This window comes from Struthio camelus, chromosome 1 (genome assembly GCF_040807025.1).
Source record: "Struthio camelus isolate bStrCam1 chromosome 1, bStrCam1.hap1, whole genome shotgun sequence".
Taxonomy (NCBI): Eukaryota; Metazoa; Chordata; class Aves; order Struthioniformes; family Struthionidae; genus Struthio; species Struthio camelus.
Window position 1 is genome coordinate 91,257,010 of NC_090942.1, and position 288,358 is coordinate 91,545,367.

At 40.8% G+C, this 288,358-nt stretch overlaps 5 protein-coding genes, 1 long non-coding RNA gene and 1 pseudogene across 12 annotated transcripts; 3 read left to right on the forward strand and 4 right to left on the reverse strand.

Annotated features, from left to right (window-relative positions):
* Nucleotides 1-3,333: 3,333 nt before the first annotated feature.
* Nucleotides 3,334-18,512, reverse strand: CD86 (CD86 molecule). Of its 2 annotated transcripts, XM_009685075.2 has the most exons (7): nt 18,373-18,512; nt 17,015-17,092; nt 12,831-12,880; nt 11,227-11,568; nt 6,910-7,221; nt 4,270-4,404; nt 3,334-3,487 (listed from the first exon to the last, which is right to left on the reverse strand). In XM_009685075.2, the coding sequence occupies exons 3-7, from the start codon at nt 12,874-12,876 to the stop codon at nt 3,468-3,470; spliced, it is 855 nt and encodes a 284-aa protein (XP_009683370.2). In that variant the 5' UTR covers nt 12,877-12,880; nt 17,015-17,092; nt 18,373-18,512; the 3' UTR covers nt 3,334-3,467. The 2 variants fall into 2 exon arrangements, with proteins under 2 accessions (XP_009683370.2, XP_009683369.1); XM_009685074.2 differs by lacking the exons at nt 17,015-17,092; nt 18,373-18,512 and adding an exon at nt 13,009-13,246.
* A 16,426-nt stretch (nt 18,513-34,938) lies between these two features.
* Nucleotides 34,939-38,457, forward strand: LOC104150691 (uncharacterized). The gene is made up of 3 exons (XR_695651.2): nt 34,939-35,055; nt 36,090-36,186; nt 38,359-38,457. It is a non-coding gene; the product is annotated as an uncharacterized lncRNA (long non-coding RNA).
* A 2,958-nt stretch (nt 38,458-41,415) lies between these two features.
* MAN1A2 (mannosidase alpha class 1A member 2) lies at nt 41,416-201,506 on the forward strand. The gene is made up of 13 exons (XM_009685070.2): nt 41,416-41,846; nt 72,782-73,037; nt 89,712-89,808; nt 108,133-108,251; nt 110,691-110,771; nt 137,764-137,858; nt 141,075-141,198; nt 141,662-141,755; nt 168,716-168,831; nt 175,497-175,716; nt 184,816-184,988; nt 193,144-193,259; nt 196,723-201,506. Exons 1-13 carry the CDS (start codon nt 41,539-41,541, stop codon nt 196,853-196,855), a joined length of 1,932 nt encoding a protein of 643 aa, XP_009683365.1. The 5' UTR covers nt 41,416-41,538; the 3' UTR covers nt 196,856-201,506.
* On the reverse strand, nt 116,088-117,932 carry LOC104150737 (signal peptide peptidase-like 2B pseudogene; annotated as a pseudogene).
* An 11,674-nt stretch (nt 201,507-213,180) lies between the features above and the next one.
* On the forward strand, nt 213,181-215,400 carry ZNF697 (zinc finger protein 697). The gene is made up of 2 exons (XM_009685168.2): nt 213,181-213,698; nt 213,974-215,400. Exons 1-2 carry the CDS (start codon nt 213,620-213,622, stop codon nt 214,825-214,827), a joined length of 933 nt encoding a protein of 310 aa, XP_009683463.1. The 5' UTR covers nt 213,181-213,619; the 3' UTR covers nt 214,828-215,400.
* Nucleotides 215,401-220,771: 5,371 nt separating this feature from the next.
* On the reverse strand, nt 220,772-230,900 carry HSD3B1 (hydroxy-delta-5-steroid dehydrogenase, 3 beta- and steroid delta-isomerase 1). 3 transcript variants are annotated; one of them, XM_009685069.2, is made up of 4 exons: nt 230,711-230,900; nt 230,212-230,430; nt 224,553-224,717; nt 220,772-221,764 (listed from the first exon to the last, which is right to left on the reverse strand). In XM_009685069.2, the coding sequence occupies exons 1-4, from the start codon at nt 230,748-230,750 to the stop codon at nt 220,950-220,952; spliced, it is 1,239 nt and encodes a 412-aa protein (XP_009683364.2). In that variant the 5' UTR covers nt 230,751-230,900; the 3' UTR covers nt 220,772-220,949. The 3 variants fall into 3 exon arrangements, with proteins under 3 accessions (XP_009683364.2, XP_068787205.1, XP_068787206.1); XM_068931104.1 differs by having other exon boundaries at nt 230,706-230,848; XM_068931105.1 differs by lacking the exon at nt 230,711-230,900 and adding an exon at nt 230,637-230,675.
* Nucleotides 230,901-239,407: 8,507 nt separating this feature from the next.
* On the reverse strand, nt 239,408-251,828 carry HAO2 (hydroxyacid oxidase 2). Of its 4 annotated transcripts, none has more exons than XR_011143531.1 (9): nt 251,679-251,806; nt 249,199-249,352; nt 248,216-248,367; nt 247,087-247,367; nt 246,500-246,715; nt 244,514-244,672; nt 243,386-243,486; nt 242,718-242,787; nt 239,408-241,363 (listed from the first exon to the last, which is right to left on the reverse strand). XR_011143531.1 is itself a non-coding variant. In XM_009685067.2 (8 exons), exons 2-8 carry the CDS (start codon nt 249,327-249,329, stop codon nt 241,308-241,310), a joined length of 1,068 nt encoding a protein of 355 aa, XP_009683362.1. In that variant the 5' UTR covers nt 249,330-249,352; nt 251,679-251,828; the 3' UTR covers nt 239,408-241,307. The 4 variants fall into 4 exon arrangements, 2 of the variants coding, with proteins under 2 accessions (XP_009683362.1, XP_068813412.1); XR_011143530.1 differs by having other exon boundaries at nt 247,087-247,370; XM_009685067.2 differs by lacking the exon at nt 243,386-243,486 and having other exon boundaries at nt 247,087-247,370; nt 251,679-251,828.
* Nucleotides 251,829-288,358: the final 36,530 nt, after the last annotated feature.

Here is a 288,358-nt window from a genome sequence, read left to right on the forward strand (position 1 = left end):
AGTAATTTAGAGGAAAGGAGAAACAAGCAACTCCACTAATTAGAAACAAATGAAGGATGGAAGCTGTGAAAATATAAATCTCACTAACCCTATGACTTCTTCTGGCTGGTTACAGCTGCTGATGGTGGTAGCACTCGCTGAGTCTGGGTGAAAAGCCCCTTTGATAAGCCAAGTCTTGCTGGAAAAACTAACTCTTGGATTTCCAAGTTCTACAGTTTTGGGGGCGGAGGACAGGGGTGATTATATCAGAGAAGGACTCTGAGTCATAGCATAGATTTCCAGACACCTTCTCAGACACAGAGGAGCTTGTTATTGTTTGTTCCACTAGACAAACATGAAAGATTTTTTCTTCTATACATAAAGCTGACCAGCTATGTAGAACATTGGGATTTAGAGACTAGTGAGAGTTCTGAGGCTGTAAGTTCAAGAGTGTATTGGTACTTGTGTGAAGCTAGTCATACAGAAGATAAAACACCTACAGGCTTGCGTGGATAGCAGTAAGGTAGGGTTTAGATGTTGTTCATACATGACTTCAATGTTAGTGAGGATTTGAGATGGATAATTTGAATGGGAAAGGAGAATATTAAAAAGATGGAACTGAATTGCAGCATGTGTTAAAAAGAGCAAGAGAGAAAATACAAACCAGGTGACTGTCTTCCTGAGTTAGTACACCTAGTAGTTTAACACATGCTTAATTTAAAGAACCAGACGTTTACACCAAGACTTAGAGACTGACTGTCCTATTGGAGGAATATTAGACACCCTGCAGCATAGAATTGAAAGGCCAAGTTCTCAGACTGGAATTGTGTATCTAGTCTGTGATGTACGTAGGTCAGCAAGCCAAGGATGCGTGCATACACAGAGTTGTGCACATCTGTCCAGCTCTGTGAACATACAAAGCATTCAGTTGTGTCATTTCTGATCGTTGCAACAATACCTTTTCTTATTCATTTGCTTCAAAGAACCAGCTATGGGTATGCTTCCTCCCTGAGAACACCAAATTTGGGTACTCTCCAATATATTGCTTTAATGACAGGAGAATAAAACACCAACACAGAAAAAGATTTATATTTTAATAAGACATTAAATAATTCTGCTAGCAAATATAAACTTTTACATAAAAATAAAACCTTTGACATTTATTAAAATTTGAATGATATTAATCTGAATGAAAATATTTGGAATGTTAGTGTAATAGCTTAATAAACTGACTCCCAAATTGTTTTACTCACTCAAAAGGACATGCAGATTTTCTCAACCACCATGAAAGTGGAGTAAAATTTGAGATAGCATCTAGCAACTCACATCATCATTTAAGAGAAAATATTTATACCAAGTAGAAACTGTAGAGGATTTATCTCCTCCAAATGAAACTCTGAGCTGAAACTTGTCTTGAGAATGTGAGAATCATGTCATGAGAATGAGTCTTTGTGTCATGAGAATGTCCCTTGTCCTGGGAACAAGTCCCTGCTCTTGTTGCAAACGTGATGCCTACAAAGGAAAACAAGACCTCAGAAGTTTTTTGTCTCATTTCTGCTGCATTCTTCCTCCTGAAAGATGTCACTGGTGTTGAAGGAGATACAGTGCAGAGATTGTTCAAGATTGCAAAACTGGCACATTTTTAGTAAAACAGAGAATCTATTCTGAAGGGTATAACTATATCCTGTAGTTGAGATTACTATAGTGTAGGGATTGCTTTATCTTCAAACATTGAAGCAAAATTAAGAAATGGAGAATGTAGCCAACCAAACTGGAACATGGCCTACTTCTATAATATTTTTTCAATATTTACTTAACTTCATTTTGTTTGTTTAGGCTTACATACATACAAGTGATCCCTCATGCTTTCATTTCCTGTCCCTGTATCCATCTGAACAACTTGGTCAGAATACAGAGGAACAAAGTGGGGAGGTACGGTACTCACTATCTGCCATATTAAGTTGGATGGTAAAAAAAAAAAAAGTTAAAATAACTAGAAATTATATTCAAAGAAAGTCTTTGAATCAGCTGATGTATCATTTCAAATGCCTGATAGGAAGTGCACAACCTTTCTCAGAAGGTAGGGAGGGGCCCTGATGTTCTTCTTTCTACCGTGGAGCTGTGCAAGAAAGTTAGTGCCACGAAGCCACTCTGGCTCTGCCAAAAGTGTTTATGGCTCATGACTAAGAGCTTACTTCTGATCATATTTCCAGTGAAGGTTATGATTCAGAAGACTGTGGCCTAATTCTTTCTGAGATATTCCTTTCTGTATCCCACAAAGCTCTGCTTTCTTCATCAGGTCTTACAGTCAAGATTTTACAATATCACCGTGCATAATTAAAGATACAGCAAAAAGTCACAAGGATCAAACCAAGCCATCCATCTGAAGAACTGCACTGGCTTGGGGGATGCTTTGATTTTTAAACGGCTTCTCCTTATGCAGTCTCTGGATTTTCCAAAGCTCCTGCCCTCAAAATACTGACACTTAGCTAGTGATACTCACTGCTGGTGTCCTTCAGGTGAAGAAGGAGACCATATCAGGTGATCACAACGTTGAATAGGGCTGGTTAATATATAGCAAAGTCTTCTGTGGTCCTGTCAAGTCTGTGAAGGAGTTCCAGCAAAAAGGAAAAGAGGAGATTTTGTCCACATGCTAGTTGGAGCAGCTGCCCGCTGCACCTCTCTGGTATTTGTTACCCTTGACAAAGTGGTAAGATTTCTGCCTTTCGGACATCATCATCTTCCTTCCTGTCCAGTTGCTAAATATACTGTGCCTTTGTATCTTTCTGTGTCTGGAGAAAGTTTTCTTTTCTTGTGGGATGTGGATCGCAAGGTTTTGCTAGACTTCACCTCTTCTCTCTAGATTTAATAGGTTCCCTAAGTTAAGAAATGAAGAACTCTTCATTTCTGAGTGGAATCATAGGAGAAGGCAAAAAACACGTTAGTCCTCATGGCAATGAAACAAACCACTGGGTCCAAAATCTCCAAGGTGGTCTACCCAAGAGTTGGCAGGAGTGCAGATGGAATAACTGCACCAGGAGCCAGGAATGTTCAGGTGCTGGTCAATGAGTAACGCAGAAGACTGAGGTGGGCATTGGCAATTGTTTGACCAAAGAGCCCATTAAATCCTTTGTGCAAGGGGCATTGCCAGCCAAACCAAGCGGCTGCTGTGGCGTAATGTGCTTGTTATCTTTTGTGTGGATCAGCAGAGTGTTGCAAAAGGATAAAAGAAAGTCATGCAGACAGGCAGAACACCATATTTGCTACCAATTTGCGTATTCTGTAGCAAAACCAAAGCAGGGCACACTGTAGAGTGGATTTCAGCCATCAGACAAAAATGTTGCATGTTGTTCTAATACCTGAAGAGGAGTCTTGTTCTGGCACTGGACAGAGTATCTGAAAATACGGGATCCCAGGCCTTGCTAAGTGCAGAGACATTTCCCAGTTAGCAGTCTGGTGGTTGGCCTCAGTTCACAGTTGGATAGCTTCTAGACTGCTAGGCTGACACCTAAAATAGATGAGTATGTGATTTACAGAAACATGAGAAATAGGAGCTGGAAAAGAATTGATAGTAAATGTCCCACTATCTTAGGAGAAAGAATGAGGCGTGGCTCAGGACACTTGGCTGTACAAAAAAACAAGACTGACTCTGAGGAGTGCATTTCCCTCTTGCTGCAAGGAAGGATAGACTCTGATGCCAGCATGAAGAGCCTTTCCGCACAGAATAAACCCTAGACTGCTAGAACCTAGTGTTGGAACAAGATACAGAAATTCAATGCAAAAATTCGATTCAGTTCTTGGTTAGAAGATGGTTCTTCCAGTCCAGTGTTAGGAATTTGTGGTGGAGCAATGCCTGGGATCCTTCAGCTCAGTGACGACTGAGACACTAGCAGTTGATGGAAGCCTCATCCCTCCCCCAACTCCACCTTTCTTACAACTGCTAATGGACAGGACAGAACTGCTTATACAGTTCAGGGATGGCAGGAGCCAAATCCTTCAATAAACCAAAAAAAAGCACGGAGATGCAGGTAAGCTGGCAGTCTCATAGAGGACAAAAAAGAAGGGCAGGTAGGCTAGAAGACCACAAGAGGAGACAGCAGAAAGAAGGCTGGACTTACTGCTAGATGGACTCAGTTGTTGCAAGAACTAAACTGTCTAAGTAAGTTTAGCATAAGTCCAACATGAAACCTAACACTCTGTCAGCATCTGAATGTAGGTAAAGGGGAGATTACAAAGAGCAAAGCCTGTGATTTGGGGAACAGTGGAGCTGAATTAGAATTAATAACTTACCTGGTCGGGTAGATGAGATATTTATCTTCTTCCTCAATATCACAAAACCCAGAAGAAGTATGACCACTATAATCACAGCTATAAGTGGGCCAAAGAAATTTATCTTCACTTGTTCCATTTCTTCCCCCTGTATCTCTGAATAAGAGAACAGAGGAGGTACACGCAGCAAGGAATTAATTTCGTAACAGCTTAACCAGTCTATCCCTACATTAGAATCAGAAGCTAAGGGAAAGGTCTCCAGTATCCTTTGCTTTTACAGGGCTTCAATCATGTCAGTATATCACTATCCATATGGCTTTTTTTCCATTTCCAACAACTAGTAAGAACACCAAGTCTTAATGGCCACTTCAACAATAGTAAGACAAAGTATTTCTCCCAAAGGGTAAGTAACTCCTATGAGATCAGCAATCTAATTAATACAAGAGCTTATGAGGCTTCCACTAGTTCTGTGCTACTGTGCAAGTTCAAAAAAACTGAGATATGTTACTACTTGGTATCTGTTGGAAACGAAGGTCAAAGCCTAATGAAATGCCAGAAGGGATATGAAAGTAGCAGGGAATGCAAGGGAGTTTCCCTCTGTTTCTGACTACTGTGCTTTTGAGGTTTTGATTGCTAGAGTACATCTGATACAACTTCAGTTACCACCAAACAAGGGTTTTGTTTATGTGGAATTTGCATTTGTGGAAATTCCGTTGGGTAACACCATCACGGTTTATCAAGCGGCTACTTTGATAAAGCCAGGGAGGAGAGAGGAAGAATTGAATAGAAGAGGAGGATGCAGCACTGTAGCTAATACTAGCGGTGTTAATAGTCATGAGCAACATGAAGAACTGTGTACACCTCAGAAGACTTCTGTACTGTATTTTAGTATTATTTACAAATCCTGGAATATAAGGGCATCAGAGGCAGTTTTCCAGATCTATCATTGATGACTTAACGCATTAGCTAAAGTCACACAAAGAAATCTGCACTGTGGGACTTTTTGGGGAATGAGTCGCAAGCTGCTTTCACATCTGCAATAGTAAGGTGCGTGCCTGTACTTCCCTACTAGGCTTTCCTACGATGCTACCATTCCCTCTGGGCTTCCTGTCCCAACTGCTTAAAGTACATCTCTCCATCTTTAATGTTGTCTAAAGGGGGCACCTGCAAGCCAAACACATGCATATGACCAAAGTGGGAAGCATCTTTGTTTTCAGGTATTTGTACCATAGTTTGCAAATAAAAATATATGAAAGGATGTTTTCCTGCCCCAAGAGATAAATAAAAAAGAGTTTTTCTTTAAAGAAAGGATCAGTCATGTGGAACCCTGATGTAATCCGGCAGTAGAGCCTGATTTGTACTCAGGTTCCAGCTCAAAACTCTGTGGCTGGAGTTGCAGGTGATGCCTTCCTTCAGTTCAGCCAGCAGAGGTGGCTGTGGCACTCACTGGTGGCTCGTGCAGGGCTTTGCTAGATAATAGAATCTCAGGGGGCCTATCTATATGGGCTTGTTCAGCAATAAAGATGATAAGGTACCTGGAAACATAAACAGGAGGCACTAACGGATTTAAATTTGTTTTCTTGCCTCTTCTCTCTAGACAATTGGCCTGTTTGTGACAGAGCCCAACTTCTAGGAGAACATTATGGCATCAGTGGGATATCCATAAAGGTTCATTTTGGCATGTATCTTCTCAGTTAGAGAGGGAAAAGTAACAACCTGCAAGGCAGACAAAGACTACCTACACACAACTGACACTGTAATCATTAATACATCAGGGAATGCTCAGCATAGCACAGGGCCTAAATTTCTTGCAAGAGGTATATGAAAAAAAGACACAACCTAGGAGAAAAAAATACCCAAATTATCATTTTGAAATCTGCAGTTTATGCCGCCAAATCTTATTAAAACCTCCAGGAACTTTTCCAAGACTATTCGAAGTTTCATGGCCTTTACACTTAAACTCAGCACAGTTTAACTGGCAGCCTGTGAGCCAAATCTGGCCCTAGGGATTTTTATGTTCAGCCTTCTGCCTTGCTCTAGGGAGAAATAAGGAATAGCAGCTCAAGCATTTAAGCATAAGAAAAATCTTTTTTTACTGTGAGACTGGTCAAACATAGGTTGCCCAGACAGGTTGTAGAGTATCCATCCTGGGAGATACTTAAAACCGAACTGGAAAAAGGTCCTGAGCAACCTGTTCCAGTTGACCCTGCTTTGAGCAGGGGGGCTGGACTAGATGATCTTCAGAGGTGCCTTTCAACCTGAGTGATCCTGTGATTCTGTGAAGCAGAAATCTCTGTCCTAACAGCTGAGAGTTACCTCCTGAAACTGCTTCCAGCCTAATCCAGATATCTAAGTTGTTTTGTTGCTGCAGCAGCATCTGGGGATGAGGTGAGTAGGGGTTGGGCTCTGGACTGTGTAGCATTCGTCTCCTTCTCTCTGCCCTCTCCTAGTAGTATTAAGGCCTCCCATGAAAAAAAAAAAAAAAAACAAACAGGTGGCTGTGGCTATCAATGAAGGGGATGGAGAATATACAGCACTTGTAACCAGCCCCTACTGCTGCTATCACCCTGCCTTGAATATACTGTTGTCTGTGATCAGCTCTAGGGCAATGTTCCCTGCTCCTACCTATGTAAAAATCAGAATGGGCAAATGGAGACTCACCTATGCCTAGTGGCACTGAGACAAGGCTCCCCAGGTGCTCTCCAAGGTGAAGCAAGCAGCTAATATTAGTGAGGGTGTTTGTAGGAACTGTGATATTCAGCTTGCTGGTAACATTGTACAGCTTTGTTACAGCATCCTGTGACAAATCCATGTGCCGTATAACTCTGTATGTTGTATTTTCTTGCGATATTAGCCAAATCATCTGCCTGGGCTCTGGATAGCCCCCGCTGGAAGAGCAGGAAAGATTCAAGTATTTGTTGGGCTTTAGTTCCCCAGTATGCAGCTGTGCTATCTCAGGTTGACTATAGTTGGCTGAAACAGACCAAAGAAAAAGCATCATGAGCCAGACACATCACATCTTGTGACAACTTCTACCAGTTATTTGAGATTTTCAGGCAAAAGCAAGTCTAAACAGTCATCTCAGGAAAACAATATGGGTCCTAAGAAGGGTTTGTTAGGTTTTTGGTGCACACACAGACTTCTATTTCTTGTCCTCAGGATGTTTCAAGGCCATCTTCTAACAAAACAACAGGTCTGATGAGCTAGACAGTAGGCCCCTATCTCTCCCACCTCCTTTAAACTCATTGATGGCTCAGAAGAGTCAGACCTTGCCTGCTTGCAGGTTCTGTGCTTAAGCACAGAACGGGAACGGGATTCAGTACTGTCTACTTTTGACCTCCTGATTAGATGAGGGGAAAAGCACCAACTTTTAACTACAGAATGTAGAGGTAGAAATCATCTCAAAGATTTCAATCTGGAAAGGGAAAGTTGTAGATCCAGTGCTGTCATTGGCAGAAAATCCTTTGTGTCTGTCAGTATTATGGATAACCATTTTGCAACACAAAAATAAATTCACTCATCTAAATTTGATATCCTGATAACTTGATTCCCTCAGCTCAGCTTTTATGTGTAAGTGATCACAGTACAGTTTCTTTTGCTTTGTGCCATTAGACACTCATCCCAGTCAATGAAAAACACACTTGTTGCTTTAAAAAGCCAAGTTCTCCAGGCTCAAACAAATAATATGCGGAATAGGATTGCAAAGAATTATTTAAACATAAAATATGAATAATATATAAAAGGTTTTACTTGTGTTATGTTAAATGGCCCAAATCCTTCTCAAACAGGATTATTTCATTAAAAGGTCATAGCAGAAATAGTAGACTACAGTGGAAAAGGCGAAGGAAAAAATGTAGACATAATACTGACTGCATGTTGGCGTATAGCAAGTGTAAAAAAAAGGGCTCAAGACATTATTGAAAATATTTTAGTGACAGTAGGATTAAGTAAAATATGAAGAAATATTGGAGAAGGGACAAGAATTTCCTAGAGCAATATGAACCTAAGACACTCTCTTAGACACTTGCTTAATGTGTTGGAGCTAGGCTCTAATCCTTGCCCCAGTGAATTCTTAGTATGGAAGGAGGAAGAAAGATAATGTTGCTCTTATTTGCTCGATACCAACATGCAAGGAAAAGGGTTTAGCTTAGTCACTTAAATTCCCAAGAGAGTTCATGGTTGTGAATTCAGTACAAAAATAAAATGCCTTTTTATGCACCCCAAAATTTAATAAAGTTGTTCTTCAGGAGGGCTCAAGCTTCCCCTTTCTCCTCAAAGTTTGGCTTTCTTAGGAGACTGCTCATTCAGGGTCTTGTTCTGGAGTATTTAATTTCTCCTTGGCATTTTATAGGAAGGAGAGGAATGTAACCCATACTTGTGAAACTTGCCGAATTATCAAAGTAACTTAAGAGTTTCAGTCAATACCCTTATCACAGTACTTTCATTTTTATGACTTTTGGAAGATCATTTTATTGAAAAGTAATGTTGGCTGCATGCAGAGCGTGGGCTACCTATTTGTGAGCTTTGTATCTGGATTGTTAAAGTTCTCAGAAAAGCATGTTCAAGGACATAATTCATATTTAAAGATAGCATGTCTTCCCAAAAGGCTGGTAGGTTAGATTTAAATACCTTAAGAGATCATCAGGCCCATAGTATTTTTCCAGTGTCTTAATCACCCTAGCTGGTTTTGTTCTGTTTGTTTCTAAAGTGACTTTGTGCCTGACTTCTTACTCACTTCCAGCCATTGGTTCTTGTTATATCTTTCTTCACTGGATTAATCAATCTTTTATTAATATCCAGAATTTTATGGATATTTCAGGTTCCTATACACTGAAAAAAAGTCTCTTCCTGATCTTCTTTGCAATAAGGTAGGCAGACTGATCTTTTAAATCTCCTGAATCGCCTGTATTTTTTTCCAGACTTCAGATAGCTCTGGTAGGTCTTTTCTTCACACTTCTAAGTTTTTCAAAACTCTTTTTAAAATGAGGACACTGAAACTATAGTCTGTATTCTGTCATCAGTTTCACCCCCGCCACAACAAATTGCATATATTTTGAAATAGCTTCCCTAGTCTCACGCACTTCACTTATTGATCAACCCAAAGGAAGCAATTACAGTCATGCTATAGCAGAAAAAGCAGAATTTCCAGTTAAGCTGCTTGTTATCATGATCCCTGTCTTGTTTGTTTGTTTAAGAGACAAAGCTTTCCATTGTGAAGCCCTCCACTTTTTCTGAAGAACCGTCTGTGTTCTTTTTTCTTACACACGTATATATATACAGACGCACATTTATATAAATATATTATAAAACTCATCTTGGCTATATACAATACATACACCTAATACATATGCATATATTGTCTTTATGCAATACATACAAATAATACATGAAAACTGTATTAGGAGGTACTTCAGCATTTTTGAACAGGGCTTGGTCATCAAGTGATCTAGATAGATTTATATGACTGCCCTATCATTCTTGCACAGCACTAAATCACTCAGTGTTTCTCATGTCCATTTTAAGTGTGAAATTCCATACTACAAAATACCCTTCCATGTATGATATGATATTCTAATACCAATTAAAGAACTAAGTACATAAGCACAAAATATCGGCTTTTAACAACAGGTACATTTCAACATTAGTATTTTGTCTTCTAATTCTTTATGTTTTTATATTTATTTATTTTTAAACGTGATTATATACTGTTCCTTCCTTTGGGAGCTTATTGAATAGAAAGTCATTTGGAAGAAACAAGCATCAGGTAGTTTAAACCAGGCCTCCTAAATGAAACCCTAAAGATTTGGGACAATTTTTGTGCCTAAATATATGATTTCTATAACATGTTTCTCAGGCGCTGGTTAAGCTGGGGTAACCATTTGAATTAATCGAACAGTTAATACTAAGCATCTCTTAAACTGGATGCCTTGATATTGACTGCAAATTGTGAAGTCTGAGACCTATAAACATTTGCTGAAAATACTTGTCAAGTAGATTCTAGGAGCAGATTCACAATCAGGGTTTTCTATCTGTGGACCCAGGGAGCACTTGCTGGTTGCAGAAGGCTAAACAGCCTCATACAACCTGGTCCTCTGCTTCTGGCTGCTCTTAGAGCTTGCCTGTTCTCTCTTGACACAGTATCTTGAAGCCTGAGAACACAGGTGGAAGCCAGAAGCTGTTCTTATTAGTGACTAACACTATCACAGTGGAAGAGAAAACACAGACATACGGACAAGGTAACCAGCAGAACAATTTCATAAAAAAAAAATTAGGAAAAATGTTAGGAACTACTATAAATTTTAGAAAATATTGCTTTAGAAAAGATTGCTTCCTCACTGAACCCCATTCCCCTGTTAGAGGATTTTCTAAGTTTTCCTCTGATAACATGCAACAAATCAGGCTGAATCTCACTAATGCCTGCATTTTTTCCTGAGAGATATTTTCAGTCTTCCTTTAACTGAGCATATGAATTTCTACTCCTCCACATCTGAGCTGCTCTTTTCTTTATTTTCTTTGTGATTTATATCATCATAAAATAGCTGGGTATTTGCAGAAATCTTGTTATGTTTCAGTGGAAATTTACCACCAATGATGCTAACTACTATTCCTTTTAATAAAAGGCAGTAGATCAGATGCAAATAAAAAAGTGTATTTTCCCTGGTCCTAGAAGCCATAAAACTTTTACAGAAGGCAAGAGGAAGAAGGCAGAATGGTTTTCTGTATAAATTGTGGCAAGGTGGGAATGGTATTGAGTGAATCATTGTCTCACTTCCTACTTCATCTAATTGCTTCCAACTACTGTTATTTCAGATCTGAGGACCTTCTACTGAGAATGCTCATTTACCCATCTTTAGAAATTCTAGTCCAGTACAGGTACATCTCCAATGGCTTGGGGAGAGCAGCACACGTTTCTGGACTGAACAAAGTGACAGACAACCAAAAAAGATAACCAGATGACAATTAGCAATGATTACTTACCAATGATGTGTAGTGAGCACTCAGATGTGTGTATGACCTTTGGCAATCCTTTCTCTCTGTGCTGTATAATACATGTATATCGTCCTTCATCTACAATCCCTGCGTTTAGCAATTGCAAGGTCCATCTGTCCATGTCCATCTTGGTGCGATTTACATATTTAGGACTAAGGTTCTCATGTTTTTCCTGGCCATAGGATACTTCGTGCACCACCTCAACGGCACCTTTTTGCCAAAAAACTCTTAAGTCCTTGATGTCAGTTTTCTGGGAGTTTGGAAAATAGCAGGATAGGTATGCGGTGTGATTGAGAAATGACTTCACCTGATGCACACTGGCAGCGATACCTTATACAAAGAGAGAGAGGAAAGGAAGATTTCCATCAGCTACAAAAGAACTCCAAACACTTGCACTCACGGAGGCAACACTTTAAGACAGTAGCAATAAAATCATTAGCATTCAGACAGAAGCTGTCCCACTAGGTGTGACAAGATACATAGTATTTCAGACTGACACACTTAGGCTTGTGGAGGTCACCTCATAAAACTGTTTATTTTCCTTCCTGTTGTTTACTTTCCAAGGAAGGCACAGAGGTGTTGCAAGCACAAGAAGGCTATTATCTGCAGACAAAAGGCCACATATCCACACCATTCTAATATGTGGTATCTTGAGAGTAATGAGATTGTGCCACAAAGGAGATAGCTGTACAATTTTTTTTTTTTGATTGAGTGAATTCTTTTAATAAAATAACACACCACTGCAATTTTGAAGAAAATGTAAAATGCAAACTGTCTGATAAATGTTATTCTCTAGGGAATATTTGACCAGAAGGTCTGAAACAGGTGAACACTTTCTGTCTCACTGAAAAAATAATCTGACGCTTGATGACAAATTAAATGTCAGTTTTACCTGTTTTGTAATTAATCTAGAGTTTAATGACAAATTAAATGTCAAATTTAACTGTTCTGTTGCTGATCTTGTTAACAGAAATAGTCAATAAACACAATTATGCTTTCATGCAAAGCAGTATGTCTGTTTGAACCGAACTACACTGGGGCTGATTTTTCGCCAACTTTCATCAGTGCATGTATCCATTGTCATTATGGGTGGCAATGGGCAAGGAGAACAGGAATTTTTGGAATGAGAAATGCAATTCTCCATCCCAGAAGACATGAACACCACTGCTTTGTTCAAAAGGAGAGGGAGAAGATTTATAATCTCTCTCAGGACGCAAAGTTTTGACGGCCCCTCTGGAACACCAGAATGCAGAATGCATTCCCCCTCAGTTGCCTAAAACTCCACTTGTCCCACAACAAACTGTTAGTATTTTCAGTTTAATACTACTCTCTTCTATAATATACAGAGGTGATACACAATCATTTTTAAGATGGATTAAAATTGAAAATTTAAGAGCAACATAAAATAAGTGTAATATACAGATATAAAGTTGAAGAGAGAAAGTACTTACTATACAGTATTATAGAGTGCCCCCATTTAAATTTAAATACATGTCAGATAAGCTATACGACCTTGGTTTTTGAGTGGGCATATCACATTGCAGGACACAAATAATCAAAACAACTTTTACAATTAAAAATGTGTCTCTTACCTGGAAGAAGTATCATCAGCTGAAGGAAGAATATACACACCTCCATGATGCTACAAGAAAGAAAAATTAATGAAATATGGTAGAGGTTGAAGACGTTCCGAGTACCTTCTGCAATATTCCTAAAGAAGTGGTAAAAGTCTGAGCAAGAGAGAAACTCTATTAAGAAAGTTCATCTCACCTCTTCCCATTGACTGATGTAAATATTACTGTGGGCTTCACAGCCTTAAGCATGCCATGATGGATCTCTGTTTTACAAAGAAGACAATGCAGTGCAAGATCACTGCAGATAGGATATGCCATGAGAGGACTGCAGAGCCTCTGGCGCGCCAAGGGCAAGACGAGTACCCAGAACTGCTAGCGTTGGGGAAAGAGGAAAGGGGAGCACGCTTGCCCGCGGTAGCATAGGGAAGAGGATGGGGGAATTGAAAGTGGAGGGGGAGGAGGGTAAGAAGGAGGAGGTAGAGGAGGCAGCGCGATGATGTCAGCTACGAAGTCAGAAGCAACGAAGTATGTGACCTTCAATTTTGTAACAGGAACCTGCTCTTCACTAAAACGATAACTGAGAGAAATCCTATGTGATTTGAAGAGGTGAGGCTAAATATCACACATTTTGTGGTCAACAAAAAACAGAAAAGAAGGAAAAGAAACTATGACTCATCTCATAAGCAAAACATTTCTATGACTGGATTCATGTGGTATAAGGGCCTACAATTCTGGTTAACGGTCCAAGGCCGTTTTTCTATGTCATTCTCATTCACTGGTGAGAGAACAGCACTTGCATCTGACTAGCCTGTGATTCCTGGTTAACATTTCAAAGCACCACCTTTGTGCTTTTCTGTGCCATTTCTATATATTTGGGAAGATGCTGCACACCACACTTGCCAAGGTCCCTCGTTCTCCTCCTTTAAACCCCTCTAGTGAATTCTCTTTCATTGGAGCAGATGTAGAAACTCTTCAGCTCTTACACTACTTGAAAGCAGCAAGACCACTGCCTGCCATCCTGACTGGTAGTAGTTTACCAATGCTTTCCCACTTTTTGTCATGTCTTATATTAAGATTGTATGCTTTGGTCTTTAACTTTACCCCAGGACCCTGGGAGCAAGAAACACTTCTTCTGTTAGAGACTCGAACACAGAATTTCCCCTAGTCAGCTGTCATGTTTTTGGTGTGTGTACTGCAACATACAGAATTGTGAATTATTTTTTTTCCAGATGCAGTCTGCCTTTTCTTAGACAATGGGAGAAAGAAGCCTAGATTTCTCACCGGCTATAAATAATTCTCCTTGTTACCAGTGAGACTCACTTGAGTTGTAGCAGAAGAGGAGAGAAGGCTTGTGCAGATTCTGTTGTAATCAAGAGATCATTCTCTTTCTGCTCCAGCCTACCACAACATGAACCATCCTCCTACATATGTACTTTTATCAAGGGGATTTTCTTCTAGGCTGGGTCCCACTGATTGCCTAAATACAATTGCTTGCGCCAAGCCACAGAAAACTACAGATACTCCTTCTCAGCAGTCATATTTCCCTCCTGTGAATAAGAATTTCAGCTTCCAGGCAAACACAAAAATGGATAGCCCTTTTCTTTGGACCTAGTACAGTCCATAAGAGGAGAAATTAAAACAAGTTAGCAACTGGAAAGAAACAAAAGAGATACAGTGTGCTGCTTTAGCTAGGCATGTTTTGCAATGACTGTCTCACAGTAGCAATGACCAAAACCGGAACTGAAAACATAAGAGATGAGAGAGAAATAAAACCCAGGCAAAAATACCAGATACAGCACTCTCTCCCTGCTTTTCTTTTTGAGCGGGATTTGGAGGTGTAAAGCCAGAAGTCTCCAGAATTGTATCAGAGTTTCCTGGCTATTGTCTTCTAGGAGAAAATGTGATGCTGGGGATGACTGCATGATGAAGGATCCTGGGAACCTGCAGAGAGGGGTACTCCACATACCCTGCAGAGGAAGGTCACTGAGTGTGACAAACTGTTTCTCTTACATGAGCTGCATTAGAGAGAGTTGCTGAATCATGAAACAGGCCGATAAAACTTCAGTTCTGTGAACAGCTGCTCTTCCCTTTTTTACAAGGTGCCTTTAACCAGCAAATACAACACTTTGGAGCCCATGTCCAGAACACTGAGGGGAAGAAAGGGAATTACACAGTCCCTTGTTGACTACTTACACCACTTCTTTGGCATTTTCCATAAAAATTTTGTGCTCAGTTCTCTTTTATTTATATCCGCAGGCCATAACACTGAAAGACTGGTTCTGTCCCAGAGTTCTTTACTAGTTAAGAGAGGACTAGGTAAGAAGGGAAACAGAGACATTGGTTCCTGCACACTGCTGGCAGATGATAGAGACTGAACTGCCCCCTTCATGGCCATAATCCAGTGCATGAGCACTCTGCTCCATCTCAGAGCATTGTGGCTCTTTGTCTGTGCAGCTCTTTCACATGCTGGCTGCATCCAGCCACGGAAGTGACACTTTTTTCACGATCCCAGTGATGACTAAATTGACAGGAATTCTTTGAGGACTCAGGGCTTAAAGATGATCTCTATCATCCATAATCATGCAATGTAGGTCCTCAGGCAGGTAACCATTTTCCCTTGCTAAATAAGGCTAGCATTATGTGGCAAGTGTTTTTCTTGCCTCATGAGGCCCTATCATCCATCCCTGGAGACGTCCCCCTGACTCAGGATTGGTGAAATCATGTGTGGATGTCAGAGATGAAAAACAGAGAAGTATTTTAATTGAAATGATGTCAGTATGCTGTTAGTGGTCACACTCAACCCTTTATTTACTATCTCTGCAATGCAATCACTGAAAGGAGGAGAAACCACGTGAGTACAAGTACTTTACTGGCCCTGTTCATGACTGCCATTGTTTGGTCCAAACTAGTTTGAGAGAAGCCATGAGGCACTCCCCGCTCAGCTGAGCACATGGGGATTCCCTCCCTAAAGAACTCTGGGATAGATTTTTGGGAAGGGGAGGTGACTTCACTCCTTCTACTTGTGAGGGTAATTGCCAGGAAACCCTGTTGGACTAATCTTGAGATTGGCCTGTGCTTTCTGTATCTTGTCCCTCCAAAACCAGCATATAATAAATGCAAAGTGAAGAGTAAAGGTCTGGAGGAGCACAAGAACTTTGAATCTGGTATTTTTGCCTGGGGTTTGATTAGCTCTCTTTTACTCATTGTCAGTTCTGTATATAGTCATTGTCCCTTGAGAGACGGTGTCAGATCTGTACTCTTAGACTCCTAAGTTCTTTCAGTGTCCTTTTTCTTTCAAAATATACCCTTTCAGGTATCTAGGAACAAGTACTTAGTTTATTTTTGCACATCAGATACATGTCTTCTATCCCCCATCTTTCACCATGAACTCAAAACAAAACTAGTCACTAAACTAGTAACCCACTCTTTTCTAGCACAGGGAAATTTTCTAAAATTTCCACACTAGGTAACACTGATTAGCTTCACTCGCAGTGTTGTGAGCCTCTGGAAGAGAGGACAGCTTTTGTTAAGACCCTGATACCACTGCATCCTGAAAGCTATCCTACAGTTTTCTAAATAACATTGTACTAAAAATGTGTTTGTCAGCCTTCAAACACTCAGCATCCCCCATATTGTAAGCATAGGTTGAGTTGAGCAGGTGTTAACAGAGGAGAGAACACCTTAAGGAAACTCCCTTAACATAGCAAGGCCGGAGAGTTTTAGGATACTCTCCGCCCAAATGCTCAGCCATACAGTTACATACAGTCAGCCCCCCAACAAGGGGCATATTTTAAAGCATACCATTACCCAGGCAACTGCTGTTTTCCCACGTGTATCTCCAGTTAGAAAGTGCCATTGTCTTAGTCAATTGCTAAACTCTTTCTAACACTCATTCTCTTTCAGAAAAATCTTTAAATTCAGGTTACATTTTTAAATTCTGGCTTTGCTGATTAATTATGTTGTTATTGCATTAAAAAAAAAATCATCTGTCTCCCTAATTCTCTATTCCTGAATGCATTTTGTATTCCTTCTCACTATCCCTTCTTTCAGTACCATCCTTTTATTATATCCAAGATCTTTCAGAAAAGACGTTCAGTCTTAAGAGGAATCACTTTCCCTATGATTCTGAGATCACTTTCCTCCAACATCCAGAAACTGTTCTTTTAATAACAATTAAGCAACATCAATTATTTAAATAATACCTTTGTTCCAAAGATCATGGAGCATTCCACTGGCTGTGCAAACTAAATTCTTCATCCACAATTAAAGGGTGGGTATCTCTGAAAGAGAACACAATGACTGCCCAGTAACGCGTAGTCCCACAACACAAATCATAGGATGTGAACAAGTACTCCACGCAACCGAACTGTGGGGGAAATCTGGAGGGGAAGAACATCACCAACCAGAGCGAGACATTTGTTGGAATTAGCTGACTTCTGCCTAAAGGACAGGTCAGGTTGATGTATTTTTCCACACCCTAGGCTACTGCCAGCCACAGAATTAACAGGTTGGTTGAACCACTTCTTCTGCATCACAGGAACCACATCAGGTACTGTCTGTCCTTCTCTCCTACCCTTCGCACTTGCCTTGAGGTTAGGCAGTCAAGCACACTTCTTGTCCGGGAAGTAGCAAGTGCCAGGTTCACTCCTCACCAGCTCACGCTAACCTGTTTGACTTTGCAATAGAACAGAGAAGGAGCACGCTCATGTGCTCACAAAGGTCACAATTTAGAGAAAGCAGCTGATTAACAGAGCAGTCAGCTGCTGGAGTTTCCTCCAGAGGCACTGCACAGAGGACAGAATTCAAATGCACACTCCTAGACTGTCCCTCTTCTGAGCCTTCCACTTCTGCAGGGGACAGTTTGCCTGGACACAACAGGTCATGGTATTAGAGCCAAAGCTTTCAGATCAAGCCAGGGCCTACACAATGCAGCACAGGCACAGCCTGAAATAGCTGTTTGCAAAGGCACCTCTAATAGCAGACCTGTACTGTATACAAAAGGAAGAATTTGTTATTAATTCCCAATATGCACCCAAATACATGGAACAAGGATTAGCAGCCATACACTGTATCATTTTGTGTTGCAGTAGTTGGGAAGAAAGGACCTGATCCTCCTCCACATTGGTGTAAATTAAATTAAGATTTCCATCTTTATGATGTGTATAGTCAGAATACGCCCTGCAGGTCCACCTAGGTATTTCTGCCCTGTTTCTGACTTGAATTTCGCCGGTAATTCTGCTGATGCTATTGTAGAATGGACTCACTCTCATTCTTTTACAGATTCATCAGCTTGCTACAGGCAAAGGGAGTAAGAAATGTGCATATTCATACAATTAGCAGCTTGACTCAAATGAAATAGCAGCTGTGGAGTCACTTTACTAATAGCAATATACATTTTTATAAATGTGTTTCCTATTTGTTTATAGGACCGTTACAAAGGCTTGGCTGATTAACTGCTCAGATCGTTATCAGCTGACTAAAAGACTTCAATTTCTTTCAGAATTCAATTCAAAGAATTCAAAATATTCAATTGAAAGCATTATTACAATATAGGCAGTACCTTATTTCTTTCTCCAGATTTCTTGTCTCAGAAGGCAGTAAAATATTCCACGGCAGATCTTGACATAAGAAATGTTCATTCTTTCCTCTGTCCTATACTCAGTGCCTGTCCTACATGCAGACAGCCCCGGTCACAGAAAATCAACCCTTTCCTAGCACCAGTATATGTGTGCTTCTTACAGCAAGCACCTTCTGTCCACAAGAAACTTCCTCTTTTTCAGTTGAAATTCCCCTTGTTTCAAAGTACATCTAATTCTCTCACAAATGTCAGAGCAATTCACAGTATCCCTGATCTGCTGTGTAGCCCTGATCTTCAGGAAAACCTTTGCTTAGATTTTCCTGAAGGAAATAGATGTTTCTGAGTAAGGCTTAGCTTTCATGGCTGGCAAATTCCATTCATTTGTTTGCTTACGTAGATTTTATATTAAAAGAAAGAGAAATAGTTTTGTTGGCACAGAATGAACTTTCTCCAATGAGATTAAACAAAACTAGCTGTCCTTCCCCAAGTCTCTGCTGCACAGTCACCAAGTTAATTTAAGACCTGATGACACGATAAAAATATAGCTGAATGGACAGTTACATAAGTTATAAGAATGGTGATACTAGGATTGATTCTGTAACAGCTATGGAAAATTACAGTAATCAAAGGCCATACCCTTACCATAGCTGCCATTCTCGCCATGTTGTGAATGAGTTTTCTATAACACTGAGTAAAGAAGATGTGCTTATATGTTTGACTATTTGTATGTATAATTATTTGATCAATTGATGACTTAATTTTCCTGTACTGACAATTTATTTGCATTGAATTTGAGTTCTCTTGTAACTTCATTTTGATTTTGCCAGTTTAGTAAAACTTGCAGCTTTATCATGTATTGTTTTGTTTAAATTGGCTTATGAGCATGCAGTGCTCCTCATAAAAGCCCAACTTAATGACTGCATTTGCGCTTGCCAACCCTAGATCAAACATTATTCACTCTTTTCTCTGAATCAGTTTATACATGGCATTCAGAAAGGAGCTGTTTGGGGAGAAAAATCCAGCCTGTTATCTATAGCTTGTTCAACATTATTAGAAATGAATTCCAAATCAGCTTCTATATACACATCTTTCTAAGCCCAGGGTAAACTACTCAGCAACTCTGATTAAAAATAGAGAAGTAGGCTGTTATGAGTGAAAAATAGGAAGTTTTTTTTCTCCAGCCTGTAGCAATCAGAGTGCTACAGTAATTTGCTTTTAACTCAAGCTTCCTGTGAAAGCGGCCAAAAGAATAATTTCTTCAACTAGATTGATTGAAAACTAATTGGATGTAATTTAAGTGTTTACCAAACAAGTTCAGGAAAATCTAAAACCTAAAAGCTCTTACACTCTTGGATTTTTTTACTTGCTTGCAACTTGGTCTTGTAGTTAACAAGAGAAGTGGGAGAGCTTTGGAGAGACACTGAAGTATCTTCTCTCCAGTCTAAGACCTCCCACCAAGAACAATGATGAAGGAGACTGAGACATTGTATAGGAAGTAATCAAATTGCAAATGCTAAATATTCTTTTGTCTTTCCACTTACAGATTCTCGCCATTTATACTGAATGTCACACAGATTTAGAGACTTAAGTTTTCAGTTGACTCAAATCATCAGCCAGACAGCCTGGTTGCAGCTGGATAAAGTGGTAGTGCCCTTTACATGAGCTGAGTAACTCTTGATGTGCTGAGATTTGATCTTGTGCTTATGGTGAAAGCTTTGCTATGCATTTATAGAATACTCTTATCTTGACTGTTACTGATATAATAGGTGTTTGATATGGAGAGCTCAGTTTGCAATGTTTTGCTTGTGATTTTCTATCTCACAGGGAAAATGTGTTGAAAAGCACTTGAAATAGAAAATCAGCATGGCTAAATTAGAAGAAAACCTAAAAGGTTTGGCACAGGACAGAGACAGTGTGTGGGCAAGGAAAGAGAAACTAGATCAGGCTTTAAGTGAAACACATAAACATTACATAAAACCACAGAGTGGAAAGGATTTCACATAACAGAAGTAGGAATTAGCAGATAGGAAAACTTTTCAGAAGAGGTTAGTGAGAACTCCAAAAGTGTTAGGGAAAAAAACTTTGATTGGAGATTGTGAAGAAAAGGTAAATTCAGGAAGACAGACTGAACTTAAAAGCCCATGTTTAAGAGAGTTCACAAGTAAATTTTCAGGAATTACTCAGCCACTTTTGTGTCTGTGGCAGAAAGAAAAACCTGGTAGCTGCAGAAGAAATATGAGGATACAACATAAGGCTTGAAAATGGACCTCCTAGTTAGCATAAGTAGAGAGAGGAAATGCCTTCTTTATTGAAATAGATTACACTAAATACGATATTTCTAATGCAGCACTGCATTGCAAGCTGACAGCTATCTGGAAAGATGTTGCACTGCAGCCTTGACTCCAGTTCTCTAGGAGCTTCCTCGACAAAGCTGCAAAGATAGGACGCTATGGAATGCACAGGGCCTGGCTGAGATATCACACCTGTGCTGCAGAGGTGCTGATTAAAGAGTTTTGCCAAGCTGATGCTGCTCACGATACTGCAAGATACTTATATTATGGTAAGATGGTGTGCAAACAATTCATTGAAGTGTCTGTGAACGTGTGTGCCTGCACCTGTGGCAAGCTCACAGTGAGGGTAGAGTAGCTGTGAGCAGCTCAGCCTGCAACCCCTACCCACAGCTAGGGCCAGGCTGACAGAGGACCCAAGTGCAGAGAGCTGAAAACTCGATTGCAGTATGTGCAGGTGCTATTTACCAGCTTACTGTTACAAGGATTTTACTTATGTCGGGCAGATGTTTTGATGTTTTTCAGATACTTGCCAGAGTGGAAAAAGCATGGGATGAAAGGGGAAAGACAGGGAAATTGAGAATCATGTGAGGCTGCGGAGAGGTTTCTCTGGGGCTGCTCTTGGGTTTTCCTGGGAGGAAGGTGAAGGACATTCTGCAGGAAAGGATCCGGGTGCATCAGGGAAACTTCTGGTCTGTAGGTAATGATGCATGGCCTTAAGCTGACGTAGCCACTAGGAGGCAGGCAAGAAATCTCAAGCCATCCTAACCCAATATGACGGCAAAGTTGGCAAAGGGAACAGCCCCGTTTAGGGTGAGATCCAGCCCCCCAGCTCTGATACTATCTCAGATTTCTGTTAAAAGTCCTGAAGGATGCTAAGATATCCCTCATTAGCCCCCGCTAAATGAAATGCTAATCCAGAAAGGATGCTTGGCTTATTAAAAAGCAAGGTGAGCTCCAAACAAAGATGTGCTGCTGTAAACAACAGGGAAATACCTAAGGTATCGCTAGGTAGCACCTACAGTCTCTGGAAATACCATCATGAAATCATTTCAGCAGAGTCTTATCACTAAGGCCGAATTCTCCACTAAGTGGCCTGATGGCACAAAGTGCAAAAAGACTGAGAAAGCAAGCTGTTTTGCCTATATTGCCCCAGTCATAGCTCACTCTGGGAAACAAGAACTCTGAAATGGAGTATTCTCCAGGTAGATGGGACAGGACAAATTTTAACATCAAGGAAAGGTGATTAAAAACCTTCTTTGCCATAAATTTTTATGGCAAGTATTGTAGACAGAGGAGATAGTTTTATTAGATCCAAGTATTGGTGGAAAAAAAGGGGAGGGCTTTTGAACATAAGACCTGAAGAAGGCCTGAAAGCCCACTTCATTTTCCCTGTTATATCATTTGCTCCAATGGAAAACCTCTCACTACAATCCTTGCCTCACTTAGAGTGTAACAGCTACAACACCACTGCTCTTGTAATTGAGGCTTGTATCCCCACATCTGGAAAATGAGGGGTGCTATACATAGAGAAAAAACAATGCTCCAGAATGGAGATTTTGACAATTAGCACGCTGCAGAGGGAGTAACCTACATGAGCCTGTGGGAAAAGCTAAAGGCACAAATGTCTTAAATCTGACCACTTTCTAGGGTGTGGCTTTCTTATTCCATGCTAATAGGTACATCCTTTCCCTTAGGATTCAGAGTCTGGAAGCTTCCTGTGCTAATACGCACCTTCATCACCGCTTTTTAAAAACAAGGATGTTTCACTCTGTCAGAAGAGTGCAAGCATATCCCCTTTCTGTTCTGTAGGAGGCACAGCACCCATCCAGGACCCTGGGGACCCAGGTTCATGGTCCTCATGAGGGGATTCTGACTTACCTTTCCACACTACAGGACTTCTCCAGGTACCAGGCAATCCTGGGGTAGGACAGAATCACATCTGGTATCAGTTCCCCTTTGCATAGAAGAATTACAAAGTCCCTGTGTCAGAGAAGGAGCAGGAGCAGAATGAGCTCCTGCAGTAAGAGTTTTACACTAAATATTATTGTGCCAAGTGCATTAACAGTGGCTTGAGGCAGAGAAAAAACACCAGGAATGACCCAGTGACTGCCCTCATCATACAGTTAAAGTAATACTCTTGCTCCCTCTTTCTAGCCCACAGTTTCAGAAGTGATTGAGAAATCCCATCTACCAGAGAACAGGCTACAGCACTAGTCCAGAAAGTGAGAGATGTAAGCGTACATACTCACAGGCAGGACTGGGAACTGGCCTATGAGCCCTGAATAAGGGCTTTCCCCACTTAGCAGCTGTAAAAATAATCCCTATCTAATAGGGAGAGAGAGACATTATCCTTCTTCTAACCATATTTTAAAAGGAATAAGTACCTGCAATCCAGTTTTTCGTGGAAACTTAGTCAATAGATGTGTTCTGAGACAACTAGCTATGTCAAGTTCATCAAACAAGGTGGAGAGGAAAGGCTTGCTCCTGAGTCTTGGCTTGGACTGGATATTGCTAGGACCTGAACTAATAAACCTCATCAATAGTAAGATGCTTCTGAGCATCAGAAGTTTTGTTACCTGGAAACCTGAAACCCGAGAGGCCTATAGAACTTAGGTTAGATGAATGGGGGTTTTCAGGTTCATCACTGAACAAGGCTTGGGTATTTAGATCACTTTATTTACTCCCCTATGCTATACTCAGCTAACACTGTTTTTCTTTGCCTAACTAAATTTCACATTAATAGAATTACAGACAGTTCTGTTGCCAGGTGCCACCTTCCCCTAGCCAGGGTAAGCAAAATTACCTTTATTTTCCCCACTCTTTGCTGTTAATACGACAGAGAATGATTTAAGAATGGCTGAGAGAATAAAAAATATTGACAGCTGCAGTGGGAGTATGAGTGAAGTCAGAGAAAATATTGGTGAATTAGGTCATCAGTTAAACTAAACAGGTAGAAGAAATGAGAGAAGCTGACATCATCTGCAACTCATCTCTTACCCTATGTGGGAGTTTGACAAAAGAGCGGTGCAGTAATCTCTTCCTTATCCCAAGATCTTCACGCTGAGACCTTCTACCATTGCTTTAAAAGAGGGTGACGGTGTGCAAACTGCCAGCAAAAAGGGTCAATTTTCAGGGCACTCCACATGGAGGGGACAGCAAGAGGGGAGGGAACAGCGTATTTCTGAGATCCAAGATGTGACTTAGCTCAACATATTTGGAAGACCTTTGGGGAACTGCAGTGGAATGAGGATCCCATCCATAAAGGGAAGCAGCACAGGCAGGTTTTTTTGGGTCATGCAGTAGCAAGATGCAGGCTTCTGCTGTCCTGAGGCTAATTCAAAGCAGAAGCCAACTCAGGAGTCTGCAAGCTAACCTACAGATGCTTGCCTACTGGGGACTAATTTTATCACCTTTAGAAACTGTAAATAAGTGTTTGTATGATAGTTTGTATGCATCCGAATATGTAGAAACTACTATCTTAAATCATCCTGTATTGTGCTGGGCTTGAAAACTGTATTTGTGCAATGTTAGCTTGCAACATGGGAAATAGAGGGTTTTAAGCCATTCTGACTCAAACCAGAGCAATTAGGTTGAATAATGGAAAATCGCATAAGTTGCTCAATAAACAGCAATCTTGATAAGCCTAGCAGCTGCCTCAGAGAGCTGGAAATAAGGTTATGTTTGTTATATTACTATTATTATGCATTTTTAAGGCTCAGACATGTAATTTCACAATTTGAATCCCAGTTGTGTTCATCTGAAGTGCAGTTGTTGACTTCATTTCATATTGTATTTAACAAATACGTTAATTTATTTTATGACAATTTTAATGTCAATTTGAGCATTCAATTGTTTGATTTTAGTTAGCTTAGTGGAAAATATTCTTTTATTAGGATCTCAATCAATTTAAGTTTTCTTGTTTATTAATATGTAAACATCCTTGTAAAAGGCTCACAGGGATTTTTTCTTTCTTTCAGAATTGCAGTACGGTTATGAAACCTAGAGTCACTCTGCTGATAAATATTTATCTCTATCTCATGATGTGTACCCATGTTCTTCGCAGTACGCTATACACTTCTGCGTAAAACACTTGCCTACTTTATCTTTTAAGGCCATTTCGTTAGATGCCTATATATGGGGGTGTGTGTGTGTATACTATATCCACAGTGCAAGAATCAGGAAGAAATACAGCTGCTGCTAATTACATGTATCTTCAGGAGGTTTGATGGATTGTCAGTGTGCTTATGGGCTACTAAAATTCCATTTGGTCCACACTGCAGTTCCCACTGTATTTGTCATCCCTCGTGATTAGGCTCTCCTCTTTGAACTACTTTAGCTTCTATAACTCAAAAGCACTTCATCTTGAAATTGCATTACTTATAACAGTCAATAGACCTTAAAATATTTTTCAAGGTTATTTAAAGTACTTCTGTTATCTCACTCTAGTTCTGGCAAACTCAAGCTCTGGAGTTTATTAGTGATGCTCTGAAATATCTAGTCTTTCAGTATGTGCCAAAGAAGGATTATATAATCCACAAACATATATTTTAGACATTTTAGATTTACATTTATATTGCAAAGACAAGCTCTCCAAAGCTCAGAAATCGCTGCATACCTTATAGCGACCTCCCACCCCCACCACTCATTTAATTATATAGGCCTGCAGGAGCAATGGAGCAGAGCACCAAAGTTAATATTGTGCAAGAATGGTATAGTCAGAATTTATTTAACTGAGACAAATATATATGCCTACGTGCAGTAGCATTCAAGCACCCACTTCAATGCAAGAGTATTTCTACTACGGGCTATTTTATCCTAAAAGAGCCACAAGCAGCATTAGAGTACCTCAGAATCATACTATGGCATTCTACTACTTGAAATAAGATATGTTTTGGATATGTTTTGGAAGACTTTGTTTTTGTGAAGAACTGAGTTGCAGTCTGGTGAAGAAAAGACCTGAAGATACAGAGCATCTCATAGCCGTAATAAAAAGACAGTTTAAACTCTCTGACATTATCAAAACCTGCTGAGATATGACTGGAATGTTAACGCCTCTGGTTATTATGTGATTAAGGACAGAGAGAGAAAAAGGGTTTCAGAGGTAAAACTATACAGGGAAGATACGATTACCTGTTTTTAGGCCTGTAGTTCATAGAATCATGAATAATTTAGGTTGGAAGTGACCTCTGGAAGTCATCCAGTAGACCCGCCCCCTGCTCAAAGCAAGTCTAATTAGATCAGATCTCATAACCTCCCTGGGCAACCTGTTCCAGTATTTGATCACCTTCATGTGAAAATTGTTTTTCCCAATATATAATTGGAATTTCCCAGGTTCCAGCTTATCTATTTCCTCTCATCCTATTGCTATGCAACTCCAAGAGAGAAATCGGAAGTAAAGATTCCTCAATGCCTATGGCATAGTATGCCAATTAATAACGTCTAGGAAAATACCAACGGGGTAGCATGGTGGAAGGAGAGAATGAGAGGAATATGGAAAGGGATGGGAAGGGTTAGAAGGCTAGCAATTAAATTGATGAGTTATGCCTAAGCAGGTCTCTATAACTGGCAGGAGGAAAACCTGCACTGTTATGGGGAAATTCACAACTGGCAGATTTGCAATTAAACATCAGTAGAGTTTCTCTTTTGTTCAGAGACTCTTAGGCTTTACAGCCAGAAGAGACCTCCATTTTCACCTAGGCTGACCTCCTTGTGAAGAGGCTGGATAACATTTTTCAGAACTAGATCAAAGAATGTCTTTTTTAAAAGAGATCTAATCTTGTCTTCAGGATTCAAAGTGATGGTGACCTAACCCCTTTCCCCGGAAAGCTGGTAAAACGCCAGTTCTATAACAAAAGCCAGCCAACATGAGGTAAATATTTTGGACTTTATTAGAAGGAATAAAGATGAAAGTCACTGTACTGGAAGTTGGTGGTTGCCTAGAGACTAGTGTTCATGACCTAATTATATTTAGCATGGGCAAGCACAGGAGAGTCCCAAACACAGAAGACTTCAAAAGTATTCATTTATCAAACCTCAGGAAAGTGATAAGCAGGATCAAATGGGGAAATATATCTGGGCGGAAAAATGTGAATGGAAATTGGTAACTATTTAAGAGGGTTGATCAGTTGGCCAGAGGCTACCATCAGGGAAAAGAACATTGGCCCATGCTGGTTTCAGAGGCTAAGGAAAAACCATGAACAGAAATAAGTAAACAATTTATAACAAATGGAAGAGTTGGAAACAGATCATAAGAAGGAGGTCTCTCGCTGGGAGGTCTGAGGACAATGACAAGCTTTTAAAGATCATTAAGAACATTAGCATTAAAAAAAAAGTCTGTCCAGAAGTGTTGGGCCATGGCTAGATGCAGCTGATAAAACTGCTTATAATGATGTGGAAAAGACAGAATAATAATTTCCTTACTATATTTGGAAGAAAGCAATGTGATACATGTATGTCAAGTGAGACTGATGCACTAATTTCTGATGCAATAATTACTGAGACGTTACACAACAGCTACAAACATTTTTCAATATGCAAGCCCAAATTACTTGCGCCCAAGTGTTATCAAAACAATTGGCTGAGGTGACTTCTACATCCCTTTTAATTTTTAACAAATCTTAGGATTATGGAAAAGCACTAGAAAATCAAGTAAGTGATAATATTGTGTCAATATTCAAAAAGAATGAGGAGAATGACACAGATAATTATAAGTTAGTTAGCTTGATTCAGTCTTAGTAAAATAATGAAAAGTTGTTACAGGAGTTAGCTGAGAAAGACTTGAAGGGTAAGATTATAATTAATGCCAGTCAGCATATTTTTAGGGAAATTAGTCAGACCAAAGACTTCTGGTGGGAAGACTACAAGTTACACTGATGAAGACAATAACATTGATAGAATGTACGTGGACTTCTGTAAGGCTGTTGATTTAGTACCACATGACACTACTCAAAAAACTAGCACAGTACAATAAGAGGAGAGCGCTCATTAAATGGATTAAGAACTGGCTAAATGACAGTTCTCAATATCTGTTTGCAGAGTAGAAGCTGTCACTGAGTGATAGTCTTTCTTGAATCAGAAAAATATCGGCTGGTAATGGGATCGTCTGTGGCATATGATGTGGGCTCCTTTGAATGCACTTAGGCAGCAAGTGAGTGGGTTTGTGTTCAAAAGGGACCATGTTCTGCTGCTGCTCCATGTACGATGTGAGGAACTGTAGAGCGCTCAAGGATTGCAACTCTGATAACTCAAGGTTGAAATTGCGGGTAGAATGGACCACAACTTCAGCTAGACAATTTTTTAAAAAACGCCAGCTTTCTTAGCGAAAGAGTGTAAGACTTTGGCTGATAGTCCATGCTCACTTACCAGCAGTCTTATGGAGCTCAGTGCAAATCAGGACAGAAGGGCTGAGACCTACGGAGCGGCTTGTCACGAATCTGAAACCCACGTTGCATCTTCCCTGACTGTGGCACAACCACATTGACTCCACGAATTTAACATGACGTTTTCAAAATCTAATCACTTAATTAAATCAGAACCTTTTTTCTCTTCAGGTCATTACTCAAGTTTTGCAAGTTTGCAAACCAGGCATAGGAGATTTTTCTCAGAAAGTGATTAGAGTAAATTAGGGGTAATTGAAAACAAAGGATTAGAATTCAAATCCTTATGCAGCCTAACCAAAGTGATCATAACTGATTCTATAAAAAATATTGTATAAAAACATTGCATCTCTTTTTTAATCTCAACTTTTCAACCTCCTTTTTTTCCCTGTTAGTAACAGAAGGGCTTAATGTAGCCGCATATTTCTCTGCTTCCCACAGCCCGCGTCCTGGAGCATTGAGCAAAGGCAGACTAAAGGGAATTTCTGAAGGATTTTTCAGAATGAATCTTGGGTGCTTTCTTTGTAGGTGCATTTCTTTTTTAGTAATGATAAAGAAGTCCAGCAATGGAACATTTATTCTGACCTGCAATGTTAACTGGGAATCTGTCACGATTTGTTTCCTGCTCGAAGACAGATGAAGCTGCTAGCGTATGAAACGCTAGTCACTGGCCATGTTGGCAAAGGGATTTGTAGTTTTTAAGAACTGCCATTAATCCTACTTTGAGTCAGAGGGTGAAGAGTTCAGCAGCGTCAACACAGTTCTAAGAAAAGGAGGAACTGACAAAAAGGGAAACTAGACTAAAGGATAATCAGTTTGTGACTAACTATGTGGCTATTTGGTGCTGTGTTCTCGAGGGAGAGTAGCCTGGTGAGACGGGTAATGGGACTCCCCAGGCAACCGAAGATGAAAAGCTCAGCTGCACAGGCTAAGGTAGAGGGTGACTTCTGTGACACCCATGCCTTTGGGAGAGGTGTGACAAGTGCAAATAGTGTTGCTTGGCCTAACTTTTCCTTCCTTTGCTTTCCAGGGTCCATGTCCAGACCGCTATGCACTTGTCTTCCTTAAACTGATTTTAAAAGTGCATCAAATCAGTTCTTAAGCAATGGCTGTGAGGGATATGAAGTGTAGCTGCTATTAGAGAACCTTTATGTGCTATTGCCTACTATACATGAAATTTAGTCCTATGAGCTGTACTTAAAGGATTCTATCTAATCTAAATTCTACCTAATTTAAGTGGCACGTTTCTTCAACAGGTTGATGTTGTGATGTTCTTCAACATTTGTTCTACCTGTTGGCAATCAGGTAAACAGACATGAAGGAATATGAAATCTAACTTAAAGCCGAATTATATCAGGCACAGATCTATAGAAAATGTTACAGACATACACAGTATTTCCTATGAGATATCCACAAACAATGGATTCTTGAACTGACATGGAGAAAATTTCAGCCAGAGCTAAATTTCAAACTCTTCCTGAAAACAAATTCAGAAAAACTGAATGATAATGCTGGTACTTTAAGGATAATATCAGAGCAAGAATGAGTGGCTATAAATTAGTCATTACAGATTTAAACCAGAAATTAGGTTTCTACCTGAAGAATAAGTTTTTGGAACACCCTTCCAAACTGAAATGCAGGTACAGCTCAGATTGAGTCAAATACAGCATACAGGAGGCTGAAAATGTGGGCACGGGATGCTATAAAGTCATAAACATGGAACTGATTAGTTGAGAAGTTGATAGAGCTAAATGAAAAGAGAATGAAGGGGTTGTGGATGGTGTCACTTTAGCCACAGGGTTTCTCCCACAACTGCTCCTCTGCGCAAGAGTAGGCAGAGCAGGAGCGAGTGTCAGGAGGAAACAAGGCCTGGAGATAGCTAGATGGGTCTTGTATCTGGATAGAAATGTGAGGGCTACAGAGCACAGGGCAGAGAGTTTTTTGAGACAATATATACCAAACACATCAAAAGAATAAGTCTTTGGTGTTGTGAAAAAAATCTGCAAGTTATAATGCTCTCTAATGCTGTCTATCAATATTCTTTCGTCACTGAAAAACATCTCTTTCCTGTGAGTACAACTTTATAGGATGCAACTATCTTGTTCAGATCTGAGTCAGGTTTATTACAGGAAGCTGTTTTATTGTACTTTCATGTATCTTGTTTAGGCCAAGCATGCAGACTCCTCATGAGATTATGACCAAAATTAGCCTCTTGCCTAGGTACATTTCCACTTCCCCATTTCACTGTTTTGCCTTTTCGCCTAATTGATGCTGCCCAGTTACTCAGGCCCGGAACTTCTCCATCAGTGTGGAATTTTCCTCTTTGACATTTCAAGCATTTTCCTTCTGTGAGTAATTTTATTTCAGTTATTTCTATTTCTGCTTTCACTTTCCCTCATGGTGTTGTGCCTGTTTTATATGTTAGACTATGAATCATTTGTGCCTGTTTTTATTAGCTGTTCTCAGAAATTGCACCTTCTTCCTTTATGCTATTTAGGAAGAGGTTATCCCCATTAATTCTATCTTTAACCCAAATACTTTCCTGCTTTGTATGCATGTCTTTGTGAACTAGTTGGGCTCATTACAATTGTTGGGCTATCGCTTGGTGTTTGGACATTTTCTATTCCAAGTGGCAGCTGCTGATTTGCTGGCATTGTTTGGATTTTTTTTTTTGCTTTTTCAGTTTATTTAACCTTTACTGAAATATTTTAAAATGCGTTTACCTGTATCATATAATCTGTGTTGTTTAATTGCCTTTGGGATTTTGATTCAGTGGTCTTTCAGGTATCCCTTTCTTTAATGAATCTCCAATTTCTTGATCTTTCATGGAGAGTCCTGATTAAAAAAGGGGATCTTCAAGGTGGGGAAAAAAAACCCTGCTTCCTCTTCTTTTCTGAATTCTTACTGATAAAATTGGTAGCATTTCTTCAAATGTACACAATGCTCTTCCTACCTTTCCATTAGCATTTCAAAGCAATTTTCTCCTTCATCTTTGCATACAAAATGCAGCCAATACTCTCAAAACCAGCGTCATTCTTTTAATCATCTTCCAGTTTGCTAGCCACAATGAATTTCATTTACAACAGAAAGTGCTGGTTGAAGCTGAACCTTCTCCAGATTTCTTCAAGCAGCTCGCATAATTTTTAAAGCTGCCAGGTTATTTACATGGTGCAGCCACAGAGACTTTAGAACTTCATTTTTCTTGTAACTTTTTCTGTACTGAGGCTAGTAATTTTCATCAGTCATCTTCAACTGACTTACTCTTTTTTCTAGATTTACTGGTACTTGTGATTTCTTGTAAGGACTCCACAGTATTTCAGTCCCATTAGGGGTAAGTTTTAGGTAACAAAAACATAAACAGTGAGCAGAGCACTCGTTCTGCTTTCATTCAGCCTGGTTTTAGTCTCCGTCTCTATCCTTGAAGGAGTATGTGAAAGTCTAATTATGGTGCAACACAATAACCTGCCACTACTTTAAACTATCAAATAGAACATAAACTCCCATAGCACCATTTATAGGGAAATTGGACAGGCTCTCTGAGGCATGAAAGGCCTACCTTTAGAGCACTGAAGATGTCCAAATAAGATCTATATTTTTTCTATACATGCTAGAGATAGAAGGGATGAAGCCGGCTTCATTTTTCCTGAAGAGCGATGGCTCAGTTTTCTCATTTGTCAGTATGTGTGCACATGTTTTTGTGTGTATGTTTGTGTGTGTGTATGTGTGTGTATTCTGGAAGGAGAAAGAGAATGCATAATCACAACGAGAGTATGTGATCAAAGATACAGTAGAGGAGAAGTTTCCAGTCTAATTTGTGTAAGCATTTTCATCAGCAGTGGCAATGCTGGTCCCGCAACCAGTAAAGACAGCAGAAATACCTTTCTTCCTCCTAAATATGCCTAAATTTCCCCAGAGAAGTCCTGTTTTGGCACACAGAATTTCAGTCTTGTTGGAACTGGAGGATTTTTAAGTGTATCTGGTAATTCCAGGTGGTTGCAATCTGGCAATGAATCCTGCACAGTTGTTCCCGCTAGGCTGCTGTATGGCTGGAAGTCCTGGTGGTTTCAAACACATATGCAGCACAGTTGCTGTGTTCTTGCAAGTAAAGCTGATGCTGTGGGATGCACTGGACGCAATTACCACATGTCTGTTATTCAGCTGGTTGTGCCTGACTAACATTTCCTGGAAATGCTGGTTTTGTTTTATATGTACCACACCATTGATTCATACCTAACGAAATGCAATGTGACCCTAGAGCTTGGACTCACTGCTCACACACATGCAGACGTATCTGGGAAATCCCAGAGCAGCAGAGAGAGTCCACTCAGTCTCATGCATCACAGCTGGAATGCAGGCAACGGGTGAGATCTCTGCCCCAAAGTCAAGGGCAGGACTGCTGTGGTTTGTGCCTGTGAATCTTCACCCAGTTGGAGTGGGGAGGCTGTTAGAAAGTGCATAAAGCCTGTCCTAGCTGCCTAAGGGAGGCACCCTGGAGATAAATTTCCATTGCAGCTTCTGGGTGGAAGACTTGCAAAGCTATTGTGGTTTCTGGGTATGTGTCATTACCGTCTCAGGCATAAGCTCAGCTCAGAAACTGGGAAGGAAGAATGGGGATCACCTGAGGGGTGGGTGGTTTTAGAAGAGTTGGAGGGAATGATGAGGGAGAGGGAGCAGGTATTAGATGAGTGAGGAGGAGGATTATGGGAAAGTGTAAGGGACAGTGTCATGACTGAGTGAGGAATGTGATCTTTCATGAGAAGCAGCTCCTCTTGGCTTGACTTTCAATCTGTGCACAGGCAGATGGGAAATTCATGTCTTACTGTTTCCTGTCCTGACAGGCTACCTGCTAGTCTTACCAGGTGGCAAGGACGAGCACAGAGCTTGTTGTATGCTAACATACAACTTTCTCTGCAGCACATGCCAGCTTGCAGCTAGCTAGACAAATGCAGGCTAGAGCTCAGTATGACAGGAATTTGTTGCCTAAGCACAGCATCTACACAAAGAAATCATGCATTGGCCCAATGTCCGTGATAATAGTAATAGACAGTAGTGCCCATGATCTGGCTTCTTTGGTTCATTTGGGCCTTTAGAGAAGGGAGCACTGGTACATGAACCCCATATGCTCTACGGGATATCATGCCAAACGACAATGGCACAGAGATGCCTGGAATGGCCAAAAAAAGGGGCAGAGGCAATGTGCCCAGTAGTGGAGGACCTCCCTGATCAGATCATCCTGATGATAGATGCCAGACTGCCCGCTTCATGGTGGAAGTCATGGGTGTGACTTGGGACCAAAAGGCAACATCAACCTTCCGGGGCACAGGGAGGAGCCCTGAAGGTGGTGTGCTGTCCCTCCAAGCTCGTTCCCAGCAGTTCCCATCAGAGGACATAAAAGATAGCCTTTTGCTCTCACTGTTGTACCCAGGGCTGGTTGTCTCAGGTCTTGAGGATAATCTGGACACACTAGCAGGTTTTGACCTCCACAACTGCCACTCCATTGAGATGCCATAATCTGAGCAAATATGTAAGCAACCACCCAGCCAGAATGCCTGCATCTGTTCATGGCAGCAGAGACAAAATAAGTTTGGGAATTGCGGGGCACCAACACAGGAGCCTTGAGCTTGGACATTTGTTCCTGGTCATGATTACAGCCTGATTTCGTGTCATCAGCAGCTGCAATCACCATGCTTGTACAGTAAGTTTAGTGCAGATGCTGAGAAGTCATGGCAAGCAAGGTCATTGATACAGTGCATGCTGGGAGAGCAGTCAGGAGCCGAGTATAACGGCAGACAAATTGTTGGCAAGTTTGAAGTGCTTATCAGGAAGGGGCACAGAGGTGTTGACAAGCTATATATGTATGTAGGTATGTATGTATATACATACAAATATAGCTGCCAAACCTGAATCCTCTCTTGAAGTGCAGAGAGACAAAACTGACATGAGCCTGAGCTAAGCGATGGCTTGCAGTGCGGATACTACTGTCAGAGCCCTGAGGGCACTAACAGACCTCAGTGGCCCTGACCAGCTCCCCCTGGGGCCTCCACCAAGACACCCTGCTCGCAGGCCCAGGAACCCATTTCAGCTCAGGCCTGGGCCTTTGGCCCCAGCCCCTGCTGTGCTGTTGGAGTGTTGGTCTCCAGCTCAGCCACAGCTGGGCCCTTGCCTGGCCACAGACCTTGTTGATCTGGATCCTGACCTGCAGACTGAATTCATGGCTGACCTCAGCCTTGCCTCACCACTGTGGACCTGCCTGGCGATCACCGGGCTGTGTCTGACTCTGGTTACTATTATTGGACTTGATCCTGACCCTGGACTGCGGACTGACTTCCTGGCTTGAGCTCAGACATGCCTCATCACCAAGATCTTGCCTGATTATCTCGACTCTTGGTTGACCCTGGCTGCCATCCCCAGGCCAGCCATCATAGGATGGGGTCTTGGCTGGCAAGACCTGTGCCCTGTTGGCCCTGTTATTGCGCCTGGCTTAGGGAGCAGCTGGTCCTTGTTGCTCTCTGGCAGCTACCGTGTCTCGTCAGTTGGCTTGATGCCTGCAAGTCCAACCTCAGGCTTGGCATAGCCTAGGAGATTCAAGGCATAAAAATAGAAGAGCTCATATTTGTGCAGAGTCTGTAGAGACCTTCTTCGCTCCAGACCTGTGGCTGGTGAAATAAAGGGAGTTGCTAATGAGAACTGGTCCTGTCATTTTTATATCAGATGGTTTGTTCCCCTTTAAGAGCAGAATTCTTCACTGGCTGTCCACAGACAGAGTCTAATTTGGTTGCATTAGTTCAATGAGAATATTTTACCTGACAATCAGATTTTCAAAGGATTGACTTTTCAGCTTGTTGTATTTCTAAGACAATTTATTTTCTTTCAATGTATAGATATAGAATAAAATCACTTGAAAGTAAAGAGTGAAATTGGATCCCATTAAAACATGGAGTTAGTGGAATGGTGACAGATGGGCCCTGCTGGGCAGAAGATCATTGAACAAGATTGGGGTAAGTTAGTGAGTTTGCAATTATAAAACATGTGGCTTTGTAATTTCTAACTCCCAGTTCTGCAAAGTAGTTTGTGCAGTTGGGCCCATATGTCTGCAGGGAGATTCACTGAGACAGGCACAGAGATCTGCATGGAAGGTCAGGGACATGCAGATATTCCAAAAACGTAGCTGTAAGGATGTGAATCTCTCTCTTTTCTAGCCAAATTTTAGTCTGCCCTCTCCAGAATGGAAGAATGCTTCACTATAGAATACGATTTCCATGCTTCCTGTCGTTGTTATCAGATCCGGGCTGGAATTTTAAGACAAATGTGAGCCTTTTGAACATTGTTTGATTGATCTGCCACTGTAAGTGTTGTCCATTTAAGTATGCCTGTGGCAATGGGAGACAGATTTTTAATTATGTTTTTAAGAGCACTCTGAGTTCTTTTTTATAATGTTGAAAATCTTTATCTTGACTCATTTCTGTAATAAACCTTTGGGAACAGGAAACTAAAACTTATTTACTTAAATTCCTTATCTCCATTATCATAAAGATGTCTTAGCAATTCTATTTTTAGGATTGCACAAATGGGGCACAGATCCTGTTTTTCTTTTAAAGCAGATTGTGTTTGGATGTAAAATGTCAGATGTGGGAGATTTGTGTCCCTCTGAATGATCAGCATGATTCTTACTTTCAAGGACAACCTCAGTCATCAAGTCCTATCATCTGCAAACCCAGATGTCAGGGACCAGAGCGCATCTCCCTTCTAGGAGTTTAGTTGGCCAAGTTAGAGTTTAGCTGGCTAAGTCCAAGGTCAGTTCCTTCATCGAGAAGAGCTGTTGTAAAGATAGCTAGAAGCGAAGGCCTACTCCTCCTTTTCCCCTGGGAACTGCTTTTAAGCTGAGGCTTTACCGCTGGCCCCCACCTGTGCTATATCATAGCTCTGCAGCAGCTACATCTAAACCTAGTCTTCTACCTTTGTGAATCTGACCCTGCTCCGGACTCCTGGCTTGGCTTCCTGGCTTTACCTCAAACTTACCTCCTCACTACAGACTTGCTGGGTGATCACAGAACTGCAAGCAACTCCAACAACTGTCTCTGGCCCTGATTTTGACCCAGACTTCCGCTCTGCATCACAGCTCCTTGTTGGTAAGATCACTGCTCATACCTGCCTTATTATCATGCTCTGCTCATCCTCCTTCGCAGAGCAGTCAGTCCTTGCTTCTCCCTGACACCAGACCACCATACAGTGGATACATTTAACTCATTACACAACCTCTTCCACATGTTTAACAAGCTCCAGTAATTTAGGGATCGCTCTCCCAATGCACACTACAGGGAGCCAGTTGGTCTCAAGGACCTGAAGCCATGCAGCTTCCAAACTTTGTTTCCAAACATCTTTGGAAAGCTCGTTTTCACTTCCTCAGCTACAGAATCACAGCGCTGCTGCTGATTCTAATGCTAGACTTTGCATCTTGTATTACAGCCTCACATTTTTGCCTATTCTGTATCATGGTACAAAAGTTGTTTTACGTGAGTTCAGTTTTCATAGTTGCAAATTTACTGGTATAGTCCAATACTCCTTAGTGGTTCTAAAATTCCTTTTTGATGTGCACGTCTCATCGTGCCTTAGGGAAGCACAGAAGAGAGCATGAACGTACTTGATACATTAATGAATAGGTGCTGGAGGTGCATATCATAGGTCAACTGGGTGTAGGAGGAACTGGTATCTTAGCAGTGAAACAGAAATGCTAGGAGAGGGAGGAAGGACAGGAGAACGCAAAGCATGAAGTGACAGAGCCAGGGCAATCACAAACAAAAATGATCTTTCCAGAAGCACTTTGAATGGATCTGAATGGTGCAAGACTGCCTTTGTGAGAACCGCACACAAAGAAGCAAGAAAAAGGCTAGATGGGAGAATTTGGCTGGGCTGATGGATAGGAAAGGCCCTATCTTTGATATGTTGTTATACAGAAAAAAACCCAACAAGGTGTGATTCAGAGTTTGGATGTGAGGCTGTTCAGAGAATTCAGAGTAGAAGGCAAGGCATGGGTTATGAGTCTGCACTAGGAGGAGACTATATTCTCTACCTTAATCAAGAAAGGAGTTAGGAGAATGAGATTAGCGCAGTATTAATAATCCTCTTATAGCCATGCTGAGGATGAGCAAGGGCTACTCTTCCTCATTAAGAAGTTAGGGTAAGGGTTGTTTGGAACAGGATGGAATCTGGACTGCAGAGGTTGATTTGTGAGTTTTCCACACAGAAATAATAATAAAATATATGTTTGCGTGAGAGACAACACACTGAGAAGGTGTAGAGAGAGCAGAGAAATGGGTCAAAGACAAAATCTCATGGCATAGCTAGGTTGTGGTGAGGAGTATCTTCCAAAGACGCAGTGATTGGAGAGATAGGATGATAAACACGATAGAGCCACAGAAGCCACTAGAGACCAAATTTCACAGAGTTTGCTCACCAGTGCCCAGTCACTATCCTACCAGAGAGAACGTGCATGTTGTTTTGAGTTGTGTCATTGAGACTTTCCACAGAGTTTGGAGATCAGAAAGAAATGGAAAGCGTTTAGGATAAACCTGAAGAACATGCTTCCAAATAATGACTACAGACTGTATGCTCAGGATTGTTTCAGAGAATGTAATGCTAGAAGGGATCACTGTGATCACTGCAAGAACAAAGAAAGAATATGCAGGTATAGTAAGAACCATCTGTACTTCCAGAGGAAAATCACACTGAACTTTGTCTGCCTTTGAAAAATGTGAACCATAGTAATAACTTTCTAGAAATTATGTCTTCCTTTTAGTGCTGATGATGAGGCACTTTTGTACCTCAGTTTCACAGTTACATTAGTAATTGATCAAGGACAATAGGGTGAGTACAGCAAATTCCTGGTTCTTGAGAAAACCTTTTGGTTTCAGCGCAAGACGTTTCTGAGAATGTTAACAGAGATTAGCAGATTAACAGAGATATACAGATTACCCAGTATGACAGAACCAAAGGATGAAAAACGACGCTTAGATTTTAGTAAGACTACGAAAGTCAAAACAGGCACACAATTTTAGAAGTACAAGGCTTTATGAGGGGTTAGAAACAGATGCTTTAGCATCTGGAAAGGTCATCATAAGCTACAAAACCTAAAGAAATGTCACTTCCTTATGATGAGTGAAACATGGAGAGACGTTTTATAAAGGAACCTGCTCAGTCTTTCAAAGAACACAAAGCAAAAGCAAAACTAGCAGTCAGCAGAGAAGCACGAAGCAAATAGACTGAAGAACAAAAGTCTTCATGGACTGATCTTTTTTTTTCAGATTGTGCATGAAAGTAATTTAGCAACTGAAGGCATGAACATATTTGAAGATACTTTACAGATGAAAACTGGAAGACAGTTGAAATGACAAAAAGACCAGTTGAAGCCTGTTGATCCTGAAGTAACAGCATAAAATATTAGGTTTAATCACTGTACTGTTTGGAGCATATTGTAATGTCATTGGTAATGCAGCTCTCTTCATCTATGCTCTCTCTTTGGTCTCTCTGGCCCACACTGCCTTTCTGGTTTCTATCACCTCATGGAAGTCTTCACATTTCCTTCCCTTTTTGACTAGCACAAGACTAGTGACCAGTGTCCAGCTGTCTACCCCATGGCATTACTGTAGGTCTAGACGGTAAAAAACAGAGAAGAAGCAGCAGCAAGAACGTCAGCAGATGGAAAAGTTTAGCTATGTGGACAAACGAGAAACACCCTCGCTCTGATATGTTAAACAGAAAGATCCAGCAAGGTGTGGTTCAGAGCTTGGATGTGAGGATGGAGGAAGTGTTCAGAGCACAGAATTACTCTCAGTTAGAAGACTGCGTCCTTCCCCGGATCAAGAAAGGTGAAATAGGTGTCAGGGCCCTGAGTGCACTGAACAGTCTTAATGATGCTGACCAGCCTCACCTGGAGGCACACACCCTGCCAGAGGCTCCAGGTGAGGCTAGCCAGGGCCATTAAAGCCTATTAGTGCACTCAGACCCCTGACAATAGGAGGACAAGAACCACCTGACTTTCATGTATTTAATCTTCCCTTCTTCAGGTTCCTATAACCAGTGATAGTGACAAACAGTTTCCTTATAAAGGAATAAATGAGGACAGCAGTAGGGTGATTTGTGTCTGGGACAGAGGGGATACTTGTCAGTAAAGGAAGCTAACTTCAGATGCCCTGACTGACACTAAGTGTTTAAGAGTCTGGATTTTTTTTGGATACATCCATACTTGTGTTATTACACCGACCATCAGAGTTTTTGGTTTAGCTGAGCTGCTTTCCCTCCCTGGGATCCTCCCACATTAACCTCTGTTGGGGGTTAATTTCCATAGGACATCCACACTTGGACCAGAAGCTAAGCACTAACCTTCTTTAGTTCAGCATGTCCAGCTAGACTTCAGACATTTTTTCACAGTCCAGCATAATTCCCCAAGGATTTGAAGCATTCAGAGCAAAGTATAAAAATGATAAAAGATGTAAATGCTTGATATTACTGGCACCAGAGCTCTCAAACCTGCTTTGCTCAGATACCAGCAACTGCTATGACTGTGATCAAGGGCACCACTCATGGGTATTGGCAGCATCAGTGGCAGTGGAAGCCTCTCTTGGCTCTGTGCCTGTTTTATCCGTGTGCAGGATGCATGCCTCCATGCCTTTCTCTCCTGCTTTCCTAACATATCACTCTCACACCTGCAAATGAGACTCCTCACCACCCTGCAGCTCAGCTAGGGGGTTCCCTAGCTGCCCATCCTCTCGGTTCACTTCTCATATTGTCAGGTCCTACTGCAGTTTGAGAGCTCTGCCTTGCACCTTGGAAGTCCTCTCCAGCCCAGCTATCTACATTTTGGCAGGCTGAACCAATCTATCCTCACCCTGGCCTTCATGTTTCCTTTGCTGTGAGTCAGCCTAGCCTGTCAGCTTCATTAAAACGCATGCCGCTCCCTACAAACTGTGAGTGTTCTAGGCTCCAGTGATCTTGTGAAATCTTGAAAAAGTAAAAACATGCTACCTTGAAAGGAACTAGAGGTGTACCTTGCCTCCCAAACTTGTGGACCTGTTCTTGTTCTTTTAACACCTTTGAACCTGCAGATGCCTCGTCCAGGACGACCTTTTTTTTTAAAGATGACTTTACTGTTCGTTTTAGTTTTATATGAAAGTATTCACAGACTAAAGAACTTTGACTTGTCGTGCACGCACGCAGGCGGGCAGCAACGCATAACTGAGCAGCGTAGAAGGGTCACAGTTAATATTCATAGAAGACAATTCAGAGGTGCTCTCTGGTGGTTCCTGCATCCCCTCTCATAGTCCTCCTGCCTTAACGTTCCCACCTGTTTGAAGTGGCTTGGGCAGTGAACGGGAGGTCCTGCTAGAGCCGTTAAAGTGACCAGGTCTGGCAGCGTTTCTTGCAGATCCTTAGGTCTCAGCTACCAGCACATCACCGGTCTGCCATCCAGGCCGATCCCCAAGATAAATTAAAATAACCACCTCCGAGTCTGTACACCGGGATGACTACTCGGGGCAACTGCAGGTGCTTGCTGAGCGTCTTTACACGACATCTTTGTGCAGCTCTTCGGCCATCTGCCCGCCGCGTCTCTGACCGACAGCTGTCCAACACTAGCACCCGGCCAGCGGGGGGGACCGACGACGAGCCGCTCGGCAGCCCCGCCCCTCTCCCCCCCCCCCAGCGCGCACCGGCACCGGGTAACGGCAGAGCGGGCCGCGTGGCGCCGGCGGGGCGGCCCTCGGCGAGGGGCGGGCAGCAGCGCGGCGCGGCGCGGCGCCGCGGCCCGCCCCGCCCCGCCCACCGCGGGGGCGGGGCTCTCTGGGCAGCGGCTTCCTAGAGACCTCGCTTTGCCCAGCGCGCCTGCGCCGCCCGTCGCCGCGCAGGCGCAGCGAGGCCGGGGAGAGGGTCCGGAGTGGAATTGCGGTTCGCCGTTCCCGGCTCCGTGCGCCGTTGCCCGCGGGGCGGCGGGGATGAGCTTCTGCCCGACCCGGCTCCGCGGACACGGCCAGAGAGACGCCGCGCGCCCGGCCGCGGCCTCAGGCGCCCGCTGCCGCTCGTCGCTGCCGTTGGGGTCGCGGAGGCGAGCCGCCGCGGAGCCCCGGGAGCGTCGCTGACCGGAGCCGCCCGCTCGGGCCCTGCTCGCCGCGGGGCGTGGGAGGGGGCGCGCAGGTGCCTAGGCGGCGGCGCCGCCCGGCCGGAGCCCCCCCCTCGGGGGGGGCGGGGGCCGTCGGGGCGGCCCGGCCCCCCCACCCCACGCGCGCGCCGCGACGGTTGGGCGCGCGCGAGGGGGGGACGCGGCCCGGCGCCCGCGGGGAGGATGGTGAAGCCGCCCCGCGCCCCCGCGCCGGGCCGGGAGCCGGCCGCCAGCGCCAGCCTCCGCACGGGCTGAGGAGTGCCGCCGCTGCCCGCCTGCCCGCCGCGCCGGGAGATGAGCCGTGCTCCGCCAGGTGGTCGTTAAAGGAAGGATGACCACTCCCGCCTTGCTGCCGCTGTCCGGGCGGAGACTGCCCCCCCTGAACCTGGGGACCTCCTCCTTCCCGCACCACAGGGCTACCTTGAGACTCTCCGAAAAATTTATCCTCCTCCTTATTCTTAGTGCCTTCATCACCCTGTGCTTCGGGGCGTTCTTCTTCCTGCCCGACTCCTCGAAGCACAAACGCTTTGACCTGGGTCTGGAGGACGTGCTAATTCCTCACGTGGATACCAGCAAAGGGGGCAAAAACCTCGGAAGCTTCCTCATCCATGGGCAAGGACATGATGAGCATCGGCACAGGTAGGTGGTTGGGTTTGCAGTAAGGGCATAGTGTGTCACTGTTGCTGCTATGGCAAGTGAATCCAGATGGGAATAGGACTGGGTTCAAGAGAGACCCTTAAAAGGGGCTTCCAGCTGGCCTAAGTGCTGTAGCTTTGGGGTATTTTATCATGCCGTCCCCCCTGTAAAATATCTGCCTTCAAAGGTAATATTTCTGTAATATTTTTTTTCTTCTTTCTAGCAAATGTAAAAGTTATGATTACTCACCATGCCTAGAAAGAGGCTATCATCCAGAAATGTTTCAGTGTTTGGGCAGGCCCCAAAAAAGTGCGAATCCATCACATCCTGCTGTTGCTAACTCTCTCCTACAGTGTTATGTCCTCCCAGTGTATCCCAGCTTGAGTTCCTTTCTGCCTATCCTTGCATCCTCCTGCTGCCATGTGTAGCTGTATCTCCTTGTTTTCTTTTCAAATGTGAATTTATTTTTGGCCTCCTTAAGTAGCTAGGACTGTAAGGTTAAGGCTGAGGTCCCCTCCAATGGGTGGATTGTTGTTTTCCTTGGTGCTAGTCAATACCCTAGGTCAATCGTGAAAAAAGAGTGAGGTTGCAGCATCTGTAGGAATACTGTAAGTAGTTGAAAAACTTAGATTTTTTTTCCATAGGTTTTACCTCCTGACTCAAATCACCTACTTGATGGTGAACAGTATACATAGCCTTTGGGACACTGCATGAAGCCAATATCAGATAAAAGTTCTATCAGCCTGTGACATACAGGAGATAAAGTTAGTGTAGATGGCATAACTGCCTTTTCTGGCTCTTAAAATCTGTTGTTTTAATGTTATTGCAGAGAATCAGAGATGTCAGTGACTAAATTTCCTTAACTGTGTTTGCTAATGTAAAGAAATTGGAAGTAAAACGGAGGTTAAGAGTAATAGGGGTAAATATCATGATGTTGATAGTCTATCTTTTGAGGCCACCTAAAGCTTTATGCTGCACAAGCCTCTAAATGTTCAAGACTGGGTCAGGTGAAACCTCAAACTGAGATTCAAAAACTTAAATGAGGGTTTTACAGTACATTTGCTTCTAATATTTTTTAATTGCTTAAATCACCCCCTAGTGCCTGGATCATGGATAAGTGAAACTGACTAATGTCTCTTCAATGTCAAAGATATGTAAAATGGGATGATGGTGAATGATAAAACGTGTTCTTCAGTACTCAAATTAGTAATATAAAGAAATTTAAAGAAATATTACTTATGCTGATAGTATTCCTTCAGGAACAGTCTGAAATATATTTATTCTTTTGACATACTGTAAGAATTACTTAAAGGCTATTTGTGCTGGATTAAAAGGGGGAAGTAATTGCCTCTTATTGCTGTTATAGGTTATAAAGACTGCCTGAACACTATGGTGTTTTTCCTTAAGGCATCTTTGCTGTTTCATGTCTTGGAGCGTTTGTGAGTTCTTTCTCCTCTCTCCCTAACTAATAGGGATGGATGCTTAATATTTAATACAGACTTTTCCTGTCAATAATGTTAATTTGCTGGTGCAGGTAAATGTTACACAAAACATAAGTTTAGACATTCTGACTAATATGTCTTTTAAGTTGTCTTTTTTTCTTTTTCTTTGTGATCTTGTTATTTCTTAACTTCATCAGTCACTGTGGTCACATGCAGTCAAAGTCAAGAGTTCTAAAATAGAAGAAAGGTGAAACGGAACCAGAAATTTTCAAAAATCCAGGTCTGAACGTATCTTGTGTTGCCCACTAGATGGGACTTAGAAAAAGGCATTTGTTAATGCTGAGAGTTCTGAGGTGACGTTCTTAATTCTTACAACCTATTTATTTGGGTCCTCGTCTGCTTTCCTCTTCAGGTGTAGTTCCTGAGGCTACAGCTTCAGGAATGGTATTAAGAAGTATATACGGCTTTTATCCTTCACTCGTAGATAAACAGTAACTTATTAACTGTTGGAGCTAAACGCATTTTGTTTGTTTAGGCTTTATCCTTAAAAGAAGTGGTTGTCAGTTAGCTCTTCTGTGGTTCCTATGAAAGTAGTAGATGAGTATACCCATCCTGTGCACATATTCCAAATTGTCCATGTCATGCTCAAATTTTATGACTGTCTTTTGGTTTGTAGTCTAACAAGAATAAGTATTATTCCTGTTGTTTTAGTCCTGCAAATCAGTGGATTATCCTAAGCGTGTATTAGCTAAAAAAAAGCCTGCCTGCTTAACTGCTTGAAGACACTTGCGTGAATGCTACAGGTTTCATTATGAAGCATAGTTATATACTTCTGGAGCAACTTTCTTGGCTTGTTACCAGAGTCTCTTATCATTAGGCTTTTTGCCGGTTTGGAGTCGACGTAGTCGATACGCAGGGAGAAGAGGCAGTCTCTTGCCAGCATCAGTGCTCCGTTACTATTACTCGGTTGCAGAGGTGCTGACTGAACTAAGCCTGGTTTGACAGGCAGTCTTGTGAGAAGGGTCTTCAGTAGTGATTTTCTAGATCGCTTTTTATCCCAGTGTGGGGTGAAAAGCTTGTTCAACTTACCATCAAGGAGCAAACTTGAGTGTCAACTAGCTTACTAATTGTATTTTTTTGAATAGCGCTGATGAGCTATGAAAAAAAATCAAGAGAAAATAACCTAGTGATGATCTATAGGAGAACGTGGTCTCAAATGTGAAGTGGGCTAGTGAATTGACAAACTGTTCTCACAAGAATTGTGGGACTTGAGAAGAAATTGGATGAAAGGTCATTCATATGAAGTATACACTTAATCATGAAATGGCAGGCATGTTGATTTAGTGACTAAGGAAAAGTGTGCTTTCTGTGAATGATAGTATTGACCTTTGTAAAATGATAAAAACTACTCATCTTTGTTACGCTGCTCTCTATGTATCTAGGATATAATATTTTAATCCTCGTTTTCCCTTATCTCTTAAATCTTGAGCTTCATAGGCTAGTGGAGGATACGCGTATTTCCCTCTTCCAGAAAAATGTAGTGAGGGTATAGGGCAGAGGGCTATCATACAGGCTTGCTTTAGTGTTGAGTGTACAAATAATGAGTCTCACTAGAAATTCTCTGTATTTCCTGACACTGCTTTCTCACGTCTCCCCTGGACACACTAGACAATCTTGAGTGTTTCTGTTTAATCTACTTATAGTGGTTATCTCTTGGAGACATTATCTTTACTTCTTCCATTAGTGTTTTTTTTCCTGCTCCTGTCCCTGCTCCTTTCTGCTCTGCCTCGCAGAAGAAGCGGAAGGAAAATCCCCACTCCCTGGCAGTTTTAAGTATTTGTTCAGGAATTACAATGTCCTTGCCTGTCATCCAAAGAAAAGCAGCTTTTTTACAAGAAAATATTTGAAATCTGAAACAAAGCTGTGATTGATATTTTGGGAAACAGATAAGCTGTTGTGCAAATTAATATTAATTTTTTGCTTTTCATTTTGGGGTAATTGGGGTATACTTCCAGGGTAGGACATGGGGAATGGATTGGTGATATCAAAGTTCAAATCTTGCCTCTAGGAGGAAAGAGAGTGGAAAAGACTAGTTTGGGATCTTCTGAAGAAATGTGAGGTGGATTTTGAAAAATGGTGTGCATATAATTCTCAAAGATGAATTTTTGTTTCAGATAGTATATTGCGGAGGCTCTGGAACAAGAAAAGCACAGTTTTGAAGACAGATCTTGACTTACAAAGTAGTGTAGTGCAGAGCATGGGAGAAGTGATAGTTATCCAAAACCCTGCAACAAACTTGTGCATCTGCTATAACAGAATGCTTAAGCTTTTTCTCACTCACCACTTTCTTTACAGCTGTTTTAGGTACTTTATTGTTCTGTACCACTTCTGAAAGGTAGATTTGGAGCAAAAACAAAATATTCATGTGGTTTCTCACCATCTAATGTAAATGATTGAGAATGCAGATGCCCTGTCATCTCCTTGATTTATCAATTTTCTTTAAATCGGATTATCTTTAATATGAAAATTGAACAGATGTTTCTTTAATAATATGCAAGCAACTACTTTTTATATTACTTGACAAAAATTAAAATCACTTCTGTGATAAAAGAATGTTAATCATAAAAGCAATAAATATGCAAGTTTGAGCTCATAAAATTACAAAGCCACTTCATACTAGCACTTGGACTATTGTTGTGCCAACAGTTCAGTCCTTCAAAATTTGCAGAGCTGTATCTTCAGCTGCTAAATTCTTATATATTACCTCAAATCATAAGTCCTGTGTATGCTTTTAAAAAAGCCCTCTTGCCAGCAGATTGATAGCAGGTGTTCCTAATACAACTGACTACATCAATTGCCTAGGCTTAGTTGTGTAAGTATGTATATAGATCAGTGCAGATCATGCCTTTGACTTTGTTCCTGTGAAGCTAAGGAATATTGGCTTCTGTATTATGCAAAAATGACAAGCTTAGCAGTTTGTTAGCATCAGTTGTGGGTCAGCAGCTGCACGACAGTAGTCTGAAAGCACTCTTCTGTTGCTCAGTATGCAGTTATCTTTATGGCAGCAGCAAAGTGTCTCTACTCTTAAGAGGTAAAAGTAACAAAAATAGAATTCTGAAGAACTTTGTCTTAGTTTTCTTTTACATTCTTTAATTATTTGCTTTCAAAAAAAAAAAAGTGAAAGGCTTAACATATTGTTTCCTTTGAATCCCTTTATCTTCAGCTGTCTATATGGCTTAATTAGCCACAGCAGAAGTCTTGCAGAGGAAGTAACTTTGATGCCATTGAATAACAGAAGTTAGTGTCTTCTGTCATCTTTTGCCAAGCTGTCAAGTATAAAACTGCATAAAGCAACTTCTGTTCTTCCCCCCACCTTTACTTTAGCCATAGCTCATTAAGTGCAATGTTGAATATTTGCTACTGTGACATAGAAAAGTTGAGAGAACTCACCCTTTTCACTGAAAACCCAGTAGCCACTGTGGCATCTGGGGCTAAACTCAGTACTTAACGCAAATTTTTGTTGCGTGAAGTGGAGTCTGTCTTCAGATTTCACAGTCTCAATGGAATGTTGGCATCGAGTTTAAGCTGAGGTGCTTGGCTTAGAAGCTAAGGGGCTTTTAGGGTCCAGCATGCAGGAGATGTAGGTCCTCACAGTGATACCTATAAAGCTGAAGAGTGCAGGGCTACTCCTTTCCAGGTTAGGGTTCAAAACCATCTGGTATATCTAATGCAGAGAAGTCAACTGTCTGGTCTTGGTCTTCAGCTATTCACACTATTGCAAGAGCACTCTTTCCTTGTTGGGAAACTTTTCAGTTGGAGTATTTAATAAACCCTTGTCGTTCTTTGTTCTGGACTCTGTTTGGAGAGAGGATTGAGAAATAATGCTGGTACTTGGAGATGTGTGGAAACTTGTCCTTTGATTTATTCTGGAGGAGCCCCTGAACCATGCTCTCTAAAACTTCATTTGAGTTTCTCCTGAAGTTATATTGGACTGTGGGAGAGGTACCCCCTTGTATTATTTCACAACCTTCTGTTGAAATTGGTGCATTATATAATAGGCTGAGAAATGCTTTTGTCTTTGATTTACAAAATGCATATTCTAGACCATCTGTCAAGATGTGTTCTCTCCTTTCCCCTCCCATCCGCTTCCTAACAGCGTACATCACATGCAGAGTGCTTCTTTTTTCAAGTTACCCTGCTGTATTACATTTTAATAAAGTATTTGGTGTGGATTTCCTGTAGTATGCAAGTGAGAAGACTAGAGTTGCTGTTCTCCAGTCTTTAGCCTTTCTGGTTTAAGAAAAGTTTAAACCTATTAATTTTCTGCATCATCTATAGTTTGTCTGCATGCTGAACAACAATTGGGCGAAGGGAGAACTGCAGGAAGTCTGCTTGTTGGATTGAGGCCAGGTAGAGGGTGGGTGGCAGTAGCACTTTGGTTCATTTGGAGTTTTGTAAATTAAAATCTTGAAAGAACTTCAGCAAAAATGTGGGTTACTTGTTGCAAACATCATCAGTGTAAGCAATAGTAAGCAACATGGGTAACTGGGTGTATATGAGTTCTCATCAATTTATTACAGTAAATACAAACATCCTGGCCCTTGTCAGCTAGTGTGGAGTTCCAGGTCTTTGTGTTTCCCTATAGCATATGTATGTAAAACTAATCATAAGTTTGGTGATATATGAGGACATGTTTTCATAAAAATCAAACTGAGACTAAACATGGGCAAAAAGAAGAAAAAATCTTGTAAAGGTTACTTGTTGCTCTTATATGTTAGCAGTTTCTCTCAGCTTGCTTAAGGGAAACTTTGATATCAATCTGCGTATGAGCTTTTTGAGAGTTACAGCATTATAGTCTCAGATGAGATTTGATTTAGAGAAGTGTTATGGCCTTGAATCTTTTATCTGTGAATTTTTATAAAAGCATATGTTAATATTTTGCCCCAGAGATATTTTGAAAAAGTTTAAATTTGCCTCATATAGTCCTTCCCCTCCCTTAAGGAACCTGTGAAGTCCGAAATGTGGCCAGTGCTTTATTTCATCATCCTTCACTTTTACTGTTGCAACTCTGAATGTTCAGAAATGTTTGGCCTGATAGGTAGATGGTTATTTATCATAGCAGTTATTCAGACAAAGTGGAACTTCAGAGTATGCGTTTTGATACAGCTTGTGGGACTTGTTCTTTTGCCTTTGTTTTCAGTTGCCGACTCAAGTGAGTGCCGTAATCTGTCTTAATTCAGTAACTAGTCTGTCACTTTATTACTAAAATTCATAGAATTCTGTTGCAAGTTAATTGCTTGTGGGAGGGAGTGTTCAACAAGGTAAAGATAATGAGGCCAAGCAAGAAGAGAAAAATTAAGGAAAAACTCTCCACAAAGCCTGAGAGTAGAAACAGGTTGTCTCTAAATGTCCTGTCTGATTAAAACTTTTCCAAGTACCTGAATTTTGCAGTGTACTTAATTACCTCTATTTGATCCATATGGTTTCTGTTGCTCTTTAAATTTAAGAGTGCAACTAGATTCAAGAAATAAGAGCGATCTTTTTTCTAATTTTCTTTTTTCAATTTTTCTTATTTTTCTGAGATGATTTTGCATGATAGTGAAAATATCTGTGTGCATGGTATGTATTTTTTTTATTTACTATCTCACTCTGTCGAGTACAAACACGTGCATTCATAAGAGGGTAAAATACTGGGAAAATCTTTGAACTGTTGAGTTCTTGTAGTATATTTTTGTTTATAAAATGTGTAGGCTTTTTAGTTCCTTTTGTCTTTATAATCTATGTTGTTGTCTTATCCAGTCTCCTGTACAGAATAAATTATGTAGCTTATATAGCTTCATCCATTCATTCAAATTCAGAGCTCCTAAGTCTGTACTGGATTGATTAACTTTTCTGGAAGATATGCTGTAGTCAGTATTTAAAGATACCAAAAATGAGGGCAACCACTTTCCCCTGGTAACTTTAATTCTTATTTTTTGAGTGCTCTACCAGGCACAGTGCTGTTCTCAATATTTTGAATTAAAATTTTAAAAGAGATGCCGTAGGCTATCTGTTAAGCTTCTTCTCTAAGCTAGAGACTGCTCTTTAAGGTATTTTTAGCCTTGTCTTCTAAGGAAACCAAGTTTCTGTGGTTTTGCCATGTGTTCATCTGTCCTAACCCTGTTCTGTTCTCTCCCCACTTTTCCCCCCATAACTGCTATCAACTTTTTCAAAGGGGTAGCCTGTCAAAATAAGCAAGTCTCTGTATCTTGTGCGTATCTGATTGCTGGGTAAGAGACAAAGACCTTAATTAGAGACAATGCTGAAAGGAAGAATCATGACTATGAGCCCGAGAGTCATCTGCAATGCTTGGTCTGCTGCTAGCCAATCCGTACGAGGTAACTCTGAGCTGGTTGCAATACGTGCCCTCCGTTGTTCAGTGATAACTGGAAAAAGTGGTTGCAAATTAAGGCTTTAGCAGAAGAGAGGGGAATTTTAGGGGATGCTAATAGGAATAGGATACGTTACTGAGGTTATAGCAAACATTGGGACAAAAAGGCCCAAGGACGCTAATGTATGGAAAACTGGGCTTCATTAGCTCTGCTGCTCACAGGATTTATTTTCCCACACTTTGAATCATTTTTATGATTCCTTCTTGCTGTCTCCAGTTTTCTCAGTATGCTTAAGATGCAAACCCATGAACTGGATTATGTTGCATATGGTATTCAGCACTAGTTTCATTCATATTTTATGTGCTTTCTTACTTTTACTTGTTAATCACATCTTAAAACTTCAGAGGATTTTGTAAATGCTTCCTTGCTATAGTGCTGCTATAGTGCCACTGTTGAGGCTTACACAGGACAGATAGGCACTTAAGGGCTTATGGTTTTCTTTTGTTTTAAAAATTACATAATCTGATCAATATTGTATGAGCAAAATTATTTACAGCATTAAGGAAATGCATATGATGGAAGTACTTTCTTGCTATGTAATATATTAAGAGCTCTTAAATAAGATTAAACGTGAAAACTGACATTTTTATTTGCTGCTGTTCATAAACATGAAGTAATGCGAACTGTTCACATCCTGGAAGATGTTTGTAAGATGACATTCATCTCTGTTCAGGTTAAGCACTGTTTACTAGGCCTGCAAGGCATTTGAAGTTTGTACAGACAGGCAGCTTAAGCTTCTCCTCTTCAGTAATTTGTCATCACTTTTCTCCTGGAGCTGCTGACATGTTTTAGCTGTTCAAGTGTACAGTCAAGCCACTTTATGGGCAGATGGCTCTCGGTGGTAAATCAAGCTAATCCGTTTTACTTTTTACTGAATCAACCTTAATGTGCTCACAAATGGTAAGAAAAAAAATCTAATCTGTGGGAGTGGCATCTTCCTTACATCCTGGAGCTGGAAGTGGATGATCACGTTTGCCATATTCTTGCTCTGTGAGCACTCTTCCAGAGATGTAAACTTATGCTGAATGTACTAGTTTCAGTTGCACTTGTGGTTTAGTTTTATCGGCTAGGAAAAATAACTAAATTTAAGTATTGCATGTAGCATTCCCTCAGCAGGTTTTTCTGGCTGTGTTGCTGCCTTTACAAATTTATTGCATCTTGAGTGTTGTTTACCATTTACTCTACGAATTATATGCAAGTTATAGAATCTTCTTTTGCTGTAGAATACTTGCATTCCCTCTGTATTGGAGGGGAAAAAAACCCCCCAAAACCTGAACTGACTTTCTGCACCATGAATTTTCTACCTGAAACAGCTGATTTCCAGTAAATGGGCAAATCTAAACACATGAGAAGTTTGTATCTCTTGTCATCTTGGGACTTTGAGACTGTCTAGGAACCTTCTGAGAAGCTCAAGGATGTCCTTACAGGCTGGTAAGGACAGCCACAAGAAGCCTTAACTTAGAAGCTGTAGGAGCTGCTAGGGAACTCTGTCAGTTGCCCTGAAGGAGGGTGTTGGAGTTCCAGCTGAGCCCTGGTTAGAGAGGGTCAGGCACCCTTTTAGTTGGTGTTAGTGAGAGGTCTTTGAGAGCCAGGCCCAGAGCGCAGCTGACATGCAGTGGTTTGTGCAGCAGGGCACAAAGAAGGGCTTGGCAACGCCGATCAGACCAGCGCGTGTCCTCCGCTGTGGTGGTGACACACCACAGAGCACGGTCTCCAACAGCTATTGGAGTAACTGTCCCTGCAATGTGAAAAACTGATCCAGATGGAGCTTCAGAAGGAGGATGTAGCTGTGTAAGTCTTGGCCTGCAGAGAGTGCCTGAGGCTTTTCACTGGGGCTGATGGTCTCTTTGCCTGCGGGAGGTGTGCAGTGGTCAAGGAGCTGAGCTGCCAAGTCAAGGAGCTGCAGGAGGAGGTTGGCAGACTGTGCAGCATCAGAAGGAGATTTACCAGGTCTTCTCTGAGCCTGCAGCTTCAGGAGCCTGAATGGCCAACTGGTAGCAGAGGGGCAGGCAGCGTCAGTGCCTATCCGGTCAGAAAGCACAAGCTCCCACAATGGTGAAGGCTAGAAGCTGGTGACTTGTGGCACTAGGAGGAGAGCTCCTGCTCCACCAGAAGACTTAAAACCTCACAATAGATTCTCACTCCCCTTGTAGCTGATGAGGAGCTGGGAACACTCTCAAATGGAGCACCTGTGCCTGCTGAGCCTCTGCCACCCAGGAACACCAGGGTGAAGTGGCAAGTATTAGTAGTAGAAGACTGCTGTGAGGGATGGTGGCTCCCAGCTGCTGAGCTGACCTGCTATCTAGGGAGGTTTGCTGCTTACCAGGGCTCATGTTTGGGACTTTGTGAAGAGGCTTATGCAATCTTTGGCCAATTACTCTCTGCTGCTCTTTCTTGTGGGCACTAACAATACTGAGGGAGACCTGGAAAGTATCAAATGTGACTGCATGGCTCTGAGGGTGGTGGTCAAGGGCATGGGGACCCAGGTCGTGTTCTCCATCCTGCCAATGAGGAGGAAGGGCCTGAGGAGGACTAGATGGATCCAGTGGGTCATCATTTGGTTGCGCAGTTGGTGATGGCAACAGGGTTTTGGTTTCTACAACCACTACAACCATGGGATCTTCTTCAAGGACCAAAAACTGCTTGGTACAGATGGGATCCATCTGACAAAATGGGGAAAAAGTGTCTTTGCCAGCAGGCTGGCCGGGCTGGTAAGGAGGGCTTTAAACTAGCAATGATGGGGATGGGAGAGAATGGCCAGTGGTCAAGTAAGGATAAGGAGGTGGTAGGTGGAGCTGGCAACCAAACAGTCTGAGGTGATGTAAACAGAGCAGACCTCTTAATGGGGCTAGAGTGGAATCACCCCAAGTGTATGCATGTAAATAAGTGCCCATGGGACCAACTATGTTGCAGGGAAAGCTCTCATGCCCTTTCTAGGAAGTCAGAACGCTGGGCTGCATCTCTGAAGCGCCTATACACTAATACATGCAGCATGGGTAACAAACAGGAGGAAATGGAAGTCTGTGTAGTTGCACAACTATGATCTCATTGGGATCACGGAGACATGATGGGAAAGTTAACATGTCTGGGCTGTTGCAATGGATGGATACAGGCCCTTTAGGAAGGATAGGTTAGGAAGGTGAGGAGAGGAAATTGTCCTTTAATAGAGAGAGCAACTGGAATGCATGGAGCTCTGCAGGGAGACGGATGAGGGGTTAGCTGAGAGCTTATGGGTCTGGAATAGCGGACAGACCACCATGGGTGATGTTGTAGTGGCTATCTGCTATAGGCTGCCTGATCGGGAAGGAGGAGTCAAGGCTGCCTTCAGAGACTTGGAAGAACCTTCATGTTTGCAGGCTCTGGTCTTCATAGAGGACTTCAGCCACCCTGATAACCGCTGGAGGGACAGTATAGCAGGCTACAAGCAATCCAGGAGGTTTCTGGAGTGTAGTGATTACAACATTCTGAAACAGGTGAGAGCTGATAAGGAGAAGTGCTGGATGTCATACTTGCAAACAAGGAAGAACTGATAGGAAGTGTGAAAGCTGAGGGCACTGTCCTTGGCTGCAGAAAATGTGGTGGAGTTCAGGATCCTGTGAGGAGGGAGCAGGGCAAAAGCAGGATGACAACCATGGACTTCAGGAGAGAAGACTTTGTGCTAAGGGACTTCCTTGGAAGAATCCCATGGGATATGGCTATGGAGGGAAGAGGTGTCCAAGAAAGCTGGTTGATATCCAAAGATCACCTCCTCCAAGCTCAAGAATGGTCCATCCCAACAAGCAGAAAGTCAAGCAGAGGTGGTAGGAAGCCTGCATGGATCAACAAGGAACTCCTGCATACACTCAAATGTTTTTTTTTAAAAAAAAAAAAAGTACAAGAGATGGAAGCAGGGATATGTGGTCCAGGAGGAATATAGAGACATTCTCTAAGCATGCAGGGATGGGGTTAGGAGAGCTAAAGGCTACCAGTTGAATCTGGCAAGGGACATGAAAGGCTTCTATAAAAGCCAAAGGAAGGCTAGGGAAAATGTGAGCCTGCTGCTAAATGGGGCAGGGACTCTGGTGACAAAGAGGATAGAAAATGCAGAGAGACTGAATGCCGCCTTCGCCTCAGTCTGTACTGGTGGGACTGGCCCTCAGGAATCCCAGGCCTCTGAGACCAGAGGGGAAGTCTGGAGCAATGAAGACCTACCCTTAGCAGAGGAGGATCACTTAAATTGTACATACGCAAGTCCGTGGGACCTGACAGGACGCGCTCCCGAATGCTGAGGGAGCAGGCCAGTGTCCCTGTGAGGCCACTCTCAATTATCTTCAAAAGGCGGTGGCGCTCAGGAGAGATTCCAGAGGAGTGGAAGAGAGCAAATATCACCCCAGTCTTCCAAAAGGGCAAGAAGGAGGATCCGGGGAACTACAGGCCAGTCAGCCTCCCCTCAGTCCCTGGGAAGGCGACGGAGCAACTAAACCTGGCTGCTATTTTGAGGCCCACGAAGCCCAGGAAGGTGACTGGGAGAAGTCAGCATGGATTTGTGAAGGGGAAATTGTGCTTAACCAGCCTGATAGCCTTGTATGGTGAGATGACTGGCTTGGTGGATGAGGGGGGAGCAGCGGACGTTGTTTGCTTTGACTTTAGGAAGGCTTTTGGCGTTGTCTCCCCTAACATCCTCATGGGCGAGCTGACGAAGTGTGGGCTAGATAGGTGGTTAGTGAGGTGGACTGAAAACTGGCTGAACTGCTGGGCTCAGAGGGTTGTGATCAGTGGCACAAAATCCAGCTGGAGGCCAGTCACTGGTGGTGTTCCCCGGGAGTCAATACTGGGACCAATATTGTTTAACATTTTCATTGATGGCCTGGATGATGGGGCAGATGGGCACCCTCAGCAAGTTTGCTGATGGCACAAAACTGTGAGGATATATTTTAAAAAAAAAAAATTGCTTTAATCTTCACAAAAATCACAGAATAGGTGGAGTTGGAAGGGACCTCTAGAGATTGTCTGGTCCAATGCCCCTGCTCAAGCATGATCAGCTACAGCAGGTTGCTTAGGACCATACCTAGTTGCGTTTTGAGCATCTCCGAGGATGCATGCTCTGCAGCCTCTCTGGGCAACCTGTTCTAATGTTCAGCCCTTTCTTGTGTTGAAGTGGATTTTCCTGTTTCAATTTGTGCCTGTTGCCTCTCATTCAGTCATTGGGCACCAGCGAGGAGGAGTCAATAAGCTGACTTTTTTTTTTACTTCAGTTTTATCTCTACTTGTATCTAATAAATCACTCTGTTTTAACCAGCTATTGTTAATCTGACCTGTTAAAAACTTTATTTAGACATTTAAAAGCTGTAATGTTAGAGTTTTGGTGGAAAGTTGGTACAGTATGAATGATTTGCCTACTTGTATGTGAAATGAGCTAGTGATCCCCATGCTGAATAGGGGGAGGGGAGGAAGGAAGGGAACTTGTCTGCTTTGCAATAACTGTCATCCTTGTGGGTTTTTTTGAGAATTTTGTATTGTGATTGTGAACTTTCTCACTTTGAAAGATGGTATCTACAAAAGGATACCATGCTTTCTGTTGATCTCTAATATCTATAAACTGCAAAGTGGAAGTCAGTTATTTGTCATTTTAATATGTATAGTTGTATGTGAAACTTTAGTCACCTCTTTGGCCATTTGTTTCAGTACTTGTACTGGATGTTTTTTACAAATAACTTCTTACATCAACTCGTTGCAGGTTTTTCTTGTAGTGATGTTGCCAAGTGAAATGATTTGGAGTGATTCAGAGTTGTAACCAAAGGAAGTCTGTTTAAAACAAAAAACCAAACACAAACAAAAAACCTTCAGTCTTGGTATTACTTGACATGAAGAAATGAAGTGATGGAAGAGAACCTGGAATCTTTGTGACTGGCTTCTACTCAGTTGTATCTGATATTACAACATTTGATAGCTCCTTGCTGCTGAGAGGGAGGCTATGGGAACAGTTCATTGGCTCGTTCAGTCAAATCCTAATGGTGACTTTGTTCCCATATGTTTTGAGCCAACAGTTTTTGTGATTGTGCTGCTAACAGTACACGTGACCTCTAGGTCCTTGGTTTGGTCTGTTTTTTATACATCTGTAGATTTCTGTTTATTTTGGTTTCTATAAATCACTTGGGAGCGCTAATTCTATTCGGATGGATATGCTATTGCAGTTATGTGGAGTGGTTTGCTTGACTTCTCCCTCCCCTGTTTAGACATAACTTACTCAGAATAGCATCTGGCTGTCATATACAGTGGGACTAGCTCATGCAGTCTACTGCTATTATGAAGAAAAACGAGGCTTGACATATTGGTGTCAATTTGGCAAGATGCCTGGATCATTATGCTCAATGAAATACGTGATGTTTCAAGTGCTAAAGTAACCAGCAGGAACACTTGCAGGAAGAACTCCAAGGCACTGCAAAGAAAATGTCACACTTCTTCCTTCTGGAAGGTTCAAGTATTGACACAAGTCATCTAATCAGTTGATTAAGTCATCAACAATTTCTTTAGTCCACGAAGGTGTATAATTTTCTTCCAAACTTTCATACTCTAGAATTTGCTGGTGATGGTCCTGAGAAAATTTAAAATGCTATTGAGTTTGAAAGAAACCCCCCCCCCCCAACAAATGTCTGTGGAGCTTCCTTTCATGTGATAATAAGAAAACAAACCAAGAGCCACCCCCAACTCCAATTGGTGTGTATAATTTTTGAAAAACTCATAATCACTTGCTATTCTTAGGTTTCTTAGCAAGTTTATTTTTTATTTTCACAGGTTCAGCATATACTTTAAAAAGCAAACTATGTAATACTATTATTCCAGTAACTAGGAAAATACATAGAAACATAAAGAATATTCTGAGTGGCCTTTTTAAGTCTTGTGCTTAGCAGAAAGTCCTTTTTCCATCTGCCTCATTTGCATTGGTGAGAAGATTCTGGAGCCTGTGCAGACTGTAAATAGCATTCTTCCACTGTGACATGTGATGCAAGGTGTCTTAAAGTGCATCAGCCATAAGCTTCCCTCCTCACCAAATTTCAGGTGTGTTCAATAACACTTTAGAAGGCCTTTTGGGATTAGAAAGCTGTATATTTACATTAAACCATTTGAAAAATTTGTGGCAGCCAGTTTTTGTTTTTATATTTTCAGTTTCCATTCTACCTCTCCTTCTTCCAAGTTAAGTCATTTATTTTTAGCAATTTGACAGTACCACCTTCAGTTCAAATGTTCAGCACTTCACATAAAACAGAGCTAAGAACATGGCAAGTGTTATCCACTGACTGAGTAATGGGAGAAGTCTAAAGCTGTCTGTACAGTTCTTCCAATTGCAGATTAAACTACAAAAATTTGCAATTACAAAACTTACAATTACAGCAGCACCATCTCCTCTGCTATTTTTATCTGGGAAAGTGGTGGTGGTGGCAGTAGGAGGAGATGAATGGAAGTATGCCTCCCTCAGAAGTTTTTCTTAGTCTTTCATGCCATAACTGTTTCACATCAGCTATCCTTTGCCCAAACCTGTCTCAACCTTTCTTCTTCTACAAAGTCTTTTGCTGTGTGTTGACAGGTGGTTAGTGCTGCTTTGTCTTTTAAAACATGAGGAATAAACTTTAACCCCTGAGAAGCAAAAGTAAATAAAAGCCTCCATAAAACTTCAGAATCTCTCAGTGATGAAAGCTAAATTGGATGCCAAAGCCTATCTCCAACACCATGTTTTACATCTTTTTTTTTTTTTTCTTCCCTTCTCTGTGGAATCCAAAATGATAATGATCAAGAAGGGGGGAAGGGGGTTGGCATGTGCGCATAGCCAGTTAGACCTGGCTATGTAATGAGAATTAATGTGCTTACCACTCCAAAGCAGGATCCTGATGAGTCCCTGCTGGCCTGGCAGGTGCAAGTTAGGTAGGATGCCAAAGCTGCTTCTGCTCAGCCTCCTTTGCTACTCAAAATGGGTTGATCCTTGATCTTGCAAAGTCGTCATATCCTGATTCCCCTTTTTTCTTAAGGTTTCATGCCTTTCTGTGTTAGTATTTTCCTCTTGAATTAAGTTACTCCCTCAGCAAATTCACTCTGAGTTTGTAAAGCTGGGCCAAAGCTTATGTTAGATCTTGGTTGGGTGATCTTGGGACTGCATGCCTGTTTACTCTGGCCTAGTATGTTTGAAGCTGTTGAATCTGAACTTCTCAAAATAAACATGATTTTATTGCACACAGCCAGCGAAGGAAGGAGTTGTTTGTCTGTTTGATTTATTTTTTCCTGGGTTTGGAATTTCCATTAGTCATATCAACAGTATTATCTTGTTTAAATCATCTCTTCCTTAATTATGTACTATTCTGAATGGTAATTTGTAGGGGAAATGACTAACAATTTCAAGAAAGAGGTAAGGGAGTTGCCACAATCAGCGGAGCTAATGAAACTGATTTTGGTTTGATTTTTGAAGAATCAAATATTTGACTACAGCTGTCTGTAAATTGCATGATTTGTTGCTAGGAATTTAGAAAATTGGAGAAGAGGAAGGAAGTCTGACTTTACACACTGGATCTATATGCGTTTGTATTAAGCAGCAATACCAAAGATAGTGTGTACTATGTACTGTTTATGAAGCTATCTGAAAGATCTGAGAAGATTATGTTGATGAAAACAAGTGAACAATAAAGCGATTGCGGTGAGCAATTTTATATCCCTGACTCTTCCTTCATTTTAGATACGTGTTCTGAACTACAGTACTTCTGTGTATCTGCTATCTTGGTAGTGTCAAGAATAGTTTGTGTCAAACTCATCTGTTCGAGTTTAATCATAAAGTCTGTAGTCTGTGAAATGTTTTAATATTGTGTATTTCACTAATATTTCTAATTGTGCTAGTAGCTTTTAATCAGCACCTCATTGCGTTAATTTAATCTATTATCATTTCCATGTGTTTCTGGAAAAAAAGCATATCCATGATACTGCATAAGTGTACTGCTGATACATTGCTGCTTGTATGCTGTATTTTCTTTCATTTGTTGTATCCTGACATATTTTATTACTATTATATACAAATGAAGATCCATTTAGTAATTCCCAAAGAAAGCCAAGTCATCTTTAGATGATGCTGATTTAATTGTAGTATATAAGGGTAGTTTACACATCACAACTTCCTCATTGTTACTTTCTTACGTTCTGCTGTGTTTACCATCTTGATGCTAACATACTTGACTTGTTTGTGGCTCTCTGTCATTCCTCAGGCTCGGTACTGGATTTGGCTAACCTAGATGACTGTGTCAACAGCATTGTTTACCCAATAGGGAAGACGTCGTAATTGGGAAGGTGTCATTTTCAGTGAGGCTTATCACTTAGGCTCCTTGCAGTTTCCCCATCGGTGGGAAACTTGGTTGCCTAATTTTTGGTGATGGTGGTGGGGACTCTATTTGTGTTCTCTCATGGCAAAAAAGATAACTGCTTCCCATATTCATAAACGTGCTAAACGGTATGAGTCTTATGTTGTCATATTTGGGGGAGGGGGAGTTACTGGACCATCGTTGCTTTTCTGGCCTTTTCTAAAGGGAGAAAAAAACCCTAGCGTCTGATTATCTTTTCTTGAATCATGAAGTAGTTTAATAGTGGGGTGGAATTTTTATATGGAAACTTATTAAAAGCACTTAGAAGGCTGAATAATTTGTCACACAGTTGTCTTGCATCTTTTGCTTTGTGGACAAGATTAAAGAACTTTGGGAGTAATGAGATACAATTTTGCTTTGTGGAACTGTGTGGATTAGGTTGTGTGTTATGATTTCTAGGTGTTTTGTTGCTTTGTCTTTAATTATCGCTTTGGCTAATTTGCCCAGCACAGGTGTAAAACTTTACTGTTCTTTCCTTCTAACCACTCCAAGAAGTGCTCTATGGGAGAAGAACATTTGTAGAATGTTTCCATTTTAATTAATCCTGTATTACTATTGCAGTGTATCCATGCTGTGGTTTGCGTCCTTTTACACTCATCAACTTATCCTTACTACGCTTTTTCCTTACTACGGTTTTACTTTCCTTTTGAATCACGGTATGTGATCAGTGTTAAACATGTATATATACTTTTTTTTTTCTGAATTAAGATCTGTCTGTAACACAGAACGTTGCCTGCAGCTTCTGTACTCCCAGGATTTTCTCGTGTTATGTCATAAATATCTTCTGAGAGCTGTTGGAATTCTGAGATTGTGATTAAATTAAATTCTTTTTATTGTTGTCCTGTAATTTTTCCAGTTTCTGTGAGGGACTACTTTCTGAACTGCTGCCACGTAGGAGGAAGGGAGTGCTGATGTGATTCTGCCAATCCTACCACGCAGAGAGCTGGTCTGTGGCTTTCAGGCTGATCAAATGTTGCTCCCATGCCAGAACAACATTGACCAGTGCGGAAGCTGTGTTGGCCAGGAGTGTTGCGCGTAACCGATTGCTTGTGGTGAGAGGAAGCAAGTGAACAGAAATTGCTGAGACCTGTGTTTTTACTCCCTATCTGGGCACAGCCACACAGGCATAATAGTCTTGTGCCCCAGTAATGAAGAGCTATAATCAGTGTCATCTATGGATAGCTTCTGGGAATTTGTCCTCCTCCGCAAGCTCTCTGCCATATAAAATTTTAGTGCATGGCTTATGATGCCAGGATTGTTGACTGCCACTCTGGTTCTTAAGCAGATTGATATACGGGTATCAATTTAGCATGAAGCTAGATGGCAACACTCCTAGGCAGAGGATGAGGATGAATCCGAGCAGTACATGTGAGCTCTCAGTATGATACTTAAAGCACTGTTGCTCCTGGGATGTGCAAAGTAACTCTGGGAGAGTAAAACAGCATTATGGAACCATGGTAACTTGCACTGACAGTGCAACATCAGTGTGACAGTAGTCACTTCCTTAGAACTGTGTAGAACCTGTTAGAGGAAGTCCTGTGCAAAGAAGTCTAGTGCCATCTGCTTATCTGGAAGCCTGCCACCTCTGAGTCTACATTACACAATATTTGCTACCCTCCCTTTGCAATAGCTTTTCTTTTTTTTGTGTATATTTTTGCTAGCTACTAAATTACTGCATATTTGAACAACTGAGAATTTTTAGATGAGGACCATCCACGTATTGTGGCTATGGCTTTAAATTGCTAACTTCCTCTAGCTGTTTTTTCTTCGGTTTGTGAGAGTCTTAAGTTTACTTCTGGAAGTCAGACTGACAAGAAGACTCATAATGTAAAAGGAAGGAGCTATCATTTATTGTGGTACTCCCTTTGAAGACAGACATCAGGTTGAAGACATTAATTTATTTCTCCAGTACAGGCTGGGGAAATGGGAATAACTAACTGGTTAGGAGCAGGAACCTGGAGGGGGAAAGTGAGTCAGAGCTAGCAGAGGGCCCTGGTGAGGACTGGAAGCTGAGAAGGAGAAATTAATTTTTCTTTGGAAACTGAAGATAGAAACTGCACACTGAGCAAAATAAAAGGATAGGATGACTGTGAAGTAGGGAAGAACGGGAGGAAAGCGAAAGGCACTAAGCAGGAAAAGATGAATGTTAAGGCATAGGAAGAGGCTGGTATTGGCTGAGTAAGATACGCAAGACTGATAATCAGTGTAGCATTGGGGAGGGGCAATATTTGAAGTGAGCTGCTGCTCAATAAGGCATAAGTAAAATTTAGGATGGTAAGGAATGACCCTAGCTGATGGAGGAAGTAATATCTTTGGGAGAAACTGGAGGAGTGGAAACTACTTGGCTGAGTGAGGAGACAGATGGGATAGTGGAGGAGGGAATGACTGGGGCTAATGGCCATGTGAATTTGTACGCAGAAGACATACTGCATATAGCTTAGACTCTAATTTAAAATTCATGAGTATGCAGTTGCATAACACTTGAAGCTCATATCCTGTTCTCTTGTGTCCCTGGCCATTTAGTCTTGCCCATACCCTTGCCACAACAGCGGTGTTTGGGTAGTCAGCCAGTTGGAAGGGCTGATTTGGCCAGAAGCGATCAGTGATGTTTAGCTGGCTCAGCTCATCGCTCGCTGGCTTGCTGTCTGGTCTCCTAAGTACCAGCGTACGGAGTAAGGGAGCTGTTGTTTGTAGGGCAGCTAAAGCTCTGAAATTTAAAGACTGATTTACACAGGGATGATGACAACATAAGGAATGTTGAGTTATAGCATCTTTTATTGCATAAAACAATATTCCAACTGTTATTGTTGATCTTATTACTAATGCTTCAGTTATACACAATACCAAACCGAACAGCATCACCCATGATCATACAAACCTCATGCTGGCCCATTCATATGCTGATTGACCTGTTACAGAACCACCACTTTTCTAGCTATCGATGACTTACTGTAGCAACACTAGGGGAGTTATGTTCCTGTGCACTGTCTAACTGGTGACTGGGAGAGGGTACTCATGCTGATGGTGGGCAACTTCCACTGATCCAAGGATACTCTCTTACCAATCCAGACCAATGTTTGCATGTAGTTTCTCTGCCTTGGGCATGCAGTGAAGGCAGAGTTCTCTTTCTTTCCACTTGGAAATTGGATCTGCAAGTGAGTCTCCTGAGGTTATAGAGGAAGAAATTCCCAGGACTTATCCTGCCACAGCTTGTGTCATGGTCACTGGTGATCAGTAATGTTGCTGCCATGTGAGTTGTCCAATCAGATAGTTCATTTATCTTGCTATGATTTTATCCAATAGTCATCAGTTTCCAGCAGGCACATGTCTTTTTATTGCCATTTTTCACTATTCATCTCAAAGGTGAACAGTTAGTTTTCTTTTTTGCTGTATGAGTCACCTTAAAGCTACGATTTACAGTTTTCTCTGGCTATCTCTTAAGAGAAGGCTCATGAACTTGTCCACAGAGGTAAGGTTGCTCCTCTTTCTTTCTCAATGTCAGCTTTGACTGTCATCCAGTCACACCATTGGCTAGTTCGGGGGCTAAGCGCATGCAAAAAACCTCAAACCCAGCCAATATCCAGGAGAGCCCTACCAAGCACCCAGATAGCCTACTGCATTGAGACCCTCAATCAGTTGACCTGGCACTGGTGCAAAGTTGAGTGGGACCTTCCACTTTGCAATAGCTAGGTATTAAATCAGCTTAAATACTAGGTAAAACTAGCCTGAGTCTCTGTTTTTCTACTGCAAGCTGATACATGTGAAACCCTGTCAACGTATTTTCTCCTCTTCTGGTGTTGACCTACGTAGTAACTGATAGCAGGAGGTTCTCATCCTCTATTAGCTCAAACAGTAGGATCTGTCATAGATGTAAAGCTTCAGTGTTACTGTAGTGGATCACAGGGATGTTAAGATAATTGTCATACTTCTTAGCGATTGCTGCTTCTTAGTTGCTTAAGAAATACAATTCTATAGAGAGTAAATGTGTTTTCACGCCCTGTTTTTTCTTTCTAATGTCCCAACCTCTGTTTATAAGATTACTTATTTTACACTTCCAGTGTTATTTTACACTATCACTTTATGCTGTTACTGCTTACAGTCAGTGTGTTTTATTCTTTCTGGTTGTCTTTGACTACATATTTGAAACTAAATACAACTTTCAAGCCCTATTCTTAACAAAATTATGTAAAAGTGGGTTAATAAAGTGTTTGCTTGTTAACTATATTGCTTGGAAAGTTTTCTTAAGTTCTATTTTATGGGTTTTTTTTTCTTTTTTTCCAAACGAGAGTAGACGAGAAGTTAGTTATCCTCTTCCTACTATTGTTCTTCTTGGACTCCCCTGTTTAGTGGAGTTTTTTGAGAAGTTCTTTGAATTCTGTCCCTTCTTGTTGATAAAGAAGTTTTTCTTATGACAAGCTTACAAGGTCCATGTGGCACGTTACAGAAATCTCATCTACCCTATCGTGTGGAGAGTGAGGATATGCTGGTATATTATACGCTTAGTATGTTTATATAAAGCACATCACATTGTAAGGAATTCATGCAACTTTCTCTGTGATGTTCTTATCTATCGCTTTCAGCAAGCCTCTGATATCTGCTGGAGGAGTGTTTACAAGCTAAATCCTGTGAAGGTAAACAAGTACAATCATATTCCTCTTTTGCTTAAATGTTATAGTTTATATAGTGCTCTTTCTATATCTCAAGTGAAGTGTTAGAAAACTCTTGGTAGTGTATTAGTCAAACTAATATAAAACACTGTTACTGGGCTTAACTATCTGAACAAGAGCATGCTATAATCTACAGATGTGCTAAGAAATTCCTTTTCTCCTTTCCTATGTGGGTGTACAGAAGGCAAAGGAGTGCCTCAGCGGGTGAGGCTGCTACGTACAGATTTAATTAATTTCTGGAGTCTGTTTGGTCCTTTCCATCACTCCTAAAGATTTTCTGCATGCCTCCAGGAACTTTTTTTCCTCCTCTGGGAGTGTCGTATGAGAAAAGGGAATTTGTAGCTCTTGAGGCAAAGAAGATCAGGAAAGAAGAGAGGTCAAGGACTCTGTGTGTGTGATACCTATGTGCACAGAGTTCTTTTGTTTTTGCTTTGTTCTTGTTTCTGTCTCCATCTCTTCCCAAAATTCCTGTGCAGCTACGTTATGAACCTAGTATTCCATTTTGGCGCAACTGTCAGGCAGTGTGCCTAGTACACAGTGTGAAGGAATAGCAGTCAGTACTATAGTGCTGAAGATGTAGTGCAAGACTTTATAGGGCATACATTGAAACAGCTGCTCGTGCTGTACAAAAACTGACTTTTATTTAAAGAAAGAAACATACATTAGAATGATACTTAAGAAATCCATTTCACTCCAAACAACCTAAAAACGTTAAATTGTTTTGGGAGTGCTAATTATGCGCTTGCATATGCAACTTTAATGTGGCTCCTTATATGTTTGTACTATGAGGTGGTCTTGAATTTGTGGTTAGCTGAAGACTTGTTTCATTCATTGCACAAGATGATTCAAAGGGGCAGGAATTAAGGCGGAATTAATGGACATCTGTAGTCTGATAATTTATTGGTTTTCAGATGTTTGACCTAGTCATCTAAGTTTGGCTAATTTTAAGAGTCTATTTAATCTGATATCAGATTTCTTAAATAGAACTGTGATTTTGCTGGGAAAAAGTTGTCTTCAAAGCAGGTCTATTTTTATTATTGTGGAAAACGAGAATAACATGCAGTACCTATGGTGTAGAATGCAGAAAAATAAACAACTTTGTAAAGATTGTAGCATGTTGATTTCTGAAAAAGATGGGCTTTGTGTGGTGCAGAAAATACAATAGTGCTTCAGACTTTGCAGTAACTTATGATGTATGCCAAATCATAGCATGCAGCCCTTTTATTTTCCTTCTTGGGCTTAGGAAGTTGGGCTTGTGGCTGTGTTTTTTTTGCTATGGGAACCTTGACTTTTGACAGTAGTTGACTGGACATAAAATAATGTTTGAGAGCTTGATTTTGGGTAGTGGGAGTGCTCTGATTCCTTTTATTTGTACTTGATATTATTTGTGCCAAAAACATTCAGGGGGACTGTTTTATCCTATACATAAATGTGCTTGCGTATTTCTAAATAGGCCTTCTTTAACAGGAGGCAGAAATGATGCTCTGCTTTTGCATGAGAATCCGGTTCTATGTAATTGCTTTCCCAGTATTAGAGGACCAGCTATATTATTCTACCTGGATCAAACTGTAAGTCTCTTAAATCAGGAAAGAGTATAGCATGTAAGAACGTTTACCCATACAGTCTTTGACTGGATAGTGATGATTAGAATCTAAGCAGCCGGACACATTGCTAAATACATATCTAAACTTGTGCCACTGCAGCTTCCGGTGAGAGTGGTTGAGAACAGAAATTCTGTATATGGTGCTATGAATTGTAGCGGGCTTCTGCAGTTTTGAAAAGCAAGTTAAAAGTATCCTGCTAGTGTTTTGGTGCTCTCAGAATCTTAGTCGAAACAAACCCTAGATTTCCAGATGTTTGTTCTTGCTCTTGCTCAGTACTTGTTTCCTTTTCTTTTTCTCATTCCTGTAGTCTGTATGTATTCTTCACTCTTGCTTTTGGCAAACTTCTTTTATTTTTAATTTCTGTCTCATTGTGGTGTTTATTGGGAAGGGACAGTACCATGCTCCAGTCAATATGGTGCTGAACTGGAATACAGAAAGCTATTTGGAATTCTTATATATTGGGTGAGGAGCGGCATTTCTCTGATTCAGATTTCTTGATTAAAATATGAAGAGCTCCTAAATGTCATGAACTTTCGGTAAGACTGTAAGTAAGGCTTCTGAGTGTCCATTTTTTGGAGTAAGATTGTTGGTTCCTAAAAAAGAGAAATAAGTTTTCTCCATATTAGCATTGTAAGTGATTTGATAATCAGATTTAAGACCTCACTCTGCATAGACTTAATATTCTGTATAGAAGTAAATAGCTGCAACCATTAAATGAAATTTCTGTAATCAGCAAAAAATTCTGAAATAACTTCTGTTTTTAATTATATGCTAGTGCCTAGAGGCAGGTCTAATTGTATTTTCTTTTATCTTACAAGCAAAAAGGATATAAAAGAGAAGCATTTGTTGGAGTTGTAGTGATTGAAAGCTCTAAATTGTTGTACTTTGGGGATTCATTGCTTTTCCTAACAAAATGTTTTCCTACTTGAGTGGCACTAAAACACTATACACTTGAAAATGAATGAGTTTGCTTTTACATATTGATAATCTATTTAGAGCACTATGTGCAATTTCTATTTTTTATTTGCTCCTCGTTAATGAGGTTTGTATTCATTGCTGTTGAGCTAAGAAAAGGCATCGTATTTCTTCCTGGAATAGTTAATCTGGTTCATCTGAAAAATCTGTGTCAGAGCTGATGCTGTAACTACAAAGCCAAAAAATTTAATGTAAGCTTAGAGTGCTTACATGGTCTCTAGTGACCCTTCTCAACACTGACAAATGCCTGGCCACTAGTATGAATGCAGCTGTTGCAATGTTTGTAGAAAACCTCTGCCTTTCTTTATTGAAGTAAAACTAAGGTAAGTCTGCAGGCTGTGATGATGCTTTCAGCTCCCAAGAAAGCCATTAACTCAAGCAGGGTGTCCTCTTCCTTTTTGATTTGATGCTTGGAGTTATATGAATAGCTGCTGTAGAGGGAGGTGAGGAAGAAATGCCTTTGGGAAGAGTCACAGCCCTGGACAGAATCTTCAGATAATTTGCCTAAGCAAAGGGGTCCTAAGGAGGAGCCCTTACCTACGTGCTATTTTTCCCTCAGAATTGTTGTATCTATTCTACATTTGATTGTGGAGTCCGTACTGTTTTGTTCTTAATTGGAAGGTATATTTTACAATTTTTTTGTTAATAATGATGCAAAAAAACCCACAAGAGCTGTACCATTTATTAATGCACTTATTAGTAAAATATTTGAGAGGGTATATTGCCTATCATGACCTGGGAAGATTCAGGTTATATTCCAAAATTTTTAAAAAGATATCTAGCAGTGCTACGGAGTTTCTTAGGTTTTAGCTTTGCAGTGGGCTTTTGCTCTTCATGCGTAAAGGGTGTGCTTCAACTCTTCACCCCCTTGTGCAAGTTCTCTTTGTGCCCATTCAATCTGTGTTTTCAAGATTTTCTCTGCATGTATTCCTCAAGGGTTTTGTTTGTCCTCATTCTAGGGCTTCTTCCAGGAGCTCTAGCTGAGCAGTGTCCTGTTATACCAGGTAATAAATACAGAACAAGAAGGCTGTTGAACGTCCCTGCCTAAGTTACAAGACAAAAGAAAGCGGTTGGGTACAGATAGATGTGGGAGTACTAATAAACACTGGCCTTTACTGATCAGCATGGAAATTAGTGAATTTAACATATCCATAATCTAGAAGTGGCCACACTTTATTTCCATTGTGCCTGCAAAAATATATCTATTGAATTGCAGTTTTGCAGAAAAAGACAGAAAGGGAATGTAAAGATGCAAGTAGCTGATAAATGGTTTGTCTTCCTAATAGTATTGCTGAATGGGTGGGAGCAGAGCAAGATTGTCAAAACCAAAATAACAACTCTGAGAACTTCTAGCTATTCAGGTTAGAAAAGGCTGCATTTTAAAATACTTGGAAAGGAGGTAGAAAGATTTAGGTGTAGTCAAGTTCTAGGAACCAGACAGTGTGGGTAAGAATGCCTGGACAGCAGGTAATCTAGGCAGTGGAGAAATTTCTGTTATGGGACAAAAGATAGGGGAGGAAGATTAAAAGTTAAATTACAGTCCGTTTGACTTGAAGCTGAGGGCTAGCTAAGTACAAAGAAATGCCAAAGACTGAGGTTTTGGTTTAGACAGGAGAGCAGATCTGGAATAAGATCTGTGAGCTTTCATCAGAGAGATGAGCGTTTTTGAGGACAGTGCTGAAAGTGGCAGAAAGCTCAGGTTCTTGGTCTAGGATTTGGCTAAAATGAGATCAATGGTATACTTCATTTATTGCACACAAGGGAAGTGTGGTTGGAGAAGGTCTAAATGGAGTTTAAGAGGGGGAATTCAGGATTAAAAGAGAGTCCCTGTGTCAGTGAGTTCTGTGCTCTCCCCTTCCTAGTATTGCCCAAAGAGCTTTAAGGATAAAAGTGAGAAGGACTGGTGTTTGGAATGGCAGCTGTGTCTTTTTAGAATGCTAAGAAAGCAAGCTAGCAGAGCATAAGTAGGTAAGAAGAGTAGTAAAAGAAGAAAGGAGTTTGGGGCATGAAAAAGATCAAGAGAAAGTGGAATGGCAAGAAGAGAAAATTCTGAAGCTGGAGGGAGAAAGAGAAGAGAGGACTTGAATAAGGAGTCTGTCTCTCTTTGTCCCTGTTTGTGCTGCAGAAGCAATACTCGTGTCCTTTGCAAATACAACCACCCCCTAGGAATACCCAATTCTACTGTCACCTTCTTCTAAAAGAAACCACTGAAGAAATCTGTAATTTTGGTTAATTCTATGGGCAATGAAGGGACAGTAGATATTTTTCCAGTGTCCTTACATTACGTAAAAAGAATTTCCACCAAGGGGGTTGTTTCTGGATGACAGACTTATAAAAATATTTGTGTACTTTAGCAATTTTTGTCTACCCATCTGCAGAAAATCGAATGGGTAATAACCTGGTTGTTGACTTTAACCCAGTGCTCTACCTTTAAGTGCAGGAGAACAGTTGCTGGTGGCTAGTATTTTTTTTTTTCTTGACTCAATTTTTATTCTGGTTTCCACTTTTGATCATGTTGTATCCTGTGAACAAGTTTGAAAGTATTTCTGCTTTTTGCAGTTCTGTTTCTCCAGAGCCAGTAGTGTCGTAGCAGATAAATGAGACTAATGTTAAAAGTCATTATCCTGGTAGGTGAAGTTTTAGTAGCTGTTCTTAGGTTCAGAAGAGTCATTACCTCATGCATAAATATAGCATATTAGATTTCAGTTAGTGATTCTGTTATCAAGCCTTATAATTTGTGGTCTTTTCTGAATTACATTTAGACTGCTTGTAGAGACTTTGATAGTGTCCTATGTTCTTGCCTGAGTAGTTGCAAATAGTTAATTGCAGTAGTTGTTTAGAAAACGTGCTCCTATTTCTAGTCTGCGCTTGTCTAGTTTCAGATGCTAATTATTGGATCTCTTTATACTTCTTGCTGACATTAAAAGAATCTGTGATTAGATTATTTTTTAATATTGCTTGTTTTAAAATAGCTAGTGTTGTAATCTCGTGGTAGTTGAATCAGTTTTCTCTTGAGATTGTAGACTAAGCTGCTGGGGTGGTTAGAATGAAGCAGCAGCTTTGCTTTAGGTGAGGTTTTTGACTATTTAATCAAAATACTTAATAATGCATCTACTTGTATTGCAGAAAGGGGGGACAGTTGGATAGGAAAAAAGCATATTTGACACATTTTGGTGTATGTATTGGAATTGTTTCCAGGCTTTAGGAAACAGGCTGAGTATCTGTTCTTAGATTTCTCCTTTCTGGTGGTTCCTTTTCTTTCACTCTGTCTATGAATATCCAAATTTAATGATATCTATATGGATTAAATCTACATGCATTAATATCTGCATGCTGTTCCTGGCTCTTTTCTGATAGATGTAGAACTTATTGGGTATTTGGATGTGGGTTTGGGTGTTTTTTTTTTTTTTTTTTTTTAAATCTCTGTTGGTCAGAAATTAGTATTTTCATCCTCTTAAGTTCATTTTGGGTTTACACTTACGTGGTAGTACCTGAGTCTGGATGCTTAAGAGCTTCTCCGAGAAACATGTGGTGTTGGTATCATTCCTTTAGAAGTATATTTTTTCCCACCAGGTCATATACTTAAATATATTTGGTAAAATATATTTTCAGGTTGAACTTAAAGACATTTCTCATAGCTCATGCTGTTCATCATTGGTAACTACATAGAGAACATCTGTCTGCAGAAGAAGCTCTTTTACTGTCTCCTGTAAACTCCCTCCAATACCTGTTGTCTTCTGTGTTCATCTTACTGCTTTCTCATGTTTGTCTCAAAAAGTCACTTCCTGGAAGATTTTGGGATGATCATGCAGCTAGTGGTTGAATTTTTCATCTCTGTTGAGTCTCTGCATATTTTCTTCAACCACTTGGGTATTCTACTGAGTGAGTGGAGGAAAGTAGGCTGTCATTCAGACCTCCCTAATGGCTCTTAATTGGATTATGGTGCTGTGGGAATCAACAATGTCAGAGCTAGTGTACGTCGGTAGTGGCTTCTGCAGTGTAGGCAGACTGAGTTCAAAACTTATTTTCCAATTTATGGCTGCTTCATGCAGTGTGAATCTAGAAATAGATGAGAATGGTAGAGGTAGAATAATGGTGCTTTTATTATCACTGTTGGACACACCCCTAAATTTTACTTTGACCTAGGACAGAAGATTTAAGGGAAGGATGGAGGTGCCTGACTTCAGCGCAAAATGGTGCGAAGTTGTGATGGTGCACAAAGCATGTCACCACAGTGCATGCCGTTCCACTTAATGAAGCAGCCATTTTAGTGAGTCAGGCATAGTTCCTCAAACTTGGTTAATCCTTCTCACAGAGGGGGATTTTATTTGGGGAGGTGCTTTTAAACTTTTTTTTAACCTTCAGCTTCTGGGCTGAAGTGCAGACTGCAGTTATCACTTTAAGTACATCATTCTGGAAATGGAAATCTTAATGATATAATTATGACATAAGATTAAAGTGTCAGGAAAAATCAGTGCTTCCTGCTTTTTCCCTTTTGCTTCATCTGTTTGGCAGGTCAGGCTTTTGCTGCTTTCTAATCTGCTTGAGTGTCCTTCTCCCGTTCCTTCCTCTATAAAGAGATTTGTACATCTTTATTTTCCAAAGATGACATTTTGGAAATTTTTCACTTTTAAATTCATCCATGGCCTATAATATCTTGTATAACAAGTGTTTTTTTGTTATTACTTTATTTTGGAAACCTGAGTATTGGCATACTGCATCCAGACCAATAAATAAAGTATTATTTAGTGAGAGCAAAGCATTTGGAAGAGCAGCTTTTTAAGGTTACAGTGTGTGAGCATGTCTGCCATGCTTAGCCTTATCAGCCTAGGATGGAAATTTAAATTTAGATCTGTCAAGATCCATCCAACAGGTTGTTGGAGCTGTTGAGAGAAAACATTACCTTAGAGACTACTATCTTTTTGTAGTTGCTAAAATACCTTGATTTTTCATTTATGGGCTGTTTTTCTGCTGTAATTCAAATCAGTTCCGTAGACTATCTGGCAAAATCTTTACATCTGGAGTCCCTTAATTCCTCATGTGTTTGAAATGTGGCTGCTTATGTCTTTTTTTCCTTCCTTTCTGCCTGTGTCTTTTAGCCACCATATTAAAATTTGAAACATCCCAGGAGCAGTGTTAATAATGTGGTAATCAAACTGTAAAGAAAGCAGAATGTATTTCTGTTAAAACACGTGAAATGCACAGCTCCATGCAAGTTACTCATATGAGCATTGTTCTTTGAGACTTTTTTTTTTATAAAGGTGGGGCAGTGCTATGTAATAGATGCTAAACAGTCTTTAATCTTCACATATCAGATGATGATTGCTCCTTTTACAAGGTACTATTTCAGTAGGCTGGAAAAATCACGTGATAAGGGCCTAGTGACTCAGTTTCTCCTAAAAGCAGTCAGGCCAAGCTTCATATATCTTACAGGGCCTTTCTTTGCACTTGCTTTCCTTTTGCTTATCCACCATCTTCTCTTTGATGGTTTTTGGAGGAAAAGTATTATGGGGGAGAGAGCGGTGGGGAAGGGGCAGGTTGCTTTTTGGACTTGGGCTTGTTTTAATCCCTGCAACTCTTTCGGGCTGCGTTAATTATTGTGCAACTGTGGATCCTTTTAAAGATGTGTGAAAAGCTTGTGTTATACTGAGAGCCTGATGTGTATTATTTTGATACCTCCAAATATTTTAGGACTGGAAGGAGCTGTTTTGATCTGTTATTAGAATAACCTCATATCCTTAAAACAGGACTCCTCGTTTGTGTGCGAATCCCAAAACTTACTGATCATTACAGATTTAAAGATTTTGATGGAAGACTATGCTTAGAGCCGAGAAATTGTTACTTAAGTAATAGCAGGCTTCAAAACTGTGCTTTATGTAAAGCTCATATGTTTTTAAAGCACTTTATAATTAATTCTACATTTAACTTGTGAAGTTGTTATTAAAATGGATGACTGCAATTTTTTTATAGTTAGTACTTCCAACCGTTAGCGCGTTGCATACGATGCAGTTATTGTACAGAAGCTGAGGAAAAGCCCTTTTGACTGTTTTCTAGAAACCTGAATAATCCTTAGATATGTCTGTGTGCTGTAGCGGTAGCTTTGTTATACAAGCACACGTTCTGTAGTTGAAATACAGGATCTAGGGCTTTTCCTCTTTAAATTCTCAAGGAGACAAGCAAAGGTGCTGAGGCATAATCTAGAATAACTCTAAAATAAGTTTTCCTACAGCACTGTTGCTGATGTGTGCACAGTTGTTCTGCTGGGGTTCATGGCAAAAATAGTAGAGCATGTTTGTGCACTAGCATGTTCCAGTAAACTTGTTTGTATAGTTAGAATTACTTAGAATGAACCAACTTGGAATATGGCTTCTATTTTCAAGCTTGGGTTTGTTTGCAATCAATGCATTTTAAGAAATGAGACTCTGACTAGCGTTTGTTTCTTTAGAGAAGAAGAGGAACGTCTGAGAAATAAGATCCGAGCAGATCATGAAAAGGCCCTGGAAGAGGCTAAAGAAAAGTTGAAGAAATCCCGTGATGAGATTCAAGCTGAGATTCAGACAGAAAAGAACAAAGTAGTCCAAGAATTGAAAAAGAAAGACAGCAAGCCACTGCCCCCAGTTCCTTTACCAAATCTGATAGGGATAAACAGTGGAGAACCAGCAGATCCAGACATCCGAGAGAAGAGGAATAAAATTAAAGAGGTAAAGATGATGTTGTGGTTCCTGTGTCTGACAGCAGTTATCTGTATGTCCTCTAGCTGCTGTTCTGATTTATATTTAAAAAAAAAAAAAAAAAAAAAGAGGGAGAGAGAAATAGGAGCGCAAATCTTTATAGTAAACAGTAAGTTAAAAGTGTATGTCTAGTATTAATGAACATCAGCATCTTATTGCATGTTTTTTTCTGGTGTTATGATGTTAATATTTCCCTGGATAACAGTTAAAATTTTTTTTTTTAAAGAATTTCTTTAATGGTAGTACGGGGGCCAAAGCGAGTTTGGCATTTACACATGGAACAGCGACAGTACGTATTTAAAACAAGAGCCCTATCTCTGTCAGTTTCCATTCAGAGAAGGGAGGTATTGGTGTATCACAGAATACTTTAAATTTTTTAAAAAGTGGAGTGAAAAGAGAGGAAAAAATAATTGATCTGCTAGTGAAAATTACTTAAAGAAAAATGTGATAATATAGTAAATTTTAAATGGCTGCTCTAAGGATAGTTATAAAACTAGGAGTTAGTTCAAGTAGGTTGCTCGTTTACCTATAAAAACATTCAAATTAAGATGTTGGCTTAGGCTTCTGGTTATGTGGTATCGTAGGCTATGGGAATTGCTGGTTCTGGCTCCATCCTTTCCACCTCTGATCGGCTATGAGATTTATTGCACTCTTCTGCCCTGGTGGTGGCTTTTTATTATTATTTTCACTTGACATTTTTCTGGCTTTTTTAAAAATCTATTTAGTCTTATGCCTAATAATCAGGTTAGCAAACAAACATGGTTCAGGCCAGAGGCAGATGAGCATAGGCTCTGTCATTAAAGAGTAGCCAGGCAATCAGTGGTTACATCAGCTGAATCTGCCTTTAAATTGCAGCCTGAGATTAGTAACCTTACAAAAAGCATAGTCATAGTCACTCAGCTGTGCTGGTAATAGGGAAGTGCAACAGCTGCAGGATGTGGTATGCTATGGGTAAATCACCCAAGTTGGAATTTTAGTTCCGATATTAATTATGAAGAGAGCAAATCCACTCATATCAGATAACGAATGACTGTTTATGCCTGTGAACATGGTGATGTATCACTGTTTGAACCTGATAGGCAGCAAATCCTTCCCCTGGAGGTGTGCATCTTCCTTTAGTGACTACTATAGAAACACTTTTGACTGCAAAGCTGTTTGTGGATTATCGGACCCCCTTGAACCTGCTTTGTTAGGACTGTTTCCAAAAGGACAGCAATGAATTGTGGATTTCAAAGGATCCTACTCTTTTTCATACTCTGAGGAGTCTTCAAACATTTCCAGCAGGAACATACAGAGCATTTCATTTCTCAAAGTGTCTTCTGTGGAATGAAGATGGATGGTGAACAGCGTGGTCAGGGCATTGTCAACACCTTTTAGTTTAATTACAGATTACTATATTTAAGTACCTTTGAGTTTGCCGATGATGGATTTAATGAGTGGAGTGAAAAGCGAGTTGACCAAGAGACATGAAAATACTGAGCAAAGGTAGCAATGAAGAACCAGCTAAAGATTACATGGCTCAACCCTAGAATTGAAATGGAAATTGAAAATTAGTACTTGCAATTGATAATAACATGCATTTCTAAGAATGTAGACCTCATCTGAGAAGAGATGAGATGCTGTAGGTTAACACAGAATGCCTATTAGACTTGAATAAGTAGTGAAGCTTGGACAGTTCCTGTTGATCCACACCTGAAAGTACACCAATTTGTGTTGGTCTGGTTAAACAACCAGGGTTGTTTAACTAATATCTCTGGGAATTCTTGCCTGCAGTTGCCACAAATCCTGTACTAGAAAAGGATTGCTTGTTTTTTATTAATACAAGCTAGATGTGTATCACATCAACAAGCTATCTTTATTGCATAACTTGTTGATTGTTATGGCTACTTTTGTGGTTTCTGAAGTGTGTAGCTGGCCACAGCTAGGCCAAAGATTTTATGGGATGTTATGGGATTAGCTATTAGCTCAGTGAGGATATCATACCTTTGTACTGTGCAGCCTTCAACAGTATGGCCGTTGATCCAGGATCATATTAGCATGACTGAAAGATTCTGTGTTGTGTGAATTGCCTTCACTGAGTCTTATTAGTGCTGTGGCTATCAACTGATCTCTAGAATTTTTAAGTTCTTCGACACAGGGCAGCAGATCATTACTTCTATGGCTAGATGCATGAAAGGGTAGAATATGGCAGTGGAAGGTCTGCTAGTGAGAACTGGCAAATCATAATGCTGAAGACTCCATTGTTGCAATGTTATTCTCATGCAGCCTCTGGGTCTCTTTCTGAATTTTGGCATCTGTTGTGTTGCAATGCATGTAGCGTAGATGAGATAAAACATATTTTAGATGTGTCAGATAAATAATACTTTGTATGAAATCTGCTTTTAAGGTATCAGCTGTATATGTCAGAATACTGCAGAGATTGCAGAAATGCAATGTGAATCTTGAAATATGCTAGTAAACAGAAAAACTGTAGTTGCTATTCCTGTTCCTTGAGGAATTTGTGGATTGGATAAGAGGTCACTTTGAAAATGCTATGAGTGCAAAGAACACAATGCCCAAGGCATTCTAGTTGAAGTATTGCACTGATTTTTTTACTTGATAACTCAGGCGTAGCGTATCCTTTTGGACCTGGAAGGGTTTAGTTGGAGTGAGAATATGATGCTATGACCAAGAATGCACTTCCTTGCAATCACTAGCAACTTACTGGAAACTTGGCCACAGTTGCCTGCAAGAATGCTCTGAGCAGTCAAAGCTCTGTTCTTTCTCTCTATACTTACATGTAGCACTTAATACAACTTGCACCAAGTTTCTGCATTTTCTTAACTACCATTTGTATCTTGATGCTATGTGATAAGATTGATAAGTGACAAGACAATCTCATTGATCTTCCCGACATGGTGATTGTCTTGAGTTCTTTACAGCTCTGGATGAGTCTCCTGACAGAAAAGATAAATGGTTCACACCTTTCAGTGTTACTATTATATTTGTGCCAGTGGTTTTGACACCAAAATGCACTGGTATAGGGGACTTTGCCAAAGCCCTCCGTCCGTCTTGAACATCCCTTTTCCCCCTTCAGCTGCAAGGGTTAGAACAGAAAGGGAAGTAAAATCTGTTGCATGCTGCTAGAGGGAATGTCTCTTACAGAAAGAGCGTGATATAGCTGGTCTTGATTCTTTGAGGGCAACGTCTTCGTGTTTTCCTCTAGGACTTCAGACAGGGGATAGGCTATGAAAGATAGCCTTGGTCTGATGCAGCTTCTGATAATTAACAGTAACTTCAAATCTGTATATATAACAAGTAAAACAAGAGTTGGGAAAAGAGAGCATGCCACTGCTGTGACAGCATTACTGTTAGGGAGAAAATCACCACTGAGATCTAGCATATCTGGTTTTAAAATTCCAAGTGATCCTGAGAAGGCAATTGGCCTTGGTTTACTTTGATGCTTGGGGATGCATGTTTGAGGAATTCCACTCTCATAGAACATCTTTAGACTACATCTATTTATGGAATGAACAAATTTATGCAGCCTATTTCACTTTGTGTCAAATAGTTAGACATATGTAGAATTGGGGCAATTTAGGGGCAACATTAGGGAAAATTTGGAACATGCACATGGCTGTCAATACTCAGGAAAACAGAATATTTCCCACTTGGGGACCCAGTTACTATCTTTTTTACAGAGGATTCATTACTTCTTTCTTTTCAAAGAATACTTCAGTGAAGTCATTTTACAGGTCTCTATAACAAGTGGCTTTGTGGTACTTAAAAATTTTAAATATATATATATTTATTAAATTACTTTTATATGCCCCTTTTTAAACTTGTGTAATGCACTCAGTTTTGTAAAGCATTTGAAAACTATATAGTGGGAACGTCTGCTTTCCATAGAGAAGGAAGTTTCTTAAGGTCGTGGAACAAACAAGGAGTAAAACGTGCATCTCATTTTTAGCTCTTTGGTTCTGATCTTAGTGTTTCCATACTCTCGATTTTAACTAATTCACAGCTGTGTAATTTGTAACAAGCTATTAATTCAGCTATTCCAATGAGGACTGTTTATATGACTTGCCTGATATTTTTTGGATGCACAGTAATGACTTTGAGAAGGAAAGCATTTTCATCAGCTTACCTTGCAAACTTTGTAGCACTTCTCTAGTAGATTAACTTGCTGTTCTGACTTTAAGAACAATAGCAAATTTTTTGATTAACTAATATTTTAAGAATAAAGACATCTGAAAAAGATTATTGCTGCTCCTCCTTAGCTTTGTACTAATATTTTACAGTGTTTTTTCATACCAAGTAAGAGATGAGAAAATGCTTCAGTAAGATGTAAATATGAGTTGCAGTAAGATGTAAATATGAGTTGTATCATATTTCAAACAGATTTTAAGAAAAATCTTTTTATTGAGGCTAATGCAAAGAAATTAAGAACAAAACTGATCTTTTGAAAGTCATTGATGGCTTCCATTTTAAGTTAAATTAAATATAAATTACATGAGCCCTAAGAAGTTTGGGAGTTTAATTTCCTTTATTATGTTCTTTAAATAGTATTCAGATTGATATTTTTTGCCACAGTCGAAATGTAGTCATTACAGATATAATTGCTCTTTCTCGTTTTTTTTTTTAATGAGTTTTATTTCCTTGGGGAATTAAATATTACCCAGTCAAATAAGGAAAGTCAATCTCGTCTGACACGCGCTCTTTTAAATACACTTTTTGCAACCTGTTCAGGTTTTGTTTTCATTTCAGCCTTAAATTTGTTGATATTGCTATATTGACAGTGTTCATTTCAGATACTTGTTAAAATAGAATATTTTACCCCCAAAATACTAATCCCATGCAGGATACCCCATACATACCTTGTTCTAAACATTGAAATGGTTCTTTTAGTTCTTGGACTGTTAAAGTTCATAGATGTTTGCTCTGAGAAATGTTGAAACCGTGGATGTACTGGTCTTCCACATAAGCCTATTGACTAAACATGATGAACAACTGAAAGGGAGCTGTACTAGAATGTTACACAAATACAGTCAAATAAATGAAGGCTGAAATAATTTTTGTGCTTCAGGTTTCAAAGATTTACTTGAAAAATCTGAGTTCTTTGGAGTGCTTTTGTTCCAATTTTTCTGTACTCATTATGATATGCAGTTATGTAATTAGGCTGTGCTAATTACACATAATAAAGGTACATAGCACCTTTATTTAATTCGGCTCCAAGGTTGAATAATGTTCACCAAATAAGTCAGGGTTGTGAAGTGAATGAACCTCCTGACTGTCTAGCATGCTTGATTCATGTTGTGCAGTTCAAAAGATACTGGGTTTAATAGGGAGATGAGAGGGCTAGCAGGAAGATGTTTTATTAACTTCTGATAACTTTATTTTCAACAGAGCAAAGCTTTGGTTCCATTCCTATGTCTGTCATGGCATTTTGCCAAAAAGCTGAGAAAGACACTTCAACAAAAGCTGTTGCAAGTGATCTTTAGCTGGGTCCCTTGTGTTCTCTGGATGCCCATCTTACAGCATCTGATACATGAAAAGAATCACTGCTAAGTTTGGATTCTTGGTGTGAGTGAGGAATGAGTGTGAGTTCTCTGACTTGAGTTCTTTTGCAAGTGAATTACACTGTGTCAGCAAAACTTTCAGTGTCTCCTCTTTTTTGTGTGTGTGTGTAATTTAATATGTTGCCTCTTAGAGGGGAAATAAGGAGATAATTTGAATATTAGTGGAGGCAATTTTGGTAATACCTCAGAAGCGTGGCAAGAAGAGAGGTTATCAAAAGGAATTGTATGTTCATCATGGTCTTTGGCTGGTGCTCAAGAGGCTGCTAGCTGAATGTTGAGAAGTAACAGATTGATTTATAAGCAGCAGTAGTAGTGGTTTCCTATGGATTTTTGATGTACATCCCCTCACACCATTCATACATGACTGTATGAATTACAATGTCTTGTGTACCTGGTTTAGAGCTACCTGCGTGCTGAGTGCTGCCGCTACGAATGAAAATGGATCTGGATTATAACTACTTTTCTCTCAGTAAGGGTATTAATTTGGGTGCGTCTTCCTTGCCTCACCATTGATTTTTCACCAAATGTAGAGGTCTCCAACATAATCTCATTCCTCTGACTCTATGAAATCAGGTTTGACAGCGAATTCAAAGGCTACTGCAAGTGTGTATAGTGAACAGATGTAGAAACAGCAAGCTTGCACAAGACTTACTCCCTTAGGAAATCAGCCTAAAAATAGCAAGTGTCCCTTTACCTGAGATCTGTTTTTGTGTGCCTAGTGAGAAAAGAGCTGAACAGAAGAAAAATATTTAATCATGTAAAAGTCTTTACTGTGCATACTGTGCAGAATCAGAATCATTGGGGTTGAAAGGGACCTCTGGAGATCATCTAATCCAACCCCCTTGCTCTCAAGTTCCCTCTGAATGGCAGGACAGTCCTCTGGTGTATCAGCCACTCCTCCCAGTTTTGCATCGTCAGCAAACTTGCTAAAGTTGCTCTCTGTCTCATCATCCAGGTCACTGATGAATGCATTGAACAATACTGGACCTAGTGTTGACCCCTGGGGGACACCACTAGCTAGGGGCCTCCACCTGGACTTTGCACTACTGATCACAACCAGTTCTCAATCCACCTTACCATCCACTCATCTAACCTGTACTTCCTCAGCTTTCCTCTGAGGATGTGATGGGAGACAGTGTCCAAAGCCTTGCTGAAGTCCAGGTAGACAACATCCACTGCTCTGCCCTCATCTACCCGGCCATTCATTCCATCATAAAAGTTTGGTTAAGCATGATTTCCCTTTGGTGAATCCATGCTGACTACTCCCGATCACCTTGTTGTTCTCCACGTGCTTGGAGATGGCATCCAGGAGGAGCTGTTCCATCCCCTTTCCAGGGATGGAGGTGAGGCTGACAGGCCTGTAGTTCTCTGGCTCCTCCTTCTTGCCCTTTTGGAAGACTGGGGTGACACTGGCTTTCTTCCAGTCCTCAGGCACCTCTCCCGTTCTCCATGACCTTTCAAGGATGATGGAGAGTGGCCTAGCAATGACATCGGCCAGCTCTCTTGGCACTCGTGGGTGCATCCCATCAGGACCCATGGGCTTGTGAATGTCAGTTTGCTTAAGTAACCCCTAACCCAATCCTCCACCAAGGGAACGTCTTCCTTTCTCTGGACTTTCTGCCTGGTCTTCAGAGTCTGGGATTCCTGAGGGCCAGTCTTAGCAGTAAAGGCTGAAACAAAGAAGGCATTCCATGTCTCTGCCTTTACTGTATCTTTTGTCACCAGGGTCCCTGCCCTGCTTCCACCTTCTGTATACTTCCTTCTTCTGTTTGGTTTTGCCAGGAGCTCCTTGCTCATTCATGAGGTCCCCTGCCCCCTCCGCTCGATTTCTTGCTCATTGGGATGCACCGTTCTTGAGCTTGGAGGAGGTGATCCTTGAATATCAACCAGCTTTCTTGGGCCCCTCTTCCTTCTAGGGCGCTATCCCTTGGGATTCTTCCAAGAAGGTCCCTGAAAAGGCCCAAGTTTGCTCTCCTGACGTCCAGGACTGTGATCCTGCTTTTTGCCCTGCTCCCTCCTCACAGGATCCTGAACTCCACCATGTCGTGGTCACTGCAGCCAAGGCTGCCCCCAACCTTCACATCTCCAACCAGCCCTTCCTTGTTTGTTCGTACAAGGTCCATCAGAGCACCTCTCCTCGTTGGCTCCTCTATCGCCTGTGTCAGCAAGTTGTCATCGATGCTCTCCAGGAACCTCCTGGATTGCTTGTGCCTTGCTGTGTTGCCCCTCCAGCGGATCCCAGGGAGGTTAAAGTGCCCCCTGAGAACCAGGGCCTGTGAACATGAGGCTACTTCCAGCTGCCTGTAGAAGGCCTCATTGACTTCTTCCTGAGCAGGTGGCCTGTAGCAAACACCCACAGCAGTGTTGCCCGTGTTAGTCTGCCCCTTAATCCTTACCCATAAGCTCTTGCCCTGCTCATTGTCCGCCCCTAGGCAGAGCTCCATACATCCTCCCAGCTCTGCTCGCTCACATAAAGGGGGATTCCCCCTCCTCACCTTCCTGATCTGTCCTTCCTAAAGAGCCTGTGTCCGTCCATTGCAGCATTGCAGTCATGCGAGCTATCCTGCCATGTTTCCGTAATCACAATGAGATCATACCCCTGCAACTGTACACAGACCTCCAGTTCCTTCTATTTATTCCCCACGCTATGCGCATTGGCATACAGGCACTTCAGAGAGGCATCTGGACATGCTGATTTCCCAGGAAGGGTGCAAAGAAGTTCCTCTATAGTCTTGTCTTGTAGGCACTGCCTTGTGTGCATGCAAATGTTTGAGGTACTCCCACTTAAGCCCTGTTTTGCTGATTGTGTGGTCTCTATAACTCTCCCTTTCCCCTGTCTTTCCTAGTTTAAACACAACTCCTGTTTTCATACTTACTATACCTATGACTTCCAGTGCTAATCTTATTTATTTCTTGTAATTGCAGTGTTTCTAATCTAACCAAGTTGGCTGCCTTCTTCTGGGACTTCTCAGTGTCAAGAAACAAATAGAAACAATTTTCTGCTGACATTGCATTTCTTTTTGTGCTCATGGTCAAACTTACTCATGCTTTTAGTTTGTTAGAACATCAGTTTTTAGTTATATACATACATACATACACACACACACACATGTGTATACATATAGGAAAAAGATTTTGCACTGTATTTTGTAGCTCATTGCTCCTGCGTTTGATCACAATAAAATGATGCATGTTAGTTATTATGAGCGTGTTTTCTCAATGTTTAAGATAATACTCTGCATATATATATGTTTTGTTTTATTAAGTGGTTTTGTTTGCCTAATCTTGAACTATTCTGGATTCTCAAATGTAATTCAGCATGTTGGAAACATAGCTGTGTTGTCTTTAAGCTAGTTTCACTGTATTTTTATTATGATGCCCATCTTACTTTATTGAATGGGTGGAATCTGCATAAATTAAGAATGGACTTTTTTGATCAATGCATAGCCCTTCCCGTTAGTAAACTAATTTTAATGCAGATATTGGATTGAAAATTGTGTGATTAGCACTTTGTCCAGTACATGCAGATTACGAATAGCTCTGCACAAATTTATGTCCCAACATGCTAGCAGGAATGAGCTTATTAAGGAAAGGTGTAACTTTAGCTGATTGTATAAAGAACGTCACTCATTGTACATTTGGAAATCTTTAATGTATGCCTGTGAGATGCTTTGTAGCTTGGTGTATTCATGTTGCTCAGACAGAAAGAGGAGAATACAACTTGTTCTCAGTGTGGCGACTGCAGCATTTCAGCTGCATATCCTGGATAGTTTGCTTTGGTTGGTAACTGTTAAAATGCCTTACTGATGCGAGATGCAAGTTTGCATGTTTGAGGATATTTAAAAAATAAATCAGTTTATTCAAACATAATTCTTGACCATTCTTACGTAATTGGAAGCATTTTAAAAATTCAAGGAAGTCTTCATTACTAAAGATACCTATTTGAAAAGAACTTGTCTTTGAACAGCAAACTAGCACAACATTTACAGTGTATAAAACTCAAACACAAATAAAATCAAGGAAATATTTCCTTATTCGTGATGTAACCAGTCAAACTAAGAAGAGCAAAACCCCAAGTAAATTACTTATTTTCAGAATTAGTAGATCAAGAGGCACTGTGAAGTCTAATTGGATATGCTGCTATTTTCATTTTATATTTTATATGTAATTTATTGGTGTACTACAGAGATTTTGGTAGCAAAAGGCATGAATGATGGCTGGACGGAGAGAGAGCGCTCTCGTATTAAATTATAGGGGATCTAAGGCACAGTATATATTTTGCAGTTATGGAGACTGTAATTGAAAAGCAAGAGCACCATTTAAAATATAATAAAAATTCTAATAATTGTTAGTCTATGCATAATTTCTGCTGTCGTTCCTCCTATGTTTCCCATAGCAACTTCATAGAATATGCCTAGTATGTTCTTTAGCATAGAGTCTACTTGATGGTGTTACAATTTTAATTGTCACATTTCATAATTATTGATGTTCATGATGTCATTGTTATGCAACGTGAATCAGTAATCTCCTAAGATAGGTTCCATTTAGACATGGGCTGATATGAGTGCATCTCCAGATGTTAATACTGCCACACCTGAGATTTGCAACAGTTAACTGTGACTCAGTTTGCACTGAGATTTGGGTTCTTTATTTGCATTAACAATATCTGTCCTTATTCTCTGCTTTGTTACAGATGACTATAAGGTGGGTCATATGACATCAATTTTTGAAAGGATTCAAGGGGAGATTAAAGAACTGCAAACTGTTATGCTGGATGAATAAACCGGGAGAACTAATAGAAACTAGACTAGAGACTAGAATTGGTGGACACATATATATCAAGAAATCATTTGTATCTGTTTTTTTTAAACTTCATCATGATGCACAAAACTATGGAAGTACTTTGAAAGATTCAACAGGCATGTGAACAGGGGAGATCTGGTGGTCATATGCAGGGATTTCCCAAAAACGTTTGGCAAAGTTCATTACCAGCAACTACTGAACTAGGCAACCTTGGGATGTGGTATTATATCTCCATCTTTGCCTGGAAAAATTGTTTAGAAGGCAAGAAATGGAGAGTGTAAATAAATGGTGCTGGATACCATGGAGGAATTGCACTGGAGTTGTATGCTGCAAAATATACGAAGAAATTATTTTGGGGAAAATGGATGAGTGTTGTATGATGAAATTTGCTGCTAATATGGAGATTCAGAGTAGAAAATTGAGGCCTGGCTTAAGAATTGCAGTAAGACCTTATGGGCCTGAGTGAGTGATTTCCTATCTCCTATCTAATTCTTATTTCTCAAATAAATATGAAGTAATACATTTTGGGGGTGGGAGAGGGAGAAATCCTAAGTTCATGCTTAAGGTGGTAAGGTGCGAGGTGGCTGTTACCACTTGAGAATGAGGTTTTGTGATGATGATAATTATTGGAAAGGTCATCTTAGTGCTCAGTAGCAGACAAAAAACAAATTAAATATTCAATATTTTAGGAAGGGAGAACCACACAGGCAAATTTTTACGCTACTATATGAAGTTAGGGTACTCCTGCATCTTGCATACTGCATGCAGTGCTAGCCTCTCAGTTTCAAAAAGGATATGAGAAAACTGGATATGAGAAAACTGGAAGAAACACAGAATAGGCTGATGAAGATGGTCAAACTGACACCTGAGAAGGCAATACTGGGGTAGTGAAGAAAGGAGCAGCTTTCTGTCGTTTGATGTGCAGTTTGCTCTTTTTACAAAGATGATCTGGGAAGTTCCTGTTTCTCTGAACACAGGACAAGTCAAAACCACGACTCCATAAATGTCTCTTGAAATGGTAAAAACACACAAGGTTGAAAATACTGATTCACCACATCAGAAAAAAAAAAACAAACAAATGTTTTTGGCTTTCTTATACAAATTTGAGCAGTCAGTTCACCCTCATAAGATCTCCAAGCTTAGACTACTTGCATCTACTTCTGTTCAGTTCTCACAAATTGGAAATACTTGCCCCTTCTTAGTTCCATCAGACATCTTAGACTCAATCTTAGGTTTTGTGCGTACAAGAAAAGGACAAGTTTCCCATTTGCATTAATCTGATATACATTTTAATCTTTAGTGATGGATCTGTTAATAAATCAAGAAAATGAAGAAAACCTAGCTTTCTGTGTGTGTGTATTTGGAGCATGTCCCCAAAAGACTTTTTCACTGGCACTGTTTAGACATAAAGAGGCAAAGATTTAGTGATATCTGAAATAATTTCTCTTTATGTAAAGATTTGTAGCTCCCAGAAGAATAAAATAATATGCATGAGTTTTCTAAGTTTCTGCAAAAATCTGAGTGGCTATATAAGGAAAAGGTCTGAAAAGCGTTATCTGCAGATAATAGGAAAGCAGTTATGAATTTTTAATCTGCCAATTGAGCAGTAATCTTGCCTAGCAAGTCTTTGGTTAATTTAAAAACAGAAATTGAAGATAGTTTGTATAATCTCTGGAAATCACATCCTTAACCAGAATAGCTTCCTTTGAAAACAAAAGCTACTTGCTATCTCACTGTCTGTTATGCACGTTTGCAATGAATGGCAAGAAAAGGAAATCTTCCTCATTTCTAGGGCACAGCCGTTTTTAGCGATTTGCCTAGAAACTTACTGCACAGGACTCTGTTTTTCTATTTGCTAGATGTCTGCGCTTTTGAGGGGTGTGGAAAGGGGTTTTTAGAAACAATAATTCAAACCACTGCTGCTGCACTGATGGAGCTTACAAAGATCTATCTTCTCAATCACTAAATATTAGGATCAGCTTCTCCTTTTACTGCTATAGCCATGATTCTGTTTGAAAGACCTCACTACCACTTGCAAATCGCAAAAACCTGATTTCCCAGCAACCACAGAGGATCAGATCCCTTGAACACAGCGCACAGGTTCTAAAATCAGTAAAAGCATGTAGATACAGTGTTTTTACAAAAGCAATTTCATTTCAGAGACATGCACTGCTTCTTGCTATTGTAGCTCTATCACAGCAGACTCCAGATTCATCTTTTTCTAGAATTACCTAGCTATACATGCATCTTACTAGCTTGTATTTTTGGGCTCATCCTATAATAAATATTCTCCAAAGAGATATTCAGTGGACCTATTTCACATAAGTTATTTTCCTGTCAAAAGCAAGATCTATCATCTGGAATTAATTGAATGAGTAAGAAGTCCATTGGTAATAAGGATCATGCTGTGGTGGGCAAATAGCATGTTCTTCATCTGATGCGCTGTCAAACTCCAAGCATCTGCTTGGCAAGCTGTTTTCAGGTAGGCAGTTCAGCCATGGAAATCTCTGCCCTGCCTTTTTCATGTTTACTGATTTGTGTTTCGACCAGATAATTATTTTTATGTTATTAAGCTTAAAATGTCTATATAATAGCTTAATTAAGGTTTTCTGCATGTATTCTCACCTTCTTTCTGTTATCGTTAGTGCTGAGGTTGCAGTCAGTGCATGAGACTTCACTTGCCTCTTCAAGTTTGTAATGTTTCTTTCTCCTTGCAACTGTAATTCAGCATTTCTCATTTTCACTGCACAAATGCTATCTGGCATAACCATAGAAATAATCTCGCTTTTCAGTTCAGGCGTTCATATTGCTCATGTTTCCTGACCCAAAGTGATATCCTCTGCTAGATTTTTACTTGTCAGGGGTATCTGTCTTCTCCTGTCTCTCTAATGGCTACATGTACAGCTGTTCACAATAGTATAAATATTATCTCTATAGTATATCCTGCTACCACTTCCAATAGTAACAGAAGTCTGTTGTTATGAACTCTCTTGGCCTATCACCCTTACAAAGCATAATATTGTATACAAGAGCTGTTGGCTTTCTCACTTGCATGTAATGGGCAGTTAGCTGCTAACATGATATCTTGAAGTCTTTCTTCTCTTTAGGGTAGAGGAGAGTCATGAGTTGTGTGCCAGAATTGATATTCAATATTCATCTAAAAAAAAGTCGGTTGACTTGTTACTATAATAAGGCAATCGCTTTGCATCCCCTTTGAAGGGGAGGAGAAGGGGGGTATTCATGTTTATGAAAGTAGCTTAGTTTCCTCGAAGTATGATTTCCTAGCTCAGAACCTTAGGAGATGGAGGCAACGCTGTTTCTTGGGTTTGACGGATTTTCTGGTCTTGGTAGCGTTTTCTTAAGTTACTTCTGCGTTAAGTCATGAATCTGGTGAAATCAATTCCTACGTTTTCTGCCTTCTCCAGATTTTATCTTAAGATCTTATAGAAGATCCTATGTGTGCTATTTCAACCCTTTGAAATTTTCATAATTTTCTTGGATTTTCTTTGATCTAAGTACTGTGTAACTAAATCTGCACGTTCTTCACTCCCCAGCCCCTGCCATAGCATAGCAAACTGAACATTGAAATAATGTATGATTAACATTCTGCCATGAGAAAATAATTTATTGCTCTTAATGCTTTTGGGTTGAGTCAATTTCTGATCTAAAATGATGTTTGCGTACGCTTTGTCTGAGATTTTTAAAAGCCAAAATGTCAATTGTCATTTGATTCTCCCTCATGAAATATTTTATTTATGCATTCAAAAAACTCAGCTCAATTTCCCTATGCAGAAGCAGGTACGTTAGATCTGCCATATCACGATCATCTTGCCGTTTAGATCTCTATCTGTTTATTACACTCAAATGTAGCTTACCACTGATTAATTTTTTAGGTTCATCCTCTAGTGCCTTTTAAAAATACAGGTCTGTTTTTCCTGGGTAGCATTGGTAGGACTCAAAGGTGCACCTGCATGCTGTGGTTTAGAGGGGGATTCCCCAGGAAGACCTTGAATATCCCTTTATCCACTATATCCTTAGTGGATAAAGCCTTAAGTAGCTCGATTTGATCTCTTAGCTGTCCCTGCTTTGGAGCACGAGGTTGAACTAGAGACCTCCTGAGGTCCTTTTGGACAGAAGGATGTGGTGGTTCTTGATTCTATGATCTTAAGTTAATAATTTTATATAAAACTACAACAAAGCTCTGTTTATATGTAAGTTGATTCTGGGAAAAGTTAATGAGAGCTTTCTGAGGAAGTTCTATACTAATTGTGATCAGGATTTTACTGCTTTTGTCATGCAGTGTTTCTTTCATCTGTCAAAAGAGGATCGTTGTGCTCTACAGTCCTGTTGAGGTTCTCCTGGCAATTAATTGGTCAATTGATGAGTACTTTGCAAACACTAAGGAAGCTGTGAATACTAATGAAGTGGCTCTTCTCTCGTCTTTTAGTATAATACTGGCATGCTCTTTTTCTTACATTTTAGGTTCATGACGCTAAAGAAAATTTTGCAGTATTATTGGCTAATGAGGTGTCAGAATCTTTCAGCATAGCTGCCAAAAGCAGCATGTGGGCTGTCTTCGAGAGGCAACAGTAGGAGTGGGAACCATGGCATTTCTGAGGGACACCTGTGGCTAGATTGATACAAGTTTAACACAGGACCACTTCTCAGCTTCCGGGCCTGTGTGTACTTTGGCTGTGTTTCAAAGCATCGTCTGGGTATAAGTGCTAATTCCCTCCAAACTTTCTATGCCTTAGTTTATATTCGAAGGAGTTATGGCTGTGCAGGATGGCTAGGGGCCTCTTGCTGGTTGTATGGGGACAGGGGTGTGTGTTGCATGTCTCAGCAGGCAGCTTGGGTGCGGTTTGAAAGATTTGGAATTACCAGCTCCTGGCTTCTACTAAATCCTGAACTCAGTAAGAAAAGAGAGCGGCGGTCTCACTTCTATGGAAGGTAGTGCTAAGAAAGTAACAAGACTACGTTTTGCTTTTTAGCCAGCATCTGCTTGTTTCCTCGTAATTTCTATGAGTACTATGAGTCTCTGATGAAAATAAGACAACTACAGTCCTGCAAACCATAATGAAAAGTTTGCTTGTCCTGATGTAATCGAGTTTCTTAAAGGGTTAATATAGGTTTGTGAACACTTGCATAGCTTCTCCTCGTGAGAAGCATTTCTCAGACTTGTAGGGATTTTTGTCATGATTTGAGTTCCATGCACTTTCTGGAGTTTTTGTTTATATTAACAATGTTAACAGTACTTTAATACTACTTTACAGTACATATTAACAGTATTTTAATACCACTTTTTAAGACATAATAGGAAAAGAAAATATGCATAATATTATGGGTACAGCTACGTGACTATTGTTTAAGAATTATTGTTTGGAATGGGACTGTTCCTTGTGCTTGGAGCAGTGTTCTTTAGAGTCAAATTTCCTCCTGTTACTAACTTTGATCTACTGAGGTAACTAATCTCACTTGATTTTTAAAGGGCAGTTGTGTACTTGCAGCATGGCACACCCTGCAATTTGATCACTGCTGAATTTCAACCATATGCAAACAATCAAGGAATTTAAAAAGCTTTAACAAATGCATAGAAGGTCTGCCTAAAGGCTGACGTGTACAAGTGGGACAACAGGACCTTTTGTTTTTCAGAAGTACTTTGTTTACTGTGGGATGGAAACATCTATTAGAAAGAACTGGGTGTATTTTGTGGAACAAATAGTACATGAACCTTAGGCTGTGAATGAATTTTCTAGTGCTTTGTTTATTACACTTTTTAAAGAGGGAAGCTTTCAGGGTTTCTCCTGGTAGAGGCTGTTCCACAGTATATCTTTGTCAAGTAGGTGTTGCTAATAAACAATTTGTTATGCCTTTCGCAACACTGTACAGCTGTATTTTAATACACCAGTGTATTTAAACCTCTTCTGTATTTCAGAGCAGTAGATTTCTTTTTCTTTTGGTTAGCACTTTAGACTTTAGCCAGTATTTTTAACTGATACCTCTGCTTAAATGTCTGTGTACCTATTGAAGTTTAAAAAAAAAAAAAAAAAGAAAAAGCTACCTAAACTTCAGAAATGCAGAGCATCCTACAACACAAGTCAAACAGACTTTATTCGTACTATATAATCTGATTCTTGTAGTGTATAGAAATAGTAGCATAGCAATTATCAGTATGCTAGGATGAACATGAGAGACAAAGTCTCAAATAAGGAATAAAATGTTGTAGTCATACAATGCAGGTTTATTAGATAGATAATTATATCTTACTTTTTTCATCTCTTAGATGATGAAGCATGCCTGGGACAATTATAGGCAATATGGATGGGGACATAATGAGCTCAAACCAATTGCCAGGAAAGGACATTCCACCAACATATTTGGTAGGTTATATGTTCTATAATTTTTTAAGTATTTCTGTCCATGTCCTCCTTGAAAATCTGCACAAGCTTCATAGTAAGTTCTGTTCTAATATAAATATTTTGAAATGTGAACCAAAGAAGGGTGTCAATTATTTCAGTGACAATTCAATGAATTATTTAACTACCTTTTGCAGAAAGTATGTTCTTAATGTTGTGAAACCTAAATTGTGTCTGTGTGCACACTATTACTTTGAGATATATATATATAGAGAGAGAGAGAGAGAGAACAGAATATGGTGGTGATATTTAGGGGTGCAATAAAAAAAAAAAAGACTTCTCTAAATCTTCATGTTCAATCCCTTGCAAATATGATACAAGGCAAAATGTGTGTGCAAGATGCCAAAAAGCTACTAGTAACAGGATCAGTCTTGATGTAAGTTGCCGTAAAAAAATTTAGGTAAGTGACATGTGAATGGAGGATCCTGAATACATAAACTTGAATGGAAGAAAAAAAACAAAGTTCAAAATATAGAGCTTTGAGGGTGGGGGAAGGTTTCAAAGAAATTCAAGGGAAGGGATGAGAATATTTGAGCAATGGAATGTGAATATGACTTTTACAAATGACATTTGCATAGTGCAGAGAGAGCATGAGGAAAATAAAGATCAAGAAAAATGGAGTAAATTTAATAGCCTGTGTTGTATACACGTGATCAAACTAGATAATTGAATAGGCTTTTCTTCCTTAAAATCTAGGTGATCTGGAGCTGTACTACTTTTTGGTGTAGCTGGCAATGTAGCTGTATTAGGCTAGAATAAATAGAATTGTGATTGGAACATGGCGTTGTACTGTACGTGCTACCTGAACCAGAAGAGAATCCTTTTTTTTTTTTTATTTTTTTTTTTTGCCCCAGTTCTGTAAGACTGACGGTTCAAAAAACTGCTTGCAACTGTTGAGGTCTTAGCCCTGAATGTTCTTTATATTCATCCTCTGACATAACAAAACATTTAACTTTGATGTTAGTGATTAAGGTTAAGCCTGGATCGATCCAAAACACACAGCACCTCAGAAGACTTGGCCATGAAGTTCATGCGTTTGTTTTGAAACATGCACAACAAAGCTATTCTATGACTATGTGGGTTTTTTTGGTTTTCTTTTTAATTCTACGTTCATCATCCCTGAGGTATCTGAAGAAGGAACAAATTTATCATACCTACTTTTTGCATAAAAAATGAGTGTGATTTTACATTGTTTACCTTAAGTAGGTTAGTACTGATTATCAAAAATCTTCATTTCAAACAAACAATATTACTTGTATATTTTCAGGTAGTTGATTAATGACCTTGTGTGAGGTTGACTGTCATTGTAGTTGGTATTTACTTTATTTGTTTTGCTTTAAATCTTGAATCCGTTTCATGTGGATAACAAAAATAGAGTTTAGGACTGTGCAAGTGTCCTTTTTTTTTTTTCTTCCTATTAGGCATTTGAACCTCGAATAAATTTGATTCAAATCAAAATGTTAGCTTTTTGTTTTCACATTTAGGGAAAAAGCAAACTTACAGGAAACTCATTCCAAAAGAGAGTTGAAGCACTTCCTTCAAAAGTTTTTTTTTTTTTTTGCTCTGCCCCTTCCACTGCTCCCCTTAAATTTTGCCTTGAAACCATTCTCATATCTTTCCAAATTAACAAGTGTGCACCCAAACTGTGTTTTTCAGCAAATAATTTACTGCATGATGAGCATCAACATTAAAAAAACCTATTGGAACAGGGGCTAGAGAGGAGAACTTAAACTAGGCACACTGCTCCTTTCCCTTGCTCACAGCGAAGGAGTGAGAGAAATTTTCTGTAAAACTTCTAAAAGAAAGTGATCTCCAGAGTTCATGGACGCCTATTTAGATTTGTAAGAGAGTAATTTCAGCTTCTGTACTACCCTATCTGCAAGGAGCACCTTGCGCACCTTTACTACAAAAAAACCCCTCAGTTTGGACTTTAATTGCTTTTGTTCATACTTTTTTTCCTGTTTTTGGTTTATGCTTTTTTCCTGTTTTTGGTTTATGCTTTTTTTCCTGTTTTTGGTTTATGCTTTTGTTCTAGATTGTTCTGTAAATATATATATATTATTTAAAAAATTGTTCTGATGTAAATATGGTCCTGCATCCTAAATACTTTCTTTTCCTCTCTGCTGTTAAGAGATGTATTAATTATTAATAGACAGGCGTCATATCACCTTTCGGTTTTGGATTTGCTTGGTTAAGACAAACCAAGTTATTGTTTCTCATATTCTTTGATAAGATAGGCTTCCCATTCCTCTGATAATTCTAATTTTTCTATCCTATATTTCAACTTAATTTATTCTCCTAGGAAATGGGTGAGCAGAACTATTCCTAGATAATTCTTCATTACTACCTTGCTCATTGGCACTGTTTGCGTTTCTATTAGAAACACCTCTTTTGAGGCATTCAGTGATGGGATTTAATTTTTCCATAGCTGTATGTTATCTGTAATGCATGGCATCCTTTTATCTTTATATTTAGGTCCTCCTTTACTTCTATTTTCAAGCTGATGAGCTTAGATTTTATAGTAAAAATCTTTAATGTTCACCTGTGTGATCTTGTCGTCATTGCTATTGAATTTACATGCAATTCTGTTGCTTAATTAGCTCAGAATAATTTTAGATTAGCCTTGATCTGTAATCCGTGCTCACTATGAAATGAGATTTTTCCTTTATATGGCAGGAAAACATTTTTCTGATGTTTGTTTTTAATGTGCCCAATGCAATTTTTGTTTAGCAATTTTGAATTACAGCTTTCATCCAGTTTCTAGCTTTCATCCAGAGTTTCATCCCCTCTCCCTGCCCCATCTGCTTATTTCTAAAATGTCTCCTAAAGCAGTTAGGTCTGGAGGAGTCTGGAGGACCTTCTACTTTTTTTTTTTTTTTCCTTGTTTGGGATGCTTATCCTTTGTAGTTTTAGCATTTCTGACTTAAAGAAATTGCAGGCTTCCTCCCCGTTCAAGAATCTGATCATCTTGTTCCAGCAGCTCTACCAGCCGATTCCCTGAACGTTTGTCCTTTTAAAACCCAGACGTTATCTTGTGCCATTTAATTTTTAGCCAGATCATGTTGTATTTGCTCTGTTCAAGGCTATTTTGTAGGAATAACTTTTTCCTAATGTCCTCACTATTTACGAAGTCTAAAATAGAACCAGCTATTGTTGATTTGGAGGTTGGTTGTTTCAGGGAGGGAGAAGTGATCGTTCTTGTAGCAAGGGCTGTCTCGGCTCTATTGTTATTATTGGTACTTTACCAATTTATACTTACCCGCAATTACACCAGTCCTGGTGGTCTTGCTTTTATAGATGCATTACAGAATTTCTTTTTTCAAATCTGATGCTCTTTTTTATTAAAACAAACAAAAAAAAACCTGCTCAGCAGAATCCGTTTTTATTAGTCATCTCGAAGATGATTTGACTCAAACTTCTTCTGCAGTTACCCTGCAGTCTGTTGTACTTCCATTTCACGTGAGGTTCAACAAGGAGAAGATGTTGCTGTTGACGCTGCATCTTTTTGGATGCATGAATCTTCTAGAAACCAGGTTACAGATAATTCTCAAGTGAAGAAAACATGATTAAATATAGAAGGCAAATAAGCTGTTAATCTTCCCTGTCAAATTCCCCTTCCCCCTGCCAAGTAGCATATATCCATATTTATGTCAAGAAGAGGACCAGTGTTCCCAGCATGACAAGGTCTAACAGGGTTCAGGCTGGGGTAGGAAAATGGGAGAGAGGTGGCCTGCGTTGCTGTTCTAAGTCTTAAAACCAAGTCAGTTAAAACTGAGGGAAGGTGGTAAACTTTGAAGCAAGGTGCTCTGTGCCTCACTGACGCATGCTATCAAGAGCAGTGGTGGGCTGCCCCAGCTGGTAGCTTGACTTTATAACAAAACCTACTGGGATTACTGTAACGGACCTGCAACTGTATTCAGAAACTCTTGCCGGTCTTTTAGAGAAGGTTTCTGATTTGGTGATTCTAAATTATAAAGTAGAGCCTGCTAAAAGCCTTTCCTGTCAAACCCTGTAGTCACTCTTGGGTTAAAATCTTGAATTGTACCTCTCCAACAGCTTGGCTGAGGCATTAGTAGTAGGATGCTGCTTTGGAAAAGTATAACTGGGAATTGGTGGATTTTAAAAGATATTTACTTAGAGATGACACATAAAATGAACCTTTATAGCTTCAGGCTTCTGCCCTCCTCTCTTCCCCTGCCTTTCTGTGGCAATGAAACAAAATTCTGTGTTCATGAAGCAGGGTAATAACTTGCCCCTGTTGTTTCTGAAAGTTGCCCATTTTGAAAGTGCTGCTGATCTGTTTATTACTGTCCTTTAAAATAAAATAAGGTATACAAAGGGGAGAAGAAAGTATAGCAGAGAGAGAAGGTATAACTTCTCGTTCTAGTTTTAACTTTGATTTGCAGCTCTGTTGATGGTTGTAGTGGCTGAGCTAAAAAAAAAAAAAAAAACTTTTTTGGGGGGCTATTGAAATTGCTGGAACCTATTTGAAGATAGTTTCGAAACATTATTGCACAAATGGAGTTGTGCGGGGATCTAGGTCAAGTCCTCATTAGAATACAAAGACTGAAAAGAACAGACTGCTGGAAAATGGGGTATGTAAGATAATGAGCAGGCATGACAAACACTAAAGTTACTTTAGAAGGTTTCCAGGGTTTAAAAATCAGAGTAGTTAATGGTACTGCCAGCTTCCCTAACTGTAATCTAATCTAACTGGGATCACTTCTGAGGATCAGAAAGACCAAGTCTGACACAGGCTCTTTAGAGACTGTTTGTCCCTGTAGCTGTTTGGTGACCTCCTACGTGAACAGCATCTGATGGAAACACAACTAAATTGATCAGTCCAGATATGCTTTGGAGATTCTGAATCTCCACTATGTATATTTGTGCCATCTTTAAGGTCAATATCTTATGAACTCATCACTGTAGCACAAGTTTGAAGATCCTTTATCATGAGTTAAATTGAGCAATCTGTTTTGTACTAATGCATTTGTATCAGTCTTCAACTTTATTTATTTTTTCTGAAACAGTATTTATTGGAGAAGCTGATTGACTTTAAGAAAACAAAAGGATAAAACACAACCTCAGGCAACTCAGAATATGGGCCTCTGCAAAAACTAGAATACATTGGCTTCTGAAATTACAGTTCTGAAATGCAATTTGTCTCTTGCCGTCTTTTTTTGTTTGTTTGTTTGTAATCTTAAATGACCTAAAAAGAGATGTCAGAGAAGGATTTTTCAAATGACCCCTTCTCTGCAGTAATTTAGAGATTCCTAAAGGTTTGGAGGTCCCTTTCCCCAGATATTTGAAAAACAGTTTACCACTATATACATACATACATACATATATACACACACACACCTATATATATCTATATCTATCTATCTATCTATCTATCTATATATATATGAAGGTTTGTTAGGAGAAGTGAAACAAAATAATGATACAAATAGTTGCAAAATTATATAACTCTATACTACTAGCAGTACATTTCTAGACTTTGCATTTGGATACATTCTGTCTAGAGATGAGCTGCATTATGTGAAGATGATTTGATATATGTATACATGTGTAAACAGATATATTTCTAGATATGTTTTTGATGATAAGAAAATATCTTTCTTAAGGAATAATGGCCATAGGTTTTCAGTTGTTGTAAACAAGTGTATACAGACATGCCCAGTCTCAGGGACAGATTTAACAAATCAACTATTACTTCATATTCTCTCGTGCTAGTCCTGTCTCATGCATTTGCAGTGCATCCTTGCCTCTCCTGTTCTTTTATCTTGCATGCCATGCAAATGGTTTCCACCAACTTCCCGCTCTTCCTGAGTGTGTCCTCTCTATCGCCTGGCCTGCCGCCCAGCCCATCTCACCCTTCATCACCGCTAAATCTGTGCGGCCGAGCCAGCTGCCCACTACCAAAGCTAGCATGCTGCTGCCTGCTGAGCTAAGCTGACTGCCCACTGCGGCTGCAGCAGCCACGTGGGGAGCTCTGGTCGCTGGTCTGGTGCTAGGCAGTAGAGAACTGACAGCGGTTTTCTCTCCCATGCCTGAAAGTGGGAGTAGTAACGCTGCCAAACCCCATGGCGCAAACACGTCCGTTAGACTGCAAGGGCATGCGGCTGCTATGAGATGAACTCACAGTCAGGCAAAGGAATTTATTGTACTTGCCAAAGATATTAGAAAAACATAGCTTGGGGGTATAATGCTATTTGTTTGTCACATTGGTGATCTGCGAAATGAGAAGTGGAATATTTCCTGCATATACTACAAGAAACTGTATTTATAGATGCTTCTGAAATTACTCTGGAAAAATATTTATTAGTTTATTAGATCACTTTTGTCATCTTTTGTTGTAGCAGTCACTGGTTTGCTTGAACTGCTCTAACACTATTGCCTGCCATCATCTACTAGCTGTGAACTTGAAAAGTAAAAGGACATAACTGAATGTCGGGGATGTTAAGTTTTGTGGGCTTTTTGTTTGTATTTTTTTCTTTTCTTTTTGGATTGCTAAATAACCAATGCATTTGTAAACATGACAGAGATAAACATTGTACCTTTACTGATACTTTACTTTTGAGAATACGGTTAAAAGCTTCTGGTGTCTTCTTATTGTAAAACCCTAATGAAGAGAAAGCCAAAGGAAACAGCTTCTGCTCCAGCATCTTTTTCTGTATCTGAGCCTCTGAGTTCCTGTAGAGGATAAATGAAAGGAAAAGAGGAATGAGAGGTATATGTATATATAAGCAAATATGTTATTGATTCCTCTCATCGTTTTGATGAAAGAAATACTTGACGAACAGCGATTTTAGCTGAGCTATACATCTGCAAATAACCTACCCATCATTGCCTTTTTTCCCTGGCAAATTAAAGGAAGAAGAAAATCTGTCCATGCTAGCTAGTAAAGAAAGGTAATTGCATGATGAAAATTGCAGCTCAGTCTCCATGTTTCAGGTTTTATTTGTTTTAAAAGTAAATGAAACTGGCCTTAGGACAGGCCTATAGTTGTGCATGTGCTGCTGTGTCCTTTGCAAAATCAGTAATGAGTGACTGTACTGAGACACTTCTGAACATTGTTATATGTATATTGAATGTTTTTTTTTTGCCCAGTAACACAAATTTTGGAAAGACAGCTGTCATTAAGTACATTGTTCTCAAGAATTGCTAACTACTTTGGAATTACAAACAGGTTCTGATAGTGCAAGAAAAGTTGCATCAGGTCAAATGAAAGATCAATATAGGATCATTACTGTCTCCAAGAGCTGCTAACAGCAGGTGCCTAGGGAAGAGAGAAAAGAACAGGACAAACATGTAGTAACTGAGTGTTTCTCGGAATACTCTTCAGGCTTACAAAAGTTTGTGCAGCGTTGGTGCTTCTGAAGTCAGAGGAAGTAAGTTTTATTTAATAACCTTCAATGTATTTTTCCATGATTTTGTCCAGTCTGTTCTTGAGTCTATGCAACCTTGGAGCATCTGCAGTATCCCATTACAAGGGGTTCCACAGCTTGCTTCCATATTGTGTGGAGAACAGTTTATCTTGTTAGTTTTGAATGGTCTTTCTGCTCCCTTTATTAGATGCCTAATTCTTGTGTTGGAGGAGAACCTGAGCAAATACATGCTGTTCATCTTTTTCTTGTGAAAAGTCGGTTGTGTCTGTATTATCTGAAAAATCTTGGTCTGTTAAGTCATTTCTGATACCTATATTTTTTCACACCCTAAGTCTTAGTTTTCACCTTTCTCTATGTCTTTTCCATTCTTCTATTTCTTTGAGAGGAAGACTAGCACGTCTTCTATTTCCTGTTTTGTACACAGGAATAATTTCCTAATAATTGTTGTTTGGGGGCTTTTTTGAATGCTTATGGAGTTTAGAAACTCGCTATGGGGTGGCTCTTCTACAGTTGCTCAGAATTAGCCTTCCTTTTCAAGATTCTGGATGCTTCAGCATGTGCCGCATTTTCAAATGATTTATAAATGTGTTGAGTATCATGCGCCCAAGCATTCATCTCTGTAGGATCCCACTAGTGATTTCCCTTAACAATGAAAATTGGCCACTTATACTTATCCAATTTCGTATCTTTTAACCAGTTATTCATCCATGCAGGGATGTTTTCTTCTTACCCTCTGGCAGCTTAGTTTTCTCACGCATCTTTTTTGATGCATATTCTCATGTACCTTCTCTGTCCAAATGCTTACTGACTTCTTAGAAAGACTAACAGTGAAGCTACTGTATGACTTCCCTTTACAAGAAGTATTTTGACTTTTCCTCAGTTCATCCAAGTTAAATCTCTCCTCTGATTTATAGTGCTAATGGGGCAAGCGGTGTTTCGCAAATCATGGTGCTTTGCCTCACTGCAATAGATTGGTGTTTATTCAGAGCATGGCTGTTTTGTAAAACTTGCAAAAGAGTGCGGGAAGGGTGCAATTTGGCTGTGCCATCTCTCTTAACTGCTTACGGTGTTGATGCCATATGTAGAGACAACTATAGCTGATTGAAGAACAGTTTTTGAGCGTTATTGCTATTTTGTCAAATTGTCACAAGCATGCCTGGGCAGATCAGCGAACCTCACCGTGAGCAGTCGTAGTCTTCTGTTTCTCTTTTTAATAATCCAGTGTTCTCACTGAATGCTTCTCACCCAGTCTGTATTAGCTCATTTACTACACCTCTAGGTCAGTGGTTCTTAGTGGCTTTTTTTACATCTTTCTGAACTGATGACATTAAATCAATCAGGTGTTATTCGGAAGATTGAAAATTCTAACTTTAAATTATTGTAATGAAATGTACAAATGCAAAGTGGAATTAGAAGCATGCACCTTATTTCTGTAATCTGCCTTGTAGAACAGTAAGTACACATCTACTTGGAATGGTGAGGAAGGGTTTAAGTCATGTTGGGGTGCAACGCTCAGAATCATATGGGGAATATTTTTCTTCCCTTTCTAATAGCATCCTCTCCTGTTTTTCTCTTATGAACTAGATGATTTACTCTTGTGGCTGGGGGGGGGGGGGGGGGGGGGATATATTTCAGTTTCCTATTGGGAATCTTTGGACTTGTGCTTGTTTTGATTTTGGAATTATTTAGGTTGAAGGACTGCTATTCTTAAATTTAAGCTTGTTTCTCATCCTTTGGAGTTAAGAGCAGAGGATGCAAAAGGAAATGAAATTAAGACTATGCAATCTATTTTGGACTGTGTTTAAAATTTTAAGTAAACAGGCATGACAACTAAATAAGGATTAGCTGCTGAGCTTTAAAACTAAAACGGGTAAGGACAGCACCATGGGCATGCCAACAAAATTGGATGCAGGCATGAGTACGCTTTGCTGTCATTTGAGGCCAGCTATGAGGGAGATCTAATTCAGAAGCAGTGCAACCATTTTAGTGCAGTATTACATTTGTGCCTAATATACTTTGTCTCCTGTCAGATTGTTCATTTGAGCTTTGTACCATTCTGATAGGGTTATCGGGCTTCCAAACTGAAATGAATTCCTCTTCAGCTGTCTTAGGGAAAATTTAGAATGTGGTTTGGACCTAAGTGCATAGGAATAGCTCAGGCTTTTGATCTTTTAAAGATGGAAAAGCTTATGTGCCTTCATGGCTGTTACATGTGCCTTTTTGTGATGTGCCTTTTTATGTGCCTTATGAAAAAAGTTTTGCTTACAGTTATCTATAAGAAATTGTCTTTACTATCTTAGAAGGTCAGTGGTTAGTGTTTCATAAAGTGTCTGCAACTCGGGTCGTAGAACCATACTGTAACTCAAGTCCTGATAATATTTTGCTCTCTTATTTACTGTCTAATACCAGCCTTGCCTTGGTTGCTGCTGGGTTTAACTGACTGCTGTGTGTATTTGGATTCTGTGTGCTTCTGATCTGTCATTCACCGAGAGTCTTTTCTTTTAAGTCTTCCTGATTTCTCAAAATGGAGTTGCTCTGGATCTGCATTTTTGTTTGGTTGCCACTGACTGCTTCTTGCATGTAACTGGTTGCTTTGCCATCACCGTTCATTTCTCACTCATTTTTCTTGCCTCCTCTCTGCTATATCTCTATCTTCTTGTAGTCTTCTTTTGTACTTATTTTAACTCCATCTCCTCTCTCTTGTTCCTTTCCTGGTCTGTAGCTCATTCTAATCTTTCCCCCCTCATGTTGCAGTCTTTCAGTTATCACTAGGTTTCATCTTTTCACCAATTCAGATCCTAGTCTGCTGCAGCATTAATCTTAATTATGGTCTGCACACAGTCCAGTCCTTCCTCCTCCTGTCTACAGTAATTCAGTTTGTTTTTTTATGCTTAAAAAGAAAATGATAAAAGAAATACAAAGGGGATGATTAGAGAGAAACTTAGAAAATTGAGAGAGTCTGGTACTAATATGCCAAGGTCTTTTCAAATTTAGTTTTGAGCACATTCAGGCTTTGTGCTAGAGGGACTCCATTCAACTCTTGCTTGTATGCAATATGAATAAAGCTGAAGGGCCATGGGGTATTTGGTTGGAGAGCAGTGAAGCACACTCCGATCAAGAGCGGAGAAAAGAAAGGTTTACTATAGTATAAATCCTAAGACAACATTTTTAAATTTGTAAGGTGTTAAGGGCATCCGTAGGTATTTAAACAGAAGTTTGATTAATAACATCTACCCGTAGGTTCACTTTTTAATAGATTCAAAGAAAAAAAGACTAGAATACACTTCACAGTTCTTTACTCCCATTCCTTCCACATTTATAAAATTAAGGTAGGCATTATAACTGATTATGTAATGTTACTTATATGCTTAAGATACTATTAGGGTCTGGTACAAAAGATTAGGAACTCCTTTTCATGTTGCCTATTATCAGCAACTCAACAGAACTAAGCACTCGACATAATACTGTGTTCTTTTTTTATCGATCTAAGATTTTTATGGCAATTGGTTTCTTCCAATTTTAGCTGGGCTAAAATCATATGTTGCATTTTTGTATGAAGTGAATTGTTTCATCGACTAATTTTGAGCCATTTGTTTTCACAGTGGAATTGAACTCTGTTCAATAGTTTCATTCATTTTCTTAAACATTATCTTGTTCCTTGTGGGTCATTAAGATATTTTATAAGTGGTATCCTTCAATATTGGCAGCTTTATTGCCAGAGCCTCATTACAGATAAAGAACACTGGATTTGTAATTGTTTGCTTTTAATTTTCATGTTGTAAATTTTTCTGCCAGGTCTGCAACTGTGTATCACATTAGGAAATTCTGTTGCTGCAGTAAGAATACTTGAATTCTTTGTACCTTTTTAGGTAGAAATTGCTATATTTTCTCTAGATCAGCAAGGCCTTGCCCAGTCTACATTTCAGCCATTCTTAAGCTAGCCAGGCGAGAATGTCAGTAATAAGAATATTTATTTTCTTAGACTGCAATAACTGTACATTTAATGTCACGCTGAATTTTCCAAGGAAATGTTGTCACTCCATTGCTAGGTATTAAAACAGTTGAGTATGTGAAAAATAATAACTGTAATCTTTTCAGTTCAAAGTGTACCAGTGTGTGCTACTTTGAGGATGTTTTAGATTTTGTATTTTTGTTTCTGGAATCTCCAAAACTGGATAGTGAGGATGTGTTCTGGGACTTGGGCAGTACCCCTCATGAGGTTACTCTGGCTAGTCCTCTCTGATTGCCAGATGATGCTGATGGGCTGCTTGAGCATAAATTGAACTGGAACTTCGATTTGGCCCCTCAGGTCTTTGGTCCCCTTAGGTTCCCTTTGCAGATCGATTCCCGTGATTAGACACGTCAGTAATCAAAGTCTGCATTTCTGCTGCAGCAGAAGATTCTCTTTGTGGTAGGTGATGTCTGTCCAGCACCCTGCAAAAACAGAAACTGGACATGGGTTGCTATGATACCAGTACTATTTCTGCCACACAAGGGCTGTTTGGATCTTACAATTTTGTCCATCAGTAAGATTGTCCCATTGATCCTGCTGATTTGAAAGTGAAAGCATTTTCCTTTCATCCAGATCTCAAGTCTCTACACATGACTTAGTAAGTTCGGGCTATGTAAGGCTTATGAAGAGAAATTGGCTTTCTGTAGTCTAAAATAGGTTATTTCCATAGCAGGGGTACCTTAATATGGAAATCTTTCCTATTTGTATCATACAGAAGCAGTTTTCTTCAATAATAGCCCAAACGTTTTACCTAATTGGTGATTTTTGTGTTGATGTCATGGGGTGAATCCACACCCTGTCTTTCATTAGCACTTGGTACTAGCTTTTGGGTCAGATGTAAACTTTGATAGGGAGCTACTGTATCAGTTTTCAAATAGATTACAAGCAGTTGCTCTTGTGTTAGAACACAGGAAAACAGAGGCTGAAAAGGAAAGAAGAAATTATTGCTTTCTGTGGGTGTAGTTCTTTGAAATCTGTTGGCCTTACAGATTCCACTTTTGCCTTCTCTTCTGAGCCTGATCTCCTGCTCAGCCTTTAACTGGGGTAATTAGAGCCCCTGTGGAAGTGTTGTGTGGAAGTAGTAATGAGATTTGTGTGTGGTGCACACCTGTTGAAGAGAAGGGTCTGTAGGATGCCATCTCAAATAATCAGAGTTTCTGTGAAGTACCTATTTAATGCTTACTTTTCAGCTCAGAGTGTAAGACTTAACTGACATGCAGTTTAATTTGTCATCTTATTCCTTTTTAACTTGATGTGGCTATGCATCTCAAATCTTTTTAGTCTCTTCTGATTGTAACTGATCTAGGTTACTTCGTGTATTTTCTTTAGTACCTCGCTGCTCAGTCTCTTCTTCCACAGAATAAATACAATAAGTAATCCTGTAGCTGGTGTCATACTTTAAGAATCTCAATTCTTAACTTAATGAAAATGGGCTATTTATTCTTTTCTTATTCCTTTTTCTCATAGAACATATGACAAAGATTTATCTTCCCATACTTTAGTAGTCTCCTGTGAGACTTTAAAAAAGTATAAATAAACCAATTCTTCATCTAGCACTTTGACATATTCAAAAAGTTTTAAGTAGGAAGACAATTTTTCATTTAGTGACCCTGCTGTTTACTTACAGTCATAAGATTTGCTGGATAATCCAGACAACATGAAGCATGCATTTGCTATCAAATGAAGAAATTATTTGTCTAATCTCAGGAAACTGAAGTCTGCCTAAATATAAATCTGACAATATTTTGCACTCCTTTAGAATAATACTCTTGCTTAATCAGAGAGTGCATGATTTTGTTAATAGTTTAGCTATTTCACACTTAAATTCCTTCCATTAGCTCATGACAGATGTTCTGTTTTGTTTAGAAAAATGAATATTGCATTCATTAGCCAAGCTTTACTAAGTCTGGAACTCAGTCAGCTAGAAGTGTAATTAGATGGAGGAGGAACTTCCTAATCTGACACTTGCAAAGCGGAGCCCTTTTGGAATCAGTCATTATCTTCTGCGACATGACCTACTGAGCCTTTGTGCTGAACAGAGGCAGCACCAGGGGGAGTGCCTTTCAGCCAGAAGTGTTATTTTCTGTTGTAATTTGTTTAATTGTTTTATAGCCTTTTTTACTACAGTGGGACATCTGTTTTCCACCCTATCCTGAGAAATAATAGTTCAGATTGGTTGAGGTGGTAGTAAGCTGTGTTTACTCCTCCAAGCTATTATCTCATTGTTTACAGTTACTTTATTACCTTTCAAATGACACCTTATTTGATTTAAGTCCATGAAGACTATCCGCTTGTCCTTTAAGGCAAAATTTATGGATCTTGACATGGCTATGAAATGAAAATGCATATTCTGTTATGAATAGAAAATGACTTCTCTTTGTAACTTTAGACTGAACGGTTTGAATCAACAACAGGAGGCGGGGAAGTATTAGCTGTCTATCCATTGTAGTTTATTGTTTTCCCAAAAGCACTAAGTGCAACTCTAAATGCAGGCCAGTGATCTTCAAATGCACAAGGCTTCTTCCTGTTTCATATTCATATTTCAGATGCTGCCTGGATGGTTGTTCAATGCATTTTAAGATAGAGGAAGACAGCTATAGCTGCATCATTGCCTAGTCTGGTTAGGTTGTGAACCTCTGAAGAAAAATTCAACACAGGTTGTTTATATTTAGGGATAAATTAAGAATGACTTCTCTTCCACACAGACACCTAGAGTTCTCCCAGAAAGAAGCTGAGAGCAAGTAATGCCCTTTGAATCTCTCACCCAACCTAGTGTAGTCCACAAATGGTTGTGCCTCTCTTGAAACATGGGACAGCCAGTGTGTTATATCTCTCATCCTCTGGGTTGCCGTATGTCCAATTCTACCCTTTATTCTTGTAGGCACAGGACTTCTGGGAATAAGAACTCCATGTTAGGCTTTTCCCCTTGGATGGGAAGACTTCACTTGCTTTGTGCTGCCTGATTGACACTAAAGAAAGAAGACTGAGTAGACAATGTGTTACAACATATTGATTGTCATCTCTTGACCTTTTGGAAATATGTTCAGTTCAGCAGGTTTAAAAACCAAAGACTGCTCTTCTGAGTCTTCCCCAAGGAAGAGTTGTTGATGTGCAATATAGGATTGGTTTTCATATGCTTAAGGAAAGAAGGAAAAAATGCCCAAATTGGTGTGAAATAGCAGTGTGCTTATAAGAAAGAAGAAAAATAAATAATTATAGTTTGAGATACAAATGCTATCTGTAGGAGACCATTGTAAGAAATAGCTCTTACAGAGAATATAGAAACTATAACCATAGTGATCTCCCTCTCAGAAATAGGTAGCTGTCACTGCTTAGGGAGAAGGCAGGTGTGAGCAAAAGTGGCTTTGCTCAGTAATGTTTTGTTGGATATTTGTGCATCTGTGAAAGACAGGCATAGAAGATGAGAGAAACTGAAAGAGGCGGAAGTGGGCACAAGGATGGGAATGTGGGCCAGACAAAAGTTAGAGTATGAAGCTACACCTGTAATTAATTGTTTGGGCGAAAAGTACTGAACAAGTCTATTTTGCTTTATCAGATTGAATTAACTTATTTCTGTGGTTGCAAACGATGCTCACATGAAACAGGTTGTCAGTCAATCCCTATTAGGGACCGCTAGCTTAAAAAGGAGTTGTATATGGCGTTGACGGTTGGCTAAAAAGGACTTAAAACTGTGAAAATGAAATCTAGTCTCCTGTCTGTATTTATTGAAGTCAAATTCCATTATTTTTCTTTATTTGATGCCATGCTGCGTATTTATAAGTAACCAGCACAAACATCTCCCTAAAAGAGAAAGGCATTAACACTTGTTAAATTAAAAAGATGAGGAACTTTAATAAAAATAATCTTAAGGGTTTTGAAAATAATTGCAGAGGAAAATGGAAGTATACCAGGAAGGGCAATATAAAAAAAACTGATTATGTTACTATTATTTTGAATCAAAAGCACCTATATTTGGAGAGGTCAGAATAAAGTTTCTTTGCAACCTTGATTCTGTCTCTAGTGCCTGTGTGCTGTGATCATTTAATTTTTGATCAATAAATGATTAAGACTTAAGCCAGTTCTTTAAAAGAAAATGATTTTTACTTCTCTCAAACGATAACTGCATTTCTTAGAATTTAACATACAATGTCATGTTAGCAGGGTGTTATCTTTTGGTTATGTTGTTAATTATCAAAGTCTCATGAGCCTGAGAAGAAAGCAGTCCTAGGGGGAAGCTGACAAGATGTGATTTTAAAAATTCTTTTTTTTCTCCCTATTGAAACAGCCACATGGGGAAAGAACCAGACTGTTTTGGTGGTTTTTTTTTTTTTACTCAGTTTTGTGAAAAAATCACTATTGCTTTTCTTTTCCTTGGGGTGGGTTTATATGGCAGGTAAAGTTTAAGTGGCAGAGTAGGTTACTGTCTTCTGTAACCCATGATGTGATGGTGAGATTGACTAATTCTTTTAGGTAAGAACAAGAACTTATAATTCAAAATAATTTGTCTTGCCCTCAACCATAATTATAGACAAATCATTAAATAAAAATAGTTGCCTTCCGAAATAACACATAAGCTTGGCGCAGTTTTTGCACATGGAAGAATTATACTGAAATACTAGATGCTTGTAGTCATTATGGACAATACAAAACTTCTTACTGTAGTTTTTTAATACAGACATCCTCTTACATTTCTTGCACTTCCAGTTGTCTGCGTAAATCAATGTTTTCTGACAGCAGTACCCATGGGGAAGCCAAACCTGAGGAGACTGTGCAGCGACTCCCTCATATTGTTCCATCCCCATGGGATACGTTAGGCAACTGTGGCACTTTTGGCATCTTCTGCGGAGAGCTCAGGATTTGAGCTGCGCTGACCTTTCGGCTCTCAGTCCATGTGTGTCTGTTGGAGTTAGGACATGGCAAATTATGGGCTTCTGTGCTTTTGTGGCTCTTCTTTCATGTTTCTGTGCCGAGAACTCCATAAAAAAAGATTATATAAATTTGTATTTTTCAAGGTACTCCCTGCAGGGCTGGAAAAGAGATGTCTGTGCCCAATATGTTGCTGTGCTCACTTGTGGACGCTTGAATGTTTGCTTCTGAGATCTAGAAAAGTGTGAATGATAGTACAGTGATGCCTGGGATTGCACCCATCACTGTGCAATGTATTCTTTTCACCCCATGCCCCTTACAGAATATGCGAGCTTTCTGATGTGGTTATTGCTGCGCACAAGTTTAAATGAGGTTTATTTTTTGAAACTGTTTTGAGGCAACTGTTTAAACTTTCAGGATTTGCAGAGCTCCCTGTTGATCCAAACACCTTGTGTTATGGTCTACTTTGCATATTTCTGAAGTGACAAATTAGAGGTTAACTGACATGTTACGCATAGGAAAAGTGCCTATTGTAGCTCTAATACCAAGTGGTGTCCCACTTCTGCAGAAACCATGCAATTCAGCTCCTTGATAAAACTTTTAGTATGTTCTTCCAAACCTCGCGGTACTTATGCACTGCAATGAATCTGTTTTCTGAGAATTGTAAATATGCCTGGTGGCCAGTTTGCTAAAGGTTACATGTTCTAATTAATCTTAAGAAATGTAGCATGTCCTGACATGTGCTTGAATGTTCTTAACGAACAAAATAGACTTTTAAGACTTTCCACATCTAGTTCAAAATCATTAAAAACAAATGCACACCTATTTTTGGGGAAATTGATTACTTTGTTATAAAGAAGTTGTTGTATTTAGTTTTTGTTATTCAGGGAATGTATCCCTGAAAATGGAATTAAGCTTCCATGTAGGTATCAGTAATTTAGGAGTTTAAGAGAATTGCAAATGAGGTGATAAGTTAATTTAGTTATTGTTATGCTTGAGGGAAAGAAAACAAAACTCTAAACCTGTAAAATTCAGAAACAAATGAATAGAAACAACCCAAGCAGCAACACTGTCCTGTAGAAATTCCTTGATGGGTGAAAATAAATAAATAATTTCAGCTCATAAAATTCCTAATCATATAGTTACTGTACTTATAGATCACTGGTAGGAATAGTGAAAATTATTTATTTTCTTAATGTGTAGGAAGTTTTATATACTTCATTTAAATAAATAAATAAATAAACCCATGGTAATTCTTGCTTTCCTCCAAAAACAAAGACCTCCACCTAATAACAGTGGTAACTTAGGTTGGGATGGCCTAACAAGGTTACAGTTCGCCTCCTGTTCGTCCTCTCTCCCTTGTACAAACGAATGAGTGACTCATTGCTGCTCTTTCAAGGGAATGGCACGTTAGGGTAAATCATCACTGCTTTTTTTTGGCTTAAGATGCTACACTTCACATATTGACAGTTCAGGAATTCATGAGAGCCTTGCATGGTCCCTATGATAGGTGAAGTGAACGTCTTGAGGCTGTGACTTTATCACTGAGGCCAAGTGAGGGCATCCTTGCTCATTAATTCCTGTAGTAAATGTTGGGAAATAAAAGGCATTACTGCAAATACTGATTGCTTTATCTTGTCTATGTCACGCTTTTCTGTCCTTGAGTCCCTAATAGCCTCTTGAAGCTGCATGTCTTTTCTCTCCTTTTTTTTCTGTCAAAGTGGAGTTGCTCGTGTTCAGGTTAGGAGAGCAGATGAGAAGGATTTGTCTATCTTTAGTCTCCTTCTCTCTCCAGAATCCAAATGATAGCAGTGTCCTGAAGCTTTCAAAGAGAAGTGAGATCCTCTTGTGTAGCTGCTAATTCTTTGCTCATTTTGACTATTCCTTGTACTGTTGTCTGTGTGGTAACTTTGCGTTGTTACTTCTTGGGTTGTTTTCTCTTACTTTTGATGCTTAAGAAAAATAAGGAAAGAGTCACTTGTAATAGAAATCTTTTTTTTCTCCTCCCACTCTCTTTAGGAAACTCACAAATGGGTGCTACCATAGTAGATGCATTAGATACTCTTTATATAATGGGGCTTCACGATGAATTCAGAGAAGGACAAGAGTGGATTGACAAAAATCTTGATTTCAGCGTGGTGAGTAGAACTTGTCCTAATATTTCTGTAGTCCTTTTCACTGTGTCCCTCCTGATGGGAGATGAAAGAGGTCTTTCAGCTGGACTTGTAAAAACTTTATCAAAGTATCTGAAGTTCAGACGTAAACCTTCAGTTTACAGAAGTTCTCTGGATTCAGAATTTTCTGTACTTTAAAAAAGAACTTTTACGTTCTTCTAATTATAGAGATATGTCTGTATATTGTATTTTCAAAGTACAAATTTTTATTGGATAATGGAAGAAGGTCTGTGAGGAACAACAGTGCCTCTACAGAAGAAATGAATGCAAAGTGAAGTCTAACAAAAAATCAGCCTTTAGTAGCTGATAGTAGCAGCTAATAATGGAGTAAGCAGAGGCGGTTTTTCCCCAGACCAAGGTGTATAAATTTACTTAACATTAGAGTGTAGGTGTGTTCTTTTCCCAAGTTCTTGGGATGTTTTAACAGTACACTAGAATGCCACATGAGTGTCTTTAGTTTGCCTGTAGGTGTAGAATCTCTCAGAAGAATTTTTCAGTTGGTTATACAGTGTCTGATATTTGGAGGTTCTTGTATGCAGAGTTTATTAATGGTAAATAGAAGAAATGACCCTATTTTGCCCTTTTTAGGGCTGTTATTACTAATTTGGGCAATATGTCGTAGCCCGTGTGACAGAATTTGTATTTCAATCCTTGGACTTGCTGTGTGGTTCCAAAAAGATTTTTACACTCAGTAATGCACAAAATAAAATATTGGTATGCAGTTGGAGTTCAGCAGATGCTTATTGTTGCTCTTGCATTAAGTCCTACGTTTCAGAAAGATTTTTGTTTTGTTTCATACATTGAATATCTGGCAAACACTATTCTCTGCCTCCCTCTCCCACGCCCCCTGATAGTGCCAGATAATTATACAGTCTAAAACGAAAGCACCTACGAGTGTCAGAGACAGTGTAGGCATAATGGTATCATTGTGACTGTGGATTAAATTGCTTCCTAGTTGTATTCTAAACTACCCAATCTCAATATAAATTTGCAGAATTAATCTTGTATTTGGTGGAAAAAAATTTACACGACCCACTGGGCTTAAATTATAACTACCCGTATATTAAAAACATTTCTGAGGGCTAACGTTGTCCTACTTATACGAACCTTACATCAAAGTAAAAACAAACACTTCTTAAGAAATGTTCTTACATTAAGGTTACTGTTCCTTTTGGATACTTTTTTTTGTAAAAAATACTTTTTATTGGAAAATACAAGTCATTGCTTTCTCTGTACCTTTCTGCTTGCGTGGTTCATGTCTTTAATAAATTATTGAATAAAATCACACATTGCATTGTTGACATCTTCTTGTATATCCTATATGTGAGTAAAAACACATCTTTCACTAAAATCATATGTTTTCTAGATACTTCAAAAACTTTAGCCTTCTAAGCATAAAGAGTGTTTAATATCTTTAAAACTTTCCTATAAACTCTCTGAGATAAGTACTATGTGCTTTGGGATATGTGCAAAACGCCTGATATAGCCACAAGTGCCACAGAAAATACAGTGTGGAAGGGAAGATACTGGTAAACGTCCTGTCAACACACAGCTAACGTGATAGCTTGTACAGCGTAAATTCTAGTGCCTTTTCTGGGTCAAAGGAAGACTGCCTTTATCTTAAAAGCATTTATTAAAGTATACATTTATGTGTTTAGCAGGTTGAATGAATAGAAGTTTATGGGAGAGACGGATGGGGTATATGCAGGCAAAGAAATGAATGGGGGTCAGTAGGAGGCAAAAAGATGGTAAAACTAGCTAGTTTGTCTTCATTTTCCAGAGTGGGTTAAATGTAGCAAAATTTACTAGCGAATTTAGCCCTAATATATTAAAATGGAGGGAGGCAGTAATATTTTTGATGCTTTTGAGTGTCTTAGTGGTTTGCAGTACATATTGTCGTAATATTAAATGTCTGTCATTAATATTAAATATACGACAGCTCTTTGCAGTTGGAAACTACATTAAAATGGAGCTGAATTTGAGATTACAGATGGGTAAGTCAGAGTAAGAAGGCACATTACAGGAATTCTCTAATTATGCTTCTACTCTGTGTTGTAAACCCAGAAAATTAACAGGTATGATTAAACATAAGAAGTAGTAAGATGTGCTGAGTTACAGGAACCTACAGTCTCCCCTACCATCCCCCTAACAACTTGCAATTTCTAGTGATAACATAACTGGAGAGCAGGAGAAAAACTAATTTAATTTTTAAAAATCAATTTCTTTTCACACTGGAAGCATTACTCACTGTCATGAAGATGTACAAAGGAATGCCAGTATGAATCTAGATAATGGCACATGCATATTGGCTTTGGATATGTACTTTCCTCTGCCTTGTGATTTTTTTTCTTTTTTGATTAGGGAGCTTGTTAAATATTTACTTTTTTGCTTTTCCTCTTCCAGAATTCTGAAGTATCTGTTTTTGAGGTCAATATTCGCTTCATTGGTGGTCTTCTCGCAGCATACTACCTTTCAGGACAAGAGGTAAGGAAACTGGAAAGGATCTGTGTGACTTCGTGTAGTTTAGCAAATAAAGGTTGCATATGAGAAAATTTTTTAGAATCTTGATTTCTCCATAGCTTGCAAACTAATTTTACAAGCTTATTTCCGTGCAGTTCTAAGCTAATTGGAAACCCTTCATTAGAACTTTGAAACACCTCATTTATCAAGAATGTTTTCGGAAGATGTTTGTTCAGTCTGAAATGTCAAGTCCCTAGGACTTAATGCCAACAATAACTCGTTTTATCTACAAAAGTAGAAATAATAGTTTTGTCACTTGTCTTGCAAGGCTGCAGGTTTGCTTCACAAAAGTCGTAAACAATCTTCTTTCCATTTTCTCAGTGACAAATAGAAAAATATCAGGTCAAATTTATCCCACTTTGGAAATTCCTATTAAAAGATCTTGAGGATTAATACTTCTGAGTGCTCATCCAAATGCATGCTCATATTGAAAGGGTGTGCATAGCCAAACACTTGTGATCCTGGACTACTTTGATTTAGTAATATCATTGCTGTGGCCTCATGCCCCGTTTCCTCTCATACTTTAACAAGGATGGAACCTGACCCAGCCTACAGATTGTCATACCTTTTCTCGGATCTTAACAGCTAGCTATCTTTTGTTCTGTTGCCCCATGTCTTTGATTTTGTTAATTTATTTTGGTCCTTTTTTTTTTTTTTTTGGTAGCCCTTCTATAGTCCTTTGTCTAAAACGTTAGGCTTTCAGCCATATTTCATGGATTTGATCCTTTTCCAGGTTCCATTTCCATACTTTTTGTCTCTCTTGGTTTAGGGGAGAACCACATGCCTATCTGCAAGTTCTCAGGGATTTTAAGCCCAGAACCCTAAAAAGAACCAGGAGAAACTCCATGTTTGTTGACTCTGTAATTCTTTGGAATCATCTTGGGACCCATGAATTTTCTCTTGTAGGAGTATCTTATATTTGGAAAAAGAGCACACTGTGGCAGAGCACAAATCCATTGCTTATCTTGAAAGAAACTGCTAATTTACTTTTCGTCAAGAATTGCTGCTTTACCCTCTTTACTGTCCACACTCTCCAAGCTTCACCCTGTTGGTAGAGAGACCAGCTGTAAGCAGTCCTTTCTGCTGCACTAATTTATGTGGTCTGTTGTAGGAGGCCTGAAGGAAGGGAAAAGCACAGAATTTTGCCACTCTGTCTCTTTTGTAGCAATGTAAGTGAAGCTTGTGTTCATGGCAGCGAGTCTTCCTGTGCTTACAGGATCTGTCAGGCTTGGTCTTGCACCAGAGTTTCCTGTGAGCTCAGTAGGGGTTTTACCCTCAGAGTGTGATCCTATTCCCCAGTGTTAAGAGTCAGCCTTTTAACTCTGATCACCTTAGTACTATGTGATCGTGTGAAGCCTTCAAGCCTTGGGCAGAACGGCCCCACGTCATCTTTTCAGATAGGAACATTGATCCTGTCTCTGGATAACTTACTCAAACTGGAGTGTGCTTCTTGGAGTTAGCTACCGTGAATATGAAAACCGCAGAGGAAAAACAAAGATTACTTACCAGTTACTGGATTTATATGTATAAATCAATACTATACCTGTGCACAAGCACAGCATCAAGAAATTTTTTGCCTTAGTATGTAGATGAGTGCAGCCAAGCTCTGCTAAAACATTCATAGGGCTGGATTCATAGGGCTCAGTATTTTCCCTTTCAGTTGTGCTCAGTGAGGTCAAAGCAAGCAGCTGCTTTGCTTAAAGAGTTTTAATCAACGTGTTTTATTTCCTTCAATCTTAGAAGGCTTTTACTGTCCCTCTTTCCTGAATTTTAACCACTGGGCTGACTCTTTTGCCCTTTTAAAATATGTTTATAGCATCAGGCTCTCCCTCCAATGGACCTTTAACACTTCATGACTTGTGGTAGAAGATTGTTCTTGTCACGTGGCCTTATTTACTATATTTATTTTCCAAGAGAAGAGTTCATTAGCAAGTGTTCAGACTGCCTTTCTTTCAAACAGTGTAGCAGACAGGACTGCTTTTGACAAATGATGTAATCTCTCAGGTATCAAGTTAGATTACTTCTGTGCAATTTGTCAGCACAGATAAGATAAGCAAGGAAGCCTGAGCCTTTTCAGTGATTGAGCCCAGAAGAGAGAGACCTGCCTCTGATGAAAACTTGGTCATTTCCTAGTTAATCTGTTGGGTTGGTTTGAGAAGTGATATTTCCAATCTGGTCTTCTCCATGCTGCCCCCAGAAAGAAAGGAGTTCATCAGCTCTGACTTGGGGCACGCTTCATTCCTTTTCCACTCCATTCAGACATGTGAGGAGGCACCTCTTAGCCACTGTTAGAACAAACAAGCCTGATCTCAAGCGTTTGGATGTTTTGCCCACTCAGGTCATGAAGATGCACATTGGGCTGTGCATTTAAAGAGGTCCCTACCTGTTGGTACATATCCTTCCTTTGTTCTTCAAACCGTCATTTAGATGCTAATTTTTCTTTTCCTGTCCCTTCATAATGTTCCATACCCCATTTCCCTTCCCCCTAAACATCTGTTTCTCTAAGATTTGCTTTGATTTAGGAGTACATCACACTCATTACCATATTTTTGTATAGCTTGTTTGGTATATTGAAAAATAGTCACGTACATGGAATAGCTCTCTCTTTTGCCTTTGACTTACATAAAATCTGCTTAGTTCAGTAATGGAGAGTTATTGCTGTTTGACTGTTATAAAACCTGTTCTTATCTCCTTTTGATTCCTATCACTTAGTGCTGATAAGGATGCCGGACTGACAGCCTTAAAAGAAATTGTCCAGGGCATAACTTTGATTGTGACAGTTCAACTACATTTAAGTGGCCACATTTGGAGATCTTGTAAATCAGCACGGTTTAACTATGTGCTTTTGTCCTTTGTATGGGGAGGATAATTGTGCTTGTTTTGTCTGATTATGATTCATCATGCTAGATATTGATCATGGTTTAAAAGGCAGCTAGCTATTGGTTTAGATAGAATTGTCCTGCTGTTTTTAGAAATATGTTAATTTTTTAATTATTTTCTTAGAATAGAATGACTATCTCCATCTTATATTTCAGTTGTTCTATTACTGGTATTTCTCAGATGAATATCAACTATGATCAGGCTTTTAATGATGGGAGAGGTGGTTAAAGAGGATGGCAAAATTTAACACCCTTTACAATAACATTGTGCGTATTTCTGTCCCTTCTTTCAGTAAGAGTTCTCTTGTGCTCACTCACTGCAGGGGATGGGAGAATAATGAAATATACTTCCTTTACAACAAGAAATGTTGCTTTTTAGCAACTGACAGCTCAATTTAAAATTCTGTAGGCTTGTCCAGTCCATTGTAGAGTCACAAGCCTTTCTTTGTTTGGCATGTGACACTTCCAAAGTCTTGAACAGCTCAGCCTGTTACATTTGGGAATTTCTGCTGGACTTCCTTGGGCAAGGAGCGTGTGAAGCTATAGTTTGAGGAGCGTGTATTTTGTGCCCCCTTGGCCAAATGTTTTGGTTTGTCTTGCCTTACTATACCATTCTGTTGATGTAGAGGAACAAAATTGTTTCTCTGTCTAGCTGGCAATTCTCCTGACTTGGTAAAATCACCATCTTCACTTCCTCCAGAGTGCTTTGTAGACTGAAGAAAAATAGAACATGACTGTGAAACTTGGCACAGCAGAAAATCTGCCCATGTATTTTGTTTTGGTCTCCAAGTTGAATTAAAACTGAAGACTTCTGGTGGCCAAGGGGAGTAGGTCTGCAGTCTGGGAGGCTCTAGTTTAAATCCTCCATGCAACAAGAAATTTTTCCCATCTGACTGTGGACAGGCCTTTCAGCCTTTGGCTAGATGTATATTATCAGATCCAAGAGTGTGCCTTTCTTGACCCAGCTCCCAAATAGGAATGAGATCCAGATCCATTACTGCTTTTGAGATCCTTTGTTTTTGAAGCTTTGAGTCAGGGGCTTCTCTCTAAGGTATATTATTAAAATATATAATGATTATATATTAAAATAATGAAATATATACTGTATGCTGGATTTTTTTAAAATTATGCTGTCAAACCAAAGGGAGAAAGTGGCATGTTAAAAAGCAGAAGAGAAAAGTGTAACAATCTCCTTAGGATGCTTTAGGTCCAGATAGCTCTCTGGTATTTCACTGTATGCCGGAGGTTTCTTCCCAGTTGCCACTGATAAATTAGTGACCAATATGAAGTGTTTACTCCACTGATCCTTAGTCCTTATTAAGCTGTACGTTAACAGGCACACATAGTACCAAATTTCTGAATAGGAAGCGCAAAACACTTTATGTCTACTCTGAACTAAGAGTCACTTATTAAGTGTTTTTGGAGGTACCAACTTTCAGGAGAGTTGCTCAGTAGGAAGTGGCTGGGAGTCATGTTGAAAGAACTAGGCACTCATTTTCTCCACCCTAGGTTATGATAGAATGGATAAGATTTTAATAGTTTGTGTTTTGATCAAAGAGGAAGCATGATCTTACAGTTAAAGTGTAAGTTTTCCACCTTCTGAGCTCCCAGGCACCACTGTGCTTCCTTTTCACCAGCTGTCAGATGGGGTTAACATGGCCTAATTAACATATTGGGGTAAAGTATGCGGTGATCTCTTACAAAACGTGAGCTAGACTTTTCTTAGTAATTCCTGTAACAATCCTTTAACTTTTGGAAGAACTAGACAAGGTCTTAATTATGCTTGAAGGGAGCTTGTGATATAGCTGATAATATAGTGGAAATAACTAAAAAAGTTCCACTTGCCTGCTTTGGAGTAAACATTGAATATGGCAGCCTAGGATCAAAATCAGCCCTACATGGTTTAAAAAACAAAACAACTCTTTTTGGTCACAGTATTAAAGCTGCAAGTATTTTTCCTTTCTCTCTTGCACTGTCCTGGCAAATATCTGATTTTTGCCTGTAGTTTATGGAGTTTTTAAAATAGTTTTAAATGATGCTCATCAAGGAGTTATTTAGCATTTTCCCTAGAACAATATATTTCTTTATGTTTATTCCAAGACTATTCCCTAAACTTACTGTGTAAAAATGGTTTGTCATCTTAAACTTCTTATCTCACACTAAGAAAATATCTTTATATCATTCTATTGTGAGTAATAATGTAAGGACAGAAATGCTTAATGAAACAGAGTATCATGTATATACAGAGACTGGAACAAGATAAAGCACTACATTTCACAAAAAAGGATGATTTTACAAGTCGTACTTTTATTACCAGATTGGAATTGGCTGCTCATGCAGTTTTTTTAAATTCTCCTGGCTTCTTTTGTTATCTGGAAATCAGTCATATTCAATAACTGGTTTATTGGGGTACGGTTCTGGAATTTTGGTCTGCCGTGGTGTCTGGCTGGTTCTCTGCTTTGAGACTGCCTTGTTTGAGATCATGCTTTTGTTGATTGCTTATTTCTTCTCTGGATAGTATGAAGTGTTTCGCTTCACTATGTATGTTGGTGTCAGTAAATTCTTCTTTCAACAGAAATGAGTTATCTGGTTGGTCTTTATTGGATATGTGATTGATCGTTTGTTCCTCCCCTCCTTTTAGCCACATTTGTGTCTTTGGATCTTTCTGGGTATCAGGGTAGCTGATACTGATTTCCATTGGAGGGCAGGAGGGCTGCTTTGCAAAATCACTGCCTGTCCAAAAGACTGTCAACTCCTGGCGCAAAAAAGCAACAAGCAGGCAAGTGGTAAGAGTGAAGGTCACCAAGTAGAGAAGAGCTGGCTGACCTTTCTGCATTAATGTTGAAGCTATGAAGCTCGCCAGGAGACCATAGCTATACGCTATAGTAGAAGTTACAAAATAGATTCGTGAAGAGTGTACCCGAATATCAAATCTATGAGAGTAGGCTACCAGGAAACCGGGAATTAAAATGTCTCCAAGGCCTAGGACAGTATAAGGGTTGTTGTCAAAAGCTGATGTAGGGTACCATACTGGAATCTTCAGCAGAAAAGGGATTTTCTCATGGTGTGCTGAACTGGATGGTCCAAAAGCTACCATTTCCATTATGCTGTCCCCACACTTGGTTAGGAAAGGAGTGATAAACACAAAAAAGACATCATAGACCAAAAGAGCAAGTAGAAACAAGCTGCAGTTCTTCATCTTGGGTATGTGAACTGTTTTTAGTTCGTAAAGGCATATAGAGATTCCTAGAGCATCTTGCAGGATCCAGGCCCATTGATCTTCATTTCTAAAGACCATCCAAAAGACAACAGTGAAGATGCTGAACCCTGCTAGGAGCACTTTCTTCACTTCTAAGCCTTTGTGAAAATGCTGTAAATAAACTTTCTGCTCTCCAAATGGGAGTTTGTTCAAGGAAGGGGATAGACAGCTGTAGAGGCCAAGAGATGCATATAGGCAGAATAATCCTATCATTAAACACACTGCGTGATCATAGAAGCAGTAAAGCATGAGTAACAGAAAGGAAGATGTTGCTATGCTTCCACAGATAAAGGGGATATCAGGGTTGATTGTTACACGTTCAGAATACTCTATTGTTTTACAATTGCATTCGATGTATTGCTGTCTTTTCTTCTCTATGGCTCCTGCCCAATAGCCTCCAGCGCTGACTGTACCCACAGCCAGAATGAACATGATACCCATATTACACACCAAATCTCTGCCCAGCTTCTTGAAAAATAGATAGATAAAGTCCATATCACTGAGCAAATCTACAGGAATAGTAAGCTCTTCGCAGTGACCCCGGTCATGGGCATGCGTGCTGCCTCCTGGAAAGGTTACTAGAGCATCTCCCCCGAGGGTTAGTAGCCCTTGAGTCCCATTTATTCCCTGGAGCCTGGAGTTCTCAAAGAAGGTGCAGTCGCCCTTTCTCCCTGAGGCAGTTCCAGTGCTGAGGCCCCTGCTGTCACTGTCCTCCTCCCCAAAGGAGGAAGGAAGACAACACAAAGCAGAGAAGGCAAAGCTCTGATCTAGCTGAAGCCAGTGAGGTTGATTATCCTTGGGCTGGAGGAAGTGTGCCCAGTGAGAAGGGACTAAGAAGCAGTAGTCTCCTCCCTTCAAAGGGATAACTTTGACGAGTCTAGTTTGATGAGCCAGCATTTGCAGAAAAAACAGGAGGAGCAGGTGGGGTAGAAGCAATGCCACTATCTTGCAGGTATTCTGCATACTGTAGGACCTTTTCTTACCCATGCCTTTCTCCAGGAAAGCTTCTGTCTTTCTAGTGTGACTCAGCTTACTTCCTTGTTACATGGCAAGTCCTAGCCAAGCAGCAACCAGTCCCATCCACTGATTTTTCTTTTTTTTAAGGAGTTATCTTTGTGTCCCCCATTGGGGAAATAGTCTCCTATTGCGTGGCAAGTCTGTCCCTTCCCCAGCTGCAGCCCCACCCTTGTCTGTGACAGCGCATGGCTCACCATGGTGACAAGCCCTGCCTCGGCTGCTGGGAGTTTTACCTTCTGTCTGTGGATATGTTCTGGGGCTTGGGGTTGCCCAGTAAATTCTTTCAGGCAGTAGCTTTTCTCTTCCCTTTTACATAGTCATTCCTTCTGCCTTGTGGCTACATGAATGGGGAGATGCTAGCTCCGATGATAACTTCTCAAGTCCTTTGATGTTAGACTTTGGCTAAAATATCATATTTCAGTTTATACTACTTTCATGAACTTTCAGCCTTGCTTAAAAAAAAAAAAAAAAAAAGGCATTTGCCATATGCTTTCCTGGCACACTTTATGTTCAACTCTCACCCTCTATGTGTGTGTCAGAACTTGAGAGCGAGCCTGTGTATATTCAGAGCAGGAAGCAGAATATTGTGATGTTGGGAGAAAATATCTGGAGCAAGCACGTCTAGGAGCTTGTCTCCAGGTAGGAGACGGCCAGATGCACGATCCAGATTATTGTAAGCCTGAAGCAGCAGGAGAAATGTTGCTAACCCAGACCCAGAGAGACAGAGGAATAGGTTGTAATGTGGTTTCATTTGCAGACCCTTTTCAGGTACCTAGATTTTACTCAAATGAGGAGCTGTCCAGGATCTTCCTATCTTGACTAGGTTGATAACTAATTGAATAGACATGCAATCAACTTCTATTGTTAATCTTGCTCTTGGGGCTAGCATGAGCGTTATGGTACAACCAGAACTTTCCTGATTGTACCTGAGCACAATGTTTGTCCAAAGATGATAGTCTAGCTGATGTTGTCTAGGTGTTCCCATTCATACAGTTCTGAATTGTCCTGACCTTTCTATAAAGGTCTCTCTCCCATCAGCTCTTTTGACTATAAAGGCACTTTACATACTTTCTGATTGGTCTTTGACTCCCATTTTCTTCATGCAAAATCGGCAGGTTGTATATATCCTGCACAGTGAATTGCAAGACCAAGTCAAGTAGTCCGTGCCTTTAATCTGAATACAACCCAGCAACCGGTTTAATTTAAAAGGCTTCATTTATCAGTTTTAGAGCTGAGTGCTCTTAGTTTGTTGAGATTTGCAGTTTAGGAAATGGGGATCTACTTCTCTATTCGTTCTAATGGAATGACTGTTGTCAAACTGATAAATATCAAGAATACACTTTCAGTGATATCTTGCACTTCTTGCTCCCTGAAAAACAGTTTTCAGTTTCTCAAAGTCAAATATGTAACCCTGAAACACAGAGTTAATGTTACTCCATCTAAATCCTTTCAACCATCTTAGTCATAATAAAATGCATATATCCTTTCCAAAGCGCAGAATTGCCAAAGATGGAATCAGGAAATTTCCATAAGCCATTTTCCTGTAGTCAATAGCTTATTGCATAAGTGATACTTTATGTTTTGCATAGACTTCATTTCTTAGTTGTCCAGAAAGAGATTTGTGAGATAAGCAGGAGTAATCCCATTTTACATTTAAAATAGTTAGCTAGGCATCTTATCTGATATGAATGCGTTTGTCTGGAGGGAGTCATTAAGCTATATGTTGACTGCTTGGCTTTCTCATGAAGTGGAGCTTCACCAGTCATTAAAACTCTGATGTGATTGGTAACAGCAAATAAAATATTCCTGGTAGCAATAATGAATGGAATTATGAAACCCTAGAGTTGGACTGAGGGTCAGCTGTTGCGTGGAGTACATTGCTCTGCTTGAGAAATAACATCACATAAGGAAAACACAGCAAATGTTTTTCTGTTAGCATTTGTGTGATAGTGGCAGGAGGACACTTATACCATTATGACAAAGTGTTCCCATCTGCTCCTGATTTATTAATATCATAAAAGGAGTAGCTTGTTGTTTTATTTTCGTTGAACAAAGCTATTTATTTATAATATTTGAGATGTAAGAAAACTTAATGATTTACTGTGTTTATGTTGTCGGCCTTAGATATAAAGGAGTTTTTTTACATGATTGTCTTTTCTCATTTTTATAACTACAGTCAAAATGACATATCTTTCTGGGCAAGATGATAATATAACTCATGTGGATAAATGCAGCCTGAAATCTGTCATTGAAAATAGAGAGCAAGGGCTGTGGAGTACCCAATATTCTGTTAACAACTAATCAAAATAATCCTTTTCCAGGAAACTGATAGGCAATGTCTCTTCTGTTCAGGAAGAATCCTTAGTAAAATTATGTTGATATATGCCAGCTGATCCTTCCTACAGCTGACTTAAACTTGTAAAGCATATTGTCTTCAGTAAGCAAGACAGCATATTTTGTGGCCTGGTTTCACAGTAGTCTTGACTGTACCTACGAAGGGGCTTATCTAAATTAAATTTGCCAGGAAGTTTAAAAACTCAGATAGGATAACCTCATCATGTCTGTCCTATCCAATAAAGATTTCAGTTTGTTGCCAGGAGATGAGCTGCTTATTCGTAAATGGTCATGACAGCTCAGTGGTCTCTAATATGACAAGGCCATGAAAACAAGATATTTTCTCCTGAGTTTTAAAGCACTGTCATGTACAAAGCCAATACAGTGCAGTCTGTAATCCCTGTGCACTTTCTGTTTACTAGACTTGTAGTAAGCATTTTCTCGACTGGAAAATGATATTTAGCCCAGTTCATTGCTGCATCTGAGCTGTGCACGGCACCCAAAGAAGAAGGAAGGAGAGGAAAACTGACCTCATGGCATTTTTGTTCCCTCTGTTCCAAGTCCGAATGGAAATTAGTTTGCCCATTGATGTAACATGGTTTAAACTGGTAGAATTTAAAAATAAGCTGTTTAAGCAATAGAAAATACAGCAGCTATGCAGTAATAGGCGCTCTCAAAACTCTTCCTTTGGTCATGTTCCTGTAGAGGGTTATAAAAGCTAGAAAAAGAATAGTTTGTTTGTAACTGCTTGCATCACATATATCTCCTGATGACAGCATCTGTTTTATTTTTGGCTCCCTCTTCAGTAGTTTAACAGTGAGACTGATGCTGATTGGCATTAATAACAGCAAGTGGTGTCTTACCTTTTATTTTACCAGCTATTCATTTACTGGTGTTACTGTTGACACTATGCACTGAGTTTTCCTATGTTCTATCTTGCTAGGTTAGCTTCTGCCCTGGAGTTTTTCAAGCTTGGTCTCATTCTGACAAGAAATATGGCATTCTTTTGTCAGCTTAAATATAGTTCCTCCAGTTGGATTTTAAGCTGCCCTTTATACCTTAAAACAAAACAAAAAACCAGCTCCACCCATGATCACATCTTGCAACAGCGCAGCTTTGACTGGTTTTGCCTTTTGAAACTTGTTTTGACTCAATGCTAACTGACTATTAGGTTTCCCTCTCGAAAAGGGGCTTGGATATTAAAAACTGTTGTGCCTTAACTTAACTGTTACTTACCTGATTCCAGTGGTTTAGACAACAACAGTATATTTGGTACTGTGAGAGAAAAACAAAATAAATGCCGTGAATGCTACAAAGACTACTAAGCAAAACCACTAAAAAAAAGCCAGCTTGCCCCTAAGGGTATAAGTGCCTATCACATGGCAGAGATGGTGAACTCTCCTAGTCTGTTAGGAACCCAGAAGATGCTGAATAGTATCTGCAGTGGTACTGAATTACCATTTATGAATTGCAAAATTGGCAGACAGGTATCTTTAAAGAAATGACCAAGATCATCTCTGGCCTACTAACACTGATTTTTTTCTTTAAAATATAAAACTGTAGGTAAGTGCCTGAACCAAAAGAACACAATGGTATCCCCCTATTCAAAAAAGGTAATGTAAGGTGACCTAGGTGATCTGTGAGCCAGTTAGTCTGACATCGGTCCTGTCGGTGCTTGGTCCTAATGTATGTGTTAATCTTACATAAGCTAAATATGTCTGTAAATCTGTGAAAACAAGCCGGTTCACTTCAGCTGTTTAAAATAACAACACAAAACAAAAAAAACGCACTGAATATGCTGTCTCTCGTCAGATGCAATGTAGTGAAATGTGTTTTACACCTGACATTGCGTAACAAAGTTAGGTTTCTGAAAACGTAAAAGCTGTGTAATTTTCTTGAATGTTTTATTTTTATAGTGTCTGTGATTTTAATATTTTAATCTGCCATGTCATACCAATGGGAGGAGGGAGTCTGTATAATAAGTATCCGTATCATGAAGCAATATCTAATTTCATCTATGCTTAACTTTTTTGTGAAGACAAATACAGTTTAAAGGGGTCTGAGTAATTCCTGGCAAAGTTTAAAGAGGAAATCAAGAGTATTTAAAATGGGAATCTTGGCAGTATATTCAAGAGAAAAAAAAGACAAACACAGAGGAATGACTGAGGAGAGGAGGGAAGAAGAAACTGATATAATGTCAGCACAGAACTGAAGGACAAAAAGAGACGAAGTGGTGGAGAAACATATGTAGGAAATTAAGGAGGTGCTTGACCTGAGTGGAGATCGTATTAGGAACAGACATTACAAAAAAAGCCAATGTTAGATTAATAATCAGAGAAGGCAGATAATTTTTAGTGGATGAGAAGGGCTCCCATAAGAATTGCACCAACAGCTTTAATTACTTGACGTTAGAACCATTTTTTAGGGTTCTTAATATACTTTTCAAAAGCCACAGAGAAACGAAATTTTAACGTATGGAGCCATGTCCTCAGCTGGATTGTCAGTTGGGTTGGGACCTTTGGGAACATAGTGTAGTCTGTTACTCAGCTCAGTAGAGCCATTGGGCGCAGCAAAATACTGAGGAGTCCTGTCTTTAACACTCCTACTTTTACTCCCCTGCTGGCTACTGTTCTGTCGTGATCTTCTGTCCCAAGGTGACTCTTTTATTTGATTTCCTGATGGCCGTCTAGTTACGTTTTATCTTCCTCTTTCCCCTTTACCTTTCTTGATCTGTAAACCAAATTATTTTCTTGCTACCTGCAACTGGTGGACGAACATCTAAGCCAGAGGTGAGACATTCTCCGTGCTCTCATATCTGACTTTCACAGCAAAGAGAAATCCAATTGGAAGGAGAGTCTCTTTTAAAGCCCACTTACATCCTTGCAGCATGCTTAGGCAGGGGTAATTCTGATTGGTATGTCATGCAAATTCAACATTATTGCTTCTAGTACTGAGGCAGTTTGTTTACAGACGTAACTAATCTGCCAGTGTAATACTGTTTGTGCACGTAATCATAGTCTGGAGGAAGTCAGAGGTGCCCGAGATGCAAAAGAAGGGGGAAAGAAACAGCACAAACATTTCCTGGGCTTCTATTATTAGTAATAATAGAAGGGAGTACTAACTCCAAACTGCCGTGTTTTTTGACTCTGTTAGGTGGGATGAGAAACAGTGCATTATATCTTCCTGGAATGATCAGATCTAGGAGGTGTTGATCCTCGTGACGTTTATTCTGAATTCAAATGATCTGTGATATTGACTGCGTGGTATAAAGTGCCTCAGAATTTGAAGGTGCTTTGCAAATGTGGAAGATGTATCTTTTCTCCTCTGATATGCCTGAAACCTATGACAAGGAAGCTGACATGGCTGTTGAATTGAATGGAAATTATGCAATTTAACTGAGGTAGTATTACTAAGAATTTAGCAAATGCCAGGTAGTTTAAATGTGATTTGCTGGTTGTCCAGTGCATGCTGAATTTTCACGTTTAGATCTTCTAGAGTCAAATTTTCAGTAATTTTTAAAAGTTACTGTATGCACCAGGTATCTTATCTGAATTTGTCAAAAGTACCATTAGCATGAAACCTGATGAATAGTCTATTAGATCCTAAGACACCTCAGTCAACAGTAACTAGATTCCTCATGTCTGTTGTCCAGGAAAGCAGCTTTTGGAAAATTTAAGCAAAAGATAGCATGGTATCACTCAAGAATTCTGTTTACAAATCCTTTCCTGCTTGTGGTAGAAAACTACCATAATATTATGTTATATTTAAGAAGCAGTATTGCATCAGGTAATTAAGTATTATTTTATAAAATGTAAATAGGGAAAGTAGTAGTCAATCAGATAATGTTTCTTTCTTGCATGTCTGGACTTAATCAATGCAGACTGAGTATTCTTCTGCATTTATTTTTCTGCTTATTTGTAGACCATAGATTATAACTGGACAGTAAAGTCACATAGGCATGTTAATGCTTTTCTGTACAGTTTGAACTTAGGAACTACCACTACTAGATAGTTTTCCTAGGTTGTCTAGTCCATCCACATCTGTTGATATGGGGTAGGTGCTTTATCTGCTCCCATGTTCAGTATTCCAAGAAACATGACCCTTATTTTTACCCTAGAGCAGTCTAGAGCTTCTAGGAAAGAGGCCAGGAGACTTAGATATTTGAATAAACCTATACAGTTCTGTGGGCTTTACTTAGCTTTTTGCTTCAGAAGTAGAATGAAGAGCGTAACTGCAGTCTTTTCCTTGAAATCAGGATAATTCTGGTACAGTACATTAGAGATTTTTTACAAGCATCCACTTGGGCTACAGAGTGCTTTTGTTCTGAACCTCTAGATTCAGATACTGAGGGTAGCTAGGCCTCTGTAGCCTTGACTTTAAGATAAGAAGGAAATGTTAAATCACCTAATTTCATGCATCATCTGAAACTGGGGACAGCCTTTCTTGCGTTCATATCATTGTTTTTGAGTTGTCAGCAAAAACGTATTTTTCAGAAAAGTATCAAGTCCGGACTTGTCTTTTTGTAATAGTATTTGTAGAAGTCTCTTATGCAGTGTCGCTCACTAAACAGAATGTGGGGCTAATCCATATGTTGTCAAAACTGCGGGAGTTTCCAAAAGCCTCCTCAGAAAGGCATTTTTCTTTTAGTGCTAAGAAACAAATTTGACTTTAGAGACAGTCATGAGGGTAAAGAGAGGAGCATGGATTGGAATGGATACAGAAGGAGGCAGTCACAATACATTTGGAAATGTTGACTTTTTCTGAGCTTGCTGAATTGGTAGTGCTTTTTAGTTTTTTTTTTTTTTTGGAAAGAAGGAACATTCTTTGTAGCATTCTTTGGTTCTTGAAACCAGTAAAAACAGCAAGTTATATAATATTGATGGATGAAGTATTTGTTTAATCTCATTGTTCTTGAGAGTAGAATTCTCCCAGCATAGCAAGACTTTGCATCAACAGTTTAATGATCAAAGTAATTGGACCCAGACTTCCATATGGTTGAATTTGGCAGTGTGTTTTAAGATTTTGGAGGCTGTTAGGAACAAGGACTTAAGCTCAGTTTCTTTCTCTTTGCTTGTGTAAATCTTCCTAATCTAAGTACCCCTAACCTTACTGTCGTGTAATAGTTTAAAAGGTTGATGTTTAAATTAGTATTGTTGGGAACCAAAGCTAATACACGAGATGAGTGACATCACCCTTAGCTCTTCATTTCATTGCTCATAGATTCTGTGAATATTTGTGTAATGTCATAAAACTATTCCTAATGTCCATAAGAGCTAAAAACTAGGAGAGGAGAGTAAAATTGAAGCCTCACAGCATAGTGTTAGTTACTTGTATGTGACCTCATTTGAGACCTGGTCTAGACACTCCGGGTAGATCGGTGGAAACCAATTTGTTCCAAAACCTGTGGCCTCACTGGTAAGTGATGATAATACGCTGTAGTAATAGACTTTCTGAGAGGACTCTGTGCAACTAGTGGTGCCAGAGAAATGAAAGAAGAGTCTTCAGAGTTCAGAGAAAGGAGACTTTTCTGCCATTATTTCCTAGTCCCTGAGGGAGGAGGAACTGTGATTGAATTTTAGACTTGAGGTAATTTCAGTTCATCCCCTTGTCCAGATTCAAGTTTGTTCCTTTTGTTTTGACTGTGATCTTAGACTGCTGAGATTGGTTTGGGTTTATCGTTTGCGTATTAATTTTTCTGTCATGCAGAAAGTAACATAGATTCTGAGAGCATCCCATTGTAGGACAAGTCTTGTCTTGTCTAAAGACTTTTTAGAAATGCTAAAAGTGTTCATCAAGTCCGTGTTCCAAGTTCTTCAAGATAGCAAAAGGATCTTAGCTACGGCAGTATCTTAACAGTGGCTGCAGGTACTCCTTCCCTGAGCATTTGCTATGATTCAAATGCCTACAGTGCTGAAAAGCTGTCGTCGTATTTATGCAATTCTGCGTCTTTCACCACTGTGGGTAATGGAGCTTGTATTTGCTGTGCTAAGCCTTGCATGATGTGAGTTTATGTTCTGCAGGACAAACCCTAGATGCGACAGACCTTCAATTGTTACTGATAAACGTCTGTAAAATACAGCTGAAGTGGTTTCCTGCTTTCACTTCATGCAAGGATGGCTGAAATATTACCTGAATCCTATTGTAGCTCCCTCTTCTCACAAGAGGCTTTGTAATTAAATCTATAGAATTGATTTGAACTAGATAGGTTGAGAGGGACCCCTTTCTTCATTGCTTGCAAGCAGGATGCATGTAAGGACATCTGTGCTTGCAAGGGTACTGCCCTAGGAGTACTGTAAGACCCAAGTATCTACAACCTTGAAGGGGTTTGCATGTCTTTGGAACTTAGGGCTGTTCACCTGGCACGCACATGTTTTCTCCCTAAGCAACATGGGAGTAGTGGCTTATGTAAATAGGTAATAAAACAATATTTATCAAGGCCATCATCTTTCTTCTTGTTGCACAGCTGCTTATCTTGATTTTCAGCAGTAAATTACATTACTACATTACATCTCTCTCTGTCTGTGCAGAAAGTCCTACCTGGCACATTGAATGCTGAATGGGTAGTTAGCCACAAAAGGACTTTGAGGAGTTCAGTACTGCAGATCCTACTCTGAAGGTAGGGACACCTATTTTAAATTGGGCCCAAAAATACCAAACGTTTTCCTCAAAAAAAGCCTGAATCTAGTGTTGTTGTCAGATGCTCTTATTCTTTACCTGCATTCAATAGTTAGATAGGCCTGCCTCGTTGTCTTATGTCATGCTTAGTGTTCAAAGAAAACGTGTGTAGGATTTGGTAGTAACAGTAGCACTGGCAGTGAGAGTGCTAGAATTTCATAAACTTGTGCAGTTACTTACTTTGCCTGGTATGGTTTCCAAGATCAAAAGTCGTCTTACCTGCAGAACCAGCCACATCGCACCATGACCATAATGCTCACTTAGTTAGTGATTATGAAATTAAGCAGAAGTCTAGAATTTATTACTATCTAACAGAATGACTCAAAATCTGATCTGTGCACCTGGCTGAAAGATATTTTTTATTTGTGTAAAACATCTTTAATCTGTCTCTCTCAGAGGCAGGAATTGAGGCCATTCTAGGCTATTTGCCATCCATAGCACTGGAAGGGTACATCTAACAGCCATATTAGAACAATACAGTTTTCCTAAGAGGTGCAGTCCTGCGTTTCAGTTCAGCCCCTGCATATATTGGTAAGGCTTTTAAAGAATCTTCTTAATCTGTAAGGCTTTCTGCCGAATATTTTGGCCTTAGCTGGATTAACAGTCTCGAGAACATGCTCTTTATACTTTGTGGTGACAGCTTCAGTATGTAAAGCATCAGTTTAATGGCTGAAGAAGATTCATGCCCTCCCAAGCGATCTGATGGACATGCTAGTCTGTAGATGGTGATTCAGGTTTTCATCTTAATGAATTTATCTGATTTGGATTTTAGTTTTTGCATTTTGCTGACTTTCACACTCCATTTTCTAGCTGTAAACAGCTTGTTTTGCCTTTAAGAGGGGAAAAAACCTTTCAGTTATTTACAGTATTTGCAGAAGATCTCTGTATCAAACATTAATCAGCCAAGGGCCGTGTACATTGATGGTTTTATTGTGTTGTATTTTGACATGTAAAATAGAAACACTTCTCCAAGTCTGTGATGGCTTCTGTAACATCTCTGAAAAAAACAAATCACATTTCAAAAATGAACAGAACAGCAGCCCTGGGACTAATCCACATGTTTCTCCAGCACAGTACTTTTGAATCTTCAAGATTAGAAGTCTTGACAGAGCTAATATGGAGTTTTTACCTTAAGAAGACTCAGAAAAGTCACCTCCACATCTTAAGGCCATAGCATGTTAACTTCTGTAATTAATACAATTGTGAATACTCATTTGGAAAAAGAGTGAGTTATCCTCCAGGAACAGTGTGAGATACGTTGTCTTTGTTGTTTCCGTGACTTCCTCTCTAGTATAGGCTCGCATACTTATGGAGTTTGTGCTGGCAGAGGAACTTGGGGATGGGTGGTTGTCATCACTTCTGCCCACGATTAGAAAGGTGCTGTGTGGGCATATAGGGTAGGAACATTACCGCAGAAAAGACTGTTGATGAAATGCTTTCATTTTTTATGCATGGAATGTGCAAAGGCTATTTGGATAATTGGTAATATGGCTGGAAGGACTCTAAGGAAGCTATATAGTTGTCCATTATCCTTCTGTTCCCTGAGAGAGTCAAACCATGTCAGTTATAGTACTTGCAGATGTTTGTACAATGGTGGGGTTTTTTTTTGTTGTTGTTTCATGGTTTTTTTTTTTTTAACCTCTGTGGTAATGATTCTACAGTCACACGTTTCACTATGAGTTATCCTTATCACCAACTTTTTCCTAGTAACTAACTTAAAACTCCCTTGCTCCATTTTAGTGTTATTCTCCATGGGCATGGAGAACAGATTATTTCCTTGTTCCTTGTATTAGCCGTTTACATATTGAAAAGCAATTACCGTATCCTCTCTTGGTCATCTTTTCTCTAGACTAAACAATCATAATTCAATTCTTTTATTGCTTCCTAACCAGGCCTGTTTTCAAGACTTCATTCATTTTTTGTTCTCGGGAATCTTCTTGCCTATGTCTGTCTTGAAATGCAGCGCCTGACAACGGCGAGCTGCCAAGGCTGAAATAGAATCAATCAATTCAACTTGTGTTTAAAACAAACACACACACACATGCTTACTATATAAGTAACTATACTATCTGATGTCATCACATTATTTAAAAGCTAGAGCCTAATGCGTTTGCATATGTTCTTACAGGATGATTGTATTTTACTAAAAGAAGCTACATTAATGAGCTCAGCGAGGCGCTTACGGTCACATCTGCATTGTCTCACAGGAATGCTGTCTTGGCCTACGAACACTTGTTACGTTTCCTTTGTTTTCCCCATCTCTTTCCAAATAAGCACTTCTAGTCACTTTGATCTGACAACCTACGCAGCTGTCTCTCAGTTCTCACCCAAGTCTATATAGAAAAACGGGGTAGCAAGCATTAGGTTATTTTGTTATCCAGAAGTAGTAGCGAGGTATTTGTAGGACTCTGAGGTGGCAGTAAGGTAGGGGAGATATCTTAGTAGAAAGCAAATGCATATCTTCAGCCATTATTTGAAAGTATTTCCTTAGATTTTTGTCTTCGAGAGGGATACGGAGAGGTACAATTTTACATTTCATATGCTAAATCGGGAGTACTTAGAGTCCTCAGTCCAACAGAGGTGACGAGAAGACTCCTAATTGCGGCATGTTTTCACAGGCACTGTTAACAGTGCTATCTGAACTAGTAGTTATTGCTGTCTCACTGACTTGCTTGCTGGCCTTCTGGGTTGCTCATATTGTGAAATGACTGGCACAGTGACTGCATAGCTTTAACTGTCCTGTTTTAGATTCGTGAATACTTAAATCAGCTCAAACTTTACTTTATACACAGTTATATCATTAAAAACTGCTTCCAATACTATAGTTTGTTCCCCAAATCATTGTCACATATTTCAAGTTGTTTGAAAGCTGGATAGCAGGACATAAAGAGCTAGCCATTAGGAATATTCCTCTAGTGAGGATGTTTAATAATAGTAATGCGAACAAGTAATCGTTAAGTGTAGAGTTTTCAAATTCTGCAGGATCCAAAAGCTGAAGGTAACGAATTCAGGCTAGAAATCTCTTTCTGAACTATGCACGGTTTAATCAGAAGTCAAAATTCCGTTGCAGATTACACAATGAAGTTTTACCTCTGCGCTGTAGAGTGATTCATCTTAGGGGACCATGATGGTTCTATCCGATCTCAAAACTTACAAATCTGTTTCCCATTCGTGATCCATCTACTACTTCCCAATCTGAAATTTCATCAGAAAGCTTTAAAATATATTTATGGATGTGAAGCAGAAAATTTTCATGCAACTGGTCAAAACCAGAGTTTTTAGTTCTCATTCCTGCCCCACCCCCCAAATTACCAAAGTCTCCACCTGTAATATTCCTCTTATTCATAACCTACCTTGCTTATTTTGACTTGGTCCTTTATTCAAGGTCAGAGTGTTGTCTGAATTTTACTGATAAATTTCTGCATTTTTTTCTTGAAGGCTGTCTCTCATCAGTATCGTTGCTAAAAAAAAAAAAAAAAAAAAAAAAAAAAAAAAGGGAAATCTAAGCCATAAAGCCTCTGTTACTTCACAACTCCATCAAATCATATTCTGATTATTCCAGTATCCTCTTTTTCAGTTTAGGCATATCCCATCTTACCATTCATTTAGAATAGCTCTGTAAAAATCTTTTTTCCTAGTTGGTTGCTTTCAGATCCACCTCTTCACACTCTTTGTTGTGTCTCTTCATTCTCCAATGCATCAAATACAATTAGATGTTATCCTTAATATTATTTCCTGACTATTTCATGCCTTACTAGTCATCTCCAAAAGATATTGATCTTTTCTCACCTTCATACCTTAAATAAGGGTAGTCTTACTTGCTCGTTCTTCAGGTTCTCTCAACAAGCATCTTTTCTCTTTTCCTGCACTAGACTTCTCAAAACAGAGAAATTTTTTTTACATATGAACGAAGCTTTCTCATAGTCCTCCTTATTTCCCTTAATTGCTAAATATTGGTCAGGTAATTGATAATAATACTTCTGTAGCATGTCCGTGTTATATCCCTTTGCATTTAGAGCGTATGGGCATGGTAACTCTTCTAGTTATATGTCTGTACAGGACCTCAACCTAAGGAAAGATGTTATCTCCGAATAAGAAGATACTTTTGCAGAAATGTAGTGAATATTGACAATGACTTAGCTAAAATGTGTGCTAGCAACTAGTTGGTAAAATCATTTTTATGTCATGGAGATCTACCAAATATACCTTTTTGGAAAAGATGCTTCCCATGGGTTTAGAAGGAGCTGTCTCCCAGTTGGTCATTTAACTAATAAACAGTAGGCTCTGAATATGAATATTACAGACTTATGTTCTAAAAGTGCACTACTAGTTTTGTTTGGAGTATGGGAGAAAGGTTGTGGTATTTCAACTTGAAAATTTCTTGTCATAAGCTAACAGCGACCGCTTGCTTCAACATTTAAGCTAGTGTTCCCCAATTGCTTAGTTATTGTTTCTACCAGCGCTATGTTCTTTTTACTGATCTCCTGGATACTCTTTCAAACTGAAAACCCTTTGAGGCTGGGTTCACGTATATTGTTTTGTCCTTTTTCTATGGTATTTAAAGTATCCAGGAAAAAAGTGGAGCCTAGATTTCTTCATGTTAGAAGTCATCATCTCTAGTTTTCTGCTGGAATTAGTATAACTGTGTTTGGATTTGAGTCTGTGAAGTTAAGAAACCAGCAGTTTATCTTCTACAATTAGGAAGTCTGAAAACTCTAGGGCTCGCTGGCTTATACAGGGATATGCCTTTACTCTGTATTTTCCAAAGCATGGGGCTTCATCTGCAAGAGAAAAAGAACACAGTTGGAAGAGTCCATCCTGCTATTTGCTTTTTTCCTGGAGCTGCAGATGAAATAGTTAGCTTGGTAACATAATGCTTGTTTTCTTTTGCATAATGTGGAATGTAGTGCCTACCTTAGGAAGGGCAAATTTCTATCATGCTACTTTATTCCTCTTTGGAACTGTAAGTAAATGGAGCGTATTGTATTTGATGATCCTTATAAGCTTCACATAATCACAGAATCACAGAATCACAGAATCGTTTAGGTTGGAAGGGACCTCTGGAGATCATCTAGTCCAACCTCCCTGCTCAAGCAGGGTCACCTAGAGCATATTGCCCAGGATCACATCCAGACGGCTTTTGAATATCTCCAGGGAAGGAGACTCCACTACCTCTCTGGGCAACCTGTTCCAATCCTCAGTCACCCTCACAGTGAAGAAGTTTTTTCTCAGGTTCAGATGGAACTTCCTGTGGTTCAGTTTCTGCCCATTGCCTCTTGTCCTGTTGCTGGGCACCATGGAGAAGAGGCTGGCCTCATCCTCTTGACAATCCCCCTTCAGATACTTGTACACATTGATGAGATCCCCTCTCAATCTTCTCTTCTCCAGGCTGAACAGGCCCAGCTCTTGCAATCTTTCTTCATAGGAGAGATGCTCCAGCCCTCTAATCATCTTGGTAGCCCTCCGCTGGACTGTCTCCAGGAGTGCCATGTCTCTCTTGTACTGGGGAGCCCAGAACTGGACACAGTACTCCAGGTGAGGCCTCCCCAGGGCTGAGTAGAGGGGCAGGATCACCTCCCTCGACCTGCTGGCAACACTCTGCCTAATGCACCCCAGGAGACCATTGGCCTTCTTGCCCACCAGGGCACGTTGCTGGCTCATGTTTAACTTGTTGTCCACCAGCACTCCCAGGTCCTTCTCGGCAGAGCTACTTTCCAACAGGTCAGTCCCCAGCCTGTACTGGTGCATGGGATTATTCCTGCCTAGGTGCAGGACCTTGCACTTGCCTTTGTTGAACTTCAGGAGGTTCCTCTCCGCCCACCTCTCCAGCCTGTCCAGGTCCCTCTGAATGGCAGCACAGTCTTCTGGTGTGTTAGCCTCTCCCCTCAGTTTAGTATCATCAGCAAACTTGCTGAGGGTGCACTCTGTCCCTTCCTCCAGGTCATTGATGAATATATTGAACAAGACTGGGCCCAGGACTGACCCCTGGGGGACACCACTAGCCACAGGCCTCCAACTTGACTCTGCGCCATTCACCACAACCCTCTGAGCTCGGCCATCCAGCCAGTTCTCAAGCCACCTCACTGTCCACTCGTCTAGCCCACACTTCCTGAGCTTACCTAGGAGGATGTGATGGGAGACAGTGTCAAAAGCCTTGCTGAAGTCCAGGTAGACAACATCCACTGCTCTGCCCTCATCTACCCAGCCAGTCATTCCGTCATAGAAGGCTATCAGATGGGTCAAGCATGATTTCCCTTTGGTGAATCCATGCTGACTACTCCTGATCACCTTCTTGTCCTCCAGATGCTTAGTGATGACCTTCAGGAGGAGCTGTTCCATCACCTTTCCCGGGATGGAGGGGAGGCTGACAGGCCTGTAGTTTCCTGGCTCCTCCTTCTTGCCCTTTTTGAAGACTGGGGTGACACTGGCTTTCTTCCAGTCCTCAGGCACCTCTCCTGATTGCCATGACCTTTCCAAGAGGATGGAGAGTGGCCTAGCGATAACATCCGCCAGCTCCCTCAGCACTCGTGGGTGCATCCCATCGGGGCCCATGGATTTATGGATGTCAAGTTTAGACAAAAGATCTCTAACCTGATCCTCCTCAACCAAGGGAGAGTCTTCCTTTCTCCAGCCTTCCTCTCTTGTCTCCAAGGTCTGGAATTCCTCAGGACTGGCCTTAGCAGTGAAGACTGAAACAAAGGCAGCATTCAATAACTCTGCCTTCTCTGTATCTTTTGTCACCAGGGCACCTGCCCCATTCAGCAGCGGGCCCACGTTTTCCCTAGTCTTCCTTTTGCTATTGATGTATTTGAAGAAGGCCTTCTTGTTGTCCTTGACATCCCTTGCCAGATTTAATTCCAACTGGGCCTTAGCCTTTCTTGTCGCATCCCTGCACGCTCTGACAACGTCCCTGTATTCCTCCCAAGTGGCCTGTCCCCTTTTCCACATTCTGTACACTTCCTTCTTCTGCTGGAGTTTGGCCAGGAGTTCCTTGCTCATCCATGCAGGTCTCCTGCCCGCTTTGCTGAACTTCTTACTCAGAGGGATGCACTGATCCTGAGCCTGGAGGAAGTGACGCTTGAATATTAACCAGCTTTCTTGGACCCCTCTTCCTTCTAGGGCCCTATCCCAGGAGATTCCCCTAAGTAGGTCCCTGAAGAGGCCAAAGTCAGCTCTCCTGAAGTCCAGCGTTGCAATCCTACTCATTGCCCTGCTCCCTCCTCGTAGGATCCTGAACTCCACCATCTCATGGTCACTGCAGCCAAGGCTGCCCCCAACCTTCACCTCTCCAACTAGACCTTCTTTGTTCGTTAGGACAAGGTCTAGCATTGCACCTCTCCTCGTTGGCGTCTCCACCACCTGGGTCAAGAAATTATCATCAATGCTTTGCAGGAACCTCTTTGACTGTTTGTGCCTAGCTGTGCTGTCTTGCCAACAGATGTCAGGGTGGTTGAAGTCTCCCATGAGAACCAGGGCCTGTGATCGTGAGGCTTCTTCCAGCTGTCTGTAGAAGGCCTCATCTATGGCTTCCTCCTGATCAGGTGGCCTGTAGTAGACCCCCACAACAGTGTCACCCATGTTACCCTGCCCTTTAAGCCTTACCCATAGGCTCTCCACTTGCTCTTCATCCACCCCGAGGCAGAGCTCCATACATTCTAGTTGCTCCCTCACATAAAGAGCAACTCCACCACCTCGCCTTCCTGGCCTGTCTTTCCTAAAAAGCACATAGCCATCCATGACCGCATCCCAGTCATGTGAACTATCCCACCATGTCTCTGCAACCGCAATGAGATCATGGCCCTGCGACCGCACACAGATCTCTAACTCTTCCTGCTTATTCCCCATGCTGCGTGCATTGGTATACAGGCATTTCAGAGAGCCACTCAAGCACACAGGCTTCCCAGAAGAGGTGCAAGAGGATCCTCCATAGCCACGTTGCATGCTGTCTCCCCTGGTTGTATGCACCCGCTGGAGGCATCCTGACTCAAGCGGTGTTTTACTGACTCCCCTGCCACTATACCACTCCCCTTCCCCCATCTTGCCTAGTTTAAAGCCCTCCGTACCAGGCTGGCCAATCTGTTGGCAAAGACACGCGTGCCCCGCTTGGTAAGGTGGATCCCATCACTCCCTATCAGCTGTTGATCTTCAAACAGGGTCCCATGGTCATAGAAACCAAAGCCCTGTTGCCAACACCAGCGGCGCAGCCAGCTGTTAACTTGGAAAATTCGTCTACTCCTCCTCCTGTCCTTCCCCCTCACAGGCAAGATTGAGGAGAAAATCACCTGGGCTCCCAGACCCTTGACCACCATTCCCAGAGCTCTGAAGTCCCGTTTGATGGTTTCCAGTTTGCCTTTCGTGTCATTAGCACCCACATGGAAGATCAGCAGAGGGTAGTAGTCCGACGCGTGGACAAGCCTTGGCAGTCTTTCCACGACATCTCTTATTCGAGCCCCTGGCAGGCAGCAAACCTCTCTGGACAAGAGATCAGGTCGGCAGATAGGTGCCTCTGTCCCCTGCAGCAGGGAGTCACCCACAACAATCACTCGCCGTTTCTTCCGGGGGTTCCTGCACGGCACAGGGTCTGCCAGGCCAGTTGCCTCCCTTGGAGCCATGCCCAGCTCCTCCTCGGCTTGGAGGGCGCTAAACTTGTTCTTCAAGGGTAAGTCTTGAGGAGGAGCAAGAGCCTTTCTCTTTCTACGAGAGGTCACCAGCTTCCAGCCCTCTTCAACAGCGTTATGATGCACCTTTACACACGGTGCTGAGCCCTCTGACACCTCCGCTGCAGTGGGGACAGGGGACTCCCGGAGCTGAACAGTCTCCGAGAACGCCCTGTCAATCTCCCGCTCATCCTCTCGGATGCTACGCAGCCTACTAACCTCCTCCCGTAACTCCTTTCTCTGGTGATGCAACTGGTCAACCACAGCACACCTCACACAGGAGAGCTGACTGTCAGCCCAGGCCTTGCGGAGAGGCCCCAGGCACTCCCCGCAGCCTGACACCTGCAGAGCTGCATCTGCTGTCCGAGGGTCTGTCTGGGTTGAGGCCTCAGACACAGCCGATGCAGCACCTCCCGCAGCCACTGGGGAACGTGCTCTGCGGCGTGTCATGACCATGCCCCGGGGAAGGTCACACCACTGTGCAAAGTGTGCAAAATGGAGAGGTGCCTTCTTTGCCTTCTGGCGCCCTTCTGCGCGAACTGCTGCACAAACTGCTGCGTCTGTTCGCTGCCTCTGTTGGCTGCGATTTATTATCTGCGATAATAAATCGCAGCTCTTTCTCTTGCTTTTCAGGATCTGTCTTTTGATGCTTATTTAATTCCTAGCAATGGTGGTGGGGCCTAGCATAGGCAAAAAAGGGGCCTAGCTGAGGCAAAAAAGAACTCTCACTGTGATTTGAGTATCCTTTATGCTTAATAGGTTGTAATGCAAATTTAACAAGAGATTTTGTCAGTCTAGAATATTTTGGGAATTAAAATTTTTCCTTGAAAATCAGCAGAAATCTTTTTTTTTTAAATGGTAAGTCTCAGTTGTTTGCTGTAAACATTCCTACTTTGTTATCTGAGTTGAGAATGTTTGACAACCATCTTCAACTGTTAAAATATTTCTGTATGTTTAAAACTGCTGACGTTGTTATTAATAAATACCTATGGTTCCTACAGCTGGCTCATCTTTGCCGGAAGTAGTCTTGATTCAAGCTGTAGCATATGTGCTCTGGGGATTCAGCGGTTCTTTGAGAATAATGATTTTGTAGACCTGTTCTGATCTAAGTTAAATATTATGGTGGTGGCTGGAGCACTCTCAACCGGTAGAAGCAAACACGGTAAAACTGAAGGAAAGTCATTCCAGCGCTTGCACCATAGAATAAATGCGAAGTCAAATAGCAGCGTCTGCTGTGATCAGCAGCGTCTGCTGTGATGTCTGCAGATGGTGTTGTAGTGTGACAAGCTCCAGGACCCAGCATAAATGAATTCAGATAGCCTGAACACTATATGAAGATGTTGATTAATTTCTTACTGGCAGGTGGATCTTAATAGCTCCACTCATAAGAAAGGACGACTGGTCTCTCTCTCCCCTCCCCTCCCCTCCCACCCCCCAAGACATGAGAAACAACATTAGAAATGAAACAGATCTGGTCCTGCCAAGAAATTCTAGGAGTAATCGGACTTAAGAGGAGAGATTAAGACTATATATATAAATTTTTAATGCATTACCAATGATGGAAAAGCTACAGGAAACTTGGCATATATATGGGTTTGCATAGACAATGTTTGTGAAAAGACAAACTCTGTTTGCATTATATTTATGTGGATGTGTGTATATATATATATATATATATATAAATGAAATGTGTGTATGTATCAAATGAAAGAGATTGCAAGTTTGTAAAAGTTAAAATACTTATGTATGCAGAGGGAAAAGTTTTCTGTTGCTTTTAGCTCCAAAATACAGGGTGTAGTTTAAAGACTGCTTTAGAAAGCGCTGGAAATTCCTAGTATTGATGGAGGGAGCTTGTGGGAGGATTGACGTTCTTCTTTAATATGAACCTAAATACCACAGCTGGAGAGCATAGAAGCAAAGAAATTAAAATGACAAGTTTTCTTTTCATGTTCAAATCTTAGTGAAGTTTATAAAGTGAACAAATGAAAAATAAATGAGAACTTAATATATATTTTACAGTGGAAAGGTTTTTCTAATATAATGGACTAGGCAGGGCAAGGAAATTCCATAGTCTTTACAGTTCTTGGAGATAAATCAGAATTTATAACTATCTGCAATTGATCCTACTGTCTTAGGTTTTCAAGATCAAAGCAGTGCAGCTGGCAGGAAAACTTCTTCCAGCCTTCAACACACCTACAGGTATACCATGGGCAATGGTGAATCTGAAAAGGTAATAAATTTTCTTTTTAGGGGGAGTGTGGTTGTGTTTCTTTCTTTTCTTCCCCCCACTGACTTATAATTGGTATTGGCATATGACAATTTTTCTAAGTAGTGAAAGTGTAGAATTTGCAGACACATTGATATTCCTAGCACTTCAGAATAATTTTAATAGAGTTAGAGCGTTCTAGCTCATTAACTGTAATAAATTGTGACCCTGATTTTTATCTCATTCTATGATAAGAATTCAATGTGTAAGGAGAACATATCCAGTGTATTATGCCATCCATTGCCCGAGGACTTAATCACTGGTCCTTTAGTCATTCTAAATCACATGTTCATATTAAAACCAAAAATGTTTGCAGGCCATGGTTAAACTTTCTGCGATTATGTATTGTATGAGCTTTATATTACTTTCATGAGATTCACGATGTTTGAAGAGATAATGGGACTCAGAGGATAGTGCTCTATTTTACTGTTCAGCCTAGATAAAATCACTAGCATGCTCATTTCCTTTGGTCAGTGTGAGATGTAGTGGCTCATCTAGATAGCTGCTCAGGTCCAGAAGCCTAACTTAGATGACCTGAATTACCTTGTGGAAGAATCTACCTCTTCATCAATAATGCCAGCAGTTGAGTGTAGCGAATACCTCCTCAGCGCTTTTTTTGATCATAGCTTTTAGTCAAGTAATTCCTTGACTTTCTTAGAGATGCTTGTTATTTTTGCCAAGTGAAAGTGATATGGTCAGTGGGTCAGTGTGTTCTTTGAGCAGTTATCTAAAGCAGTTATTTTAAAAAAAAATTTTAAATTTAAATTTTACTTTTTTTAGCTAATTTATCTTGTATTGCTTGTGCAATACTGGGGTTTTGCTCAAATCTTGAGAGAGCATTTTTGAGGCAAGTCATTTTTAATTTTTATTATGTTCTTGATAGCTGAGTTAAGATGCAGCTTAAATTGTGAATATGCTTAAGCAATTTGGAGGAATAAATAGTAGAGTTTTGAATATTCAGAAATCAAATTATAAACACAGGAAGTTTAGCGTTAAGATGAAATTTATAAAAAGCATCACCAAAATAATAGTAATTCCTCACCAACTTTGACATTGTGCATAAACTTTCTATTAAATGTGTTAATACTATTGCATATTGTGATTGTTTTCCTTTGGGTGTCATTAGAAAGACAGTTAAGCGGTTCAGTTTTCCTAACTGTTTTTCTAGGTCTTAACATTTTGCGTTTGTAATCCTTAACTTTGACTTTCCTAGATTACACATGTACTTGCCTCAGAAAACAAGAGGAACATCCATTTTTTTAATGCATCTAAAATGTTATTAAATAATCAAAAATAGGAATGTTAAAAATTTGTTTTCTTTTTAGGAGAAATGTTTGTTGTGCTTTGCTAGAATATGAAGAGATTTAGGACTACTTTGAGAGCATTAACCTCAAGTGCCTTTTTGTGATTAGGGAATTCTTCACGTTTTGCCTTCAGTTCTTAGATGGAGACCATGGAACTGTTATCTGCTGTTCTCCTGACACAGGGCCTCACCTCACCACCCATACTTTCCCATATTTTTCTGCTTGATGTCTGTTGCGCTCTTACCTCTGAGGTCATTTATTTGACCTCTGTAAAATTAACGTTGTTGGCTTAGATTTCTGTACACGCTTCCTGCACTGCCTTATGGTTTCCTCAGTCTTGTGTTCTTCCTGCAGTTTTATGCAGCTTGAAATTCTGTGCATGAATTAGTTTTTGGTTTTGCTTTGTTTGAGCCAAGTCTGCACCGTGATGCCAGTGTGTTTGAATGGGCAGGTGGTCATACCGCGTCAGCAGCAGGTGCGTTGGATTCCCTGCTTCAGACATCACAGATGACAAGGCTTAAGAAGCTGCAAGCCAAACGTGAATGGATACTGAGCAGGAACATATGGGCATAGGTCCCTTAGGTCAGTCACCAGAACAGCACAAGGAAGGCAGTAGCAAGGGTGGGTTCCCAGTAGGCTAATGGGCAAGGATTGGAAGGCCAGTGTTTTCTTATGTGCCTATAGTTGTCTGCATTTACTGTGTTACTCTCTTGGTAATGTACAGAACCAGCTGGCATCACAGGAGAAAATATAGTGGTTGACATGCAGGGAGGCGGTGACAGCAGCACACATATATTTGAGCATATATTGCGAGGCTGACATGCAGTAAAGACAAGGCTTGAAAGAAAGTTGGAAAATAGCAACTTCTGTTCTATTAGCTTTTGTATTCATTATGAAACACTTAATTTTTCCTTTTCTTGATAGCTTAACTAAAAAAACCTGAGACAGCCTATGATTTTGTCTCTGTATCCTCTGTAAACAGCAGTTATTGCATTTTATTGCATTTCTTTTTTCCTCAAGGGAGAGCTACAGATACTATTCCATTACTACCGTTTTTTTCTCTTACGTTTTCTTCCTTTTTCTAATATACAATTTAAGAAATGAATAAGGCATGCCCCTCATTGGTTGTAGTGTTATTGATAATAACCAACTGAAATCTCAATGAGAAGCAGAAGTCATCTCCAGGAAAGTGTAGTTTAACATCATAAATTAAAAGACCTTATCCTGGATGTTGGTGGATACTCCCAAAGTAGATTAAACCAGATGTAACTTTGCAAGATGATATCTCTTAGAGTGTAAATCATATCTGAAAATTTCTATTGAATCTTTATCATGAGTCTGAAGAACTCATAATATTATGCCTACAGTAGACATACAGTTTTTCTATATAGATGCAGATAAGGCCAACTCCCATCCTGGTAAGCGTCTAACGCTGACATTAGCACTTCCCACATGAGTACAAGGAGAACAGCAGATGTCTGACAGAACAAGGAAGCTAGTGCTGCCACATTTGGAAGTGTGGTTGTCTCATCTGATACTGCTTTTGATCTTTAATCTTAGGAATGTACTATCAATAAACAGCAACTGAGATAGGTTACATACATATTTCCATGGCATCAAGATGTTATATCCTTTAATTATAGGACTTTCTGTTTATAAGGTTGTGGGGTTTTTTTTGTTTGTTTGTTTTTTGTTTTTAACCCCAATCAATCAACCAACTGATCAAACCACAACTCGTGTAATCTTAAGCGTGGATTAATATCTTGCTATATATTACCTCTTTAATTTGCCTTGTGATTGTTTACTAGAGCGATGCACAGTAAATCTGTTTTGCTTTTCTTTCCTCCCCTTTTTATACATATTTGTTGGAACTCAGTGGTGTGGGTCGAAACTGGGGCTGGGCTTCTGCAGGCAGCAGCATCCTGGCAGAGTTTGGTACTCTGCACATGGAGTTTGTCCACCTCAGCTACTTGACTGGGGACCCTGTATACTACAACAAGGTGGGTCTCCAATTCAATTTTTTTGTCACACAAGATTCTTTTATACTGTTTTATCATAAATTGCATTAAATGAAAGTGTCTTCTGTATTGCATACAGATATTGCAGGCAGATATTGTAACATGTTACATTCTATTTGCATTCTTGGTAGCAGATGAATTGTTTCCTATTTTCTATTCCTGTTACCCAAATAGATTTATTTATTTTCTGTTTTTCAAATAGGAATTTATAACAACAAAGCTTTCTTATTATTTTTAATATATATTTAAAGACTAGATTTTAAAACACATTTTTGTGAGCAGTCTTTGAAAAACAAAAAAATATTAATCTGGAGGAAGCCCTCAAGAAAACTTTTCTGGTTAGATTAAGAAAATTCGCTACTGAAAAAAAAAAGATTAGATGTAATTATGGCTAGAGATCAGATGAAAGTTGTTAGTGGTGATCCTGATTCTTGATTTAATTTAGGTTATGCACATTCGGAAGTTACTTCAAAAAATGGATCGTCCTAATGGACTTTATCCGAATTATTTGAACCCAAGAACAGGCCGATGGGGTCAGCGTAAGTATTCTTATTTTCTTTATTTATAATTAAAGCTCTACTTCTTACTGTGTTGCTGAATTGGAAAGCAGAAAATTTGTTCTATACGGAATGAGCAGCATTGCTTGACAATATGAAGTGTAGAAGGATTACTTAGACTTGAGATTTCCTGAAACCATATTTTGCCAATAACTTCTCTCAGAAGACATCCAACTCATTTTTTATGGTACTTTCTGAAAGCAACTTCCTTCTAAATCTGATGCCTGTCCATTGCTTATTATCAGTCAATAAAATCTTCACTAATAGAGGATGAGACTGAAAAATAAGTTTTCTGATTTTGATTTTGTTCCTGTTTTTTCATCTACGAGCCACCTGGGAAGTGAATTAATATTTGTGGGAATACTGTTTACAGGTAACTAAGAAGTAATGTGTGTTTGTGGCAGCTAAATTTGAGGTCTTTCACCCGAGTCCCTCAGTCCCTCGTTAGGGAGTGAAGTTTACAAACATCATTCTCCTACTTACTGGTATGTGAAACGACATGATAAATCTTACTGTCATTTTTGCTCGTATAAATGTGTGCATAACATGTGACATTGTGACACGTGTGTCATAAAAAAAGCTTTGAAATGAAAATAAGAAATTGATTTTGATGGCAATGTAAGTGGAGAGATGAAACACGAAGACACAGACACAAACATGATTCCTTCTCTTGATGTGGTTCCTACAAGAAAAGTTGAATGTTTTAACGCTTTCGTAGTGGTTGTGATAAAGACGATTCTTTTTTCTAAAGGCTCCTGTTTCATTTTATTTTATGAATGTAAATATGTTTAAGGAAAATGAGCAAGATGGTCACTTTTTGTCACTTGGCAAGTTTCAGTGGTTTCAACAGTTGGCTGTAAATATCCAGCACTACGTGTTCTAGACTTGCAAATTAAGAATTTGAGTTTGGTGTATGAGGGAAATGAATACAGCTGTAATTGCAGTGTGACTATCAAAAGTCAATACAAATATTCATTTATTATTCATTCAAAGACAGCTTGACATTTTTGTTCAGAAATAATTTTCATTCTATTCCTTTTTTCTATTCCTAACCACTTGCTTCTGCTACTTTCATCAAAAGTAGTGTAATTTGGCATATCATGAAGATTCTTTAGGGACTTTTTGTCTTTATTTCAATAAATAGTGCTCAGAATTAGCAAGTCTGGGGCAGGAAATAATCCTGGCCACTGGGAATAGAAGCACAGCAAACAGTGGAAGCTTTAACTTCAGTGACATTTGATGGCGATTGGACTTTTTAAAATGAATTTTGAAAGATAATATGTTTGGGAGTATAGTTTAAGGCACAGGTTGAGAATTAAGTTCCTCGGATAAAAAGTAGTACACCTTTATAGAGCATTTAATTTTTCTGAGCTGTTCACCAGCCACAAATGTATTTCCTGGGATTTGTTTGGATGTCGACAGACGCTTTTTTCAGGCAAATAAGGTTCGTAACGCAGATAAAGATGTTCTGATAGAGTTTCTAAGATCCTCAAATGCTACAAACATTTATAAACCTATCTTGAAAAGTTTTGAGAGGACAAGAGAACACAAATCCATAGTTATGTTTTCCTGCTAAGAAACAGAATGGGACAATGAGCAGCTATCTTTGTTGGAACCCTGCTAGATGGCTCCTCAGCCAATCCAGCTGCAGAAATTTACGAACACGACTTTTACTGTAGGTGCATATGCCCTGAGGCACTGGATTTATGAGCTGGAACAGCTGAGGCTGTCAGCAGTTCCTTTCTTCTGATTCTGTTGCAGAGATCATATCCTGCATCAGAGAAGTCAGTTAAGTAAGGCTAATATCTTCATTCACTAGCTCTCAGTTCACTAGAGGACTCATGTCAGAGTCCGTAAATATTGTTACTGACTTTACTCGTGGTGTTGATATAAAGGACAGGATAGGCTTTTATGTCCTCTTCAGAAGATAATTTCAAAGAGCATTGTGTTTGGCTTGTTATGTGCTTTAGTAGTGGAAAGTCTGAGATAATAGAAAGAGTAGCAAATTACAATTTTTCTTCTTTCGGCTTCTGGGAAGACTGTCCTTTTCACCTCTGCAGTGACCTTTAGTTTGGTACGTTTTATCTTGTACAAACTAGTTTCTCCAGTTAGGTTTTGAAAATCGTATCAGAACCCTTTATTTGCCTAGATATGTATAACTTATGGCTCTGACCTTTCTGAGTTTTCTTTTTTTCTTCTTTTGGCAGATAAATTCCCCCTTCCTCCCCCCTCTACAGGCTTTTTTGGCTCAATTCTAGTTAGGGTTTTTGTTTAATCTGTACAGTGTTCCAGCTAATTCATGAGGGCTGTAAAAGAGGTAAGATATATAAATCCGTCACATACGTATATAGACTTTTGAAGACATAGTGGTGGGTATTGTATTCAAAGTAATAATAATATCCGTGATGGGCACATAATCAAATAGACTAACTAAAGTTATTGCTACCAGTTGATAATCCAGAGATCATTATACAAAGTATATAATGGAAGAGTCCGTTTAGGTAGTGCTTTCTTCCTAGTCGTGCTTTGTCTTTTACAGATAGGTTTTAAATTATTTGAAAAAAGAAAACTAATACATGTGATTTGAATAGAAGAAGAAAGATATCCTTCTATTATTTTTCTTTAATTCTGTTCTAACAACCTGATTAGTAAACTTAAACACTCAGAGCCAATTCCTGATTCAAGACAGACTGGTGGAAACAAGGAGAAGCCTCTAGTGTTTTTTGTGGTCTTGGTGTGGACCCATAGGACAAGGAGCTGGATATGTCTCCCCTTGCAACAGGAGTGTAGTGGAAAGATCTGATGGCGTTTTGATACTTTCTCAGAAGGGGCCAGGGATATTTGCATAAGGATCCTAGGCACATCCTATGCTTAATGAGAAAAATCAAGGGTTGCAACGACTCTGAGCTGCAATCCTAAGTATACGTGTGTTTGTGTGAGTGACTAATGTGCCTTTGAAACATCCCGTTTAGAAATCTTTTTTTCCTTCTTCCTCTCTGCTCCAGAGATCTGTGCAGTAATTTGTGCTGCCATATGCAAGCATGATCTTTTCAGTTCCTTCTCCTTTCTTCCAGGCAAGAGACTTCAAACAAACCTTAGATGTCAACATGCGGAAGTAACTTCTTAGCACATGTGAGATCTAACAACATACTGTCTTTCTTTTTTCTAAATCTCAGATTTTGCAGAATCTAAATATTGTGTTGTCCATCAGAACCTTAAATGGATTGGATTTAACTCACAAATGTGAAGTTTATACCTCAGCTTCTGATGTTGGGTAGGTGTAGGAAAGTTAGTGTAATAAAATCCAATCCAGGATCTTATGGTAGGGGAAGGTGATACTAGTTTACAAAATCATAAAACAAGTAGATTTTACCTACTCACACCCATTCTCTTGTAAATTTAATTCACTCACACAGTCATACAGGCACCAAGACTTATGTGTCCAAGCGGTCCGGACATAGGGAACAGGGAACACTAGCTGTCCAGTCCTCATCCTATCTATAGGGTTCTTGAATGATGATGATGAGCTAGTTTTTGGGCAGGGCTCTTTTGCCTTGTAGGGATTGTCAGTTGTTATGGGCTTGTACTTTGCCTCAGAATCTTGTTGACTTTAAGCTTCATAAATCTTATGTTGTCTGCTTTTCCTCATTTGAATATATATTTAAAATGTGTATCCATGATCTGTTCTCCTGTTGGGCAAGCAGGAAAAACGATGAAGTATGTGATAATGCTGTAACCTTGTTACCCTCTTTCTGACGTTAGGATGCAGGCTCTTCCGCTGCTAAGTCATCTGTGCTGTGATCTTATCAGAGTGCTGGCCTTTTGGCCTTGACAGAAACAGCACATTTCTCAATTTCACTGCTGGGCGCTGGTGTTCTAGGCACAGTGTCCTGGGACACAGTATCCTTAATGCACACCATCCTTTCAGCCCTTTGTTCTGTTGTTGCCTCTGGTGCTTACAAACACGCATTTCCATTCATAGTTCACTCATACCACTCTAAATGTTTCCCTACAAAGGTATAGCCAGTCGATTACTGATAATGGTTTCACCAAGAGGAAAATGACTATGGCTGCCAAGTTCTTATAAAGTTGGTGAGATGAGTACAATCATATAGTGTCACATGAATATAACATATAGACATGTTTTTGTAATATTATTTACGTAATTTTCGGAATATAAATTTCTATATGCATTTAATGTCTTTCACTTAGCACTTCTACCTGCATCACGAAGCAGGAGCCAGGACCCAGAAACTCAGCAGGTAGTGTTGCAACAGAAAATACAACTCTATTATATCATTTCTTTCCAGTTGATTGCCATAAAACCCAATCATAAAAACTGTAAGGTGAGCTGGTTACTGGCCACTCGTCATCTCTGTGATTTCATGTAGAGTTGCTTCCCAACAAAACTATGTGTAACTGGACTCTTACCTGGACTCTTAACAGAGTTTGTTATAAACAGGAGGAGGAGAACGATGTCATCTGTAGACATTTGTGCAGGTATTGCAGCATGACTGGCATGACAGACATACAGTTGGGGCTTTAATTAGGAGGCAGAGCTCTTGTGCCCAAAAGAATGTTGACAGATTCAGTTTTTAATTACGGACAAGGGTGATGGTCTGGTAGGAACAAGTCATTTAGAATCTTTCTGTCTTGGGGCTTCGGTTTGTGTAAGATGGAGAGAAAAGTAGCTGACAAGAAGCATACTGTAATCTCTCATGTCAGCTTTAACTTTGTTTCACACATCGATGAATGTTTTGTTTGATGTAAGCATCAGACTTGGAATGCAATTATTTTCAAAAACAGTGACAGAGCTTTCTAGAGAAGCCTATTAGGCAGCTGTAATTATTAGAATTTTGATTAAAAGCAAGACATTTCAGAATTATTAAAATTGATTTGTATTGAAGAAAAACAAAATTTGTTAAAATGAAAATATTTTGAGAGGATTTCATTAATTCTAATTAACATTTGCAAACAGGTGAGATGTGAACACCAATTGAAATATCAGTAACAAAGAAAATGATAAACTGTATGTTATTGCCAACCAGGAAATGCCACTAGTGTTTGCATGTTTCTGTAGATTTTTTTGGTTTGAGGCATTCTCTCTTTCAACTTTTCAATGCCAAGAATAACTTACTGCATTTCATCTGGTCCCAAAATTTCTTACAGGTAATAACATTATTGAAGGGGAACTCCTGTCACTCTGGCTTCTAATCTCACTTCTGGCAACTGGTCTTCCTATGGAGTTATCTGGCTTGATTTTGTAAGAAAGCTGTGTCAGTTTAACTTAAATTTGTTTTTAGATTTATTTATGGCTTCCCTTTGCCAGGAAATAACCAAAGAAAGCTATTCTGCATAAGCCTTCTGTGTTTATTCCACATTAAAGATACAGGAACATGAACACGTTACTGTGAAGTAAGCTTGTATGTAAACTTACAGTACATAAGCTTGAGTGTTGCTGTTAGGAATGTAATAGCACGTACTGAAATTACTATCATTGTCTGCTGATGCAATGAACATTCAGAATATAGTCTATCCTACAGAGCTTTGTTCATATATATTTACCTAAGACAAGCCCTTTAAGTCAGATTTGCAAGTGGACTAAACTAAGATCCGGATGAGAGACATTCTATCAACTTGTTTACAAGGGCTCATGAAGCAATTTAAGATGATTCAGTTAGCAGTGTTACATCAGTGCACATATATGTATATTAAGTGCACTGAATTTAGATGCTTTTTTTTTTTCAGGTACAAAGTGATTACTATTTTCTAAAGTCAAAAAAAAAAAAAAAAGGGTGTATGTGGGTGTTTAACCTGTTTTAAGTTATGCACCTTAGCACCTTTTGATGATTTTTCTGGCTTTCTTGCCATTCCCTGCACACGAAGTATAGAATAAATAGGCACAACCAAGGTAGCTGAATGGGAGAGATGTGCATCCTCTATTTTCCAGTGGTTTGTGCTGTAGACTAGCCTTTAAATGCATGAAAGCAAACGTCTTTGTGGATGCGCACTAAGTGAAGGTCTTTCATTTTTAACAATAAAAGTGGAGGTCAAACAAGAGCTTTTAATTTAAAATAACAATTTTGAGAAGGCTTTCATGGATTTAATTTAATTGGATTAAATTTACATTTTACTTGAAAAGGAGGCAGTTTTCACTTATAAGAAAAGCCATAAAAATGATTTTAAGTCACTGTCATTAAATCAGTGCAATGCTGGGTGAATACTCCTTAATTTTTTTTACCTGTCTTCTAGGGCTAGTTTTAGACTTGTACGTTTGGGAGGAGCTATGTAATTAACTGAACTTCTTCATTTACACTCTTGCAATGCAACAGGCAAACCATGAATAATACACACTATTTTCATTTGTGATGTGGCTTTGTGTCAAATATACAGCACCATCACCATCTGCCTATATTTATTGGTCAATATTTAAAAGAAAATTGAAAAAAAAAAGTGTGATATCAGCTGTATATAATGCATTTTGGTAAGGATGTTAAGAAAACCTTTGCATCAGTGAACTCCGAGACCCGGAGAGTTAATCCTTTCCAGCCATTGAAGCCCAGCCTAGTGCACTAGGAGACCCAGGAGGTCTCCATGTCCAATGGATGTAGCTGCTACTGTTCCCCTTTGTGTGTTTGGCCAATGACAAGGTTGAACACATATCCCAGAGAGATGCACACTTGCACACACAGGACCGTTACGTAGCTGCCCACCCAAACTACCACAGACAGAGCACTGCCTTTAGTAGTACCCACATATAACATTACTCGATCTCACAGAAAACATAAGTACAGCTAGATTCTCTGACTAATCCGGGCTGAAATTCCCTAGTGAAAACATACATGCCCTTACTCTCTGGATGCACAAGCATACCTGCATTCATGGAACCTGTGAATATCAGCATGGCCTCTGAGTCCGTCTAATATCCATGCCTGGACACTGGGCCCCCTTACCTGGGATGCAGGTCTCCTACTCGCTGCCTAGTCCAGCTTGGTGTTTGCTGGTGAACACGTGCATACACTTACTCAGTCACCTCACGAGCACCCACACAATCAAGGATCCCTCAGATATTAGCACAGGCTCTCAGTCCACCTAATATCTATGCCCAGACCCTGGACTCCTTACCCAGCCACAGGCTCACACCAGATGCTGGTCTGGTACTCATGAATTACATGTAGCACCCATCTGTGCACACAGGATTAAATTCACTAGGGAAAAATAAACACACTTTATTCTTGCCGCTTGCTGGCATTTAGATCTCTCTTACATACAAATAAACTCTGGTCCCTCCACTTGCTGGCACACAGGCCCATGGGCCCTGTGGCCAATGGTCTTTTCTCCAGTTGTTGGGCACCTAGACCCCTCTTGAATACTGGTCTGTCCAGTTGTTGGCACTTAGAGCTGTGGACCCTGTGAGCTCTGCAGCCCTGTTTCCTGTTGCTGGCACTTGGACTGCCCTTCCCATGCCTGTTCTTCCCCGATCCACCCTGACCCTTCCCTTTCCCCACCTTCAGCCCTTTCCCTAAACATCACATAATAAGTTTTGTATAATCCCAGAAGCCCCTTCTTCTGGCTCTTAAGTAAGTCTTACACAGTTCCACACGCCCCTTCAAATATCCCATAAAACTCAGGATAATCATGTTTCCCACTTCACATCAGTTACAAAGTTTGGGTTGGCCCTCTTCAAGGCTCTGCCTGAGTAATTCCTTTAATGGCCCATCAATCAGTGGCTGAAGAGTTATGGTCTTTGTTGCTGTCTGTTATCACCTACTCATTAATGTTTGTGTATCTGTTTCATTTATCAATTTTCTTGTTTTTGTTTTTTTTTTATATGGAACAGTCCTTAACCAGATAACTTAATGAAGTTTACATGCTTTAGTTGTAATGCTGAGAATAATCAGCATGTTAACTGAAGGGTACTGTACTGGCACTGTGAACTCTCTTTAAAATATTGGAAAAGTGGTTCTCTCTTGAAGACTTGAGACTTTCAAAGGTGCTGCAAAGACTGATAAATAAATCACTGTTGATTTCAGTTGTCTGGACTTTCACTACTAAAACTCAGCAAGAAACCCTTTCTCTTAGTCTTTACATGTGCCTCTGGAAGATTAAATCCCTTGCACGTTGCAGGCTGAAATAACTACTACTGAAGAATGAAGTGGTCTTTCAAAAGTTTGAAAGAATGTTACACATAAAATAGGAACTCAAAATATGATTACATCATACGTAAGTTATGGATAGTGAGAAAGATGCTAGCATCAGAAAACACGTAATACAATACTTTCAAAAATACTTTGCCAACTGAAGCTGTTATTGTTTTCCTTTACTGTGAAGGTATTTTGCATTGCTTTCATACCCTTCAGTTGTTTGTTTATTTACCATACCCTATCCAGAAGAGCTAGTTTTTAAAATTATGTCTATTAATACCCCAACCTGCTCTAAAAAACACTAGGAAACAAGCAACACCAAGAGTCGGGAAAAATCAAATTCCAAAATGTAAGGTCAAGTCCTGGCAAAACACCCCTGACCTAAATGGAGGTGAAGTGAGTTGCTCCAAGCGTATTGGATTTTTTGTTTGTTTCAGTTCAGTATGCTGAGAACAAATAAAATTAAAAGGTAATTTCTAGACTTCCAACAGTAGACATGCATGCACTTGTTGCAGGTAAGGAGGGTGGTAGGTCTCAGTTGTATAACTTTCTCTGTTGCGTTGGTGAATTTCCTTAATTTTTCCCTTCAACATATTCTGTCTTGTTCCGTATTTGGGAACATGTTCATGTTTTGAATATCAAATAATCTGTGTAATCTCAGATGGGGAATTCCCCTCCTGCTTCTGCTTTGCAACTGTGTGCAAATGTAGTTGTCTATGTTCCGAGAAAAGTTGGCATTCAAATTTGATTATTCATTAGAAAGCAAGAAAGAGTTAATCTGATAAAACTTTGTTTTAATGAAATGTGGCAGAGCTGTGCTTTACAGGAGATATGTTTTTGTAAGTCTACAAGGTTAAGGCATTTTGCTGATCTGCTGAGCAAGATGATGAAAAGCTAAACAGAAGCTTTATTTGGTGTGTTTAAAGAGTCTAATATTATTGGAAGGTTAAACATCTATGTAAATAATGCATTTGAAAGACTATGTATAAAGAGATTCTTAAAGATAAGATGTGGATATGGTTTAACTGGGTTCTGAAAGTAGGTATACTGCTGTGAGAAAAAAGATTAATATTTTATTTTGCTGTACCACTGAATTATACTTTTAGAGCCTGATATGCTAATCTCAATAAACCGTGATTTTAGTAGGGAACACATCAGTATCTAGAATTTGAAATCTGTCCTGCAACAGCTTTAAAATTTGTTTTCCTCTCTGTAAATCTGTAAATACCTAATCTGTATTGACAGAATCCAAAATATTTTTAAGTTTAAATTGTTGACCCTGAAGGCAGCTAATTTAAAATGATTAGGGACTAAGAGGGTATCCTTTGACACACATTCCATGAGTTTTAAAGTCTGAACGGCTGTTGAATCTCAAATTTCTTTTAAAATTGGGTTTTTTTGTCCAAGAGTCCCCAGATACTTTAACTGTATTACTTCACCCATTTTTCATTCGTTCATTTCCTGAGCCTATCAAAGTCCTATTACAAACTTGTTACAGGCTTACTGCCATTAATTGTTTTGATTTATTCCTTCCGGATCACTTGGCAGTTGCACAGCTTCCAATTTATGTTTATAATTATATAGACTTGGTTCCCTGAATCATTAGTAGATTTCAGATGACACATAGTAGGGCATTTCGTATCATTTTGTCTTCACCATGTGAGATTTCACATTCTGGGTCATGTATAGAGATGCACCGTCTGGTGGTCCCATGAGATATGTTTCCTGTTCGGTGGCATGAAGAGGGAGGGCTGTGGTTTTGTTCTGTGGATGGAGGATGCATCTTCCTGATGGTTCTTTTCATCACGACATTCCATTAAGGGCTGCACTGACCTGTGGCAGTGTGGTAAAATCCCCCTTCCCATCTTAGAGATCCAAACGAAGACACAGCTGGATCTTTGACTGCAATTATGCTATAGCGCTGTTTGGCCTACGTGGTCAGAAAGTGAGAGAGAGAAATGATGGTGAATGCAGTGCAAATGTAGAGCGGTCTGTAGCTCTATCTCAGTCCATGCTCCCCTGCTGAGTAGGTCTTATACTTAACCGTTGAGAACTGGGAGGTCTGCAGAAACCCTAGTTAAAGGTAACCTTTCTTGAACGGGATGTACTTTTGCGGTGTATGCAAGAAAATCCAAACCAAGCATTTTCATTTTTACACATAGAATCCCCTTGTACTTTTAGTTCAGTACACTCTATTTTGTTGTCTTATGCTCTAAAAAAATAAAATGTCGTTCACGTAATAGTGATGTGAAAAAGTTGCTCTCTTTTCGTCTTAAAGTTGGCTCTGTCAGTGGGAAGGCATTGCTTGCATAAAACTATATAGATTGTCTGTATAAATAATAAATGAATATTTTGAAGTTTCAGGGAAGTATGAATATGAAAGGAAAATATTTGCTCCAACTATGAGTTCCTGAATGTGAAAGGAGAGTTTACTATAAGGTGCTAAATTAGGGTAATCCTTTGACAGTACAGAATCATAAACTATATCCAGTTTGAAGATGCATTTTGGTTCTCACAACCTACATATATTCAATAGCCTGCCCGATTTTACTTGACCATCTCTTTCAAATTATTTCTCTTGTCCTTGAATATGCTCTCGTGTCTTGAATTTTGCAAGCTTGAGGATTTTTATCTTTAGGTTGATAATTTGTTTCACATCACTACATTTCCAGGAAGTCATTTTTCTTAGTTTTATTATACAAGAAACCAGTAGCACTTACAATTAAGACTGCTTAACACATTCCATTATGTGATTGTGTTTTCAGTTTGTTATAACTGCCAAACTTCAACTCTTCCAGCTGAAATACTCTGAATCTGCCTCAAGCTGTGATTTTTATTATTATTATTTTTTTAAAGCTTTGACAGAAATCCTTCAGTTATATCTGAAGAGATTAGGGATAGAATATGAATTTGCCCAGATTAAAGTTTTTGAAGGGTACAGTTAAGAATCTCAAGAACGACCATGCTTTGGATATGAAATACTGTGGGAATTATTTGCTTCAGGACTACCTGAGGAGAAAAACATCCATATTTGTTCAAGCCTTTGAAAAATATTTGGTCTAAAAATTAGGGAATTGTTAGAGTTCAGCTGTGAAGTTCACCTGAGATGTGTGTGCTGAGCATGCATAACCCTCAGGTTGGGAGCTACTGAGCTGGGCTTTTCTTGTTGCTTGAATCTATCGAGGTAGTAGGCGTTTGAACTGGAAGGGGTGTGTCCGTTCAGCTATCTCCTAACTTCTGAATGCTTGGGTTTGCAACTTTAAACTCTCTTTTAAATTAGTTTTTTGTGTGTGTGTCAACCTGCATGTTTTCAGAAAAGTTCTCTTGCTGGTAACATGTTCCTTAGTGATAAATGATTCATACCTGACTAAAATTTGTACCTGCAATTCCTTTTATCAGGGCTGTCTCTGCTTCAGTTAATTTACAAGCATTTGCGCTTTTAGGCTGTCTGCTATGGTTTATGGCATCCTTGAGTTGAATTTCCACTGTGAATTGCAGCAGCTGCAGTTTCCAGGGCTTCAGCTTTCTGGATTAAAGGATTAGAAAGGGAGCTTGGACCTATTTAGAGCAGCTGTGGGCCACTAAGCCCAACTATTTGAAGTAAAGATTGAACTGCAGTTTAATCAGAGCTACTCTGAAGACAAACAGAAAAGCAATTCTTCACAAGTTTCCTGCACAGCAGAAAAGGGCTCCTGTGGATTCTTCATAGTGTAAGGAGGCCAGCTGGTACCCAGAAAAACTAATGGTGAAGGGGTATGGATTTACTAAAATAAGTTAATATTAGCTTAATCACTTCACTACTCCCTCCCAGTCCTTTAGCTTTTCTCCTCTTGAGCTCCTTTCCTCTAGTAATATTGTAGCACTTTGTCAAAGGAAGAGTGTTTATGGTGCTTAAGGAAGATCAGCCTCCCTTTCTACTACTTCCTTGTTTTGTTCCAGCTTAGTTCTGCATTACTCTTCTGTTGGTTGAACCGAATCTGTAGCTTGTTCATCTTGGTTTTAAGACTGAAGCTAGTCTTCCTTTACTTTACAGTCATAATTAACGTTTCTGGTTCTAAGATGTGAATTTCTTCTGTGTATTATTCCCAAATTTCTAATTCTTTGCTCGGTTGGTCCTTAACCTAATGTATGCAACCTGTCTGTACTTAAAAATACTGAACTAGTGTTACGGTTGCAAATTCATGCAAGAAAAAAAGCAATCATTATAGTTGCTTCTCAGCTCTAACTGCGTGTGCTTATGTAGTACGATAGAATCTTAAGTTATTTACCTCATTTGCTTTTCAGCAGGATGGACTGCACTTCTGCTCAGTATTTTGTTTCATCTTTGTCATTCAGCGTGCAGTAAATGAAGTGCAAGGTGCACATTACTGAATTGTCATGTTACATAGTTATTGTTGTTTTTTTATCAGGCTTTCCATGATGCTCATTTGTGGAGTATTTGAGTGCTTCATAACTCTAATGTATTTATTTTGGCACGTCTATGAAATAAGGAGATATTATTTTCTATATTCTACATAATGAGACTGGGGGCAGAACTTAAATTTTAAAAACGTCCCTTAAGTTTGGATGCCCATTTTAAGATATCTCAAGTTTGATTGTACATAGACTGATATTACAATTGTGATCAATAGCAGGAAAGTTGTCTCTGACAGGGAAGCATTTTGGGCTGAGACATAGTAAAATAGCGTTCTGAAATAAATATGTCATCTACTATAGTATAATTGTTTCACGTTTTATGTTTCTTTTTTTGTAAATGAGACACTGCAGTCCAAATTATTCCGAACACTTTTGGTTGCTGTAGACTTTTTGCTGGAAACTTCATATGACTGTTTATAGAGTGGTTTCAGACAAGTTTTATTTTCTCTATCTAATTCTTGAAGTTTGATCAATATTTTGTGAATCTGCTGGTATGCAGACTAGTTTGTTTTTCTTCTGACCTGGGTTTATAATTCAGAGACAAACTAGAGATCCTGACAAAATAACTCCTCCTCCAGAGTGGACACAAGTTCTTTAAGGCTGAGCAAATAAATAAGCCTTGAATTGCATTTGGAAGGCAGTGCAGCCTCTGACAAAGAGGGTGTAGGTTCCCTGCGACTGAAAACTGAGTAGATGGGCAGCCATAGATTATAATGATCCTCTCTGGAACTGGTACAGGATCTCTGTGACAGTTAAGCTGGAGGAAAAAAAGCATCTCTCTTGTGATGTGCCTGTTTATTGGTAATCCTTGGGAAATTCATAACTCTGGAAGTCCAGAGGAACCTCTAGGCACTGGGAGAGATTAGCAACCGTTATATCAGTATACAGTGTATTTTTGAGGGACCATTTATATTTGCCTGGTTGCGCTGTTCCTTTCATATTCTCGTATGCATTTAGAAACAGCACAGGATATCATAAACAAAGATGAGAACAAAGAGGAAAGATGTAGCATACTAGTTAGTCCATCTAATTGCTAGGTTTTTGGAGACTAGCACCCCACCTTTGCTCTGTAATTGCAAACTCACTGTGTAGGTGATTTGCCATCTTCTGGTTCTGCTGAATGATTCTCTTTGGTAGTCCCAGTGCTTTTTTCTGTGGAGTTAGTTTCTCAGGGAGGAATTCAGAGTATGCCACACACATTCAGGAAGTTAGAAGTATGAGTGATTGCCAAATTCAGTATTCACTGCATTTTTTTAAAGTGTGTTTTTAATGTGTGTGAACTGTGTATTTTAATAATCATTTAATTACTTTCTTTGCATGTAAACTCTGATTTGGTGTACTTTGCTTGGATGGCAATCTGAAGGCTAAAATACTAGCTTTTCTTACTACTCTTTGCACATCTGGCACCACAGACAGATCTCATATGAATAAGAAATCACCAGGATTATTTACCAGCTTGCGTAATTAGCTTGTAGAAAAGAATAACAGGATCTAATTTTGATATAGTCCTCTAAAACTGACTTAATACTACGTACCCCATCTGCAAGGAAAAAAATTTTCTTAACAGCATTATAAAGGTGAATGTCCCTTTATACCTTTATAATGTACCTTATGTATCACCATGACTTCAGATCAAATTTTTAACTACTTTAATCATCTGAAGATGATTCACATTCGCCAAGGCCAATGCCTTCTCAGAAGTATCTGAAAGAGCATTCTTTTGAAGGCAGAAGTATATATGTAAGTGTGCCTAGAGGTGGAATTCACCTACAGAAATTAGTCTATTGGATCAAAAATGAAAAACTTTCCAATGCCACCATTACTAGGGATACTTTTAAAAGCCAAAGACTGTTGTTTTCTTTTTCTTCTTCTAGAAAATTTTAAGGCAGTGGAATCGTGAAATTAGGGGAACCTGGACCTGAGCAGTTAGATCCTGCAGGCTGGGAATTACCAGGAAATTCTTAATAATCATCATAAATTCAAGAATTTTAAAATTTTGTGATAATCATTAGTAAGCCTTTATGTTTAATTTTGGAGGTTCTGTTGAGTTAGAAGATAACAAAATGGATATACTTCTTACTGGGTGGTTATTTCTGCAGCAGTATTTCTTTTAACTGCCCAGTCCTTTAAAATGTTGGTATTATTCAAGCTGTTATTCAAATAAATGTTTTAAATACTGCATATATCTGCCATGTTCAAAGACTTAGTGCTTCATCGTTTGAGTACAGTGGTTCTCTCTATTCTCAGTTATTTTAGAGTAGTTGTCTGTTCCCCCTTTTTTAAAAGAGAAGCCAGTGATCAGCAGTCCTTTTCTGAGAGCTGGAGATTCTTGGTGACAGCTTACTTGTGAAAATGCTCTCTCTACCAGGAGCTAAAATCATGATGCTTTTTGAATTTCTAGCCACCTCTGATGTGTATAACTGAACATGATTCCATAGGAGCTTTCACTATTTTTGTTTGCTATTTTCTCTCCGCTCTTCACTTACCCAGTTTTCATTTCATACATGAGTTGGGAAATTTAATGAAGGAGGTTACCTTCTGCATTTATTTCATGCCTAAAATTGAAATAGCTCTCCTGTCTGTCATGCTCAGTGCCTTTTCTCTCTCTGCCTCACGTGGCATTCTAATCCTTTTCTTCTCTCCACTATCCCTCCATCATTCTGTTTGCTGTTTCTCCAGTGCGCCGTCCTCACATCCTCAGGACAAAACCTGTCTTTGACCTTATCTTCACTGCAAGTTTCATCCGGGCTTAGGTCAGGTTTCCTCTCTTAACGTTTTCCATATTTAACACGTTCATGTGCCTCTGTCAGAGTGTAGGGTAAAGAAGTTGTCACCACTTGTGCTGCAGGGCAGCCTGAGCAGTAGCTGACAGGATTTGCCACCCTGAGACAAGTAGCAAAAAGGCACGTCAGGAAAGATACAGTGATCCTCCATTTACTTTCCGGAAGGCCTAGGCACTTTTTTGCCAAGCAACTTTTTGTGACCTCTTCATTCCAATTAGACAAATATATTTAAGATGAACACCTTGTTTTCTGTCAGCCACTTAAGCAGTTGCTCCAGCTTTGCCTGTCTCTAATGTTTGATGCAGAAGGAAAAGCCCTTTTGAGTAGAGAAATCGCCGCTTACCTTCATACCCTCCATTCTGAACTGTTTTTCCCTTCTGACAAACTTGAAGAGACCTTTCGGGCAAAGCATGAGTGCAAAATGTAAAACTTACTGTTATAGTCATTCCATTAGGCTGCTTCCTATGATACCTGGACCAGCAGATATGTTGACCCTCAAAAATTTGTACGCAAGTAAGCGCGTTATCAGCAGTGTGCTGAGTTACTTTGCTATATGTCTGGGAATCACGTAGGGATAGATGAGGTGGTTGGCATTGTCAGATACGTTGGCCTACCGTAGGAGCTCTCCAACTTGTTTTCTCTCTTCCCATTTAGGCTATCCCTACCATTACGTGTGTTGTGGTTACTGTGCCTTAACGTAGCTCTATGCTGCAAATAATTTTTATGTTTTTGTACATTTCCTACATTTTCAAAAGATTTGGAACAAGTGAGTGTATAGCTTTTATTGCAGAATAGTTTTCATTTAAACTTCCTTTTTCCACGCACCTTTAGAACGTTAGCATTTTCTGTTGCAGTATTTCATACTTTGCACTTGAGGTTTTTTTCCTGCTTCTCAAGTTTGTATATAGCCTCCTAGCTGTGGAATAGCTTTTGTCTTTGGCAATATAAAAATATCCTTACAGAAATTTCATTAATATCAGAATAGTTGTACCAAGACAGACTAAAATTAGTCCATCGAGCCCAGGATCCTTCCAACAGGAAATGCCACTAGAAAGGAAGAAAAGGGCATGCGTTACTGTACTTGCACAATTTCTCTTTGTGCCCAGAAGCAGCCTGACACTTGGAGACTTACTGAGCTAGATGAAGTTTTTTATATGTAACAGTTCTAGATGGATTTTTTCCCATGAACTCCTCTAATCACTTTTGGACCAAGTAAAAATTTTTTTTTCAGTCGTTTATGGTTTGTGTGTGTGTGTGTGGTTTTTTTTTTTTTGAGATGGTAGATTAGAATTGCAGCTACTATTAAAGATGGAGATAGACACTGGATTTATTCATTGTCTAGTATTTTTCTCCTGTGGTTTCTCTCTTTCTAAATAATTCCAAATATTCTGTTTGCTTTTTTGACCACACTGTAGCACTCAGGTGATATTTTCTGAGTTATAGCCTCTTAGAAATGAGATCTTGGGGTTAAAATATGTAGTTCTAAGACAAAAAGCAATTTATATGTAAAATTGGGATTTCTTTTTCCCATGTGCATTAACGTTGAATTTCATTTATGATTTTATGGCACCATCACTCATTTTCAAAAGGCCCTTCTAGAGATCTCAGAACTGGCTTTCTGCCCTGAATAACTTTGTATCATCAACAGATTTTATCATAAAGGAAGGGACTTTTATCGTAAGGGGATTTTATCATATCTTGGAAGGGAAGGGACAAGATTTTATCATAAGGAAGGGACTTCTGGAGATTGTTGTCCAATCGCTCTAGTCAAAGCAGGGTCAAGTAGAACAGGTTGCTCAGGGCCTTGTACGGTTTGGTTTTGAGTATCTCCAAGGATGGAGACTTCACAACGTCTCTGGGCAACCTGTTCCAGTGTTTGACCAGCCTCACTAAAAAAAAAAAAAAAATTTTCTTATGTTTAAGTAGAATTTCTTGTACTTCAGTGTGTGCTTGTTGCTATTTCAGTGTGTGCTGGGTGCAACAGAGAGGAGTCTGGCTCAGTCATCTTTACTCCCATCTATTAGGTATTCATACAAATTGATAAGATACCCGGTGATCTTTCTCCTCTTAAGGCTAAACAATCCTAGCCCTCTCGGTCTTTCCTTTTATGTTAGAAGCTCCCAACATTTTATCATCTTAATAGTTTTTTTGCTGGACTTGTCCAATATGTCCATGATTTTCTTTTACTGGAGAGCCCAGAACCAGACACAGTACTGCAAATGTGTTCTCACCACTGCTGAGTAGAGGGGAAGGATCCCCTCCCTCAACCTGCTGGTGATGCTCTTAATGCAGCCCAGGATGCTCCTAGCCTTCTTTGCCACAAGCATACGTTGCTGGCTCCTGTCCAGCTTGTTGTCCACCAGGACCCCAATGTTCTTTTTTGAAAAGCTGTTTTTCGTCCAGCAAGCCCTCAACCTCTACCCCCTGCAAGGAGGGTTATTTCTTCCTAGTTGCAGGACTTGATTTCCCTTTGTTGAAGGTCATGACGTTCCTGTCTGCCCATTTCTCCAGCTTGCCAAGGTGCCTCTGAATAGCAGCACACCCATCTGGTGTATCAACCCTTCTCCCGGTTTGGTATCATCTAGTATCAGCAGACTTGCTTGAGGGTGCCCATCTGCCCCATCATTCAAGTCATTAATGATGTTAAACAGTGTTAGCTGCAGTATTAACCCCTGGGGAATACCACTAGTGACTGGCTTCCAGCTGGAAATTGTGCCACTGATCACAACCCCCTCTGAGCCTAGCACTTCAGCCGGTTTTCAGTCGCCCTCACTGTCCGTTTATCTATCTGTACTTCATTGGTTTGTCTATGAAGATGTTATGGGAGACAGTGTCAAAAGCCTTGCTAAAGTGCAATATCCACTGCTCTCCCCTCGCTGAGTCATTTCGTCCTAGAAGGCTATGACAAACCAGCTAGGCATGTTTTCCCCTTTGTAAATCCATGCTAACTACTTCCAATAGCCTTCTTGTGCTTCATGTCTTGAAATAGTGTCCAGGATTAGCTGCTCCATCGCTTTCCCAAGGATTGAGGGGAGGCTAACTGATCTGTAGTTCCCTGGATCCTCCTCCTTGTCCTTTTTGAAGAGAGGGGTGACATTTGCTCTCTTCCAGTCCTCAGGAGCTTCCCCCAGTTGACGTAACCTTTCAGAGATAATCAAGAATAGCATTGCAGAGACATTGGCCAGCTCCCTCAGCACTCGGGAGTGCAACCTGTCAGGTTCCATGGACTTGTGTATGTACATTTTAAGTGATCCTCCTCTGCCAAGGGTCAGTCTTCATTGCTCCAGACTTTCTCACTGGTCTCGGGGGCCTGGGATTACTGAAGATAAGTCTCAACAGTAAACTGAGGTGACAAAGGCATTGAGTCCCTCAGCCTTTCCGTGTCTTCTGTGACCAGGTCTCCTGCCCCATTGAGCACTGGGCTCAAATTTTCTCTAGTCTTCCTTTTGCAGTGGTTATACACCTGTAAAAGCCCTTCTTGTTGCCCTTCACATCCCGGTGGGCTTTATCTTTCACTATTCACCTTTTTTCCCAGTTGTTTAAGAATACATTGAGCAATCTGCAGCACACGTCTCTGTGGGATTTAACCAAATTCCCCTTGTGAAAACTGTCTCACTGGTTCATTTAACAAGTTTTTGAAATCCATGTGAAGATTTTCCCTCCTTTTCTGCCCTAGTTTAGTTTCTTCATGACTCAGAGTGAAAAAAAAGGTGTCATTTACCTCTTGGAAGTTCAAGTAGGCTGTTGTCCAGATCTCTGTTCACCACAAGTTTGAGTTCCTGGGGGAGAACTTCAGTAGATTTCTGAGATGTGACTTCCCTTTATAAAAATCCATCTGACTTCTATATGTTGTATTTATCCATGTATCCGCTGGATACTGTCACAGAATCACAGAATGGCTGAGGTTGGAAGGGACCTCTGGAGATCATCTAGTCCAACCTCCCTGCTCAAGCAGGGTCCTCTAGAGCATATTGCCCAGGATCACATCCAGACGGCTTTTGAATATCTCCAGGGAAGGAGACTCCACTACCTCTCTGGGAAACCTGTTCCAGTGCTCTGTCAACCTCACAGGGAAGAAGTTTTTTCTCAGGTTCAGACAGAACTTCCTGTGGTTAAGTTTCTGCCTGTTGCCTCTTGTCCTGTTGCTGGGCACCACAGAGAAGAGGCTGGCCTCATCCTCTCGACACTCCCCCCTTGATGAGCTACTTGTACACATTGATGAGATCACCTCTCAGTCTTCTCATCTCCAGGCTGAACAGGCCCAGCTCTCTCAGCCTTTCTTCATAGGAGAGATGCTCCAGTCCCCTCTAATCATCCTAGTAGCCCTCCGCTGGACTGTCTCCAGGAGTGCCATGTCTCTCTTGTACTGGGGAGCCCAGAACTGGACACAGTACTCCAGGTGAGGCCTCCCCAGGGCTGAGTAGAGGGGCAGGATTACCTCCCTCGACCTGCTGGCAACACTCTGCCTTATACAACCCGGGATACCATTGGCCTTCTTGCCCACCAGGGCACGTTGCTGGCTCATGCTTAACTTGTTGTCCACCAGCACTCCCAGGTCCTTTTCTGCAGAGCTCCTTTCCAGCAGGTGAGCCCTCAGCCTGTACTGCTGCATGGTATTATTCCTCCCTAGGTGCAGGACCCTGTACTTGCCTTTGTTGAACTTCATGAGGTTCCTCTCTGCCCAGCTCTCCAGCCTGTCCATACTGTAGTTTTCATAGTTTTTCTCTGTACAGACATCAGGTTTATGGTCTGTATTTCCATCTATCTTGAAATACGTGAGGCTTTTTTAAGCAAGAAATTACACATCACAGTTCAGCAATTCCTTTTTTTTTTTTTTGGTGGGGGGTGGGTGGGTGGGTGGGTGGAATGAATGCTATCTGACCCTGATCTTTATTGTTTTTCATTTTTGCTGATCTACAACCTCATGTTTTGGCACATCAGTTTGAGACTTATACTTTATCTCACGTAAGGGAAGATTCTGGCATGAGAACTTCCCCAGTCTCAGCAGCAAGCAAGGACACACAAAAAAATCATTTCGCTTTTCTTCTATGGTTTCATTTTTCTGTATGCTCCTTTTGTATTTTTTGTATTTTATCTGCTGGCCCTCTCCAACGTGAGGCATCCTAATTTAAAAGATTGTCCTGGCTTTTATGCTGTTCATAAATTGTTCCTCAAACTTGCTTGGACTGCCTTATTATGCCTGCTATCTAATCTCCTGGAGTTTATCATCTTATGTATCCTAACTTGGATTCATCAGGGTTTTTTGAAAGATGCTTTCCTCTTTCTAATAATCACCCTTAATTTCTTTTCTTGCTTTTTTTTTACTCTTCTCTAATCATTATGTAATAGGCAGTGCACTTACAAACTACATGTATACTATATGTGGATATTTTGAGCACCCACTAGGTCATCTTTAAGTTCTCTCTCTGATACATACAAAGACTTAATTCTCTCAGCTGGTCCTTTTAGATTTTTTTTTCAACTAGCTTTCCTCTCTTCTGCATGGTTCTCCTTTAAGGAAATTTTAGCACAATGGTGGTAGATATTAGGGAAGGGGGTGATTACTCCTTTAAGGACACTGATTCTAACGTCACTGTCACAAGTACAGGAAGTCTTCACTTAGTCATATTTTCGAACATGGTTCTGCTCAGAGCTCAGGTTCCAAGTTAGCTGTTTCATATCTGAGCATATCAGCATGGGGAACTGGTGTGTGAAGGAGGACACCACCAAAATATACGAAGAGGAAAAATATTTTACTAGTCTTTTTCACGGAGAAATACAATATACTTTATTTTATTATAGCAGCATTTAGCTTTTCATTGGCTTCTTAAACTAAGCAGTGATCTCTCATAAAGTAGCAATGATATAAACATTGTACAGTTTACACTGATTTCAGACTGTTTTGCAGTAGGTTGCTGTAGATGATTACTGGAGCTTAAAAAGCCAAGTGTCAAATTGTATCCTTAAGATTAGAAGATATATTATAAGTGAAGCTTATCAACTACAGAACGTGGGAGGAAATGATTTGACCGTTTTGCCCTACTTACCTGTATTTGTATTTATAGTATGTAAAATTTCTTTCTTTCCATGCAGCTCCAGCAGAGCTTCACACAACTTCTAGTTTGAGGCTGTGTTTACAACGTACACTATATACTATGGTGTACGCTTTCACACAATGAAGCAAATATATGCAAAAATGAGATTTTTTTTCTTTATCCATGAAAAATTCTCCCTCTAAACTAGCGCAGGGGTGAGATTGTTTTTACAATTGAAGCAATAATTGCTTCCTTTCCCGGACGCCCAGTCTTCTACACAGCAGTTGGAAATGTTGTTCCTTTTGATAAAAAGGAGTTCTTTAAGATGCAAGTGCAAATGGATGTTTAATGTATGTATATGCGAACTAGTTGGATGCAAAGAAAGTACAGGAGCATGGAGCATGTGATAACAGGGTCAGGAAGGGGCAGTGGCTCACTGTCAGGTCTGATGTCTGTGACCGCAGCATCAGTGCTGATGCAATGTGTTGTTTTTAAAACACTTGGCTTCTTTCTTTATTCCTGCTCATTGCCAAGAAATGACAATTGTACAGTTAAAGAACAAAGCAGAGAGGGTTTAACAAATCATGAACTGTTTTTAATTTGCCTCATTAAGCTGCTGTTAACTACTTAAGGCCATCTGTTCAAAAATAATTTCCACCTCTTAAGTTTGCTCCAGAGAGCAGGTAGACTTTCATTACAGCAGGTTTTGTTATTAGTGTTTTCTTTAGGGGACTTTAAGTTGTGCAAAATATTTTATTGTTTACTGAACCAAACTTTCCATGTAAACAAAAGGAGGTGACACGTGTTTCGAAAGTGCAGGCTGTTGTCACAACTGTATTCTTGGGAGGTACTGCTGCTCACTTAGAAACTGGCTTGTTGGGAAGGAAGTTATTTGCAGCCATTTGCTGTACCTAGGCATGAGAAAGGAGAATGCCTGTGAGCTGTGCTATCCAATTTAGGCTTAGGCAGCCATCCCCCAAAGTAGTCCTGAAATAGAAGTGCCAGATCAGCCAGCATGCCTCAGCCATAATGGAGGAGCGGGAACCCTGAAGAGGAAAAACAAGTTTTTCTTTCCAGATTTATAAAGCAACAATTCCACTTACAAAGAACAAATCACAGAGAACCACTTCCTGTCTCAAACTGAAATCTGTTGTCATCTCAGTGAGGTACCGTGTACTTGCTTGATTTCTGTTCTGAGCTGCTGTGTATTACTGTGGTTTGCTGTTAGACAGTTGTTATGGTCCTCTTCAGAGGAGGCTGTGTTGCAGCCATGAAGCTCATTGCTGATATGAAACAAAATCATTTGGAGCAAAAACTAACTTCAGAAGTCTTAGATAACAATGATGTTAGAATTTAAAATGAGGTCTCCCTCCTGCAGGCTGTGGAAAAGAGGTGGATATGATTGTTGGATTATTAGTTGTGACACAAATATGATTTGACTAAATACAGGGCTTCTTTCATCAATAAACAAAAAGTTCATTTAGGAATCGCTATGAAATTAAATGATTTTTTTTGATTGTGTGCTGTTAAGAAGAAAAATGCCAATATTTAACAGGATGTAAATCTTTTTGAAGTGTCTGAGCAAAAATATTGATATAAGCGCTAAACATCTTTGTCCTATTAAGATTTTATTTGGCTCTTTTTAGGAAGGAACAAGCCTACAAACAGACTGACTGTACAGGTTTGCCCACAATGTGCTTTCAAGTGTGTGACAACCTGGAAAAGATATAGTGTTTTTGTAAATGATTTTAGTTTCACTAGTGGAGGGTGTTTGTTGTAACTGCAGCTAATATGCTTTTTAATTTAAAATATGCCTTCTCAAGCTGCCTGGAATCCTTTTATATTTGAAAAATATCATATGGGTCTAAATAAAAAATGGGACATGAAAAAATATCATAATTTGTCTCCTACTGGAAAGCATGAATGTTCTAAAACTGTATGCCTGTCATTGGATAGACTATGTGGCTTCTACTGTATTTGATATGCCCTCATCCTTCTGTTCTCTTTGCTATATTTGCCTTTATCTGGAAAGAATTTTACTTCAAGAATTCACTGTGAAATACTTTTTCACAGTGAAACCTTTTTACTGCCACAGGGCTAGTTAAATAATACTTGCAAACTAAATATGTGAAAAATTAAATCCATTTTTAAATTGGCAGAATACTTGCAACCTTTTTAAATATAATGCTTCATTGCCTCAGAGCGATCTACTGAAGAGTACCCAGTACCAAGACCCTCTTGTAAACTCAGTAATTCAAGTCATGAGATGTTCTTTTTAGTTCCCTGGTTTGTTGTGCAAGGTTGGGGCAAGGGTTTGAAATATTTTATTTGAGAAAAAGATAAGCAAAACATTTTGAGCTGAATTAAATTTCTGAATCCTTCAGAGCTGTGGCTGAATTAGTGAGAGAGGAGTGATAGTGGGAGAGGGTGATAAGCACTGTGGACCTTATGGGGACCAGTTTCAGTGGGGAAGCTGTGTTTATAGGAGAGAACGATGTGCGAAGACCCAAAGCTACAGTTTTCACCAGACCTCTTGATTATGCATTTGTTAAGGAATCTTGAGAAACTATTTTTTTGGTGTTTCCACTCTAGGTAAGAGCAAGTTGTCAAAGTCCTGCAAGTTGTCATAAACACTGTTTAAATTTTCAGTTATTTCTCGTTATAGTCCTTACACAGAATGCAACAAATACTGCTTTAGCAACACCTCCTGGCCTTAGTAGAACACCTGAAGAAGATCCTGCCATGCTTAAACTTGCCATGCTTAAACCTCAGTTCAACTGCTGCTGTCACCCCATTATGGCCAAACTTCTTTCTGATATTTCTTGTAGGCTTGGGAAAGTAGTCAGGGAAATAAAGATGGATGCATCTGGATCAGAGCATGAATGCACTACGGTCCCTTGAAATACTGTTTCCTTCCTGTGTGAACGATCTCTCAGTCCATGATGTCTGTCTTCTCCCATCATGTGTGACTACCAAAAATGTTTCATCTTTCCCTTTTCTGCTACTGAAAAGAAGGAACAGAATCAGTTTGCCATTCCTGACATGTCTACCCTCTGCTCCGTCTGTGGAGGGTAGCAACTGAAGAGTGGTGGTGCCCAGTGTTTAATGAATGAGAAGGAGCCATGAAAACTCCCAGTGGTTCCAGAGCTGGAAGAAGGCATGTGAAATGGGAATAAACAAAACAGTACTGCCGAGAGCTGCAAGGCCCTTTAGTAAGCCCTCTCGCCCTACCACGCTTGCTTCTCGCTGCTGAGTGGGAGGAGAATAGGTACCTCTGAAAGGTTTGCACTATTCTGCTGTCTGAACATATGAAGGTGCAGAAAAGGCTATTGAGAGGATGGCTCTGAGTCCTGTGTGTCCCACTGCTACCCTTTCCTTTTTTCCCTGTACTTTCATCTAAAACAGGAAGGAATGTGGAGGAAGAGAAGAGCTGCTGACAGGTGAGAAATGCAGTTCTTGAATGACTGTCTGAAGAAGCAGAAGTTAAACAGTGTCTCTAATAATTGACTTTGGAAACTTACCTGGAATGTGGCCGCCTTATTTTAAGAAATGAACCTTTTCCACTCATCCTCCTGCTCTTTCATGTCCTGAAGCCAGCTGGAGCTGCTTGCAAGCATGCTGCTCAGAGGTGTTCGGCAACTGCATCCTGGTTTGGAACTGGGTGTGTCTGTGAAAGGATTCTGGCAGAGAAGTAGCGCTGACAGCAGTCTCCATATAAAGTTACAAAACTCAATTTGGGAGGAGGCAGCAGTTTATCAGAAAAAGGTTTAAACTGTATCTGTTGTGAAGACCCTAAGCAGTGTTGACATGAGTTGCAACTTAAAAGTCTTGTGATGGTTTGTTTTTTTTTTGGTTTTGTTTTTTCCTGAAAGCTATGGACTCTTAGTTCTTGTGCTTATGTGAGAATGTAATTGTTCATTGCAAGAGTAATTTCTAGCCATTGCAATTGTACAAGGAAATGACTCAAGACGTGAGTGCCTTCTTACAGCGCAGGACCAGAAGGCATATGAAAGCTCTTTTTCCATGGACTTGAATCACTAAATAGCTGCATTTGACAAGGCTATCTAAGAGAAGCTGGGGTGTGAGAAACAGATATGAGGTTATTTCCTCCAAATTTGCAACCTGAAAACAAATGGGAAAGTTAAAGGCTTTCTACCTGCTCTGCATTTAGAAATCCTTTGGTAAGTAGCAGAGGAGACAAGGGACAGCTAGAAGAGTTAGGATAGTAACATCTACCAGCTCTAACTTCCTACTCAAGTCTTTAGAGACAGGGAGACCTGCTTGGGGAGGACAGTGCTTGGAGAAAGAAAGAACAAACAAAAGGAGAGCTACACTCTGTTTTACACCTTCATCCCAGAAAGCCTATGGATAGTACCACTTTTTTGAGGAACCTTGAAAAAGGAAGTATCGTGCTTTTTTTCCACCAGGGAATACGCATGACTATAAGTAGCCATGCTTGGGGCGGTGAATTTCTGAACGTTGTCACAGAGTTGCTTTCAACATTTTCTTTACCTAAATTCAACAGACTGTGATTGTCTGCTGCCAGCATTTTTGGGGCTGTAATGCTGGGAAAAGTTTACGTGCTTTCCTGATTGGAGTCACTTGTTAAGTCTCAGAGACCAGTAAGTTTCAGAGTCCATTCTACTTTTTGAAAGAAGGGTACACTGAGGGAGTGTTTACCTTGGTTGGAAGAGGAGCTGTAGGACTGAGTCAGGCCATGAGTAGTGGGCTTTGTATCTGAATGTGATAGCCACCCAAACAGAAAACATAGGTAGTTCTCTTGTCTATCAGCTCTGAGTAACAATGATACTACTTGTGAAAGGCAACCTTTTCAAGAAAAAAAAAATCATGCCCAAAAGGAAATCTGTGTATTAGGAAATCTAGTTCATTTGGAGCTAGAGTCTAATAGTGAAGCAGCCTTACAATGCAGCATATGACTTGGCTCTGCCTGGTTGCTGAGGCACAGTGGAACTGAAAAGGGCTTGTGTTGTACACTGCAAAGGAAATGTGCCTCCCTTTTGACTGCAAGAATTTAAAGAACAGCATTTACTTTGGGAAACGTTATTAGTCTATTAAGTAACTATCCTGTTGGAAATAAAAACTTCCTGGAGAGATCAGTTTCCTTATAATCATGGCAGGTTATCCAGCCACGTGACGTAGCTGCATCCTGGATGTTGAGTTCTGATAAGATGTTTTATTTAAAAAAAAAAAAAAAAAAAAAAGGAAACGGACAGCAAAACAATTAGGTTCTGTGGCATGAAGTAAAAGCATAGTTTAAATCAAATTTGTGATGTGAGGGACAGCCCTATTGTACAAATAATGCAGAATGGCAAATAGTGAAAATGTACAGCAGGAAAATTGTCTTGCCCGCTGTGAGGACAGGTTCCAAGCGTATGAAGTAAGTTTGGAGGGCACACAGTACAGCTTTGTCCTACTAAACAGACTTAAAAGAGTGGTAATTTTACAGTGGTAGACCTTAAAAATGTCAGTTTTTATTTTAAATAAATTCAAGGTGTCATAATTTAACAACCCCAATATTTTTTTTTCCTCTTTTTCTCCTGCAGATCACACGTCTGTGGGCGGGCTGGGAGACAGTTTTTATGAATATTTATTGAAAGCCTGGCTTATGTCAGACAAGATGGACACGGAGGCAAGGAAAATGTACGACGATGCAATTGAGGTGATTATAATTCATTGAATTTTCCAACGTAGTGGAACTTAAAAAACATCTTTAATAATTAAAAAAAAAAGGGACTTGTTTTGATTATGTAACTTTTAAGAAATCAAGTGATGCATATTACTACCTTTCATTCTGAGTAGTTTAAAAAGTATTATTGTGATGCGGATTGTTGTGCTAAAATATCAGCTCGTCCGAAATAGAGAAAACCCGAAGATGTGCAGAACAGCCAAGTCATTTTTAGCCCGTGTTCAGAGTCATTCTAAGAGTGAAAATTCTGAACTGTTTTATTTTTCACATTATTTTCTAACGTGTTTAGATGTTTTATACCATATTGGGCAGGTGCCTTTCTCTGGTGGCTCTGAGCTTTATGCTGCCCAACTGTTACTATCTTAGTCGTCCCCTCCCCCCACTCCAGACATTCTCTGTCCTCAGGCTCTCTTGTACCCGTATATCTATGCTACAGTTACAGTTTTGAGGTATGAGGAGAGTAATCAAGCTAGTTTTAGTCTAGTTAGCTGTAGTGCCAACAGCAATAGAGCATGAATTGTATAATCCTGTCCAAGTGCAGCTACGTACTTGATGCCTACCTTCTTCCATGCTGTATGCATACCATATTTCTCTCAACACGAGCTTCTGAAGCTTAGTTTTACTGCAATTTATTTCAGTCTCCTAAAGCAAAATACCTGTTCTTGGTGTTCTCAAAATATGCATTTACTATATATATAAAATGAAATTTCTAGAATATGGTGCTTTGAAAGTGTAATAGGTCTTATTTCTAACCTGAATTTGATTAGCTTTGGCTTCCACCTGCTTGAATTTTTCCTTTTCCACATTAAAGAACTGTTGCTTTTAAGAAGCAACTGCGTCGTGTAAATAGTAACTAACAGAGGTCTGATGTGCTATTAACATTCTTTTCCAAAAGAGAAATACATGGTTTACTTTTGTGTCACAATATAAACCAATTCTTTCAGACTTTGAATTATTTTTTAAGCTCTTAAATTCTTTCCGCTGTCTTCAATGTGGAGACAAGAATTGGATGCTTTGTTTCTGTAATGGTTCTGTTAATGCTATCATGTGTCATCTCCTGCCTTCTTTTCAGTGTTCTCCTACTTATCAAGGGTTGTTTGCACTCTTAACCTTTGCATCACACTATCGTCTATTTTTCAGTTGATTGTACTCTGAAGGTGGTTTATAGTCTTTTTGATTTACTACTTTCCCACTACTGTGACTTATAGTCCTGATTCCTCGATGTATGACCTTTTACTTATCTCTATTAAAACACAATTGTTCATGTGAAACCCATTTTATCACTTCTTCTGAATGATTTTACAGGACTGACTTTTCCTTTATCACTATCTGTAGCTCCATCAATTTTGTGTCATCTGCAAATTTTATTAGCATTTTTTTCTTGCAGATCATTGATAGAAATGCTGCATGGCACTGAATGAAAATATCTGTGCAGAATCTTCATGGATTGAAGATTTTTAACATTTTTTATTTTCAGCTCCCTCAGTGAGCCAGCTTTTAATCCACTTCATAAGCGCTGCCTTGATATTATTTGGGACTAATATTTTATTAGAGTACAATAACAAAGAAATTCCTAATAGAAGTATAATGATACCAGAGTGCTCTTGTCAGTCAGACGTTTGTTTTCAAAACCACTTATTTAATTTTGACTATTCTGTTACCCTTTTAAAATACTGTTACAGCATCAGCTGTTTCACAGTCATTCTGAACTTCCTTAGTTTTTCAGGGTTTGCTAGAAGTCAACATTAATAGTTCAGAGAGTTAGTTGGATTCTTTTAATAGTCTTGGATGCAATTTATTGGGTCCTACGAGTTTAAAAATGCTTGTATAGCAGTTGTTGTTTAACATCCTTTGTAATTATTGTTGAAATATTTTATTCTGACTCTTAAATTGTGAGCACTTGAAAGTTAGAGAATATAAACTTTCCCTTTCATTCTCTTCCCTGTAAGCCTAGTCTTGCAAACTGCCTTGGGTCAGCAAATCTCTACCTCTGAATGGAGCCACAGTAGTGCTAAAATGGGACCAGATGAAAACACTGTGTGGATACGAGGGAGAAGGGAACTGAGCTGCTCCTGTTCTCAATGTGATAAGACCTGGAGTGCAAGCATTAGATGGTCTCTTCTTTGGCTTTCTCCCTCCCATGGGGAGGGTTTTCTTTGGCTAAACCCTCCCATGGACATTTCCGCCTACATGATCCATACTGATTCCACAATCTGGAACATCTTTCTGCACTAGAGTTTGTATTTATCCCTAGTCCTACCTGATGTTGGAAGATTTGTGCAAAAACAATAAGTAAGATTTCCTTATATATAATTACATTCTTAATTTTCAATTAAAACCTCAAAATATTTTTTAAAAGCCCATTCTCTTACCATTCTTTTAGTTTTGCTCATAAGATAGGTCTCCCTTCATAGCTGACATTTCTTATTCTTTGTTTTTGAGAACTTTGAGCAAAAGCTCTTTGTGTCATTTATGCAAGCGGAAGGGGAAGGATGTGAAATACATTTTCTTCCCACTCATAGCACAGAGCTGGCAATGTTCTCAGCACACTCATCTAAAAGAGGCTATCTGTTTAGCCACACTTCATTCCCTTAGCTTTTACAGGGGGAAGAGTGGAAGATACCACCACCACCACACTCTCACTCTCCAGTCTTGCAGTAGGCTGTGATATCCCATCCCTTGGAGATTTTCAGAGGAGGAAAGAGGACAACATCTGTTTTTCAGATGTCCTAATTTCCAATCCATGTCATGTAAGTCTTAGCCAGGCCACTATGTACTTTGTTAACAACGGTGCAAACGCATTCTGTGTCACCAGCCTCTAAATGCTCTTGTAACAATAGTGTAGTCATCTGCGTCATCTGCTGTGAAGTACTTTTCTCTTCCATGTCCTAGTATGTAGACTTAACAGTTGCAGCTAAGAGCCGAGTATAAAACTTGCTGAGAATTTTTTGTGGTGATTAATACGGAGGATGGGACTCTTGCTTTGCTTCCAGTGTTGTCATGCTGAATTTTTGTAGTGCTCTCCAGCCAGCTTGTTTTAATGTCTTTTCTCTTTCTCACATCAACTGGAAGTAGAGAAGCTTCCTTTACTCTTGTGGTTAAGTAACTCCCATGGCTTATTCCTCTGAGCAGTCTAATCTGTCAGATTCACAAGTTTATCCCCACTCTTTGTTATTGCAGAGCGTTAGATAGCTAAAGGAAGTGCTCATCGCTGTGTTTGCCTATCACAACATAGCAAGTACTGCTGCAAGAGCTCAGAAAATGCTATTTTTTGTAGTCATAGAATCATGGCGAGTATGAAGGTCAGATGAAGAACAACATGCTTTTTGCCTGTCTCAGACTTGTTTCTGACATTTCAAAGACTATCGAAGCTGTTCTTCTATCAGTTAATTTCAGTGATGTTAAATGAGTGTTTTCTTTGAGAGCTTAAGTATGCACACCCACTTCAGTGTACATATATCCGTGGTCAAGCTGGATGCCATTGCTTCATAGTACCTATTAGAGTGCTTGGTGACACCATGCATCCAGCCCAGGATTCAAATATCAGATCTGCTTCAACCTCCTTGAGTTGTTCTTATCTGCCAGGAGCAGTGCTCCCAACCGTGCCTTGTTAATTACTGTAAATATTAACTATCCTTTTTATACAGTTAGCAAGCAGTAGGTTATTGAATGATACAGTATTTTGAGAAGGTTATATTTGTTTTCTTTTTTCAGGATGTTTCCTTTGCTGCTTTTTAAGATGGTACTTAGTTATTAACTAGCTGACAGAAATTAATTTCCAGATTTCAAAAACTGCCCCATGTACAAGGCAGTGATGTTCAGAAGATACATCCTCTGTTCAGAAAAAGGGCACTGCAGCTCGATAGTATTCTCCAGTCAAACCCGGAAACTATGGAGTGAAGGAATAGCTCATGGAGAGGTGCATAAATTTGGCCCTTGCTGACTCTACTGGTGCCAACCACAGCAATTTTATTCCCTTGAAATTGTTCCTGCAGCTATTTGATACTCAACAGTTCTGAAATTGCAGAAAGATAGGCTATAATTCAAAAGGGAAGGGAGTTCCACACAACTTTCAGGCAAAAAATGTCTTCCTCCAGTAAATAAATAATCCAAACCTTTTCTAAGTCCTCTTGTTCCTCATAATAAAAAGACACTACTCTAAAAAGGGTTCCTCAACTTGTATCTACCATATGGTAAAAAAAAAAACTCATCATCATTATGTCATCTGTCATAGTCTAGGATAATTGAATCAAGAGAGCTGATGCTTCAGATTTCAGTATCATCTTCAGTGGCATAATTTTCAGCAGTACCAATCTTTTCTATTCCGGTACTTTCAGGATGAACGAGGCTTGCACTGTTAACTACATCAGCCTCTCCAGCAGCAAAGGCTACAATATCATAACAGGCCTCAGTACCAATTTGTGTGATTGTTACACAACCACTTTGGCAGCTGTTAGAAACTTCTTAGTTTCTGGTCTATCAGTTATCTCTCTGCCCTTTTCTATGGATCCTGCAATAAACACAAACTTCAGCACTCTCTATAACAGTGGTATTAACGAGGAAGTGAACCCAACAGGAATGCAGATCAGCACTTCCCTGTCATGACCCTCAGCATGCACAGACTCAGCAGAGGACAGCAGAGAAACTTTATCATCTAAGTGATGATACAGCCTGGAGTGAAAGTAAGGTGCAGGGCCCTACTAATATCAGTACAGGCTTCTCCCTGTAATCTACTGCATTGGCTTCTAGCCAGTACATTCACCTTGGCCTTACTGGGACTGCAAGTTCTTTGCTGGCTACGCAGCTGAGGTGTCGATTCCCTTGTTAACAACCACTCAGAAAAGTTGCTGCAAGCACTGGCAATATCTAATGTCAGGGACCTATTCAGAAAGCAAATTATACAGGGGACTACTTCAAATTACTGTTTATATTATCATCTTCCTTAGATGAAGCTCCTACTTATAAGAATTTTGCCTTTTTAAACTATACTTTCTAGCATGTGTTTGTTTGGAGAAAAAAAAAAAACTAGCTCAGTATGAACTGTTCAAGAAAACTAGGGAAGGATGTCAGGTGTGATTTCAGTACCTGGATTAGAGGACTTTCCTGTTATCAAATGAGCTGGGTTCAATAAAGCTACTTTAACAGCCTTATGTTACCGCAGCACCAGCTTAAAAAAAAGAAAAAAATTAACCTGGAAAACCAGTGCTACTGTCGCAAAAAAGCTCTAAACCTTTCATTTGTCCGTTTCATTGTCATGAAGACAAAAGACAGCCCCAATTTTTTATTTAGAAGGAAAAATTATTTCACTGTTCACTTTTAAATGTGAATTATAAGTTGCAAACTGACTAATTTACATATTACTTGAGTCTGTACTGTAGGCAACTGTGTAGATAGCAAAGATACAACTGTATGCGGCAGATGTGACCACCCATTCCAAGATAACTGCTGTTTATGCAAGATTCCCTGATTCTGTGTTCTCTTTATAGCTACGTTTAGTGCAAAATACAGCTGTGCACCTTCTGTTCCGGGGTGCAGTTTGTTGTGGGCACCTGAAAAATAACGGGTAGGAGTAGTAACTCACTTCTGTAATAGATCTCATGGATGGGAAAGAGGAATAAATGCTATCTGTCCCACTTTAATACTCAGTTCTAATCAGTGCTGGAGTACTTTGACTAGTAATAGGTCCTGCACTTTAAGGAAGGTGTGAACCCATCAAATAATTATGTGCTGAAGTACAAGAAAGATTTCTAGGAAGAAGATGGGAATAATGTCTCTGTGGTAAATATGATAATAATGGACTCAGACTGTAACAGGAAAGATTCTAGTTACACAATAGGAGAAACTATCTAATGCTAAAGATATTATTACAGTAGATTGGAGAAGGTTGTGATGTGACCTTCTCTGGAAGAGGCTAAAATAAATGTGTTTTCTTCATGTGGTTTGCAAACTTTGGAAAGATAGGTCAGCTGCTCTCCTTCCCACTCCCAGAAGAGTACCAGTTATAAAAATCACAAGCAACAGTGCGTTGGTACAGTACACAAAGAAAAAGCAGCAGTTACTTCACCTATAAAATACTTCACCTTGTACTTTTTGTGAACAGTTGCTCTGACCCTTACCCCTCCTTTGACAGTGTATAATCATAAAGCTGCTGTGGGAAGAAGCTAGAAGGTAGCTGGAGCATTTCTGTCATATTCTGCTAAAGGCTGACTAAGCATACGGATGCTGCCTTAACATGTGTTGCTGACTAGAAGTATCCAACATGGGTATGCAGAGATAGCACAGTAGGATAAATAGGTACTTCCCAGAGTTAACGTGTAGACAAACAGATGTTTAAGCCATAAAATATGTGCTTTGTAGCTGAATTCTTAGCTAAACTTGCAATGTTATCTGTGTTGTGACTTTTCTATAGAAGATCTCATTGGCATAGTTTAGCAGTTAGGACATTTTTTTCAGTGCATTGAAATTATTTTCATACAGCTGTTTGTTCCTGTGCCATGAAATGCTGCTCAGAGATGAATTTGGGAGAAGAAAAAAAATTCTTGTTGTTTTGAAAACAGTATTTTATTCTTTGAAAAAGAGTTCACATGTAAGACTTATGTTTCAAACAGTATTTGAAAGTTCTCTCAATCTTCTTGTAGGCCATAGAAAAGCATCTGATCAGAAAGTCCAGTGGAGGACTGACTTTCATTGGGGAATGGAAGAATGGGCACCTTGAAAGAAAGATGGGCCATTTGACCTGTTTTGCAGGGGGAATGTTTGCCCTTGGAGCAGATGGTTCCAGAGATGATAAAGCTGGACATTATTTGCAACTTGGAGCAGAAATTGCACATACGTGTCATGAGTCATATGACAGGACAAGTAAGATACATCGCTAATCTGGTTATTTCAATTGTTGAACTTATTTTAAGAAACTTGTTGCAGACCTATTTCTTGTCTCCCATTTGCTGTTTTTATATGAGCATAATTTTTCCTCACTTGCATGCATTTACTTCTGATTTACATTATGGTGAGTAAATGAAGAACCAGACTTGATATGGTTCCTTCTCTGCTGTTTATCCCTATCTTTGTATCAGTCAGCTGAGATGTGCTCTGTGGGTGCAGGGATGGGAAGAATGTGTGTGTACTCTTGTCCTCCCAGATACACAGGGCAGTTTTTGCATTTCGTATGTACTGCTCTTACAGTTATGCAGGGTGAGAAATTTGTAAATATAATTTGTACTGTTTTTTAGTAGCAGTGCGTTCTAGGTGAGTACAATTAAACTAGAGAGGACAGAAATTAGTTATGTGAACTGTGAGTTGGCCAAAGACTTGATTAACGAGGAGGTAATGTTGGGCTTCACTGTTGGGCTGCAAGTTTCTCAAGTTTAGTCTTGTGGACCAGGCTTATTTTACGTCTTTAGTGATGACCTTGATGCATAAAGTCAGAGTGTGCTGATTACATTTACTGTGGCCACAAAGTGAGAAGGCGCTATTAAATCAGATGAGTCTCAAAATAGTAAATGGACGACCTTGAGGATCGGACTGTGAGAAATAATGATTTTACCAGATAAAAGGCAAGAGCCCTTTTGCTAAACTTGGAAGTTCTTGAGTTGGAAAACAGAGGAGGGAAAAGATCTGAGAATGCTCTTTGCTCATGGAATGATGAGGCAATGTGATATGGCTTTGAAAAATGCCAGTGCAGTCCTAGTCTGTATCAGCTGGGAATTTTCAATAGAGATAAGAAAATATTAACACTACCATAGAAGACACGTATAATTTGTCACCTAGGATGCTATGTACTAATCTGAATTCCAAGCAGAATGAATGCAGAGAAGGACCAAGCGAACAATTAAAGTAATAGAGCTTTTATCTTATAGTGGGAAATGAAGAGAGGTTGGCCTGCTCAGACTAGTAAAATAATGCTCAAGAAGGAGATAAATTTGCTATTCATATCATGGAGTAAACACTGAAGAAAAATTAGGCTATTTTAAGGTAATGAACAACAAAGTTGTACCAAGAGCAAGAATTTGTAAGCTAGCTGTGAATAACTGTAGGCTGGAAATTGGAAATGCCTTTATGGGGGCATCAGAAAAGTGAGCTTCTGAAATAACTTTCTCATAGAGGTAGTGCGAGCTAAAACTTGAAGTAGTTTTAAGATGAGGGTTCATGGGCTTGTGCAAGGATTGCATAATACCGGTGTAATATCACCTATGATTTTAAAGAGTTAGTTTTGATGGTCTAGGAGGGGTATTTTCACCTCTGTAGCAACAGCATAAAAAAAGGAGAGAAAAAATATTAGGATGCCTTAGGAAAAAGATGGGAAATAATATTACACTTATTGTTGCATTGTGAAAAACTGCATTAAGACTTTTAGTTCCAATACTTAAGAATTGCTCGATTTACTGTTGTTTATGCAGCCCTAATTTTATTCCTTCGGGTGTTTATTCCGTACCCTAAATAAGTCAAAAGCCAAGAGGATAAAAGTTTTGATTACGTATTTAATGACTATAAAACACACACACATGCCAGAAACAGACTGAAAGTTGTACAGACAGCTCTAAATTGGGAATGTCCTAGTTTTCTTTTGCTCAGTCATACAACTGCAGCAATGCGGATGTGGGGATTTTTTCTGTTGTCTAGGCTGATTTTTCAAAGAAAATAAAAGATATGTGCAAAATATCAACCTCCTCATTATGCATTAGCAGCAGGATCTGATGCGGAGTTGTATGCTTAAATGAGAGAACTAGCTAGTTGCAGAAAAAGGCTCTCTTCCAGGAGCAGATAGTTGTCCTGGTTCAGCTGCTAGATTTATGTTTCAGTCTGCAAAAAGGGAGAGCTTGGTCTTCTTACTCTCCTATAGACTTGAGAGAACTCTTGGCCCACGTGGTGTCTCCAGAGGAGACAGCAAGATGCTTAGCCTGTGAGTTCGGGATAGAGAGCTCTCTTCAGGTAGACCAGTCAGAGCTGTCTTTTCCCTTGTCTTTTGAGGGTTGCTCATAATAAACACCAGTACAATCTTATGATAATTTAGGGTCACGTTATTACTTTACAAAGCAACCTAAATGTCCTTAAGGGCTGAACATGAGAAAAGAAGAAATTGCTGTTTTAAGAGGTCAAAAAAATCACAAATGGAAAAATAAAATGGAATGTCACAGAACAAAAACACTTTTGGAAAAGAAGGGCATTATATTGCCAAATATTGGCAACCTGTTCTAAATATTGGAGGTATGAAAGCCTGTTTCAAAAAATAAAAAAAATAAAAAAAAGGACAGGAGGGGAAGAAAAGAATTCTATATTACCGAAAGCAAACTAAATACTAGATTTGCCACTATTTCTTCTTAGAACAACGTTATCATATATATCATGGAATAACATCTCATGAAATTCTGTTTTTAAATCTTGCTTTCTGGTGGGCCAAGTTCTTGCAATCAGAAACCAATGATTTTAGGGCCAGGATTTCTGGATAGTGTTGTTTCAGATGCATTTCACTGAGTGACTTTGCTCTGGGAGTTTTTTTTACCAGTGTACTAGTAAAATGCTCATGTCTTGCACTGACAATCCACACATCTGTTTAGGTGATTTTATGCCGTGACATTTGTGGCTTGAGGCTTTTTATTTATTAATTTTTCATGGAGCAGTAATAGCATTTGCTCAGGCACTTCCCCTTCTTGTACATGATCCTATGTCTTTAGGCAAACTCAGTCACCCTGTATATGGCAGAGCGTTTGTGGTGATTTCAGACTTCTTCAGTAAAACAGGACTTTACTTATTTTATCAAGCGAATATAGTCCTTTCCCTTATTCTTATCTGTTTGCTTCTTTTCTTTGTTTACTTACCTTTGAGACCACTGTTACTACAATCAGTGTGAAAAGTCATCTGTTGAAATAAGATTGCCCAGACTGTCATTGGTTCTGAGACCATCTCTGTGGTCCCTTGGATGTCATTGCTTCTACTGATGGCTTCTAAGATCCTTGAGATGAGACTGACATACGAATACTTGTCTCCACTCTGGTCTATCTGTTGATGTCAGGCATTCTGTTGCCATCCAATTTATTTTCTCAGCTATAGGTCTTCATGATGTTTAGGAGTTGTTGTCCCAGCAGGCAGTTAGACCCTCCTTCCCCAGCTGTGACACGTGGAAGAGCAGTGTGTACTGCAGGACCAGTTTAACTGAATTGTAGTGCTCCCAAGCATCTTCCAGCATGCTCCTGAACTCAAGTACTTCTTTTAGGGTCCTCAGCCTCATGAAGAAAAGGTATATTTTTTGCCACAAATTATTTGGGGAGGATTGAGGACCATCACTGCAGGTTAAAAGACACTTTTTTTTTTTTTAAACCTCTTTACAGGTGAAAAAAGTTCTACACTGCCCTGTCCTTACATATTAACAAAAGCAGCCACTTTCCTGTCTAATGAGCAAAAGTTGCCACATGGTCACAGATTTGCACAGTGATGTTGTAGGCTGACTTTACTTGCTGTAATGTTGGCATCATTGGAACAAGAGCTTTCTCCTCATATTTGGGGTGTTCCTCCATCCCCTGGAGTGTGCATCAGTATGTCCTTGTGGGCTTTTTGAATGCTTATAGTGCCTCCTTGGGGCTTACTGAAGATTTTAGGACATTTCTCAAGCTGATTGAAAGTATGGCACAAGTTAAAGCATGCCATCACCTTTTGCAAGGGTTGTTGCTGCTGGGGTAACCCTATGCCACGTCTCCCAACTTACGGAAAAGGCCAGCCTCGGCTCTGTGAGGCTACCTTAGAGAGGCCACAGCCCTCTGCGTCTACATGTCTTGCAGATCAAGAAAAGATACTCTTTCAACCCACAGGACTCAATTTTTGCCTCATACCTAGTACCATTATCATTGATAGTTGCTGCAGTCTTATCCAGAACCAGTCAGCATTAAGACATAAAATTTTTTCATGGGGGCAGGTGTGGAGAAAGGATGATAATCCATTTTGAACTTACAGGGCTTACATATGTTCATACATAAGCTCAGTTCAGGTTGGTGGTGCTGAAGGAGATCATCCCAGCTCTTTGGAGAGGAGAAAGACTTTTGTGTCTTGAATTTAAGGATGCTTTATTCAACATCTCAGTCAAAACATCTAACAGGAGATAGTTATGCTTTATGGTAGACATAGACCAATTCTAGTTCAAAATTCAAATTCTTAACTTCTGTACAGATTTTTTGATGAGAGACCTGTCCATGGTGATAACCCAACTGAGGTGATGCTGTCTGCTTTTTTTTTTTTTTTTTTTTTTTTAAATTACACAGATGACTAACTAAAGGCAGGTTAATCCTTCCCTTTGAGTTAGCTTGGACCTCTTTAACTGGACGGTTAAACTAAGTCCGCACCCTACAACTTGCTGGGAGCAAATCTGAACTCACTTCCAGACTTACCCTTTGAGAGGTATGTCTGGTTTTGCTAAGGCTTTGCTGTCCTATGTGTGTTATTTTCTCAAATGGGGCCTAATTCTCATGGTCCAAATATAAGCTGGTCTGTCTACATGACAGCCTCCACCTACATGGCTTGTTAAAAGTTTTACCTTAATCCCTCTGGATGTTGCTACATCCTTTCTATCCCCTTTTCCATCAAATTGCATTCTCTTACTTCTTAAGTTAGTCATTTCCTCTCTCATGATGCTGTCTGCTCAAGAGTGGTGATTAGGTCTGAGCAGTAGCAGTCATTGCGACCATTTCCTCTGTGTTTCCATAGACATTATGTCTCAGTGACAGTTAACATCACTGCCATGTAATCAATAAGAGGCTTATGCAGGGACACAGTAAGTGTGAAACCACTTTATTGGTCACCTGATTCATATCAACGTTCTCCAGAAATTTTTGAGAGATGACTTCAGACTCTTGAGCTGTAGGTCGGAGAAGTTACTGGGGATATCCTGAGAAGATCAGAGCTCACTTTGGCTCTGTGGAAGTGCCCATAGATTCTGTTCAAGGAGAGGATCAGCCTTGGACTCCCTGTGGGATGCCTTCCTAATCTGCTAGTTGGGGAAGCTGGTGTTCTGGGAAAGGTGAAGGCAGAGGGTGCAGGCATGATTCTGATCTAGCTGTCTGAACAAGGAAGCTCTGATTCCAGGATGTGTTGAACTGGCTGGCCTGAGAATCCATCCAAGGCCCTTCCCAAGTGATTGTGAATGCAAGTGGCACCACTTGGAATCACCCAGGGTTTGAACGGGCGTGTTGACTGCTGAAGACAGAAAGCTCACCTGTAACCAGAAAACTCTTGTGATGTGTAATTTCCATACACCTCTGCTTCCTTTCTGCATTGCTTTTCTCTGTACTCTAACATACTGATTAGATTGTTGCTGCAGTTACCCTAAGGCTCCGATCCTATGACAGAAGATTTTGAGATTTCTCTGTATTCCAACGTACTGTCAATTTGGAGAGAAGACTGAGGGAAATGAAGATATGGGGCATGCTATGATCTGCATGCCCAAGTACTGGCACAGCACAAGAAGTTATAATGCTGTCAGTGGGCATTGGTAAGGCTGAAAGATTCCAGTATTGTGTACTTACAGTGCAAAGTTTCTCAAAGTTTAAACTTTTGTGTAGATTGCACATCTTGGGCTATGCCAGTTCCTGGGATACTAGTTTTTGGTTTTATGTACTTAACATGCACCAGTGAGAAACATGGCAACAGCATAAAATAAAAGGTAATGTGAAATCCATGAATCGTAATGGAAAAATGGTAACGAAGAGAAGGTGCCCAATGAAATTGAAATAATAGAAATACCACTAATAAATCACTCTGAAGAATTGGCTATCATAGGTATCACAGAATTTAGATTAATAAGTACTTGTATAGATGGCAGAATCTGCTGATTTACAGCACACAGGATTTTTGATAAAATATAACAACCCTTATACATAAGAATTTTTCCAGCCATTAGGTAGTAGTATGTAAAATAAATATCATCTGCAGGCAAATTATTTTATGATGGAAGTTCCTTGCACCTCTTTAAAGCTTCTGACAAGAATTTTCATCAGAATCTGGGTACAGTGTTAGCTGTTTTTATACATGTGACAATTCCAATGCAGAATAAACCAAAGAGTAAGATTTCAGCTGAGACATTGTCAAGGTACAACTAGGTGCTGTCTCTGTCCCAAGACTCACAGTAAGCAGCTAAATGGGCACAGATGATAGGAATAATTACTTGTTTTCCTGGGAAGTGTAGAATGACCTTGTACATGAATGGAATGGCTTAGGGTGCCTCAAACCAAGATGTCTTGGAGGGTCCCTTCGTCAAGTTTTATGAGTTAGCTTGACCATTTCTGTAATAATAATGTGCTGTGATTAATTTTGTGTCCCTGATTTCAGATAAAAATTCAGTGAGATTGTTGCACTCTGCAGGGCTCTCCCATCCTCTGGCTGAGCTAGGGTGTAATTTCTTGGTGTGCCCAATAACATTAGAAGTAGGTATGAATAGTTAAAGATTTAATGCACTAGCATGCTTCAAAGCAAAAGGAGTAGCACTTTCTGTATGTGGTGCATCACTAGAACTGCTTGAAATCCAACTATTTTAGTGGCTAAGGGTGATCCAACTGACATGACTTGATCTCCAAAAGGCTTTTTCAGAAGTTCTTTGTCAAAGGCTATTAAGGAATTTAAGCCGCTACGGCATACGAAGCAAGTACTTGCATGGATAAAAAGTTGTGATATAACAAATAGGGTAAGGATAAATAGTCAGCTCTTGCAATGGTGGATGGTTAACCGGTGGTGATCTGGTATATCTGTTTAATATATTCATAAATGGCCAGGAAAAGGAAATGACCAGTGAGGTAAGTGTGCTGCTGCTGATAGTAGTGAAAAAAACATTACTCAGGGTAGCAAAGAAGAAAGAAAGCTGAAAAATTGCAGAAGGACCTTATGAGGTTGAGTTAATGAGCAATAAATTAGAAAATTAAATTCAGCATAGTTAAATGTAAAGTGAGGCACCTGGGAAAAAATTTCCCAACCGCACATATTCCTAACCTCACATATAAAATGATGAGCTCTTAACTGACCATTGCAGCTGAGGAAAAAGCTCTTGAGATTGTGAAAATGTCAGGTCAGTATCAGTCAGAAAAAACAAAGGGAGAGAGAACAAAATAGAAGGCCTGATTATGTCACTGTATTAATCCATGGCTTGCCCACACCTTGAGTGCTGTGTTCAGGTTGGTCCTCACATTTCAAAAACGATATAGCAGAAGAAAGCGTAGAAAGAAGACTAAAGATAAGGAACAACCTCCATTCAAGGAAAAACTGAGTTGGCTAGTGCTCTTCAATCTGGAAAACGGATGATTTAGGTAGGATGCACAGAGGTTTGCAGAATCATGAAGGGATTGGAGAGGATAGCTAGGAATTACTTGTTCACTCTCTTCTTCAACATAATAACTAGAGACTATCAAATGAGTCCAGTAGGAACCAAGCCGAAAGCAGAAAATAACAAAAAAAGTTGCTCTACACAGAAGAGGTAGTAGAGATGTGGAACTCTTTACCAGCGCTTGTTTTGGATACTTAAGGTTTACAGAGGTTTAAGGGAGTACCAAAGAAGTACTTGGGAAAGAAATCTATTAAGAATTACTGACTATATAAAAATGTACATCTAGCTTTGGAGAACCCTTGAGCTGAAAATAGGAGTCTGCTAGAGGAGCTGGAAGGGGTGTCCTATATGCTTATCCTGTTCTTACTCTTCCCGAGATATCTGTTTTTGACCACTGATGGAGAAATGACAATAGAGTAGACAGAACTCCATCTGGCCCAATATCACCATTCTTCTGTTCTTAGTTTTGGCTAGGTGGAACTATGAATCTGATCTCACTGATTTTGCAGTAAACTTTGTAAATATTTTCACTAAAACAGGTAAAATGACCCATTTTCAAATAAACATCATAGACGTTTCCTGATGGAGTTTTCCTTACCACGTGTGTGGCTGAAGCACGGTTTTTGTGTTTCTCTGTTTACGTACAGAACCACTCTCCCTCAGAACAAAAAGAAAAAGGAACTTTTTTGGAGATTTTCTGCTAGGGCACACAGTGGGTGGTACTTATATTTTTAGTTGTAAGATTCTAAGGTTCCCCTTTCAGACTCACAAGACCATGGTTAATCTGTTTGATGCTTTCAAAAGCTTAAGTGCAGCTTGAAAGTTCAGCCCCTTATAAATTCTCTGCCAAAGCAAGGAGTTGGGTGCAGGTGTAAATAAGAGTGCATGATCTATGTCAAATCTGAAGAATAATGTGTAGCTGTGTGATTAAAATTATAAGTAAACTGCTTCCATGCATTGCCTCTTTGTATTATAGACAGTATTTCTAAAGGTACCTCCTTTTTAAACAGTCTTCCAGAGGCTGGCATGGTGCCGTTACAGCTTCCATTAGCGCAGAAATGGTGAGTCCCATAGTTCAGAGATTTTTCAGGCCTGGCTAATTTTTTTTGCCTACCTTTACTTGAGGATCACAATACAAAGCACATCAGTTGTGGTGACCTAACTTCATTTTCCTAAACCGAGAGAGTTTGGATGAAATGCAGGTGATTTGATGCAGGTGATACCTGTTTTTGTTCTAAGATCTTTTCCCACTGTGCTGGGTGGGCTCAAAGGACATTAAAACCTCTGCTGACCTTTTTGGTTTTTTTCTTCTTTTTTGCTCGTATAAGTAACTATTGTCAGTCACTTTAATTTTAGCCTATAATTGAATGTATTGTGCTTATATTCTTAGTGTTTCGTTAATTTTCAAGAGGTTTACTGTACTCCTGGCAAGGTAGGTAGTTTTCTCACAGGAATTGGATTAATGATTCGTAAGAAAAATTAGAAGCCTCAACAGTAGGGAATATTTATGAGATAGCTTAAAGAAAAGCCAGTTTCTGCTTTCCTCACATGCTTGGGGTGCAACAGCCCTTCACCTTTTATCTTCCCTTCCTGAAAAGATTTGTAAGCATTAAATTTTTCTTTTTTTTCTTTCTTTCTTTCTTTCTTTCTTTCCTCTGCAGCATTAAAGTTGGGTCCAGAAGCATTCAAATTTGATGGTGGCGTAGAAGCGGTGGCAGTACGACAGAATGAAAAGTATTACATCCTAAGACCAGAGGTGATTGAGACATACTGGTATATGTGGAGATTCACACACGATCCCAAGTACAGGCAGTGGGGCTGGGAGGCAACACAGGTAACTATTGATTAGCTGTCAGCAAATTCATTCTGTTTTTCTTTCCTTCTGTAGCCGCTTTCAGTAGCCACTTTCTGTAGCCACTTTTCAGTACCTCATCCAATGGTACTGAAACACTTCAAATAATAGTTGATTTTCATCAGCCTTGTAAGCTAGGGTGTGGATGGTGGGAGGGCACTTATTCCTGTTTTGCATCCACTGAAACACAAGCCCAGGTCAGAGATTTGTTCAGTATTATACAGCTGACGAGTTTAGGCTTGGAAATAGAATCCACTAGTCATGGCCTCTCCTGTAATGAGTAGTCCGCAGCCCCAGGAGAGGTAATTTATCCTGGGAAATGAAAGGGAATAATAAATAACTTTCAGTTAAGCATGTATTTTAGCACTCAGTGTAGATTAAAAGACCTTCCTGTTAGGTTTTCACTTGGTTTGTCATTGAAACACAAGCAGTTGAACAACTGGTCTCAATTCGTAAGACAAGATAGCATACTCTTAACATATATGCATTGGCAGGCTTACTTTTGCTTATCCTAGTTGTCTCACTGGAAGGAAAAGTTTTTCAGTCAGTTTAGACTTACTTAATTCTAATGAAAAAATATAGCATCCCAGGAATTAGACCATAAAAGGAAGTAAATAAATAATGGCACATAGGGCAGAATTAAAGAATTGTTACTAGGACATTTTAGAGATTGTTGCTGTCCTGTATAGTTGCTTTGGTGGGTTTATACTTCATTACATATTTGAATCAAATTCCCAAGTGTAAAAATGTGCTTGAGTTTTTCTTATTGGAAATGCTTGTACTGGTCTACAGAAGCCCAGATTCATTGTAGACTCAGATCTTAACGCAGATCTATGATGTTGGCCTACTTTCATTCATTCTTTGTACATAGATGGATAGCCCCTTTGCCCGATAGTTACAGATTGTAGGCTATGTGAATAGTTAGGCTTCATTTTCACATGACAGTGAACTATTCTAATTGTAATTGTATGTATCGGAGAAAGAGTTCTCATTTTAAATACTTTCTAGGGCTGAACTATGACATTTCCATGGTCTCGCACTTCTTACTCCTTCCACCTGTCTGTGCTAAGGTCATGCAAAACTTATTTGTGGGCCAAGTAGTTTTCTGGTCCTCTTCAAGATCTGAGTGGCCAAGGGGCTGCTGCAACTCCTCTACTTCCCTGCTGTAGATCTAGCGGTTTTTCACAACGCATCTCAGAGCACTTTCAAAGTTGAGAATAAGCATTAAAGATACCAAGACACTAATGAAATTTTTTGACTACAGCCAGGCAAATGAGATAAGGGAAGAGCAAAGGAAGAGGAGGGCAAGAGCTTGGAGGAACTTTATTGTGCAGGCCAAAACCGGGGCGTTTTGTTTAGCTTTAGAGGCAAGAGACCCAGAAGAAGTGCTTGGAGCCAGAAGAGATATGTTGAGAGATCCGTATTGACCACAGTGAAAATAGTTAAGACAGGCTTCCTGTTCCAGGTTCACAAAATTTATCTCATTTCATCTGACCTTTCCATAGGGCAGTTACAATTGTGTAGAAAAATCCAAATGTTACAAGATTATGTCTTAGTCTTGGTTGAGGTTTTACCTTAACCAATGATTTGTTATTTTGCAGAGAGATTCTCCCTCTCTTACAGTTGTGTTCCAGGATCCATTATTGCTACCTTGAAAACACCCAGTATCGTATCGTATCTTACCCCCCCCCCCCCCAAACTATGAATGCTCTTAAAAAGAAAAGTAGTGGATTTATTAACCCACTCTTTGCCACTGTGTGTGCTACAAATGTTTGCTAATCTAATACCAGCTCCTGTCAAAAAACTCTTGCTAGATAACCCAAGTTGAGATTAGGGATCATTGTACTAGGTTAAAGAATATACAAATGCAAGATTATCAGGCCAGGATCTGCCCCTTAAGTATGTTGCAGAGCATGTTTTTGAATTGTTTTGTTCAGTTTTCTCCACTTGTCTTTATATCTTGGTCCCCGTTGATGCTTTCAAACCAAACTCCTCCTTCCACCCCCAAATTTTTCTTGTATGTGGTAGGATTTTGTTTTATTTTTCTTGCCATCAACCTCCATGGGAGTTGTGTAAATCAAACAGCCCACGTTGTTAATCTTCTCTGTCTTTACACTGTGCTTTTTCTACATGTTTCCTCAGTAAATAATTTCTTTATGCAACATACCCATTTCTTTTGGTAGTTTATTCATTATTTAATTGATTGGTGTTCAAGGATCACCTTTTCCAAGCTTCCATCCCAACAAGCAGGAAATCAAGCAGAGGTGGTAGGAGGCCTGCATGGATCAACAAGGAACTCCTGCATACACTCAAACATATAGAAAGTGTACAAGAGATGGAAGCAGGGACAGGTGATCCAGGAGGAATATAGAGACATTCTCTGAGCATGCAGGGATGGGGTTAGGAGAGGTAAAGCCCATCGAGAGTTGAAACTGGCAAGGGATGTGAAAGGCAACAAGAAAGTCTTCTCTAAGTACTTAGCAGCCAAAGGAAGGCTAGGGAAAATGTGAGCCTGCTGCTAAATGGGGCAGGGACTCTGGTGACAAAGAGGATAGAAAATGCAGAGAGACTGAATGCCGCCTTCGCCTCAGTCTGTACTGGTGGGACTGGCCCTCAGGAATCCCAGGCCTCTGAGACCAGAGGGGAAGTCTGGAGCAATGAAGACCTACCCTTAGCAGAGGAGGATCACTTAAATTGTACATACGCAAGTCCGTGGGACCTGACAGGACGCGCTCCCGAATGCTGAGGGAGCTGGCCAGTGTCCCTGTGAGGCCACTCTCAATTATCTTCAAAAGGCGGTGGCGCTCAGGAGAGATTCCAGAGGAGTGGAAGAGAGCAAATATCACCCCAGTCTTCCAAAAGGGCAAGAAGGAGGATCCGGGGAACTACAGGCCAGTCAGCCTCCCCTCAGTCCCTGGGAAGGCGACGGAGCAACTAAACCTGGCTGCTATTTTGAGGCCCACGAAGCCCAGGAAGGTGACTGGGAGAAGTCAGCATGGATTTGTGAAGGGGAAATTGTGCTTAACCAGCCTGATAGCCTTGTATGGTGAGATGACTGGCTTGGTGGATGAGGGGGGAGCAGTGGACGTTGTTTGCTTTGACTTTAGGAAGGCTTTTGGCGTTGTCTCCCCTAACATCCTCATGGGCGAGCTGACGAAGTGTGGGCTAGATAGGTGGTTAGTGAGGTGGACTGAAAACTGGCTGAACTGCTGGGCTCAGAGGGTTGTGATCAGTGGCACAAAATCCAGCTGGAGGCCAGTCACTGGTGGTGTTCCCCAGGAGTCAATACTGGGACCAATATTGTTTAACATTTTCATTGATGGCCTGGATGATGGGGCAGATGGGCACCCTCAGCAAGTTTGCTGATGGCACAAAACTGTGAGGATTGACTGATACACCAGACGGTTGCATTGCTATTCAGAAGGATCTCAACAGGCTTGAGAAGCGGGCAGAGAGGGACCTCATGAAGTTCAACAAAGGGAAGTGCAAAGTTTTCCACCTGGAGAGGAATAACCCCATGGGCCAGTACAGGCTGGGGGGCTGACCAGCTTGAGAGCAGCTTTGTACCTGGGGATTCTGGTGGACAGGTTAAACATGGGCCAGTAATGTGCCCTTGCAGCGAAGAAGGTCGGTGGTATCCTGGGTTGCATTAGGATGAGCATTGCCAACAGGTCGATGGAGGGGATCCTTCCTCTCTACTCAGGCCTGGTGAGGACACATCTGGAGTACTGTGTCCAATTCTGAGCTCCCCAATGCAGGAAAGACGTGAACCTGCTGGAGTGAATTCAGCAAAAGGCCCCAGAGATGATTAAGGGGCTGGAACAGCTCTCATAACGGAAAGAGGCTTGAGAGAGCTGGGACTGTTTAGCCTGGAGAAGGGAAGGCCTGGGGGATTTTATCAATGTTTATAAACCCTGGAAAGGTGTAAAGACGACAGAGCCAGGCTCTTCTCAGTGGAGCCCAGCGATAGGACAAGAGGCAACAGCCACAACTTGAAACGCAGAAAATTCCATCTGAACATAAGAAAATACTTTTTTATTGTGAGGGTGGTTGAGCACTGAAATAGGTTCCTTAGAGAGGTTGTGGAGTCTCCATCCTTGGAGATACTCAAAACCTGACTGAACACAGTCCTGGGCAACCTGCTGTAGCTGACGTTGCTTGAGCAGGAGGTTGGACCAGATGATCTCCAGAGGTCCCTTCCAACACCAAATATTCTGTGATTTTCTGCATTGTTAAAAGTATGTGCTTTTTTCCTGTTTGAATTTGTCTGGTTTCAGCTGTCAACCACTATTTTGCTATGATTTTCTGTACGAGATTAAAATGTCTTTTATTACCCCGTGTTTTCTTCACGAAGAGGTTTTGTAGATTGTAATACAGTTACAACTCAGTCTATTTAAGATGCTAAATAAATTGTACAATGTTTCCCACTGTAAAGCATTTTCTCCAAATGTCTGCATCCATTTCAGTTCTTCATCATCCTTTTTTAAAAATAATTTCTAGAGTGGTGCGTTCCAGTTTTGACTTTTCCCACAGCCCTGTGCAGAAGTAAAAGTATATCCCTGCTACTGTTCACTGTCCCTATGTGTGTACAAGCATTCTAGTAGGAACTCATACCGAGTTGTTTGTTGTGGCTACTGAATTTTTAGGTGTCTCTACTTTCCAGGCTAATCTGGCTCTGCAGTTACACATCCTTTTTTCCTAGATTTAGGATTTCACACCTGGCTATATGAAAGTTGTTTTGTTTGGGCCTCAGTTACCACCAGATCACACTGACTGGTATGATTACCTATTCTCCTGATTTTGTGTCATTTTTGTGCACATCGTTATAGTGACTGATAAAATTTTGAATCATACAGGGCTTAGGACCACTCCTCGTGGATCTCTGCGAGACGCAGCCATATTCAGTGATGATTTTACATTGCCAGTTCCTTTTTAGAGCACTGTCAGGCAGTTTAAAATTGAAATAATGATAATGATGTGGTATACTGCTGTTTTTTCTTATCAGAATGTCTTATGGTACCATGTCAATTGCTTTAGAAACTTTTAAGTTTATTATATCTCTGCAGTTATCTTTACCAATTTGTATGTCTTCTCAAAGAATGAAATCAGGCTTGCTAACAAGGTTTTTTTCCTATGAAACCAGGCTGTTTGGTGTTAATTGTCTTTTATGTTCTTTTTACATGTAAATGTTTCCATAACTGTCTGGGACTGATATCAGCCATACCAGCCTAAAATTATCCAATCAACCTGCCAAAGCTTCTTAATACTAGCAGTACCTTAATCCCCTTTGACTCCTCTAGGACTTCTCTGTATTCTGTGGTACAATAAAAATGAGCATCATTTGGTCAAGGAAACTAGTATTGAGCTCTTCAGTTAAAGAGTACCCAGGTGGTGAATCACATTCCTCTGTGTCAAGTATTTTGAAGATCTGTGTGCAGAGAGAATGCTAAAAGTTTCAGGCACCTTTTAAGTAGCTTGTCTGTAGCAGTAAATTTTTCAGATAGTGTCTAAAATTCTGTACAACTCTGAAACAGGGATATTTATTTATCTACACTTGGATGAATAGCTGTACAGCAATCTCTCAGTAGGATTTTTCCTCTACATTTTATTACCACCTGGACTGTCTAGATCTCTGATCAATTAGGATAAATCTTCTGCCTGTCTTGAACTCCAGTCTAGCCTGAGCCTGTCTCCCCAGGGAGAAATTTCTGAAGATACAAGACTACTTGGTAATTGCAAGATTAAAAAAAAAAAAAAAAAAAAAAAAGATCAATACAAATTGCATGCTTTCTTTCTTAAGAGTTCTAGGACTGCTAAATTCACCTGTTTTGCACCTCTCAGTTATCTGAGCATGAGGCCTCTAACATAAAGCAGCATCTCAGTGCTATCCATCATCTACAGTCTCCAGAACAAGCGAGTCATGTCTCTTACACTGACTCAGGAGTTTAATTCTTGAGGAAAAAAAAAAAAGAGGCAATGTCCTAACAGTGGTAGCCTATGTTCTTTCTTTTTATCTGGCCACAATCACTAACAGAGTTCTCCTGGCTGGGCTGTGGTGCACAGTGTGAGGGGTGCTGAGTAGCTGACCAGTGGGACATCTGCAGGGCCAGATTCTGTATGCTAGAAATGCTGTTGAACAGGATGGGTCAGTTACATTTTTCCAGACTTTGGAGAAAGTCAGATCAACCCAAATCCCAACATGTGAATAGTCCTAATGTACCCCTAGCCTGCACCAGTGATGGGGTCTGAAAAGATTTCGTCCAGACTCTTCCTTCTAGACTTCATTTGCAGCAAAAAAGGGAGTGTTTCCATCCAAACTTGGAGAAAGCTCTACTTGAGATAAGGAAATAGAGAATTAGACTTTATCAAGAAAGACGGTACCTTTCTTGATATCAGTTCAGGCTGCAGAGCCACAGGCGTTTCAGTAACATGCTTTTGCCAGGTTCTTCTCTTGCTCCCTTGAAGATCTCAGTCTTCAGAAATTTAAATGAACTTTGTACATTAAAGCATTATTCTTTGGTCTGTGGACTTCCTCACATTTCCACAGAGTAAGAGTATGTACATGGAGGAAGTTAGCTGTAGTACTTGGTGTATTGTGACTTGCTGTCCCAGCTACCTTGCTCATTTGCCTTTTCACTTTTTCTTATAATTTCACTGATGGTATCTGCCAGCATTCTTCATGCATGCATGCATCTGATGGGAAATTGTCTTTCGTTTCTCTGTATTTCTAGTATACAGAGGCTTCAGCAAGGACCTTGAAGAGTTAATTTTGACTGAATTCTCTGCATAAAAACGAGGACCGTTCAGAATTTCGTTTTTTGCCCTGCTTTGACTCCCCCTCAGCTTCTCTTGAGTATAACTAGCAGAAATCAGAATTAACAGAAATCCAAGCCTAAAGCACCATGCAGTGAGAAACTTCACACAAACTAATGGGCCAAATCATAGATTACTGAAGTATAGGTAGCTTTGTTCAGTGGTTGATAATGACAGACATCCTGAGCCAAACAACTTCCTTCATCACTGTACCTTTTCTGTCCCTGCATGAATCTATTAAAAGAGTTCTGAGGAGGAACTGGCAAAGCAGCAGGGAAGCATAAATAACCTGTGAATCATTTCAGGGTCATTTTTAGGGGGCTGGTTTTATTGACTGTAAGATTGTGCATGTGGGTAGAATGATGAAAGCCCAGGCAAGAGTGCTATGAGTTACTGATACGTTCTTCCCAGTCTCCTCTTCCGTTGTGCTTTTTGTGCAGTATTATATTGGATCTGACTAGCTCCTGACCTATGGGTGTAACGGGTGATTTAGGAATTCAAGGCCCATTGGCCCCTTTCTGCATGGAAAGGGTCAAAAGGGAGAAGGCCTCTTGTCCCCCTTTCTCTATTGTTTATGGATTTATGCTGCATGCTTTAAAGATAAAAAGCTCCTCTGTGGTCCAGCACACAAGCTGATTTGAGTTTCAACTGTATAAAGGGGAAATAGAGAAGAGCACATGTAGAGGATGGAAATACGGGGAGAAAGTGGCAGCTAGAAGAGCTTATAAGATGAAATCAACAGTCCTCAAAGACGAGTACAGTATTTTATCCCTACTTTTAGCAAATTCCTATGACAAATTACTAGTCACAGAGTTCCTGCAACTCTTCAGACTCTTTCAGCAGCAAAATCCAGGGATATGTTTGTAATTTCCTATGCTCCTCATAGTATGTTGCATTGGTTGACTGATGGATGTTCTATGCAGTGTTACCTATGAGCAGCCATAGACCACAAGTCTGTGGAGTCCGTGGCCTGTCATCAATATCAGTCAACAGTGAATACCTAGGAAAGAAAGTATTCTTCCCCTAAATACTTTTTTGGCCTCTGTCGGTTTAATAAATGTGGTGTCTTTAATAGCCCTAGAGGAATTTTACTTCTGTATTTGTCCAGTATCTTTTTTTGGGGGGGCGGGGAGGAGGACAGGCAGTGGTCAGCATAAACTTTTAACATTCACAGCTTCCTCTTCACAACAGAATTATGCAGCATGGAAGGAGCTACCTCCTTTTGTTTATTGTGAGCCTGTGTTCATCAAGTCTGATCCTTCCATGTTTCCAAATGTTGTTTTACAAATAAAATGTTTCTCTTTTTTCCCCTCCTTCTTTACAGGCCATTGACAAGTATTGTCGAGTCAGCGGTGGCTTTTCTGGGGTCAAGGATGTCTATTCCTCATCTCCTGCATATGACGATGTACAGCAGAGCTTTTTCCTTGCTGAAACTTTGAAGTAAGCTGTCTTCACTCTTGCATTTTCCTGTAGAAGCTAGCATCCAAAGTCTAGAAGAATACATAGGCCTAAAAAAAATAATCTGTTGTCTATCACATTAGTTTGGGTTTTTTTCCAACTTCACACCCCTAGGTCAGCCTATTTACCAGCAGAAGCTTATGGCGAGTGAGCTTTAGTTTTTAAGATCTCAATTTGATTTCTGGCATCAAAACAGAGGAAAAGTTATCTCCTTTCAACAAATTCCTTTTGCAAAAGACAACATTTTATTTTAGTCAAGTCACAGAGACCCTGTTTCTCCTGTGTGTGTGTGTCATTAAAAGGGAGTAAATGAGAAGAAACGACATGGAACAAAAATCCTCTCTGCTCTTGGATGGTTTCTCTGTGTTCATCCCACAAGATATTCTTCTATATATATTTTTAATGTAAGCAAGCGTATCAGGCCTTTTTATAATCTTTTATTTAAAAACGTTGCTTATTATTATGTAATAAATTATAGTTTTTATTTATAAAATTTTTAGTTTTATAATTTTATATGCTTCATATTTTAAAATCTTCTTAATATTTTCAATTCTGTCAAATCTGTAGGACATATCTATCCTTTAGAAACTATTGCACTCTGTTGTATATTTTGTCCAGGGAGAAGCATTCCAAGTCTGTGGTCTTCCACCAAGTTTCTTTCTTTGTCAATTTTCCACTTCTGGAAGAGAAGCATCTGAGTTGGCTATATTCCCTACCCCTTTTTTTCCTTCTTTATCGGAGTTCGGAGAATGTTTTATTCAGTTAATGCCACGGACAGAAGCCACTGTTCCCAGTGTGAATGAGGCTAAAGGCTACTGTTAGGAGACTTGGTTGTTGCCTTTGCTTACGTATCTGTGTCACTTTCTGTGTTGTTATGATAGATAGATATGTGTGTTGTTGCACAAACCTGTCAGCTGTGAAAACACAGAAAGGGCATGTTAAAATGAGTTTACAACCTAATGATATGAAGCAGAAACAGTTGTAACCATTTGGCAATTTAACATCACATGTAGGTTTTGCAGAAACAGGGTTTCTGTACAGCAGAAGAATTTACAACGTCAGATTTTGAGGTTTTAGCTGCAGCTGATGTCTGAAGATTGATTTTGGCTATTGGGAGCTCAAAATGCAGAAGGGAGAAAGACAGTCCTGACAGTAGCAGCACTAGCGCCTACTTCAGGCACCCCAACGGGCAAGGAGGGATTCTGAGTTCATCACGTTGGCAATTCTGTCCTTTTGCTGATTCCTTTCTAGACTCCTCTAAATAGTCACAATACCTTGTTTCCCAATGCTGCTATTAGAACAAAAGTCAGCCTCTGCTGCCTTCTCTGTCGTCTTCATTACTTTTATTTCACTTATTCCTTTGAATTCATTTTCTGAACCCTGAAAGCTATGCTCCCGAAGAGAGAGGCCTCAGTTTCAAACAGGTCCAGTCGGAGAAGCAGTACTTCCCAGGCAGCTGATTTTATATGATCCATTTGCCTATAAAAGCCAAATCAGACAAATGAAACCTGCTCCTGTGGGACTTCTATGGTGACAGGGATGACTGTTGGAGTATTGCCAGAATCCTGTCTAGATCTTAAATAATCACAAGGTGATCTTAAAACTCACTGATTTATCACTCTGTGTGTGGATATACCATAGTGCAAGCATTATAAGAGAAGCAGGTTCTGAGGAGTAGCTCCAAAATGTTTTATTGGCTTTTGGTTTGGATCATTTTCCACTTGTGGAGCAAAATGAAGTTTTGTTGGAGAGCTGGAGATTAGATGTTTGCGGCTGATGGAATGAGCATAGCCAAGCCAGGAACTGATATCACCTTGAGATAAAATAGAGGATATGAGAGCAAGATAGGTCAAAGGGCTGTGAAAATAAAGACAGAAAGATTGGGATTGATACCAAAAGATGAAGATGTCCTTCAGAAGAGGAATGTAAAATGTGTGTTAAAAAATATCTACTGTGATCTTTTCCTGTATCGATAATAAATTCGGCATCTTCACTTCCCTCAATTTCAAAGTTTTTACCTCCCCTAAATATGTATTGTTGCTGCTCCGATCACTTTGGTTAATCAAATATAAGATACTCAGGGCAAATTATGAGAGTTTGGGCAGCATGAGGCAAGAACGTAGTCACTGAGCAGGAAGAAGCAAGATGTGGAAACAGCTTGCTTAAGTTAGTCAAAGGAAAAGTTTGAATCAATCAGGAAGGTGAACTTGAGTAAGATGAAGGGTAGTGGTGCTGCTCTGGTGAGAAAAGTGACAGCGGAGAGTGCCAGGGGGAGAAAGCAGGGAAGGAGTAATGAGGAAAAGAAAGGTATGATGCTATGAGAAAAAAGAGAAAACATAGAGAAAGAGACCAGAAGCGTAGAACAGAATGGAGTTACCTCAGTAACTAATTTTTATCTGCAAGCAGTTAACTTGGTGAGGAAATGAATAAAAATAGAGCTACTCTGACTCAGTTCTGCATCTTATTTGGAGAGAGCTAAGTAACAGCAGCGTCAGCAGAATGAAGACAGAGCAGTGCGTATGCACATTAGAGCCCATTAGTTGGAATGACACCCCTTCCTTGTCACGTGCTGCAAGGGCTATCCTTTTCTAGATAGCGGAAACCAGGCTGAAGCAGGAGCTCAGAGGTCCTGTAGACCCGTGATGTTAAGCCTGCTCCTGACAGTCAGGTTTTCTGGAGCAAGGGAAATACCTTTTGAATTTTAGCAATTGAGTTTGGAAGCCTTGACTAAGATTCCTTCTGCCAATATCTTCCTTCAAAGAATAGCATAAACACATCCAAAATTACGTATTAAGAAATAAGAACTAAGAAATACTTATTTTCCACATATGTCCAGAAACCTTCATTTTGTTTCATGCTTCATTTCTTCTGTGGTGAGTAATGTTTATGAATCCTCTCTGTGTAATGTATTGGCCCCTTTCCTCCCACTGGAAACTGAACCAGCTCCCAGCATGGTGATGACAAGCCACGTATCTGTCAAGCTTAGTGGCTTCTCTTGTACTTCCTCTGAATCTTTGATCTCGATTAAAGGAGGTTGGCCATTTTCTAGTGGGTTCAATCCATTAAGAACAGCTTTTTGCCAACTTCTCTGCCACTTCCCTGCCCCCCAAATCCTTGTACTTGGTATCTTGATGTTTCTGTTGCACTGTAATTCTTTGAATGGAGTCTTGAAAAAGGGAAGAAATTACTTGGAAAGATTAACATGCTGTCTTCATAGCAACTTGTCATTGAAGGGCTTGATCAGGATAAAAATGATTCTTCAGATCATTATAACAGGGAATACAGTGTGGGTGTTTTTGGAAAGTGCTATAAAAAGATTGAAAGTAAATAGCCTATTTATAGCTTTAGCTGTTGACTGGTGGGGCCTGAAGCTGGTATATTGTCCCACCCTGTCTGTTGCTTTCCTTTAATACCCATCATTTTTCCTCTCTGTCTTGATATCTAGGTATTTGTATTTGCTTTTCTCCAATGATGACCTTCTGCCTTTAGACAACTGGGTTTTTAACACGGAAGCTCATCCTCTGCCTGTTTTACACTTAGCCAACACTACGCTGTCAGGAAATCCTGCTTATCGATAAAAACAGCTCTAAGAAGAGGAAGAGAGACTGTTTTCAGCTATGTTTTGTTTACATGGACCACTTGAGACTTCAAGCCGGAGAGGAGACAAACACTTGATAAATCTGAACTTCTGAGTCAAGTAATGGGGTGAAAAACAAAGCTTATTCAACATATAGATAAGTAAAACTGAAAAAAAGTTCCGTTTTATACATGACCAAAACACCCTAGTGTGATATTTGCAGGACAGAGACCTCATGCGCTTTGAACTCTAGCAAGAATTGGAGTCTACTATTTAATATAAATGCAGCAGCATAAGGAAGAAGAGCCTTTCCTGTCCAGGGACAGGAATTAGCTGCTGCTGCTGCTTTTGGCTATTGCAAGGAACAACATACCGGTCACCTCTTCAGATGGGGTGGGTTCCAAAAACTTTTTTTTCTTTCTTATTTTTGTTTGAGGATGACATGAACAAAGCAACAACAAAAAAGCAGCATTGCACCAGCAGCATCTGAATTTGATTTTTTGTTTTCCTGTACCTGTCTGAGTTTTCCAATCAGCATCAGTTTGCCCAGACTGGCAGCCATTCTCGAGGACTCTAAAACTGTTGCCTCTTCATTTTTCCTTTTTAAAATAATGCCTAAAGATCTGCATGCATGCTCACACCCAGAAAACAATTAGTAAGCATTTGGTTTGTAGTTCACTGGCAGCATCGTGGGCTTAGATCATTTGGCAAGCTACGGTCACAGTGTGGAGCATATCACAGGGACTGGAAAGAGCCTAAGCTTCCCTTCCTCACAAATCCTTTCACATGGGAAGTCCACGTTCTCTTATTTGTCCTGTTTGTTGAACTGGAGATGACATTTCTCCTGTTTGTTGAACCAGAGATGACAACATGGCAAAAACAGTCTCTCATGGTATATTTGACAGAATATAGCATACTGCAGTTAGAAATGCTTCCTTTCAGCTAGTCAGCAGGAATTTGTTTTGTTGCTTTATGTTTGTCCGTACAATCTGGATTTTTCCTAAGAGTTATCTTTCATTCTTTGGATACTATTCAGAGACTGTTCTTTGCAGATTTGAAATCTTGACTTATTTTACTTCTGTGTATGACAGAAGCTCAAAACAGCACTTGACTTAGTTTACAAAACTCTTTTTCATCTCGGTGGCAATCTGCTTCAGTGCAAAGTAAACATGATCTTCTTTGGGAACAACATAACATCTCTTACATATGAGTGGAAAAAGAAACTATCAAGTTCCTTCTTCCATTAGTTTATGAGAAATGAGACGCTGTGTTACCTGCATGTGTTTTTCCTGGGTATTACTAGGCTGACGTAGTCCAAACAGTTTGAGATAGGCCAGACAGTAAGGGTAGACTGCTTCAGTCTTCGCTTACAATTTTTATTTATTAAAATAAATTTAGTCTTTCCAAGTATATTTTCATCTCTTTTTTTATCATTGTTCCAGAATCCTTACAGCTCAAATAGTTCTTTTTATTCCCCTTTACAGTTTCCAGATTCACCATGGCGCTTCCCCCTTTCACTGAAAAAGAACTGAGGTGCTTCTCTCCCTCCTAATTAGTTCACAGGTTGAGTCTTTTAAAAATCTTGATTGCGTTTGCATATTAAAAGTCAGTGGAAGAACTCTCTAGAATGAGCAACAGCAGTATAGCATCAGGTCCAGAGGCACTGAGTGCTATAACAGCTCCCTCCTCCCCTCTCCCAAAAATGTTTGTATATGAAGTTTTATATATAAATGTTTTTCTCGCCTTCATGTATAATTTGTGTGGATGTAAATCACATGCACAATTGAGAAAATCTGTCTCTGCATTGAAGTGGGATTTCCTGGATAAAATTTTCCTTCACTCCTCTTTGGCATTAATTTAGACAGAAAAACCATCACTCGGCATGTCAATTTGGATTTACATGCTCTAAGAAAAAAATGTTATCAAAGGCTTTTCTCCAGACTGTTACTTTAGGTTAAAAGGAGGAAGACAGAAAGCTTGGAAAACACTCCAATGTCAACATTTTTACTTTAATACTAATTACTCAGTTACTATGATTTACTGCAGTAGTTTAAAAATAATTTGAGAACTGAAAAAGTAATTGATACAGTAGAAGATCCTGATTCAAGTAACTGTTTACTTAAAAATAGCTTAAAAAACAAATTCTTCTTACTGGTCCCGCATTCCCATGAGAACTGTTATTAGTTTAAAACTGCACTCTGTTGCCTTTGTTTTCCTAAATCTCTCTGGGTACAAAGGAGAATGAGGAAAAACAGACTCTTCAGTTAAAACAAAACAAAACCAAAACTAGCACCTTCTACCCCAGCCCATCCATACCTTTCTTGATAAATGCAAGTCAGAATGGCTGCCAGTCTGTTCAGAGAAAGGTGAAGGACAGAGTTCTGGAGTCCCAGAAACAGAAACAGCAAACTTCTGCTCATCATTGCTCTCCCATCCACCTGTTTTGAAGTACAGAGCAACCATTCAAATTTCTCCATGAATCCCAGTGGGTTAACTCACTGCCACAAGAATGCTTAAATTGAGGACCTAAGTCATTTCATGGTAATGGGATGGTATTTTTCTCAGTATAGATGTACAGTACTGCTATATCGTCCTTGTGTAGACAAGCAGCAGGTACCAAATAAAGGACACTTGTTTCTCATTACCAAGTTACCCCAATGTTTGTCAATCTCTATCACTCTTTAAAATGCAAACCATCCTTTTCCTCCAGCAGCTACTGATGTGCAAAGTCTATTATCAAAAATAATGCATTCTGTGGACTAGTTGCCGTGTCATTCCTGAATGTCAACATCCTGAGATGTCCTAGCGTAAGCTGAGTTTGGAGGTAATGGGTTCTGAGCAAGGTGTGCATGGCATCCAAGCACTTCTGACTAAAGTGAAATGCGCTCTTTCTCAGCCCTTCACAAAGAAGTAGGTCCTGATCTGCAGAAAGGAGTTATATGCAACCCAAAGTTCGGACTGTTTTTCCTCTGGGTACGTAAGGTACAGTAGAATGTTGTCATTTTCATTCTGTTGCTGCTGTCTTACCTACTTTCATGAAGATAGAGTGTAAATTTAAGCACAAGATGACTTTTTAGTCTTAGTTGTTTGCAAGTCTTGCACTGTATTCTCTAACAAAACAGTCCTTGATTTCTTTAGGTAGCTGTTGCATTTTAGCAATTTCTGCAATACCCTCACCTCTTACAGGATGAATAAAGAACTGAAAATCATGTACATTTTTGGCACACTGGATATATGCAAGAGCCTGGATATCCTAGATTTGTCCATTTTCTTTTTGCATGCAGTCCAAACAAGGATGTTCAGTTGTTTTCCTGTTCCAAGCCTCAGGCTTGCCTGTTGGTCAGGATCTACTAGCAGTAAAGTTTTTTCTAACACTTGCAGCTTGACTTTTGAAAGAAGCCAAATTTCTGCAGCTTCCATTGACCAACTTGAAGCTGTGTGTGTTCTGCAGAAGAAGTCAACTTAGCTTTGTCCTCTGATTAAAAACAAAACCCTTGAATTCTAGGTGTTCATTTTGCTGCACAATATGGTCCTTAAATTAAATTCTTAAAAAGAGCATGCAAGATTGTAAGCACGCTGGAGTAATGGGAAACCAAATAGTATATTTCCCTGAGTCAGTCATATCTTTGAGGCTGCTTTGGCTCCCTACTCCAAATCTGTGGATGAGTCTCTTCTACCTCCCATTTATTGACATATTCTCACCTGATATTTTACAAGACTTGAATGTTAAGTCTCCAGAATTTTGAATAGTGAAATCATTCACACACTCCTCACAGTACCATCCTGTAAGATTAAATATCTACCCTGTCTTGATTTATAGCTAAGCAAAACTCTGTCTGGCTGTCGTTTATGATCCTCTCCTCTGCCACTGAGGAAATGTTACTATGAACCTTCATAGTGTGACTCTCCCTAGTTTGAATGGAGAAGTGGTTAATAGAAAGGATCAACAATGTCATCTGGCATACACAGAAAATGGTGAGGCGGTTTCCATCTCAGGGCTGTAGTGAGAGACTCTTACCAAATCGAGTTTATCTACATTACTAAGTCTCGTCCATTACTAAGTCTAGTGTTTTTAAGGGGACAAATTAGAAACAGGCATGTTACCAGAAAAAAATGAAAACAAGCTGTTGATCCACACAGTAGTTCAGAGATGTGTTTACTCTGATGTGACACCCCTCTTTCCGTCCCTGAATTTTGAGAAACGCTATTCTGATTCAGTGGAGTTTGAGTTGCCATATTAAGAGGAAACCCAAGCTCTTTTGCAAGTTCAGGTACATACAAGTGTAGCAGAGATGATGAGCATTATGATGTTTCTCCTGTCAGCCCATTCTAACAAACTGCTCTGTAATTGCCCAGAAAAGTTGAGAATCACCAAACTAGAAGGAGACAACTTGACCTGTTATACTCAGATTGTTGCCTTTAATCCTAATTGCTTTGTGGAAGTTGGTTTTGCATTCTGCCTTTATTCTTCCTTTGTCTAAAATTGACAGATTATGTTTTCCTCTGAAACAATAAAAGGGCAAGAGTCTATCTTCTGACACGGGAACCTTCTGGCTGCCTTTGACCTGGAATCCTGCATATGTACTTTTTACAGATTAAAAATAATATTGTATATATAAAAAAAAGATTGAATAAAGAATGTCTTTAAGTGAGGAATGTATCTTTTGTGTCCTTTGACTCCAGTAGCAACCTCCAGTAGCACCGGACTGTGAAGCTGATCCTATTTCACAAGTGGTGCTGCAGCTTTTCCTTCCCCTCCAGTTCTGCTAGGGACTTTGTCTGTCACCTTAAACATTTATCAGGACCCACTATTGCGAAATTAAAACCCCTGTACCCCATGGCTGCTATTAGCAGATCACTGTAGTGCTCAGATTTTTGTCAAGATGTGACTGAATGTACAACAGGCTGAGACTGTGTCTGTGTGCCATTGTGAAAGCCACCAAATTTCACAAAATTCTAAGCTTCCTACCCCTTCATAGCATTTGGGTGAAATTGGCTGAAAAGTTCAAAGATAATTAGTGATGAGGACAAAGGGAAAAGGCAGACAAGCAGCGCTACTAAATAATTTTCCTAAGACACCAGGTTAAAAATCTAGTTTTTCATGATCCTAAGTAAAGGTAAATTAGCAACTAAATCTGTCCATCCATTCCTCAGCCCTCTGTGGAACAGAATAAGTTCATAATTATTTGTTTCAATGTTGTTCATGGGGAAAGTGGTATAAAGAAATCTACTTTGAGGGAGATAATTTTCCCTTTGCCCCTTCAAATTTACTGGAACTTTTGCTGTAGCTCTCTGTTTTGCAAGACAGCAAATGAATAACCAAATTTCCTTTCTGGTTCACATTAACTGTACTATCTGGCATCAGCCCATATTGCTTGTATGCAGTGCCTCATTTCCATGGTGTGCCATGGCTCTGCAACATATTACCACAGCTCTCTCCTGTGCATCTTAGTTCAGTGCCCTGTGCCCTGCCTTCACAGCATGCTTCTGTTCTCCGTCTCCCTCCTTCAGTACTACTTCCTAAGAGAAAATCACTTCCAAATTACCATAACTCAGTGCCGTATATAGCACCTGATATCCACCTACTGTCCTGTTATGCCCTGCACCTTGGGATCCTGCCATGCATTCAGTTGTTGCTCGCTAGCTTTCCACACCATACATGTTCATGATGCACCCAGGTACCTTACTCCTGTGCTTCCAGTTGCTCTACCATTAAGCATTACATCTTTGCCCACAACATTCTGGCCCATGCTGAAGACTTCATTACTCCGTCCTTGTTGCTCTTCATCACACTCTTTGAACCACAAAGCAGTACCATGTGCTTTGTGGTTCAACTTCATTGCCTATGTCTCCTTGATAACAAAGTGTTTCACCCATCTGTTTCTATCTCCTCTGAAACACACTTTCTTTGTGCCTCCTCTAACCTCAAAGCGAACTTTTCTGTTTTATTTCTCCTTTGGCACGCTGCCTGTGTGTCCTTCCCTGTTGATTGTGTGATTGTGTGTGCTCTTCCCTGGAGACCGTGTGCCTTTACGCAAAGCATAGGGTGTTTTTGTCTCCTATTCCCATTCACATTATTTAGCAGTATTTAAAAATCCTGAAATGAATCCTTCTTGAAGGCATATGGGGTATTTTTAGCCTTCATATTGTAGCTCTAGGAGTTGGCTTTTCTTGGTGCAAAGCCATAGACACTCTGTGTGCCTTGGGAAGGAAAGGTTACTCTACTTATGCCAGTCTGCATGTGGGATGTGTAAAGGTGGCACTGTTTACTTGAAGTTTAGTGGGGTGTTTTTTGTAATATGAAGAACGAGTATTTTTGACAAAAATATTTCGGGCTGAGCAAACTCCCATGTGAACAGGTTTAAGGGGAGCAGTCACTCACATAGCCAAGCTACTTTGCAGGTAAAAATTCAGGGAGGGAATTGAGGAGGGAAAAAAAAAAGCACCATGTGTCCTTGTGTACCAACAGTTTCGTTACCTTCTGTCTTTTAGGGTTTCCATTGTACAAGCAGTTACAGGCAAGAGGTATGACAAAGTCTATTTGTTACCCTATAAACTAGAAAGGATAAGTTGCTGCATGACTGAGAAAGAGCATAGAGTCTTGGTATTGGGATCACCCTAATCACATAGTATTCCCATGTGACTTACAGTACTGGTACAGCTACAAAAAGAAAGACTGTCCCTCAGTCATTTCTTCCACAAGCTGGTACCGTATATGCCTGTGTACCCATCTCCTTACCTATCAATGTTGAAGCTTCAGCAAGCAAATCAGTGGAAGAAGTCCCAAAGAATATCAGTGGATACCAGAACTCCGATATACCACGTGCAATAGAGGCCTGTGTGCAGGTTCCAGGAGGTGAGATGTAGGAAGATTTCTCAAGTTTATTTGGTCACGTGGACAGATAGACCCATCCATGGCTAGTGTGTGGATCATGCCCAGTGTTCCTGTGAAAACCTCTACTCTACAGAGCTGCTCGTTTAGCTTTACCTACGCGTTGGGCCACAGAATGTATTTTGAAGAGAAGAATCACTGAAGATAAAGAATTATTTGGGATACCAAAGACAGAAGTTTCCAGATTAACCAGATACATGCTTTTTATGAAATAAGTGATTTACAGGTGAAGGATATATGGTTCATCTTGTCTAACTGAGCTTCAATAAATATGCAATCTTAATTAATTTGTCTTGAAAATATGAAGATGAACACAAGAACTGCACACTGGATAAGGAATTGTATAAAGGGGAGACAGTGAAGTATAACATGGAAAAAGAAACTTCTAGGTGTATTACTGAACATCACTGCACCCTGGTACATTTGTGTAATGGCAAAAAGAATTTGTTTGCTGCAGAAGAAGGCCAGGAAGGATTGTCAACAAAGAGGCACAGCAGAAGACAGAGGAAATTGAAAAAGTCCAAAGACAAGCTTGTTCCTCCAGGGACTAGAAACAAAACTTTTCACTTTAATCTGGGATGCTGTCAGTTTGAAATCAGTAAAACTGAGAAAGACCTCAGTGTATAGTCAGCCACGATGACTCAGATCACCAGTGCCTGGTGAAAAAAGCAGATGGAAATGTAACAGTGGCTGTGCTCGGTCAACACTAAGGTCTATCTAAGCTAGGCTCTCAACAGTGACCAAGAGCAGATTCCCAGGGAACTAAGTACAGAAGAACAAGGCAAGTATGTAATGATACTTCTTCAAGGTTCTTTCCCATCCTGAAATGATCTGCAGCTCAAGGACTTTCTGAGCCACAGGTGGTATCTTTGTACTTTAATAACCCTTGACAGATGGGTTTTCCCCCTGTGAATTAGTCCAGTCACTTATTCAATCAGTGTCAACTGCTAGTGTGCAAAACAAGCTCTGCCAAAGGTTCACAGTGTATGCAAAGCCAGCATGCATCAAAAGGGTATTTCTGATGAAACTAAAAAAGTATCAGTGTTGTACAAAGCCTGATGAACACAACTGGGATATGGTGTATGGTTCCGATCACCCATATTTAAGGAGGCTTGTCTCAGTGGAATAGCTACAAGACAGGGGTATTTAGGTTAACCAGAGAATGGAAAGCTTGTATCGAGAGGTGGGAAGAAGGGTTTACGCTGGCAAAATGGAAGACTGACAGAGGGGATAACTGCTGTCCACACACACTTCAAGTAGTTAAATATCCTGGGAGAGGAAAAAGCTATTTTTTCCTGGAGGAAAAAAACCTGGCAATTTACCTCGCCAACCCTCCAAACAACAAAAACAACCAAACAATCAAAAAGAAAAAGAACCCATGCATAACTGAGTATAAAAAATTATTGAATAACTTTCTGCTAGACATTTGAAACAGGTTTCTGACCACCATGAGGTCCTAGAAGAGACTTCTCCAACAAGTAGAGCAAGTTAAGAAAAAAAAAAAAAAGTTGATCTATTGAAGAAAAGAATGATGTAGTGTCATTGCCTGCGATTTCACAGATGTGCATTAAGGACATAGGAGGTCCCTTCCTGTCCCACATTGCAGAGTTCGTATGGGACTATTGTATCTAGGGCTCAGTTTACAAAAGCCTTTTCCTTTTTCTTGTCATCTGTTTCTAGTGCACTGTGAGTATAAAATGCCACTGGATCAGAAAAACAGCCTTTCTTATCTACGTGGACTGGAATAATTGATTCACATTTGCTACATTGTTTGAGTGATGATGTACAGACATTCAAAAAATATTTGGTATTAAGTGGCCTAACATGGTTATGTGTTCAGCTTTCAGCACTGGATCTGCTGTGACTGAATGAGAAAGAGAGTGCAGTCGATACACAGTGCTATTAACATAGGACACCAATCTCCGATTTTTATTGAATAAGGAACAAAGAATATGATACTGAAATAGAAAAGAGGAGCACAGTACAAAATAAGGTACTTTTCCACAAATAAACTCCTTTGTGCAATGATTCTTGGACAGCAACATAGGTTGAGATACCAGATCATCCCTGCCCTGGGAGAGAGATTCTCCAAGGTACCATCTGTTGCATGTATTGATATTTTGTTTTGCCCATCTTTGTGTATGTAATTTTTGTTATAAGCTCATCCTGTGCTTTATATGGTTACACGTCCTATTATTACTTGAGGTGCTTTATGTCTGTGGGTTATTTCTGTACTAATAAACATTTACATCAAGGGGTTACCCTGACAGTTTTGTGCCATTTTTGCAAGTATACTCTCAGATCTGCACTGACACAGTTATGCATTTCCTACACTTCAGTGAGGAAGAATCTATACATTACTGCTGTTAGTATGGTTAAATCTTAGGACCCAGTGTCACTTGGACAGCCATTTATATCAGACTAATACTAAAGCCTGCTAAAACCTTATGCCAAATTCCTGACAACTTAGACACTGTATTCCTACTCGTGTCACAGCAAGGTTAGGTTTTCAAGGTGTGAATAGATTTTTTTTAGCTGAAACGGAAACTTCCTCTAAGAGAAAAACTCCCTCAAATCTTTGAATCCCCACTAGTCACCAACCTGCAGAATCAAATGCCCCTCTGTGAAGCAGACTTTGATGGGTTCAGTGACAAAGGGAAAAATTTACTGCCACATCCAGGAGACTTTGTTACACTGATTTTTTATTAACTTAAATAATACCCACATACTGCTTCCCCAGGTTTGTAGTCTAAATAAACCTTGCTATATCCTGCCCCAGGTTCCTCCAGTTCCTTCTCATACTAGTTCTGAGGAGAGCAAAAGTCTATGGGGAAAACATGTCAGCCCTTTACAGAGGCCATGGCGATGTTCCCTCTGCACAGGTTACGTTCAGCACCTGATGCTCGTTAGCTGCATGAGAAAGATGCTCTGCTCTGCAAGTCTGTATTTTATCTCTGCAGTCGAAATTTCTCTGCCAGTTTCTCTTCCTGGAACAGGCACTGATGTGCCTGGCTTTATTCTGCTGCTGGTACCACCTTGCTCAGCCTCCTCAGCTTGATGCTGTATTCTGCAGTCCAAGCGTATCGAGGCTAGTCAGCCCCAAACTTTGAAGTCGTGGTTCAGATTCAATAGTATGAGATTAACTTCCAGAATGGTGACATTTAAATATTAAGAAGTCCTGTTAGTCTGTTGAACATCCTTTACCCACCTCTGTGTGTGCAATGCCTGATGCTGCTGACGCTCCAGGATGTGCAGTGTGGTAAGTCCCCTGCTTCGGGAGCTAGCGGGGCTCAGCAGACCAAGCCAAGCTCTTGGTGCATAGCCGTCTGCCCTGAACAGCTCAGGAAATCAACACACGGGATGGTGGTAGGTTTATGATGGGGGATGAGGAATTGTAACGCTGTGAAGATCTCTTCTCCTGGAAGGAGCCACACAGTATGTGCAACGAGGGGCAATCTGGTAACCCCTGTGGAGATGGTGGGATTTCAGCTGTGAGGTAGCAGCTGGAGGGTGATCAGAGCTGCAGTTAGTTAGGTGGCAGAGGCACCCAAGGTGGTAGTGCTGTAATCTCTGTCCAAGGGGAAGAAAGGGTTGTTGCTGGTGGTAGGGCGCCCCTGTTACGTTTACAGTGACTTGCACAAACTTTTTGTTGACATAGATGCCTCAAGCCATTCCCCAAAAGCCACGCTGAAATCTTGGCGGGTAAGAGCGGCTGCAAAGCACACAAGAATGTTAACGTGGGAGGGGGGTGAGATGAATACTTGCATGAATACTGGACCTGCAGTTTAATCCTTTGGCTTTGTTTGCCTGAATGTACCATTCCCAGTAGCAGGCAGCCTGCACCAGCAACCTTGGGCTGTGTTAGATGTCATAAAAGCACAGACTTTTTAAATACAGAAACTCAGTAGTAAGAATATTAAATTAGGCTTCAGAGAGCAAGTGAGGGGAAACTACCACTAAAGATACCATCCTGTGGTAATAAGAGGCACAGAGTAACAGAGCCAGCACATTTAGATTGTGTAAAGCAAATATTAATTCTACCAAATAGCTGACCATTAACTCCTTCCTTTCCAGGCAAAGGACGCCACCCAGGAATAAGTATTAGGATGAGATCTTCACTCTGCCTTGTTTGTCCTAGCCCAGGAACTGCTGGGAAGGGGGCATGCAAGAAAAAGCAAAGGTTTATGCATGCACCCCACCCAGCGGTCGGTCTGGGACATTCCTTGCCTGAGATCGAAATCTGAACACTGGGAATCCTTACACTGGGTTGTCACCCAGACCTGCCTGGGGGCCACTTTCTGCCTTTCTTACCATTACCTCGGGAAGCTTTGGGCTCAGTACCTCTCCTTCAAACAGCCTGGCTCCTGATGTGCAGCATGCATTTCAGAGCACTGAGCATCTGCCTGCTTCCTGCTGGTTTTCCAGAGCCGAGGTACAAGCGCAGTGACCCTGAAAGTACAACAAGGAGGAAGAGTTCCCAGCTGGGGTTTATGTCCTGCAGTGAGACCTGGCCAATTTGCAGTAGCCTGTATAGCACAGTGCTTGTTACGAGAGCTTACCAAACTCCCACAGTGACCTTTTCTTGTTTTCCTTCCCTCATTTATAGCAACACTGTGAACACAGAATAGAAGGTAAATGAGGTAATTGTAAAAGTAGCTATTTTCTCTTTAAATATGTAACTAGTTAATTTAAGATTGCAGTGAGTAAGTCCTTAGAAGCGAGAAAACTTGTGTGCTGCAAAATGGCTGCCTTAACCACTCTTTACAAGTAAAACATGCAGTGCTCAAAGTAGAAGAGTTTTCATGTGTTAATTATTCCTTGTGGCTGACCAGGAAGACCAGCTCGTGCCAGCAGTTTCTGTGTGCAACATTTCATGCCAGATTTTACCTCAAAAGCCTTACAGACAAGAAACAGCAATTGCAAGATGGACTAAAGGAAGCCTGCCGTAAGAGTGGCTGTCTTTAACACAGCAGCGGGCATGCACTGACTCCTATTTCATCAGTATTTACAAGTAAAGTGTGTGGAAAGGCCAAGTACATGTAAAAATACAATTTGCTTTTGGTGTAGATTAATAAAAATACTTATATGCCTAAAGTTGCATATAGATGCATAGTGGGATTATCAGAAACATGAATACCTAACTCCTGCTGAAATCACCACATCTTCAACAGGTAACTGAAAAATTGGAGAGGAGAAAGCATGAAAAGAAGACACAAAACTATCTGAAGGAGAAAACAGCATGTAATGAAAAGCTGAAGATGCTCCATACATTTAATTTTTTCAAAAAGGGATAAAGGGATGACCTGATTATAGACTATGTAAGTACTTTCACTGGGGGAAAATTCAGAGTTCTCATTGGCTTTTCAGTCTAACAGACAAAGACTTAAAGGCCAGAAACTGAACCCTGTCAAATTCGGATTAAAAAATAAGGTATACATTTTTAACAACTGGAAGGATTAATCACCATGCAACGTGATAGATTCTTCTTCCCTGGGCACCTACAGATGAGGTCTGGATGCTTTTCTGGATTATGTGTTTCAGATAAACTGAAGCTATTAGGCTCACTGGACAAAGGGAGTGAAACTCTATGGAATACATTATGCAGACAGTAAGAATAGATGCTCTAATTGTCTCTTTTGGCCTTACAAACTATTGCAATAATTTTGAAAAGGCTTGGATGACTTTCTGGAGAGTATTAGTTGGTAATTAATCCTGAGGTGAAACTGCTACAACATCACTTGTAAAGAAAGACCTTCAAGCCAGGCTGACATTTACTGAAGGAGAGAGTCCTTGAGAAGGGATATGGGTGACACACTGGGTCTGGAGCCTGTTAACAACAGGTTAACAGGCCAGGCAAACTCACCTATGTATTGACACTTTGCAGCTCATTAATCATGGTGTCTTTTACAAACAACTGAGAAGTACCTCTGAAGACTCACAAAGGTGGATGTCTTTTCTCTATTAGATGTTAAAAACTCCCTCTGGCTGGAAAGACTTGATGAAGAAATGCCTCTTTTCACCTTTTTTGATAGCTGTGGCTGCCTGTAAGTGAAGCTGCAACATGATGTGCTCAGTGGACTCAAATAATTCATGCAGTTAACAGACCGTCGAGAACTGCTTGCCCAGCTTCAGGTAGACAGCTTTCTTCATCAGTGTGCCATATGAGATACCAGTAGCAATGACTACTATTTTGTATCAAGCTGCGGCCACAGGAGGTGATGTGGATGTAATGGTCCACGTGGAAGAGAGATCAGCCCTTCTAGTCAGCACCAGGGGCCTAGTAGCAGATGGACTAATTACTAGAAGGGCTGATGAACAAATATTGTGGAAGCTTTTCTGGCCTGTACATCAATGAACTGTCCTAGAGTTCTGATAAAAAATATTCGTGTATTCAGCCGCGAGAATGAGCCAGACTAAGAACACACCTAAACCAGCTGGGAATGTAGAGTATACAAAGCCCACATGTGCACTGGCTCCTGTGCAGTGCCACCCTCACATGCGCACGTGCTCTTCCCATCACTCTGTATAGCTGACTGATCTTTCAGATGCATTTGGATGCAAAGACCTTGGACTTAACAGAGCTCTCTGCTCCCCTAAGCTGCCAAATGAGTATATTTTGTCATGTGTGTACCTTCGTCATGTCTATGCCCTTAAACACTTGAAGCCCATTTCTCAGAAGGGTGTGTACCACTGAATCCAAGGCTAGTGAGTGCGACAGTCCCTTGCACCACTGAAAGCAGATGATCAGGTACAACAAACTCTGGGTCTCTAGTCAAGGAACTCATATTTACTTGGATCCAGCAGGGACCCACAATTTGCCTTGCATAGGTTGTATCAGTTTTTTCTCTTGGCTTCCCCACTTGAAAACCATGATAGTGCAAACAGACTGCACTGTTAACATATGCTGGCTAGTGCCTCAGTCCTCAGTTTTTGCAACTTTTCCTACCTCCCATGTGGGTATGAAGATAAATCCCTAAATGTTTTCCAGATTCCTTATAATGCTGCACTAGGAGCAGGTGGACAAGGTGCAGTAAAGTTGACATGTGGCTGCACGCTGAAGGGGTGCACAGATCTACGATCTCTCATTCTCTAAACGCCATCAGGCGTAAAACAGGGGTCCCGTGCAAAACGTATCATTGGAACTGGTATTTACAGATTGTGTCATAAATATGTATGTGTCCCCAAAAAGAAAAATCTTAATTCTTACATTTTCTAAGTTGTGGGTGCCTGCACTCTTTAATATTTTAATGTTATGGTTTCAGTTCAAATTTCCTTAACAATGAGCATCTAAAAGAGCCAGATACAGATTAACCCATTGATGCCAGGTGTACTCAGAGAAAACAGGCCTGTAGACATCCTTAGCAGACCATTAAGAGACAGAGACCATATGAAATATTTCACATTGTTATTCTGCACCAAGCCTACGACTTTGGATTGAGCCAAAGTATTAAAAAAAAAGCACAGTTTTGACTTAAAGATTGCAATTGTGAAAGTTAAGATTGACTTTGGGATTCTTATCATTTAGTCTGTACTAATTCACTTCATAGCCTATTGATTGTGTAAAGTGCTCACTTGTAAATCAAGTTCATCCAATAATAAAGCAATATTTTTGTTGTCTTTGAAATCTGTAATGTCCACAAAGTTCCAATGTTATGCTTGTTTGACAAGGTGCATTCTTCATAAAAACGTGTTCACTGGCATTTATTATCCAGCTGTCCTCCAATGATTTTATCTTATATTAATGATAGTACAATACTGCTCTGGACCAATGCCAGGTATGTATTTCCAATTTCCATGGAAATAACAGGGCAATGTGGTATTTGCTTTTGTTTCGATTCCTGTGGAACTTCTTTTGTATTCCAAAATCTATTAAAAATCAGCATTAATAGCTCAGAGTCCCCGGCCCATTTTAGCAAGCAAATATCTGTTCCTTTGGAGACAAAATATTTGGTATCAGTAAGTGGTGTTCAACTTCAGCTTTTGTACCTGTTGGAAGGAGAAGTATTTCATTATTCTGTAGCACGTAAGTATCACTAACGCACTGCTTGCTGCTTCCCCCTTGCCTGCATCCTTGAAGAGTAAATAATACTTTTCCAGCAAATCAGCTTTAGCGTTTTCTTTTTCCCAGTTTTAAATATATATATGTATTTGTATGTATATGTATATATAAAAAATCCTTCTTATTGACCGTGATCCTGCTGACAGTGCAGTTCCATTGATAACCATTAGCTTGCTTTATTGATTGCCAACAAACCGATTAGATTAGATCAGCAGTACTGGTCAGCTAATTTAAAAAATACTAAGGTACTTACTGATTATACTGTAGCCGCTTTGCTAACCCATCAGGCATGGGCGTATATAAAGAAGTGACTGCGAAGTAGACTGAAAGGCAACCTTGCAGCAAATCAAGTGCTTTGCAGTATGCATGCCCGGTCATGCTCTTAGCCCTTGAAAGATATCCTTTGAAATTGCCTGATTGCCGCGTGCCTATTGTCAGGGAAGAGCATGCACCAAAGCAGTGACCGCCAAGTAGCGCAGTAACTGGTTTGGGAACCCATTCCCTAAGACTTTCTGATAGACTAACGATGTTGCACTTTTACCGCAGACACTGCACCGAGTTGTTTTGGGTGGCTGTCTGAACCTAGCCGCGATTTAGGCACAGATTTAACGGCGGTCATGAAGGCTCATTCTCCCGGTCCACCTTTCCTCCTATCTCCTCCAGAATTTGCACGGACTTAAAACGAGAGGCAAGGGCTCCTCGCTGCCTTCTTCCCCACCCTCCCGCAGCCCTTGGCGTGCGACTACGCAGCTTCCGAGATACAACTTTCTCTGCCACAGGAAGGGGGCAAAACCAAGGCCCAGGATGACGCAAAGAGTAGTTGAGGGTTTCCAGCTCTCGCCGAATTTCCTTTTTACCCCGAAAGCTAACAGATTAGCTGTTAGGCTCCAGCCCCAGCCCCAGCCCCGTCCCCACCCTGCCCCTGCCGTGGGCCCTGCTGACCCAGACCCCAACCTGCCCCACGGCCCTGCCCGGCCTAAAGAAAATCACAACCAGGCCGAGCAAATGGGATTAAAACCGAATAACGGCGCGCGGCTGCTTCTCCTCCTTTTTCATTTTCGGTCGGGATCCGCATCGGCAGCCACCCTGACCCGCAGCTCTTTGCCTCCCAGCGGCCACCCCGCTCCCCAGCCCCCGCGGGCGGCGGCGGCGGCCTCGCTGCCCGCCGGGGCCAGGCCGCCTCCCGCCGCGCCCCCCCGCGGCCGCGCCGGGAGCGGCGGCGGCGGCGGCTGTTCCCGCCGCGGGCAGCGGCCGGCGGGACGGCGGCAGGGAGGCGCCCGCAGGGCCTCCCTCGGGCGGCCGGGGGCGGTGGGGCCGGGAGGGAGCGAGGGGGGGGCTCCCGAGGGGAGGGGAAGGGAGCGCGGCAGCGACCCTTGCGCTGCCCTGGGGCACCAGGCGGGCGGGCTGCCCCCAAACCTTCCCTTCTCCCTTTCCCCCGGTGGCAAGGGGAGGGCCTGTGCGCCCCCTCCCCCGCTCCTGTCAGGGGGAGCGGCCGGGAGGTCGCCCCACACGCCTCCCCCCTCCCCCCCCGCGCCGCCCTTGCCCAGACAGGGGCGCCGCTGCCCCGCGGGCTCCCTCCGTGGGCGCTGGGCCCGGCGGGTGTCTGCGTCAGCGCTGCTCTGCTCAAATTTACCTCATGGCGGGGTGAGGGAAAGGGCAGAAAGGTAGTTCCTGAGCAGGAAGAAAGGTAAAAGGGGTAATCTGCTGCAGGGGGGATAGCGAGCCACCCCTTCCCAAGCAACCGGCATTGGGGGGTGAGTATTGGTGCTCTGCGATCTCGATCACCCCCGTAAAGAGGGTCCGGCCGTCTCTGGATGGACGGAGAGGAAGTGCTGTGGGTGCCAGCTCTCCAGGAGACGGCGGAGAGGGATCTCCTCACTGAGATCTCCACAGGTGAGGAACACATCAAGTTAATTCAAGTAAAGTAAAGCCAGTGAGGTCGCCTCTGCACTGAGTTTGCAGCCTCCGGTGCTTCCGGAAGGCACACTCTCAATTTTCCACCGCTCCCATCTTCTGGACCTTTTCCTCATTCAGCCATTAAGGAGGGGAGTGATCTTATAGCAGTGGGTATGGAAGGGATTTTTGCCCTCTGATATCAACCTTAAACTAAGGTTTAGTAGACGCTCACCTGTAATTCTGTTTCTCTGTCTGGCCTCTCTTTCTTCAAGATGATGAGGCCATGAGTGAGAATGAAGAGGACCGTCCTGTGGGAGGTGATCCTGAAAATGTGCAACAATATGAGACATTGCTGGAGATATTTGAAGAGAGTGTTTTCCAGAGATCTAGCAAGGAAGAGACCTACCAGCGCCGGCACGTGTTAGAAATGCACAAGAGGGACCCCCTTGGGGAGAGAAAGGATAACTGCATTCGTCTAGAAATAGATTTTGGAGATCTCCACAGCATCGTTCTCCATCAAGATGATGCTATAGGAGAGGATCTCTATGAGTACAGTGAGTGTGAGGTAGTCTTCAGTCAGACATCAAATATTCTGCAGCATGAAATATCCCAGATAGGAGAGAAACCTCACAAATGTACTGAATGTAACAAAGGCTTCACCTGGCACTCTGATTTAGTTAAACACCAGAGAACCCACACAGGTGAGAAGCCCTTCATATGCAGTGAGTGTGGGGAAAACTTCAGTGTGAGCTCCCACCTTATCACCCACAGAAGAATACACACAGGAGAGAGGCCCTACTGTTGTCTTGAATGTGGGAAAAGCTTCAGCCGAAACTCACACCTTAGAAATCACCAGCGAACCCACACTGGGGAGAGGCCGTTTGAATGCATGACATGTGGAAAAAGCTTCAGTGATTTCTCAACGCTCACTCAGCATCAGAGAACCCACACAGGTGAGAAACCCTATACTTGTTCCAGGTGTGGGAAATGCTTCAGCCGGAGCTCTCACCTCAGCAGACACCAGAGAATTCACACAGGAGAAAAATGCTTTCTGTGTGCTGAATGTGGGAAGACCTTCCAATACAAGCTGCACCTCACCCAGCACTGTAAACTCCACCTGGGATAGAGAGCAGGACAATTTGTCCCTTGGGCCTGTGAGCATTGTTGTCCTGCCTTTAAAAAAAAATATACATGCATAAATTCAATGGGTGATTGAAAGAAGGAAGAAGCCACCAATGGGAGGAGAGGATCTCTGCCATAGTGCAAGTATGTTGTTCTAGGACTGAGGAGGTGGGAGGGGATAAGGAGTGGGAATAAGCTTGCTGTCTGCTGGACTGGTTTGTTATGGGGATTGAAAGAAGGGATGTGTAGCAAGAAGTGGGAAGTTCGGTGGAGGAAGAATTTGGTGATAAGAAAACTGATTGCTGGGAGCGTAGCCACTGGAGAGATGAGAAGATCTCACTGTCTCCTGAGAAGGCAAAAAGTAAGCTCAAGCAATGGGAGTCTGTGTTCTGGGAAATGAGTCACTCATGGAACTGTGGAAGAAAAAGAGTCCTTTATTCCCTCTGGCATCATCTGTAGATATTTTGGGAGCTTAGCTAAATCTGGTCAAAGATGTCCCAGTTCTCTGATGCATTTGTAGTGTTCCAGCTCTGATGTGTTAAAGGTCTTTCTATTAAATAGAAACTCTTCTTTGGTCATTCTCCTCCCTCCTATCTTGTTCTATTTCTGTGTGCCCAGATTGTCCTTTATATTCTACTTTAGTGATAGAGTAGCTGTAATTTCACCCATCATCAGTTTCAATGAGGAGAAGAATGAAGTCCCACTAGCCTAGAAAAATAATGGATGTTAGTGTTGTTGTTTGTTAAACACTGCCTTTTGCTTTTCTAAGCAGGGCTGGGTAGCCACCTTCAATGTATTTTTCCATATGCATTCTGAGAGCCTTTTTCAACCCTGGAGGCAACCAAGATAACCGTGAATACGAAAACATATGGAGCTGATCTGGAGTTTACTAGTAACTCTCAGAGTGCTGTGAATTTTAACTATTTTGGAGTCTTCTGGAGGCTTATGTCCTGCACAGAACCTCCCGCCCCGTTCTAACACAGTGAAAACGGGCAACTGGAGGTGAACAGAGCATGAATGGTGGTGACTGGAGGGAAACAGACTGCAAATGAAGGGGCCTGGAGGGAAACAGAGCTTGATCTGTTGGGTTCAAAGGGGAACGAAGTGTGAATAGAGGGATCTGAAGGGGAACAGCACAGCAGGTGGGACTGGAAGTGAAGAGCGCATGAATGTAGGGGACTGGAATTGAACAGAGTGAATGGTGGAGATTGGAGGGGAACGGGGTGAACAGGTCTGGAGAGGATCAAGGTGTGAATGGAGAGAACTGGAAGCTGAGCAGAGTGCAAATATAGGAAACTCAGGGTGAACAGAGTGTGAACGGAGGAATGTAAAGAGGGACAGAGGGAGAATGAAAAGTCTGGTGGGGAACAGAGCAGGAACATGCAGTCCTGGAAGAGAGTAAAGCACGTAGGTGTTAACTAGAGGGTAAGAGTGTCTGAAAGAAGACTGAAGGGGAACAGTAAGAATGGAGATAACTGAAAGAAATGAGAAGTCTGGAGGGGAACAGAGGGCAAACGAAGGGAAATGGAAGGGAACAAACTGTGAAGAGAGGTGATGGGAGGGAAGCAAAGCTCTACTGGAGTAGTCTGGTGAGAAAACAGCCACAAATTCAGGACGCTGCATGGGTAAAGAACATGAATGGTGGGGGCTGGAGAAGAAGACGACATGAACAGAGGGGCTAGAGCTGAGCGGATCGATCAGCGATATCTGGACAGAAAGAGAACATGAAGGGAGGGGAATGGAGGGGAAAAGAGCACAGGATCTGGGGGGGACAGGAGGGGAACAGAGCTCCATCGGTGGGATCTGCCGGGGAATAGAATGGGATAGTGGGGAGTGGATGGAAACAGAAGGCAGTCATCATTTGGTGATGGGAGGGGAACAGAGCATGAACAAAGGTGAGTTTTTTGTCATTTACCTCAACTTTAGCAATGCTTTCAAGACACTATCTCCCAGTACTCTTGGATGCAAGTTAGAATGTTACAGTCTGGATGGACGGATAACAAAATGAGTAAAAAACCTGGCTGGTAATAAGTGGGGTACTGCAGGGGGTCTACTCTGGGACCTGTGCTGTTCAACATCTTTATCAAGGACCTGCAGGAGCACACTCTTGGCAAGTCTGCAGATGACACCAAACTGGGGCAACAGCCGATACATTTGAGGGCAAGGCTGCCATTTAGAGTTACCCAGGTAGTTTGGAGGAACAGGCAACAGCAGCCTTATGAAGTTCAACAAGGACAAACACAAAGCTATGCACCTGGGAAGGAAGAATACCTGCAAAAACACAGGCTGGGGGCAGCTCTGCTGAAAAGGGCCTGAGGGATTGGTAGGCAGCAAGCTGGACATGAGCCAACAAAGAAAAGAAAGCCAACAGCCTCCTGGGCGGTATTAATAGGAGCATAGCCAGATTGAGAGAAATGATTATTGCCCTCTATTCAGCACCAGTTTTAGGCCCTATGATGCAAAAAGACATTGAGAAACTGCAGCAAGTTCAGCAGAGGGTCATCAAGATGGTCATGGAGCTGGAGCGCTTGCCCTGTGAAGAGTGGCTGAGGCCATGGGGCTTGCTCAGCCTTGCTTAGCTTTCTCTGAAGAAGAGCAGGCTTTGTGGGGACCTAACAGCAGCCTTTCAATATCTACAAGGATGTACAAGGAAGACAGAGCCAGGCTGTTCACAGTGGTACATGATGGGAGAGTGAGAGAATATGGACATAAATTGAAACAAGAAAAGCTTCCACCTTGTCATAAGGAAAGACTTTTTCACCACGAGGAAAATACAGAAACAAGTAGCCAGAGAGGCTGGACAATCTTCATTCTTGGAGGTTTTCAAGGCCAGGCTGGATACAGCCCTGAGCAGCCTGATCAGATCCCAGAGCCGACCCTGCTTTGAGCAGCAGGTTGGACTAGGGACTTCCTGAGGTCCCTTCCAATCTGAGGGATCCTGTTACTCAGATATAACAGGAAACGAGTATAAACAGGGGGGCCCGGCGGGAAACAGGATGTGAATGAGGGAGATGGATGGGAAACAGAGCCCAAACACAGGAGAACAGAGGGGGAAAGAGCATAAATGGTGGTGCTTGGAGGGGATCAGAGTTTGTAAGAAAGGGTTCTGGAGGGAAATGGAGTACAAACAAAGCGTGGATCAAAGTGATCAGAGGCTAATGAAGTGCGAATAGGGGGGACATGAGGAACAGAGAATAAATGGAGAGTATTGGATGGAAACGAACAGTGAACAGAAGAATTGGGAGGGCAATAGACCACAGGTACGGTGGACTGGAAGGGAATGGAGTGCGCATGAAGGGGAGCAGTTGCCTGTAAGGAGGGATGTGGAGAGTTGCTGAGCAAGGGTGAAGGGGTTGAGCATGGACCAAAGCGCTCAAAGAAGGGGGTGGAGAGGAGCAGAGCATGAACAGAGGAGAAAGGTGGGGAACAAAATGCACTGGAGGGGCATGCCAGGCCATGAAGTGCACAGAGAAAAGGGAGGTGAACAGGCTAGGCCATGAAGGACTCTGGCTCACGACGGGAATGGAGGGAAGAGCGCATCGATGGAGGAAAAAGGACAACAGGCTGCATACGGAGGGGAATGTGGGGAAACTGAGTGCTCATGGAGGGGAATGGAGTGCAAACAGAAGGAGATGGAAGGAAGAAGAGTGCGGATGGAAGGAGGTGCAGAGCAATGGAGCATTTCTGGAGGCATAAGGAGGGGAACAGAGTGCACATGATGGGGAATGGAGGAAAGTAGCTCACATATGGAAGGTCACAGAGTGGCAGGGCACACAGAGGAGCCTGGAGGGGAAGGGAATAGGCATGCACGTTTGGGAAATGGAGGGGAATTAGTCACACAAGGAGGGCAATGGAGGGGAACAGGGCATGCATGGGGGGGAACAGCATGTATGGAGGGAAAGAGAGAGGAACAGAAATTGCATGGAGAGGAATGGAGAAGAACAAGGCATGCATAGATGGGACTAAATGGAGATAAGAGTGTATATGCAGGGGAAGCAAAAGACAGAGTGTCCATGGAAGGGAATGGAGGGCAACGGAGGAAGCACTGAGTAGAGGCGGGGGGAGGGGAGCAGCATGATCGTGCAAGGGAAGAGAGGAGACCATAGCTCACACCATAGAGGCCAACATAGGGGAAGAAAGAGCACAGAGAAAATGAAGGATCATGTCCCAACTGTAGGGAGAGCTGAGGCTTGAAAGAACCAGTTGATCCTCTGCTGGGGCCTAAAGCAGCAGCAAGCACCCCGAAGTGATTGTGCCCCTTCCCTCTCCTCCTAAACCTCTCCTGGAAGGCACCCTGACCAAGAGAGAGGGAGATGTTTTTCTTAAACTGCTGCCATAAGATCAACAGGAGCACATCAGGAACTCTCTGGGGAATTAGTTTATTTATTAAAAGTATTTTTATTTTTAAGTTGATGTTGGGGTGTGCGGGTCTCCTAGTAGGGGTAATACAGCTAGTTAGCATTCCCTGCACTGATATGCTGCTGGTCTGCCTTGAGCAGAATAACATGTGTTAAATAACATCTTTTATCTGTTTTTAAATTCCAGTACATGCATCAATTAAATTTTCCAAATTTAGTTTTTGAGTTATTCATTCTTTAATGTTCCTGCAAGCTTCCCTGCTCCTCTCGGTCTAGAGAGGAGTTATCAGCATACAGTGTAGCAGAGACTGGGTCTCCTTCGGGATGCGATAGAACTGTGTGCTTAATAATAAAGGTTTCACAGAGGAGTTCTGATGAAGGTGTTAAAGAGTACTGCTTGCTCAGTGGAGAAGGGGGAGCAGTTGAAACATTTATCTGTGAAGTATATTAATTCAAGTAACATCTACAGTACTTGTTTGCTGAGTGTTTACCAAGCCTTCACTAGGAGCCCAAAAGACTTGCTTCCCTGTCCCCAGAATATGACCGCAAGTGCCTGTAGCTGCTTTGTGTCTTACATACTTATCTTAAGATGGTAGTAGAGAAAAAGGTAATATTTGCACTGGGGCTCTCTAATGTCTAGGGCATTGAATAATTAAATTCAACACAGGGCTTTGAGGGAGCAGTACCTCTGGAAATCAGATTTAATTACATTAGAGCTGAGTCAGGTAAACGCTTCTGTTATCATCATCCAGAAGAGAACAGAGAAACTCCTATCTTTTAGGGCCATTTTCAGCGAGTGAACTGTAGATTTAAGCAGTGAATGCTGGATCTCATCTAAAAGGGTTGCTGTTCAGACAAGGTCTACGTTTTGGGCCTTGCAATAAAGCTATACTTTCTGCAGAAACTCATATGGCCATTAGAAAAGCATGGGAGCCGCCCATGTGCATCTATCAGCTAATGCTAACCTTTACCCCAAGCTGAGAGCTGGAAATAGCATGAAATTATTCTTTAGTTCTGTTTGTTTTTCTCCAGTGTTCACTAACGTCTTGACTCTGCAATGTAAATGTTTCAGTGATGATGGCTGTCCTGGAATATTTTTCTCTTTTTCATCCTGTTAAAGCTGTTGTCTGCTAGGCAGCCATCAAATTTATTGCAAAACTGGTAACTGGTCTTAAGCTGGCCAAAGACTTCCATCTCTCCCCCTTTACAAAATTGCCCTTACTAACTGCTATGTTGCACTTACACAGTGCTTTATGCCTCACAATGTTTACGGTGCCCAGATTTGCTCTCAAGACTGACAGGCGAATGATAGACAAAATTGGACACTGTTCTTGAAAAGGTGAGCGAGATTTGTAACAATCACATGGCTTCTACCTGCCTTGTGTTCAGTAAGGGTAAGTGCTTGATATAGTCATAGTTCTAGGAAGAATTGTGCCCTTATTGCTTTTCCAGAGGCCTTAAAGGTGGAGTGGAGTAAAAAGAAGGATTGATGTGTTCAGACCACGGAGTCTTACCAAAATAATGTGTTCACGCTACACAAGATGTAGACGTGGGTGTGAACTATACAATAATGTTACTCTGACCAATCTGTCCTCCACAAGGAAAATGAACATTTCACCTTTATTGATTCTGCTTTTTGGGGGGAGGGGGGGTGGCAGAATGTTACAGAAATTCTGCATTTAAATGCTTTGTAGTTTGCTGCTGTTCACCTAGCTCTCCTCTGGCTTGTGAGCTGCTTATTTAGCCGGGTCTCAGCTCCTCTCAAGACCTAGGCAGCCTTGTTTTTCAAGTACTCCCTTCTCTGTGGGACCATGGAGGCAATCCACTGACTGGTGCACTGCTTGGCCTCTTCCCATGTGTAGCGGGGCATGTAGCCAAAATCCTTCTGTGCCTTGCCATAAGAGAAGGTGAAAGGGGTGTTCAGCAGAGTGACCAGGTGACGGTTGGTAGAGGGGATGTATCTGACAAAGGGCCTGAGCAAGAAGCTCACTATCTCCAGCAGCAGCGAGAAGTAATACAACATTGTCAGCGGCATGGGGAGCCGGGGCTCAATTCCAAATCCGAGGTCCTTAGTCAGCTCGTAATTTAGATCTGCGTAGCTCATATGAGGAGTGTCATCGGAGATGTAGTAGAACTGCCCCCTGATGTGCTTGGCTTTCTGTGGGACCTGCAGGGCTTTGGCTGCCTGCACATGCGCCCAGGCGATGTTCCCCACGTACACGGGGTTCACCAAAGCCTCCTTCCTGGAAAAGCGCAGGTAGACGTTTTTGTTCAGTAGACTCTTATCCAGATGACCCTGAAGAAATGGGCATCCTTCTCCATAAATGTACATGGATCTCAGGGCACATGTCAACAGCATCCCACCATCCTTTAACACCTGGCCATCAGCCTTCAGCACAGAATCCTCTGCCAGTCTCTTACTTTGGGCATAAGGAGATTTTGATATACTCTCGTAATCTGTATCTTCATCGCCATTGAAAATTGGGTCACCTCTGCAGTTTGGGCCTGTCACTTCTATGGTACTGGTGTATATGAAGTGCTGGACATTACAATGGGCACATGCCTCCAGCAGTAGCTGAGTACCTTCAAAAGAGAAACATGTGAGTCAGGTAGCATGTAGCTGAGTTGGCTGACAGAGGCTCCAGTCTACAGCTCCCTAGGTAGGGCTGGTTAGATAGGAAGCGGTATCTTTGGCCTGAACTCTGCCACATCTCCCCTCTCGGCATCTGTAAGAATCCTGTCCTAACAGGGTGACACATTCAAAGACACTGAACATGCTCTGAATCTTTTTTTTTTTTTTTATTTAAGGGGTGTCAATATGGCTGCCAGAGTTATACAAGGATGAACATTTAGTCTTAACTACATGGGTTACTTCTTATGCCAAGAATCAAACTTTGCTCTTGCTTAAACAAAGTAACTTCACTGACCGCAGATTCACGCACTTTTCACGCACTTGTGCTATTAGTTTGACAGACTTGGCTTAAGGCAGAGAACCTCAGAAGCTGTCCCTTTCATTAAGCACCATCCATCCTCTGTACCCAAGCCCTAATTTTCCATACTTAAGCATGCTTTATGAGTGCTTTGCTAAGCAGGGGTGGAATTATCTTGGGACCTGAAGGTTTGCTCCAAAATCAGTTTCACCCAGTCCAAACTTTATTCATCCATTATTCAATTGACTTTCGAGGAAGGCTTGAAGACAACGATTTTTGTCAGAACAATGCGTGATATACCATGTAGTCAAACATCGTAGAATAATATGCAGTGAGCAGTTTGATGCTTGTGTATGTATTCCTCGTTTTTGGGCATATTCTGGCCTTTACTTTTGACTTCAACATTAATGCTCTTAGTGTGACTTTTTGTATGGACTGTATATCATGTTAAAAATACAAGATTTCCTAGTCTTAAGATCCTATCATAATGCTTTCAATAACAAGAGCAGAGGTAAGCCAGCAAGTTCATGTTCTTTCAAGTAGCCAAGGGTGTTAAGCTAAGAGAGTACATCCAAGAGGGAAATAAATATTTTAATAATTTATGGTTTTTTACTTGCAAATAGAGGTTCTTACTGTCCCAGCTGAGTTTTGAATTCGGAGACCCTGCATGGCTTGCTTTGCTGCATCACTATCATGAGATCCCTTTGAAAGACCTGAAATACAGAAGTCCCCAGGCAGAGGATAGGGTTGCCAAAGGAAGTTCAGACTCTCAGAGGTATTAGCCCAACTGCTGTTATAGTCACGTGGGCTTTGCTGCAAGGCCAGCTCCCACAGCAGAGGGGACGTTCTGCTGATGTCCAGACTGTTCCTGTATGGGGAAGCTGAAAGGAGCTGGGTATGTTTCCTTTCTGTGTCTCACATTTTTATAGGTCTGAATTTGAAGCCAAGTGGATTTTCACCAAAAAATTCAGTGGGTTTGTTACTGCCCTGGATTGTGAGCATCCACGTCTGGTTCCTCGTCACATTTGTATTGCAAGAATTTTGTTTTCAAGGAGAAAAACGACTTCCATCCTGCATATCTATGAAGGATGTAGCAGTGTCTTGGCTAGTCAGAAAGCCAAGAGACCAGCAGAGTGGAAATGGAGGGAAACAGGGAAGAGGACTTCAATATTTACTCACTGACCTCAGAGCAGGACAGGTCTGTGCTTTCATCCTACCAGATGCTGTCAGCTAACCCTCACTGTCCCTGTGGAGTAGCTTCACCCACAGACAGACCCTGTTGGGAGGTTCTGAATGATTTATGAAAGCCGAGTTACTTTTTGCTTCTGAACCTGCCTAAAGGACAGGCAGGTCAGACTCAAACTCTCTAACTCCAGCTCCTTTCTGCTCCTGGGTTATTTTTATATATTTTTGCAGGGGTTTAGGTAACACTTTCTGCTGTGAAAAACAGACTGTAGCAGAAAAGAGAGCGCTTTACAAATTCCCTTTCTGAATTATCGCTCCTGTATCTTTATTTTTCCCACTATCCAATGCACAGGTTTGTGGGAACTTGCCTTTTTTGCCCTTCCCTCCTGGCAGGGACTTGAGAAGCTGCCTTCTGGACTCTAATTTGGGATCGCTTTCAATTTGTGGCTTTGACTGAACAGAAATGAATGGGTCTGGAAGCTGAATGCCCAAGTGATGGGCCAGGCTCAAATGATGAAAATGCCATTCCACGGGTTTTAAGGTGCCTATAAGAGAGACAGCTCGACTACAAGCAAAAATGTTCTGTTGTTCTGAATGCTGGTGAATAACCAATATTTGTGCAAGTGGTGGAGCATAGAAATATATTCCTCATTTGTCTGTGATGAAGCCCTTTCCCTGTGGAAGAGAGGAACAAAGGAACCGGAAAACTATTCATGTAAATAAGAGTATCTTCCCATAATCCTCACTAAAGAGCTGAAGCAACACAGCCAGGGAGGTCAGCGTGCATGGAGGTTAGGCAATATCGGGAGTTGACTGCAAGGCATAGAGGCCATTGGGATAAGGACAGGCATGAGGTTGTTCTTTTGGGAAATATATTGAAATTTCCTGACTGCTGATGTCACATAGGCCATTCCAAAGCCAAATCATTCCCCCTTCATCTGACCTTTTCATTAGGAACAGGGACTCCTTAGTAAAAAGAGAGTTCCCATGACCAAATGAGAAGTGAGCACTGACAACTGTGAATGATCCTGCAGTGCTCTGCAGTGCAGGACTGGTGCATATGGGGTGCGGAGAGGGCCAGATCTGTAGAGGGTTTTGCATACGCATGTTTTGCACTCGCATGTATCGTTGTGCAAGATACAGAACACCCCAGTGAATCTAGCTCAAAAAATCAGGTCAAGTGTTCCCTTCCCTGAGCAGATGATGATCAGCACTTAATAGACAACAGGTTTGGGAAAGGTGCTTCACCCACTCACCTATTACATTGACTTCCCAGAGCAGCTGCTTCTCTATGAGTCCTAAGGTGTCAATGATGGAAGCTGTGTGGATGACGAGGGAGACCCCCTGGCAGGCACAGTGCAGAAATGTCACATCTCGAATATCCCCTTCCAGGATTTTCACCTCGGTCTTACCCTGGAATTCTGCAAGAGCAGCAGAAAACAAAGAAAAAGACCTTACTGGCATCCTAATCAAGTACTAAAAGGAATGGTGAAGGTCTCTGTGGATGCTGTAGCTGCAGCTGGGAAGTGCTGACTGCCCAGGCACGGTGGCAATTTTTTCCATGGCTATACTGTGAAATGCTAATTACAGTACTATAGAAGTCTATGTTGCGTTACTTACCATATTTTTGGAGTCAATATTCAATATAGTCCTTTTTAAAGAGAAGCCTTTCTCATTGCAAGGAAGGTGTCCTTCAGCACCATGTGATATGCATCTATTTTAAAGTTCATAGGGGGCTGAGGTAGGAGAGAGGTAACTTTAGCTATCAATGTTCTGGTGACTGGCTGTTTAAAAAAGTGTTAACCCAGGTGCTAAATAGCCAGGCACTGCATGCTTTTGTCTACAAAGTGATGAACGATCTCTCTCCACCCACAGCACGTGCACCCCGATCTGTGTTCACACCTATTTCCTGTCCCATGACCTTGCCCATATTGCAGCTTTTCCTTTGCAGCTCTTCTAATACATTCCTTACAGTTCTCATGCATTTCTTTTATGCACCTCAGCCATGAATTGCTGCACCTCTTGTTACTCCAGCTCCAGCTCCGTTTCAGCTTCTGTAATACAGGGCCATTTTCAGGATGTGCATCCTTCTGGTCCACATCTAAGCTCTCAAGGCTGCTCTCCTGAGCTGCCTCAGCCCTGACTTGCTTTAACTCCTGCTCTTCTAGGCCAATCCCCTCTCTCCCTAGCAGCTAACGTGTGTGACAGCTGGTGTAATTCTAGTTTTAGGAGCCTCGCTTCCCCAAAGTTTTGCTAGGCGTCAGCTTCCTTCTATAGCCTAGAAGTATGCTACAGAATTTAGCCAGCCCAGCCATGTTGGCTGATTATGTGCAAAAATGTATAGTCCGAAGTGATGCTGCTCTCCTGGGAAACTTGCTGATGTGGCTGCAGCTGTGCCATGGGAGAAGACTAGCTCAGCACGACTTACAGCGTTCAAGGAAGTGGTGTTATTACACAAAACAGATAAATCCTCTTTGTAAGCCTCTGCTGTGCCTGCACTAGAGGGCTCCCCAGGCCCAGCTATTGCAAAAGGACTCTGAGGCCCAGGCAAATGCTGTGCCTTCTCACAGCCCCTCTTAACTGACTTTGAAGCAGGCAGAATTTCATCCTCTAGCTTTAACAGAGAAGCACTAAGGGATACATACAGCTGCTGGGATCTGGAACTGAATGTGAATATATTTTTAAATGTTCTTCTCTCATTATCTCTCAAACATGCCAAGATCTTTTTCTTCTCAGTCTGTTGGTCAGAGATGTGAAATGGCAGCCTAAATGCTCAATATTTCTGAAGCTGTTACTAACCTAGAGTTACTGCCCTCCCACCCCAGTCACTGACACGTGCTAACGTGCGCTCCTTTAGTTTACAGAGTGCAATTATTTTCCGAAGGCTCCATTTCCAGAGGGTTCACACTGACCTCTACTCGTATGGATGCAAAAGTGCTAGACTGGCTTTCTGTTAAGCAATTGGCAGTTGGATTTGCTCTAATAGGCATTAGTCTTTGTACAGCACTCAGCCTCCTGCTGTTCTCCATGAGTAATGATCTGTGGGGTTACAGTAATCTAAAGGACTGTGATACGTGGTTTTCAGGACATAAATTCTGACATTTAAACATGTGCCTGCTTTGGAGTGATTATTGTGCCTGGAGAGGAGTCAGGCAAACGGAGGTTTTTTACACATGCAAATCAAAGCTTTTGGAAAAATAAAAAAGAAATGATCCCTTTTAAAGCTGATTGCCAGGACAGTTGGTCTCAGTTGCTGGAAAGCTGCTGTCTAGCTGCTTTGCGCCTTATTTGGGCTTTCAGATTTCTGAAGTTGTATGTGATATGAGGCAGAAAAGCTGCTCCTGAAGTGCAGCAGTAGGGAAGATCTAAAATGGGCTCTCGTCAGGCTACAGTCCGCATTCCTATACGGTCAGCAGAAGTTGCCCTGGTGAGTACAGTATGGGCCTTTTCACTTTACCGACATCAGCTAGTTCTGAGGTTCAGTAGATTTGATCGTGTTTTGCACTGGGGAAAGAAGAGAACTACAGATGAGCTTGGAAGTGGAGAGAGGGAAGAACAAATGAATGACAGACAGCGTTTACAGTCTGAGATGGGCAGCAAAGGCAGAGACTTGACTTGCGTGTGCACAAACCATTGCCCAGGCACCAAAAAAAGTGTATGGGCTGAGAGGAAGAGAATAAATTCAACCCAGCTCTCCATTTTTTGCATACTATGACTATAAGAAAACAGCTAACCACTGAGAAAGCTTTTTCTATATCGCCAATGGATCCTGTGGCCTCTGAGCCATAAGCAGTGCTCCCTGCTTGCTGCAGGTTAATTTTTACTTGGAAATGTAATGATTACTCAATAAAATTCAGTGCCCTTTTGTGAGCAATGTCTGGCTTAGCAACCAAGTCATACTATTTGCCCCAAACTGCTTTAGCTTTAAACAATAGATAGAAAAGAGAAAGACAAACGGGAGCATCTGTACAACTTGAGTAGCTTGGATTAGCTGGTGCTCTTTTATGGAGTTCCTAACTACTGTGGAGTGGATGGTGGGGAAAGGCACTCCTCTCATGAGAGCGCTCGATTTTCCTGGGTAGATGGATGGCTCATTAAAACGATCGACTTTGTGCATTCATAGGAGAAAATTTAAAAATGTACCTTATTTTCATTTCCAAAGGATAATGCAAATTATTAGCTGCTTTAGCCCAGAGAAGCCAAGATGTTTATGCTGGTCCCATTTCAGCTACAGGGTTGTTCTGCTGCTACCCAGCCTATCTATTTTGAATGCATGCATAAAGGCAAATGAAACTGACTGCAAGTTTGAGCTAAAAAGCCAGGGTGAAGTTTGCCACAATAGGAACTTTCCCCAACGACAGTCCTGGAAAAAGCATTCCTCTTCCCTCTACTTTCCTTCTGCTTCGGAGCAGTCCTGGGTTACCAGTGCCCGTTTTACAAGCCTGGTATTAAATACTAAAGCATCACATGGTCTATAAATGTCAAGCTTGGAAAAAAATGACATGAGACAAAGGTTAGGGCAGATGTGCAGAGGGAAGAGACAGAAAGGAGTTAATGCTTTGAAATGGTGAGAAACTCACTGGAGAGCAAGCTAGGAGCTTTTCCTAACTTTTCAAGAAGGTGCCAGTGCAATTGTGGGCAAAAAGAATTCCATAAAAGGAAACACAGGAATGGTGTGAGGATAAACTGGAAGTGGAGCTGGGAGGGAGAGAAACCAAACCATCTAACTCCATGCCACGTTTAACATGACGCTCATTCTCAATGGCACAGTTCAACTGGGTAGACTCTGGGCTCCAGCTCACAGTACTTTATATTGATTGGAGCATCCTGGACTCACTGGAGATATGTAAGACAGAAAATGCCTCTATTTTAGGCTGACTGAGTGTGACGGTCAGGGACTCAGCAGGACAAAGGGGAGTGTCCCGGATAGAAACTGGCATCCAGCAGAACTGTAACTTGTACATGCGCCTGTGTTTTATTAGCCACGACATTGACTCTGCAAGGACATTGCAGATAAAAGGTGCTCAAGAATTTAGTCAGGAAGAAAATGACTGGGCGCTGCTCCTGGCTGTTCAAGAAAACCAAACAAGTGTGCCAGCAAGTAAAGGAGTTTCAGTTCCCCTGAAGAGTTAGTCCCTGGAGTAAAAAATAATGTAGGCGAGAAGACTCCAGCCCCGTGGGCTTTGCAGCAGCCCTGCCTTTGGAGCAGAAGTCACTGTGCTGGAGAAGGGCTTGAAAGGGAACAGGAGCAACATATTTCAGGTCATCCCAAGCACAGGCACTAGCAAGACACTTGAAGAGACATGGCTATAGAGGCTGATGTAGACAGAAGGACTGCCAGCCATGGTGCTGGGGCTTGAGCCAGTCCAAACACATCTGAAATACCACTCTGTGGTTCCTACTACCTGCTCTTGAGAAAGGAGCTTTGATAACTGATTTGTCCCTTCCTCCTATGCTGGCCAGATAGGCAGCAGAAATGGAGCAAAAATAGGAGAGGGAAAATGTGTCTGGGCAGCGTTTAGAGGAGGAAAGGTGGAGCGTAAGGAAAGAGTGAACAGAGTTTTCTTTTTAACAAAAAATGGAGCAGCAAAACCTTTGCTGCAGCCCAGCCAGAATTGTGCTCAACCAAACAGTTGGTTTCATTCCCCAGGAAGCTCCATTTTCTCCGCAAAGTTTGCAGCTGACATAAAGGAGCGCAGATGCTTCTGCCGTTGCCCTGCTGCATCAGTGCTAAACCCACACGTTACGGGCACTGCAAAAGCCTGAGCATGCTGCTGTTGCTGGTTTTGTCACTGTGGGAACTGCCTGGAAATCAGGACAGGAAGGGCTGCTGCAATGCCTGTGGGGATCTAGCAAATTCTCACGGAAACAGTGCGTGAGGTTTAACGAGGAAGAAGTCAGCAGAGATGCATAAAACCATCCTAAAGACCTGTGCAATTTGCACCAGGGTTACGTGCACTGTTACTATTATTTGATGTCACTTAACCACTTTAAAGATTGCAGCTCTTTAGCAAATTGTATAGGGTTGTTCCATAAGAATTCCCATACAGGTAATGCCTATATGGAGGGAGAACAGTTTTGCAGTTAAGACATTTGATGCAGGAAAGCATTGTCAAGTCTATGATATATGCATTTAAGAACTTGATTAAATGTAGGTTCCTATGTGCCTATTTATAGATGTGTTCAGGATCCCAGAAAAGCAGAACATTTAAAATACAGTACTCTGAGCTGCCTGCTTTGCCACAGACTGTGTATTATACTGGGCAGATCACTCCGGTGTGCTGTCTCCATTCCCTTCAAGAAGCTGGAGTACTGACTTGCCCTTTGCAAATGGGTCCTGTCTCTTCTGTGCATAGCAAACAAGGGTTCTGCTCTCCAGGCAGCTGTGATTATAATCATAACCAGTTTTTAAGCTGTGCCCTTACAACCCTCAGCCAGGGCAGGTGACTCCAAGTCTGACTAATCCAGGCTTGGAGAGAACCATCATCACCTGCACCTACAACCCTGTCACTGCCTTTAGACTTGCACATCAGAGCCCAGGGCAGTACACTCCGGGCTACGCTGCCCCCGAAGTACAGCCATGCCTTGCTTTTCCTTCCCCCAGCAGTGTGAGATTTTTGCATTGATTTTCGTCTGTGGGCTGAAGGCAATATAATCACTGCAGTGACAATAACTAGGTCTCTATTCCAATCTACAGAAGCCTCAGGGTTTGGCAAGGGGAACTGTTGCTTTTAGATTTTACCTCTGATTTCTGTGCTGAAGGGAGAGGGAGGGGTGGAGCATGACTTCCTTGAGATAAAACTTGCATCCGCAAAGGTGGGGTGGGGGCTATGAGGTAGAGACTTCCAAGCTGTCCACCTAAGATAACATCACATATACCCACAACACGGTAGTCCAGGACCAGATGGCACTTACTTCCAAAGCTCCTGAGCGCTTCGTTGCTAAAAGCTTTGTCCAGCAGTCGGATCTCAGCCAGTGCCTCCTCTTCTTCCAGCAGTAAGCGGACAATCCTCTGGCCAAGAAACCCTCCTGCTCCTGTCACTAGACAGCTCACCCCGGCCAGTGACATTGCTCTGGGTTGCTCCTCAGTTGCAAACTGGCTCGCTCTTGAGCTTGGAGCGGCTGTTTTACCTCCTGCCAGCAAAAATGAACAGATAGCATCAACCTCCAAGGCCTTTATGAATCAAGGGGTGTTACCAGAAAGAGAAATTAATGGAAAGTAAACGTTCAACCCTGTGCTAAATGCTGAGCCAACAATTTTTAAAATATTTCTTGCTTTTACTAGCTATTTCTTTTCAGAGGTAGCCTAGACATTTTTCCTACAAAGAAAAAATATTTACAAAGTATTATAAACTGAAGACATTAACAAATCTTTTCAGGCAGAAAATCAGCTTCAATGCTACACAAACCCCACCAATGTCTGTCTCAGTCCTTGCGTTCCACCTTTCCAGCATTCAAAAGACCGTGGAGGAGATTTGCCTGTATTTATATACTGCACAGCACCACCTCAGTTCTCTTGCTTCCCCTCCCTCTCTCATGCCTCCTTTGCTACAAATGACCACAGTGCTTCCACCCCTCCCCTCTCATGCAAGAGCATTCGTGCTGTAGCTGAGGTCCAAACGCCTGGTTAAATGTGGTCCGGTGTGTCTAAATTATGGGAGGGCAAATCCTCATGTTGCTTGTTCTCTGTAGATGTACTTGCTTGTATTAAACGGTGTTAATGTGAAGGAAGAGAGCATTAAATGAAATGTAAATAGCGGGAGTAGCCATTTACACTGCTCATGTCACAGTGTTGGTGAAGTGGATTTCACTGCTCTAGTTTCTGGACTACTGGGCTCGCCCGCCATAGCACGGGTTTCTCACGCTCTCTGCGCAGGAAGGACCAAAAACACACTTCTGGGATTTTGTATTTGTTCAGCATACTTTACTTGAGGCTCAAAGTGTTGAGATGATCCTATCTACAGACTGTGTCTGGGACAGTATCTGTTAAAATAAGACTGTGATGCCTGTTTGTGCTTTCACAGTGGACTGTCATTACTTTTTACATTTCCAAAACACAGAGAACATGCCCAGGTACCTCTCGCTAGGGCTTCACTCCAGTTCTAGTGAAACACTTCCAATGTGAGACCAGGGTAGGGCTTAGGCTTTAGTCTAAAGTTCAGAAGACCCATTCTGCCTTCCCAGTGCTTTGGGTGCTCTCAGGACACCCTGACTTGAGTTCTGTTTCTTTCTCTCTCAGATAGGGTTGATCAGATTTCCTTATTGAAGTGGCATGTTAAATAGCTAGCTGCCTTAAACAAGGTAAAGTGCCATGGGAAACTGCAAAGCAGCCCCAAAATGCACTGAAATCACTGGAAAGAGGATTACTGATTTCAGGCATAGCTGGAACGGATCTCTGAAAATGATTGACTTGCATTCATGCAACTAACTCCTAAACTCCCGGTTTTATACTGTGGTCATGAATCCTGTTCACTCACTAAAAAGAGCCCTGGAGAAAAGCTATAGAAAAAGCACTCCCACATCACTTTTTTAGAGCAAAACTGAGCCTTCAAGTAACATCAGGAAAGCAAAGCTGTTTTGAGTCCAAGGAGCAAAAGGGAGCTCCCAGCTGACACAGATGATAAGTTTTGGCAACTGTTTCAATGACAGAGTCCTTGAAAACTCTTCCCTTACACCAACAAAGCCTTATAAAAATTGTTATCTGTGCTTCTTTCCTTGACTACTCTCAGACAGGACCTTCACATTGTATGTTCTTATCAGAAGCTGGTGCAAATGAATTTTATGCTGTGCATGCGTTTTGCAAGGAAAAATAGCTCATAAAACCCTGCTGCTACAACTAGCGTTCTCTGTGCATACTCCTTGAAAACGATGCTTCGTTTTTACTTTTAGAAAGGAAATAAAATGCCTTAAAGAGGCATTAGAAAAGCAGGCAATACAGCCGAGCCTCTTCGGCTACAAAATACTTTCTGCACCAAACTTGCCCATTAGAACGCCTCAGTTTAGTAAGGAAGAGTGCTTTATATGAGAATATGAATATTGCATAGCTGTAGATGATTGTAGGGAGACCTATAGCTGCTGTATTTTAGTGCTCTGAGGTACTACTGGACCAAATGCATGACATGGTTTGAAGGAATCTTCTACACTGCTAAATAACATCCCTCATTTGAACTGTCATTTGCAGATGTCAGCGATCAGCACAGCAGCAGTGCACTAAATTCCAGTGTAGACCCACACGTTTGCCAGACTGTGATGCTTCATGCATTTACTGCTAAAGATAATTTTTTCGCTATTTCTTCTCAGAATTGTTGTGTGGTGTTGCTGTGTGGCATGACAGCTCATCTATGCTGTAAACAAGACGATCAAGCTCTGCTGTTTCCCCAAGCAGACCAGATGCTGGAATGGTCTATATGCCCCAGAGACTGTTTACAGAACATTTTCAATGAGCAATAAGGCCAGTGCACACCTCAACCCTAGCCCCCATGAACAACTTGATGAAGTTCAAGGTTGTACCATGGGTCTGGGATTTGCAGTCTAACTTAGCATCATCTAAAACGTTAACAAACACGCCATTCTATCTGTGTCAAGGCACAGTCATTTTTTAACTATGTTGCCTTCTCCTCCTTGACTTTATCATAAAACAAGGCCTTCACAATCTGATATTTTCCCCAAGTACACAGAGCTGGATGCTAGAATGGGCTGCACATATGAGAGTATCATTTCAGAACATCAGATCTTCCAAATTTTGGCTTGTGTTGGAGAATTATCCTATATGGACTAAGTGGACAGTTTAGTCTATGTGGAATTCACCATGTCCCATCACACCTGTGTCACTGATCTGCCAGCCCGGGGACAGTGTTTGCCTTCCGGCTTTATTGGTGGCTTATTGTGACAGAAATGTCCTGGGGCAGTGGCTGACCGGTATTAAGAGAACACACTTTCTTTAGCGTTGCCACAAGTTAGAAAGAGATGGAGGAGAGGGAGCATAGTAGACGTGAGAAGAAAGCAAGAGAGAAACAGTGAAAGGACATTTCCCAGCAGCAATGAGAACAAACTGAGTAGGTACGCTGGAATGAATGAATATAGTAAACTTGCAGAGCAGAGAAGCTTTGGGTAGGAAAGAGGAGTGTATTTTTACGTAAGGTGATGCTGTTTAATCGTGCAGTCAGGCAAAAGAAGCTGTCTAGGAGCAAGAAGAGGACATATTCCTTTGTCCAGAAAAGAAATACGGTTTAAGAAATTCCTGGGTTCTACCTTGTTGTCCAGACTGACGAGAACTGAAGCAGGGAAAAATGAAAAAAAAAAAAAAAGGTTTATTATTTTAATCAGACCTTTTGCTATCTAAGTATAGATTACTTGTGACCCAAAAACCCTGAAAAATCTATATGTTTCTCACGTAAGAAATGAACATGTTTCTTACCATCATATGCTCATGAGCTCAAAATGCCTACATGCTAACAGCTCTGGGAGAGAGGGTGAGCTCTGAGATGTGCTTTACCCAGGGAAAGCTTCTCAACCTTCAGGATGGGAGGCACTATGCCCTGGAAACTTCTTCCTCTCTCTAGCAACTACACATTGATGTGAGATGACAAGACTTAAATAATTAACTTTCGGACAGCTAAAGTATACAGAGCTGAAACAAACTCTGAGAGAAAAAAAACAAAAACAACAACAGCAAAACCACCTTCTCATGGTTGGGAGCGCTTTTAAGACATTTTAGACAGGGAAGGAAGATAAGCACCTCAAGAGGCCTCAGAATTTCTGCGCATTCAAATCTGACACAGAATATATCTGCTACTTCAGTAGTATCAAAATTATTTTAGCATAAAGTAAAAAGTGATTAAAAACTTTTCTTATGTGACCTTCAAGATCAGAAAGACTTACCTGTAGTATTCTTTGCTGCGTTATTTAGCATGAGTTGGGCAATTAACTGGAAATAAACATTTAGTCTCATTTTTCATTTAGTTTTAGGTAGAATTATGTTTCCTCAACTGAAATTGATAAGTGAATTATTATCTATTTAAAGGCAGTAGAAATTTACATCATATGCTAAGGGAAACAATAAATTTGGATCCATTTTTGTACATAAACAACCCTGGAAATAGCCTGATTCTATGTCACTGCTACATCAGCCACTGGGTAATGAACTCCTACGTTCCTGTCTTAGCATTAAGCCACAGTATGAAATGCTTCCTATTGTCCACCCCTTTTAGAATCAGGAAATTGACAGTTTCCCAGTTTTTTCCCCACTTTTGCCTCCCAATATCTCTCCCAGCCCCCAGGACTCTTCCTGTAGCTGCTTGGGAAGAAGGGCGACAGGAGAAATATATATTAGAAAAAGAGGAAAATGAAGTGCTCGAAGAGCAGTAGGTAGCTGTTTCCTCTTTCTAAGTGCATGTCTTTAGACTGACAAGAGTGGTTTCAGGCCTGGAGGACAAAAAAGGAGGCAGTAACCTGGGCAGATGTATTGAGAGGACACCTAGCACAATCCATACATGTATTGAGTTACAGTAACACATTTAATTCTTTCACCTTTAATACCTCTGCTGAACAGATGTCTGAAAGGGGCAGTTTCAAACTCCAGCAGGTTTTCCACAGTACACACAGAGCTGATTCTGGAAGGCAGCAAGGTTTGATTAGTCCATAACCCACAGGTGATTCAGAGGTGATTGTGTTGAGTTACTTGTTCGTGCTATCTGCAACATCTACTTGCATGAGTTCGAGTTCAATTTTGCATTTCTTTCCCTGTCTACCCTCCCCAGACATGTTTACAAACTCTTTAGGCCAAGGTGTTTTGGCAGATTTGACCTTGCTTGAACTTGCATCGGAGATATTCATAACAACCAAATATGGAGAGCAGCAAGACAGAGTGTAGAAAGGGGGCATGAGATTTTGGCATACATTGGCAAAGGCTTGGAAAAGCTGTAGAATGTTCCCGTATCACAGACTCAGCCTTGAGGAACCCTGTGAGCTCTGCTTTTAAGCTCACTCACCAACTAGGTTTTTTTTTTTTTTTCCCTCCTCAAAAATGCTTTCTGTGTTTTCTTTCACAGAGATATAACTGCTGCTGCTGCAGTTACACAGCAGCTGATCACTACAACATACTAGTACAGTTGGGTACAGATGTGATGTGTTGCTGTTTTATTTTATGAGTCTGTGATGTTCCCCAACAATTTAGATGAGAAGGAACCTCTGGAGGTCTCTGATCCAACCCGTTCTCAAAGGGGGGGCCAAATTAAATCAGGTTGCTTAGGGCCGTGTCCTGCCAAATTTTGAATAGCTGTAGGGCTGGAGATTTCACTACCCTCTGGGCTCCTGTTGCAGCTGCTGACCACCCTCATGGTGATTTTTATCCCTAATTTGTAATTGTCGTTTTCTTCATTGCAGCTTGTGCCCCTTTGCCTTTCATCCTTCTACTGCACTGAAGTCCGAGAAGTCTGGGTGCATCCTCTCTATTACCTGCAATTAGGCAGTTAAAGATAGCATTAAGATCCCTCCTCATAGCTTGCTCAAGACTGAACCAACCCAGTTCTCTCAGTTTTCTTGCATGTCCTTGAAGTCCATCAAAGTGTATGATGTGATGTTATTCCTGAGGCTTATCTGCGTGGCTGTGAGTCTGCCAGCAAGGTTTATTATTGCTGGAACACAGAGGAAGGCCTCCATGTGAAGGCCTCTGGAAGATCACTGCAGACACGTTTATCTCTGGGAGAAATTCAGGTCTAAACAGGGAACTGACAGGGCTGGTACCACAGCAACATGAGAGTTTGCAATTAATATATACATAGCCCAGCTCTTTTGCTACTGATCACTGTGGCATGATACTCGCACAAATTTACTAGAATAATCTTTTCCCCTCACTCTTGCACTTGCACATTAAGAAAATAACAATAGTATTACAGTGATGGTTGATGGTCCTGCTCAGTTCTCAAATCCCCTTGGCAGAGAGGGGACAGGAGGGGACAGTACACACACAGACCCGAAGTCTGCCTGGTGTCTAAAACAAGATAGCTGTACAAAGATGAAGAAGCAGCGTATTAAAAGGTACAGCGCTTGATCACTGCTCCACATTTTTGTTCATTGGTTGCACAATTAGGAAAAATCTGGAGAAAGTTTTGCAGCAAAGAAGTAAAAATGCCAGGGTCCTTAAGTCCCAGATCAGCATCGTGACCTGAACTCCATTCAGTCTTCATGAATTTTCTTTAGATTTTTGCAATATTCATTTGAAATGCTGTGCTTTATTTTGCTTTTATGCTGCATCAAGCAAAATAATTATATATTTAAACTACTTTGTTGGTCTAAACTGTGCTGTCAACTAAACATGGGAACAGAGAGGAAATAAAATGCAGTTTAATTATATTGATGAGTGAAACATTTAAAAGATTGGAAACGCCAGAGCTGAAGAGTTGTATGATCTTAGTTTTACCTCTTGTGCACCATGAGGGTCTTTAAATCCAGGATCCCCTTCTGCTTCGCCGTCAGCTCCCAGTCAGTGCACAGCGAGAAGAACATCAGGGAACAGGTCAGAATAGTCCAAGAGTACAGGCATTACCTCTATTTCATAATATATGCTGAACTGAAAGGCAGAAGGGGCTATGGGGGGGGGGGTATGGGGCGTTTTAGGTCATTGTACAGTTTGGAAAATTAGACAGAAAAATAGTATGACCGTAAATGGCCAACAGCAAGAGATAGAACTGGAAGATATTTCAGCTCCACCAATGCTGCTCATTCAGGACTGCCTACAGTCCCAAACTCCTTTTACTGACCTTCATCTCACTTGCAAGTGCCTCATCTCTCTCCAAATCTGGCTGCACCTGCACTACACTAGACATCCAGAACATGAGAGTTGCAAATCAGTGGCCTCTGCAAATATTTTTGGATTAAGAAGTATATTCTGTCTCATACAGCAAATCTATAGAACGACTTGATCAGAATCATTGATGCAATTTTTCTGGCTCCTCTTTAGAAGGGCTCAGATGACCTTCAGCTCCATCTGCCTTCTTACTCTCCACTCCCCAATTTAAGTGCCATGGGAAAAACAGAGAAGATGAGTTATGAGCTGTATCTTCTGAAATCAGAAAATTAACCATTGTGCTTATTTTCATGATACGAAATTGCCTTTTCTTCACAACAGGTTTGGCTCTTATGGTACTCAACAACGGTGTTCATGAAGCTATCACAAGTGAGTCCAGCAGTGCAGAGCGTTCCATCATGATTGTTTCATCTCCACCGTATGTCTTTGGGTTTCTTAATATAGCTTTCCTTCCTGAAGGTTTTTCTTCACAATTGTAACAATTACATTCATTCCAGTATCTTGTTTTGCTTGGTTTAAGTGAAAGCTGAGACTCTGGAGCCTGAAATGAGAGGTTTTTTCTGCCTCAGCACAGCAGCTATGAGCATTACCTCTGCTCTGAACATGGACTGCCATGAGGAGGTGCGTGAGGAGGCCAGCTATGCCATGGATGGAGTACTGAAAGAGCCAGACTGCAAGTGGAATGCATCTAAGTGAAAAGCAAGTGAGAAATGAATGATTTTTCAGTACCTGGACTTCCCCAAACAGACAGGATTCCTTTCAGTGAGTGGGGAGTCAGAGGAAACAAACATGATGTGTGAGGCAGGAAGGAAAGTCTGAAACAAAAATCAGTAATTCTTATGCTGGACCACATAAAAAAGGAACAGAGAAAACAGGAATTGGACAGCAGAAAACTAGGAGCAGGCCTTGATGATCATCTACCAGGGAGACAGAGGACCCAATTTTTACAGAAATAGAGCTTAAGTGCAGTTGTCCAAGTCTCCCACCATCTACTTTCCTATTTCACAGCATCAGCTCCAGAAGATAGCAGCAACTTTCACCAAAGGCTCTCTGCTACAGACATCTGCTCAATCTCACTACGAGGTAGTGGTGACAGAGGCAGCAGGCTGCCCCATGGAAAAGCATTAAGGTCCTGGGCCATGGAAGTGCTTCATTGCCTCAAGTTAGTCACTGGCAATGACTTACTTTTTGAGACTTGTTTTCCTCTTCTGTCCCTAAAGCATGGTGTCTAAGTCTTCCAGAGGAGCCAGAACTAGATCTGAAACAATCCAAACGCTTTGTGGGAAGACACCTGGAGGTATCAGAGATAGCATGCTGGAAATCCTACTCCTCTCCAGAGCTCAGGCAGCTGATTCAGGTCGGCCAGTAGGCACCTTCAGCCACTGCTATTTGCATAGGCTGGAAGCTTTCCTTCTAGCAAGTCTAAGGCTGAACAAGTTTCGTTTTTTTCTTCTAAGGTATCAGTGCAGCAGGAGGTGGTGCTGGTGCTGTCCCTTGTATAGGAGGAGCCGATGGGTAGCATGCTCAGTAGGAAGGGAACACACATACCCTTTGCTCCTGAGGGAAAGTAGCATCTCCTGTGTGTCAGGAGCGTGTCTTGACCAGAGGAGCTCATTGGCAGTTTCATGGGAAGGGAGTTGGCATTTTCTCATTGAAAATCTGCCACTTGTAATTACAGATCCACTGAACCACAGTTCGAAAACTGCATAGCCCCGTACTCCAAGGGCTCCTTGTGCATCTTCCTCCAAGTAATTACTGGGCGAAGTAATGCCCTTCTTGCAGAGCCAGGTGATTAGCAAAGAGGAGAACCGTAAAAAGAGTGTGAAAGAAGGGGAGCCCTGCGTGCATGGGAACACTGGGAAGTGCACTAAGCAGGACAGGTGCCTGGCAAGTTGGCACTTCTTTGGCACAAAGGGACATTTGGCATCACATTGCTGCCCAGTATCCTGCAGCCATTTTGTGCTGCCAAAAAGTGCCATATAAGCAGTGCCTACACCAGTGACTGCACCTGGCCTTAAAAATTGGTAATAAGAAAACAAGAACTCAGGGCTCTTACCAGATATTTTTAAGATCACATTGAACTTTTAAAGATGAGACAGAGAAATGGTTTTCATGTGTATACAATTCTAGTTTACTTGATCTTATTTAAAAGAGCTGATTAAGCCAGAGTAGTTAAATCAGTTAAACCCTGTATGGAGATTCTTTACTAAACACAGAGCAGCTTATTTCCAGTTACCTTGGCCCAATTCCCCACTGATTTACGCTCCACATTCATAACAAAGACCAAATGTCCACACAGGAAACTTAGGCACTTTATCTAAATGTGTTTTATTTAGGCCTTCATTGGACAGCCTTATATAAAGCTTAAAAATCAACAAAGTGTTGTTAAACACCTCCTTGCTAAAGTAGCTTAGAGAAAATACATCTTCAGTGGAAGTATCATCATAGCCAGCAGCATTTGGATAGGCAAAAAAGGAGAAAAGCACCTTCTCAGTACTCCAGGGGCTAAGGCTAATCACAAACAGCACAAAAAGAGTGAGCTGAAAAATTAGATTGTAGCCTTTGTTCTGATAAGTTCTTTTTAAAGTTCTACTGCTGTATCCAAAAAAGAAGCATGCAATACCACCTCCACTACCACACAGTGAAAACACATGAAGGAGATTACAAACACATCCTAGGAGCACATAGCCCAGGTACTACTGAAGCAGTATCAGCCCAAAGCACAGCTTGCCAGAAACTGCTGTTATGCTTGGCAACAGGAGCCCTGTGCTTCTAGTCCCCAGGCAATTCCAGGGCATCCCTGTGCCATACTGCAGCCTGTGATATAGACAAATCCTAAGCAAGGTCACCTCCCGCTGACACCACATGGACCAACTTTTGCCTTGGCTGCAGGATGCTACACCTGCTTTTCACGTATTTACAAAGGTCCATGCCATTGGGAGGAACAATAGCCTAGATGAGGATCAAAGAAAAATAATGGGGAAAGGGGTTGGCAGGGAACAGAGAGAAGAGAGACAATGAAAGGAAAGGGAATGAGGAAGAAAGAGGAATAGAAAGAGACTAGATGGAGTAGTCTAAGGTTGTGGTGTAAGGGGTGCTACAGAGAAGGAAGGATCCAGGTGAAAGAGGACTAAGGGAAAGAAAGCAACAGAAAGCTCTGTTACCAATTATGGATCCATCATTCCCAGCTGAGGCCAGGTGGATGGCAGAGCGCAGGCTGTGCTTCCTCAGGGGCAGGCAAGACCAGGTAGTCTCAGGTAGAAACCTGGAAAGGGAACTGTCCAAGTGTCTCAGGCAGAAACTTGGAAAGGGAACTGATGAGCATGCATTTCTTTTACCTCAGAGAGCAAGGGTTTACATTGGCAGCAGCCCCGCGCTGCCTCTGCACCATCCTCCAAGGACAAATGTAACATGCTGGTCTGCTGTTACAGGTAGCTTGTGCCAATGCTGTTAGCCTGTACTACTGGCTGCTCTCATCCATGGGAAAACAGTCCAGGGCTTCATGTGAGTTATTCATGCACCGCCACAAGCTTGTGCTGTGCTCTGAAGATAGATAGGGCCTGGCTGTTGCCCTGATGAGAATGTGATCCAAATTATTGATGTAGTGAAGGAAGTTCAGGAAAGCTGTGGGGAGTGCAGGGTATTGCTTGGGTTACTATTTATTTTGTGTCTTCCTTTAGAAGCAGTGGGCAAGATGACACCTGGAGTATCTGTTAGATATCTCTCTATCTGCTATGAATACGTCTAGGAGAGCCCAGGCTATTGGAGATAGCAGTCACAGTACTTATTTCCAGCAGGAGGAAAGGCCTGTGGCTGGACTTGCAGTCAGACTAGGTAGAAAGATCAGGCAGAAGAAGCAAGGGACATCATAGTTTTCTACCATGTCTGGCTGTCAGACATAATAGAGTTTGGGAGTAAGACCCAATACAGGCTAATGCCAGGGAACAGATAGTTTTAAGTAAATGTTTTTAAGCAAGTAACAATTATCTGCAATGTTAAAGAACTTATTGGCCTTAATGAAAGCAAAGAATGATCCTTGCTAACACAAAGCCTTCCCTAATCTTCTCACGAGCTTCTTGAAGGCCTTATCAGCTGCGTGTTATAGGTTCTACATTTGCACCTCCTTTGTCTCTCTTCAGTCTGTTTTGGGACCTCAATTGCTGGTGTGAGCTGCTTCTGTTCGGAGGGCATTGTCGGAGGCTGTTTACAATTTTGAGAACTGAACTAGGTTTCGGCCAATTCCTGAGACACTGGAACAGCCTGAAATAAAACAGAGAATTCAAACATATTAGTGACAGAAAGGTCTGTGGCTTAAACTTGGAAGGCTTCCTCACTAAGTCACAGCCTACAAGCCTAATTCTGTACGCGCCATGTGGTGGGGATAGGGTGGCATTTCAACAGCTCACTCATAGGAGCCCTACTACTACTCAGTGGCATCTTCAGCCCTGAGCTTAGGCATTAGGCTTCCCATACAAGGAGAGTTAGACATCAGAAAAAAAGGATCCTTATAACAAGCAGGGAACAGCAGGGAACAACAGGGAACTATCTGATCCAGCCAGAAGTGAAAGGCAGGCAGGAAAGAAACAGGACTGAAAGACCTCTGTGCCTAAACTGAGCAGAGATGGAAACTTGCAGTGCCTTTTCCTCTGGCCAAATCCAAGGGGAATTTCACAGCCCCACTGAAAAGGCCCTAGCCTGCTACTCTTGCTGACTTCAGTGCCTTCTTGCCAGCAAAGTGTGAGAGCCGCTTGGAAAAGAGCTTGTAAGCACATTTACTAGTTGAAAAAGTAACCCAAAGACAAAGAGTAATATGAATTTCCCCAGAGGATTCCTGTCGCACTCTCCTAGGCAGGGTGGCTACCCACTTGGGTTCACAGACATGGGAGTACAAAGTCTTTAAAGCACGATTTGAACTGGGACGGGACCATTTGTTGATGCCTAAATACTTCTACGCTGGACCTGAAGACTAAAACGCTGTACTTTTTTGTGTGCAATTGGAAGCCAAACTGCACAGATTTGCTGTTCAATGAAGGGGTCAAACATGGCAGCTATAGGTGGGAGCAGAAGTGAGAGGCCCAGAACTAAGGACAACAGTGAAAGCTTGGAAGAGACATGGAGGCTTTTTAAGCAAGTAGGATGCAGAGATCTGTACCAACAGGGTAGCTGCCCTTATATATAGAGAAAAATCCTGAATCTAGTTTTTCTGAACTTTGCATGCTGCAAAAAATTGGTTGCATTTTACCCCAGTAGAGATTAAGTCAAATGCTGAAAAACATACAATCCTAGCAGAACAGAAATTCCAACTTTTGCTCAGCTCTACTTAGCGCTTCTGCATTTCTTTAATTTAAATCAGATCAGAAAGGTCCTTGCTTACTTCCTCCTTGCAAGCCTCATTGCTGTGGCACATGAAATGCAAAGTGGTTTCACAGGAAGAAAAGAATCACCTTAAATACCACAGCTAGAACCAGCACAGTTCACATGGTTTCCTTCTGATTCCCTTTCTCTGATCTGCCCACCAGGCTTCTGATTTTAGTTTAAGTCTGCTTGGATGTCACACTCCTGTTGCACGTACAACCTCTGTATCACTGTTATAACCAACCTGCAAAATGCTTACCAGTTAAGGCCATTGACAAACGAAACTCATCACGCAAAATCCTCAAAACGTCTTGAAGTCCTTCTTCACCCTGCTCCAACAGAGAAAGCAGTCAGCGTGAAGGGAGCACTGGCCCACAGCAACGCAGCAGGATGCTTTCACCGTGAGCACTGGGACAGTCCCTTAAATCAGTGCCAATTCTAGTCGCTCATACAGATGAATGCTTAAAATGCTATGATGGATGTGCTCAGCTCATCACAGATTAATTTAGATGCTTTTCCTTTTGTGATATATCTGATCAGGGAAAGAAAACAAAGCTGTTTTTCACTTCTGACATTTTCTAGCTGCCTTTTTTTTTTTTTTTTTTTTTTGCTTCCAGATAACCTTCGCCAAGGGGCTTGTTTTAAAATGTCAAGATTTGCAATGCTGACAATATTTTATGAAGTACTGAGAGTTTTATATATGGTAAAGCTTTAAAAACTGTAGTTTACTCAGATACAGGGATGAATCTTTAAAAATAGTACAGTGTGCTTTTTCCTCTGAGCAAATGGCATCAAGAAGCTCAAAAAATGCTTAAAATGTATATGTTGTTTTGATCTTACTGTAAAATAATGGAGGATTTTTTTTCTTTTTGCTATTTTCTTTTTTTCTTTTTCCTTTTATTTTCTTTTTTTCTTTTTATTTCTTACAGTGTAGAATGCTTTGGGTGCTGACAATGTCACAGCTTGTCCATGCCCTTCCTCTGTTGTATGCTGAAGTAATTCCACTGAGGTACATCTTTAGGAATATCCTATGGGATATAATACCAAAATACTGTTGAACTCAAAAAAATACCATCTACTGTCTATTTGCATCATGGAATAACTGCAGGCAGCTCACAGCAATGCCCTTGTCCTGGTAGGCCATTTTCCCTGTTTACTGGCACTGCCAACTCTTCCAGGTTTCTCACAAGATTCAGGCAATTTCTTGCTTAAAGCCTAGTTTCTGGAATCTACAAGAATCACACCACTGGATGGGAATCTCACTTTAAAGATAGAAAACACTTCTAGACCATAAAAACTGAATAATTTTTTTTTCTGCAGAAGATCTTGAATGCACCAATCCAGAGGCTAAAAAGTAAAAGCTTCGCCAAGTAAAAACTTATATAATTACATTTTACTTTTATTATTGTAATAACAAAATTATTTTAATCATCTTTTGCATCAGTGGCCTGATTTATGATTTGGGATGATACAAATGTGCAAATACTTAAGAAGCAGCAAAGCTTGAATGGTAGAAGCTGGAATGGATGGTAGCAGCACGCTTAGGTACCTACAGGATTTGTTGTGCTCAGTCCTGCTGAAAATCTTTTAGACATCAGTGGGATGGAGATCTATATACATTTCTAAAGAACTCACACCACCACTATTAAACTGCCATACTAAAACCATATATTGTTTCTTAATAAGCTGACAACATATAAAATTTTCAAAAACATCGGCGACAAAAAAGACCACTTCCTATTCTCAGAAACACCAATGGTCCTGACTCCTACAGTATTTTAGCACCAAATTGCAGCACTGAGAAATCAGAATCCACAAAACAATGTTACCAACTTCAAAATCATATTTTATATTGTAAAATTCTACGGTATTTTTAGTCACACAAAATGTCTGATTTTTATTCAATTTGTGGCATTTTCACTGAAAATTCAGCAAAAGTAAAAAATGCTTAAAATTGCTCACTGATGAAAACTATCTCTATGAGATTTTTAAGTAGCTCAGAGTATTCGTGAGTGTGAGAAGCAGACATAACAAACCTCAAACTTTCTTACTCACCTTGTAAGCAAGACCCCACAAAGCTGGTCTTCCAATAAAGACACATTTTGCTCCCAGTGCCAGTGCCTTTAATACATCACCGCCTTTTCTTACTCCACCATCTACATAAACCTCAACTCTGCCTTGTACGGCCTCCACAACTTCAACCAGAGCATCAATCTGCAAAGAAGAAGGCACTTTCACCCTGAGGTCAGCTTTTGATCCTGACACAAAAGGGAGAGATTTGGAACAGGCAGACATTATGGAATACTTTATTAACAAATGTTCGCAAAATGAAATGTAACAATGCACCTCAAATAACTCAGCACCAAAAGCTGTGGAACGAAATGCGGCTCCATGTTAAATTTGCCAGAGAGTTTCCTTTTTCCAGTGTTTTGCTTATGTTAGTATTCTTTTCTAGCACTTCTGGTAAGTGGGAAAGTAACATTATCATTTGCTTTCCAGTTTTTGGAAAGATTTTTAAAATACATTTCAATGGAAATAATTGTTGATAATATCTCGCTTTCATCTGAGACAACAGTGGATGATACAAATGTCTGTAAAAAAGGCTAATGTCAAATCTCTCCCTGTTTCTTTCCAAGTTGCCTTCCTTACATTTCAACCATCCGTTGAAAGCCTCCTCAAGCCCCATAAAGCAGCTATGAAGGATTCCATTTGCTATGTAGTACAGTCCACATGTCATTTCCTCCTGGCTAAGCCTCTTGATTCCCTAAGATCTTTTCTGTAGAGCAGAGCCCAGTGCAGAGCAGTACCATGCAGAGATACTGGCTCTGGTCCCAAGGGCAGTATAACCAGTGAGATGTCATTGCACCAGACCTCATTAACTCTTCTTCTTGGCAAGCTCAACCATCTCTTTCCTGCGATCTCTTACACTCTCTAGCCTTTCTTTCATCTTTTTAGGTAGAACAGCTATAACTAAGATTACTAGGTAGATTTCTCCAGTTGCTCAGAATCTTTTTTTTCAGACTTTCGGGCTGAAAATTTGCAGACTGAAATTTTCCAGGAGTTGCTCATCAAGCACAGTGACAATAGCCTCTGGTACCAGGGGAGTGGCAGGGTTATGTATTTGCTGGATTTTCTGTGTATGAAAACAAACTTTTAAGGTAGAATAGCAGTTCAATATGGATGGCATTTCCATTACTATCTCTTTAGCATTTATAAAAAAATTTTATTCATTACTACCACCCTTGACATAGAATAGCAGAGAATTTCCTGGTGCCTATTTTTATTTTACAAGGGAAAACAAAGAGCAGAAACAGCAGAATGAGATGCTATGCAATACAGACATGTAAAAGAAACAATCGGAAAAACTGACTGTTTACTGCCAGTAAATCACAGGGAGAAAAATGAAGCCAAAACAAAGCAGTGGAATACGCATATGTCATAACAACCTACAATTGCTTTGTATGGACCAAAAAACAGGGAATTTTTCTCTGAGTAAGTTATCCTTTTTCTGGCTCCTAAAAGTCAATAAATTCCTATTTAGTCTTGAGTCTGTAAATATGCATGCAGATCTCTCACTAAATCCAGCTGGATTGTTTGTGCATGTTTTGGCAGAGGTTAGTAATGAGAATGCATTATACTCTTGTTGGTACATATTCAACTCCAGAGTTTCAGTTTGTCCCTGCTAGAGCACACACAGACTATGTGTTCATTGCAAAAGCTGATGAAGACATAGGCAAACCAACTTTTACTAACTTAGACCAGATACTGCCAGTGGTTTATCTGCTGTAGCATGGGTTCAGTGCTGGTTACAGAACCCTTCCCTCCCCGCAAGAAAGCTGAGAAAATACTTGCGTGGGTAGCACACGCCAAGGCATGCATCTTACCAGTGTAAAGCTAAAGGACATCTGCAAATGCTCACAGCCATGCAACACACACACAAGTCCACCGTAAGTATATATACAACCACCAGCACACAGATACCCAGCTTAGCACAAGCATGCATACAACAAACACTCAGGGGACATCAACTGTACCACCTACAGTGGCAGGTCCTCCATCCAGTTGCCTTCCACCATGGTTGGACACAATAATACCCTGTACTCCATGTCTTACTGCCAGCTCTGCATCTTCTTTGGTCAAGATGCCTTTGACGACGATAGGCAGATGAGTAAGGCTCTGCAGCCAGTAGATATCGTTCCAGGTGACTGAAGGATCCAAGCTATTGGGTGGGACTCCATACTCGGAACACTCATCTCCCTGCAGCCATGGGGCAAAAGAAAAACCTCATTTAAGTTGTCATAATAGAGAGACCCCCTAAAATGTTTCCCTACCCTAGAAGAGACTAATTAAATTGCCTAACAGTCTTCTTCTTCACCTCTGTAAAGCATGTGTCACTGGGGGAGAATATTTATAATGGAGATGGAAATGAGTGTCTCTAAGGAAAGTAGATTGAGATTTTAAAGCCAGAATCCTGGCCAGCAGGAGCTCAAACCAGAACGCTGCAGAACCAGAATGGGAGAAAATATGCCCTTGATACAGCAGATGTCAAGGCAGCAGTTACTCAAGGGTTTTGCCTCATGTGGTATATGCCAACACAGTGAATGAGAGAACTAGATCATTTTACAAACCTCAAAGGCTCCCTCCAAGTTCTTCAGTCTCATGTGTGGAGGAAGCCGGAAGCCATTGCGGACATCAGCCCGTCTTTTGCCAGTGTAGGGCAGGTCAACTGTGAGGACTAGGCCTTGGAAACCCAAGGCCTCTGCCTGTTGGACCAGCTGCTTGGCAACTGCCCTGTTGCGGTGGATATAGAGCTGGAACCACCGGAAGCCTCCGGGGGCAGCCGCAGAGATCTCTTCCAGGCTGCTGGTGGAGTATGTGCTCGCAATGTAACAAATGTTCATGGCTTTGGCTGCTTCAGGAGGTATTAAAAGAGGCAGAATCAATGTTATTTGAATAGCGCTATCAGGTACCCAGTACAAGATTTTTTTGTGTACTGCTTACAGAGAACACCTGAACTGCTGCTTTATGTATATTCTACCAAACATGGCACTCTAACAACTGGCAAATACGTCTCAGGGATTAAAAATGGCAACATTTACCATGCACTGTTGTAGGATGATGGTTAAGAATACAGGAAAGGAAGAAGTAATTCACCAAGTGTTGTTTCATTTTGAAACTGTTTTTTAAAAACAGCGACTTCATCCTTATGACTACTGTCTCACAGGAATGCGCTAGCAAATGCAGTCAGTGCACACAGGAACACACATGTGAGCAAAGGTATGTCTAGGGCACAGCTCTCCAAACTCACCGCAGGATTTGGGAGAGCGGCTCTGCTCTTCTCCAGGGGAGACACAGTTCTCACCAGTAACAAGAAATTTACAGGTTGAGACCTATCCATCACTTTTATGTCCTATCTGGAGCCCATGGCACTTGAGGACCTGTGTAGGTTTTGGTTTAAGTTAGAAATGTCTCCACGATCTCTGTCTCAAATTTGCAGCAGCCCTCCACAAGGCTGATCTGGTAACAGTGGTAGCTGGAGAAGTACAACACTGTTTGTATGGCTTCCCATGCACTTGTGTCCCCGGAACAAAGTGGGTCACCTACAAAAAGGGGTGTCAGAAAGTGAGAAAGGAGTTTGTCCATTCAGGCCTGAACACTTTGCTCCATCACACTTCAAATTATCCTACGAGCTCTTTAAATTTTCCACTTTTTTCCACAAACCCATTTTTGCCACACAGCAACAAAATGGAGGAGTACCTCTGGCTGTGCTTTTCTCTCCATCAGGCCATGCAAGCTGGTGGAAGCCTGTAGGGGCAATTCCTACAGGAAAGCTGATTTCAGTCCCCAGGAGCTTAGTCCTAATGTCCATCACAGATACATCCCGCAGCACGCGTGGCCGGAAACGAATTCTATAAGGCAAAAGCAATAACACACTAAAATGTTGTAGCTGCCCAATGGTTTTTCTGCTTTTGATGTTGTATGGAAACCAGGTCTTCCTTTACCCATTGTAATGCAGGAATCTGAGCTGATAAAGAGCATGTGAAAATGTCATGTGAAAATGATTCTTCTTCCTTTCTGTTTGCTTTCACAGGCCATTTCAGCCAGCAGTTCAGCCAAATACACCTACAATTAATCCCATGCTCCTACTCATGGGCCACAATACCTCATTCCTGCACTTCCCACTTCAGCGCACCACTCTTTACATATCTTGTTCTCCCTATGTACCCGCCTCATAAATTGCTTCTACTTGCAGCCCAGTCCCAGGTCTCTGTCTTCCACCATATCATTCTCATCTCTATCCTCACTGCACAGTGTCTGCCCTCTCTATCTGCAGCATGGTCCCCAAATCCCATGTTATTCACACTTAGGTTTCCTGCAGTCCACCACGTGCTCCCCATTGCATCTCACTCTATTATAGCCACTCATCCCTTCTACTGTCAAACCATACCACACCATACCACACCATACCACACCATACCACACCATACCATACCATACCGTTTGCCTGTACCCTCAGTGTCCCTTATGCCTCATATAGTCTGTTTCTTATTCTGGCTAACATCAGAAGGTGTTAGTGTATGTCACTCAGATAAGCGCATTGTGCTTGGGGATCAGTCTGAGAAGGCAAGATGTTAGCAGTCTTTGCTTGTGAACACTGAGTACAGATGCCAAACGCACTTGCACACAAATATAATTTAAAAGATTCCAGCACAATACCCATCACTTCTCCTTCACGTTACCTTTTATATGCCAGGATGTTGTCATCTCGACTGCTCTCATCATCTGCTCCAGCTGCAAAATAATCCCAAGCAGTCTTAGGTAAATACTTTTTAGCATAAGCTTCAAAGTCTGACAGACACACCATAGCCATTTCAGAGAGATGCTCTGGGAACCCTGGAAGAAAAGAATAACATGGAACAGAAATTAGATCCCTGAACTGTCATTCTCTCATCTGTGCACTCTAATGTCACTTAATGCAAGCCTTGACTCCTTGGTCTTGTAGAAGAGTTGCTAAGAAGGTGCCTCCATCTTGGTGGCCCATTCAGTCTCTGAGACTATTTATTGAGCTCTTATGGGCAGGGGTAATCTTAAAGTAATGTCACCTCCTTTGACACTGCCTCCTGAACATATGTAAGTTATACACCTCATTTCCTAAATGTCCTGTACTTGTGTCCCAAAATGGTGACAAGGCTGCCCTTCATACAGGTTCACTGCCTGTCAAGGGACAATGCCAGGAGCTTGTTCTGATCATTTCAGAAATGTAAAACCAAGAAGATATAAATTCCTGCTTAGCTGTCGCAGAATCATAGCAAAATTAGCAAAAGAAGGGAACTTTGGAGGCTATCTAATCCCACTCCCACTTAAAAGAATTTGGAAAAATGTTTCAAACTCAGCATGGTACAGCTGCTAGCTGAACTTGGTTTGTGGAATACTGTGTCACACTCACAAATCAAAGTCACATAGGTGATACTTATTTGGGCATTTCCTAAACTTTCAAGTCGATCTTGCAAGTGTGAAACTCCAAGAAGTTCCACCAGAGTTAAAGGAATTAAAGGGAGAATCTGGTCTTTTATCTCTGAAGACCCCTCCTGAATCAGAATTTCTTTCTAACTTTTAGTTACTGCTTTACCAGATATGACTACCCAGTGTCCACAATTATTTCATCTGCTCTCAAGCATGTCTTGCCATTTATCCTCTGCCCTAGTATGAGGAAAACTTGCTGATGCCGACATAGGAGTAGGAGGAAGCTTGTACATCTGTGTCTCTGTTCTGCCTTAATGAGCAGAAGCCTGAAGAGGACACTTTCGGTCCTCTGCTATTTTGAGGCACAGCAGTCATATAATCCCATCATAAATTCCATCTTTAAAAAAGTTGGGTTATTTATTCCACTAATTTTCCTGGAAAATTGTTCCAGAATTTCATTCTTTGGATTGTCTCTCTTCTAGGACTGCTCTCTGACTGAACCATTAGTTACTGAGCACATCATTGGCTAAACCTAAGCTCATAAAATTTAGAAGCAAGTAAATACAGAGCCTACATCTAACCTGCTCCAGCATGAAGGCATTTTAAAGCTATGTGCAGTCTCTGAGTATAAGTCACAGTCAAGGCTAGAGCTGTGGCAAAAAAACCAAAATGTTTTGTAGGGATATTCATTTTTCCAGTGCAACAAATAAATATCTCTTTGGTGTTTGCTTTCCACACTGCAGGCACTTTCCATTCATGCCTGCTAAGAAAAGAATATACAAAATTTGGAGAGACTATGGGAGAACATGGACAAAAAGTAAATTTTACGACATGGAACATAATTTGAAGAACTGCTCAGTCTGTCGAGGAACAGAAGTGACATTGTGTGACCCAAATATTCAATCAAACCAATATAAATCTGACTAACAAATGCCTTCACCTTCCTGCTTGTGAACCAGGACTAGAAAATATGTAAATTGATGTTTTAGCAAATCATGCCTGTATGCGAGGAAACATGGTGTATTACACCGTACAAAACATAGGAAAAATCAATTTGCTAAATTGTTCATTGTATTTACTTCTGCAATTTTTATTAAAACAGGTATTTTGCAGTGTGACTAAAACACAGAGTTTTAAAACAGCTGTGGTTTTTGTGTAATCTTTCTATAAATGTCCAGGAAGAAGTAAATACCCTAGCTTTCAGGACTAGCCTTTCACAGCAGATTAGCAGGGGTTTCAAGCTTCCCCAAAATGAGTCCAGTGTTTCTGATGTCGTGTGCTTCTGACACAGATAAGCACATAGGTTATGTACACAAATCCAATCTGTCAAATTGCAAACATGGATAAGTCTCACTGATAGAGATGGCTGTATATATACACTTGAAAATCAGGAATCATAGTTCTCTGCTAGCAAAGAGCCAAGATGATGGAATCAAATTGGAAGACAAAGAGGAAATGTGATTGATATCTAAATTAGTGCTTTGTCTCCTCTAATAAGCATTAGGTATCAGGGTGGTAAAAATATTCAAAGCCCTGTCTGTATGTCTTCATTACATCAAACACTGTCGCTAGCACAAGTCTTCACATATCGTGATGTGCCATATACAACATATCATGAGTTCTCCTTTCCCTGATGTAAGAAAGGTCAAAGTCAGCAAGCACAGAAAAAAGACAAACCAAATCCTTTCATGGCAGAATAAATGGGAATCTTAAACGACCCAGGCCCAATCCTCACTGTCCCTCAATTCTGACTTACTTTGGGTTTCAGGGCGAGCAGCAGTAGGTGAGATCCTGTGTTTCAAGTTAGCTTACAAACAGGATGCAGAGGAGGTCTTTTCGCTGAGTAGCTGCTGTTTTTTCTGGAGTCAATAACCAACCACAAGTGATTAAAGCTCAATCCTGCAGTAAACTTTGTACTGCTTGTGTAACACTGACTTTGTTTTGCTATCCGATCGTTAAAAGGTCCTTCCAAAAATGTCTGTCAACAAAGTCATTGCTTGGAAAACAGCACTGGAACTGTGCTGTTCGGCAGGGGCTGAAGGCTGTGCATTCACTCAGGGAAGCCTCAGCATCTCAGGGGTTTTGACTGAAACCCTAAATTGGCCCTTAGGAGGGCAGGAACGATAGTAGCTGTTCAACCCCGTTCAGGCATGGGCTGGCAGTGTTCCCTGCCCCTTGCTCCAAGCAGAAGAAGAAGTGGAGGTGAAATGCCATTTCCTATGGGGCATGTGAGGACCTGCATGTTATCACACCTTCGTGCAGGTCTGGCAAGGAAAGCTAATGGGTCTGCAGAAGAAGTCTTTTGGATTTGCTGCCTTTTCACAGCACCTGGCCAACCAAGCTGTTCCTCAAGCCTGTTGGTAATTTGCTGATGAACATGCTACAAAGCCCTCCAAAATGATGATTCACAGGCAGCGTGAGTTGTTACAGCCCTCAGCTACAGAGCCTCGAATCTTTATCACCATGCATGGAAGAGAAACACACACAGTATATGAACAAGTAAAGTACCCTTTGTGCTCTACCATTTTTAAATGGCTATGAGTGCTCCCATGATCCATGTGCTCTCCCCCTGCACTTGCGGATTTCCTCCTTTGGCTGCCCATCCAGTCATCTCCCAGAAGCACCATCTGTCCTTTCCTTCTCCCTGTGCTTGAGAACTGGTGAGACTTTACGGTGTTCCCTTCCTTCTCCCCACTAAGCATTAAAAACTAGGACTGAGGTGCCAACAGATTTATGATATTGACTTAAATTTGCAATATATGAAAAGTAAATACTGGATAGTTTTATTTGTCCTCTGGTTTTTAGACTTCAGGGTTCATGTTTTCAATTCCTACCTACCGCATGAGAGCTTGAAACTTAGATTTTTACTAACTTAAAATTGGTATGTTTTTTCCATAAACCTGTGATACTAGGTGCAGAAGCTGAAGCGAAAATTTGTGAGAACATTCCCAGAATTTTGCCAATATTGTCCTCCCAGCCTAAGCAGTGCAGCTGAGGCAGTGAGTGAGCCAAAGGACTGGGGAAGAACTGGAAGCTGAACAGCATTACAGCCTGGGGTCCTGGTATTCCCCGAGGCTGGTCTGATGCAGGACTACAGAGCTCATGTTCCTGACAGCAGAAATTCTAGGTTACTGCTTCCATTTCTTCAGCTGTAGCAAAGATATATCTTTCTATTTGATGTGTTTATGAGACCTGGCCCAAGCATTACAAGGAATGGCCACATACACCATCATCTTTTGAAGTTTTTAAAAATTCTGCCTTCAAAGCTTATTATCTGCTGACAGCACTATGAAGCTAGCTTCTGGCATTCAGTTATTGATGTATTTCTTATAAATGAGACATGGTATGTGCACTTAGCTATAGTTCCCCTGAGCTCCTTGGATTCTCTTTCCTGCCCAGGAAAACTGGTTCAGCATAACAGCCTTCAGATCACTTCTGAAGAGAAGAGCAAAGTATCATCTCCCTCTGCACTACATAGGACGGAGCGTGGCCTTGCGAAGGGAAAGAAAATCCTGGGTTCATTCTCCCTCCGCTAGATGTCAGCTTTGTGTCACATATAGCAATTTATGCTGGCAATAACAGGAAAGAAAAAAAATCAGTCCTTGATGGGCTGCCAGGCACTATGGCCTTAAAATTGATATGATCCCATCACAACAGTGCCTGCTAATATGTTTGGAAATCTTCATTCCCTGTATTTTATTCTTAACATTTTCTGGTGCACAGCATAGCAATAAATATAGCTACATGTAGCCTAGCCTGGTTGTTGTTTCAGCCTATAAATTATCTGCAGGGTCCTCCATCATGTTTCTCACTTTGCTGATCTCAGTACTCCCCTACTTTAGGGATGCACATAGCAGCCAACTCATCAAACCGTAAAGTTTATGGTTTCTTGGTTATCATCATTTCACATGAATTAAAAAAACAGTGATGACTGTATTTTGGATTAGGAGAGAGGAAAAATCTCTGCTTTTGTACTGTGGCTTCAAGGAGACTATATTTTTCGTCTAGAGACTTTCTCTTCTTGCAGCAATGGACTAAATTCAAAGAAGCAAGGTAGAGTGTCAGGCAGTCAACAGCCAAAGCCTGATTTCTGCACAGATTCGCACAGCTGGGGTTTCATAGTTGCTTTTCATACTAACATTGTCAAAGGCTTGTGAATCCAAACACAAGGATCCTGTGTAGGTCTCTGCTCAAGTTCCTGTTACAGCCACAACAATTGTTACTCCAGTTGGTTATATTTGTTTGCTTTTCATAGCTGGCAAATCACCATGGCTCAAACTGACCTCTTGCTGATGCATCTACTAGTGGCAGGTTCATCTGGGGACTTCAGAAAACTCTTGTGAAGAACTTGGTGAAGGATAAAGGCATTATTCCAAGCAACATAAGCCAGTTGGCATAACTATGCAGTTACCACTGATTTTTGCTTATCAGATGTGTTTCTTGGGCATATGCCCCATGTTTGGAAGGAAAACTTTTTTTCCTTGTATGTTATTCATGCAAGAAAGTTCTCCCAAAATTAAATACTTAAATAGCCACCCCTCTATTATAGGTGGAGATGGCAACAAGTCTTATATTTAAGGTTGCCTAACACTTTTGATTATAAGATCCAGTTTTTGGTTGCTTTTAATTTAGTCATATTTTAATCATTCAAGGCTGAAATTTCCCTTCCCAGGTCTTTGTGTTTGGCTGTTTTTTTGGGAATGTTTCACTAAAAGCAGGTCAGCAATTTCCAAGAATGAGGTTAGGGGAAAATATGGTGGTTGGCCCATGCTGAAAACGTCTTACAGTGGTTTCACTGCAAAGCTTAGGCAGTTCAGCGTTTGATGCAGGGGCTTGAAATTAGCGGGGGCTGATCCCTGGGGGCATTAGCCCCTACTTGCTGGCCGTATGAAAAGCCAGCTAGACTTGACCTAGCTGTAAATCACTGCAGCTCTCTGCTTGCACATGCTCAGCAGAGATTGTCTGAAATCCAGATGTTCTCTTTATTGAATTCTTGTCTAGCACAGAGTGTGCTTCTGCCCACGGCCAGAGGAACTCAAAAAGCCCCAAATATGAGCAGAGGGCAGGCAACTGCCTCTCCCATGTCACCTATGCTTGGATTCAGCCAGCTACTTAAACAGCAGTGGAGGGAAGAAGAAAGAGAAACAAAATGGCTCACAATAGGAGTTGTAGGACAGCACTCAGAAACTGGCAGGTTGGGAAGGAACAGAGGCAACAGAGTAAGAGACAGAGCAGATCACAGGATATGGTGGGATGACAGGACTTAAGGGAAATAGAATAATCAAGGGCAGAAGGGGACAAATCTGGGTAAGAGGCAGGAGAACGGCCTGTGGCACACTGCGCAGAAAGAGACCTAGAAGACTACCAAGTATTTGGCTGTTCTTTCTGTTATCGCTTCCCTCTTTGAAACCCGGAAGAGAGTTTGATTTATTCTCAGAATTACTCTGCAGAACTGCAAATAGCTACAAAGACTTCTGAGAAAATGTATTTCATCTAACCCAGTTTTAGGTCCTCAAAAAGGAAAAGTGTTTCTTGCTAGTGGATGACCCCGCTGACTCATGCTGCAGGGCTCTGCATGGTGTGTCTGGAAGTCTGACCACACAAAGTCTCACATCTCCTGTGTATTGTAACATGTGATAGAAGGTCATTTCAGAGTTTTTCTTTCTGGCTTACCTAACAAAACAATCTGTCACCCAAATATGAGTTTTCCCACAAGGCAGCTGAATTGCACTTTGACAGCTGCATCAGCCTTACAGAAAGGGTCTAAAGTAGGTGGTGTTTAACTAGCATGCACTAAGATAGGGCACACCGTCTCTGTGTACCAGGGAGCACCATGCAAAGGTCTGCTAACCAGTGACAACTAGGCACAGCACTATGAAGTGGTAGGAAGAGAAAATAGATGCGGTCTGGAAAGAAACACCTAGGCTAGTAATCCACAGCCAATTAATTGCTAGTAACAGTGTATCTGCCCAGCCTCCCTGCTTCCAACTTGGAGACAAATTGCTGGGCCGCTAGATGTAAGTGTCTTTATGCCTACCACCTCCTGCACCACACCCGTCTCGGCCTCCTTGGGCATGACAGCTCATGGGTGGAGTGCAATGTGGCCGGAGTACCCTGTGCTCCAGCTCTCCCAAGCTGGAGTAGAGGCCTCAGGCATAGCCAGTAGCTGTTCTAATTTACTCTGGGACTGGAAATAGCACTGAACTAGCCTGTGATTCAGAGGGCTGCAGGCTTTACATAGGCCTGAAGGTCATCCAGCCTACTCTGCTATGCCAAACAACTCTCTGTACAAGTGGAATCTGGACCCATGTTATTTTACCTTTGTGTTCCAAGCACACAAGTGCAATCATTGCTTTAAAAAGCCTAAACCCAAGGCATATGCAAAAATCAGAATCTTCCTGCATCTCTAGACTCTCTCAGTAACCTGAATTTTTGTGGTACCACTTAAATTTTATCTCATCCTTACCCTTTTTCTTCATTTTTTCCCTCAGAAACCAGGAGCATGCTCCGGGGTCCTACTATGGAAATCTAGTGCCTTGCATCTCTTCAAGCGAGGAAGGTCTGCATGGCTTTGTAGCAGCCAAAGAGAGAAAATGTAGTTCTTTCATCAAATACCCATTTCAGTAAAGATATTGGCGCTACAGCCTGTGACAAACCTCTTAACCAATGATGCTGAGATCAAGCAAGTAGGGCATCTGGTTAGGAGGAAAGATCACATTAGATATCGTTTGATGCATGGCAGTCACTCACCATTGCGTGAGGAGTTAGGAGCTGCAGGTAGCAAGGAGGCAGTGCACAAGCTGATCACAGACTGAAAACACAGCTATGAAAAAAGATTTGAGAAAGCAGTTTCAGAGTCACTTAATTATTGCTGAGAATTGCTGAAGGAGAAAGGACAATGACTGTCTATTCTTTGCAGGAACATGTACAGCACTGCTCATCTCAGACATATCTGAAGCTACATTCAAGCTAGTAACTGTATAAATAAAGGCTGGTAAAATGCAACCTACAGTTTTTATGTGAAATAGGGGTAAGGGTGTGAGGTGAGCAAGAGGAGAGTTAGGGAAGAAGGGCTGCAGATTCTGTTTCCCGGGGCACTGTTTGGTCTTTACCAGCTGCTGCCAAAGCTGCTTCCAAAGACAACTGAGTTCGCACAAGGTGGGGTAGCAGAGGAGCACCAGCATGACTCAGTTTTGAGCCTTCCTCTTGATTTACATGGCCAGCTGTCCTTCTTGAAGCTAGGGAGCAAAGGCAGCTAGGTATGACATTAGTCATGTTATACCCTTATGTACGGCTGGCTGCAGATCATTTCATCAATAATCTTACCTGGTCCAATAGGCCAGCTAGGCCTATGTAAAGATCTAGCTTTTCTCTTCCTTCTTTGTCTTTTTTTAAAATACCACGGTATTGGCAGCAAAAGAAGAAACTAGCCCAAATATACACAGCACAATAAAAACTGAAACAAGAGGTTTCTACCTGAGAAGGAAGGGTACTCTGAGCTAGGTGTTCAGTGAGCTAGGCCACTTCCACTTTATAAGCTGGACAAACTTCTGGCAACTTCCACTTGCAGCAGGAGCAAGGCTGCTATCTGATGATCTTGTGGGAATCGTGGAGGACTAGGTCTTTACCTGCCATTGCATAACCATCATCGAAGAATAGAAAAATAGGGTTGAGAGGAGCCCAGAGAGCCCTCTAATCCATTCCTCCTCTTGAAATCAAAATTAACTGTACCTGCACCAATTACCACTGATGGAGATTCCACCTCCTCCAAGGAAAATCTGTTTCAGTGCTTTTCTATCCTTAACATAAGGAAAATTTACTGATGTTACACCTGGATCTCCCTTGTCCTAATTTATGCTATTATTCACCCATAGTGGACATGGAGAAAGATTTACTCGTTTTCTATGTATGTCTGTCTTTAAAATATTTAAAGATCATTGTTGTGCCTTCCCCATCAGTTTTCTCTTTTCTAGACCAAGGTATCTACATTTCTTCAGCCTCTCCTTATGAGCCATGTTTTCTAGACTTCTGGCCATTCTCACTTCTGTTCTCTGGACCCTCCAGCTGTTCCACATACTCCCTTAATTAGAGCACCAGAAACTGGATGCAATCCTCCAGCTGTGTCCTCTCCTGTCCTTACCCTGAGCAGAGCAAAAAGAATACATCACATGGTTTTCACTAATACTTTTGTTGATTCAACTGTGATGATAGAAGAATATTTTTATGTTCATTATTCTGCGGTATGTTCCTTACTCATTTCTCCATATATAGGCATTCCATCCTGAGGTAAAGAAAGGTCTTTCAGACAAACAAGTACTCTCATGTCTTTTCCAAGTAGGATAGGAATCAGGCTAAGGATAAAAAAAAGTCTCAAACCCCAGAGGTTAATTACATAACAAAGAACTTTTTTATTTATTTTTTTGCTGAAAGTGAAGTATTGAAAGAAAATAGATGTCATAAAAAGGCTCCATCTCATGTACGTACTGAGAACCCCCTGATACATCTGGGATGTCTCCCTAGAGAAAAGAGTGACAGGAAAAAAAACATGATAAAAAGGAGGCCTTTGAACAACAGCATCAAGAACAATCTACAACCTAGAAGATCCACCTCAGCCTTGAGATTCTATAGTGAATCTCTCAGAGCTGGGAAGCAGCTGACTTGAGGCAGCAAGACCATGTTTGCACATTGATCTGTGGCAACCTTCCACCGAGAGGTTTCTCTGTTTTGCAGCCGCATTGCACGTGGTTTTCAGCTTGTCACACACTACAGCCTCTGCTCTAGATTCTTTTCTACAGTACTGCTGTCTAGTTTATGTGCAGCTGATGATTCCTACCTAAAGGCAGAATATGTTTTTGTCCTAACAGAACTGCATCTGAGTTTTTCCAGACTATTCCTCCACTTTGTCAAGGTCATCTTGACAAACTTGCAAGTAATTGCAACCCCTCCCAGTTCCATGTCATCTGGAAATATAATAAATATATTCTCTCCTCTGTCACCCATTTGATTAATAAAAAAGTTAGCAATAGAGACCTCAGTCACCATATAGCTCCAGGCCAACCATAAACTATTGAGAACTACTCTCTGAGTACAATTTTCCAACCAGTGTTGCACTTGTCTGCCAAAAATTGTACCCAGTCAATGTTTGCTTAGCTTGCTTTTGAGAAACTCATAAGGGATAGTGTTCAAAGCCCTACTGAAGTTAGGATGCATCTTTCTGCTGCTTCTTCCTTATCCACAATTCCTGTCATAGAAGCATATTAGACTAGTTTGATATGATTTGTTCTTTATGAAACTGTAGTGGTTGCCATTCTGGAGGCTCACAGATTGCTTCCTTTGCCCCCTCATTATTTAAGAAAGTAGTAAGAGGCAACACATTTGTCTCTGTACTCCATGATTCCTCAAAGGTAATCACTAATAATTCTGGCATTGCTTCAGACAATTCTTCTAGTATCCTAGGAGGAATTTCATCAAGTCCAGCTGATCTGAATACATCTAACTTATCTAACTCTCTACCATGATACTGATTGGTCTTGCAGCAAATTAAAAACAATCTCAGACATTCTTAGCAAAATAAAGGCCCTAGACAGTCATTTTGAAATGAAAATATTCCTTTACCAGATGGAAAAGCTAGGCAGTTGGGGAAAGCTGACAGGTGTGGAAAAGCACAGTTTCAGCATGCATACCCTTATGATAGAGAAGATGGGAAAGTTTAGTATTCTCAGGGAAAGCATAGTATGGAAGATGCAAGTAATCAAGCAGGGAATGGAAAACAAACATATTGCTTTTCATACCAGGTGCCAATAAAAGAATCGAAGCAGTGCTACACTGCCTTCTGCATGATGTTTGAAATCAAAGAAATAAGATGAGGAATCAGAATGTCTGATCCAAAATGGAGACACTGATGCACCAGTTATATTAGAAACTTGGGGAAAGAAAGACAAGTCACTGGAACACTAATACCAGGATACAAAGTACAGGGTAAATGAACTGTGCTAGTGGCAGAGTTGCACTCTGCCATAATGAAAGCTTAGCATCTAATCGAACGTACAAACTAACCAACTCAACAAGCAACACGGAGTCTATACAGGTTGAAATTTAAGGCCAATATAGGAAGAATTTAGTACAGTGTTTATGTTACTGACAAAGGATGGCAAAATGCCCTGATTTAGATAAGCTGAAAGAGATCAGAGAGGTAATGTTGGCAGGAAATACAGTAATGAGAGACTTCAACTGCCCTCCGAAGACTGACAAATATCATGCTGGGACATGAAAAAGAGACAGCATTTTTAGACTCTGTCAGCCATTATTCTGTGAAACAGCTGGTTAGAGAGACCACAGGAGGAAGTGCAATTCCTGACTTGGTACTGAGAAATGTATGTGATCCAGCTCAAACCCTTTCAGTAAAAGCATCACTCTGTGACAGTGACCACAGTACGCTTAGATTCACCAGCTCTACAGGAGCACTGTAGGCAAAATACTCCACTGTCATTGTGCTCAACCTCAAGAGAAGTTATGCAAAAATGAGAAGTTTGTTAAAAATAAGCTAAAAAGGTCAGCTAAGAAAATCAATTCCTAACAAGCAGCATGGAAACTACTAAAGAACACTAGACTGGGAGCACGGCCCAGCTGTGTTTGACCTATTGAGAAAGGCTGGAGAATGGATTAAAGGAGGCCAGCATACATAAACAGCTTACTGGGTAAGCAAGTTTATTAGCAAAAATAAGACATTTTTCAAAAATATGTCTATTGTATCCAAACAAATGAAATAAAATGAATCATTAAGTCTGGCAGATTAAAAGCAAAAACCTAATTAGGCAAGCTAAAAAGAATTTGAGGAGAACCAGCTAAAGGAGGCAAAAGTAGTACTAAAAGTCCTTCATCAAAAACATCAGGAGCAAAAAACCTGTTAGGGACTCTGTATGGCCAGCTGGTAATGAGGGTACAGATGGAAAGCTCAGAGACAATGAGGCCATTGCACAGAAGTTAAGTTAATTATTTGCACTGCTATTCACTCAGAAGAAACGGAGGAAGTGTTCGGGCAGGGGGAAAATGCAGAGGATGTGTCTGAAATTAAAGTAATTGTGGATGGGATTTTGTTACAAATAGACAACAAGAACACTAACAAATTAGTGGAGCCAGATGTTATGTAGCAGAAATCAAGAATGAAAACACTGAATTACTAATCACGGTGTGCAACCTCCCACTTAAAACTTCCTTGGAACCTGAAGACTGAAATTCACTGATGCATGAAGAAATACAACGTACTTCAAAAGAGTCAAAATGGCTTCTGTAAAGAGAATCCTGTCTTACGGGCTTCCTTTACAGTCTCTAAAATGATCATTAGCTGAAGATCACCCTTTGAGAGAATCTACCTGCATTTTGAAAAGGCTTTGACAAAGTCCCTCACTGAAGGCTGCTAAGTACACTAAGCAGGCAAAGCATAAGAAGCACAGACCTGACAAAGAATTGATTAAAATAAAGAAAATAGAGGGCAGGAGTAAAGTTATTCTTATAATGGAAGGTGGTCACCAGAAGAGTTGCACAAGGGTCTGTGCTGGGGCCTATGTTCAACATATTTGTAATGACCTGGGGTAGGGTGAATGCAGTCAGATGACAATGATGTTAGCTGATGGCACAAGGATATTCAAATTAGTGAGGATGTGAAGAACTGACTGTGAAGAACTGCAGACAGATTTTAGAAGAATGCATGATGAATTAATAAACAGCAAATAGTACAAGAGTCATTTCCTACCTTACCTATGCATTATCAAAGGCCCACTTGCATTCAGCCTTTTCAGTGTGCCTTCATAGTCTTAGTATACATTAGAAGGTGCTGAGCTGTCTTTTCTCTAAATAGACTTTAAAACTCTGTCCTATCCAGCATTTTGAGATAACAGGAAATCTAAAGTTTCTTAGAAATGTGAGCTGCAAAAAGTTAGTCTTTCACATCTAGTTCCTTAAATAATGACAAATACAACATTATTGTAACAGTTTATAGCTGTCTAGGCACAACCACACTTCACTGAGCCTGGACCATGGTCAGTTCTGCTGTTCAGCCAGCATTTCTAATTCAATTTCATCAGATTATACAAGGATATCACCAATGTAGTTTCAATCCTAGACTCCTTTCTACTATATCATCATCCATGTCCTCTTGATCCTTCTCTAAATATACCTTTTTTCTTCATATTTCTGCACAGTTTATATGGGTGATGTGATAAACAACTGTCCAATAAATTGGGTGTGAAATATGCATAGCTTTACACCATCCCACCATGTTGAATTATTAGCCCTGAAAGAACGGAGGAAATTCCTCATTTTTAGCTTGATTGCTTGAATTGAATTGCTCCATTGAAATAGGGCTTAATTGCTCCATTTGGCTGACTTTTCTACCACATATTAAAGAACTCTTTAGAATGCAGCATCTAGTACAACGAGAAATTTGAATGACTGTAGCATTTTCACTGTGGTTTTGGTTTTTTTCTATGCATCATTTATTTCTCATCATTTTGTTTCAGGGTAAACAAAGGCTTGGGCGGGGGGAAGCAATCAGTCTTCCTTAATTTAAGGGATATCATTCCCTTTGGTGAATTTGTGGAGAGCAGGAACAGAATGAATTTCTTTTCATTTCCTCACTGGGAATATTAAATGCGATGCAGCTAATTTGTCTACGAATTAAATCTCTAGATTTTTTCAGCTCTTTCAGTGTTCCTTGTATCTTTTATTTTAGTGTAACAGGGGAAAGTGCTGTACAATGCTAGGTATAGTGGAGGGAAAAAGCTTTGTATTCTGGTTTCTTTTTCTAGCATTACATTTCTCTCACAAAGATACATATATATATAGAAAATGATAAATGCAGTTGCTGTAGGCATCAGTTTCTAATCAGTGTCTTCTTGGTGTACTGAAAAAAATAATTCTCCCTGAGACAGCCAAACTTAGCATAAGGTTGTTCGACAGGACCTTCTATATTTCTGATGAAGAGTCCTTCCTCTATTTACTATATAACACAGATTTCAGTCATTCCATTTCTTCTGAATCCTGTCAGCCAGAAGGGTCTACAACAGTAACTTTAAAGCCAAATTCTGAGTGCATTTGCACTCAGCTCTGGAGCCTTGGCAAGGTTTGTGTGAGGGGGCAATTGGGGCAGGTATAGGAGGCAGTGAAAGGGATCCTCACACTGGACGGAAGGACACCACAACTTCTTTGCTGTGCCTGGATTCTCTCTAGAACCTGCAGTCCTCTTTCCTCTAGAAGAAGTGGCAGTAATATCCAGCAATCAAGAAGCTGTTTTGATGACAAAGATTATTTATTTAGAGCAAAAACTTTAAAGAGTGAGTAGGTTTTAACTAACAGACGAGCCTATCTGCCTACATATTAGAACCTGGTGAGAATCCCATGCGTTCATCTTCTCTCCCTTCCTCTGCTCAGAGGGCTTTTTAACTGTTCAATGTCTTTTCCAGCTGTGTCGCTTTTGAAGACTGAGAGTCTGCTGTTGCCCTGTTAGTTCGGAGATTGGTTGGAAAAGTTGTTTACTTGCTGGCTAATGCATTGCTCTCCTGTTTGCTTCTCCTCCAGCAAGGCCAATCCTTTCCCCAGTGAAAGCGTTATAGCCTCAAGTACAGTAAATCATATCACTAATAATGTCACCATAAAATTATTATATCTCATTTTTCTTAATTACTTTGTAGTGTTTCCACATCTTTCCCCAAGCTCTATGCTGGAGAGAAGAGGATCTGCCATCTTTCTCTCGGCAGATTTAGGGATGTGCTCCAAGGAAGACCTTAAGATAAATTTTAGCTACAATCAAAATCCAGTAATGTCCCTATATCCCAGGTTTGGGCTGCATTTAGCATGTGCCAGGCTAGACTACATTAAGTTTAACAACTCCCTGACCATCACTGAACACAAGAAAAAGACCGAATACATTTGTTATATTTACATGTGAATTTATCATTTAAAAAATGTATTGTCATTCTGATGTATCTCCCTGGTACGTCCACAAGTCGCCCTTCCATGATCTGCTGTTCTACTTTTCCATTATACCTATATCTGCCTGCTAATCAGCTAATCAGAAACTATGAAGTCAGTAAGTTATGTATTTATTCATTTATTTTTCTGTTTGTAGTTCTGTTTGAGCTACAGTTCTTATTCACAAGCTTTCTTAAATGGCTGAGGACAGCAAGGAAGAGAAGTCTACGAGGCATATGTTGAGATCTCTGTACTCTCCTCTGGCAACAGCATTCTGGGTGACCTTTAGCAATTCACTTCTCAGACTGTTCTTTCACTCGGGGCTTCTAATTTATCATGGGACAATGTCCTCCAGGATGTGCTACTTATGTCATTAGAAGAAAGCTGTAGGATACCTGATGGAATGAGACTGCCGTATGTTGTCCAGTAGTTGCCTGTTATGTTATGTTACATTTCCATTTTCTCTCCTTATCTCCAGAAATTGTTACATATAATCAAGGCATCGTTTCTGCAGTACCATTTTGAGACTCCACAGAAGTCATAACTGGTACCCCTGGTAAATGCCTGAACTCACAGTGAGACTATATACACTGAAAAGGCATCCATTCTCCTCAGCAAGACCATGCTTTGGAAAAGAAAAGAATAGTAATCCATCAGGACATTAGACCCTAATCTATATAAGGGCTTCATATAGAAGGACAATTTTAATGAAGTGGGGGGAGAAGAGAAAGAAAGGAAGGAATTAGCAACTTGCCAAAATAAGCAGGGCTGTATATGGGCCATCAGGGAATTTTCAGAGGTAACGGATTCAAGACCCCAGCATAAGTAAAGCCACAGTGGAGACAGGAATTCGACTGAAGGGCATATCTTGCCAAAACAGGCTCCCTGGGGCTCAACTGCTTTAAGAAAAGGGGAAAATTGCCCCTTTTAACAGTCCAAATCACACAGAGGGAAGGAAAGCAACTTTAAAAGGCCACTGGCTGGCCTGTCCTAAATTCCAGCCAGAATATGAGATGGAAAGTGAATACGCTACTGATGGATGATCTTCTGTCGGTAAAACATACAAAGCAGAAATATGTGCTCACCCTTCTGGACACCTATGCACTGTTCAGGCACACATAAGTTACCAGCTGAGTGAGTGATGTGGGGTGAAGTGTGCTTTTGCTTCCTAGCAAGGTGCATGCAGCGAGCAGTGGTGGGGAGCTGCACTTCCACTTCTTTACCTGCAGAGTCCATCAGATGGGTTGACTGCTTTCTACCTTTCCTTCTCAAACTGTACACATTCAAAGCCTCAATTGTTATGGCTGAGACCTCCACAGCCTGAGCCCACCATCCTGAAAATAACCCTGAGAACTACAGGATAGAGTCCTGTCAACCTGATGTCATCCTTGACTGACAGCTGAACTCTCATACAATGAATTTTTCCAGCCTGCTAGTGAAGCTAAGCAGTGTAGGAAACAGAGATTTCTCAGGGTCCGAGTGAGATCATGATGTAAATTCTCACAGGAACTCCCAGCCATCCCTGACAACTTCTGCTTCTGCCACTCCGGAAGGTAAGGAGCTCGTCTTCAGCCTTGCCTCCTTTCAATAAAATGATTACAATATGTACATAGAAACACCAATCCCCACAAAAACAAAACTCTCCTCTACCCATACAACTCCTCCCCAACATCTATGATGTTTCTAGTACTCCCATCAAGTACTTGGATACCACTGTGATGTTGTCTGGGTATGAAGAAAATAGCTCTGACAGCCTTAGTCTTAACAAGGAAAAAAAGACGGCGTGAAGGGTAAAATCAGTCAGAAGTGTCCTGTTTTGGAGGAACAAATGGAAATTTGAATGCAGCCTAACATTTGGTTGAACGGAAAACCTGGGTGACAGCTTAGGCTCCAGGTCTGACTAATGCAAACAATTAATGTTCCTATTAGGCTCCATGACATAATGAATTAGATCAGAGTAAGGAACGAAAAAAAAAAAGAGCCTACGTGTGTTTTCTGAACGTTTCTATGTTCAACACACTTAAAGTAGCTATCTTACCTTTTAAGAGAAACATATATGCATTTGGAGTCCTTTACTCTACCCAGCCTTTCTTCAAAGAGGCAGGGCCTGGTTTATCTTTTCCTGCTAAAAGTAGGCCTATGACACAAGAGCAAGGGGCTCAGAAATTCTTTTCAGAAAATAAAATAAAAACGCTTTAAGCAGTCTATCCTCTACTGATTACAAGGAATCCACGTGCTGTGAGACACAAGGCCAGAATCTTCCCTTTTCTGAGCAGTGAAGCTTCATGCAGAGGAGAAGCTTCATGCAGAGGAGAAGCACACTAACATCATTTAAATATAGTGAATACAGAATCTGCCTCACAGAAACAAGAGGCATGCTGGCAACACTGGTCAGCGAGGGCCCCAAACCTCTTTCATGACACACATTTGAACATCAAGCAGTTAATAGTGGCTTAACACAGCACAAGCCTATGCCAGAGCCTGCGTTATTCCCTTAGGCTTAGATCCTTTCCATTTGCACAGCATGATAGTATGAGGACAGCTGATGCTGGAAGAATATGGGCTCAGTATGTTAGTCCAGCAAAAAGAGATGAATAAGTATCATACAGATGGTGTGTAGAGGACAGGATGAAGACACTCTCCCTATAGCTGGCCCAAAATATAATCATCTGTGCACCTGGCTTCAGACAAAGTCAGAGCAGAGATGTGGTTTTAGTTAGGGATGTAAGCTGCATCACAAAGGCACAATGTCTATTAGTTAATGGCTAGTATCAGTTTTCGTGCCTTTTAAGGCCATAAATATTTTAAATATCAAGGCATTTTTCTTTCATGTGTGTATCTATTTCTCTTAAGAGCATTCCACTGTTGTCTTTCCACTTCTTCTCTGCTCTGCTCTGCAAAAGATTAGACATGATGTTGTCTGATGGCCACCTCCAAGCCCCCATCCATGGAAGGTGTTCTAGAATTGCCATGGGTCATTTCAGATTATTTCATAATTATTTCAAAATTCCTATTATCTCTGAGAAGACTTTACTTTATATGACTAGGCACTCACTCTCACAAAGATGATGGAAAATATGACTCACAACAGGGATCAAGCGGTGCTCTAAGAGATACAGTAAATTCAAGGAAAGTTGCATGTAAGTAGTACCCCCACCTCCCTATAGGTGCCTGGGACTGAGGCAGAAGGACAAAACCGGGCTTGTCTAACATAGTCACAGCAGCTTCTGAGAGCCTCCTAAATGCAGGGTGGAGTGTGACAGCACTATTTGTGTCTGTTTGGTATGGAGAGTTACTGTTTGATTCGCCAGATGTGCTCCCCCCATTCCACTCATCCATCAAATCATTTCCTCTCCAGCAGTGATTATGGTATTTGGAGTGTGTTTCTACATATGAGGGCTTTCTTAGTTTGTTCTATGTGGGTTTTATTAGTAAGGCATTCTGTTTCTTTGCCCCTGTGATGGAGAATACACTGGTTTTCCTCTGCCTTGTGCAACTTTGTTCTTTTTGCTTTCCCCAGTGAGCTGGCATGACATGGATAAATGGACTTGCCTCCTCATCTATGTAATGTATTCCATTTCAGTGAAAATGCCCATTCTTTGAATAATTACATTCATTAGGCATCAGTATTAGTTACTGATGTTTTTTTCTGCTGCTGTATACAACAGAAATCTCCAAGCGAGGAAGCTGACAGCACAGGTGAATCATACAGTGATACAGAGGTAGTGGCTGTGAATTTACTCTTTGAGAGAACTGTCCATAGGGTAGATGAACTCCAAGGATATGTCAGAATCCTCTGAAATCCATTGAGAAACACTCATATAATTAAGTTGGAATGGATAATTCAGGCTCCTCCAGCTTTTGTTTGCAAAATGCCAGCTCTTAATAAAACTAGCACACTTCATGGTTCCAGAAGTAACAAGGGGATCTGACCTGAGCAGCTAAATCCTGGTTGGATGATGTTAGTGTCAGTCAGATGGTGGAGAGAATGAATAGTCTGAGGAATAGCAGAGAGGTAGCTACAGTATTTTTATTCTACTTGTGGCATACAAAGATGAATAACCCTGCTTTAATCTCTAGCATCATCTGGTGGCAACAGAACATGACAGAAACTTAGAATTTTCACCATATAAAGTTCATCTGTCTTTACTGGGCGTTTTTGAGCGTATACTTTATATTTGTTGTCATTTTCTGGAATTAAAGCCTCCTTGCAGAACTGGTCATATATTCACATTCATCTTCATCTGTGATGTGGGTTATCTGGGTCTCTGATGGTCAAGTGGTCAGACTACTGCTTTAGGCATTTCAGCATTGAAACTTTTCTGCCTTACAGCAGCAAGAAAATCTCTATCAAGGTTAATGATTTTGGTTAGTTTGTAATCACTTGGCTGCTGCTGAGACTTATGCGTCCTAACCTAGATCAACACCGTAACTTTCAGAGTCATATGTTCAAAGGTGCTTATATCAACTGCCTCCTTTAGATACATTAATTGTTGCTTGCACATTGTCCTTTAAGAATGATCTGCTAGAGTTCAAGCAGCTGGGGTCCAGATTGGAAAGAAGATGCCTGCAGCAACAGAATATGCCATTTAAAATCATAAGCTTCACAGAAGGTGTTAAAGGGAGCTGGCATGAAAGCTATGCAGGGGACATAGGGATTCAATCACACGCTGTGCAGTTTCAGACAACCGAATTGGAAAGAAAGAAAGAAGTGAAACTTGTGCTAATATCTAGGAATGGTCCAAAACACTTTGAAGTCAATGGAAGGATTTTCACTGACTTCCAAAGGCTCTGGATCAGGACCTGGATAGTCTTAAATAAAATGACAGGGAACTTTCATCTTCAGGAATTCCTTTCAAAGGACATTGTATTAAATGACTTTAACTAGCTGTCAGAGTCAGTGCATCTTTAGATAATGAAATGGAAAATGTCAGGATTTTCATTGCAACTTCAGCTGTCCTCTGCTAAGCAATTCATTTTTAGGCACCTACACTGAGATGCATACATCTATATTTATTATCTACATAAGTGAGGTCAGACATGCAGAGAGGACAAACTCCTAGCCCTTACCATTACAGTTCACGACAACTGTGGATAATTATCAGATCTAAAAATCTGGTATCCTGCTGAGGTGCCTAAATACAGATTAATCTAAGGGATACATCCTGGAAAAGACTCTGCAACTCATGTTTGTCCACTAACACCTATATTCTTACGCAAATGTCTGCAATCATACAAAGAACAGCCATTCTGCAAACATCTTCAGGGACTCTATACTAAAGGGCACAGCTACAGTCAAACCAGCCAGCTGTTTAGAATTTGAATAAATGGCATTTTCCCAGCATTTGAACGTCTCTCATACAATGGTCACTTAATCATTTATATATAGACACACATGTATATATGTCAGTCTTACCAACTCCTTTGTATTTTTTGTTCCTTTGCACTGAATTCTTCCAATTTGTCAATAACTATCTGGTAATAAGGCAACTAGAACCAAACACAACAGGCAGACTCTCAGCTGGTGTTAATTGGCACAGCTCCACTACTTCAAAGTCCCTTAAACTTTCAGGTGTGGTCACACCAGGCATGTAGAGAGAGAGTTTATTATCGTGTTCTCTGATGTGGTGCCTTTGTGTATGCAGCCCAAACTGCATCGCTGACACATTGCAAACTCATGTCTAATTTACTGTCCACTCTTAAACTTAAGCCTCTTTCAGCATTACCTATTTCCATGGCTCTCTCCGTGAATAAAATACTTTAGATAATTTCCCCCATATGTATTAGTTTATACTTTTTTCCAAGTAGGATTTCATTTTGTTACCCAGTGACCTAGCTTCTGATTCCTTGACTTCTCTAGTTTTGCTCTATTCACATTATTCTGAGGTAACACCCTCCCATTCTAGCATTGCCTGCAGACAAAATGAAGGTGTGGCTTACCCTCTTTTCCATTACTGAAAATGCTAGAAAACATGAAAATTAGTACTCAGCGTGCGACATGTTCTCCAAACTGCTGGCAAAGTATTGATTATTAATCGGTTTTCAGGCAGTTCTCAGTTTGCCTGCTACTGACAAAACATTTTAAGATATGCTCCCAAAATCAAGGGCCTAAGTCGAGAGCTGTAACTGAGCTATGGTTGACAGCTCCAAAGATAAGATGGGGAAAGACATCTTAGCACCTTAAGGTGCCATCTATGGCACCTTAGCAGCAAACCAAATCTAACTGCCAGGCCAGTGACTCCTAAAAGTTAAAGTTGCTTGAAGGCTGCTCTGATTTATCTCACTGGCCTTAAGCAGGTGGAAGCCAGACATTGTGGGGACATAAAGAAACCCACAGTGACATGCCTGCCCTGAGACCTACAGATGGGATAGAGTAGAACTACAACTGGCTCACTGCAGTGCAGAATAGGAAGAGGGGTATTTAAGGGGCCACGTAAGATACATCTGAGGTTGGTTCTGTGCCAAAGGTCTTGTGTCAGATGTATTCCACCTATTGCTCTCCGTCTTTCCATTAGTCTCATACGCTACTGAAATCTGTTTTTAAAACTTTGTCTGACAAAGTCTACCTGCGTTCTTGTCATGCTTCCATGGCATAGATCTTACCATCTGCTTACCTCTTGGTGGATGACACGCAGGATCAGGGCTCAAAGATAGCACTGGATTTAGGCAGACAAATGATGTGCACATGGTATAGGGTCATGGGGAAGCAGCTGAAGCAGAAGGCAATAGCTGAAGGGCATGAAGTTTGCCAGGAACTCTGTGATTGTAAGGTGGCACCCCGCAAACCGCAGTGCCTTGCCACAGTTCTACTCCCAGTCTGAACCCATATGCCAGTCTAGTGTATCTGGACCATAAAACAACTGAGGTTGTGGTGCTGCAGCATGAATGAGTGACGTAGAGACCTCACGTAGGGTGGGGGTGGGGACAACACAGCACTGAACACACAGGAAACATGAGACTTGATAGGTCTTTCTAATAGATTTTAAGCATTTGTAGCTCTTAATTATTCTTGTAAATATTTTAAAGAGGAATAGAAATTGAACATACGGGACACTTTGCTTTGCTTTTAATAACATTACAGTTGTTTTCCTCAGATTTCCCACTATCTTCTCTGCTGCTATTAAATGTGCATACAGCAGAGGAAATACATTTGCAAGTGCAACGGGCACTTGCAAGCTGAAAAACATAGCCTACATCTAGCCCCATCTAGTAATGCACCCTAGCATTTACTCGAAAAAAGAAGCATGGGGAGTGAACTGAGGAGGTAAAGCAGACAAGCCTGCGAGAAGGCAGAACCCTATGGTGCCTTTAAACTGCACAAGGACCCAGAGAGTAAGTAGTGGCCATACCTTGCATGGAAGTTTAACACTCCTTGCCCTTGCTTTTATAGCCCATCACGGGTCTAGGCCCTGGGTCAAACTCTTTTTGTTTTCTTGCAATGAAACCCCTTTGTGCTAACGCACAGCGCATTGCTCTTTACTGGAGTGCATTTCCTGGTGAGCCCACGTGGAACATCCATGAATAGGACTGAAGTCACCAATACACAGAAACTGTATCCATATTTCCCTATAGTCTCATTCAAATCCTACTGCTCTCCTGAGAAGTGGCTTCTCCTACAATTGGAGTCACTGCCTTCACGATTTGATCTCTGTCTAATTCATGCTCAGGAACCCCTTTGATGAGCGCTCGGCTGAATGGCCTGTTCAAAATGTCACAGGCAGCAATCTCCCATCTCCCCCCGCCCAAGAAGCACAGTGCACTCCCAGGGAGTTTTGGGTGCCTACGTATCTGAGTCCAGAATTTTTCATGCCATTTTTCCTTTCCTGTGGTTTTACCAGATGCTCATGGCTGTTTATGCTTTTATCGTACCCAGAAGTACATCGCGGCTCTCCTCAGCGAAGCCGTAATGCACGGTGAGTGGCGCCACAACGCTCCGATGCTGTAAACGCGCAGCACCGGGTTGGCAGCTGCCAGAGCCCCCTCAGCCCTGTGCTGGCAGGGGAGCAGGAAAATGGCTCCAGGCCTCCTCCTGGGACCGCCCTGACAGACCAGCTGACCAACCAGAACACACGCCACTGCTGGCTGGCCAATCGGGACAGAGGTAACTTCCAGCTAGCCAATCAGAAAAGGTGCCCTGGTCAGTCACTCACTTGAGCGGGAGATGGCGGCGCTCGGCCCCAGGGCAGGCTGCAGCTCTGGTACCTCATGGCACCCTTTTTAGCCTGACTGAGAGGCGCTGGCGGGTCATGAACTCCCACCTCACACTCCTTCACCTGGACTTCTCCCCTTACACTTCCCCATTCGGATTCGGGAGAGCGTGACGGCGGTCAGGTCGGCTAGCCCATCCCCTGCACGCGACGGATCAAGCTGCTGATGAATTCTGAGTTGCAACGAAAAGCTGACCTTTTCCACAGAGAAAAATTTCCCCAAAGTTTATTTCAAGATAATTGAAATATTTTCTTTAGATAATTTCTCAAGATAATGGTTTGAGTTCACACTGAAGTGTTTCCTTTCATTGAGGCAAACATGCTGTTGTGTATTTTATTGAAAGATAGAGCTTACTGTTCTGCTTTTATTAAAGTATTGTATTAAACAGAATAGTCTAATATAATAGAAATCTCCAAGTGAATTAATCAAAGTAATGAAATCCTTATGGCATATTATACCTATGAAACAAAGAGCCCTTTTAGACTTTTTATAGTAGAAATATAATAAAAAAATCAGTGTAGATAACAATTTTAGCAAGCTCTAATCACATACATATACAGTAAATACAGAAATTATACTTCAAAAATGCTATGCAGGCTGTCAAAAAAACAGGAAATATTAGGTCAGAGATAGGTTATGTAAATACATTTCTGGCCTTGTGCATTGAGGCAGGTAGGAAAGCACTCATGAAAAAAATAAGTCTTACAATATAATTAAAGGGTATGTGAAACACATCAGCAAAAGATGGTGAACGAGCAACTGAGGCTCTGGCATCCTAACTTCAGATTTTGTTCCCTCTTATCATGTAGTCACTTTAGTGCTGTTTAATGACCTGTCCAGCCCTCTAATCTCTGATTTCTTTCACATACATATTAAATGAGCTGCTTTTAAGGGTGGGGAACTGGCAAGAATTACCCTGATTATGAAGCCCAGTCCCCTCAGTAGAGGAAAAGAGTGTGAAAAAGGGTATACGGAAAAGTCTGAATGCCCTGATTCCATACATACATCTCATCACAAGCCACAGAACACTTCTGATACCCAATTCCTAAGATGACACTTTCAGCATAAAGAGCAAAAGCTAGATGTACTACAAGAAAAGAATTGGTGAGGTGAAAAATAAGACAGCAGGGAAATTTTTGAGGGAAACATTTTGGGCAGATCCTAGGATCAGCTAGCTTCAAGTTAAAGAGAATCTGTTATGGCCACACTGGACCTGGGAGAGCTGTCCTGGAGAGCTCTAAATTCCAGAGGGTCTTGCAACCCAGGCCCTCGTGTCTCTGTCAGGCTTTGTGGACAGTAAGCACTCAGTCTGAGCTTAGGCTACATACAGATTGCTTCCATTCTTGCAAGAGCAATGTCTGAATTCTTGTAAGAGAGACTTCAGGGCCTCTGTCCCAAGTATGCTCCATTTGCCTAACACTATCACCACAAGGGAAGATGGGGTGGCAGGAAGCTGTGCAGAATGCCAGAAGCTCAGCAGATAGCAGTGGTATGCAAGGCCCTTCAAACACCAGCACTTCCTAAGGTCCCTTCCTTTCCCATGCCAGAAATAAGGCCAGAACAGGTCAAATGGCTGCCCTAGTAGGCAAGTAATTTTGGTGGCTACTTTCACATCCAGGAAGCCCTGAGGGATGCTCTGCACAACAGGGTAGATATAGCAATTGTGCTGATCAGTTTGACCTGGAGGAAAATTCCTATATGACCCTAAATCTGGAGACTGGCTTAGCCTAGTCTGTGCAAGCAAGACATACCTGCCTGCCTAGAAGATCTTTCAGTATCATTAAGACTGCTAGCTATACAGGATCCAGGGAATAAGTATAGAATTGTTTCCATTTCTTGTATGCAGGCTTTTAGCCTGAATTGGAAAGTCAGCAACATTTTTGGCTGAACCTGGAAAATTCTGCTCTGTGGATTCACAATGTGGCATTATTGTTGCTGGGCAGGTGAGTAACTTATGCTGATGTGAATTTACCTTTGAAATAAAAAAATAAAATTCACATATATATGCTTCCACTTATATCTCAACTGCAACACCAGTTGCATCACTCTACTACTGTTCATTGCCATTCTGCAAAATGATACAAAAAAGTTCAGAGAAAATAAATGTAAAACATCCCAAATAACGGCCCCCCTAACTCAATGTAGCTTACTTCTGTGCTTTCTCAGATCTCTGAGTGCTAGATTTCCTTGAACTGCAATACCAAAGGCAAAGGCAGTTGTTCTATTTGATTCTCATTGGCAGACTCACCATCTGCAGAATGGAATTCCTGCATAAATGGCAAAACAGATTTCTCGGCAAAGCATAGAGAGATTGATTTAGCAATTGGGAGCTAAGAAAGAGGGGAAGAAACTTCCTCTTCAGGGAAGAAAACTGGGAAACAAATCTAAAAGTACATTAGAAAACTGTTCTCCACAGGTACCAAAACTAAAATCAGTCAGATGCCCAATTACCTCCTTCATCTCCCTCCTCTCCTGTTAAGGACTGAGAGGCAGGTATACTCACAGCAATTAGGCTTAAACAAACAAAACAAATTGGAGAGGTCATGAGTGTGTCACCCAAGTGTAAAGAACAGGCCTCTTGCATCAGCATTTAGTTGGACAGCATGTGAGAGTGATGGATTGAGAGTCTGGGGGAAGGGAGATAAGGAAGTGTCCTCGCTGTTGAAGCCCCCATTGAGTGTGATTGGAATATGTGAGCAGGAGACTTGCAAGGAATATGGAGCTGATAATGAAAAACATGACAGGGGAACAGATGTTGCCTGCTTTAGAGACTCTCCTTGCACATTCAACACAATGGAGAGGGCTTAGATAATAAAACAGAGAGGATCCCAGCAAGAAATATAGTGTGCTGACACTTTTATGACCTGAGATGCTTACAAAATACAGAAATGGCGTTTTGTTTGCTTTCCATGCGCAGCTTGATATCACATGCTCAGCTCTCTCTGCTGCCACTTGGAGTCAGGAAGGACGATATATTTTCTTTTCCAGATAAACCTAGTGATTCTAGTCAGGTGCAGAAAGCAAATAAATTACATAAGAAGACTTTTTGTATCTATTAATCAAGAGGCTTGTCATTTTCCAGGCCTTGATCCACATGAAAGAAAGTGAAGAGGGGGAGAGGGACCTAAGGAGTAGAGGAGTAAGTAAGGATGTGGAAGGGAGCAGAAAGAAGGTTCTTAATGCAGCTGCTTGAGAAGTTTCTCATAGCATGCAGGCCCACAGCTTAGCTAAACACACTGAAAAACAAATCCCTACCCTCTCCTTTGGAGTTTTTCTGTGCAAGCCAAGGAAAGACCCTCCAAATGGAAGAATGCATGAATCAGAAATATTCCATTATGCTTTCTGGGCAGTGGTTTTCGCATTTCCTTTTCCTCATGGATGTTGAAGGGAAAAATTCCTACTACTGAAAAAAGGAGGTCCATTCAATACCCTTTCTTCAAGTATATCCAAACAAGCTAAGTCACAGACTTAGGGATTTTTTTCAGGAACCTGCCTAGGTATTTGTGGAGTATAGCAAGAGAGTTATGAAGCAACACAGTCGGTTACATACACAGACAAAGGAGCAAACAATTTTCAGTGCAGAATGGCAATAATTCTAATATCCGGTAGAGAGATATGATAGATTCAGTAGTCTGATGAGAAACTGGCTCTATTCCACTCTCTGCAACTGACTTAACATGTAGTGTTAAAGCAAGACTCAGAATAATCTTAATAAGGCCATCATATTTATTTTCTTCCTTGAGTTGCTGTGAATGTAAATCAATGAATGTTTATGGCATTTTTGAGATCTTACAAAAAAAACAAACTAGAAAGGCATATAATACTCAGAGGCATACTCAGCCCTGGGGAGGCCTCACCTGGAGTACTGTGTTCAGTTCTGGGCTCCCCAGTACAAGAGAGACATGGCACTCCTGGAGACAGTCCAGCAGAGGACTACAAAGATGATTAGAGGGGCTGGAGCACCTCTCCTAGGAAGAAAGACTGCAAGAGCTGGGCCTGTTCAGCCTGGAGAAGAGAAGACTGGGAGGCAATCTCATAAACGTGTATAAGTATCTGAAGGGGGAGTGTCAAGAGGATGAGGCCAGCCTCTTCTCCATGGTGCCCAGCAACAGGAAAGAGGCAACAGGCAGAAACTTAACCACAGGAAGTTCCACCTAAACCTGAGAAAAAACTTCTTCCCTGTGAGGGTGAGCGAGCACTGGAACAGGTTGCCCAGAGAGGTAGTGGAGTCTCCTTCCCTGGAGATATTCAAAACCCGCCTGGATGTGATCCTGGGCAATATGCTCTAGAGGACCCTGCTTGAGCAGGGAGGTTGGACTAGATGATCTCCAGAGGTCCCTTCCAACCTAAACGATTCTGTGATTCTGTAATTACTATATAGAAGGACTGAATTATTGCTACAAACCAAATAGGAATCAAAATAATATCCTACATGGGAAAATGTCAGGAAAGTTTTTGAATTAGGAAGCCTAGTTTATGGCCAAAGAATAAATCTGATTCTCTCTGAATCAACTGAGAAAATCTGCCTACCTGCTGGTAGAGAGGCATGTAGAGATAATACAGACAAAGGAATTTTCTCTCTGAGGATAGTCCCAAAGACTAACTTTCACGTACGGAAACTAGTCTCTCTAAGTTCCCTCTATAGTCTGTGACAAGTGAATGGCTTTTCCAAGTGGCACTTTGGAGCACTGGTGCTCAGGCTCTTCTGAATTGCTCCCTGGACGTGCCTGTACAAGTGCCTATCTCTCATCTTCTTCGTTTCCACACAAAAAGAAGCAATGAAACAGTTAATGCTAAAAGTTAAAGTATTATTGTGACTGGAGTGATGGTTCTAGTTCTGGTGTCCACACTCATGAAAGGATGTTAGCAATTGGAAAGGGTTCAGAAAATAGTTTTATGACTAATATGAGGTCAGGAAAATCTGCCATACAGTAAGGAAGGAAGAAAGATCAACTTATTAATTATCCAAAAGACACTTGAGAGGTGATTTGATCATCTACAAATACCTATGTGGGGAAGAGACATCTGATAGGAAAAAGCTCTTTAATTTAGCCAGAAAAGATAGTGTGAGAGTAACAAATTTGCATTAGAAAGCATTTCTAATTAAACATTGAAATTGCTGAGAGACATGAGCGATTTGCCATTATAAAAGAGCTTTATATCAAGACTGAATAGATTTGCAAAAGATATGCTATAACTCAAACACACAAAAACATTTGTTTTATAACTTTGATCTTAAATCCTTTAGAGGCCTACAGTTTTTTGCAATGCTTCCAATAACCTTTGTAGCTGTTGACAGTCTCTATGCTAGGTAATACTATCAACATATTCTAGATTAACCAAAGATGACTCTGTAATTTTTGCTTCTACTTTAGCATCTGTTATCAGAACACTGAAAATGCTGGCTAACTAATGTTTCTCTGGCATACCCCTGTTGCAAGCAAGGCCATAAGATGGCCATTAACTCTTTCATAATTAACAGCAGTGTGGTAATGTTTCTTAACTGGATGCCTTAACTCCTCAAATCTCAATGATTTATACTGTGATTTGCTGTGTTTATACATTCTGCAGGTCCTAATAGTTCTAACAGAATACCAGCTATGAAACTTTCTTCTCATCTGCATTTTTGTAGTGATTTTTTGTTTCTTTACTTTTAATTAAGAAGAAGTGCACTCACTTTCATTGGATTTACTGTTCTGAACAAGTCTAGTTACTTAGTTAATAAACTTATCCTTTATCATTCTCTTGTTCTACAGACAGGTTTTCCTGAAGTACTCACTTATTAATATAACATCAAAGTATTTTAAGCATTAAAGCATAGCCTCCCAATTCCCTCTCAGTTGAAGCTCATATTATCTTGTCAAGAGGAAAACTGAGGAGCAGTTAATCACTGCACTGATCTGGTTTTTAATGCCCTTAGCAAGCAGCCAAGGGGGCAGCAAATTACAGTTTTGCAGGGGCAGCCAGGCACTCCGAAGAGTCACTTCACTACTCAAGTCAACACTTTGGGGAACTAGCCATAGGGATGGCATTCTGGTTTGTAGAGTATGACCAAGGTATGTACTGTGTGTCACCTATACTCAGCCAAACTAGAGAACAGTGTCAGTCTTTCTCCCAACACTTGTAACATAATTTCATGCATGCAGCATTCCCACTCTTCAGTAAATTACTGATAGATCTTCAAAAGCTCTTTCTAAAATGACAACGGGAACGTAACATATTCACTCTGTGGGACTTAACAAGAACCTCAATCTGCAGATGTGTATCTTTCCCAGTAACCCCAGTTCCTCACTTAACTCTGCTTCCCTTTTATGTGTCAATTCCTATTTTTCTAAATATATATAAAATAACTAGAGAACACTGGGATAGGAGGCTTCGTGATTTGCAGATGTAGCTTTAAAAAGCCACTTTCTAAAAGAGTGTGAAGAATTTAGAAGAGAGATATATGATGAGGTAGCAGAGCTTTACCTCACTTCCTACAGGATTCTTACAGGTTTCTAAATTAACTCTATCAGCCCACAGTAGTGTGGCTGTACTTGAGAACCGGATATTTAATAATGAAAGATCCCACTGGCCGTGACCCAAACACCTTCTCCAGTGCCAAACTGAGAGCTCAAATAAGCAAATTCTTCTCATTTCGCAGCCAAAAAAAAACAGCTTAGGCAAGTTTGCCCTGATTTCAGAGGGTCAAACTCCTGTCTATGGCAAAGCCATCTTGAGCAGAGGGTAGATCTGGGCAGGACAGGGTGCTAGAGGTTGCTGTGTTGTTTTATATCATTTAAAATCCCTTAATTCCAAACAACTCAGGAGAAAGAGAACTCCACAAATTATCACACAACACTGGCCTTGAACTACACTTGGGGGAGAGAGGGCAACCCATACAATTTCTCAGCTTCAGTGTGATCTTGGTAGTGCAAGGAGAGCGGGGAAGAGAATTAAATGCCAACATCAGCATAGCATAGATGTGTATAGACCATCCCACTGCTGAACATAGACTCATAGATTAGTTGAGGTTGGAAGGGACCCCTGGAAATCACCTAGTCCAACCTCCCTGCTTAGGCAGGGTCAGCTAAAGCAGGTTGACCAGGACCATGTCCAGTCAGGTTTTAAACATCTCTGAGGTTGGAGAGTCCACAACCTCTCTTGGCAACCTGTTCCAGTGTTTAACTGTCCTCACAGTGAAAAAGTGTTTTCTTATGTTCAGATGGAATTTCCTGTGGTTCAGTTTGTGCCCATTGCCTCTCGTCCTGTCACTGGGCACCAGTGAGAAGAGTCTGGCTCTGTCTTCTTTTCACACTCCCATCAGATATTTATGAATGCTGATAAGATCCCCCCTCAGCCTTTTCTTCTCTAGGCTAAAAAATACTCATCCTTAAAATACTTTTTCCTTAACAACCTTAGGTTTTGTTCTCACTGTCATTAATACCCATATCTGCATGCTCTGCAATTAGTCAGAAATAGCAGTTCTGTTGAGGTCAGGTGTGGACACACAGTCATATTTCCATTAAATTTTCCAGAGAACATGATGAAGGGTTTATGCAGCTTTAGGCTTATGGGCCAACTGTATGATCTCAACAGGAAGACATAAAGCACCTGGTATGGAATTAAGTCTTCTGGTACAGAATTAATATTCTTGTAAGAGACCTGAAGAGGCAGAATAAGTTTGTATTCAATCAGTTCTTTGCATCGTGGGACCAGGGCACTTTGGCTCTCCTACCAGGAACCCCAGAGTCAGATTTTATTATATGATCCAGCCTCAGCCTAAGTGATCAGTTTGATGCTGAGAAACTGCATCATCAGGTCCTAAATGGACCAACTGCATCCTGACCCATTGCCAATATGATTTTATGCTGTAAAGCACCAGAATTTACAGGGACTTAGAGCAAACACAAAGACTTGGGCCTCACCCATCTCCTACAGACATGCTGCATGACTTGCTTTGCAAAGTTACTTAATCTCACAGGAGATTAAGTATCTTCCTTTGCATAGGAAGATCCCATAGGACACAGTGTTCCTTGGGTAGTTATCTGTTTGCTCTCTTCTACCAACCTTTTTGCATGGTAGACTGTGCCTGCTCAAGGCAGTCTTGATGGAAATACTTCCTGCACTGCAGCCTGCCAGAGGAGTAGCTTAATGTGAATATATCAGTATAATTTAGACAGTGAGCATCAGCTTTCAATGCTGATCCCACATACTGGGGATTCCTTTTGGTTTAGATGATACTATATTATCACTGTTGATCATCAGCGGTTTGCAATAGAAGATGGCATTGAGAGTGGTTACGCATAATCATCTTCTGTTCCTGTCTCATCTTCTACTTGGCCATAATGGGACCATAACACATCTGTAGTGCATGAATTATGGGCTGGGAGATGCCGGGTCAGCTGTGTGTACTTAAAATGGATGAAAATTCTGCTGGAAAATTAGGCCCAGATGGGAAATCTTTGAGAACCTATTGGTTATCATCAGGCATCTGGGCTTTGGGTGCTGCACCCTGCTGAGCCCACATAGCTCTACTGAAGCTCAGAAACTGATGCAACCACCTGACAGAAGGAAGTTATATCACAGAGTATTAACTACAATGCCCCACACAGCCTCATCTCATCCTTTTCACTTGTAGGTTTGGTTGTCTGAAAGCTAATCAAATTATCCAAAACATATATCCCTAAACCAGTCCTGATACTTACCCCTGACATATACTTAAAGGCTTAATTTAATTTTTTTTAAGTACTGGAAAATCACAATGTTCGTAGATATGTTGTTTCAATAGTTAACTAACTCCAGGCATGAACATGCTTCATATCCAGTCTTGACTACAGTCAGCTTTCAAACACTGGGTCTCATGTGCCTTTATCACTGAAATTAAAGAACTGTAACCTCTCATATAATGCATAGCTTAAGGTATGTGTCCTATTGATTTTTAAAACTTAAATGGCATTTGTTGTGGCTCAACTCTTACACTAATCGCTTGAAATATTTAGCACCTCCACTATAGTTATGGAAGTCGATGCCTTGTTTAAAAAGAGCAAGGTTGACATACAAATTTCTATAGAAGATTCATTTTGCTGGGGGGAAGGTTCAGAAATTTGAAATGTGATTGGGTTGGTGCAGCACTGGCTGGCAGATGCATCATGAACTGTCTAGAAGTCTTTGTGCAGTTCCAAAGAGAACTATCAGTCGAAAGTGCTCTTGATTCTGAAATTATCTTGGCTAACATATATGGACCTAGCACTGAGGAATCTTAAACTTGTTTTAATTTGCTAATATGTGTGACATATGTTTTGCCATAATTGCAGGTGAGTGCAATCAGGCTGATGCAGCAGTAAATAGATTCACGAATTCCCATTAGCTGTAAACCAGTGAAATCCAGAAGAGCACCAGATTCCAAGACAAAGGATATGCAAAGGACCAGGAGATACACAAAACATTATGTATTCAACAGACAGAATTTATACATTTCCTCTCTCCCCATCCAAATGCATATTCCCAGACCAACATCTTTCTCCTTTCAAGGAAACTAGTCAAATCTGTACCCAGGCCTTCTGCTGGACAACTACCTGGTCTGGGGGCAGTTCTATGAGACCTCATTCTGATTACAGTACATGGTCTAACTATGTTTTCAGAAGTGCTTAGTTCCTGTTTGTTTCTAGGTTATGAAAACATGTTCTGTTTGATGTTTAGAATACTTTTTAGAAAGACATTCCAACCTTTCAGAGTGACATTCCATTTTGACAAAAAGATTTCAACTGATGTACATTCCATCAAAGAAAAGTAGAAAGTTACAGCTGGAAAGGACCTGAAGTGTTCACATAACATTTCATATGAAATTTGGTAACATGATCTTCCTTACAGTGACAGAATATCATCCTATTTAGTTTATATAAGTGGAGGGCAAGTGTGATATGATCCTTACAGGTACTTTCTTGGGGGAGAGATTTCTGGCAGAAGACAGTTCTTCAATCTAGCAGAAAAAAGCAAAATGAAATCCAGTGCCTGGAAACTGAAGGAAGAACATTTCAGAGTATAAATAAGATAAACATTTTTGCCCATGAAAACAGCCATTTAAAACACTTGCCCAAGCAAGTCTTCATCACTCAAAACTTTCAAATCAAAAAATGAATATATTTCTAAAAGATAATTTAGAAGTAAAGCAGAAGTTCTGGTTCTGTTGATGGAACCATTGAGTTTAATTGTTTGATCTGTCTTTTGAAAAAGCCTAGACTACAGTATTCTAATGGTCCCTCTGGGCTTTAAGATCTCTGGAAACATCATCAATGCCTTGTGTTTAGTCTTTATTTTACCTCTTCTGTTTTTAATAGGGTGATTTTCAGCTTTTAGCCACATGCCGCTTCTTTATGTCCAGAAGTGTCTCTCTTTCTGTGTTGAGCAGTCTCCTTCCTTCTGCATGCAGGCATCATCAATGGAAAATTTTGCTCTTTTGAAAAAATACTGATCCGGCCAGAAAACAAAATATGGTTCCATTTAGCCCACTGAGATGATGACATTTTCCTCTCACATAGCTTTCTCAATAAGTGATGTTCCAACATCCTCCCTTGACAGAAGAGAGAAAACAAACTTTCAGAGAACCTGCGTCTCAGCAGCTGGCAGATCCCCACTGAAAATTGGGTTGGAAAGCTCTCTATGGCTTCCTTGAGTTATAAAAGAAATGGTGGATGGCGGGGGGAGGTGTTGAGCTGCCAAGGGTATATAGGTTGTATGACTGAAAATGTCTCTCTTGTAGCATCTGAGATGAGACAAACGGGCAGAGGGAGGAAGAGCCTAACGTCTGAATGGTTTAAACATTAAAAGCTAAAAGTCACTGTGTGGGAGATATAACCAGCACTACCAGTGAGATCAAAATGTGGGCAGTGTAAATGAAAATCAGGAAGGACTTCCAAGCAAGATCCTTAATTTAATGTGAACTGGTAGCTTTGTTTGCAAGCTCAAGAGAGGTCTGTGCCCCAATTGGTCATAGACTTATTCCCTGTGTTGTGCTCTGCCTTACAGTTATTTTCACTGTTCAAAAACCATGTGAAACAAGCGTAGAATGTGATCACTCAAATCTGACAGCATTTGATGTGTTTGGCTTTACAACCCAGCTACAAGGCAGCAACAGATGGTGCTCTATAATCTTCCAACTATCAGTGCAGGAGCTTTCACAAAAATAAAATCATACTTCTTTCTCCCCACCCATCTCCTCCATAGTAATCTCTCCACCTAAAGATTCAAATGGTAAACATGTGAGTGAAATGCTTTTCTGAATGAATGAGAAATGTGACACCCAAGTTTTGTTCTGTTCCTGTCCATGTCTACAGCTTATCTAAAAAGTCTGCAATTACCCAACCAACACCTCTGGGAAGCTGGAGCTAAGGCTGCATATGTTGCCTGTAATTTAGGAAGTTAATAAAAATATAGATAATGTTGCTAAAATAAAACATATCTGAATTGTAAGAAATTGGAGGTAAGATTACAGATAAGAATATGCTGGAAAGGACAGAAATGTAGAACTAACAGGGAGTGTAGAGTTCTCAAGAGCATGTCTTTGAATACTGTGTATCTATGCAGGAGATCACAACACCTGCTAAATTTGATACATATTAAATCTTGTCATATCTTATATATCTGGACAAATATAGCATACCTTCATATTTTGCTGGCAGCTTACAACTCACAGATTTCAGTTTATGTTACAGAAAGTATATAGTCAATTCCCAATGAAAAGCTAATCTAAAGGGCACCACTGAGGACCGTAAGGAGATTAAATTGTTTTAAATTCTCCATTCCAAATATGGAAAATATTAACAGGGAAGCTGGGGAATATTTGCTCCTTATGTGAAACATAAGAGTCAAGGTTTTGCCACAGATGAGAGTGGGAAGATATTGAGGCACCACTCATCAGTGAGATCACCAGAAAAAGAAAGTGTATAATAGAGCTATGAAAAATATTGGTGTGAATAATTAATATATTTGCCCCTAAAATGTCGTTTGAGGTTAATCAAAACTATTCACAAATTCATACTGTATTTAGCAAATCTACAGAGTTTTGGGGAAAGTGGGGAAGAGGAAAAAAAATCATTTTGACATTTTCCTCAGTGAATGTTTTGATTTTTCCCAAAATATTTTATTTTGGAATTTGCTTACAGGCAATATTTTTAAGAATTAAAAAAAAGGAAGTATTTACTTTGATGTTAAAGTAAGACAGTTGTCTTGAAACTTTTTTTATTTTGTTGTGAAAAGAAAAAAATCAATTTTTATTGGCCAAAAAAGCTTTTACAGTATTTTAATTTAGAATGCAAACTGAAAATCAGCTATTGAAAAAGTGCTAATATAATGTTTCAACATGCAACAACCAGCTTTCAGTAATCATAAAAAGATCAATGTAGAACGTGCATAGATTTGGCTTACTTTGGTCAGGCTCATTTTCTATGTGATACCCTTGCTCTGCTCTGCCAAGCTCACATTCACAGCACACTTACTCTCACTTCAGCTATCATCAGAATCCCTTATTTTTTCCAGCCATTATGCCTTTCAGCAACATACCTCCTTATTTTCTCCAGCTCTTTGCTTTTTAGCAACACATACACACTTTTAAAAATTCTGTTTGTACTATACGCAATCCTTTTCATGAACAGCTTTCTTCACACTGGTGAGCGGTTGAGGGACCACCACAGCACATTGTGTCCTTGGAGGTCAGCTGCATACTGACAACAGTGGGTAGAAAAAGGACTTTGTCTTTTCTCCCACACTTCCTATTTTCCCCTCAAGAATGCATGTCTATTCACTGAAGACTGAAGAAATGCAGAAAGGCAGCCAAGTAACTTCTGAAGGGTAGGACGAGGTCTTCTCCTGCTGAACGACTCCTACATTAAAGGTTAGCTGAAAGACAAAAGTAGTGGAGCAGTGACAAGGCAGGAGCCTTTGAAGTGGGACCAGTTTATTTATATAAGAAGCCAATAGCATATTGGTTTGATGCAACTGGCCTCCAAATGGATAAGGTACAGTAACAAAGACGGGGCAGGACATGGGGAGGACCAAGATCCAGCAGGAGTGTCAGACACTCCAGGATCCTCATTTCTGCAACCTGAATTTGGCACATAGGTCTCTGGAGCAGCGCAGACTGCCCTAGCATGTTTGTTCACTTACTGGCCCCTAACATGGAGCAATACGAGAGCTGAACAGAAAGCAGCTTCTCAGCCAGCTGACAATACAGCTAAGCTCTTCCTCTAGCCTCTAACCCTCTGTTTATGCAATTGAGAGGTAAGGGGTAATTACACAGGAGGTTGTCCTTCAGTATACATAGCGGCTCCAATTGGCTGTCCTTCTCCATAAAGCAAGGAACAGGGAAAGCAAACCAATCAAAGAGGATTGCCCCTTTTATTAATTTTACTCCATAGGCCCCTAGAAGGACCTGAAAACCTAGAGTCTATGGAGAAAAAACATGGTCTTGGCAGATCTGGAATTTTCCAGCTCATGTTGCTTTTGAGTCATGACAAGTCAAAAAAAAGTATATATGTATAATAATCTGTTTAAAAGAATGCTTCAGTTTCTATATTAATCCAAAAATGCCTCATCCAATTTGTCTCAGATTTTCCAGAAAACTTCTGCTCTGACATGAGATCATATATGTGAAATGTAAGACAGACTGGTTAGTAGTTTTGGCAAAGCTGGAAGAGAAAACAATTTGGATTGTATTTTTAAAAAATGAATTAGGGCCTCCTCCTTGAACTGATTATTGCCTATTTAAGCAAGTCCTGCCACTCATGATGCTCCTATCATTAAAGATGATAAAAAGAGCAGTAAACGTGTTATTGGGAACTACTTTGCCCTGGCAAAATGATTTGAAGAGACCACAGAGAATGAAGGAGAAGGAGTTACAAGAAGAATCTGTGTGCAAGGAAGAGCTGATAGGGTCCTCAAGGGACTACATGGGATAATAGGCTATTACGGAGAACAGGGGACTGTAAAATATAGAAGAGAGTCCTTAAAGAGATCTTGACAGAGATTAGGGATGTGAAGACCTTCTGACAAAAGAGAAAAATAGGAATTGTGATGTTCTGAGATAGAATAGAATAACTAGAGTCCTCTCAAATCAGAGAGAAGGGAAAACCACTTCATGCAACTGCTGGTAAGACTGATTTTTAAGTGAATTGGTTAATCATTTGGGTGGGCTTGGGACACCCACCTTCCCTCTATCTGTACTGCAGGACAACTCCAGTACACCACTACTCATCTTCCTGTTCTTTCCTTCAGTACTGTCTTCAAACCTCTCACTGGAGAACCATGATGAAAACTACCATGGCTTTCCCAGAATGCATTCCTGCAGACGCTGTTAATTAGTAAAGTGGACACAAAAATTTAATTAGTTGACTCTGTAGTTGACTCTGTTCTTAAAACACCTTAGAAGCTGCTTACACTGCTTCTAATATGCATAATGGTAACCGGGTTATAGAAAATTGGGTAAAAACAAAGTTATCTTTTCTGCACTCTAAAGGTCTAAAGAAATGAAACACTTCAAAATATAAGGTAAAATGATAAGCTAAAGCACACAGTAATAACCCACAGCAACGTAATTCTGAACTAGGAACCCCACAACTCTAGCCTTAAACTCCTTTGAATGCCTTGGGATGATGACTTTTTCTACTTTTCGTCATTATTTCATTTTTCCTTTGCAATGAAGAAAATCTCTGTTACTCTTAGAAAGACGAGGAGAGGAACCTGAGGTGTCATGCAGCTCACTGCCAGAAACACATACGAACACAGCCTACTTGGCAAGAAGAAAATGATTGGCCCTGTCTGTCAGCCGCATGTTTCCTGGTCTTTATTCTCTGTAGCGTTACCACATGTCACAGAGTAAGTTACAAAGCATTAACTATAATCGCAGGCTTCCCACCCAAATAAAAACATAGCAAACCACTCTACAATTAAGTATTTGCAGCAAATTATGGACCCTGAAGATGGCTCATTGCTCCTGAGTTAAAGAGCATAACTCATTAAGACTTCTAGGTTTCTGTTAGTTGGCTTTTGCACTTTTTTTTTTCTTGGCAGAGGGGAGGAAGAAGGGAGGAGTATTGGTTTATTTTTTCCCTAATTGTTTTGTCTTTTGAGGGGAGAGCCAGGACTACGGGCATTTAGATGATGTCATGTGCTAGAGAGCACTCCAGAGCCATATGGAGAACACGAAATGGAAGTTTTCTACCCAGATGCTGGCAAAACTGTGGAAAGATCCCGTGTGACTGAAACCAGACAGAAACATCCCACAGAGAAGCAACAGGCATAATCCCCAGCCTTCAAAAGGTTCAAATGGACCACTGGCACAAACCATGTGATTGATCCATGGGCAGGCTTTTTATCCTTGTGCACTGAATACAGAAGCGGAATTAAGGGTTTAACATTAGAGCCATTCAGGCAGTTTTCTCAGGTATCATTTGCTGATTCCAGCAAACATCAATCTGTAGAAAAAATTTCAATTTGACATAATATCCCAAATTTCAAAGCAGTTGAGACATAAATACTTATATAAATTGTTTTTACTCATGTCTGACAGGAACTCTGTTTTAGCTCTCTTTTCTTCTAAGGGCTGGTGCCCAGTGAAGAACTATATTCTCTAAAATACAACACAACACAGGACTGTAATGAACCTCCAGAGTCACCAAAGCAGGCAATCACATCATGTAATACTTTTCACATATTTCCCAGCCCCATAGTAAAGAGTGTTCAGCTTCCAGTTTCCATTATTCCTACTGATACTCTTCTAATTCCCAGCACACGCTTGCTCAGAGCCATTTGTTCTCATGCCAGGGCAGTCAGTCAGCTTATGCTGCTCTTCCTCACCCCAGCCACTTGGCCCCGAAATACCTATAGAGAACATTAGTATCTTACACTTGGTCTTCTTTTGGCTGAGTTAAACAAGACAAATTGTCTTAGTCTCTATACATAAGATAGGCACCCTATCCCCAATCACTCCAGCAGGTGTTCTCTGCACTTTTACTTCCAGTTTTTCATGAGTGCAAACTGTGTTCTCATTTAACTCTTACACAGTGATATCAAATTCAACCTCTGTCAGAAATACTTTGATGCGCTGTAGGATCACATTTTCCCTACAGTCATATCACACTGGCAACACACAGACATCCTGCAATCTAGTAAAAAAAACTCCAGTTCTCTTCTTCTTGTTCTGAGGTGAACAACATTGTCCTCTCCTTTCTATACATTAATATTCAAGGCCATCTGCTTTTTCGTGTGTGAATCCTGACCCTTTCT

What these genes read in the sequence shown, in the direction of transcription:
- CD86 (XM_009685074.2), bottom strand. Translation starts at nt 13,130, where the DNA reads ATGGCATATCCTATCTGCAGTGATCTTGCACTGCATTGTCTTCTTTGT. An exon ending in CTCAGTGCCACTAGGCATAG is followed by an intron (nt 4,405 to 6,909) that starts GTGAGTCTCCAT and finishes TCTCTTATTCAG; the next exon opens with AGATACAGGGGGAAGAAATG. An exon ending in TATCTCATCTACCCGACCAG is followed by an intron (nt 3,488 to 4,269) that starts GTAAGTTATTAA and finishes CATCTATTTTAG; the next exon opens with GTGTCAGCCTAGCAGTCTAG.
- MAN1A2 (XM_009685070.2), top strand. Translation starts at nt 41,539, where the DNA reads ATGACCACTCCCGCCTTGCTGCCGCTGTCCGGGCGGAGACTGCCCCCC. An exon ending in GGGGCTGGGAGGCAACACAG is followed by an intron (nt 184,989 to 193,143) that starts GTAACTATTGAT and finishes CCTTCTTTACAG; the next exon opens with GCCATTGACAAGTATTGTCG. An exon ending in TTCCTTGCTGAAACTTTGAA is followed by an intron (nt 193,260 to 196,722) that starts GTAAGCTGTCTT and finishes CTTGATATCTAG; the next exon opens with GTATTTGTATTTGCTTTTCT.
- ZNF697 (XM_009685168.2), top strand. Translation starts at nt 213,620, where the DNA reads ATGGACGGAGAGGAAGTGCTGTGGGTGCCAGCTCTCCAGGAGACGGCG. An exon ending in CCTCACTGAGATCTCCACAG is followed by an intron (nt 213,699 to 213,973) that starts GTGAGGAACACA and finishes TCTTTCTTCAAG; the next exon opens with ATGATGAGGCCATGAGTGAG.
- HSD3B1 (XM_009685069.2), bottom strand. Translation starts at nt 230,750, where the DNA reads ATGCTGGAAAGGTGGAACGCAAGGACTGAGACAGACATTG. An exon ending in AGCGCTCAGGAGCTTTGGAA is followed by an intron (nt 224,718 to 230,211) that starts GTAAGTGCCATC and finishes CTGCTCTTGCAG; the next exon opens with AATTCCAGGGTAAGACCGAG. An exon ending in CTGGGAAGTCAATGTAATAG is followed by an intron (nt 221,765 to 224,552) that starts GTGAGTGGGTGA and finishes TCTCTTTTGAAG; the next exon opens with GTACTCAGCTACTGCTGGAG.
- HAO2 (XM_009685067.2), bottom strand. Translation starts at nt 249,329, where the DNA reads ATGGCTATGGTGTGTCTGTCAGACTTTGAAGCTTATGCTAAAAAGTAT. An exon ending in AACATCCTGGCATATAAAAG is followed by an intron (nt 248,368 to 249,198) that starts GTAACGTGAAGG and finishes TTTGCCTTATAG; the next exon opens with AATTCGTTTCCGGCCACGCG. An exon ending in TTTGTCAATGGCCTTAACTG is followed by an intron (nt 241,364 to 242,717) that starts GTAAGCATTTTG and finishes GTTTTATTTCAG; the next exon opens with GCTGTTCCAGTGTCTCAGGA.